The sequence below is a fragment of the Panthera tigris genome, chromosome C1, assembly GCF_018350195.1.
Source record: "Panthera tigris isolate Pti1 chromosome C1, P.tigris_Pti1_mat1.1, whole genome shotgun sequence".
Lineage (NCBI taxonomy): Eukaryota > Metazoa > Chordata > Mammalia > Carnivora > Felidae > Panthera > Panthera tigris.
Window position 1 is genome coordinate 95221447 of NC_056667.1, and position 271402 is coordinate 95492848.

Sequence of the window (271402 nt, forward strand, 5' to 3'; positions counted from 1 at the left end):
AAATTAGCCAAAAATGACACAATACTAGAATTATTAGACAATTATATTAAAACAACTATGTTAGCTGCATTAAGTTTGTTAAAGATATTAAAGATATAGAAAAGATCCAAATCAAGCTTCTAGAAATTAAAGCCACACTATCTGAGATGAAAAAAAAAGTTGGATGGTATTAATAGCAGATTATACATTATAGCAGAGGCAATTGGTAAACTTGAAAAAATTAGCAATAAAAACCATCCATAGTGAAACATAAAAACAAGTTTTTTAACAATGAACAGAATACCATTTAAGACAAATTCAAGTACCTAATATAAGTTTAATTAGAGTTCCTGAAGGAAAAAGAGCATAAAGTTTACTCTCAGTGAAAATAATTTTTTTGGAATGTGGCTATTGTAATTACCCATCAGATTCAATGTCTGATGCCACTGGTTGTGTATAATCATGTCCCAGCATTTGGTTTTGAAAAAAATAAATTCAGAATTTTTGAGTGGAAAAAAAAAAGATTCAGAAAAAAACATCTGACAAAATTCAACATCCATTTCAGGTAAAAACTCAATAAACCAGGAATAGAAAGGAATTTCCTAAACCTGATAATGGACATCAAGAAGAAACCTACACCTTACATCAAATTTAATTATGAAAGACTAATGCTTTCCCCTAAGATTAGGAATAAGGCAATAATACTCATGTTCTATAATGTTCTATTCAAACATTACATTGGAGGTACTAGCCAGTGCAGTAAAATAAGAAAAAGAAACAAAAGCTATCCAGATTGGAAAGGGAGATATAAAACTGGCTTTATTTGCAGACATAATTTTCTAAGTATAAAATCTAATGGATTCTATTTTTTTATTCACTTTTTTTTTTTTTATTTTAAGTAATCTCTATGCGTAACATGGGGCTCGAACTCACAACCCCAAGACCAAGGATCACATGCTCTACCAACTGAGGCAGCTAGGCACTCCTAATGGATTCTATTTTTTAAAAAAAGAAAAAGAGGGGCACCTTGGGGGCTCAATTGGTTGGGCATCCAAGTCTTGATTTGGGCTCAGGTCATGATCCCAGAGTCATGGGATCAAGCCCCACATGGGGCTCTGTCCTGAGCATTGAGCCTGCTTAGGATTCTCTCTCTCTCTCTCTCTCTCTCTCTCTCTCTCTCTCTCTCTCTCTCCCTCTTGCCTGCTCACATTGTCTCTCTTTCTAGAAAAAAAAAAATACTAGAACTAATAAGTGAGTTTAGCAAGGTTGCAGAACAGAAGATATTCTTTATACTAGTAATGGGAATAGAAGTTAATAATCAATAACACTTATAATAGCATCAAAATTTTAAAATACTTAAAGATAAATTCAACAAAATATGTGCAAGACTTGTATTCTGAGAACTACAAAACATTGCTGAATCTGAAGAAGACTTAAATAAATGGAGAGATATAGTATATTCATGGATCAGAAGACAATATTGCTAAGATGTTAATTCTCCCCAAATTGCTCAGTCGATTCACAATGCAATCCCAATCAAAATCTCAACAGCCTTCTTTTGTAGAAATAGATAATTCTAACTTTTTTTAAATGTGAAGAGCTTTATAGTCAAAATAACTTTGAACAATAAGAGCAAAATTGGAGAATGTCACTACTTGATTTTGAGACTTCTTATAAAGCTGCAGTAATTCAGATAGTGTGGTACTGGCATGAAATAAACAAATCAATGGAGCAGAAAATAAAGTCTAGAAATAGACCCTCAAATATGTAATCAGGTGATTTTTTTTTTACAAAGATGTAAAAGCAATTCAGTGAAGTAAGGACAGTCTTTTCAACAAATGGTGCTGGAAAATTGGATATCTGTATGCAAAAACCAAACTTTGATCCATACTTCACACCATATACAAAAATTAGCTCGATATACTGAATACCTAAATGTAAAGCCTAAAACTATAAATTGTCTAGAAGAAAACACAAGAGAGGGGCACTTGGGGGGCTCAGTCAGTTAAGCATCCGACTCTTGATTTTGGCTCAGGTCATGATCTCACAGGTTTGTGGGATTGAGCCCCACGTCAGGCTCCCTGCTGACAGCATGGAGCCTGCTCCCATGCTGCTTCCCTCTCCCTGTCTCTCTGCCCCTCCCCTGCTCATGTGCATGCATGTATACTCTCTCTCAAAATAAACTTTAAAAAGGGGCGCCTGGGTGGCTCAGTCGGTTCAGCGTCCAACTTCAGCTCAGGTCACGATCCCACGGTCCGTGAGTTCAAGCTCCGCGTCGGGCTCTAGGCTGATGGCTCAGAGCCTGGAGCCTGCTTCCGATTCTGTGTCTCCCTCTCTCTCTGCCCCTCCCCCGTTCATGCTCTGTCTCTCTCTGTCTCAAAAATAAATAAACGTTAAAAAAAATTAAAAAAAAAAAACTTTAAAAAAAAAGTAGAAGAAAACATAAGAGAAATTCTTTATGCCCTTGGGTTAGGCTAAGATTTCTTAATTTTTTTTAATTAATTTATTTATTTTAAGAGAGAGCCCGAGAATGAGGGAGGGGCAGAGGGAGAGGGAGAGAGAGAGACTCCCAACAGGGATTAATGTGGGGCTCAAACTCATGAACCTTGAGATCATGACCTGAGTGGAAATCAAGAGTCTGAGCCACTCAGGCGCCCCAAGATTTCTTAATGTGATGCCAAAATCACTACCCATACAGAACAAATTGTTCCATACAGAACAATTAAAAGCTTCTGCTTTTTGAATGATATTTTTAAGAGAATGGAAGAGGGGCACCTGGGTGGCTCAGTTGGTTAAGCGTCCAACTTCAGCTCAGGTCATGATCTCATGGTTCATGGGTTTGAGCCCCGCATTGGCTCCGTGCTGACAGCTCAGAGCCTGGAGCCTTCTTCCAATTCTGTGTCTCCCTCTTTCTCTGCCCCTCTCCCACTCATGCTCTCAAGCATAAATAAATAAACGTTAAAAAATAAATAAAACGTTAAAAATAAATAAACGTTAAAAAAATAATTCTTTCTCTCAAAAATAAATAAACGTTAAAAAAAAAAGAGAGAGAGACTGGAACAATAAGTCATTGACTAGGAAAATATGTTTTCAAGTCTACATGTCTAATAAAGGACTTATATCCAAAATCTATAAAGAATTCTCAAAACCCAGTAGTAAGAAAACACAACCCAATAAAAGTGTGGAAAATATTTGACTAGATACTTCAAAAAAGGAGATATACAAGAGGCTAATAAATAAATGAAAAAATCTGCACACTTATTTTTTTTAAGTTTATTTATTTATTTTGAGAGAGACAGAGACAATGCGAGTGGAGGAGGGGCAAAGAGCTAAGGAGACAGAGAATCACAAGCAGGTTCTGCACTGTGAGCACAAAGCCCAGTGCGGGGCTCAAACTCACAAAACCAGTAGTCATTAGGGAGATGCAAATGACAACCACAGTGAGGTCCCCTACACACCTATTAGAATGGCTAAAATTAAAGTGAGTCTCCACTGGGCAACTGGAACCGCTCATAGGAATATAAATAGTACAACTACTTTAGAAAATAGTTTGGTAGTTTCTTTAAGACTTGAACTTACATGTGCCTGTCATATGATTCAGCCATCCACTCCTACATATTTACACAAAAGAAATGAAAGTATATGCCTGTACAGAGATAGTAAACTAATGTTCATGGCAATGTTATGTGTAGTAACCAAAAACTACAAATTACCCAAATATCTATCAACAAGTGAATGAAGAAACTGTGGTATATCCCAAAAATGAACTACTTCTCAGCAATTACAAAGAATGAAGAATCAATAAATGCAACAACAGGGATGAATTTCAAAATAATTATGTTGAACAAAAGAAGACAGGTAATAAAAGGGGGGTGGGGTAGAGACAGAGAGAGGAACGAAGTGGAAATAAGGTCCTGAGAGGCAGAGAAGGCAGAGCTTGTGAGGAGGTATGGGGCTTGCTTCAGTGGTGTAATAAACTATAGGAAGGTCAATCAAGGCAGATATGGAATGAAAATAGGCCATAAAACCTGGCAATTAGGAGGCATTTTGTGATGATACTGGGAACAATTCCAAATATACTTTAGGGTCCCGAAACCAGATTGTAGCAGATTAAGAAATAAACAGGAGTTACAAAAAATAAGATAGAAAAAGTATGGAGTTCTTAATGGAGAGTGTAGACTGTGTTTTCATGAATTTTGGAGGTGAAGAAAGGACAAGGAGAATTAGCTTTGAAAGAAAGTTTTAAAAAATAGAGTTTACTGGGCCACCTGGGTGGCTCAGTCGGTTAAGCATCTGACTTCGGCTCAGGTCATGATCTCACATTTGTGAGTTTGAGCCCCGCATCGGGGTCTGTGCTGACAGCTCAGAGCCTGGAGCCTGCTTTGGATTCTGTGTCTCTCTCTCTCTGCCCCTTCCCCACTCACACTCTGTCTCTCTCTCTCTCTCTCTCTCAACAATAAATAAACATTAAAAAAATTTTTTTTTAATAGATTTTACTTATAGACCAGGAGTACTTGGATAAGGGATAGAGACAGGTTGACTCATGATACGGAATAAAGTAAAAGATCTTGAACCATTACATTCCAATCTAGATGGAATAAAAAACTGAAGTATAACATTAAACTATAATGCTATCTGAAGAAAATGTAAGAAAATACTTTCATGATCCTTGGATAATGAAGACTGCTCAAGTAAAACCCAAGATAAATAATAATAATAATAATAATAATAATAATAATAACAACAATAATAATAATAACATAAAATAAAAATAAAAATAAATAAATAAATAAAAATTTAAAAAGGGGCTCCTGGGTGGCTCAGACAGTTGAGCATCTGACTTCAGCTCAGGTCATGATCTCGAGTCTGTTGAGTTCCAGCAGTGCATTGAGCTCTGTGCTGACAGCTCAGAGCCTGGAGCCTGCTTCGGATTCTGTGTCTCCCTCTCTCTCTGCCCTTTCCCCACTCACAATCAGTCTTTCTCTCTCTCGAAAAATAAATAAACATTAAAAATTAAAAAAAAAAGTAAAACCCAAGAAGTACAAAACTATGAGGTAAAAAATGATAGGTCTGACTACATCAGAATTAAGGATTTCTGTTTGAGAAAGAACACAAGAGATAAAATTAGCAGACAGTTGCACTCAAAGGAGATAAATGCAACATCTAAAACTGTCATGGAGATATTAAAATATACAAAAAGCTTCTGCAAATCAATAAGAAGACAGCTGGAAGCCAAATACAAAAATGGACAAATGGGAAATTCACAGAAAAGAAACCCCAATTATGTACACAGTCACATTCACTGATAAGATGTATGCCCATTAAAACTATAATGAGATGCAACTTTATGAAGTAACTAATATCAAGCAGATGAAAAATATCACCTGTTGTCAAGAACAAAAGAAAATGGGAATTCTCATTCACCACTGGGAGAGTGTAAGTTGTATAAGCTACAATGTACAGCTGTAGTGAAATTAAGCATCCTGAAACCCAGCAATCCTAGATAGATCTGCACACTTGTTTTTTTTAAGTTTATTTATTTATTTTGAGAGAGACAGAGACAATGCGAGTGGGGGAGAGACAAAGAGCTAAGGAGACAGAGAATCACAAGCAGGTTCTGCACTGTGAGCACAAAGCCCAGTGCGGGGCTCAAACTCACAAAACCATGAGATCGTGACCTGAGCCAAAACCAAGAATCAGATGCTTACCCGACTGAGCCACCCAGGATCCCCTAAATCTGCACACTTAAAAGTCATGTATGAAGATGTTTTAGAAGGCCGTCATTGTGATAGCATGGGCTCAAGGTACTTAGATGTTCATCACTGGGAGAATGGCTAAGTAAAATATGATGACTATTCATTATGGAATATAATGCAATGCTTAAAAGCAATGAACTACATATGTCTATACAGCAACACGAATGATTTTTTTAACATAATAGGATAGAAATAAATAAAAACCAAAGAGGTCTAAGATTAGCTGTTCTCAGTAATTCACTTGCTTCACAGTAACAGGATTATACATCCCACTTATTGGATGAAACTTGCAGTGCTGATGTTCCCAACAGGAATACTTCTTCATCTCATTGTTAGGATTGGCTATGGCTTGACAGATGCCAAGTCCAAGCTGAAGTTTTAAGAAGCATCACAATTTCTGCCAATTCTTTTGCCTTTTTCTTTTGCAAGAGAATAGCATGTCCGTCAAAAGGGTTCGTTCTTTCAGCCCAATCCTAGAGTGAGAATATGGAGGTGGAGAACTTCAATCTCCAACCCACAATTACTAACATGTAATGTGAGCAAGGAATAAATGTTGTCATAAGCCACTGAGATTTTTAAGATTGTTTGTTACGTCTCCTAACTGACTAATACAAGGTCTTTATTGTGTTACAATCTACAAAAATTAAAAACAAGGAACACATACACAAACAACACATAAGGATACTCATATGTGCAAGGGCATATTCCAATCACACTAGAGTGGATGCCTATAAAGCAGGGGAAGGGAACAGGAGTGGGGAATGGGATAAACAAACAAAAAAGAACCTTTACACAGTTTGATGATGGTATTGTGATGTATTAAGAACTGAGGGGTAGTATCAACCCAACTCTGTGCATCTGAGGCCCAAGAGACAATAAGAGGCTCTGGTCCTGGGAGTAACTGTTGGAGGAAGGTCCCAGGGGGGTTGGGAGAGAAGGGAATCTAGAATGCAAGTAGAGAAGATCAGCCTTGGGATCACCAGCTTATTCTGAGAGAGATGCTGGAAAGAAGGCTTTCTAAGGGATTCTGTTCTCAAGGTACCTGTAGCAAAGGTGTTCTGCCAAGTGTGAGTGAGGAAGGGGGCTTCAAGAGAGAAATAAGAGAATAATAAATTCCTTTGTTCTCAAAGAATTTATATTCTAGTGAAAAGACAATATTGACATTCTCCAGGCCTGATATGTTCATTTCCCCATTTTTGTATATCCAATCCTACCCATTTCTTAAGGCCAAGGTCAAAATCTACCTCTTTCAGAAAGACCTTCTGATCTCTAATACCCCTCCCCTGAATAAACCTAGAAATCACTCTTCCATATGCTGAATATCCATAGCACACATGTTAAGTTGCATTTGTTTTTCTTCCTCCCAGTAGACTGAAGGATCCTTAAGACCAGTATTATCTGGCAGGTAAACTGCCTTACACACAAAGGGTATTCAAAAACTGTCTGTAGAGTAAGTGTAAATAGTAGTTAAAATGTCAGACAGCAAATTATATAAGTGATAAATCAATGAGCCAAATAACCAATGTGACAGAATTTCAGAAGAGGCCAAAACATTTTGAGCAGATCAAGAAAGGCTACATGGAGGGGCACCTGGGTGGCTCAGTCGGTTGGGTGTCCGACTTCGGCTCAGGTCATGGTCTCACGGTTTGTGAGTTTGAGCCCCGTGTCAGGCTCTGTGCTGACAGCTCAGAGCCTGGAGCCTGCTTCAGATTCTGTGCCTCCCTCTCTCTGACCCTCCCCTGCTTGTGCGCTCTCTCTCTCTCTCTCTCTCTCTCTCTCTCTCTGTCTCTCTCAAAAACAAATAACCATTTAAAAAAATCTTCAAAAAAAAAAAAAATAAAGGAAATGCTACATGGAGCAGGGCCTTGAAAGATGAATAAGATTCTGCTAACTAGGTAAACACAGGAAGAGTATTCCAGGCTAAGGGAAAAGTGTAAGCAAGGGTGAAGAGTTAGGAAGATATAGGAAGATATTTAAGTTAGACTCCTAACTCACATAGCATACCAAAAATAAATTACATATTATTAGAGATTTAAGTGAAAGAACATAAGAGTATTGGGGAAAAAATTAGGAGATTAGTTTCATAATTATAGGAGTAGACAATACCTTCCTGTGTAAGATAGTAACCTTGAAGTCACAACATAGTTTTATGACAAGTCACCATGAGCAAAATTGAGAGAAAAAGAAAAGAGTAGGGGAGAAATTTGTAACATATATGACAAAGATTTGTATTCCATAACATGTAAAGAAACTTTTATAAATCAATATGAAAAGGAACTCAAGACTTCTGGTTTCTGGTCTGGCAGGTAAGAAGCTTGGAAGCTGTCGCTTGGTCCTAACAAGTAAAAAGTTGAACACATGGAAAAATCCACAAATCTTAAATCCATCAGAAAAGTGAGGTCACAGGGCAGACCAGTGCCCATGAAATTGGAGAGGCAGGTGAATACAGATAATCAGATAATACAGATAATACAGATAATCAGACCTCCACAGGAAACAGTGCCAGGGAAACCTAAATAGGTAAGCTTAGACTATAATTGACAAATTGCTAGAGGTTGTCAGTATGACAAGTCTGAGACTTAAAAACTCCAGGAGAATCCAGTGATAGGGGAACCCTCCCCCACCCACCCCCCACACTTTTGTGAGTTTTACCTTCAGGAGCTTGACCTGATTCTCAGAGTGAATATTAGAGAAAGATCTCCTCCAGTTTCCAGCAGGGAGAATGAGAAAGTAATAGCTTTGAAATACACCAGAGCGTTTTGTTCTTAAGGAAGCCTTCCCTAAGGAGAAACTATTTTACCAGAGCCTAAACTGCTGGTGTTTTCAGACCCTAACAAAACTGGGGAAAAGAAACTGAGGAAATGAAAAATTCTAGCCCACTCTGCTTTTCCATGTGGAAGAAGGGAAATACCCCATTCCAACCCACTCTATCCATTCTTTCCCACCGAAGCAGAGGAAGAAAACTATGAGAAACACTTGTAAAGTTCACAGTCTAGAGGAAAAGGCTCATTAAAAGACTGCAACCTGATCAGAGGACTCTCAAATGTTTCTCCATACCCCACAACTCACCACAACCTTACTGAAGGCTTATTTACAGAAGTTCCTTTTACCTCATGTCCAGATATTAAGAAAAAAATTACAACATAATAAAAGGGTAAGAAATACATTTTGAAGAGACAGAGATTCAAAGATTCATCCAAGACAGACTCAAGCATGGCAGAGATGTTGGTGGGGAATTTAAAACAACTAGGATTAATATGCCATGGGCTGAGTGGCACCTGAGTTTGTGAAGCGTCCAACTCTTGACTCCGGCTCAGGTCATGATCTCACAGTTCTGAGATGGAGCTCCACATCTGGCTCCGTGCTAGGCATGGAGCCTGCTTAACATTCTCTTTCTCTCCCCTCTGGCCCTCTTCCACCCTCAAAAAATATCCTAAAGGCTCTAATGGATAAACAGTAGGCAATAATAGATGGGCAATGTAAGTACCTAGGTATATAATCTTCCAACTGCATAAAATCAACCATACAGAAAACATCTTGAGAGAAGTCAGAGGAAGAAACCACCTTACCAATTGAGGAGCAAAGATAAAAATTACATCTGACTTTTTTTTCAGAAACTATTCAAGCAAGAAGAGAACACAGTGAAATATTTAAAGTGTTGAAAGTAAAAAACCCACCAACACAGAATTCTCTACCCTGTGAAATTATCCTTCAAAAATGAAGGAGAAATGAAGACTGTCTCACATAAACAAAAATTGAGAGAATTTGTTGCCAGTAGACTTGTCTTCTAAAAGAAGTTCTTCTTAAGCCACCTGGGTGGCTCAGTTGGTTAAGCGTCCAACTTTGGCTCAGGTCATGATCTCATGATTCGTGGATTCAAGCCCCACGTCGGGCTCTGTGCTGACAGCTCAGAGCCCACTTCAGATCCTCTGTCCACCCCTCTTTCTGGCCCTCCCTGCTCTCTCTCTATATATGTATATAAAAAATAAAATAAACTTTAAAAATTTTAAAAATAAATAAAAGAAGTTCTTCTAAAAGAAATTCTTCAGAAAAGGGAAATGATATGAGTCAGAAACTCAGATCTACATAAAGAAGAGTATCAGAAAAGAAATAGGTGAAAGTCAAAAATTTTTATTTTTCTTATACTTAATTGATCTAACAAAAGTTTGTTCAAAATAATAGCATTAATGTATTTGAGTATGTCTGCTTAAGTACATACATATGCTTATGTATGCTTAAATATAAGTGAAATGAATGACACAATGATGCAAAGGACAGGAGGGAAGAATGAGGATGATTGTGTTATTAAAAGATACTCATATTACCTGTGCAGCCAAATTGTGTTATTTGCAAGTGGGCCTGGATTAGTTGTAAGTGTATACTGCAAACTCTAGGGCAACCATAAAAAAAGTATAATTGATATGCTAAGAAAGGACAGAGAATGGAATCATATAAAATGTTCAATTAAAACCACAAAAGGCAAGGGGTGCCTGGGTGGTTCAGTTGGTTGAGTGTCCGACTCTTGATTTTGGCTCAGGTCGTGATCTCATGGTTCGTGAGTTTGAGCCCCACATCGGGCTCCACACTGACAGCACGAGCCTCTCTGGGATTCTCTCTCTCCCTCTCTCTCTGCCCCTCCTCTGCTCTCTCCGTATCTCAAAATAAATAAACTTAAAAAAATATTTTTAAATAAATAAATAAAAATAAAACCACAAAAGGCATAAAAAGAGCAGAAGACAAAAATAAGAACAAAGAACAAGGCAACAAATAGAATACAGAAGCAAATATCCAATTATATCAATAGTCACTTTAAATGTCAGTGGTCTAAATATACCAATTAAAAGACAAAGATTGCCAGAGTGGATAAAAAAAGAAGACCATCTGTATGTTGTCTACATGAAATCCATTTTAATTATAAAGACATAGATGAAAAGTAAATGTTTAGGGTGTACCTGGGTGGCTCAGTCGGTTAAGCATCCGCCCTTGGCCCAGGTCATGATCTCACGGTTCATGGGTTCCCGCATCAGGCTATGTGCTGACAGCTTGGTGTCTGGAGCCTGCTTCGGATTCTGTGTGTGTGTGTCTCTCTCTCTGCCCTTCACCTGCTCGTGCTCTGTCTCTCTCTATCCTAAAAACAAATAAACATTAAAAAAAAAAAAAGTAAATGGATAAAGAAAGCTATATCATGCTGACACTAATTTTAAAAAGCAGAAGTTGCTACATTGATTTCAAACAGAGCAGACATCAAAGTAAGAAAAATTACCAGGGATAAAGAGAGGTATTACATAATAATAAAGGAGCCAACTTTCCAAGAAGACTTAGAAATCCTTAATATGTGTGTGCCTAACAACACGGCATCAAACTACATCAGAAAAAATTGATAGAACTGCAAAGAGAAATAGATCTCAAATCACAGTTGGACATTTCAACACCAGACTATCAGAAATAGACTGATACAGCAAGCAGAAAATCAGTATGGACATAGTTTAATTCAACAGCAATATCAATCAATTGGTTATAATTGACATCTATTGACCACTTCATCCAACAACAGCAGAATATACATTCTTCTCAAGTTCACATGGAACATTCACCAAGACAGACTACATTCTTGGGCCATAAAACACACATCAAAAAAAATTTTTAGGGGCACCTGGGTGGCTCAGTCGGTTAAGAATCCAACTCTTGATCTTGGCTCAGGTCATGATCTTACGGATCGTGAAATCGAACTGCACATGGGCTCTACACTGACAGTGCAGAGCCTGCTTGGGATTCTCTCTCTCCTCTCTCTCTCTGCCCCTCACCAATCCCTCTCTTTCTCTCAAAATAAATAAATAAACTTTAAAAAAATTTATTTATTTTTGAGAGAGAGAGAGAGAGAGCGTGGGCAAGGAAGGGGCAGTGAGTGAGACACAGAATCTGAAGCAGGCTCCAGGCTCTGCACTGTCAGCACAGAGCCCAACACGGGGCCTGAACTCATGACTACAAGATTGTGACATGAGCTAGGTTGGACACTTAACCAACTGAGCCACCCAGGTGCCCAAAATAAATTTTTTAAATATAAATCATGCCTGAAGCAGTTTTTTTTTCTAGATATGTCTCCTGAGGCAAGGGAAACAAAATCAAAAATAAACTATTTGGACTACATCAAGATAAAAAGCTGCATAGTAAAGGAAACAATCAACAAAACTAAAAGGCAACCTACTTAATGGGAGAAGATATTTGCAAATGATATATCCAATAAAGGGTTAGTATCGAAAATACACAAAGAACTTATAAAACTCGGTTCCTAAAAAATGAATGATCCAATTAAAAATGGACAGAAGATATAAATAGACATTTCTCCAAATAAGACATCCTGATGGCCAATAGACATATAAAAAGATGTTCATCATCACTTATCATCAGGGAAATGTAAGTTGAAGCCAAAATATCATCTCACACCTGTTAGAATGGCTCTTATCAAAAAGACAAGAGATAGCAAGTGTTGGCAAGGACTCGGAGAAATAGGAACCTTCGTGCACTGTTGGTGGGAATGCAAACAGGTGCAACCACTGTAGAAAACAGTGGCGGTTCCTCAAAAAGTTAAAAATAGGACTACTCTATGACCCAGCAATCACACTACAGGGTATTTACCCAAAGAATACAAAAACACTAATTCAAAGAGATACCTGCACCCCTATGTTTATAAGCAATTTTATTTACAATGGCCAAGATACGGAAGCAGCCCAAGTGTCCAGTGATTGATGAATGGATAAAGAAGATGTGGTATATATACAATGGAATATTATTCAGCCATAAAAAGGAATGAAATCTTGCCATTTGCAATGATGTGGAAAGAACTAGAGAGTATAAGGCTAGCCAAATCTGTCAGTCAGAGAAAGACAAATACCATATGATTTCAATCATATGTAGAATTTAGGAAACAAAACAAATTAACATAGGGAAAGAAAGAAAGAAAGAAAGAAAGAAAGAAAGAAAGAAAGAAAGAAAGAAAGAAAAGAGAGGCAAACCAAGAAACAGACTTAACTATACAGAACAAACTATGGTTACTGGCGGGGAGGTGGGGGGGGGGAATGCGTTAAATAGATGATGGATATTAAGGAGGGCACTAGTGATGAGCACTGGGTGTTGTATATAAGTGATGAATCACTAAGCGCTACACCTGAAACTAATATTATACTGTATATTAACAGACTGGAATTTAAATAAAAACTTGAAAAAAAAATTTAAAAATAAACCTAAGTGTAGATGCAAAACAAAAACAAAAACAAACAACAGAAAAAGCACAACCCTATGCCCACAAATCCAATAGCCTGGATGAAATGGACCAACTCCTTAAAAGATACAATCTGCCAAATTTACATTCAAAAAATAGATGTTCTGAATGGCCTATATCTATTAAAGAAATTTAGTCAATGATTAATAACCATCCAACATAGTAAATACCAGGCTTTGATGGGTTCACTGGTGAATTATACCAAACACTTCAGGACAAAATTATATCAGCTCTCTATAATCTCTTCCAGAAGAAAGAAACAGGGGGAATACTTCCTAAATCATTCTATGAGGCCAGTATTACCCTAATACCAAAACCAGAGAAAGACAGTACAAGAAAACTACAAACCATTATCTATCACGAACATGGATGCAAAAAACCGTAATGAAACTTTATCAAATCAACAATGTAGAAAAAGAATTACACACCATGACCAAGCGAGATTTATCCCAAGTATGTAAGGTTGGTTTAACATTGATAAATCAATGAGTATAATATATCACATCAACAAGCTAAAGAAGAACGATCACATGATCATATTGATAGATGCAGAAAAAACACTTGTCAAAATCTAATACCCATTCATGATAAACAATACTTTCAGAAAATGAAGACTTCACCAAGACATATTATCATAAAATGGTCAAAAACCAAAGACAATGAAAAACTTTTAACAGAAGCAAGAAAAAAAACAACTTGACTCATACAAGTGTACCCCAATAAGGCTATCAGTGGATTTCTCAAAAGAAATCTTGCAGACTAAAAAAGAGTGGGGTGATATGTTCAAAGTACTAAAAGAAAAAAAAAACTGCCAACCAAGAGTGCTCTACCCAGCAAAGCTGTCCTTCAGAAATGAAGGAGATAAGACTTTCCTAGACAAACAAAATCCGGGGGAATTTATCACCTCTAGACTTGCCTTATAAGAAATGATAATAGAAGCTTTTAAGCTGAAATGAAAGAATGCTAATTAGTAACATGAAAAACATCGAAGTGTAAAACTCACTGGCAGGGGCACCTGGGTGGCTCAGTCAGTTAAGTGTCTGACTCTTGATTTGCGCTCACATCATGATCTCATGGGTTCATGAGTTTGAGCCCTGCTTTGAACACAGAGCCTGCTTAAGATTCTCTGTCTCCCTCTATCTCTGCCCCTACCCCACATATGTGCATGTGCTCTCACTCTCGCTCTCTCTCTCTCTCTCTCAAAATAAATAAATAAACATTAAAAAAACCTCACTGGTAAAAGTAAGTATAGAGTCAAGTTCACAATACTCTATTGTCTATTGCAATGGTGGTATGTAAAGCAATTAACTCTAGTATAAAGGTTAAAAGGTATATTATTAATAACTGTAGCTAAAATAATTTTTTAATGGATACATGTAAATTGTGACATCAAAAACATAAAATGAGGGGCACCTGGGTGGCTCAGTCAGTTGGGCGTCTGACTTTGGCTCAGGTCATGATGTCTTAGTTCATGAGTTTGAGCCCCATGTCTGTGCTGACAGCTCAGAGCCTGGAGCCTGCTTCAGATTCTTTGTCTCCCTCTCTTATGCCCCTCCCCCACTCGCATTCTCTATCTCCCTCTGTCTCTCTCTCTCTCTCTCTCTGTCTCAAAAATAAATAAATATTAAAAGAAAAAAGCATAAAATAAGGGGGCTATGAAAGGGTAGAATTTTTCTCTGTGATCAAAGTTATTAGTTTAAAATAGACTGTTACAACGATAAGATGTTTCATGTAATCCTAGTAATAATGAAGCAAAACCTACAGCAGATACATAGAAGATCAAGATACAGAAAACAAAGCATACCAGTATAACTATAAAATCACAGAGGAAGACATCAAGAGAGGATAAAATAAAGGAATGATAAATAGCCAGAAAACAATGAACAAGAAGTCAATAATAAGCCCTTACCTATCAATAATTACTTCAAGTGTAGGGGCGCCTGGGTGGCTCAGTTGGTTAAGCATCTGACTTCGGCTCAGGTCATGATCTCATAGTCTATGAGTTTGAGCCCCACATCAGGCTCTGTGCTGGCAGCTCAGAGCCTGGAGCCTGCTTCAGATTCTGTCTCCCTCTCTCTCTGCCCCTCCCCTGCTCACTCTGTGTCTGTCTGTCTGTCTCTCTCAAAAATAAATATACATTTAAAAAAATTTTTTTTAATTACTTTAAATGTAAATGGACAAATACTCAAATCAAAAGACAGAGTGGCTGAATGGATTTTTAAAAAACAAAAAAGACCCAACTATATGCTGCCTTCAAAAGATTTCAGCTTTAAATCTTTATATTGGCAGCAAGTAAAGGGATAGAATAAGATATTTTTGCAACTGGAAACCAAGAGAGAGTAAAGGTGGTTATACTTTTATCAGACAAGATAGACATTAAGTAAAAAACTAACAAGGCACAAAGAAGGTCATTATATAATGATAAAGGGATCGACTCATCAAGAGGCTATAACAACTATAAATATATATGCACCCAACATCAAAGTGCATAAATATATTAAACAAATATCAACAGATCTGAAAGCAGAAATAGACAGCAATGCAAGAATGGAAGGTGACTTCAATGCTCCACTTATGTTAGTGGATATATCATCCAGACAAAAAATTGATAAGGAAATATAAGACTTGAAGTACGGTTTAGACCAAATGGATCTAACAGACATATATATATAACATTCCATCCAACAGCAGCAGAATGCTCATTCCTCTCAAGTGCACATAGAACATTCTCCAAGATAAATCATGTGTCAGGTCACAAAAAAAGTCTTAACAAACTTAAAGTTGAAATCTTAACAAGGAACTTTGATCACAGTGGTATAGCACAAGAAGAAAACTGAAAAAGTCACAGATATGTCGAAATTAAATAACATGCTCCTGATCAGTCAATGGATCAAAGAAGAAATCAACAGGGAAATCAAAAAATATTAAAAGACAAAAGAACATTGAAACACAATATACCAATATGGGATGCAGCAAAAGCAGTTCTGAGAGGAAAGTTTGTCACAATAAATGCCTACATTAAGAAAAAAAGAAAGACCTGAAATAAACAACCTGACTTGACACCTTAAGAAACCAGAGGAAGAAGAGGGAGAAGAAGGAAGATGAGGACGAGGAGGAGGGGGAGGGAGGGGAGGAGGAGAAGAAGAAGAGGAAAAGAACTAAGCCCCAGGTTAGCAGAAATAAATGAAATAGAGATTACAAACACAACAGAAAAGGTCAGCAAAACTAAAAGTTTTTATTTAAGATAAACAAAGTTGACAAATCTTTAGCTAGACTAATGGAAAAAGGAGAAAAGATTCAAATAAATAAAACTAGAAACTAAAGAGGAGACATTACAGGGGATACCATAGAAACACAAAGGATCAGAAGGGACAACTGTGAACAATTATATACCAAGAAATTGGATAACCTATAAATAATGGATAAATGCTTAGAAACATACAATCTACCAAGACTGAATCATGAAGAAACAGAAAATATGAATAGATCTATAACTAATAAGGAAGTTAAATCAGGAATCAAAAATCTCCCAACAAAGAAAAGTCCAGGACCAGATGGCTTTACTGGTGAATGGAACGAAACATTTAAAGAACTAAGGCCTTCTCAACTCTTCCAAAAAACTGATGAGGAAGAAACACTTCCAAATTCATTTTACAAGGTTATGATTACCCTGATACTAAAGCCAGACAAGGACACTGCATGGAAATTACAGGCCAATATTCCTGATGAATATAAATGCAAAAATCGTCAACAAAATCTCAGCAATCTGTATTCAACGGCACAATTAAAGGATCATATCTCATGGTCAAGTGGGATGTATCCCTTCGTGGCAAGAATGGTTCAACAGGTGTGAATCAGTGTAATCTCATGATTACACTGGCATTAAGGGGAGGGAAATCACAGAGGAGTAGTGTCATTCTCATCACATCATATCCAGGGTACATATTATCAACAGGACTTTTCACTGTTGATGTTGACTGTGATCACCCAACTGAGGTTTGTCAGCTTTCTGCCCTGTGAAGTTACTCCCCACCACTCCTGCCCTTTTCTGTTCTGTACTCTTGGAGGGAGGTCACAACCTGGAGGCCACACTGGAGGAGTAGCTACATAGATTATTTGGAATTCTTCTGCATGCGGTATTTGTCTCTCCTCCCCTTGTATTTATTTATTCATTTATTTATATCAGTAGGGATCCGTGCATGTTTATTTATACTTTAGGTTATAATCCAAAACGATTTTGTTGCTCCAATTGTCCAGCTTTGGCCACTGGGAGCACTCTCTGCTGGCTCCTGTGTTCCTTGTCATTTTTCACACGGATGGCTATAACCTCCATAAATAAAAGGTCTGTGGGGTCCTTAATAATTTTTGAACGTAAAAGGGATCTGAGAACAAAGTTTGAGAACTGGAGCTCTAAGGGACCCTCCACTTGACCCCAACACCACGTGTGGGCGTGGCTCTGCAGGAAGGGTAGGAGCAGAGGCCACACTCGCGCACCCACGGGGACATCGACTTCCCCGTGCCACGCACTCCGTCCAAAGGTTTTCTCCCAGTCTGCAAACGCACGAGCGCCCACTCTGACGAAGCTCATCCTGCCGTGCCTTTCTAGAAAAGGCCACTGCGGGGCGCGCGGCCCACAGTGAGTCACGCACCAGCAAGTCGGGAAGGGACAGGCATGTTGGAGGACTCAGCGCTTTCCTCCGCGGAGCCGGGGCCCTGGCCCGGCCGGCCCATCGGTCTCACTCCCCTCCAGGCTCAGCCGGTTTGCGCTCCCGGGCCACCTAAGGCGTGCAGGTGTGACGGCCGCGGACAAGAGCGCTCCTGCGGCAGTGGCGGGGCGCGTGAGGAGAAGCCGCCGGGTTCCTCGTCCTCGCAAGGGCTCCCCAGTGCCCTCCACCTGCCGGTCCCTGCTGAAAGCAGCCGGACAGCTCCCGGGCCGTGGCCCCGCTTCTGCCCTTTCCTCTGGGGCCCGGCTGGCTGGGCCCCGCCGACCCTTTCTTCAGCGAGCGCCAGGCAGACAGAGATAACCGGCTGCAGCTGGAGACCCGGCTAATTGATACAATAAGTTCTGTAATTGCCTCGAAAATAAGGTAATGATTTGGCAGAGGGAATGCTTTGATCTTATCAGCCAAGAAAGACCTCTCCAATGAAACTTCAGAGGGACTGGAGGCCTCCAACTTGGAGTGTGAAACCCAGGGACCGTCTACTCCCCACCCCCAACCCGCCCTTGCCCCTATGTCCCCTGTGCCCTGCCTTACACTCCAGGCTTTCCAGGCTTTTCAAGAAGGAATGGAAGAAGCAGACTTTTCCTAGACTAAAATATAACATTCGCACATATGCCAGGGGTTACGTATGGAGAAGGAAGGGGTGGCTTCCAGCCCTAGGGACGCTGTAAAAAGGATTGGGTAGGTGGGGCAGACTGGGATTATGAGAACCCTGATTTGGCTCAAGCCTGATGAGGTTTCTTATAGAGTGAGGGCTGCTGATTTTGAGCTTTTCAGGCAGGAGGGGATACCCAGAGGGAGAAGAACCTTAGTCTTGCTTTCTCCAAGAATCTGCACACACACTCTCTCACACACACACACACACACACACACACACACACACACCCTTGCTCTGCACTGTGGGTGTCCCTGTCTGGCAGGGGCCCCAGCACAAAGAGGATTAGAGAGATGAGCTAATCTGGTTTGTGTGCCAGACATGGCCCCAGAAAGGGCCCTTGTCTACCCTGATGTTTGAGGGGGTGAAGGAGTGAGGAGTCCTCCTCCTTTTGGGGCCTGCTGGCTGACAGTATCAAAGACTCCTTCCCACTGGGGGTCCAAAGGATGCTGGAGTCCTAACTTCAGGGTCAAATCTAGGGAGCAAAGAAGTAGAGGCCTTGGAGAACAGGGTGGGCTGTCCTACAAGAAACAAGAGAGAAAGAGAGAGACAGAAATTGGCCCCCACAGAGGGAACTAGATGTCCACCCCACTTGTCTTGCCAGTGAGGAAACTGAGGCCAGGAGTGCAAAAGTGACCTTCAGAATCATGGAAATCAAGAAAGCTCAGGAAAAGCGTCTCAGGGCTCCTTGTGCACGCAGCAGGCTCGGAATCATGCATGGCTGGGTTGAGGGAAAACGGTTTTTCTGATTTCTTTCAGTCCAGTGTGCTTTGCACCGTGTTGCAGGGCCTATGGAGGAAGGTGTGAGAAAGAGAAGAACAGAGACAAAGAGAAACAAAGATACACACAGAAAAATACAGAGGGGAACACAGACACACAGAGGGAGTCAGAAAAGACATGGAGAGTGAAAGACAAGAGAGAGACATAAAGAGAAAGAGAGATTCATAAAGAGAAAGATGGAGAGAAGTTCAGACAGCGGGCAAAAGGCCAGCAGACACAGACACACAGAGAAGACAAACGAAGACAGACAGAGAGACAAACATAGAAAGACAGGAATGGACACAGCATGATAGAAATAGGAGCCAGACGGAGACAGACCTAGAGAAACACAGAGAGGACATGGGGAGAGCAAGAAGCAGAGCAAAGTGAGGAAGGCAGAGTGGGAGGGAGGAAGATAGTGGGTTCCGCAGATTTGGGTCCGCTGGAAGCAAACCTCGCTTCCAGATCATTCTAGGACCCAGAACAGGTGGTGGGGAGAGAAAGAGAGCTCAGTGTTATTTGATACAGGCAGATTGGGAGAGGGTGGCTGGGGGCAAAGTGGGAACCACTCTCCCTTGGGGTTAGGCTGGTCAGTGACCACCCAGAATCCCAGCAGCACACCCACTGGCCTCACACAGAACCTGGGCCACCCGCCCAGGATGGCTGTGAGCCCGCCTACCGCCTGGCTCCAGTCTGATTACAGCCAAAACACTAAAAGGCTCCAGACCCCCTTTCCCCGCCCCCATGGTCCCGCCTCCCCAAGCCTCTGCCCTTCCTTCCCCTTCTCCCCTAGCTCCCTGTTTCTCCCAGGCCCCTTGGGGGAGGAATCTACTCTCCTGTTTGGCCACTGGCTGGGAGGAAGAGGGTCCCTGTCTCTGGCCTGCCCCACCAAGCCCCCTTCACTGGTTTGGGCTGGATGCTCCTTCCCTCCAAAGCCCTCTTGGCCTGGCCTCTTTGAGACACGTTCCATGCCTCGCCTGGGAGCTCATAAATACCAAGGAGAGGCCAGTCAGGCGGTGTGCAAAGTGTAGATTCCCCCGCTCCACCCCCCTTAAAAGCCCCTGTGTTCTTCCCAAGCTCCCTCCTCTTCCCTAGACACCTGCATGGGGTGGCTGGGGAGGGAGAGACGAGGTGGGGGCACGGAGGTCTGTGTGAACCTGGCCCCATTTCAAATAAGACTTGCCTCGGTCTGCAAAGAAAGCTCAGGAAAAGCGTCTCAGGGCTCCTTGTGCAAGCAGCAGGCTCAGGAATTCCTTGACTCCCATCCAAACCTCCCCCCAGCCCCTTCTCGGCCTTTCTCTCTGCTCATTACCATCCACACCACCTCCCACCCACCAGGAAAGAGAGAAGGTCATCACCAAAGGGGTCCAGGGAAGGGGGAGCCTCCTCCTCGGGGGGTCAACCAGGGTAGAGTAAGAGCTGTTTACCCACACCACCCGAACTCCCCTTAGCTCATCTCCACTCTCATCCAAGGGCCAGTAAAAACTCAAAATCATTCAGCCTCACGCAGCTGAGAAGAGAGTGAAGGAAGTCCCCATGGGGGAGCAGAGCGTGAGGTTAGATATCAAGGGTGAGGGGGGAGACCCTTCTCCTTTGGGCAGCCACTTTTGAGAAGGCAGGGGGCTACGGTGCCACCTTGAGGAAGAAGGGGGACTGGCTCTGCTGGTTGCCCCAGGGAATCCAGGATTCTCGGGGAGCCGGGATTCTTCCCCAAGGCCTCTGTTGTCACTGCCCACTAAATCTGCGGTATGCAGCCTCGAACAGCAAAGCCTAGTGAACCACTCCTCGGGTGGCTTTATTGTATTTGCAAGAAAACACCTTGGAGTAAGACCCTTTGTCTCCTTCTGTGTCATTTAGGATGCTCTGGCCAGTGCTGGGCATACAGCAGGTGTTCAATAAGTGCCAACCTGACTCTATGCAGTGCCCTCCAGACGAGAACTTGACTCCCAAATTAGTGACTCCTCCCCTGCCTCCCATTAGGGTGGAGTGAGGGTAGGGGTGGGAGGGAGGAGCAGGTCAGGCACTAGCCTGAGCCTCTGGCCTTGACCCTCGGCCTGGAAGCCCCACAACAGGCCCTCGCGTGAGGAGCTGAGCTCTCCAGTAGCGTCTAGGACCTTGAGACTGAAAGTTTATTTTGAGATATGAAGTCCAAAGTGGCAGATCCCAGAAAACCTCTTCTCTGGCTCCGTATTTGTTCTCTAGTTAAGTGGTTGAGTGCAGCTCTTGCAGGCAGCTGGCTCCTGCAGCCTGGGGTTCCTCCTGGGGAGCCAGGGGGCTCGGAGGGGAGGGGAGGAAGAAGAGGAAGGAGCAGAGCCTCATCTTGGGTTGTCCACTCTACAGCAAAGGTAGCCTGTAAGCACTGGGGAGAAGTCTTGTCCCCTCATCCACTGCCCTCCCTCTTCGAGCTGCTGATGTTTCTGGGGGCCTCCTTAGCTCAGCAACATGCTTTAATAGTTGAGCATCTATGTTGTGCCAAGACACGGTCCCACTTGACTGTGAAGACAGCTGAAGCCAAAGAAGGGGCCTCAGAAGTGAGTCTGGGGCCCAAGTGGGTGAGTCCGCACGGTTAGGGCTGATGTGATCATCTCCAGCCCACCCCACAACCTCGGGCCCATATGTAGAAACAAACACAGGGCCAGAGTCACACCCAGGACTAAGCACACAGGGGAGTCTGGGAGAGGCTGTCCCAGCTTGCAGACCTTATAGACTGCTGCCCAGCACCAGGGTGGGGCTGGGCTGGGAGGAGGTGAAAGAGTGGTCCAAGGAGAGGGGCCCGGCCAGGAAGGAGCCTGGGCCCACTCCTTTCTCACCTGTCCCTCTCAGGGAAGCTCGGCAGAGAGTCTGCTTTTTGAGAGTCTTTTTGATGAAACACAAGGGCTGCTGGATACTTTTAGACTCAGGGAAAGGAGAGAAGGGGAGGGAAGGGTCAGCTGGTTGGTAGGGAGGGATGTGGCTACATGCTGGCCCTGCTTGGTCTCTGCAGTCAACCCTCTCCCACTCCTATGCAACTCCAGTCCAGCCCCCAATTTCAACCCCTATGCCCCACCCCACAGGACTTGGGCCACCCTGGCTACCTAGCTGAACTCCTCTCCTTCCCCCAGCTCCTTGCTGCCCCCATGCCACCCTTTGCACACCAGCGCATACCCACCATAGTGTCTCTGTGTTGGCTGTACCCTCTGCTGCGAATGCTCTCCACCAAAAATCTGCCCGGCTTGTTCCCTGGCCTCCTCAAGTCTTTGCTTGAATGTTGCCTTAGTGAGCCTACCTTCATCATCCTAGTTACAATTCTGTCCTTCCCACTGCTCTTACTCCTTTCTAACATACTATATGTTTTACTTATGATGTATACTGTGTATTGTCCATGTTATCCCAGTAGAAGGTAAACTCCATGAGGGCAGAAAGTGTTTTGTTTTGCCTTGTTCACTAGCAGACTGTTCTAGCACAGTCTGGCACTGGTAAGGAGTAGATAAATATTTGTTGAATTAATGAAGGCACTTTGGCCCCTGCCACAGAAAGTAAGGTAGAGAGGTAGGGAGAGGGGATAAAGGTCCTTCTGAGCCCTTCCCGCCCCCCCCCCCCATATCTGCCCCTGGGATGTCTGCAGCTGCGCGGTGTCCACTCACACTCAGGCGGCTCTAACACCCCACCCCCAACCCCACCCCACCGGCAGGCCCCCCAACCAAGAACTGACAGTGAGTTTGGGGTTGAGGAGGATGGGCAGTTTCCAGAGCATTGTTTACACCAGGGCTTTACAATTTAGATAAATCATGGGGACAGGCATAAAGACACTTGGGAATGAGGGGTTAGACAGGAGAAACTGAGGCTGGAGAAGAGGTCAGGCCACTTCCCAACTCTCCAAGTTGGAAGGCCGGGGCCACTCTGATCCCAAAGGTTCTACCAGCCTGCCTGGTAAGTGCGGGGAGAGAAGAGGGGTGTCACCGTCAGCAGTCAGCCCCTCCCCACCCCTTCCTGATTTACCACGCCCCGGGGCGGTGTGCAGGGGTGGGATGGGTGACGGAGGGGGTGAGGGAGCAGTAGGGAGGAGGAAAGGCGACGGAGAGAAATGGCTCCGGGTCTTCCACTCTCAGCAGGACCCCCACCCTGGCCTCTGGTTCGGGAAAGCCGCCCAGCTGTTTCTGATTCTTTCCTGCTTGCAGCCCCGCCCGAGGGGGTGGGGGACCGAAGCACTGGGGTAGCCGGGAGAGACTAAGTTCTGCTCAGCCGGGGCGGTAAAGGGCGGGGAGTCCTTGTCCGGTCCGCAGGTGTGCCCCCTCTGCTTCTGCCATCGATTCCCGGTCCACAGGCCAGAGGGGAGCATCGGGGCTGGCAGGCGGGCGTGAACCAGGTCTAAACATTGTTTGCGTGCAGGGGGTGCGGTGGGCAGTGGGTCGGAGGAACGAGGAGCGACAAGCCCTAGATGAGAGAAGCCTCTACCTGAAGCCGACTGTCCAAAGAGCCCCAGTTGGCAACGTTGAACGGGAGTTAAGATCCTCCCGCAACTCCCCGTGACAGAGGTTCTACCCATTTCCCAGAAGCGCAAGAACCGAGAGAGGACCGAGGAAATGAGTGCATGCTCAGTGGCTCAGCTCCGGTGTCACTGTAGGTTAGAGAACAGAGGGGAAGTGTCTGCGGCCCCCTCACTCTGCGCTCCTGGCCATCACCCACAGAAGTTAGGGTTGCCAATTGAAGGGCGCTAGGACCCGGTGGCGCTGCGTCGGCCAGGATTGGGCGCTACGAGTTCTGAAGGGCTCCCCCGCACCCCGTCGCGGCCCGCCGAAGCAGGTGAGGGCGCGGTGCGGTGCTCCGCGGAGAGCCGAGGGGCGGAGGGGGCCGCCACACCTAGGGCGCTGCGAAGCGCCCGGGGCTGGCGCGGGCGGAGCCGCCCAGAGGGCCGCGCGTGTCCCCGGCCTCGGCCCCGCCCCGCGCCGTCCAATGAGAGCCCGCGGCCGAGGGGCTGTCCGCACACACTCTGCCCGCAGCCCTACTCCGCGCCACCGACCCCCTGACACCGCGCCCAGCGCCGGGGCAGCGCGTCCCAGACCCGGGGCTCCGCGCGCCGCCGTCGGCTTCCGGAACCCGTTCCCTGAGCCCCTCTCCGGGGCCCTGCGCCCCGGCTCCCGGACTCCAGGTGCCCCTGGGTCCCCCGCCGCCGGGCCCTATGGCCCCCCAAGGGGGTGAGGTAGGAGCAGCCTGAGTACCCCGAGCCGGTGCCCCGTCCACGCCCCTCCGGGTCGCGCGGCGGGAGTCATCGGGGAGCTATGCTGAAGCCGGGTGGTGCGGAGGAAGCCGCACAGCTCCCCCCTCGGCGCGCCCGCGCCCCTGTCCCCGTGCTCCCGCCAGGACCCGCGGCCCCCGACGGCTCTCGGGCTTCGGCCCGCCTCGGTCTTGCCTGCCTGCTGCTGCTGCTGCTGCTGACGCTGCCGGCCCGCGTAGACACGTCCTGGTGGTGAGCATGGCTCTCGGGGTGGGGAGGGTGAGGCGCGGGGTCAGAGGCCGAAGGAGCCCAGAGGAATTACGCAGCTCCTGGCACCGGCTGCACAGGAGACCAGGCTTTTGCTTCGACGGAGTTAGAGACGATCCGAGCCGGACTGTCACTTAAGTCTCGGAGTAGGGGTGGGGGTGGATAGGTGTGCTGCTCACCCAGTGAGGTGGGCCCTGGGTGTTTGGAGCAAGGACGCCTGGTGGTCGAGGCTTTCCAGATTCCCTTGTGCTGTGCCCCATTTCAGCTCTGACTTAGGGGGAATGCTACCTTCCAAGTTTTTCTCAGGGTGGATTCAAGAAACCAATCGTCTATCTGGGGCCTTCAGTGGCCCTCCAACAGAGCCCCCTGATCGCCTAACGTCGACCCCCCCACCCCCACCCCGGGAGGTGGAGAAAAGGGCATTTGGCGAGGGCGGACGAGGCTCGCGCTAGTCTACCCCACCGGGTAGGCAGTAAGACTTTGGTGTTCACGCTATAGCACCCAGCGCAAGGTTTAGAAATGGAATCAAAGCAAAAATACTCCATTAACTCTCACAATTAAAACAATTTTGCATAATTGCATAATTTAGGCGTTTGTCTTCAACTTCAGCTTTGAAGATGTCACTTCGAACCCAGACATCCCTCTCTCCTTCCTTTTTCTTCCCAGATGACCCTGTGTCTCCCATCTCTTTCCCGTCCAAGAACTAGAGGCTCCTGGAGGCGCAAAGCATTGAGACCCTCCCCTCAGGTTTCTTGCAGGCCTTAGACTCCAGACACCTCACAAGAGGGCAGATGAGGCAAAAGGCATTAAAAACCCACTGGATATCTGCTCTTTTCTGAATCCCCCCCTGCACCACCCCCAAGCCCTGGATGGCATTCATCCTTTTCTCTCAGGAGAAAGCTGCTCTCCCTCCTCCCCCACCCTCTGGGGGGCAAAGGGGGGAACTGAACTGAGAAAAGACAGTCTTCTCATCTTTCCTCTTCACTGCGCCCCCCGATCAAACTGGCTTCAGACTGCACTCTTGCCCCTCCCTACCCAAGCAGTGCCCCCTTCCTTTCCTTACTTTGCTCCTTCCTCCCTCCCCCTTCCCACCACACAGAGTGGTCTCTCCTCCCCTTGCACCCTGTGGCTTTTCTCCTCTAGACTTGGAATCTTGGCTAGGAAGGGTGAGGGGTAGCTGGCTGAGGGGCCAGCAAGCTTGGGCTGCAGATTCCTATCATTTCAAGATGCGTCGCTCTCCATCCCCAATCCCCCCCCCCCATTTTCCTGTTTCAGAAAAATCTCTCTTTTGGATCTTTTTAATCTCTGCAGTGTTGGGGAAGGCAAGGGGGGGGTGGTTTGTTCTGGATGGGGGAGAAGGGAGGCCCGTATCTTACATCTGGCTTGAAACATTCTTTTAGAAAGGGAAAGAGAAGAGGGGACAGAGGAGAAAAGCCTTTCAAAGTTCAGAGGGAGATCAAAGCCATCAGGGACTCAGTTTGGCTGGGGACTTGTGTGTTCAGTGGCCGGATGGAAAGACGATGAAGTGACCACAGTGGATCTTTACCCACCCCAGATAGCAATTTGCTTTTAGGGACTCTTGATTGCTTCTTACCAGTTTGGGAGGTAGTTTTGGGGACCACTTGGTGTTTAGGTGAAGAAGTGTCACTCTGATAATTGCAGCATCCTGGTAGTGCTTCCTAAAGACCCAACTAGGGTGTTTCCTGGTCCCCAATTTGTCCCTTGGCTACTCCCTCTTCTTTTCCTTTCTCCCTTCTACTGCTCTCACCCCCACGTGGTTCATATTTTGGAAAAACTCTGGGTAGAAGAGCCAGAGAGGGGGCATGCCGGTGATACAGTGATAGGGAGGGACTCGGCAGTTGCTGTGAAAGGTGGCAGTGGAGCCAGGATGGGGAGTGGGTGCAGAGGTTAGTTCAATCTCTTTGCCTCACACCTGTCACAGCTGTAGTCCCCAGATGCCTGCCTCAGTGGTCATCACTTCTGAGATACAGTGGAAAGCTGCTTTCTAAAGGCAGGTCAGGCCCCCAAGGTATCTCTCTTTCCTTTAGGGAAAAAACCCAGCAAGATTGATACTCTGTCCAAACCCTGGAAGAGATGCCTGTTGACCCTGTGTGTGTCCGTGTTCCACTCTGGAGCAGAAGGTCATCACTATCACCAGCTAACAGTCTGATCGTCCCCCCAGCCCTTCCCTTACTCTCCAGTCACTCCTTCCCTCTCCCCACTTCTAACTGGAGGAGGAAACAGATGGTCTCTTCTTAATCTGTGACAAACAGAGCAAGAAATAGGGGGCTCCTCGCATGTGCTTCCCTGTTCCATTTTGCATTCTGCAGGGGGCTGGATGTAGGGAATCCTGTGAGCAGGACATCGTGCATGGATTCATGAAGGGAGAGGAACAGAGTTGATATCATAATAATAGCATTATTGTCACCACCACCAAGTGTCATTCAATGAATTTTTACTAAGCTTTGGACACTATAACTAAGTACTTTATGATCATCATCTTCTTCAATGCCCAAAGTAATCTGGTGAGGTAGATACTATTATTTTCTCCATTTCACACATGAAGACAGTGAGGGCTGGGAGGGGAGTGGTATGAAACTTGCCCAAGTTCACACCAATTTTGGAGCTAGATTGCTCTATTCCTGGTTAAGCATTGTATGCCTCTCTTGTTCTCGGAGTGAAAATGAGCTTGGACTTTGGAGTCAGATATCCTTGGTTCACCCTGGCTCTCCTCTGACTAGTCCTGATAGACAGAGTGGGTATTACCACTTAATCTCCCTGAACCTCAGTCTCTTCATCTGTAAAATGGAGACCTGTCTCATAGGATTTTTGTTTAGAAAAATGTTTCTAAACAAACATTTAAAGTGAACTGTAAAGTACCATATAAATGATGTTGTATTAAGAGATTCAGGGAAGGTAAATACTTTTATTCCTGTGTTCAAAGCCCTGTGTGGGCTGGGCTGAATTGTGTACACTAGGGACTGCAAGAGGGGAAATGAAAAGAGCATCCCTGGCCTCATTAAAAAGACACAAATATAAAACATCTGCAAATAGGCTGGCAATGTCAGCAGGAGTAAAGCTGTAATTGAAATGAAGTTTATGGCTGGCTAGGGGGAAAAGAGAGTTGGCGGTAAATCAGAGCGGTTAGGTGTTTATTCAACAAACAGTTATTAAGTATCTACTATGTGCCAGACACTGTTCTAGGTTCTGGGGGTAACCAAGTGAACAAAACAGACAAAAATCTCTGCCTTCATGGAACAGGGTGTCTGAATCACCTCGTGATGTTGGTGAAAATGCAGAATCTGATTCAGTACGCCTGGGGTGGGGCCCAAGGCTCTGCATTTCTAACAGATCCCTAGATGATGCCCATATGGCTGTTCTGGGGACCACACTTTGAGGAGCAAAGGGCTAGAGTAAGGTATGGGTCACTTTGTCAAAGGAAGGGATGTGAATTGGTCAAAAGCAGGTGAAGGGAGCATTCTGGGGCAGGAGGCTGGGAAGGAAAGGAAAACTTCTGAAAGGGAAAACAGAGCTGGAGTCAGGGGCATCTCTCCCCCTCTTACCAGCCAATGAGATGCAAGGTGCCTTAAACATCTCTGTGCCCTAACAGCTGAGCTCAGTGCTTGGCACATGTAGGCATTTTGCAGGTGTGTGTTGAATTGAGAGGGGGCTAAGGCTCAGTTGTATTGGAGCCCGCCTCCCCCACCAACTACAAGAGGCTGACCACTAGCCAGCAGGCAAGTGCCCTGCTCTTCAGAATCACACCAGTTGGGGCACTTAGTGCAGCTACTTAATGGGGTCTGGGTGGTAGTAGAGGAACGTAATTATCTTCCTGTCTTAGGTACTAAATGTTCCCACGCTCAGTGAGGATGTAACAAGAAGGACCAATGTGGGCTGCAGCAGAATGGATTTAAGTCATACCACAGGAAGGACTTATTGCCAGAGTTTGGCCTGCCTCACTCCAGACTGTCTCATGAGGGCTGGATTACTGGTCTCCCATTCCCATCCAACCCCCCTCTTTCCAAGCCCCAGTAAAAAAAACAAACACCCATTGCTTAGAGTAGTACTTGGGCCGAACTGGGGAAGCAAAACGGTGGTGAGACAGGGACGAGCTCCAACTGCAATGGTCTTGATTCTCCAAACAAAGCACCGCGGCAGTGGGTGTAACTCCAGGCTGTGCGTCAGGCGGCCTTTTCCGGCCTGGCCCAGCCCGGGGTGTTTATTTTGTTTGTTCCTGGAAGCTATTGCCCTGATGGACGGTGCTGCTGGGGACGCTGATTCCATGGGATTTGTCAGTGGTGGGCCAGCCCTCTCACCCCTCCCCCGGGGACAGATGGGCCCCATCAGCCCCGCTGAGCTCCAAAAGAGGCAAGCATCAGCCCTCCTTGAGTCTGTCTGACTTGGTGTCACCAGCGGTGATCTAGTTTGTGGGTGAGGGCCAGGCACAAGGATGTGGGCAGGGCACGGTGAGGGGACATAGAGCCCAGGGCGGTCCAGCTTTTCCTCTCTCCCCACTGGCTGCCTTCTGTTCCCCTCACCCACTTCTAGGCCCGTTTTGGGATCTCTCCCAAACCACAGGCTCATTCACAGCCCAAACCAAATCTTTTCAGCCCGTAGCAGCAACTGCCCCCTTTGACCCCCACCTGTTCAGAGAAAGAGAGAGAGGTATCCATTTGATGTGTTAGGATAGGAGAACAGAGAACTCCCAGAGGGCCAAGGAAGGTGCTAGGTGTTGGAGAGACAGCGAGGGAGTGCAAAGTGGATGAATGGGTCAGATCTCGTTTAGTGACCTCATGGAGAGAAGAAGCTAAGAATGTTCGAGTGAAGAGAAAATACTGAGAAATTTGAGAGTGACTCTAGCAACCCACCTAACTTTTAGTAGCCCACCCCAACTGATCTTCTTAAAATTGTTTGAATTGGGCAGAGTGGGGACTGGAATATGGGGAGTGTCACCCCCCTCGATTTATCTTGGCTTTGGCTTCCCATTGCTAACAGCCCTCTGCCCAAGCAGGTTCATCCAGGACATCATGCCTCCAAGACTCATTTGTTAAGAACGGCTGTGGAGCCTGGAAATGAAGGGTATAGGGAGGAGATTTGGGGGTGGGGTCTTCCTCCCCAAGACCTCAGGTTTGGGAGTGAGGAATTTTAGCTACATGGGTCTGACTAGACCTGTAAACATGACTCCAAATTGCCCACTGAGTCTCTTCCCACTGGTCCCTCCCTGTCTCCATCCTTCCTCCCCCAAACTATGTCTTCATGGACCAGCTATGAAGGACGTGCCTCTTACATGTGGGTGTAAGAGTGTTGTCTCAGACTCTTGTTTTGTTAGTTTATTTTTCTCTGAGGCTCTTAATGTTTATTAAATAAACAGGGAATGGGTTTGTGTGACATGCCCAGGGCTTCTACGTATGTGACACATGCCTGGCCCGTGTTCTGGGAGTGTGTGTCACTTGGACCTTTGGCTGGGGAGCGGGTGATGGTGAGAGACCACTCAATTACTCTCTGCAACTGTATAACCATTTCTCCAGGCTTGTGGGGAAAGCTGTACCCGTTGGCCTCAGGGAATGTGGGTTGGAGGAGGGGAAGGAACCTCTTCAAGTTCTGAATGCCAAATCTTTCCCCTCCCCCCCCCTCCTCCTTCTCCCCCTCCTGAGGCAGGAAAAGGGCCAGGATGCTCTGACAGGGCCATCTCCACCTTGCAGGTACATCGGGGCACTGGGGGCCCGAGTGATCTGTGACAATATCCCTGGTCTGGTGAGCCGGCAGCGGCAGCTGTGCCAGCGTTACCCAGACATCATGCGCTCGGTGGGCGAGGGTGCCCGAGAATGGATCCGAGAGTGTCAGCACCAGTTCCGCCACCACCGCTGGAACTGCACCACGCTGGACCGGGACCACACTGTCTTTGGCCGTGTCATGCTCAGAAGTAGGGAGCTCTTCCACCCTGCTCCAACTGCTTCCCTGTCTGTGCCTGGGGTGGCAAGTGGGTAGGGTAGGCATGATCCTCCTCCCCTCTAGGACACACTGCCTCATAATCAGATAGACAGTTGAGGGCAGTGCCCAGGATACAGTTGGGAACAGACCCTCAGTACCTGAGATATGTAGGCAGAGACCCCTCTAAATGCCAGTATTGCTGGGATGATACACAAAGGTACAGTGTCCCCTGCCACCTCCATGTCTCGTCTTCCCTCCCCCTTTCCTCCCCAGCCCCAGCGTGAGGGTTTCCATGCACTGTAAGGCTGAGGACTAGAACGGCTGCTCTGTACTCACTGCCACCATCACTACCCTCACCCCAACACTCCCAACATCACAGTAATGGCAGCAAGGGATAAACAGAAAGGTGATATGTAAATATTTGGAGAGTTGGTGGCTTGGCCCCAGCTCAGCAAAAAAGCTAAGCAGAAGTGAGACAATAAACTAGGAGAAAGGGAAGGAGATGGGAATCGGGAGGTGTCTGGGGGACAGGGGTGATGAGTCATCAATCCCTGAGAGCAGGGTAAGAAGGAAGCAGGCCCTGGAAAGTAGGAGGTCTCCCCAAACAGGCTAACCCCTGGGCTGGGGTCTCTATTGTAGGGGAACTGTCCAGCAGAGTAGGTCTGAAAAGGCCTGGAATGTGGACTGAGGCAGGCTTAGCTGAGCTAGGATTGGCACTCGGTGGGAGGGGATGACTCACTGTGAAACTTTTCAATGGATGGATCCAGGGAGTTTGGAAGGAAGCAAGAGTACGGGTCAGCCCAAGAGGTCAGATGTACAAAGAAGCGGATAGAGAGTACTGAGGGCCAAGGGGAAGAGGTCAGATACTCTGGGGAATGCTTTTGGAAGAGAAGGCCACCTTGAAAAAAGCAGGTGCAGGAGTTGCTCTGGGAAAGACAAGAAGAGAGGAGGTTTCAGAGTGGGGGGTTGTGTGGACAGAAGACAGGGACAGACATAGGCCTCTTTGCAGAAATGTACTTCTACCTTTCTCTCTCCAGGTAGCCGGGAGGCAGCATTTGTATATGCCATCTCGTCTGCAGGGGTGGTCCATGCTATCACTCGTGCCTGCAGCCAGGGAGAACTGAGTGTGTGCAGCTGTGACCCCTACACCCGTGGCCGACACCATGACCAACGTGGGGATTTTGACTGGGGTGGCTGCAGTGACAACATCCATTATGGTGTTCGCTTTGCCAAGGCCTTTGTGGATGCCAAGGAAAAGAGGCTTAAGGATGCCCGGGCCCTCATGAACTTACATAACAACCGCTGTGGTCGCACGGTCAGTACTCATGTCTGTGCATGTACGTCCATATCTGCTGGGGGTGACCAGTACATGTGATCACGGAGTGAATATGAAGGTGGAAGTGCTGAAGGCTCCTGGATCACTTCCAGCAGCCCCAACCCCCACGGGATAGGAGTAGTGAATGCAAGGGAGCTTGGGAATGCCTAGATTCAACCAGGCGCATAAAGTGTCTTCACAGAGGTGGAAAGTAGGGAAAGAAAAGAAGGGAAGTAACTTTTTAAGAAGGGGAAGGACCACTTCCATAAAGACTGAGGAGGATAAGAACCTGCTCTGGGCAGTTCACTGGTTTCTGAGCACTGCCAATGTGCCTAGTACTGTGCTGGGAAATGACATGCTAGAGAAGCAGAAGGCATGGCACCTTAAACTCTAAGAACATGTAAAAGTAGGGCATGTGATGGCAAACTGTAATCATGAACAGGATCCTGTGGCTCTGTGTTTGAACACACTATCGTGGAAAGAAAGCACTGGTGGTCTAGGGAGGATTCATGGAGGAAGAGGTTCTTGAATGGGTGGGTTCTGACGGGGAGAGAACCCACTGTCCAGCCTAGGCCAGATGTCAGAGCACTCATGCTTGTAGCCCTAAGGATGACTGAAAAGTGCCCTGACTGGCTGCCTCTCCCTCACCTCCCAGGCTGTGCGGCGGTTTCTGAAGCTCGAGTGTAAGTGCCATGGCGTTAGTGGCTCCTGTACTCTGCGCACCTGCTGGCGTGCACTCTCAGACTTCCGCCGCACAGGTGATTACCTGCGGCGGCGCTATGATGGGGCTGTGCAGGTGACAGCAACCCAGGATGGCGCCAACTTCACAGCAGCCCGCCAAGGTTATCGCCGTGCCACCCGGACTGACCTTGTCTACTTTGACAACTCCCCAGACTACTGTGTCTTAGACAAGGCTGCAGGTGAGTAAGGAAAGCAGGTAAGGACAAGGAGCCCCAGTTCTTGGTGCACGCACCCCTGGTCAATCATAGTCTGTTCAGCCACAGGAGTTAGGGAAGTGGTACTTTGCGAGGCATCAGTCTCCTCTCGACATGAGCGTCTTATAAGATTGATAATGAATGCCTCAAGCCACCAGTCCCAGTGCTACCCAAGCAGAGGAGAGGTCATTTCTCACTCTTTTATATCCCCAGCATCTGGGGTACAGTAGGTATTATTCAGGGATTGTTTAAATGAGTCACCCGTTTTCAATACCAAGCAATGTATGGGCTGTACACAAGCATGAGGTGGAGGAACCCTAAGTCTCTGACTCTTTATGATCTGGCTGAAGAAATAAGGTGTAATCAATCGGTGGACATATGCAATTGCAGAAGACACAAAGCTGGAGAAACCAAGAAAAGCTTATTGGAAAATGTGGAATTTAAGCAATTTCTCGAAGTGTAGGGATCACCTGGACAACCTAGAGAAAAGAGAAGGGCAATAAGCAGAGTGGTAGGTGGGAAAGTACATGATTGTTCTAGGAACCGAGAGGTATGATGAATCTGACTGAGTGAAGGCTTGGGATGAGGAGACTAGAGGTAGAAAGAAAGGTGAGGATCAGACCATGAGTGGCCTTGAAAGACTATTTCCAGTCTACCACTGGAGATTCTACAGTGGAGTTGGGAAAGCAAGGAAAGAGATCTCAGTAGGGCTAACCACTAGCAGAAAGCAGCAAATTGTTTTTCAATCTGGTCCAGATATTTGTGGTGGAATTCTTGGGGATGCTGGAAAGTGATATGTTATTGCCCCCAAAGAGTAGAAGTCACCATCTTGGCTTGGCTCATATTTCAGGTTCAGACAGGTTAGACTAGGAACAACCTTTAGTGCAAAAGAACTGCTCTTCCTCTGGTTACTATCATGGGCTTGCAGGCTCTTCTCTGCAGACTCAGCACTCAGGACTTGGGTGAGATAGAGCCAGGAACCACAGCTGTCTTTGGTTCTGTTTGTTTTCAGCCATCACTGTCATTCCTGGAGAGTCAAGTGGCTCGGAGCAAATCTGGGCATAGAAACAGGGTGGGGCTCCACCTAAGTAACACAGAAAGTAGTTTGTGCCCTTTGGAGGGTGCTAGGAAAAAAGCAGTTAAAAGAGCCCTTTCTGATTCTCTCAGTGATTTCCTGCCACTAGGTATGTTTTCTTCCCACGTGGTATAATTCAGAGGACTACTCTCTGAATGTCTTGAAATAATTCCATAGCAGCCGAGGTGTAAGCCTATGCTGTTATACCTAAAATGCACCTTTGGGGAAGGATCTTTGGAGTCAGAAGGAAGGGTGAGTCAGATGTGTTGGTTTTTCTTGGAGGCATAAAATTAAGTCTCATAAAACCCAAAGTGGGGCCTGGAATTCAAAGGGTGTAAGTCATCTCAGAATCGAGTATGGAGCCACAAATTTCCACCAAAGCAGTCCTGTCCGGCGGAGCTCTCTGTGATGACAGAACTGTTCTACATCTGTGTTTTCCAATAGATAGCCACTTAGCCACATGGGATTACTGAGCATTTGAAATATAGGTATTGTGCCTGAGAAATTAAGTCTTAAATTTTAGTTAATTTATAACTAAATGACCACGTGTGGCTGGTGGCTATAACCTGGACAGCTCAGCTCTAGAGTATAGAAGAGGCTTTTGGTGCACAAAAGGACTTAAGATCCAGCCCTTGGAGTTAGAGGAGAGTAACACAGATAGTAGAACTAGTTAGCCCACACTCTGGAAGAGTGGCCTCTAACAATTTTGGATTGCGTACTCTTTCATTAAAAAATTATTTGAGCATGTACTTCTAATATATGGATATTTACCTTAAAAAGATACCTATGTTCCACTGTATTGATATGTACTTTATAAAACATACAAAGTAGGGATTTTAAATTTATGAGATGAAAAACAAATGTAGAAGTTCTAAGATCTAGCATTTTTTTTTAATTTTTTTTTGAATGTTTATTTTTGAGAGAGAGAGAGAGAGAGGCAGAACGTGAATGGGGGAAGGGCAGAGAAAGAGGGAGACACAGAATCTGAAGCAGGCCCCAGGCTCTGAGCTGTCAGCACAGAGCCCAATGCAGGGCTCGAACCCACTAACCATGAGATCATGACGTGAGCTGAAGTCAGTCTCTTAACCGACTGAACCATCCAGGTGCCCCTAGCATTTTCTTTCCATATCGCAGTAGGGTGTACAGACTACTGCAAGAGAATCAGTCAATCTGTTCCCCTTCCTCAACCTCCAGGTCAGTCCCTGTCCCATCTCTGGGGAAGGGTGAGAATAGACAGATACTTTCTAGGGTCCATCCCATCCCAAATTCTGTGTTTTTATATCTGTCGGCAGGATCTCTCTTGCTAAAGTTGGTCAGAATGAAGTCCTAAGCATTCTCTGTGCAGGGGGATAATATCATCCCTACCCTTCAAGAGTTCCTACTGTAAAGGGTAAGGCAAGGGATATTCTGTAGCAATTCCACAGGGATATGCCTCTGGGCAGTCACACTAACCAGTTCACCTCCTCATCTGAACAGAGATGATAGATGTAACAATCCACTGAGTTACATGCTATTATTATGCCTATTTTCATATGAGAAGATTAAAGCCTAGAGAGATTAACTACCTTGTGAAATCACATAGCTAAGATGCGGCAGGCCTGGAACTGAAACTTGAACAATATGACAATAAGGCCCATGCTTTTAACGGCCATCCTATATTACTTCCCTGTATGGTACAACTTAAAATGTAAACTAAGGCCCAAAATACTAACAAATGGTAGCTGGATCAGAGTTGTGGCATGACTTCTTGGAAAAGATAAATTATAGGCTAAGTTGTTTTTTTTGTTTTTTTTTTAACTGTTTAGTATGGAAAATTTCTAACACAGAGAGCCCTTACCCAGCTTTAACAGCTAGGAGCATTTTAAGGCTAGGTTGAAGGAGACACAGAGATGTGTATTGGCAGGGACGGCATAGAAGGTGAAGTCAATGGTCTTTGGGGAGCCTTTATGGTGGGAAGAAGCCAGAGTGGTGCAAAGGGAAGTAAGGAGATGGTCATTTTGGCCAGTTGGGCATATTTTCAGGAAAAGGGATTCTTTATGGTTTCCTCATGAGGATGTGGGTAAGGGAACCCAGAGCAGCTGAAGTAAGAGGTAACTTGGTTCTCATTCTCTTCCCCAACCCAGGTTCCCTAGGCACTGCGGGCCGTGTCTGTAGCAAGACATCCAAAGGGACGGATGGTTGCGAAATCATGTGCTGTGGCCGAGGGTACGACACAACTCGAGTCACCCGTGTCACCCAGTGTGAGTGCAAATTCCACTGGTGCTGTGCAGTGCGGTGCAAGGAGTGCAGAAACACTGTGGACGTCCACACTTGCAAGGCCCCCAAGAAGGCAGAGTGGCTGGACCAGACCTGAATGTAGAAATACCTCACTCATCCCTCTACTTCAAAACTCCTGGCTCAAAAGCACAAGATCTTTGCATGCACGCCTTCCTCTACCCTCAGCTCTGGGCTGCTACAGTTTCTATTTAAGGACTTGGAAAGCAATCCAGAAGGACTCTGGTGTCCTGACTGGTTCCTTAGCCCTGGGAAGGAGTTGACAGGGGATGTAAGAAACTGAACAGCTCCCTGACTGCCCCCTCTGGAGGTTAGAAGGGAGAGGGGAAGAGGTGGGGCCTTCAGAGTGATATAAGTTGCACTAAAGCACATGGTCAAGGCTCATTTTTCCTTTCCTTTGCACTGGCTTCCTGACACTTCTTGTGTGTGCAAGAGGAAAGGTACCTGGAGAGAGCTTCTTTGTGTTCCTACCTGACTAAGGGTAGATGGGACAGAGATGGAACCACATCTCTTCCCTGGGTCAGTTTGAGCAGACTGCCTGGTACCCCAAAAGAAACTCTCAGGCTACAACCTTCTTCCATTATCCCAGAGCCTGGGATTCCTAGGTAAGAGTTAGCCGTAGTGGACAAGGTTCCATTCACATGCTCATAGGTTTATAAACTGCTGTATTTTGTAGGGGAAAAAATTATATAACTATACAAACATACATTCTCTTCCAACCTCCCTCTTCTTTTCAACCTATATCAGATAGCTCTGCCCCTTGCTCACTTGCTGCCTGTTCAAACCAAGTGGCATGTAGTGGTTCTTATGCCTAATAGAGCACTAGAATACCCTGGAACACTCCTGAGAAAGAATAATTTAGTAAGCCTGCCTAGGCCTTTGGGGTTTTATTTTATTTTTTTAAAGTTTCTATGCATTCTTCTGGAGGTCAACTAGGTTTGGGAAACACTTAGTAAAAGATACGTGACTCATGGAGGATAGGAAAGGGTAGCAGGCCTGATCTCAAGGGCCCCACATGAGGCATCAGTGTATACTAGTCACGTAGGGATCTCTGGCTTTGGCAATTTTTAGGAGAGAATCCTAGTCTTTGAAGTTGGGCATGGAAGCCAGTGGCTACAGAGGAAAAGAGAGCTGGGGCTTTGGGGCCAAAGTGGTAAACAACTTAAAAAACAGCCTTTCCCCATTTATTGAACAAATTTTTATTTAGTGGCTCTCTAAGTTCTGGGGATTATTACTGTTCACTCCATGTTTGGCTTAAACAGGGGAGTTCCTTCTATGCTACTACCTGCTGCCTAACTAAGCTTGCAGTAGTGGAGTCTCCAGAGATAGCAGGCTTTGTAAGCTACAAGCTAGGATATGGAGTCCCAAAAACTGTGATGTCCTATTTTTAGGTGACTTAGACAATGGCTATCTTTTGATAATTTAAGAGAGCAAAGTGGTATAGAAATTTGCAGTTATGACACACCTGGGTTGAAATCACAGTTGTGCCATTTACAGTTTTTGATATTTTGAGCAAGATACCCAAATTCTACAAGCCTCTATCATCTCGTCTGTAAAATGAGGTTATAAACCTATCTCAGATACTGAGTTTTAATTGTGCCCCCCAATTCCAGCCAACAGACACTCTTACCAAAGTTCCTAACTGGTCTAGCCCATCATGACTTCTCTTGAAACCTTCCGTTTACAATTGCAAAGTATTGACAGCAGGCTGTTGATTAAAGGGCCTACACAAGGAATTCTGAACATAGGCGCCCACCCCCCCCCAAGTTCCTCTCCAACATCCCTTGGGGTCCTCATGTGTTTGTAGAACAGCTTCACTCTGCACAGGCAGCAGAAGGATAGGGGAGCCAGAGCTCTGGGCCATGGGGGCAGATTTATTTGGATGATAGGACTAATATTTGTGTAACCTGCTGAGACCTGTGTGGGAGAGTTTAGGGTGGTTTTTCTTTTGGTGAGGGGTTTGCTCCGGTTTCACATCCATTAACACAAAACATGAGCTAGTCAGGGCCCTTGTGGTCTGCGGTGAGGGGATTCCTGTGGAGAAATGGGACTGAGTGAGTCAGGCCAGGGGAATGTCTTCCTTGCAGAGTGGAGTCAACTGGATAACTGATGAGCCAATGGTGGGATTAGGGAGGGGGAAATGGGAGGGAAAGAGAAGAGCTTCTGACATCTTGAGCTGGGATTAGGAGGAGGAAAGCCTTAGCATAGTGGGAAGGTAAGGGGGTCAAAGTCAGTCTGAATCAAGAATACAGCTGAAGGAATTTACATCAGGGTGTTTGGGTAGAGCCTCAGGTCCCAGTCAGCCCCTGCTCTCACAAGAATGCCCAGGTAACCACATAAATGATAGCTAGGCCTTCCTGGGACTTCAACCCAAGTTCAATCTGCCTGTGCTGTCACCTATTCCTTTTCAGTTCTTACCCTATGAAGGAAATTGAGCCTCTTCTGGCATCTCGTACTGCTCTGGACTTCCCCTGGGCTCCAAATTCTAGTTCATAAAGACCCAAGTTTTGTAATTTACTATAAATGGTTAAGAGAAAAGCAAGCTGTCCAGAGAGTGAAAAGTTTGAATAGTGGGGTGGATAGCGAAAGAAAAGAGGTCCATGTGAGCCCCACTACAGAGGCAATGTGGTCCCAAGAAGGGATGGATGATGGCCAAGCAATTAATTTTTCCTCGTATTTCTTAGCTTGCCTCTGCATTGTGACTGGCTTTGGACAACTGGCGTCTATTCTGCAATAAAACAAACAGAAACTAATTTATTTGGAACCAGCAGCAAAAGGAGAACTTTATTTGGTGCAGTCAGGGCTCCATTTAGTCCTGCTGCCACCCACTCACAGCGTCTAACCCCTCTCCAGACCCTCCTCTGGTCAGGAGAGTTCTGTGCCTCCAGCAGCGGTCTCTTAGCCCCTCTCTGACACTCCTTCCTGTCAGTCCTCATTTCTTCTAACTTTTAACATTTAGGTAGAATGCGTTGCAGAAAGTGCTATTTGGGTACAAAGTTAACTTCAAAGACACAATCTCTATCCTTTAAAGATCTTAGACTGTTTTAGAGAAGGCAGGTGACTGAAGTACCTCAGCTGCACAGCCTGTGGCCAGTTTTTCTCATGTAGAAGTAAGAATGCCAGCCTTAATCTAGTCCTGCAGATAAGAGCCAACTGCTATTATTGCTAGCCTTGAATAGTAGTGCTCGCCCTTATGCTTTCTTAGAATGATGCTGGAAAATGAAATCAGGGACTTCAGATTATTTTTTAAAAAATTAAACACTGCCTGGCCCTGAACGTCTGTTTGCAAAAAGTCTTGTAGGTCTGACTCATGACCACTTACGGCCTCATTTCTTTTCCTCCCTGTTGCAGAGGGTAATCTCTTCTCCTTTTTCTCACCTCCCTTAGCAAGAACACCAACCACTAAGTCTTCTGCCAAATTCTCAGACCCACTCAGGACACTGGTTTCTACACAGTTTAATATATGAGAGTTAATCGGGATTTTTTTCCCCCCTCAGCCTGAGGTTTTTAAACACCCTCAGTGGTCACAGGGCAGAAACCCAAGGGAGGACGCCAGAGAGAGTGTTTCTCATCCCTGGGAGGCCGTCAGCCTAGCTCCTGCAGCCAAATTACAGCACCAGAGAATAATGTGATGCATTCCTGGGCAGGTCGGTGGGACCCTGGGCGCCTGGGCCTTGTGGAGAGAGGTGCCAGACACAGAGCTCTCCGTAAGCAATCCTGCAGAGCCGCCCCCTGGGTGCAGAAATGAAATACGGGAGAGCTTCACATTACATGGAGACCTGTAGCTCACACCTGGTTATTGATGGCCTTGGTGGAAGCCTCTGCCCCCTCCCTCCACTTGGGAACTGCCTGCTACTACGGGGGTTGGGCACCTTTGAAGCAATGTTGGAAAACAAGAAAGAGATGCTTCCTTTCCACTCCTTGCTCTCCCTGCGAGCCTGCGCATAGCCATGAGGATACGCGTGCGTGCACGCGTGATATGTGTTTGCGTGGACACGCACGCAAGCTTCTCTCAGGCTGCAGCAGAGTTCTAGTCGTCCCCGGTCCCTAACAATAAAACAAACAACTGGATTTCAATCACATCCTTCAAAATTCCTGCCATTATCAGGGGTTCAGCCGTAACCAAGTAACATTAAACATTTCCATTCTCAATATGCAAGCAGCTGTGTGGTTTGGTGACTGGTATTCCCCCACGAGGTGGCAGGGAAAGGATGCAGAGAGTGCATGGAGAGGGGAGATACTACCACCCAAGCCCAATGGCTAAGACCATGCTGGAGACAGTGCAATTTGTGCCCTGTGTGCTACAGATATGGCACACAGCCTCCAGGACTGCACCAGGTATAATCACCAAGCCTGCGGCCCACAACCTGTCGTTCTTAATTTCTATTAAGTTAGAAAACAGGATAGCTTTGGGTTCCAGGGATAATCTCCACAAGAGAGAGGCACTGGAGGGGAGCAAGCAGTGACTTTACTAAGGTAAATATGTCACAGTTGCTACAGTGAACTGAGCTTTCCCAGAAGCTGCTCTTCTCGTTGGGTGACTGGCAGGTTTCAGGTAATAGTCAGTGGGGTATCAGTAAATGCCTTCCCCTGACCCCAAAGGTCAAAGGGATTGAAGAGAGGGGGAGTTTACAAGTACATTTTTCCACTTCCCATTCATGGTTTAAATTATCCCTGAGCATCTTAGTGGCTCTTCCACTTACTTAAGACGTATCAGTCATCCTGGAGTAGAGACAGCAAGGAAAGCATTCTCCCCTTGGCCCCCTGACTCTGAACTACCCTTTGCTCACTTCCATTCTGCCTATGAGTCTATGCATGGAGCAGCTGGACATGGAAGTTCTCTTTCTTTGACCAAAAGGAGCTGAAATCTGGTGACTTTACTTCACTACTACCAGCCCCTCTAAGCAGGCCTGAGCAAACAGAAACATTAAGCTGAGTGAAGAAAATGGGAAGACCATTTAATCCACAGCTGTCCTTTTTGACAACTCAAGTTAGGGCTTCCCTGAGAATAATTATGATGTCATAAGAAGCTTTTTCAGGTACAAAATGCTTTAACGCAGACTAATTTTCACACCAATTTTCCCTGTGAGGCAGGAGACACTCTCACTGCACAGGTGCTATTCAGAAAGGCTCAGTGATTTGTCCCAGGTCATGTGATACTGAGTGGTTCAGACAGAACTCAAATCCAGGGCTTCTCACTTCAAACCCTGTGTGCTCTCCTCAAAGACTGACAATACACAAGCCTGCAGAGGCCAGAGTCCCAGCCCCTTTAGGACAGAAATTGATACAAAATATTCTAGGAGAGTATATCTGAGCAGAATTTTCAAAAGGAAAAGCCTAGGCCTTCCCTAACTACATCAGCACATCCCCTTTTGGTCATTTCTGCCGCTATTTCCACCACCACAAAATGATCACTATGCCAAGTAGTCCACCTTCAACTCTGGCTCCTAGAGCTTTCTATGCCTTTTTTTCTTCATCAGATTAACACTTTTAACATTTGCTTTAATTTTATCTATTTCTTTTAAAGTGATGCTAAGTGCATGGAATACAAGTAGTCCTGAGAATCCATGAGAAGAAATTATTAAGGCTTTGGGCTTCTAATGTATGTATTAGAATTTCCTTTGAGATTTCACTCTGTTTTTAAATGGCTGTCAACCCCTGGGCTAGGAAAGTAAGAACAGGGAATGAGAGTGCTAAAAAAAAAAATGTCTTACCCCAGGCCAGATGCCTACTCATGGCCTGGTAAAAGTCCTGGGACCTCTAGCTGAGACAGGTAATTTATCTACACCAAGGCAAGGAGAATCCACCCTGCAGAGAAACCCCTACAAGATGAGGCAGACAACAGATTTTTACTTGATCAAAAACTTTTGCTCCTTTCAACCCCTCCTCCCACCCTCATTCAAAATCTGGACTTCTGTGTGGGTCCAAGACAGTGAGACAAAGCAGCTCTAAGAGAGGATGTGTGCAAGGGGAACCCTTCCCTGTTCAACCGTGGAATGCATTCCTTCAGAAACAGCATAAGCCTGCACATACCCTACCTATCCCACTCCCGCACCCCAACTGTGAAGGCAGAAGGGAAAACTGCAGGAACACAATGTTCATCCATCATAGACCCGGGCCCCCACTTGAATTAGGGGAAGGACACCTCATGAAAACAGCCTACCTATAGTCAGGATCTGTCCCAGAGCAAACCTTACTTTTTGGTCCATCGATCTTGGCTCTCACTGCTCTCCCTGCTCCCCACCCCCACTGCCTCCGCATGTGGGCTCAGAAGTCATCATCTAAAGAATTCCACTGCTCACCTCCTGCATAGCAGCACAGCCCCATGAGGCCGCACACCAGATGGAGGGGATAAAAGTACGAGGTCATGGCTTCTAGCAAGAGGCTTTTTCTTAAACTAACCCTGACTTCTGGAAAAGAGGCAGAGCAGGAGAGTGTCGGGTGAGCTGCTGACGACAGCAGCTTCATGGGTCTTATGTAAAAAGGAAGGAAAAAGCATTCATTAAAAATTTCCCTACTCCCATCCCCAGACCTATTTCTGATCCCACATCTACTTCGTGAAGGTGTCTGAGTAGAATGCAGAGACGTTGAAACCAAAGGGTTAGATCCTTCCTATTTGTAGGGACCTATTCAGCAGGCTGCCACACACATGCTGAGGTAGAGGCCAAGTCCTGAATGTGTCCTGTTTCTCCAGGAATTTAGCTCTGATGTCAAGGGAAAAGGTATGGAAGGTGGACTAGAACTCAGGGAAAACTGAGCAGGCTGTTAGCAGGCCTCCAAAATGTTTGTGTGTATTAAACAAAGACAAGAGGACAGAGGAAAATCGTCATTCCTAGTATCATCATGCTCGTTGGGTGACAATGTACACAAGCAACAATCACAAAGGAAAACCAGTCTGAGGAATAGACCGAGAAACAGAAGTCTCCGAATAAAGCAATCAGGTGGAAGAGATTAATGAGACTTTCTCCAGGACTCACTTTTGAGTTGGAGTCTTAAAAGATAAGGTATGGACTGGTGGAGGGCAGTCAGAGAAGGCGTTCTAAAGCAAAGGCCCTGGTATGTGCTGAAACTTAGAAGCAAGAATGTGCAAGCAATATATAAGGAATTTCAAGCAAGTACATATTATATACACTGGGGACTACAGAGAAATCAGAACGCTGAGATAAGGGCTTAAATAATGTGAGCTAGCGGCATATGCCTAGACTGTCAGATGGTGCAGAGCCCCTTAGGGCCACACAGCATCTTGCTCTAGGTCAGTAAACACGGGGGTACCTATGGGAAAGCACAAGGATGAGGCCATTTGTTACACATACAGGGACGAAAAGAGAGCTCCGCTGTAAAGCCTCACAAATGCTAAGTGTTAACTACAACTCACTACCATTTGAGATTCTAGGCTAAATAAGAGACATGAAGTATTCTATCCAGAACTGTGATGCATTCATGTAGGCTTCCAAGCCCAGAATCTGACATAAATCAAGCCAAATGCTTAAGAAATTAAAATTTAAAAAAGAAATAATATGAAATTAAAAATATGTGTTTCTTTCCCTCATTCCCAACCTTAGAGCTTGACTGGCCCCTATGTACCATTTGACATACTGGACTTTTTGTGGCTAGCGGATTCATCACCTCCAAGGCCACAGCGAATAGAAGGAGAGCGAAGAAAGAACTTTAGGAACTACAAAACCAGCTAACTGATAAGTGAGAAGATAGTTCTTGTGTGCTACAAGCTGCCAGATAAAGAGGCTGCCAGACAAGAGACAAATTCCAATTTCCTAACTTTCAGTTAGGTCTCTGGCTTCTTGCATTTGTGAAGGTAAAAACAGAGCTATTTACCAAGCTCCTGTCATACTTCCTAACTGAGCTTTCTCAACTTCTGGGGACAAAAATCACAAGGGCAACCTGTTCTTCCACAGCATTTTCCTTGTGCTTTTTTCAGAAAAAGAATAAGCTGACCCTTGAACAACACTGGTTTGAATTGCATGGGTGCAGTTATATGCAGATTTTTAAAATAAATACAGTCCAGTACTGTAAATGTATTTTTTTCTACCTTATGATTTTCTTAATTATAAGAATACAGAATATATATACAATATATGTGTTAACTGTTATTTCTTAATATATATATTTTTTAAATGTTTATTTATTTTTGAGAGAGAGAGAGAGAGAGAGCACAAGAGGGGGAGGGGCAGAGAGAGAGGGGGGACAGAGGAGCCAAAGTGGGCTCCGTGCTGACAGCAGAGAGTCTAATATGGGGCTCAAACTCATGAACTGTGAGATCACGACCTGAGCCAAAGTCGGATGCTCAACCAACTGAGCCACCCAAGGTACCCCCATTTATGTTATTGATGTGGGTTCCGGTAAGCAGTAAGTTTTTGGAGAGTCAAAAGATGGATTTTCGACTGCACAGCAGGTCAGTGCCCATAACTCCTGTGTTGTTCAAGGGTCAGCTGCATTAGAATACACACACACATGTATGTACACATACACATACACTGAATAAGCCCACAGGCGAGCAGTATCCTATGTTTTTGCTTTACTTAACTGGCACAATTTGGTGCTGGGAGGTAGCCACTTAACAGTGTCGGCATTTTTTGGTATCATCTTAGTTTTTTCCTCCTACCCTAGGCAATTTATAAAAAGTGATTTCTGAAACCCTTCACGACAGAAAAAAGCTCAAGGGTTTCATTCAACTGTGACACCACTATGAATTCATTAAGAAGTGTGTTTCAGGTTGCACTATAATTTCCCTATGTAACATAAACCCACGGAATCTGCCATAAGCTGATTGCTCATGCTGCTTATTTTATTTACATTTCTGAATGGAAGGGATTTCAGTACTCATAAAATATCTAACTGACTTATTATTTTTCATCTGCTTTCTCAGGGCAGCTATTATAAAATAGACATAGAGATAGAAGTCTTAACTTGTACGACCGGTTAAGCAACCAAAGAAAAAGTTATTGCTCAAAAGCAATTAAAAAAATAATAATTCAAGGCACCTGGGTGGCTCAGTCAGTTAAGAGTCCAACTTCAGCTCAGGTCATGATCTCATGGTCTGTGAGTTTGAGCCCTGTTTCGGGCTCTGTGCTGACAGCTCGGAGCCTGGAGCCTCCTTTGGATTCTGTATCTCCCTCTCTCTCTGCCCCTCCCCCACTCCCACTCTGTCTCTCTCTCTCTCAAAAATAAAAATAAACGTTAAAAAAAATAATTCAATAGGGAGCTTGACACCAAACAAAAGATACGGTTACTCTCAATGCCATCTGAAAGATCAAAGTTAAAAAAATTTTTTTAAGTAACTCTATTCATTATCTTTGTCCAAGTCCTAAGGGAATTGGTGGCGGTGGGAACTCAGGGGGCCTGGAATCGACTTAACTCTTTCTCTAGAGACCTAGCATTAGCAGACACGGTCTAGGATAAACGAGAACACAGGTGAATGGATGAGAGTGGGCTCCTTACAACCCAGAAATATGAATGTGACTCCTTATTAGCAGGTTACAAATCAGACTTCTGAACTGGAAGATCCTGTCATGCATCTAACTCACTATCCAGAGATACATTTTCTGTTAACCTACCCAAATACTAATAATTTCTACTTATTCCATCAGATAGAGCAAGCTCAGATGGACTCTTAGAGAACAGTCACCAGTAAATTCTGAAGCCTGATCTGCAGTCTTCTGCCTCTAAAGTCATTGTTCAAATCATCCCACTTCCTTTCTTCTGCTGCCACACTGAGTTAAATCAGTATATTCTTTGACCCCTAGTACAACCTTAGGCCTACTCTTCCACTCCATATACTCCCATCATATTATCATATTTATTGATTACACGCCTAATTAGTATAAGCTCCCCAAGGCATAGCTCCCCTGTGCCTATTCTGAAATATGTATTCCAAGGTCATCCCTAATGACCTAGCCAGCACATATATTTGATTGAGCCCAATGAAGATTGGAAATATTTTTTAGTTACTTGGAAAATCTTGGTGGCTCTCCTTATAAAAAGACAGAATTGTCAGGATGCAGAATTGATTGGCAAAATTCAGCTTGGGGAATTTTGGAACCTTATTTCAGTGCCTACCCCAATATCCTTTTATGATTTTTTAAAATTAACATGTGCCTATGTTCAGAATCAGTCACTGCAGGATGCAGCTTTAACATTAATGGTAGGCTCTGGGAAATTTGGAGTGGCTCTTTCCCATCTTTCCCACATGGCCACAGACCCAACTAATTTTAGTCCTAACTCTTGTTCTCCCATTTTGCTTCACAATGACATCATACTGTTTCATATTCTAAACCAGAATGGCCTTTAACCCTTATCAGTCTGTCATTATTAGCAATGAGAGGTTATAAAAGAGGACGATGGAAGTGTAAGTATGAGAGAGGCCTCTGTCTTATGCTACTATGGCGACTACTATGTGACTCTTGAGGCAAGACCTTTCTTATTTCAATTTTGAATTGTGGAGCACTTCACTTTTTGATGAAGTTTAAACTATTCAGATAGACATAATGAGTACCACAGTTTATAAAGACATGAACTTCATCAGTTAGGTGTAAAGATGAAAGTCCTATGTGTCTCCTGTTTGAAAGAGAATAAAATAGAGACTCCCTTATCTGCCTTGTTTGACTGAAAGGACCCCTGACTAAACAAAGCCTAGATCTAAAGGGAAAACTCCTCTCTGAGTCTCAAATGACTTTTTAGGTCACTACATCTTATGTGAGGCACGTGAAAATAATTCCTCAGCCACTTCCAGTCAGATGAATAAACATGCAAGGGTGAGCTAATCTATCGCCGTGGCAGCAGCCTCTGTCTTACACGAATGCATCCCTTGCCGGTCTCAAACCCCCTACGGCTAGACTACGAGTTACTTGTGAACAAGTTGTGTTTTATATTTCATAAAGGTACCTGATAACACATTTGTTGACTGAATGAAGGAAGAAACAAGTTCATTAGTAGTAACATCTTAAAATAATGAAATTGAATGTGGAAAACTTGGGAGTATAGTACAGAATAATCACTACCATACTATAGCATGTTATAGGACAACAGTTAGCATGTTTTTAAATGCTGAGGCTCTTTAAAAACTAAACTTTGAAAACAAACTAAGATGAGCCCTATTGGAGTCCTTCCAGTCAATAAGCCAATACTGAAAGAAGAATCTTCTCAGAGTATCCAGGACTCTGAACTGCATGTTCTTAGTACAGCTGTTGTTGCTGTTGTTGTTAAAGGCGGTCTTAACAATAGCTAAAATACAGCAAGAGCAAATTAATAAGAAAAGTCTACACAGCTAGGACTTAGCTGAATTACAATCCCTAGGCTCCCATAAAGGGCTAAATCCAAAGGGATCAGAGTCAAGTAAATAAAAAATCCAGCTGAATTTTATCAGAGGGCAAAGTTTCAACTCTGAGTACCTCAGCAACCAAAGATGAATTATGCATAAGATTAGTAAAGTGCCTTCATCTACACCCCAGCCAGAGAACATTTTTCTATCTCATTGTGACTGAAGGAAAAACAGCAATGTCTTTGCTTGCCAAGAATAGTCGTCGCTATACTCTAGATAAGAGTCTAACAAACACTAAGGGATTAAAATTTAATTGTAAAGCTCCTGCTACCTGGGCATAAAAGCTTGAACTCTGGCTTCAGAAAGAAACTGGGACTCTGGCATATTGAACACATGAAAACAAGAGCTGGCGTGTTCCTAACAAAGGGTGTGAGAATATGCTCCCTTTTAAATTCTTCCCCAAACTGCTTCTCTCTCTGTATATCCTATTGGTAATATACAAGTACTCAATAAGAATATAGCCTTTTCGACACTTTGAATAACACATTTACATTTCATTTTCAGAATGCCTGAAATTACAGGATGAGATTGAGAGGGTAATTATGTGGTCTGAACTCTCTGAATATCAGTTCTCTTAATTTTGTTGAGCATCACCTAAAGCCAAAATAATTTCTTTTCTTGAGGCTGGCTTCAATCTAATGCCACTATAGAACTAAGGCAGATAATTTTATTTTTTCCTCTAATTTGGAAAGAGCACCATTAACACCCAATCTTGTATTGAGGCCTTATCAGCATTAAAGAACACACCCAAGTTCCCTATTTATTTTTAAATGTTTTTTTAATCTTTATTTATTCTTGAGAGAGAGAGAGACATACAGACAGAGTGCAAGCAGGGGAGAAACAGAGACAGAGGGAGGCACAGAATCCGAAGCAGGCTCCAGGCTCTGAGCTGTCAGCACATAGTTTCTGAGCCATAGTTTCATGCTTAACCAACTGAGCCACCCAGACACCTCCCAAGTTCCCTACCTTTTGATAACAGCTCCTAGAAGTACCTTTACTATCTAAAATCCCCATGTTAGCCAAAAAATACCCACAAGTTAAATTTTAGACCAAAAGTTTATTCTGCTCAGTTAAACTTCCCTCCCTAATCCTTCACAAACTTATTTGATTTTGAAAGAACAGTGATATTGAAACATAGCGTATATATTTGTACTTTGTATTAAAACTTTTTTTTTTTTTTTACCATTTCAGAGAGTCAAATTCCCTCTGAATCATTACAAACCAGCATCTACTGTTTCTTTAGTATTACTGCACATTTCCAAAAGTTAGAAAGACTTAAGTTCTTTATACGGTTGTCTGAGTATGTGATGTAAATAACTAGTGTTCTTCTTTCTTAAGTGACTTACTAGCAAGAAAAGGAATGAAATGAAAATGAACCAGTTTGAAGACAGAAAAGCAAATGGGCATTCTTTATTTTAAAGCATCAGAGTTCATCAAATAGACTAATACTGTGATGAGTGAAGAGTTCCCCATGCAGTTTGTATACTTATATTTTTATTTTTGCAGGAAGCATTTTTGCAACCTAAGTGTCCTTTCTATTTTCTGAAAATCAGTATCAGCCTTTTCATTTAAAACTCTGTTTCACTATATGCTCATTTGGATGTAAATTTTAAAAAATAAAAAATAAAATTAAAAAAATGCTGCAATAAAAAAAAAAACACCTCCAAATTCATCTCCTATAGGAAAACTTCTCTAGCAAAACCACATTACTATCACCATTCTATCATTCTATATCCCATTACCATTACTATATTTAGTTTGAAATTTATTCTTTTGTACTTGCTTTGGTGTGAGTTGTGAACTGACATATTATTGAAACCAAGCATATATATCATGACTAAAGGGCTATCTACTGTATGACTTCAAGCAAATTGCTTAACTTGAATGACTCAAACTTCCCCATCTATAAAGCTAGAAAACCACAGTCTGTCTTGCAATGGCTCAGGTAAGAATAAATGAGAATATGTGTACACACTATTGAGAGAAGAGATAACAACTAACAGAAATCTAAATTACTCCTGGTTTAAAATCATAATATATTATGTAGTAGTACAAATTTATTTCCTTTGAGTATTAGTAATTTGATTGGTGGGAGAAGGAGCAAAGTTCGACTCAAGAAACAAGCCAATAAAAACTATTCCTCAAGATTATAATTTTATTCTGCATTACCATTATTCTCTCCATTTAGAGGACTATGCTGGGTCTGCAAAAAACAAAGATGTTTTCTGAAAGAAAAATCAGTAGGTTTCCTAACATGAATTTTAATATCACTCATGTAATGGGTTTGGAGTGAGCAATTTACATCAATATTTAGGCGCAGCTCTTCCAAAAACTGTTATGCAGTCCACTTTGCCCCAAGTGCTAATGATTAAGCAATCAATAGATCAGCAGCAGTTAGTGACAGGATGTTCTAAACTTTGGCATTGAGATGTTCACTTTCAGGGGGAAAGGATGATTAAATATACTGCCAAATAAATTCAGGGTGAGCTTTTGTGAACTTCATACTTGACAGGCACATGTTAATTGGGAAAGAGAGTGCTTTCCATAAACTTCAAAACTGAATTAAACCCTGGAGAAAGGAATACAGACATGCATTAAAAAGCACATTGCCAGGGCACCTGGGTAGCTCAGTTGGTTGGGCATCCAACTTTGGCTCAGGTAATGATCTTGCAGTTTGTGAGTTCAAGCCCCGCGTTGGGCTCTGTGATGACAGCTCAGAGCCTGAAGCCTGCTTCAGATTCTGTGTCTCCCTCTCTGTCCCTCCCCCACTCACGCTCTGTCTCTCTCTCTCTCTCTCTCTCTCTTAAAAATAAATAAGCATTTAAAAAAAAAAAGTACATTAACTTTTATTCTTTTTTTTCCTGCCTTTGAAAAGAAGAATTTAGTACTCAGAAAATATGGATAAAGAAGAACATCAGTGATTTCACAAACTTCTCAGTCTGGTTCTTTTTGAAGGGGAGCAATGAGAATGAAGCATGAGAAATGCCGTTAGTGGAAGTAGAGAACATCTTTTCCCTTGCTAGAAATACCCCTATTTATTAAGAAAATCAAAATTGGAACATGCTAGATTGCCCAAATAAAGACTTCAGTGGCACTAGCAAAGAAACAAAAATATAAACATTTAACATTTTTTGACCTGTCACACAATGGGCTCCTTTATTATCAGTATAATCTCTGGGAAATACCTCAGATATATTACTGTAGAAATAGCATGGTTACAGAACAATATTTTATGCGAATATAAGCTTGGTTACAATTCAAAAATGTTTTAAAAGCTATGTCAGTTCTTAGGAACGAAAGAAGTCTCAAAGCTTTGAAAAATAATCCATTTTCAAACAAAGTAAAGAGACTTATTTTCCTTGTCGGTTGAATTTCTGAATGTGACACTACTTAAGAAAGAGGGATGTAACTATCATAGGTTTTCATTATGAATGAAGTCAGATGGAGAATATAAAAAATTACTTTCACCTATGAACAGATTTCATGTCCCTTGTTATGACAATGGAGAATTAGGAACCTTTAAAAATAATATATTTTTTTCTACCAGTATGTTTCTCAATATAAAGTTATAATTATCTACCAACTTCCCTAGTTACGAGGATGATCTTTGCCCTGGAAAAAAACATGAGAATAGTGTACAAACCTCCAAAGTTTTGATCACTATTCAGTAAAACACACTTGGCCATTTATTTCTGCTTATTATTCTTAAAAATGTAATTTGGGGAGAAAAATATTAATTATTTTTGGGAAGGGGCTGAAGAAATCCCAGTGAGACATTCTGTAGAAAGGTCTTTTGTTAGTATAACATCTGACCTTCTATATCTTTGGAAATCATGCAACTTGGCTAATGTAGTCCTTAAAGAATTAATCAAGCAGATTGTTAGGCCCTAGTTACAGTGGAGCCAGCCAATTATGAGTTGCTCAGAAATTCATCACTGGCATGTCCAACCACATTTTCCCACATAAAGATTAGTAAAAATATGTGGAAACAGGGCCCATTCCCACCTCAGCACAGCTACAATATGTGTTCAGTGAAACAGATTTCAACAGAGGTTTGCTTTAGTGAAACAAACAATTTATTTGGGAATCTTTTTTATTCCTGTCTTTACCCACTAACACCTTTTTCTGCCAAGTTGCAAAGGCTATCCTATTTAGTTAAAACCCAACTAGGGATTTTTATATTCAAACACACTTCTGAATTCAAAGTACTAAAGTCACATGCCACAAGCCTGAATTCATCAGCAAGTTAGTGAAATCCCCAAAGACCATCTTTAGTCTTCACTGCTGTGATAACGCCCTCCCAAGGCTTACTAAGAAGAAAGCTTTTCTTGCAAGAGAGAAATGAAAGGGGCCAGAGTAGATGAAGATTGGTTCTCTAAGGAGAGGGCAGTGCTGCTCTTAAATAAAGAAGCTCCTTTCAGATAAGCAGAATCAGATTCCAGTTCATTTGGTTTGCTGGCTACCCTTACTTTGAACTCTCATATTTAACCCAGCAGGCTTCAAAGCAGGTGAGAAAATGACCTACCACTTAAAAGCAATTTTTCCTTTTTCAGGAATTCTGGCCTTGGAGAATATCGGCTCTGATATCAGCACATTCCACATCTCCAGGGACTTACGCATTTTTTTATTATTATTATTGCTCTATGTCGAATGTCAGGCTTGGTTTTCATCTCAGCCAGGAAAAAAAAACAAGAAAAAAGTCCTAACTTGCTGACACTGAAGTCTTATTCCATATAGCTTTATACCATGCAAAAAAAAAAACAAACAAAAAACAAAAAACAAAACAACAACAACCAGGCACTAAAACCACTAACCATTCTAGTTCATTCCCTTCCATTTATCTCAATCTGATGTACAGTGGGGTTATTAAAAATCATTAATCCGTAGTGCCTTGCTTCACAAAAAAAGCAATTTTTGTAACAAATGTATTTTAACAAATTCAAAGTAAATTACTCTAGCATGTGAGCTAAAACAAAAATATATATTAGATGAGGAGGGGACCATGACAACAATAGAAGAAATTTAGGAAATTTTCTTAAATTGTTTTGCCTTCCTAAATAGATTGAGTTCCACTATATTTGGCTATCAAATATATGACTTAATTGAAAACCCTAACATAGGCAGTTTGCAATTGACCAATAGTTTCTGTTCTACGAGGCAGTTTGCCAGCTCCTAGAATCTGAAACATTTCTCCCCTTTTGGTGGTACAAATACACATAGTGTACCAGCAGTATGGTACTGACAGTCTTGTTTAAATGACATATAACCACCATTTATACTACAATTTCTGTGGGAAACACATTTTGAATGTACTATTGGGACATGGCTCCCACAGCGTGATGGGGGTAGTATTCTTCACTACAGCTGCACTTTGGTGATAATGATGACCATGACGGGTGACAACAACAGTAACACTCCCCTTTAACCCTCACAAAAACCCATGAGGAAGTACTACTCTCATTTCACGATGAGGGGGAGAAATGGTTAAGTAACTTATCTGAAGTTGCACACAGTAAATGTCAGGCTGGAACTCAAAGCAAAGCAGTTTGGCTCCAGAACCTATGCTCATCACCATTCTGCAATGCTGCCCCCCTTCTCTACCTCAAAAAAGTGTCACTATCCAAGCAATCTACGTTCCTCCTATGGGGGTAGAGGAGAGCAGGGCTTCTTAGATTTTAAATGTGCATATAGGATCACCTGGGGGTCATGTTAAAAAGCAGATTCAGGACGTGTGGAGTGGTGCCTGAGGCTATGTCTTTCTAACAAGCTCCTGGGTGATGGTGATGTTCCTACCACATAGACCACTCTGGGTGATGGTGACGTTCCTACTCCATAGACCACACTATATTAAGAGGTGAAGAAGTAGAATTTGAGCCTCCAGCTCCGTTGCTGGCTGATTGGCTGTTCGGCATTTATACGTTGTGTTCATAAGATGGGGATGGCCCTTATGTAATAATTTTCCATAAAGTCTTCAATGAAACCTGACTTTGATACTGCAGCATACCAAATATTGATTTCCAGGTACTTTCAGTAAATAGTTAGCTTTTAGGAACTTAAAATGTGCATGTAAAGGCCAGAGGATAAAATGTGGCTATAAAAGTTTGCTGTGAGGCACATTTTTCACTATATACCACCAACCATACAAATATCAAAAGATAGTAAATAAATGCCTGTTTATTGTTCACTAACTAGAATCACAGTAAATTAATAACTTTTGGTCTAAAAAAAAGTGTCCACTTTAAAATACATAATTATTCATTCTCAGACTCTTCTAGAAGAGTGCTAAGGAGCTTGTGCTATGTAATCTTAAAGGCTCTTCCGGTGCCATCAGCAATGTCTCAGGTAAAGACAGACACTATATACTAACATGAATGGACAGAACAGATAGTGAGTACACTCCACATTATTTTTAGCTGGAAGTATACTACTAACAATTGCTACCTATCGATTCCAGATTCTAGATCTTGCTCCTCACTCAATTTTATCTTTTCCCCACTGCCCTGAGAGAAACCCAAGGAGTTTTCCACTGCTCGCCTGTGATCTCAAATACACAGCTGCATATATTTTTCCAGTTGTTAAATGGACAGGATTCCTTTTCTAGTCAACTTTTTCCATGCCAGATTACACAGTAAGGTCATTTCAGTTTGAGATGCACTCACTCCCTAGGCAGCACCACTGCGAATAACAGTTATGGTATGATCACTACACTTCCCTTTTACACTAAAAGGAAATAGTCCGTTTCCAACCCAAATATCTATACTCCCTGAACAACAGTGGGAAGTCATTCCCCTTGAAGACTGACCCAGAATCAAGTGCAGTCGCAGACTCCTAGGCCTACAGCCAGTGGCAAGTTAACACATTATACAGTTGACCTTCAGGGAAAAAGGGAAACCAGTGCTTTTACTACTGGTGCCAAAAGAAAACCAACTGATCTTTAAGGCACAAAATAAACTGTTCTTAAGGCAGAAAAAGAAATTGTGAGGAAACAGAGAGTCAAAATGGAGGCATATAGAGAAAAATATAGAAATTACATTACCGAGTAAGGGCCAGTGTTTCTACAGTTCTCAATGCTTTTTGATCTGGGACTAGAATGAATTAGCATTTTCCTTTTGGGTTTGAACTATTATTACCTGGTAAAAATGCCAAGATGTACAAGAGAGACACATTTTTTTAAAGGCTCAGAGACTCAAAGGGACTTATCTTTGGTAATTTTACTTTAAGCCAGTGCCACTAATTACTAACTTTATGTAGAAGAGTAAATAATCATGGGATACTCTCTCTAATATCAAGTACTTTCTGGACCTGGGTCAGGAAATGGGGAAGTAGTTCAAAATTGAAGGACAAAAATGAAACTAAAGGTCTATACGCGGTTTTACACCCAAGATTGGGGAAAGTCAATAAGAACATGAAGATACAACAGGGAGAAGCTTTGAGTAAAGACGCGTATTCTGTACTCAGGGCAAATGTCGCATCTGTACCATCTTACCTACTTATTCTCCATCAGCAAAGCTTACAACTGATGATTTCATTTAAATGGAAAAATCAAAATTTGTTTACAAAATAGGGAATTTTTTTAAATGCCAAAAAGAAAGCATTTAAAAGAGTTGGATTATTCCTCAGCTAGTAACAAGTGCTGTGTCTACCACCAAAAGTGATCTACAAAGACCAACTGTATAATGTTACACCATTGTAGTCTTTAAATTTTTAAGCAACAAAAATATAGCTCAAGTCACCAAGAAACTTATGTTTGACATATTTATGGCAGCAACTTTACAAATCAGTTCCTGTAATTTACTATAACAAACATCTTCCACTGATCAACTGGCTTAGCACAAACAGATCAGAGATGGTTTCTTGTGTGTTTTACAAATACTCTACACAAGTCCTTGAGATCATACTTACAGCTTTAGCAAAAACACCCATGATTTCAGGAAACTGGTGTGTGAGAAGAGCTATCATTGCTGTAGAAGAACACAGTCCTGCTGTGAAATGGATGAAAAAAGGAAGCTCCTTCTTTGGGTAAACAGAAACATGATGAAAGGCTGCAAGGGAGAAAAGGTTGAAATGGATTTTATTTAAGAATACAGTGTAAGCCAGTTTTAATGTTTTCAAACAAAGTTTATTTTTTAAAACTAAAAAGGAAAATCATTTTTTTTTAAAAGAACAAGGCATCTCGGGGTAGCAAGATAGAAGAGAGTTATTCATTATTTATTCCAGCATCAACAGCCTATCTACGGAGCCAGATGACTGTGCTGGGGACTAAGAATAGGATGGCATCGTGGGAAAGAACATTAATTGTAAAGTCATGCTGAGGTGCTTTTGAAAAAGAGCTTTGTCACTTATTAGCTGTGTGATCTTGAATAAGTTGCTAAACCCTCTCATAGTTGCTATGGAGTTGTTATGATGAACACTGTAAGTCCTTACTAAATGTGAGTTGTTATAATTCTTGTTCTTTAGGAGCTCAGAGACAAGTACAGAATCGAGAGATAGATGTGTGGTTGCAGATTTCCCAGAACCACAATTTTACCCAGTTATTAATAAATGTTCTATCTGTAGCATTTCATAGAGCACTATAAAACCTGAACTAGAACACCAAAGCCCTAGGATTCTGATCATAAACCAAGTACCCTGTCTTCTTTTACCACATTCACACATTAAATCAGGGATTATTTTTCTAAAGACTGGATATTTCATTACTAACAGTATTCAAGCATTTATATCTTATTTGAAATTTGATTGAAAATACCTGCATACCAATGCTGATGAGCCTATTACCATGCTTGGCACATAGTAGGTGCTCAATAAACGTCTGTTAAACTGAGAGCTATTCTGGGACTTCATTAGTCCAGTAAGTTGACTGCTCAGGGCTGGACACAAACCCAGGAATTCCTGATGTAATATCCTACATAAGTAAGGGATGACTAATTCAGTGCTGAATCAAGGTCAGCTATAAATTTCACTTTTTTAAACATAATGATTCACAGAGAAGATTACACCTAAGTTTCCTTTGGTAGCCATATTTTTTATGTCTTATACTATACTCTGAAAGAATATGCCAAAAACCAAACTCATTAAAAATCCAGAAAATTTCCAGAGGCTTGAATCACTTTTAAAGTAGAAGCACACCAAATCTGAACTTTTTAAAAACGTTAGAAACATTAGAAGCTACGGACAACATTGAACTTTCAGCACCCAAAAAACCAGCAGTCCCTTTTGCCCTGTCCCTCAGCCATGAGAAGACAACTTCTTCCAGCAAACCAAGAGAGGCAAATCATCGTACTTGCAAAGACAGGGAACACTTAAATATACCAATGGTCACTAATACTCTTATTATGTGACAGATGGCAACATTAATAAAGTTAATTAAACTGTATGGCATTTTATGGCTCACAAAGTGCTTTAATTTACATTAGTTTGATTTTTTCCCAATTTCCCTAAGAGATAGATATTATTTCCACTTTATAAGGCAGAAAACTATATAGCTTTAGTAAGATAATCTCCTAAAATATGAAATTTTTATACTATAGGAGAGACTTAAGTTTTTCTTTTTGGATGGCTTTCTGTAGATTCACTTGTCAGTCAATGTTTGGCTAATACATCAATATAATGGATGACTAGTACAGAAACACTCCCTTGGAAGTAAAGTTCAAATTTCATCACTGGCTTGTAGAGAAGAATTTATCAGGAGGCATAAAAGACAACTAAATAGCTATGTGAACTAAGGGAATAGTTCAAGTCTGAGCTTATGAGGTTCATAAGCAAATTCCAGAATGTTGTAAGTCATATCAAGGTTGAAGGAGAATTGAAAACAAAAAACATTAAGTACTCCTGGGTATTAGAACTCCACATTATTAAAAATTTGTTCATTCTACCACAGTCAGACACAGACAAATATTCTCAGAACAAACAATATAATCAAACAAAGACCCCAGCATATCCCTCTTCTCCTACCTCCTGGAATTTGCAAATGTCTAAGTACCCTAGAAATAATCAAGGCCTGCCAAAAAGCAAACTCTCTGTTCTTATAAGCTGGGACTCTGGCAACACGTGCGAAAAACCCTGACTTTATTCATATTACTATGTAAAATTGGCCTTATATCAGGCAACCTTTATAATTTTGGGGAGGGGTATTTCAGGCTAAATGTATTAACCTAATATAATATACTCTTGCATATTGATGTTCCATAATCAAAGATTTATTCTTTTGCCTTATTTCTGTTAAAATGGAAAACAACAAGAACAACTACTACCAGCACCATCCTAGGAAAGAAAATAAAATTTCTCTCACTAATGACATTCTAATTGCTGAAGTCAATGGATTCTTCTCAGTAATCACCTTCCTTGGTATCAGATACTCCTCCTCACTTGGATTTTTTCCCCTCTTTTTAGTTCCTAGCCTATCTAGTTCTGGTTCTTGTCCTGTCCCTGACCACTACTTCACTGAATCTTCCAGACTCCTTATCAGCCACCCATTCCTTCAACATTTTTGTGCCCCCATGGTTCTGCTCTTAGCTTACTTCTCACTCTACAGTTTCCCTTAGTGATCTCATTCATAGCTAGGAAATGATGACTACCAAGTTGGTTTGGTGAGGTAGAGAGATGTCAAGAGAAAGGTATCAGAACCCCTGGCAATTTTGTTTACACAACCTGACCCTGTCCCTAGCCCACAGCTAAATGAACCAGGAATAAACACATGGATTCTGATTCTGTCAGCATCTGATTCTGTCTCCCAGAAGTTTTACAGGCAGGATTGAGTTATTATTCATACTGTACTATTTGCCTGAACTGATGACATGTAAACTAGAGCGATGTAGGGGCATCAAGTTTGGCTACATGAGTGTCTAAGAAGGGAAAGCCAAACTACAAAGAGAAAGATATAAAAATGAAGCAGACACACTGAGAGAAGCAGAAAGGAGAGCTCATACAAAAAGGAGATGGCATTGGGGAAGAAAAAAAAGAAAAGTGAGAATAGGAGAGCCTGAAAAAGGCAGCCTGAGATAAAGATATACAGATTACTGACTCCTGGAAATCTTTATAGCCTTCTAGTTTCTGGTTCTAGTCCCTTCTGAGGTCCAACTGTAATTGCTGCCTTGGGATTCTTTGAGATAATCCAGTCTTCTAACAAATTCCCTTTAAGTTTAAAACAGCTCTCTATTACTTTTATCTAAAGAATACCTACAACATTTACTATTTATATAATATATATTTACTATATGTATATTTCTTATAAACATATCTTAGAACCATATATTATTTAGAAATATAAATATGTATATATATAATGTATGTGTGAAACAGATTATGTAATAAGATATTTAAGCATGCATACACATATGCACACACACGTGTGTGTGGGCATGGGTGAAAGGTTACACATACAACATATTCAAAGCCTGAATTTATTTACTTTCCCGACTCTTGTTCCCAAACTTGCTCCTTGTGCTGTATGTTGGATTTACCATTCTTCAAGTCATTCAAGTCAGATTTAGGAATCATCCCTGACCTTAGAGAGATAGGCACTCCCCATTCCAGCTTCCTTAAAATCTATTCCATACCCACAGCACTAAACACATTGTTTATCAGTCTTTGTATTAACTCGTAAGCAGTTCAGGAGTTTGGAGTAGGATAAAGAGGAAAAGGTGCTAATATTTAATATTTTTGTTGAGTACTTACAATATACTTAGCATGTTTATAAGAATGCATTAACAAATTTGACTAATTAAAATATTTACACAATTTTCACGATGAACATTATAGAAATACCCAAAGAGATGATAAAGAGAATCCTGGCCTTCAAGTTTACAATCTAGAAGGGGGAGGTTAAGAAGTTCACAAAATACTTTGAGAGTTCAAAGAAAAGACAGGTAAATTATCTCAGAGGACGGAAGAAAATAAAAGACCCTGGGAGAAAAATATCAGCATACTCAACTTCCATAATCTCTCCTAAATTTTCATCTATTTGTTTGAACTTTTCAGTTCCCTAAATTTGGCGTTTGTAAAACTGCAACTTTCCTTGTTAGACTTGAGCTCTAACAGCCCCAGAACTGTAAAAACTATGGCACAGGTTTATATCACATAAGGAAACATGGTGCTAGTGTTTACACCCTTCAGCATGCTTATTTATTGGTTAAATCATAAAAAGAAAAGTTAAACAGAAATTTACCAGTTCACAGAAAAAAAGTACAACTCAGACAAATAAATATAGACCATTCTTTTGAGAAGTTTGGCTTCCTGAAAGCAGGGACTCAGTGGGACTTTCAGCAATCATAACCCTACATATTTCTGGTTCTCTTCCTAAGTCTATGACTGCTCTTCTTAAAACTGCAAAGTGTAGTCTCTCCAATTTCATTCTTTGTAAAGACTGTTTTGACAATTCTGAGTCTTTTACCTTCCCATATAAATTTTGGGATCAGCTTGTCAATTTCTGCAAAAATCTCTCCTGGAATTTTGATAGGGATTGTATTGAATCTATAGATCAATTTGGAGAGAACTGTCATATAAATAATATCGAGTCTTCCAATCAATAAACATGGAACGCCTCTCCATTTACTTAGATTTGTCTTTAATTTCTCTCAGCAAATTATGTAGGTTTTTTTTTTTTTTTTTGTATACAAGCTTTGCACTTCTTTCATCAAATTATTCCTAAATTGTTTCTTCTTTTTGATGCCACTATGATTAGAAATGTTTTCTAAATTTCATTTCTGGATTGCTTATTCACTGCCAGTATTTAAATATGCAACTGAGTTTTATATTCTGATATTACATCCTGCAACTTTGCTGAACTTATTAGTTCTAATAGTATTTTTATGAATTTCTTAGGATTTCCTACATAGACGATGATGTCATCTATGAATAAAGATTGTTTTTCTTCTTCCTTTCCAATATGAATGCCTTTTATTTATTTTTCTTGCTTGATTGCACTGACTAGGACCCCTAGTACAATGCTGAAGAGAAGTGGGAGGGGCAGACATCCTTGCCTTATTCCTAACTTAGGGAGAAAGCATTCAGTCTTTCACCACTTAAGTATGATGTCAGTTGTGGGTTTTTTGTAGATGTTCTTTATCAGGTTGAGGAAATTTTCTTTTATTCCTAATTTTTTCAAAATTTTTATCATGAATGGGCATTGGATTTTTATCAGACCCTTTCTCTGTATCCACTGTCATTTATTCTAATAACATGATGCATTGCCTTTTCAAATGTTAAACCACTTGCATTTGTGAGGTAAATCCCACTTGGTCATGGAGTATAATCCTTTTTATATGTGGCTGGATTCAGTTTGCTAATATTTGTTGAACATGTTTGTATCTGTATTCATGAGGGATATTGTTCTAGAGTTTTCTTTTCTTGTAATGTCTTTGGTTTTGGTATCAGGGTCATACTGGTCTCGCAGAATAAGCTGAGCAGTGTTCCCTCCTTTATTTTCTGAAAAGAGTTTGTGAATGAATGGTATTATTTCTTCTTTAAATGCTTATTAGTTGACTGTTCTTTTAAATATCTTCAATTTTTGTGTTCTTTATCACATCTAACACAGAATTTTACCCCCAAAATACATGGGAATGAACTGAATTTTGCAACTACATCCAAGAAATGGCTAAAATAGTATTTTAAACAGTATCCTGAATTTCAACCAAAGGCACTTTTATCATGAGAAAATACTATGAAAAACAATCTCACAACTACTTTTAAGTTTAGGAAAACTAGAATATTTACTTACTAGGTAATAGCTCTCTATCAGCAGTCTCTGTGCAGCTGGGATAAGGGTAAAATAGATGGCCTTTCTCTAAAGGGTATGGAATCATTCTAAAAGCTGAGGAAAAAAAATATATAGTTTGACATTTAATTCAGACTCACTTCCATCCCATACTACAGATCAAAGCTACTGTGGATACATATTTTTATAAAATTTTCATACAGCATTTATTAATTCCTTTAGAGATATCTTTTAGATGAAAGACACAAAGGAAGCAAAAGAAGGAATAAGGGGAAGAATAAGATTTATTCAGAGCATAGTGAATGGTCTGGTTGAAATAAAACTAAAGGGAGTAGTGGATAACAAGGTTGCTGAGTCCCTCTTGCCTCTGTCTTCTCACTACAAACACAACAGACTTAACTCTGTGGGTATAACTTCCTTTTCTTCCAGGAACCTTCATAAAATTGCAACATGTATCACTGTTGTTACCATGACTGTTGGCAACCCAGAAAGAGTTCCCAATGGCTACTAACTTCATGTGTTAGATGTCACCAAAGTTTTCTACAAGCAGAATTTAATTTAGTTCTGAGGTCACCAAAGTATGGCCCTTTGGCCAGATCTGGACCACTATTTATGTTTGTAAATAAAATTTTGTTAGAATACAGATGTTAAAACTGCTTGTTAATTTATATATTATGTTAGGCTGCTTTCATGCTACAAGAGTTGGGTAGCTGTGACAGAGACTATGGCTCACAAAGACTAAAGATTTACCATCTGCCTTTTTACAGAAAAAATTTACCTATCCCTGATCTAGATTATCACCAACTCTTGAAGACTTCTTAAAGGGGGAATCTTTGTTTACCTACTTAACTAGCTAAGTATTCATCAAAACTGTGATTAAGTTTTGTTTTTCCTTTAGTGCTTAGCTCTATAAACTTTTGTCAAGGGGTGCATAGGTGGCTCAGCTGGTTAAGTGTCCGACTCTTAATTTCAGCTGAGGTCACAATCTCACAGTTCGTGAGATACCAGGATCAAACCCGGTATCGGGCTCTGTGCTGACAGCATGGAGCCTGCTTGGCATTCTCTCTCCCTCTCTCGCTGCCCCTCCCCTCCCTGCTCACACTCTGTCTCTCTCTCTCAAAATAAATAAATAAACATTTAAAATAACTTTTGTCAAAATATGAATTTTGTTCTGCCACAATGAAAAGTGGGGATTTGTCCAAAGTCACAAAGCAAATCAGTGGTAACACTAGAAAAATCATTCATAAAGAAGACTATTTATGAAATTCAGTGTAAGTCACATCCTTATTCAAAACCTCTTATGTGCCAGGCAGACCATTAGGCACTGAAGACACATACAGGATCAATGAGATAGAGTACCAGGCTTTGAGGAGCTTATAGACTACTAGAGAGACAGCAAAAAGAAGCCTAATGACACAAAGACATTGTGCTCCTCAGTTTTATTAGTCCCAATTTCATTAATCTGCATATTGTCAGAGGTAAGCATAGTGTCTGACTCTTAGCAAGTAGTTAATGCATAGATTCCCAAATTCTCTTTGCCTCAAGGATACATGGTGCCCTTCATATCTCAGTAATTTTTTATGATGCCCCTAGGCTGAAAGAAACATAACAATTCCACTTAAGTAGTGGATCCAAACAACTTTAAAGGTTTGTGTGCTAACAACTTAACAGTGAATTTAAAAAAAAAATTTTTTTTAATTAAAGGAAAAAATAATTATTCATTTTTAAAAAATATTTTAATTTTTTAAAGTAATCTCTACCCCCATGTGGGGCTTGAAACTACAACCCCAAGATCAAGAGTCACATGCTCTACTCACTGGGCCAGCCAGGTGCCCCCAATTATTTCATTTTTAAACAACCATCTTTTCTTACTAGTGGGATGTATGTACCTGTTGGGCGCTGCATACCTTTTCAAACCTTGGAATCAGATTGGACACTGCCATCGTACTTTCCTGTTCCACACTGATTTTTGTGTGTGTGTGTGGTACTTCTTTTAATCACAGCAGCTAATAAAAAACCAAGCTTTGCAAAGCTATGACAGCATTAAAAGAAAGAGACAATGGAGAGCCACCTAATGGTGAAACCTTGAACTACATGGAACTAACAATGATGCCTGACACATATTGAGTATTACTGTTGTTTCCACTGAAATTTTTAACTACGCCATGGCACTCTTATGAATTTGCCACAACGCCCCCAAGGTGCCTCAGTGCAAAGTTTGGGAACTGAGGGGGATCAACCAACTCTAGTTAATGAGTATTGAATTTATTTTTGAATTTTTAATGGTAGCAGAAATGCACTTTCCAAGACAATTATTATAAAAATTCAACTGATAAAACATTTTGATCAAGCTTTTTCATTTTCTAAATGATTTTAAGAAGTTACAAATAAGAGATCTGGTAGTTCACTGAAAAACAACCTAGTTCTCCAAAGAAGATATACAAATGGCCAATTAGCACATTAAAAAATGTTCAACAGCGCTAATTATAAGGAAAATACAAATCAAAACCACAATGATATACCACTTCACACCCATCAGTGTGGCTATTAAAAAAAAAAAAAAAAGGCAAGTGTTGACAAGGATATAGGGAAAGTGAAAACCTATGCATTGCTGGTGGAACGTAAATGGGTGTAGCTGCCATAGAAAATAGTATGACAGTTCCTCAAAACATTGAACATAGAATTATATAATCTACCAGTTCCACTTCTAGGTATATACCCCAAAAAACTGAAAGTAGGAACTTAAACAGATATTCGTATACCCATGTTCATAGCAGCATTATTCATAATAGCCAAAAGGTGGAAACAACCCAAATATCCACTGACAGATGACTATATAAACAAAGTATGGTGTATATATACAATGGAAGATTACTCAGCCCTAAGAAATAATGATTTTTTGACACATGCTACAACATTATGCTCAGTGAGGTAAGCCTGATTTAATGAGACAAAAATTGTACAATTTCACTACAGAAGATACCTAGACTAGTCAAACTTATAGAGACAGAAAGCAGAATAGTTACCAAGGGCTGGAGAGGAAGGAAGAATGGGGAGTCATTATCTAATGGGTATAGAATTTCAGTCTGGGATGATGAAAATGCTCTGGGAATAGAAGATGGTAATGGTTGCACAACAATGTGAATGTATATAATGTCACTGAACTATACATTTTAAAATGGCTAAAATGGGGGCACCTGGCTGGTTCAGTGGGTGGAGCATGTGATTCTTGATTTCGGGGTTGTATGTTTGAGCCCCACGCTGGGTGTAGAGATTAATTAAGAAAAATCTTGCCGGGGGGGGGGCGCCTGGGTGGCTCAGTCGGTTGAGCGTCCGACTTCGGCTCAGGTCATGATCTCACAGTCCATGAGTTCGAGCCCTGCATCGGGCTCTGTGCTGACAGCCTGGAACCTGCTTCGGATTCTGTGTCTCCCTCTCTCTGACCCTACCCCGTTCATGCTCTGTCTCTCTCTGTCTCAAAAATAAATAAACATTAAAAAAAAAAAAAAAAGAATAAAATCTTGGGGCATCTGGGTGGCTCAGTCGGTTAAGCATCTGACTCTTGATTTTGTTTCAGGTCATGATCTCACGGTTTGTGAATTCGAGCCCCACGTCAGGCTCTGCACTAACAGTGAGGAGCCTGCTTGGAATTCTCTCTCCTCTCTCTGTCCCTATCCCACTCACTCTCTCTCTCTCAAAATAAATAAATGAGCTTAAAAATAAAATAACATCTTTAAAAATTTTTTTTAATTAAAAAAATAAAATGGTTAAAACAGTAACTTCTATGTTATGTGTACTTTACCACAATAAAAAAAATAGATTGAAAAAAAGAATAGATTTGATATTAGTTGTGAGGAAAATAGTTTCATGATGTATACATCTGAAAATAAAAGTCTAACTTAAAAAATATTAGAATAACTCAACCACATTAAAAAGCTTATAAACCAAGGGATGTAAGTTTTCATTTTCTTTCCTTACAAATATGTAATTTAAATGAACATGACAGAATACCATAACGACTTCTCATTCTGCTTTTCCTAAATATGGCATCAGTATAAGTACATTATGCATTTCTCCTACAAATAAACCAAATAAACACCTCTGAGTTCACTTTGAAACCAATCCTTAGGGAAACGCAGAAATCTCATTTAAAAGGGCTGCCTGTGGATGCAATGAATAGTCTGAGAGATTAGTGGGACATTTGGAGAATACTTACTGCCTTCCCATGTACACTGTAACAGATTCAGAGCACCTTCTATTCTCTTCCAATGCTGAAGATGGAAGAAAGCATAGGCAATTGCTTCACTATCACCTCGTTTCAGAATGTGTTCTGGAGGTAAAATTAGACTCTTCATCTCTAGTAAATACTAGAAAAATGACACACAGAGAAACACACCACAGAAAAGAGAAAAATTATGTTACATTCAAACAAAAAATGTAGACTCAAATTTTATAAAGTCCATTTGGTTAAAAAAAAACACACATTAAGCTAGTTGAGATGACAAGAAGGTCATACTGATAGTATGTGTATAAAAAATGCCTGTATATGCAAATTCCAAAAATCAGAATATCCCTAAAGGCATAAATAAGGAGATAAATGGCTTATGTATGACCTTGCTAAATACAAAATAGAAACTCAAGCTGAGGAAATAATGTGAAAGCAAATATCTATTTTTCCAAAAGAAAATTAAGTATAAAAATGATAAAATACAATTTTGGAAACATTTTGTGGTGACACTGAATTCTTTTTCCTCTTATTCCCATTTTACAAGTGAGGAACTTAATTGTGAATAAGTTCAATTAAATTAATATTTACTGAGTGCAAGCACTATATCTATTAGGAAACACTATATTCTCTGGAATTTCCTAATGTAATGAGAAAGACAGATTTTTTTAAGTTAATAACTATAACAAGACTATGCTTTATTAGAGATATAAACAGTGTATACAGGAATTTGGATTGAAGGTATTCATGTTTTTTAGTTTTTCTTTAACAGCTTTATTGAGACATAATTTACATACTTTACACTTCACCCATTTAAAGTGTACAACTCAATGGTTTTTAGTATATTCACAGATATATATAACCATTACCACAATTTTAGAACATTTTCATCACTTCAAAAAGAATCCACATCCTCTTTAGTTATTACCCTCTAATCAAGCAATCATTAATCTGCTTTGAATCTCTATACATTTGCCTGTTCTGGTTATTTCATACAAAAAGAACTGCATAATATATGGTCTATTGTAATTGGTTTCTTTCACTTAGTATAATGTTTTCATGGTACATCCATGTCGTATCATATACCAGTACCTCATTCCTTTTTGCAGCTGAATAATATTCCATTACATGGATATACCACAATTGTTTATCCATTCATTATTTGATGGACATTTGGTTGTTTTCACCTTTTGGCTATTATGAATAATGCTGCAGTAAACATTCACATACAAGGTTTTATGTGAACAGAAGTTTTCACCTCTCTTGGGTATATACCTAGCAGTGAAAGTGCTGGATCATATGATAACTCTATGTTTAGGAGGTATTGGTTATGATTTAGGTGGTGAAAATAAACCACTTGATGGCATTTGGGATTTGAGCTTATAGATAAAGATGGGTAAAATATGGATGAACAGATTGGGCAGTGGGGTGGGAAAACACAGGGGCTGGAGTACAGGCCAACCTGAACAAGGCCAAGAAAGTACAGTGCAAGACACATTTAAGGAATTAGTGGATGTGCCTATTAAAGAAGTTATAACCTACCAGTTCTTATTCACACATGAAAATTAAATGCTACCTTAAATTCTTAAAGAAAATACTTGCCTTAATATTGCAATCCACAACAAAAGCAGTATAATCAAATGTACTAATTACATAAAGGTGCAAATTTAACCACCTGTTTATCATCTTTACTATTAAAGTGGTCAACTTAAAACAAAACCTTCAAAAATATTTAGTTAGCTAAATACTTCCTCCAAAGACTAAGACCAGAGTATACTTCCCCTACGAAAACAGTTCGAAACAACCTCTTTGGTTCTATATAATTTGATAGCAAATTATGCGTCATAACGTCTAAACCACATTAACTTCTGTTATAAAAAGAGAAACACTCCTGAGATGTGTCATAAATGATACATTCTCACACTTGGGCTGTTATACAAACTAAGGAGACGAACAACACAAAGAGCTGAATTTGTGGAACATGTTTCAAAACTGCTACAAGCAGGAAGCAACAAAAAGGTGTAGTGACTTCAAAATTTAAGCCTTAGGCTATTAATCAACATATATGTATACATTGTATCAATATATCTAAAATAATTTTTTTTTGTTTATGAAATGTGCCTTTCCAATACTAAGTTTAATGCCCATCTTTAATTACTCTTACTCCTATAACTCAATAAAGCTGGGGGGAAAAAAAGCTCCTCTTAATCTTGATGTCTCTGGCTCTCTCCTAAAAGTGTAAGAATGCAGTCTGCTCATCAATTTATTTTAGCAGATGTCACAAGCTATGAGATTATTTACTAATCCAGTTTGGGGACTTAACATTTCCCATTCAGTTTCTTAAAGGAATGCAGCAGAGGTTGTGTCTTGGTCAAGCAAAGCCCATTTGCTGCCTGGTTGGGTTCTCTCCCCTTAGTGCCTTGGGCCTATATTCAGGAGGGTAATATTCTTTCTAATCCCCTCTAATCCTTGCCCATTTTTTTAAAACACAGTAAAAGATCACTCGCACCAGGCGGCTGTGGGAAAATGGACTCAAATAGCTGACCTCTGACATGACTCCTTATGTTCTTAGCAAGTGCGCTAAGAGCTTCTTCAGTAGGAAGCAAAAAAAAATGCAACAATCACAGTGGAATCTCCATCATAAAAAGAGTATCTCATTTTCAGAAGAAAACTGTTTTAATAAATAAACCAAGCCCTTTCTATTAAAACTCCACTTCATTTCACAGGTAGAGGAGATAAAATATCCCAAATTATTTTCAATGAGTTTTAGAACCCTGAAGTTTTAAAGCTTTACACTAAACCCTATCTTGGTAGTCACATAGCAAGTGGTAAGCAAAAGATATTCAGTTGACAATTATCCAGGAGATATCAATTTAAAATGTTAAGAAAATACTTGAACAGCAACTATATATCTGTATTTTCACTGTTTAATAATCTAAGTGACAATTCTGATAGTAATCAAACACATATGGCACATATATTAGGAAATGATACTTAAGTTTATATTTTAAAATCTTTGCTATTTAATCATGAAAAAAAATCTCTTTTGCTATCTTATTTTTCATTATCATGTCTTACCTACCACCAAAGGTCCTTTCCAATTTGACTTTAAGGCAAAGCAATTTTTATTTTTCAGCTTCTAATAAACTACTGAATTAAAACTGCACCCTCAAAATATAAGGGAAAATTTTCAGTTTAAGGAAAATATATTTAAAATATGTTAAAGGATTATTACTTATTTTATATCCTTCACAAACTGCTACTCAGCAATTCCTGCCCCCCAGTATAAGCTGTAAGTTACTACACAATGGAAATTACATCTTTCGTATTCTACTATAGCACCTAGCACACTACACTAACCAAAGTAGGCATTTAAACACTAACTGACTGACTTGATCTCATATATATAGTTAAAATGTCTTCACACTCATACTTATATTTCAGTTTTTACTTAAAGATATTGTTTAACTCTCTAGGCAAACTAAAAACAAAACAAAACAAACTTCTACCTAGACTTTACTTTTCCATGAATAAAAATAGGAGAGGTTGAAAACTGAAGAGTGGTTGGTTTGGTTTGGTGTTGGTCTTTTTTTATGCTTCTGAAAGTACATGCTTAGTGTTCTAAAGTTCAAACATTGCAGAGTTACATAGGAGAAATAATATATTAATAGATTAGAGGATAAAAGAGTAAAGAAAAAAAGATAATCCAAGTTATATTTGTCTGGATTTCTTTAAGCGTAACATCCTTAAAAACAGGATCAAACTTTTATATAACTCGCTTTTTACTTCACAATACATCTTTACATCTCATCCTGTCTCTAACAGATCTAACTCATTATTTTTAATTGTTGTATAGTATTCCATTAAAAACTGAGTTATTTTATAAGTTAAGAAATAAGGTCATGCTGAAATTGTACTACCATTCTTAAAAGGTCAAAAATAATAACATTAAGCAAAGCTTATAAAAATATTAAGTAAAATGGCTTAAAAATTCCAAAAAATGATGGGATCTAAAATTTCACTTTCTTTAACTTAGACAGGTCTTTATAGCAATGTAGGTCTAAAACACAGACATGTCTACTTACCAAACATTTACTGCATGTCCGTTATGTTCTAAGCAGCATTTCAGACATAAAATGGTAAGTAAAACAAGAATTCTGCTGTTTAAAAAGCTCATAGGGAACTAAGGAAGAGACATACAAATAGACCAAAAAACAAGCAAAACAAAACCCAAGACATGATTAAAGCATTGAAGGAACAGAGAAAAGAGAGTCATTATCTCTGCTTAGGAAAAATGATAAAAGATACTTCTATACAGGAGGCAACAGATGAGCAGAATCCTGAAGAATGAGTAGGAAAGTTGCCATGTAGAGAAGAGACTGAGCATATATACAAAGGTAGGGAGACATGATGAGACCAATCTCAGGAATAACAAGATAAGGAGCAAAGCAGAAGTAGCAAGGAGTAATGTTGGAGACAGATATCCGGCCCAGACTGGGAAAGGCTTCTGTATATGCAATACTAAGGGATTGGTCCTTATCTGAGAGATGATAGGGAATAAGAAGGGCTCTTCAAGCAGAGCAAGTTTTGCTATTTAGGTAGATAACTATGGCAATGGCCAGAGTGGAGATGGGTTTATAGCAGGGAAACCAGTAAGAAGTATGTTTTAGTCATCCAAGTAAAAGATGGAAAGTATTTGAAATAATTTCTATATCTTTATCTGTATGTTTAGAAATGCATAGAAAGGGCACCTGCGTGGCTCAGTTGGTTGAACATCTAACGTGGGCTCAGGTCATGATCTCATGGTTCCTGAGTTCAAGCCCTGCATCGGGCTGAGTTCGAGCACTGCATCAGGCTTGCACACGGTCAGTATAGAGCCCACTTCAGATTCTCTGTTCCCCCCTCTCTTTCTGTCCCTCCCCTACCTGCACCCTCTCTCAAAAATAAAGAAATGCATATAATATGTCTGGCCATCACAGAACCAAACAGAAACAGTGGTTGCGTGAGAGAAGTGGAATTGGGAGAGAAAGAACAGGACTTTTTATTCTATAAACTCCTAAAGGGTCTGATTTCTTTTTTAAAAAGCACTCATTACTTTTATAACAACAATGATAATGTTTTAAAGAACAGGTAGTGAAGACAAACACTGGTCAGTGACAAAGGGAATGGAGTAGGTGACTAGATCTGAAAGACATTTCAAAGGTTATAATATGAGTTAGTAATTTGGAAAGGGCAGAAGTAAAGATTAATGATGAGAAGATGATAATGAAGCCATAAACCAAATTATAATAATAAGTTAGGACAGGCAAGTTGGAGAAGAAACTTATAAATAAAATTTTAAAAATTCAGTTTGAGACATATTGAAGAGGCTGACGTACCAACCAGATATCCAGGTAAAAATTTCCACAACCAGATAGAAACACAAGTTTATAGACAAGGAAGGAAGCCAGATTTATAAGATACAGGTTTGGAAATTATCAGCAAATAAAATATAATAAAAGACATAAACCAAGGCCGGTACCTACTATACTATGCTGCAGGACCTTCCATATTACCTTGGAGTCACCTTACTGTTCTATCTGGAACAAATCAGAAATTGTAGGAACAATTTGTATTCAACTATTGACAATATACTCAGATGACTATTCAAGTCTCTTGCTTTTTCCTAAAAATAAAAATAAAAAATTAAAGCTACTTTGGAAAATAGCTTATAAATAGCTATAAATAGTTAAAAAAAAGACATAATAATGTATGGTTTTTTTAAATCGAAAACCATACCTATGCTTACACTCAAATTCACTTTAACTTTGAATTGCTTTGATCTTTATAATTTATCTTTAGATTACTTTGTTTCTATTACTTTGTAAATCTTACAACAGCTTTTGACCAAAGCAATATAATTCTGACCTGAAGTAATGATAATGCTTTATAATCTTCTTCTTAAAAGCAGAGGTTAAAGAAAAATCTCTCTGAAGGCATCTGAAATTAAGGTACTTTGCTCTTGATCAGTCATGCACATCAAGAACCAATTTATCTCTGCAATTAGTTTTCTCAGTGCACATTCTATGAGATTGGACAGGCAGGCTGAATGCAAAGAGTCCACATTGATGTGTATTGGGGGAAGACTAAAGACAGTTCCCAGATAGAAAGTAAACAGAACAGCTGTATGAATAAACTGAAAGAAAATATAACACTCCTAGCAGTCTCAGGAGCAAAGGGAAAGTGATATTCTATTGAAAGGAGAGGGAAGGGAGACTAGAGAGGGCATTTGCCAAGGGAAAACTTCTTTCCACATCATCCTACAGAGCAGTACCTCTAGAGAGAAGTGTTTTCTAGATCAACTCTTCCACCTAGACCACACCATAACATAACAGAAAGGCAAAGCCTTCACTGTGCCCTAACTTTGGGTCATGGACTTCAACACCACTTCCCCATTTCTCCCTTTACTACCGCTATGCCACTCAGTCTCAATCAAGTGCCTGTTTCCCTCTCATCTTTTGTATATGCTGCTATAATATAGGTAATCTGACCAATGAAATGTAAGCTTGAGGGGCGCCTGGGTGGCTCAGTTGGCTCAGCGTCCGACTCTTGATTTCAGCTCAGGTCCTGATCCCAGCTTCATGGGATTGAGCCCCACATCACACTTCACCCTGAGCATGGAGCCTGCTTGAGATTCTCTCTCTCTCTCTCTCTCTCTCTCTCTCTCTCACTCCCTCCCTCCCTCTGTCCCTCTCCCCTGTTCATGCTCTATCAAATTAAAAAGAAGAAGCAGGAGGAGAAGGAGGAGGAGGAGAAGAAAGAGGAGGAGGAGAAGAAGAAAAAAGAAAAAAGAAATGTGAGCTTGCTGCTAAAGAGCTGGTATCTTCTATTAGTGGATGGGACTCAGAACATCCTACATGCTTCAATTTCTGATCAACCAAAATGAATTTTACCTTTTCTGTATCAATTTATTTTTAAAATTCCCCTTGCACTTAAAGAAGCCTCCAGGCATGGTCTGGTTTCTTGAAAACACAAAACAGCTTTTGTTATAAAATAAGAACTAATAACTTTTCAAAGCTACAGATAACATATTCTGAAACATGTACTCAAATTGTTATTGTTTTGTTTTTAAATGTTCTCTTCCCCCAAGAGCTTCTACTACAAGATGCAAATTATCTTCAGGGTATTAACTAATTCAAATTAGTTAATGCTGTCTCAATATCTTCACTTTTACCTCATCTCAACAAAAGAATCCCCAAATCTGACACATGCTAAGGCCATGAGCACTAAAGTACTACTCCTAAGAAAAAGAGTTCATAGAGGAACAGCTTAAACAGGAAGCAAAAATGGTAATGGAGGTGTAATAAAGCAATAATCACCATGATCAGTACTGTTGCCTGACACTCAGACATTGTGTTAAGTGCTTCATATATATCAACGCATTTAATCAGAAGGCATGATACTTTGACAGTGCTTTCCATGCTGAGTCAGATTCTTTTACCTTTACTGATGTACCATAAAATGCACGTATCTTAAGCATGCAATTTGATGAGTTTTGACAAATGTAGACAAGCCACACACCAATGAAGACACAGAACATTTCCATCACCCCAGAAAGTTCTCCTTTCCAGTTAATTCCCTACCTTGACTACCTGAGGCAACAACTGTTCTAATATCTACCAGCCCAGATCATATTTCGACACCACATAAGTAGAATCATTCAGTATGTACTCTTTTGTACACATTATATTCTTGAGATTTATCCATAGTTTACTTGTATCAGTTCTTTCTTTTTGTTGCTGAAAAGTATCCCAGTGAATAAATATATCACAATTTGTCCATTTACTTGTTAATGCACATCTGGGTTGTTTCCAGTTTGGGGCTATCATGAATAATCAGAAGGTATGAATCGTGTTCCATCCTTAAAAAAAGAAAAAAAAAAGCCTGACATTTTCTTTTTTCTTTTTTTTAATGTTTATTTATTTTTTGAGAGAGAGAGAGAGACACAGAGTGCAAGGTAGGGAGGAGCAGAGAGAGAGAGGGAGACACAGAAACCGAAGCAGACTCCAGGCTCTGAGCTGTTAGCACAGAGCCCGACACAGGGCTTGAACTCACAGACCATGAGATCATAACCTGAGCTGAAGTCAGACACTTCACCAACTGAGCCACCCAAGCGCCCTTGACAATTTCTATAGTAGCTGAAAGATACACAATCTTTTTCTTGTTTGGTAACTAAAAAAAATTGTGAACCAAAACCATAGCTAAGTAATAAAGAACAAGTCAAAAACCATGAAAACACATTGTTTTAATTTTTTGCTATTACTATCATAGTTACTGTACACAGAAATTCATTCAGTAGATTAAAAAAATCTGTACAATCAATATTAATGAGATATCTAAAGCAAATGCATAGCCTGAAGAGATTTATGTGATCTCTTTCTACTGTGTTTCTAATAGTTTCCAGCTTTAACAAACTGCACAGTCCGAGACCTACAGTCATTTCTGTTGTAGTTCTGTGGAAAGTTGCCCAAAAATCTTTCCTGCTAAAACAGCTTCATCCTATGTCATCTTACTGGTAAAAGTCATATAACATTTGGCAAATTTGCATAACAAATTTTTAAGAATAAAAGATTAATTAATTTACTTAGTTACTTACAGGTCATTGTTCATTAGGGTAAATAAGTTATTACAACCCACAGCTTAAGTTTGAGGAAGAAAATTAAAAAAAATTTTTTTTTAATGTTTATTTATTTTTTTGAGACAGAGAGAGAGCACGAACGGGGGAGGGTCAGAGAGAGGGAGACACAGAATCTGAAACAGGCTCCAGGCTCTGAGCTGTCAGCACAGAGCCCAACGCGGGGCTCGAACTCACGGACTGCAAGATCATGACCTGAGCCGAAGTCCGACGCTTAACCGACAGAGCCACCCAGGTGCCCTGAGGAAGAAAATTTCTAAAGCCTTTATTTTTTTTTTTTTTTGGCTTCAGGCTGAGAGGCAGGGATAGAGAGCATAAGTGGGGGTGGAAGAAAATCTGAATCTGTACATACTTCATAACTTGTAAATCCCTCACAAAAACAGCCTTAAATACCAGAGCTCTTCTAGTTCATATAATACTAATGTTATTTAAGTGGGATATTATCCAAGTTGTTGGACCTTAAAATTTCTCTAAAAAAAAAAATAATAATTATCCTGTTTGAAAATATCCAGGTTAAAGTGTATATCCACAAACAGTAATGTAAGGTTATAGCACCACTCTACTTAGGTGGATTTTTTTTAAGTTTATTTATTTTTAAAAAATTTTTAACGTTTATTCATTTTGAGAGATGGAGGGAGACAGAGCGTGAGTGGGGGAGGGGCAGAGAGAAAGGGAGACACAGAATCCGAAGCAGGCTCGAACTCACAAACCATGAGATCATGACCCGAGCTGAAGTCGGGCACCTAACGGACTGAGCCACCCAGGCGCCCCATTTATTTATTTATTTTGAGAGAGACAGGACAGTGCGAGCAGGGGAGGGGTATGAGAGTGAGAGTGAGAGAGAGAGAGAGAGAGAGAGAGAGAATCTCAAGGAGGTTCCACAATGTCAGCACACAGCCTGATGTGGGGCTCGAACTCCTGAACCGTGAGATAGTTGGATATTTTGATAGACTTGGCTTTGACATTTAGTTGAGGGGACATATGTAAATTTCTACCTACAGATAAAAATGACTTAATGTTAAAGTATAGGGGCATCTGGGTGGCTCAGTCGGTTAAGCAGCTGACTTCAGCTCAGGTCAGGATCTTGTCATTCATAAGTTCAAGCCCCATGTCGGGGTCTGTGCTGACAGCTCAGAGCCTGGAGCCTGCTTCAGGTTCTGTGTCTCCCTCTCTATCCCTTCCCCACTTGCACTCTGTTTCTCTCTTTCTCTCTCTCAAAAATAAATAAACATTGAAAAAAAATTTTTTAAAGGTTAAAGTATATACACAATATATACTAGTTGAATATGGTTATATTTAAATTATACATTGTAGTTTTATTGAGACACAAAATTCATCATTGTAAGTATACAGTTCAAAGATTTTTAGTAACTTTGTATGGTTGTGCAATCATCACCACCAAAAGTTTCCTCATGTCTGTGTGCAGTCAATCCATACTTCTACTTCAGCTCCAGGGAAACACTGATATGCTTTTCTGTCTACAGTCTTCCCTGCTTGAGAAATTTCATATTAATGAAATCATATATGTTGTCTTTTGTGTCTGGTTTCTTTCACTTAGCATGAAGCACTTGAGGTCCATCTATGTTGTTATATGTACTTATAGTTTGCTCCTTTTTAGTACTAAGAAGTGTTCCATTACATGGAGATACTACAATTTACTTGTTCATTTACTTGTGTTTGACTGTTTCATGTTTTTGGCTATTGTGCATAATACTACGATTAACACTTGCACACAAGTCTTTGTGTAGACCTAGGTTTTCCTTTCTCTTGGGTAGATACCTAGGAATGAAATGGATGGGTCATATGGCAAGTGTATGTTTAACTGCAAAATTGTTTCCAAAGTAGCTATACTATTTTATATACCTAGCAGGAATGTACACAGTTTCTTCATATTCTTGCCAACAGTTGATTTTGTTGGTCTTTGTGAGTATAGCCATTTGAGTGGGTATAAAGTAGTACCATATTGTGCTTTTAATTTGCATTTCCCCAATGACCCATGATGCTATCTTCTGATGTGATTATTAGCTATACATATATCTTCTTTGGTGAAGTGACTATTCAATCCTTTACCCATTTTTTTTTTCCTTTACTCATGTTTTAAATAAGTTTTTTGTCCTCTTATTGAGTTGTAAGAGTTCTTTCTGAGTTCTGGATACAGAACTTCAACAGTATATGACTTGCAAATGTTTTCCCCCAGTCTTTGGCTTTCCATTTTCTTAATGATGTCTTTTGAAGAGCAAATGTTTTAAGAAGTCCAATTTATCAATTTTTTCTTTTATGGAGCATGATTTTGAAGAAATCTTTGCCTAACCTAAGGTCACAAAGCTCGAAGTTTTATAATTTTACCTCTTATATTTAGATCTATGATCCATATTGAGTTCCTTTTTATATTTGGTATGAAGGAAGGGTCTGGGTCCTTTTTTTCCTCCATATTGATTGTTCCAGCACCATAGAAAATACTATCCTTTCCCACTGAATTGCTTGGGAACTCTCGTTGAAAATCAACTGATCATTATGTGAGTTTGTTTCAGGATTCTCTATTGTCTTCTATTGACCTACATTTCAATATTTATGCCAATATTATACTATTTTAATTACTGTAGCTTTAAAAATGTCTTAAAATTGGGGCACCTGGGTTGGGCATCCAACTTCAGCTCAGGTCATGATCTCACAGTTCATGAGTTCAAGCCCTGCCTCTGGCTCTGTGCTGACAGCTCAGAGCCTGGACCCTGCTTCAGATTCTGTGTCTCCCTCTCTCTCTGCCCCTCCCCTGCTTGTGCTCTGTCTCTCTCTCAGAAATAAATAAACATTAAAACAAATTTTTTTAATGTCTTAAAATTGGATAAATTTGGGTGAATTCCAACTTTTTTCTCCTTTCTCAAAACTGTTTTGTCTATTTTAGGTCTTTTGAATTTTCATATCAATTTTAGGATGAGTTTGTGAATTTCTACAAACAAGCCTGATAAGATTTTAATAGGAATTAGATTGAATCCATAGATCGATTTGGAGACAACTGTGGTCTTAACAATACTGAGTCTTCTAATCCATAAACATGGAACATATCTCCATTTATTTAGGTCTTCTTTAATTTCTTGTGTGTGTGTTCAAGATAAAAAAAAAAAGTATCCCCTAAAAGCATTATAGATTATCTAGAGCAGATTCAATCTGGATATATTATCTATCCAACAATTTAATTTAATTAGGGCAATGCCTAGGATTTCTACTACCCTCCCTTGTACCCAAGTGCCTCCAGCAGTAGTTTTGAAGACCAATGCACAATGCACATCATCAGAATTGTTACTGCTGAGAATACACTTTGTATGAGAGGATTTGTGAAACAGAAACCAAGTCCACAACTACAGGGTATACATGGTCCATATTTTGTTATTCTTAGTGAGAATTAAATAAAATTTTTATACATCTTAGTGATGTATTTAATTTGAATAGTTCGGTTAATAACAATTGCTTATCTTCTCACACAGGAAGATTTCCATCCCATCCTGGATAATAACGATACAAATCACTTCTGAAATGTTTACTGTGTGTCAGGCCTTCTTCTAAGCTCTTGAAGGATATGAACTCATTTAATCTCAATTAATAACTCTGAGGGATAAGAAATATTATTCCCATTTTACACATGAGGTCACTCGAGAGAAGCTGAGTAACTTGTCCAAGGTTATACAGCTAGGAAGTAGTGGAGCCAGAATTCAAACATAGGCAGTTTAGTTGCAGAATCCATGCTCTTAACCACTCTGCAGCATGAGAGAACAGAGCATTTCATTTGGAGTTATTTTCAGACCTCTGCTTCCAGTAATGGAACACTGGGTAATTCAAATCAACCCTCTCAGACAACTAGAAAAGCTGAACAAAATATTTTTAAAAATCCAATCAAATGCATCAGAGAATTCACAAAGGGTAAGGAATTAGCAGCCCACAGTCTAAAGAAGGCAAAAATTGGAGAAGTAAACCACATTTGGGGCTTCTTTTACCATAGAGACATTTGCCAATTTTGGACAAGATGGCAAAGAGGCTGTTCAAACTTTCTGCCAGTTTTATAAGGCTAAAGGAACAAAAGTCAGGAGTTCAAGGTATGTCAAGAGTGAAGGCCCTGGTAAAACTCTCAGGGTTGGATTGGCATCCAGAACGGCTGCATCCTAGGAATAGGGGTGAACCAGATACAAACCCAAACTTTCACGGGCTACAGCCCAGTTTCTAGTCATCTAGGTAGACCAGAAAATATCAATCCCTGAAACTGAATTAAGGTGATTCTGTCCTGCTAATTACTTCTCCTAGGCATCTAAGAGCAAATAAAATCCTCTCCAAAGGAAAATATTATTATCTGAGGTTTCAAGTTATTTCTACAATTTTTTCAGGTAAAATATCAGATACATAGTCAAAGAAAATCAGGCATAAGAGAAGACAAGAAGAACATAATGTAGCAGAACAAAAAAAACACATTATAGAAACAGACACAGAAGTTCCAGATATGGGGATTATCAGAAAAAGACTTTAAGATAACTACTTTAAACTATTTTCACAGAGATAAAAGACTATACTTTAAATTTTGGCAGAGAATTAGAAACTATAAATAGCAAAGGAGATGTGAAAAATAAACAGAAATTCAAGAACTGAAAAATGTTTCAAAGGAGTGAAATCATACAGAGTATATTCTCTGGACACAATGCAATCATGCTAGAAATCATTGATAAAAAGATAATCTTCGCATGTTTGGAAATTAAGAAATAGCCAAATGGAATAAATGTATCTCTAAATCAAAGAGGAAATCAAGATGGAAATTAGAAAATATGTTGAATTAAATTATACACAAAATATTACTATAGTATGCAGTTAAAATTGTACTTAGAGGTTTATAGACTTGAACAAATATATTAGAAGGAAGAAAGACTGAAACTAATGAGTTAACTTAAGTACCTATATAAAAAGATACAGGAAATAAAAAATAATAAAATAGAGCCAAAGTAAGTTGAAGAAAGGCCATAAAGAGCAGAAATGAATGAACCAGAAAATAAACAGTAGAGCAGATTGTCAAAGCCAGAGCTTGGTTCTTTGCAGAGACTAATAAAATTCATAGATCCCTGGGGAATCTGGTCAAGAAAAAAAAAATGGTAGCCAGTGTTAAGAACTAAATAGTAGATATCACAACTGATCCTGCAAACATTAACAAGATAATAAAAGGATTTTATGAAATCTTTATGCCAATAAATTATAATGAAATAAATTCCTAGAAAAATACAACTTAACAAAAACCAACACAAGAAGAATGAAGAAATTTGAATAGTTATGGAATACAGAAACTAAATTTATAATTCACCTATTAAAGAAATGAAATTTGTAATGAAAATCCTTCTCACAAAGGAAACTCCAGAATCAGATGGCTCTATCAACAAATTCTCTCGATTATTTAAGACAGAAATAATTCTAATTTTACACAAATTATTCCAGAGAATTTAAAAACACAGAGACCACTCCTAACTTATTTTATAAAGCCAACAATGAAAAGTATAGGTCAAAAACATAAGAAAAAAAGAAAGTGAACATAATTAATGTCACAACAGTGGTTACCTTTAAGCAGGAGGGAAGGAAGCATAGTTTCTGGGGGATGGCAACGTGGTTCTTGACCTCAATGGTAGTTTTCACTCATTTGCTTTATAATAAATCATTAAGATCCACATTTCTGCTTTTTACACTTTGATATATATGTAATACAATTAAAAATAAAATTTAAATTTATGGGACCAGTGTCACTTAATAAGAGAATGGTATGAATATTTGTTGACTGTCATTCTTAAATTTCAGTAATTTTCTTAACTCTATACTTACTCTAAGAGACTTACAACTTCAATTTCTTGGAGATTATCTTTTAGAGATTAATCTCTTTAATGTTTACTTGCTTCCAAATTCCATTAACGTACATTATACTGGAATCAACAGTTATAATTACATTTGGTAACAGATGCATATATTCTTGAATATTCTATAGTTCCTAACATGGAGCATTGCTTTTAAAACCCCAAATTTAATCTCGGGTGATAAGACACAAAGATTAACCAATAATCTGTATGTCTGCAAGGTGTATAATATAAAGACAAACGAGATGGGTATAGTTTCATCTGGGACTAAATAAACATCAACTCAGCAGTTTTTCTGGGAACTTCCACATCTGTTTCCTATCATTGATTATTTTAATCTATTTGTCTTCAGTCTTTGTCTATCCCTAGTTCAAAAACCCAGGCATCTGTCTAGAAGTAAAAAGCTTTTACAGTAACAGGAAATTTGATTTAATGATCTGAAAAATGAATGATCTTTTATTAAGACCATGCCATTTTATTTCTTCTCTATAACTAAAGTAAAAGGAACAGCTAGGTGAATACATTTCAAATTTTATTTTGAAAGCAATTACAAAGCCTAGAGTGAACTCCTGCTCCTATTCACCTTGCTAAATGCCTTTTAACATCCCCCTTATAGTGACTATCAAAATATAATAGACTAAAACAATTCTGACTCAAATTATGGAGACCCAAATTTGGTCTACATACTTTCATGAATTTGATAAACTTAAATAAAAGTAGTAGTTTCATCATAAAATTTCTCACTTTTGGAACATGAGGATTAAATTCCACAGCTCTATGAATTGCTTCCACAGCATTAATTTCTGCCATGCTTAGCCCTCTTCTGGAGGCTGTTTCAGGACAGAATCTATAAGAAAACCACGAAATGAACAAATGAATGTAAAAATCCATGATTTTGATCATAATCTAACTTCCTGGATCAGGGGTTTCTGGTGATGGCCAAAGACAAAGCCAAATAACTAGTAAACGTGAAAGTAAAGCCTTTATTTAGTTTAACATATAAAGAAAAGCAGCATAAGCAATGGAAATCCTCAAATTTAGGTAAGGAAAGCCTTCGAAGTCCATTGAAGGCACACTCTGGGAAAGGCAGTAAATATAAAATGCTACACAGGGACATCCAGAGAGTTTCATGAAATGGAAGTACATTGTTATTAAATTTTCACTGAGAGGAAAGAGTAATATTCCATTCTAATTTATATCAAGGCATAGTAATCTAAGGTGAAAAAAATGGTTGCCATTTGGTTGGTTTCTGAAAATTTTATCTGTGGAATAAAGAGAAATTCATTAAGGGCAGCCCAAAGGATAAAGATAAACAGAATAACTTGAAATTATAATCTCAGAACAGATAGTATGAAACTATTTCCCCACCACACACCTTATCAGTACCATTATAACTACTCTCTGTACTTTCTAGCATTGCTTTAAGCATTTAACACACACAATCCTCACATACCCATGCTTTATTCTCACTTTACAGAGAGGAAGAGACTCAAACTGATTAACATGCCCAAAGTTCCACAGCTGGTATGCAGTAGACTTTGAATTGGAATCCAGGTTTAGTATAGCTCTAAAAACCTTGCTTTTTCCACTACACTAGTAAGAAGCCTCATAAGATCAAGGGTTATTCAAAAGGAAGTAGAGAGGAAAAAGCATTGTTTAAAGTCGGTGGTGAAAAACATAACACAGTTTCCCCTGCTATCTGCGAGTGTTTCTATCAAACCTTTCCTTAAGCTGGAATGGCATAAAGTGAAGAAGCAATTACCTTTTCATAAAAGTGAGAATCCTGTTTGGATTTCTTTCGGTTAGTGAACACATATATTAATGCAGGTCTCTTGTAAAAGGGAGGTGGCATAAAGTAAACTTTCAGACAGCAGGAGAACCCATGTTGAGTTTAGCAGTCTTTCTAAATTACTGTAGTTTTCATTACTTACTTATCTGAAACAGTCCTTGTCTTCAATAGTGCTGCTGTGTAACAGATTGCTGCTGACTTTGGAAGGCTTATATCTGTAATTGTAATTTTCAACTCAGGTAAGAATTACAAAACATATCTTAAGACAATTTTTAATAAGAATAATTCATGATACAAAATCAACAGATGCAACATAGTAGTAGGAGCATGTGGACATGTAGTTAGACATGCAGACCTGAGTTTTAATCCTGATTCTAGTATTTACTAGCTATGCATCCTTGAACTAGTAGCAACTTCTTTAACCTTTAACCTTAGTTTTCTCTTCTCAGAATAGAGAAGTAATACTTTTCTGGCAGAGAGTAAATTAAATTATGTCTGTGAAAGCCCTCACACAATGGTGAAAAGCACTCAACAAATGTTTATGTTATGCTTACATAGGAGTATTCAGGGAAAAAGATTTAGTTATAGCTGGAAATACTGAAAATTCCACCTTTCACAGAGAAAAACTAAGATTAAAAAAATAGAAATATTTAATAGTAGTTAAATCCAGGTAATACAACAGATGATTTTAATTCTTTCTCCTTACAATATTTCTGTATTTTCTACATTTTCTTAAATGACTTTTTAAAAAAAATTTTAAAAATTAATCAGGAATTATAATATAATTAGTTATATAAATCCTTTCTTAAAGAATGCACACAATAATGTTATCAGGGAAGTAGGACTTGAGGACCTTGAGTTTTATTTTATTTTATTTTAATTTTTTAAAAATTTTTTTAGCATTTTTTTAAATTTATTTTTGAGAGAGAGAGACAGAGCATGAACGGAGGAGGGGCAGAGAGAGAGGGAGACACAGAATCCGAAGCAGGCTCCAGGCTCTGAGCCATCAGCCCAGAGCGCAACGTGGGGCTTGAACTCACAGACCGCGAGATGGTGACCTGAGCTGAAGTTGGACGCTTAGCTGACTGAGCCACCCAGGCGCCCCAAGAACCTTGAGTTTTAGATTCCAGAATTATACCAGCAAATAGAGAACTAAAGAAATAAATCTGTAGAGTGTCTGGGTAGCTCAGTTGGTTGAGCGTCCAACTTTGGCTCAGGTCATGATCTCATGGCTTGTGAATTCAAGCCGTGCATCAGGCTTGACAGCTCAGAGCCTAGAGCCTGCTTCCGATTCTGTCGCCTCAATCTCTGCCTCTCCCCTGCTTGCACTCTCCCTCTCTCAAAAATGAATAAACATTAAAAAAAGAAAGAAAGAAAGAAATTTGCCTTTAACTTCTACAAGATTCTAGAACAGTAAAAACTCCGGAATCATAAAATCAACTGAAAACACAGAAGCATATCTAAGTTGTTAGTTTTATTTTGAATGAATCAGGTCCTATCTGATTTTTAGTATTTGGTTCCTAAGCTTGGTCATGTAAGTATCATAAGCAGGCCATGTACCCGATAAATTACATATGGAAAGAATTTCTCACAAATTTCTTCATGAGCCTACACTATTGTGAAGCACTTCCTAAGAATTCCAGATGTTTCAAAGAAATAAATTTCTCTTTCCAAGGGTAACACATTTCAAACTTTCCAAGTCATGGGGATTCTCAAACTAATGGATAGGAACTTATAACAGAACAAGGATGAATAAGTGACTTGTACATGCTCTGTTACAGTAAAAGATATGACCAGAAACATTATGCTATGCTTCTTAAAAATTCTCCCAACTCCATTTGTGGTGAACTGGCACTGTTTAGTATAATAATAAATAGCCAATACATACTGACTTTTTACTGTTGGAAGACTAGTAAACAAAGAAATGGAACACCCGGATTTAAGTGCAGGCTTACCACTTACTGGCTGGGAGACCTTACCCAATTACTTACCTTCTTCAACTCCAGTTTCCTTGTTTCACTAACAAGAGTAAAAAAAAAAAAAAAAACAAAAAAAAAACTTGTCCTACCACCTCACAAGAGTATTATACAGATATGAAATAAATTACACTTTGTAATCAAAAAGCATTTTAAAAATGTTATTCTGAATTACTCATACAACTTGTTAACGGTCTCTGATACTCCAAAACAAATAAGGCACCATCCTATGTCTATGGCACCCCATACTTTTCCAATTATCTCACCTAACACACTATGCTTCAATACAACTACTATTCATTTGTCTGTATGTTCCTTTGCTAAACTGTAAATCCTACAAGGACTAAGTCCATGTCTTCTCATTCACCACTGTATTCCAAGTGCCTCACTCCTATTGGGTGCTGAATAAACAAATGACTAAATCTTTACAGAAGAAAAGTTCCTCCCTGCAGGCTTTTGCTCCCAAAAGTCCTGATAAAGAAAGTACTTAATATAACTGTATCCATGGATTCTAAATACTGACTGTTTAGAATAGGAAGAGAAAATCAAAGAAATACCAGAACAGAATCATATTTATGATTACATAATTGAAAAAATATTTTAACCATGCTATCAACTAAGTCAATTATCACTCACCATCATATTTTGCTAGGACAGCCTGAACATCTGCATAGGCCTGTAATTCTAAAAGTGATTCTAGGAGATTCTCATGGATGTTCAACATGGTAAGAGGAGGAAATTCTTTCATCAGCTGTACATTAAAAGGAAAAAAAGATTAAAATTATAGCAAAGGAACTCAACAGAGCTGAATCTGATTCATTAAAGTAGAAATTCTTTAGTGTCTTAACAAAACTGTGAAGACTCAAGCCTTAAGAAATGTACGTATACTAAATAAATATCTTGTTATAAAGACTACCATTTAAAAAATAATGATTTTGCATTAAAATAACTGGCAACTTAAACCACATTTTCAGTTTTTCAAGGAAAAATTATAAACATCCAATCATCAAATTTACTTACATCTCTCATTATTTTTACTGCTTCTCTTATTCTTCCTAATTTTCTTGCACACATTGCTAATCTTCTTTTAATATATACCAGTACATTCGTATCTCTTCCTATTTAAAAAAAAAAAATGACACAACTATCACTTTGTATTATGACCTACTATTTCATTAACATATTATCCATTAATTTTATTGGCTTACCCTGGAAGCTTCAATTAAAATTAAATTGTTTCCGAATGGAATGATTATTGAATTTGGGTGATGAACATTGAATGAGAGTTCATTATGCTATTTTTGTGTATGTGTGAAGTTTTTTTTATGGTAAAGCTTAAAATCTTTCTATATATACAGAATTACTTTTGCCTCTAACAGTAAGGAATCTGAGTACATTATAAATTAATTTGTGTATACTCGACAAGTATATTTTAATATTAACATAGAAGAAATATATACATTAAATAGAAAAAATAAATCTAACCTATTGAGTTTCTGCATAAACAACCTATTATTTTAACATTCTCTATTGTTTTAACTGATAAAATATGTTCAAAACAAAATTTCCATGGCTAGAGTGAACTTTTGCTCAACAGCTAGTAACTAACAAACTATAAAACTATTTCTAGAAAGAGCTAACAAATATTTCTGTAAGTACCTCATAATCATATTTGAGATTATACAAAGACAAATGGCATGGCTTTTTCACAGATGTAGTTTCATTAGTTCCAGACTGCAAAATTATATATTCCCACAGTTGTGTGCCATAACAACATACATTAATGAAACATACTGTATACATCAATATTTAGTTTGGAGAGAAAACATTATCCAAATTTTAATTTCCACAAACAAAAGATTTAGAACTTAACTGCTAGCAGATAATACATTATGTAAACATATTTCAATTTATTGCCCATAATCTGCCAAAATCATTAAACTAAAATGCTCTGGCCACAAAAAATAGCAGGAAGCAACAGCACTACAGATTCTAACATCTTTGGTGGAAGTATATCAATCACAGCTGAGAGAGTATCCCTAAGAGTGGAAAGAATTTCAGTTGCTATGGCCCATATGCTCTCAAACACATCATAGAGAAAAGTCAAAGAAAGAATCAATGCCAAGGGTAAGGCTGAATTTTTATACCAAAGGGGTGACTCCCTGGCACTCTGTGGAGATACATACAGTCTGAAGAGCAAACCAAATGATGTACTTTCACCATTGCTTGGGGTAAGGGTGAGGATAAAGGTAATACCTGCTTATCGTTACTAGAATGGTCTCCTGAATCTTGAATATTTTTGAGCTGTATTTCTCCAATGACCAACCCAGTTTTCACATGAAATAAATTACTGTTAAGTCTAAGAGCAGCACATCTCTCAATAACCAGAGCACATCTGTTCCCTTCTGTAAGCATTCTCTTGCTAATGCATATTTGTCTTGCTGGCTTGTAGACATTATGAATACATTAGCTATCTCTTCTGAAAAGAAGCTAACCTCGAAATAGTAAGGATTTTTTTGTGTGTGTTTTTGTTTTTGTTTTTTTACTTATTGTTGTTTGTGTCTTAAACATAAATGAGCCAATTTCAGGAGCTAAAAGGTAAAATCAGTTCAGATTTGCTTACTCAGTTGAGCTTCGTGCTGAGGACTTTGGTGCTGGCACTGCTGTGACCGCCTGTAAATTGTCTCTCCTGCCTTGAGTGCCTGTTTAAATAACCTTTCAGCGTCCACAATAGTTGTTGCTTCTTCCTCAGCCAGTAGAACATATGCAGTGGCACAGCTATGAAGAAAGCAAGTAAGGCAATTTTAAGTAAAATGGTTAAGGCAAGTATTTTCTCTTGGATATGTCCCTTTGTTCTGCATCACATTTCCCTACCTTTACCTAGACTTTCCATCTCTTGGAGGAAAAAAAGAAAACTTCACTCAGTACTTTATAATTTATTAGGGGTATAGTGGTATATTTTTTGTGTGTTTCTGCAATTTTTCTCCTTTCCTACCTTTCTCCTCTTTATTTTCTATTTTACTTCTATATCCATTCTCTGTTTGTCCCATATTTTTCTTTTGCGAAAGGGGTAAGAAAGTAAGATATATAAAGAATTATGTAGAAAGCAGTTCAAGGGACTATGCATTCTAGTGGTCATGCCTACTCTTAGCCACTCTATACTGTTAATATCGATCTAATGAGGGCAGGTATGGAAGATGGTGAAGATTGAGAAGAAAGTCCCACAGTCAACTAGGCACTTTTAACATGACTTAGAAACCGATCATTCCAGAAATAGCCCCTTTTCCCAACCCTGAGCCTTCCTTCTGCATGCTACCCCATCCTCTCTTAGACTTAACCACAATCATGTTGTGGCAAAACTCCCTTGGTCTGAATTCTAGTCTTTCCTCCTGCACTGTTGCTCATACTTGTCACACCCACACTCACTCTAAGTTTCTTCACCCTACTGAAACACAAAGATTTCTCTTTGTATCAATTAAGTCAAAAGCTGGCTAATAAAGAGAAATTAACTTGTTTGGGGGCAAAAAAAGAGAAAAAGTTTCCATTTCCAGAAACAGCAAGTACATCTCTCCTGGAGACAATATGCTAGTTATCTAAGCCTGCACTGTCAAGTACTATAGTCATTACCACATGTAGTTACTGACCACTTGAAGTGTGTCTAATCTGAACTGAGATGGGAGGTCAGTGCAAAGCGCACAATGGCTTTTGAAGACTTGGAAGAATATAAAATACTTTAAAAGTTTAAAAAATATATTGATTATACATTAAAATAATATTTTAATATTTTGAATACAGCTTAAGAAGATATATTATTTAGGTTAATTTCACTTATTTCTTTTTACTTTTTAAATCTGGCTACCAGAAAATTTAAAGTTACTTATATGGATCATGTTATGTTTCTATTGAACAGTATTTAGGAAGAGAAGAGAAATTGTTGGTAAAACTACAAGACCAGGCATAAAACAAAAATGATGGCAAGGTAACTATCAAACAACTGGGGACAAGAAGGATCTTTTGAACGTATCAAATGGAAATTGGACTATTTCAGCATCCTTCAAATACTACACTAAATTGACTATATGATAATTTCACTCATCAACAGACATTTTGCTATTACATTATATTAGATTTCTCTGAAGCGTTAGATATATTGCTGCTTTAAACGCTAGGCTCCCAAACTGCCATTCTAAACATAATTCAAATGCTTTTAAATAACAAAATAAAAGCACTTTTAAAAGATCTAGATAGGTATAAATTGATGGAGTAGAATCAAAATATGAATATAATTTTAAATTATAGCATAGCTATATGATAAAAAGAAGTTCTTTCCTCTCAGAGCTTTCTTGTATTTGTTCAAAAATATTTTTAATGGACATGTTAATACAGAAATTAACTTTATGAATGAAAGGAGTGTTGCTTTTTTTTTAAATTAATGTAAAATTCACATCACAAAATTAGCCATTTTAAAGTATGTCATCCACAGACTTTCAATATATTTACAAGATTCATTCATGTAGCATGTGGCTGTATTTCACTACTTTTTATGACTGAATAATATTCCATTGTATAGATACACCACATTCTGTTTATCCATTCATCATCACCTGATGGCCATCTGGGTTGGTTCCAGTTTGAGGCTATTATACTGCTGGGAACATCTGTTTAAAAGTTTCTGTTTGAACACCTGCTTTCAGTACTCTTCAGCGTATGCCTAGCTGTGGAACTGCTGGGCATATGATGGTTCTAGTTTTATCTTTTTGACAAACTGCCAAACTGTTTTCCACAGTGGCTATACCATTTTACATTCCTACCTGCAATGTATGAGGGTTCTGATTTCTCCACATTTTTGCAAACATTTGGTATTTTCTGGAGGTTTTTGTTATACCCATCTTGTGAAGGGACATCTCATTGTTGCTTTCATTTTAATTTCCCTAGTGATGAATGATGTCAACCACCTTTACATGTGCTTATTGGTCATTTATATATCTTCTTTGAAGGAATGTCTATTCAAATCCTTTGTTCATTTTTAATTGGGTTATCTTTTTGTTATTGAGTTGTTAACAGCTCTTGATATATTCTGAATGCCAGACTCATCAAATATGGCTTGCAAACATTTTCTCTCATTCTGTGGGTTGTCTTTTCACTTTCTTGATAGTATCCTTCAATGCACAAAAGCTTTTAATTTTGATGAAGTCTAATTTATCTAATTTTTTTTTGTTTTTGTTTTTGTTGCTTGCGCTTTTGGTGTCATATCTAAGAAACCATTGCCAAATCCAGTCTTGAAAATTTGCCCCTGTCTTCTTCTAGGAGTTTATAGTTTTAGCTCATAAATTTAGGTTTTTGATTAATTTTTAATTGTTTACGATGTGATGTAAGGGTTGCTTTTTTACGTAGTTATCCATTTGCCCAGTATCACTTAATGAAAAGACTATTCTTTCCCCCACGCAATGGTCTTGGCAACCTTGTCAGGGGCACTGGGTGACTCAACTGGTTAAGTGTCAGACTCTTGATTTTGGCTCAGGTCATGATCTCATGGTTTGTGAGAGTGAGCCCCACATTGGGCTCTAGGCTGACAGCATGGAGCCTGCTTGGGATTCTCTCTCTCCCTTCTCTCTGCCCTTCCCTGCTCACTCTCTCTCTTTCTCTCTCAAAATAAATAAATAAACATTTTTAAAAAATGGTCCTGGCACAAAAATCAATTGGCCATAAATGCATGGGTTTATTTCTGGACTCACAATTTGATTCCATCAACCTAGATGTCTATCTTTATTTAATTACTGCAGCTTCATAGTAAGTTTTGAAATCAGGAAGTGAGTTCTCCAACTTTATTCTTTTTCAAGATTGTTTTGGCTCTTTGAGGGCTCTTACAATTCCATGTGAATTTTAGGATTGGCTGGTCCATTTCATAATCATGGCTACTGAAATCCTGACAGGAATTGTACTGAATTTGAAGATCAGCTTGAGGAGTGCTGTTATCTTAACAATATTAAGTATTCCAATTCATGAACATGGGATGTCTTTCCATTTACTTAAGTCTTCTTTAACTTTTTCAAAAATACTTCATCATTTTTAGTGTACAAATCTTGCACTCCTTGGTTAAATTTAATCCTTAAATATTTTACCATTTTTGATGCTATTATAAATGGAATTGTTTTTCAAATTTCTTTTACAGACTATCTACTATTAGTGTATAGATATATGACAGACATTAAGAAGGACTTGTTTCTGCCATTTCCTATTTGTTTTCTTTATGTCCTATAGACAATAACTTTGTTGAACTCTTTTGTTAGCTCTACCAGTTTTTTTGTGTGTGGATTCTTTGGGATTTCTATGCATAAGATCATGTAATCTGTGAATAAAGTTTTACTTTTTCCTTTATGATTTGGAAGCCATTTCTCCCCCATTCTTACCAAATTGCACTGGCTAACCCTTCCAGTCCAGTCCAGACCTTAAATAGAAGTGGCAGGAAGTGGCAGTTTAAGGAAGTTTCCTTCTATTCCTGTCCTTTTTTTTTAGTGTTTTTACCATAAAACGGTGTTGGATTTTGTCAAATACCTTTTCTGCATCAATAGAGATGACCACGTGGTTCTCATTCTTTTTTCTATTAATGTGGTATCTTACATTGACTGATTTTCATATTTTTTAAAAAAGTTTATTTATTTTGAGAGAAAGAGAGAGGGAGAACAGGGGAGGGGCAGAGAGAGAGGGAGAGAGAATCTCCAGCAGGCTGTACACCATCAGCATGGAGACTGACATGGGCTCAAACTCAGGAACTGTGAGATCATGACCTGAACTGAAATCAAGAGTTGGATGCTTAACTAATTGAACCACCCATGTGCCCCCATATTTTTTTAAGTTTTATTTACTTAGGTAATTGCTACACCCCACAAGGGGCTCAAACGCATCATGAGATCAAGAGTCACGTGCACTTCTGACTGAGCCAGCCAGGAGCTCCTGATCTTCATATTTTAAACCACCCTTGCCTTCTTGGGATAAATCCCATTTGTTCATGGTATATAATTCTTCTGACATGCTGCTGGATTTTCCGTGCTAGTATTTTGGTGAGGATTTCTGCATCTGTATTCATAATGGACATTAACCTATAGTTTTTGTTTCTTGTGATGTCTTTGTTTGATTTTGGTATGAGGGCAATACTGCCTACACAGAATGAGTTAGGAAGAGTTACTTCCCTTCTATTTCTTTGAAGAGTTTAAGAACTGGTGTTATTTCTTCTTCAAGTGCTTGGTAGCATTTGCCAGTGAAGGGATCTAGTCCTGGTTGCCTTTGTTTGGAAGTTTTTAAATTATCGATTCCATCTCTTCACTTGTTACAGGTCTATTCAGATTTTCCATTTCATCTTGGGTCAGTCTTGGTACTGTGTTGCTAGAAATGTGTCCATTTACCTAATTTGTATGCATATAATTGTTCACTGAATTCTCTTATGTTTTTCATTTCTATAAGGTCAGTAGTAATGTTCTCAGTTTCATTCTTAGTTTTAGTAATCTGAGTCTTATCTCTTTTTTAGTCTAGCTAAAAAGTTTGTCAATTTTGTTGATCTTTTAAAAAACCAACCTCTGGCTTCATTCTTTTTTTCTACTCTATTTTGTTTATCTCACTCTAATCTTTGTTACTGCCTTCTGTTTGTTGTTTAGTTAGCTCTTCATTTTCTCATTTCTTTTTTTCATTTTTTAAATTTTTATTTATTTTTTAAATTTACACCCAAGTTAGTTAGCATACAGTGCAACAATGATTTCAGGAGTAGATTCCTTAATGCCCCTTACCCATTTAGCCCATCCCCCATCCCATTTAAAAAAATTTTTTTAATGTTTATTTAATTTTCAGAGAGACAGAGGAGTGGGGAAGGGGCAGAGAGAGAGGGAGACACAGAATCCAAAGCAGGTTCCAGGCTCTAAGCTTTCAGCACAGGGCCCCACACAGGGCTTGAACCCACGAACTGTGAGATCATGCCCTGAGCCGAAGTCGGTTGCTGAACCAACTGAGCCACCTAGGCGCCCCCATCTTCTCATTTGTTACGGAAGGTATAAAGTTTAAGTTATTAATTTGAGATCTTTTTTCTTTATTAATGCAAGTGTTTACAGCTATAAATTTTTTTCTGAGCACTGCTTTCTCTGTGTCTCATAAGTTTTGGTATGTTGTGCTTTCATTTTCACTCATCACAAAGTATTTTCTGATTTTTTCCTTGTGATTTATTCTTTGACTCATTGGTTAAAACTTGTCTAACTTCCACATATTCCAATATTGTGGAATTTCCAGATTTCCTTGTTATTGATTTCTAATTTTATTAGAAAATATGGTTGCAGTGAATAGTTTATATAATTTCAATGTTTTGAAATTTATTGAGAATTGTTTATATCATAATATGTGATGCATCTTGGAGAATGTTCCATGTACACTTGAGATGAACATGTATTCCACTGCTGTTGGGTAGAGTACTAAACAGATGTCTGTTAGGTCTAATTAGTTTATAGTGTTCTTCAAGTCTTTCATTTCATTGTGTATCTTTTGTCTAATTATTCTATCCATTATTGAAATTGCATGTTGAAGTTTCCAACTATTATTGTTGAACTGTCTATTACCTTCCTTCAATTCTGTCAGTTTTTGCTTCATATATTTTGGGGCTTTGTTATTAGATGCATGTAAGTTTAAAATTGTTGTGTATTCTTAATAAACTGAACCTCTTTTATCATTAGATAATGTAATTGTCTCATAAAAATTTTGTCTTGGGGCATCTCAGTTGGTTAATTGTCCGACTTTGCCTCAGGTCACTCATGGTTCATGAGTTCAAGCCCCACATCGGGTTCTCCGTGTAAGCACAGAGCCTGCTTTGGATCCTCTGGCCTCCTCCCTCTCTGCCATCCCCTCCACTCTCAAAAATAACATTAAAAAATTTAAAAAAATATTTTTTGTCTTAAACTCTATTTTGTCTGATATTGGTTTAGCCATTGCAGCTCTCTTTTGGTTACTATTTGCATGAAAATCTTTTTCCATAATTTTACTTTCTACTTCTCTGTGTCTGTCTAAAATGAGTCTCTTATAGACAGCATATGATTTAAGTATTTTTTAAATCCATTCTGCCAAAAAATGCCTTTAACTGGAGAGTTTCATCTATTTACATGTAAGTAGTTAATGGAAAGGAAGGACTTGTTTCTACTATTTTCCTATTTGTTTTCTATATGTCCTTTTTTGTCCTTATTTCCTGAAGTAATTGTGTTAGGGATTTTCTAGCATACCATTTTGATTTCCTTGTCACTTCTTTTACTATGTTTTTTAGTTACTTTTAGGTGATTAACAATTAACAATTATATTTAACTTTTTTTTTTTTAATTTTTTTTTAACGTTTATTTATTTTTGAGACAGAGAGAGACAGAGCATGAACGGGGGAGGGGCAGAGACAGAGGGAGACACAGAATCGGAAGCAGGCTCCAGGCTCTGAGCCGTCAGCCCAGAGCCCGACGCGGGGCTCGAACCCGCGGACCGCGAGATCGTGACCTGAGCTGAAGTCGGACGCTTAACCGACTGAGCTACCCAGGCGCCCCTATATTTAACTTCTTAATTTACAGCAATCTAGTTTCAATTAATACTAACCTAGTTTCTATAGCATACAAAATTTTGCTCCTTCCCCCCCACCTTATGCTGTTATTGTCACAAATTACATTTTTATATACTGTACGTCCATTAACATAAATTTATAATTATTTACAGTGTTGTCTTTTAAGTCATATTGAAAAAAAAAAAGAATTACAAACCCAAAATATATTAACTTTTATATTTGCCTATGAAATTATTTTTACTGGTGTTCTTTGTTGCTTTGTGTAGAGTCAAGACTGTCTAATGTCCTTTAAGTTCAGCCTGAAAAACTCCTTTTAGCATTTTGCATAATTACAGGTCTACTAGCAATGAACTCTCAGTTTCTGTTCATCTGGGATTGTCTTAATTTCCCCTTCATTTTTGAAGGACAGGTTTGTTGGATATAGAGTCTGTAGTTAGCAGTTTTCTTTCTTTCAGAATTTTGACTTTGTCATCCCACTGCCTTCTGGCTTCTATGGTTTCTGATGAGAAATCAGCTGTTAATCTTATTGAGGATCCCTCATACATGATGAGTCACTTCTTTTTTGCTGCTTTCAGTAATCTCCCCTTGTCTATGGTCTCAATGTGAATGTCTCTGATTATATCTTACTTGGGGTTCACTGAGTTTCTTGGTCTTTGTTTCTAGATTTATTTCTACTTTTGTCCCTAGATTTCTTTCTAGATTTCGGGATCTTTATTGATATTCTCTAATGGTGAAACATTCTTCTCATGATTTCCTTTTGTTCTTTGTACATGGCTTTCTCTACCTCTTTGAGCATATTGAAAATATTTGATTTAAAGTTTTTATCTAGAAAGTCCAAAGTCTGGGTTTCCTCAAGAAAAGTCTCCATTCCTTTCCTTTCTTTTCTTTGTATGGGATATATTTTGTTTCTTTCTATGTCTGGTAATTTTTCTGTTGAAAACTACAAATTTTGAATATCATAATCTAGCAACTCTAGAAATCAGATTTCCCCCTCCTCCCCGTGGCTTGCTGTTGTTGCCTGTTGCAGTTGTTTACTTGCTTAGTGGCTTTTCTGAATTTTATGAAATTTGTATTCTTTATCATATATGACCAGTGAAGCCTCTGCTCTGTTGCCTGATTTATCAGCCAGTGATGTGATAGAGACTGCCTTAAATACCTGGAACCAAAAACAAAACAAGAAAACCAAGTCTTTGCAGATTGGTTCTGTGTGTTGGGGCACACCTTCAACATTCAGTCAGGCATACAATTCTGCCTTAGCCTTTACTTTCTGTTTGTGCAGAACCTGAAATTTAGACAGAGCTTAGGGCCTTCTTAAGTCTTTTCTGAGCATATGCCCAACCTTAGGTATATGTGGGACGTTTGAGATTCCCAGGAATATGTGAGAGCTTTTGAAAGCCTTTACTTCCTAAAGTATCTAATTCCCCAACCTTTCCTCACAAGCTTTCTGATTTGTCTATTGTTTGCCCCAGCTGTTATCCCTTGCCCCCAGGGCAGCAGGGACTAATGCATTTGCCTTTAAACGTTTTCAACAAATGCCCCCCAGTGTAGCTGTGTCAATGCTGGGAGAGTTCAGAATTAACCCAAATAAAGACAAGCCTTTTAAGTTGGTCCTTCAGGGAACACCAGACAGGTCAAAATAAACAACCACAAATTTTTAAGAATAAAATCCATTCCACTTCCTCTGGTAGTTGGAACCTATACCCAAAATGAAGACTTTTTGTCTTCAAGGCTGCCCCACTGAGCTACGGAGTGGGGGATGGGGTCAGTGTAAGTTAAAACACCACAATGCTCTCTTATAGAAATTCGGCTGTTTTTTTTAATTGATTACACATTCTCCAGGATGTTATAAACTTTTGATTAGTTTCTAGGGTTTCAATAAAGCTGATTCACTGCTTTTGGAGTTCCCCACACTGTGATTTTGCTCCACCTTGGAAAGGTCTTCTTAATGAGGATAATATATCTTGTTGCAGGATACAGGGGACAATGTTAAATTCACGTTATTCAGGAAGCATTTCTTGATTAACCCTGACTAGGGCTGTATTTTTATTCCTGGCATTTATTCAGTATCAGATTAACACTTACTGATCTGCCCCACTTAAATATTATGATTTTACATTTTGCCTTTTCAAAATGTAGAGTTGATACAAAGAGCTATAAAAAATAAATGTTCTTAACATGAAAAAAAGTTAGAGCTACATATCATTTATTTTGAATCCTCTTCTCATGCCTCCAATCCCATTAGCAACTAAAGTTCTCAGGACTGAATGAATGCTTTAAATGAATGACTTAAATGAAAAACAAAATTAATACAGGTGGCATAAGTATTTTAGTACTCTTTAACTATCAAGTATTATAACCAATTAGTTCAGTATTCTCCATTTAAAAAGTATTTCTAGGATAATTTCTATTCAAAAGCATAGATAAGCTTGTAATTTAGGAAGCAAAGTACAGATGTGAACACTGCAAAATTTCTCTCTAGTATGCAAAATAAGGGGACTGGTAATGACTCCAAGTGTTTTAAGAACAGACAAAAGATAACATAAAATCATTTGCCTGGGTTTCCTTCAAAACAAACTTACTTTCCATATATTTCAAACTTACTCATTGTTTAATTCTAAAGCTTGATAGGCTGCTTTGATTCGAGCTGGAGGATTTCTTTCCCTCCATGCCTTCTGCATAACTGTAGGAAAAATATTTCAAAAAGTAGATGAGATGGTAAACATAAATAATCTTACTCAAAACATATGAAGAATGAGCTATGAAAGTAAACAGAACTTTAAATAACATGTTCTTAAACATAAGAAACAAGAAATTGGGGTGTTAGTTCACATTAATCTTATGAGAAATTCGCATTAAATTTGGAAGCTTCACATACAATAAAAATATATTCTTTCTCTGATTTAAGTAACAACATATAAAGTGTTTAATCCATTTGATTGCATCATTATTATACATGAACATTTATATTTCTAAATGCATATTGAGTCTGAGTGACATCAAATTATAATCAATATGAAATATTCTACTTTTTAAATCACTTTGCAAAGAGTCTATGGAACTGTTAAAATATACAAAACACTTAAAAAAAGGCTTTGTCTAACCAATGACTCAATGCAGGAACAATGTTTGAATTTGCATTTTGTATAAAAAGGTGGAAAAAGTAATTAATTTAGAATATTGTCCATTTGTGGAAAATGTCAGTCTCTACCAAGATTCAACAAAGCCTAAATGAAGATCTTTCTAGAATAACAATATTAGTTTTGCTACCAATTACTGTACCAAAATGAAAATTTCATAGTAATAAATACCAAATAAGATTTCATGCTAAAAAAATAAGTTTCCTAAAAATTAAATAAACAAATAAACAAAGTAGATTCATGAAACTATCTGGCCTATTTCAAGTTTGATAAGAAAAATAGAGAATCTATGAATGTTGCTTTTGGAACAAAACCTACAACTGTCCAGAAAGAATAATGTGGAAAATGTTTGAGTTTTCCTTTGGAAACAAAATATTAGTCTTGGCTTAGAAAAGAAGACAATATATTCTACTTGTGTAACAAAAATACATTTCTCATATCAAATATGTCACCATCTGGCTGACAGCTAATGTTTCCTGAACTTGACAAATTGATGCAAGTCAGCACCCATCTGATAATAACCAGGTAAAGAATAGCATTTTGTTGGGGGGCCAGGGTGGCTCAGTCAGTTGAGTGACCGACTTCGTCTCAGGTCATGATCTCATGGTCCGTGAGTTCAAGACCCATGTCGGACTCGGTGCTGTCAGTTCAGAGCTTGGAGCCTGGAGCCTGGAGCCTGCATCGGATTCTGTGTCTCCCTCTCTCTCTGCCCCTCCCCCACTCATGCTCTGTCTCTCTCTGTCTCAGAAATAAACATTAAGAAAAAAAAAATTTAAAAAAAGAGAGAATAGCATTTTGTTGAAACATTAAAATATTACATAAAAATAAAGACTAATATTAGACTTGCCAGTTTTAATGATGGGGCTTTCTTCTTTAAGTTACATGATATTTACAAGTCAAATTTTGATGCTGAATCTTTATTAATATTTTAAATGGTTATTTGATATTCTAGTATACTGGAATTATTTAAGCAATTCTTTTGATTATAATTATAGAAATGTTGTAATAACCATCTTTCAACATCTACTTTTGCATACCTGACCAAATATTTCCTTTCTAGAAGTGGAATGGTTGGTTAAATGGTTGGATATACACTCCGAAACTCTTCTCAATAAGATTGTATTAAATTACATTCTTTCAGGCAGTGGATGAGAGAGAGAGAGAGAGAGAGAGAGAGAGAGAGAGACAGTTTCCCTGCTTAGCAACACTGAGTAGTAACAATTTTGCTAATTTAATATGTGGAAACTATCTCATCTTCATTTGCATTTCTTTGCGGGGGGAGGGGCAGAGAGACAGGGGGCCAGCAGATCTTAAGTGGGCTCTGGTGCCGACAGCAGGAAGCACAACCCGGGGCTCAAACTCATGAACTGTGAGATCAGGACCTGAGCTGAAGTTGCTTACCTGAATGAGCCACCCAGGCGCCCCTGCATTTCTTTTATTTCTAGTAAGGTCATATGATCCACCTTTAAGCATTTGTTCTTATTCTTATTATGTTTTAAACTGCTCTACCCAGCCTTTCAAGATTAATCCTCACAACCAATGCAGTTCCAAGCTAAAAGGGAAAGGGGAAATAAAGCATAAGAAGAAAAATGTGTATTTCTTTCTTTAAAAAAGGCTTAGGAATAATTTAAAGGAAAATATTGATTTAGTATTCAACTGTTCTCTTTAAGAGATCTTGACATGCTCAAAAAAATAACACAAGCAATTAGCAATTCAATCAATTTAATCTATTTTTTTAAGTTAAATAACATTCCAGTATACTATCAAGCAGAAAAGAGAAGAGCCAATCTCAAGATCAGGAGTCATAAATGTAGATGCCTACAAAGACCAGGCAGAAAAAAATATGTAAACTAAAAGGTCTAACTGATTATTGCCAAGTGGACATGCAGGTCCAGTTTTGCCATATTTTCCAACTTGTAACAAGTGTACACCTGGGTTTTAATATCAAATCTCCTGATTGTTAAGTGTTGAAAATACCATGAAAACAAATTATTCAAAAAACACTGCTAGCCAGGCTCAGTCAGTGCAGCATGCAACTCATGATCTCAGGATTGTGAGTTTAAGCCTATACTGGGTGTAGAGATCACTTAAAAATAAAATCTTTTCAAAAACCAAAACAGTGCTGGCTGGCCCTGAGAATATATTTGTTTTCTGCCTTAAGTAAACAAGTCAATAGGAAGAGAACAGAATCTACTAACTTAGTAACTGATGACAATAGTCAAGAGAAATTTGTCACATCACATATGTACATGTTTTTTTAATGTAAAACTACAGATATAAATCATTACCTTTATGTGAATGTCTGAAAAGATCAATATGGATCAATTCACAGATAAAAGTCTGTCCTTGAGCTCAGCATTTAGCTGGGAGTATGCATACCTCTAGAAGTACATGAAACTTTGCAAGGACCAAAATAGGATGCATGGTTTTAAGAGAATCAATTTATAAAGTCTCAACTTTATATGACTCTTTTCTAGAACTGATCTACTTGAAGAATGTTTCTGAGTGGTCTGTACATCATGCTGGTTTTCCTTTCCTACCCAACATCTGCTTCCCCACTCCCCAAAAGATGTATTTATTCTCTTCTCCTTTACAAAAGAAAGGCTTTTTTCACCCATCCTGAATTTTTCTAAGGTGCATTCTCTAGAGTATAAACATCTGCAAGTGCCAAAAAGGACAATTCAAAGCTTGGGTTTAGGGGCAGCCATTTTTTGTCAGGGGATTCCTTCTACTTAACAATGAAGTTAGGCATTAGAAATAAGTGTACCCCTGGGGCACCTGGGTGGCTCAGTCAGTTAAGCATCCCACTTCAGCTCAGGTCGTGATCTCACCATTCGTGAGCTTGAGCCCCGCATCAGGCTCTGTGCTGACAGTGCAGGGCCTGGAGCCTGCCTCAGATTCTGTGTCTCCCTCTCTCTCTGCCCCTCCCCTGCTCACACTCAGTCCCTCTCCCCCTCAAAAATAAATAAACATTAAAACAATTAAAAAAAAAAAAAAGAACTAAGTGTAGTCTGGCCCCTGGATGCTCTGAATTCAAGTATATTGTAGTGGGGAGAGAGTGAAAACAATTTTTATCAATTCCATTTATCAGCACTGCTCTCCCCTTACTATCAAAGAATGTGCTGCTCCTAAGGGGAGGTCTCCTCACAGCAAGCAAAGGGGGCACTAGTAAAGGATACTAAAGGCACTGGAATCTTATTTTGGCCAAGTGATAGGCTCTAGGCAAAGCTCCAAGACTTATCTATCTTTCTATCTTAGAATCTAAATTCAGAAGAGAGATGGCTGTCATAGGGATGCATGTTAGCATGTTTATTTGACTTGAAAAATGAAGTCAGACTTCTCTGTCAGAAAGTCAGTCTGGTTTGGTTGATAGAATTGATAATGAGAACTCACCCAGCCAATTAGGTTATATGGAGGACATTTTCCAAAGTTAAAAAAGCCAAATATGTAGCTCTAAGGATTTGACAAAAAATATAATTAAAGTACACGCTATCATTTAGAACTTAGGATCAAAGGAAATTTAAATTTTAAGAAACTTATGCAAATAATTTTTATGGTGGAAAAGCATGTGTGATAAATAAAAGATTCTCAAGTATATAATAATTATAAGAAAATTATATTAGAGGTGTAAAATGGATGAGTTCAAGAAGAAAATGGACTTTACAAAATTTTCTACTGCTAAAGAGTATTAATTCATGTCTTTTTCAATGGATAATGGTGGGTATCAAGTCATTAGATTACTTGAGATATATCCAAATATAGGGTAATCTCGTTTTATTTTTAACTGTCTGTAACATGTCAAAAATTATATTCTTTACAATTATTTAATCTTATGATATCAAGTTAAAAATGTGTGAAAGGATACATAGTTTCTCAAAATTCCTTTAGGAGGTATGTGAGCAAAAATGTCCTAAGAGCACAGCTTTAGTGGATAGCCATGGTTGCTATTTGCAAAGCCCACCAATGTCTATAATTCTGCTTGTGAGAAGGAGGTGAAGCCTTCATTTCTCGAAGTCTTTAAAGTTAACATAAAATACTAGTTTCCATTTCTGTTATTCCCCCAATATGACACTTTTGCCATTAGTGTAAACACTAAGCATATAAACATAAAGCAATTTCTTTTTCTTCTATTTGCAATTAAACCACTTTATGTAACCATTCCAAAGATGCTTGGCTTTCCTGCTATTATCTACCCTTAGTATATTTAACCCAGCAGATATAGATCACAAAGAACTCACTTTAATGCTGGAAAACTGGCTATTTTTCAGACCCTTGTTGTTGTTGATTTTCATCTGCCTATCACTGTGGTGAATAGAAGCAGCAGTAGTATAGTGGTTAAGAGTCAGACATGCATTTGAAACCCAACTTTACCATTCATTAGTTAGGTTACTTAGAGCATGTTACTTGATTCCCTTTGCCTCCATTCCTTTATTTCTGAGGCTGATAAAAGTACCTAACTCATAAAATGATTGGGAAGATTAAGTGAGAACATTTATACAAATTGCTTAGAACAGTGCTTGGTGCAAAATAAGTGCTGTACGAGTGTTAGCTATTACTAGTGAAATTGCTTAAGACGTCTGTGACACCAAGGTCATTCATTCATATTTTCATCAAAGAATAAATATTAATATTTACAGTATGCCAGGCAATGTGCTAGATGATAAGGATTCAAAGATGATGAGAATATAGTCCCTGCTTTCCAAAGTTTCATACCCTATTAGGGAAGATAAACATTGAAGCAACATGACAAAATTAACAAGTAAATGTTTGTGGTTGAATAAATTCACTAGAATTGTTTCAGTGAGGCATGGACTATAGAACTACAGAGATTAAAGTGTTTAACTTTGGAGTTGCCAGAGAAGGGTTCTTCTAGAATGTGACTTTTAACTGGATCTTGAAGGATAAAAGCAGGAAGCATAAACGTAGGAGGATAGATAAGAAGGGAGAGAGCATTTGAAGTAAAAGAATAGTTGTGATAAAGGTCCCTGTCTTTAACCATGCATTTAAGAATCTCAATACTGTCTTCTATAGAGAAGACTGAGACACCTAAATATAGACATTTCTATGATCTTCCACTACTTTATATGCACCCCTAACTAATGACTAGGGTAAAATATACTCCATTCTAATCCACATGCCATGCCCCAGTGTTTGCACTTTGTCTTACTCTTCCTTTATGTATATAATTTCATGTGTTAATTTCCCAAGAGCAGTTGCTGTATTTGATCTGAAATGTTTTTTAGGTAACAAAAGAAGCAATTTCATATTTTTATAAAATATTTTAAATTCTTTATAAGAAGGATAGGTAGTGTAACAAGTTAATGTACACTCATAATTCGTTTCAATTTAATCTGGGTCTCTTATCAATGATGCAAACAACCCAAGCCAAATAAATTTGTATACTCTAATAAGTAACTCTAAAGGGCTTTTAAAACAATTTTCATTACCACTGTTTACCCCATGAACAGATATGACACATACCTGTGTCTGAAGGACGTAAAAAGTCCGTGTCACAGGTGAAAAAGGTCTGATGGTCCTGAGCTGACAAATTCATGTCATAGTAGGTAAGTGGCTCTTTACCAGTCACCCAAGTGTATCTTTACCAAAATACAAGAAAATATGTAAATTGAACATGAGAGAGCCTCTATCTGCTACAACAAACACTATTTAAAATGCAAAAATATATTGCTACAAATTCTATTGCAGAATGTTTTAAAAGTTTATTATAATCAGAAAAATAAGAGAAAACTTATACAAACTATTTCGATTATGATAATAAAACATCAAAAACCAAGAGGGGGCAATCAAAAAGAATGAAATCTTGCCATCTGCAACTACGTGGATGGAACTAGAGGGTATTATGCTAAGTGAAATTAGTCAGAGAAAGACAAATATCATATGACTTCACTCATACGAGAACTTTAAGATACAGAACAGATGAACACAAGAGAAGGGAAGCAAAAATAATATAAAAACAGGGAGGGGGACAAAACATAAGAGACTCTTAAATACGAAGAACAAACAGAGGGTTACTGGAGGGGTTGTGGGAGAGGGGATGGGCTAAGTGGGTAAGGGCATTAAGGGGTCTACTCCTGAAATCATTGTTGCACTATATGCTAATTTGGATGTGGATTAAAAACAAAACAAACAAAAAAAAATGGAAAAGGCTAGACTATTAGTGCTTCTAAATTAGATTTGAAGGGATAAAACAATTTGACTTAAGATACATACCTTACTAAATACACTTAAATTTTCAGTGAATTAGAATTATTAAAAGTAAAACTACAAAGAAACTAGAAGAAAACATAGGTGGATTTTTACGAGATTATCAGAACAGCAAAGGACTTGAAAAGGATAAAATAAATAGAAACTTTTTCCAGATTTTACTAAATTAGAAACTTAAACTTTCCTATCCCCCTGAAACCCACAATAATTAATAGCAAGTTACCAAACTGGCTAATAAATATATTTTTAAGGGTCCAATCTCCTTAGTAATGAACAAATAGTGAATTAAATTTACAAATTTTTATTTTTCACCTGTTAAAATAAATCGGAAAATACACATTGTCAAGGATGAGATGGAACATGGACTCACACATATTCTGCTAGTATAAATATAAATTGGCATATACATTTCTCTTTCCAAAAATGAATTAGGTAATATCTATTAAGAGTCTTAAAAATATTCACATCTAGCTAGGAAATGGGTATATGGAATTCTATCATACCATTCTTTACTTTTTTGATTTTTGAAAATCTCGATAATTAAAAAAAGAAAATACTAAAGAAGAGACAGGAAGACAACCTGTTCACACCCTTTGATTCAGGAACCCCAGTACTACAAATCAACTCTAAGGAAATAATCATAGGTGTTTAATTATCATAGGTTAAATATTTATATATACAGATATCCTTCTAATGTAAATGTTGATAGTGAAACATAATCTGTGACCCAGATAGGGAGCAGTAGGTAAGGTATGGTACCTCCATGTAACAAAATAGAATAAAATCATGTTTTTGAAGAAATTCCTGTATAAAAAGGTTCTGTGAGAAATTCATATGCTAGAAAAAAAGGATGTAAAATTATATACACATTGTGATGTTCAAGTTTTGTTTCTATACATGCATATAGAAGAGAGACTGAATGGAAATACTAATTGCATTTATCATTTAGTGATAGGAAAAGGTGATTTTTACTTTCTTTTTTATGCATCTCTTTATTTTCCAATTTTCTACAGTGAATATGCATACATTTTAAAATGTAAAAAAAAACAGTTTAAAAGTACATTATAAGTGTTATTTATGTGTAAATGATCAAAGGTTTTAAGTAATTTAATAGTATAAATTACATTGCTATTTAAAGTTTGTAGCTATTTTTTGAGAAATTATCATAAAGGAAAAAGAAAAAGTAGATCCTTGTTCACTTAGCAAAGTTGTTTTTGTTTGTTTGTTTTTCAGAGAGTGCACGTGCCCAAGCAAGGAAATGGCAAAGGGAGAGAGAAAAAGAATCTCAAGCAGGCTCTGCAACCAGCACAACGTCCAATGCAGGGCTCGATCTCACCACCATGAGATCATGACCTGAGCTGAAATCAAGAGTCAGACACTTTAACTGACTGAGTCACCCAGGCACCCCAGCAAAGTTTTGCTACTTATTGTAAAATCATAAAAAAATATTTATTAATGATCTACATTATTCCCAAAATGATTTAAAGCAGTTAAAATATAATGTACAATATTAATAGCCCTAATTAGAAGCACATAAAAAAGACTCAGTAAAAGCAAAAATTGGGCCATACAGTGGATTCTGGAATGAAGCTAATTGAAATACATACCAGACTTTTGTACCTTTGCTAACGGTTGGCTACAATAGGACTTTAAGCTTTCTAAATTCACACAATGATCATCAATACAGTTTAGACTTTAAGAGAAACTAATCATTCAAAAAGAAGCACAATGGGGCACCTGGGTGGCTCAGTCAGTTAAGCATCCAACTCTTGATTTTGGCTCAGGTCATGATCTCACAGTTTGTAGGATCAAGCCCCACATTGGGCTCTACACTGATGGTGCAGAGCCTGTTTGGGATTCTCTATCTGCCCCTCCTCTGCTCATGCTCTCTTCCTCTCAAAATAAATAAATACACTTTAAAAAAAAAAAAAAGCAGCAGCATGGAGTGCTTGGGTGGCTCAGTCAGTTGAGCACCTGACTCTTGATTTTGGCTCAGGTTATAGTCTCATGGTTCGTGGGTTCAAGCCCTGCATCATGCTCTGCGCTGATAGTGTGGAGCCTGCTTGGGATTCTGTCCCCCTCTCTCTCCTCCCTTCCCCTGCTTGTGCTCTCTCTCTCAAATAAATAAATAAACAAATAAACAAACACTAAAAAAAAAGAAAAAAAAAGGAAGCATAAGTGTTCCTGATACTAAGATAAGAAATTTCTTGGGGTGACTGCTGGCTCAGTTGGACGAGCATGCGATTCTTGATCTCAGGGTCACGAGTTCGAGCCCCATGTTAGGTGTAAAAATTACTTAAATTAATAAAAAAAATCTTTAGGGGCACCTGGGTGGCTCAGTCGGTTAAGTGTCTAACTCTTGATTTCGGCTCAGGTCATGATCTCATGGTTGGTGAGATCCAGCCTTGTGTTGGGCTCTGTGCTGACAGTGCAGAGCCTGCTTGGGAGTCTGAGTCTCTCTCTCTCTCTCTCTCTCTCTGCCCTTCCCCTGCTCACATTCTCTCTCAAAATAAATAAATAAACTAAAAAAATGTAAATACAGTGAAGATGCTGCCAACTAAACCTTGGGCTCATCATTTTACCTTTTTTATGTATCAATGTCTCCAACTAGAAGAGCTGTGATATATTTATAAAACAAATGTTTCCATAATACTTTTTAGTCTAAAACTAATGCCATAATTCTACTGAAAGCAAAATGTAATACCTCCTATATTCTGCTCCTCTGAAAAGATTTAGAGGGTTCCTCCATACTTTGCATTCTAAAAAACAAAGGTAAAGAAAAGGGAAGTTAGGTTAATCAAATGCAGTTAAATCTTACTTTCACCAATATTAATTGTATAGTCACTGTGTGCTATGCACAGTGCTAGCCAGTTAGCACAAAGATGAACACGGCCTGGATCACCCCTGCTGTCATGCAGCATACATGACATAGTTCATAGTTCATACATGACATTAGTTCATAATTCAATTATGGCATTTACCATATTACAATGTGATTATCCATTTGGTTTTCAGTTTTTTTTCATTTTAAAATATGAACTCTGGGGCGCCTGGTTGGCTCAGTCGGTTAAGAGTCCGACTTCGGCTCAGGTCATGATCTCACAGTCCATGAGTTCGAGCCCCACGTCAGTCTCTGTGCTGACAGCTCAGAGCCTGGAGCCTGCTTCGGAGTCTGTGTCTCATTCTCTCTCTGCCCCTCCCCTGCTCATACTCTGTCTCTCTCTGTCTCAAAAATAAATAAAAACAGTTAAAAAAAATAAAGAAAAAAAATAAAATAAAATATGAACTCTTACAACTTTATTCATTTTTGTATTCTTGGAGCCTAGCGCAACATTTGGAACTAACTTGTTTAAATGAATTGAATGTCACATCAGAGTCCAGTCATGTAAACTACCGTCTAAACTGTGTGATAAGTGCTATAGTAAAGATATGTTTTGTTCTAAGAGAAGAAAAAAAGAAAGTAATTAAATTTTTCTAATAAATTAAAAAAGGCTTTAGAAAGGAAGTGACATTTGAACTGACATTGAATCATGGTAAAAGATGAGTAGAAGGCTGCTGGATGAAGAACGTTCTAAGAAGAGGAAATATCATAAAACCACACAGGCTAGAGTGCAAGGTAGGGAGTGTCTTCACTCTCCATATGTAAAGATATACTCAATCCTACAACAGGGAGTAAGACTATATAATATATTATTGTTCTAATTATTTACATACTAGACTTAGCTTCTTGAGGACAGATCTATGTCATATTCATCTCAATATATCTCATTCTTAGGAGTTCTGTAATTATTTTATGAAAGAGGAAAAAAGGGGTCAACACCCACCCACCCACTATATGAATTTTACTGATACCAAATTAAAGGAACAATAATCCAAAAAATATTATTTCTATCTGGCCCTCAAATTTTTACTTTAATAATTGTATATCATTAATGATATTTACTTTGTATTACTGGTTACATATAAAAGAACAGCCTACAATTAAAGTATGACAATGGGGTATCCATATGTGAATAACTGAGATTTTGATGTCTTTTTTTCTTTAATTTTTTTTTTTAACGTTTATTTATTTTTGACACAGAGAGAGACAGAACATGAATGGGGGAGGGTCAGAGAGAGAGGGAGACACAGAATTGAAACACACTCCATCCAGGCTCTGAGCTGTCAGCACAGAGCCCGACGCAGGGCTCGAACTCACGGACCATGAGATCATGACCTGAGCCAAAGTCGGACGCTTAACTGACAGAGCCACCCAGGCGCCCCTGATGTCTTTATAAATATATCAAGAAGAAAAAGTATTTTTCTAACTTTGCTATGTTGGCAGAGATGGCTAATTGTTCTTTCCTTTATGTCATAAAATCTCCTAATTATTAGTTGAGCATATGTACACCGAGAAAACGTTTGACAATTTCTCACTTGCCTTATATAGCTACTTGTGGCCAGCCATTTGGCAAAGGTCTGACCAATAGGAAGTAAGTTGAAATAGTATGTAACACTCTGAAGAGTATCCTTGGCTGCTGTGGGGTTGAATAGGGGGAAAAGGTGGCCTACTGGCCTAGTCTCCTTTCTGCTGATTGGAATGTGGATATGATGGTAGAAACCAGAGCAACAGTCTTGGACCACAAGGAAAAACTTCATTTGGAGATGGCAGGCTAACAAGATGGGAGACTGAGTATCTGATCATTGTTCTCCATATCAGACACAGATGACCTATATTTTCATGAAAGATAAATTTCTCTCTGTTGTGAGTTTTCTGTCTCCCATAGACAAACACAATCTTAACCATACGGTTCTGAAAACATATTAAATAGTTACCTGACAAATTCTGTCTGCTGGTTTCACTTTCTCTGTTGCTAGAAGGAGAACCTGGCTCTGAAATGCTGCTCTCCGTTCCTCCCATCAGAGGTCGCAAATGGCTCACAGATACTTGCTCAATAAAAGACGTGCCATGCTTATGGAAGTACCACCATTCAAACATCTATAACAAACAAAAAAATCCTTAAAGTAGAACTGATCACCAGAAATATGAGCTCAAATTAAAATATCTTTCAAGATGTTCCCATTTAATTCAGCACACTAAATGCACTCTCCCTCCAAAAAATAAGCCAAACACAAGATTCTCCAATAATATATGTCAGGTAAAAGTACAACTTCTCCATGAAATTTAGACAAGCTTAAGGCAAAACTATAAGAAATATATCTATAAATGAAACATTAAAAAATAAGAAACAAGGGTGCTGGCTCAGTTGGCAAAGCATATGACTCTTGGTCTCCAGGTCATGAGTTTAAGACCATGTTAGCTACAGACATTACTTAAAACACACACACACACACACACACACACACACACACACACAAGCAAGAAGCATTTAATCTGTAAGTAATCTAATTCTGATATGTCACATTGTCATTTTATTCTATCTGTAGCATAATGAAAAGAAAAACAATTTTGAAACAATTAGCATGGTGGATTAAGCATTGGACTAAGGTTAGAGAGACCACATTGGACTCCCAGTCAACCTGTGTGCTTTGGGCAAGTCACTTAACCTCTAGCCCCTCAGAACCTCAATATCCTATCTATTAAATATGGTTAACAAGAATTTTAAGTGCCTTTTGAACAATGAAGTACTACTCAGTATTTGGCAGTATAATTAATGTAGGTTGAGGTTGATTCTCCTGTTGAACCATTTGAAAATCAGGATATTCACTTCTTTCTGTTTTCATGGTTTATCACTGTTATAAAAAGAGTAATCAAGGGGTGCCTGGGTGGCTCAGTCAGTTAAGCGTCTGACTCTTGGTCTCGGCTCAGGTCATAATCTCACGGTTTGTGAGTTCGAGCCCGCATTGGGCTAGAGATTACTTTAAAAAAAAAAAAAGCTCTCTGTGCTGAATTAACAGAATGTTTCATATTTGGACACTCTAGCGTTCTCAACTACCTTTGCCTGGTTCTTCTGGGTTTCAGCTTAAATGACAGGTCCTCAAGGAACTTTCCTTGATTCCACAGAACAGAAAGCAGTATTATATGCACTCTTACTGGGTTTTGTGTTTTACTTTAAGAGTAATCTTTACACTTGTAAGAATTTGTTAAACAACTGGCTTCATTGCTATTCTTCAAGTTCCCAAGCACATGACCTCCTACCTCCTCAGGTGGAAGTAACACAAACAGCATAGCTAGCTTCCTCATTTCAGTGGGTAAGAGAAATTATAAACCTAATAATCTTTGCTGATAAAAACTCATCAATATTATAAGGGTAATGACAAAGTTTAACCTTGAAAATGTTACTTGAATTTCCTATTTTTTTTAAAGTATATTGTTATAACCACTCTACTTTACTATTAGTTACTGTTGTTAATCTCTTACTGCACCTAATTCATTTATTTAAAATTTTTTATTTGAGCATAGTTGATATACAATGTTTTATTAGTTTCAGGTATACAACTTAGTGATTTGACTTCTCTATACTATGCTATGCTCACAAGTGTACATCTGTCACCATACAATGCTATTATGATATGAATTTCTTAATTTTTGTAAATTTAAAACTCTTCAAAATAACAAATTTTAAGAACTACTATATATATAATATATATGTTAAGTTATGTGTTTCATGCTTATATAATATATATGTAAGTTTCCCCCCTCTTATACATGAGGAAATTAAGACTTAGAGAATTTATGTGCCTTGTCCAAAGTTATTAGCTAGTAAGTGGCAGAGCCGAGACTTAAAATTACATCTTCTAGTTCCAAGACTAATGCTTTTCCCACTCATCAGTTATTTAAAGACCGTTCATTTCCTTTATTTAGACTTTTATATGCTACTGACTAAATATGTTAAAACATGCTTAACAATGAGTCAGCTTTATAATCAGTAAATTTTAACTAATTTACCTATATTAACACATAGTTTTCATCCTTAAATTCCTCAGTAATTTTTTTAAGTCAAGATACAAAAATCCCTTTCTTGGCCAGCATTTCACTTAAACAAAATGGCCAAGTATCAGTTCCTATTAAAACAAAACAGAAAACACTCCAATACACATGCCATTATTTCTACTATAATAGAAGAGCACCATCTAGAGATGAGAAAAAAGCATAGAAAAATTCATTGGTTATGCATGCCATACTTCCTAAGATTTTAATCTGTAGCAGTGTTTTTCCAAAGTTTATTCTAGGAAACACTAGTTCCCAGGGATGTTTAATAGAGATTATACACACAGATTTTAATTTCTTAATTGAAAATGATAGCTCAGTCAAATAAAACAAGGGAAAGCTGAATTAAAATTAAATAGGTTTCTTTATCATGCCACTTTTCTGAATAATAATGGTCAAAATTCATTAAGTGCTTACTGTGAGCTAGATACCATGTTATTGCAAGCTTTTACACACTTTATCTTATTTAGTCTTCATGATCCTATGAAGTTGATATTATCATTCCCAGTTATTAGATGAGGAAATTAAAGCTTAGAAAAGTTAATTAACTTGCTCAAAGTCACACAACTAAAGAGATCGTTATGAAAACTAATATAATATTGTATGTCAGCTGTTTACTCCAATTAAAATCTCCTGGGGCTCCTGGGTAGCTAGGTTGGTTAAGTGTCCAACTCTTGATCTGAGCTCAGGTCACGATCTCAGGGTTTGTGAGATTGAGCCTGCCATCCAGCTCCATGCTGAGTGTGGAACCTACTTAGGATTCATTCTCTCTCTCTCTCTCTCTCTCTCTCTCTCTCTCTGCCCCTCCTCCCCTCAAAAAAAAAAATCTCCTCTCAGTTAAAAAATAAAAAAAGTGATGGTTAGCTTGGCTCCAATACTCTGCCCTTAAACACTCCAGAGAAGATAATTGACAACCTATAGGCTGAATTCAAGACACACATTTTTAGTCTGTCCAACATTGCCAAGATTAAAGTATTGGGAGATACACTTGTTGCATCCAGATGTTTTTGAAATCATATGAAAAATTGGAAGATCTCTTAATGGTGGTCTGCAAACCTATATGGCAGCAACTAGCTTTATCCCCTTTAGAAGGGGCATGCATTGTCCAAATTACCCAGTCCTAAAATAAATAAGGAATTTAATTTTTACACTCTGCCCATTTCATTCATTTTTGTTACTAAACTGAGCCCTGCAAGGATTTAGTTGGCAACCCACCTCTAACCACTGCCCCTTACAGTATACAATACTGTTTCATATGCAAATGAATACTATGAATACTGCCAATCTCTAAAAGTGGAAAGGAAGATGCAGTGTTTTATCAAATGCTGAACACATGTTGAGAATCCTGATTCTATAAGTATTTACAATTATTGTAACCATATAAAGAGATTTGATCTTTAGATAAATACCAAAACATGAAGGAAGTGGAAACTACTTACAAATATTAGTCCTGATATCAAAGAAGATGTTCCTGTAAGTGCCACATAGAATTTGGGCGTCAATGAATTTAAAAATACTGTCACTGCCAAAAGGAAAACAAAATACCAAAGTTTAAAAAAATGTAAATTCAAAGTATTCAAGTTACAAATAGGCAGGTGTCTTTATGAGTGGAGGAATATAAATAGTATTAATATCTAGTATCAGATTCATTTGAGAAAGTTGTAGTTTTTAAAAAGCTACTTTAAATTCCCATTCTATCGTAACTTAAAAATTCTATTGGGTGCTTAGGTGGCTCAGTTCATTAAGCATCACTATTGATTTCGGTTCAGATCCCGATCCCACAGTTCAGTTTGTGAGATAAAGCCCAGAGTCTGCAGTACAGAGCCTGCTTGGGATTCTTTCTCTCTCTCTCTCTCCCTGCCCTTCCCCTACTTGTGTGCGCGCACACACGCGCGCGCGCACACACACACACACACACACACACACTCTCTCTTTCAAAATAAATAAACATTAAAAAAATGCCTTAGAACATGTCAGGGTAGCGTAAAAAAATTTTTTTTTACATTTATTTATTTTTGAGAGGCAGAGACAGAAAGAGAGCACACACAAGTGGGGATGGGGCAGAGAGAGAGGGAGACACAGAACCCGAAGCAGGCTCCAGGCTCTGAGCTGTCAGTACAGAGCTCAACATGGGGCTTGAACCCACAAACCCTGAGATCATGACCTGAGCTGAAGTCAGACGCTTAACCGACTGAGCCACCCAGGCACCTCTGTAAGGGTAGCATTTTAAACTGATGATTTGTTAAATAAGCAAATCAAAATGAGATAATTTAGTTTACTTTTGAGAATAAAATTAAGAACTTATAAATCATAACTTCGACAAGAAGTTTTACAAATCTTTAAGGATTAACTAAACACTCTGTTACAAATGAGGTTTAAAACCACTCCCTAATTATTTTGGTGAGATACAAACCAGTGTTTCAAATTAGAGGGAAGGAAACAGCATGTAGACGTGTTTGGTATGTCAGCTAGAGAGGCAAAATAAACCAAAAAGAATAACAGCAAACTGAGAGCTCCTTGCACCTGACTCACTGAAAGCCTGGACCAGACTCTTCACTTCAAATAACTGTCTCATAAATAAATAAAAAATAAATGGGTTTCAGAAATAAATAAAAATCTATCATAGTTAACTACTCTCACCTACGTGGTGTATCTCGTTAATATGTAGAAAAATAATTTTTCTATGTTGACAAAGTCAAATTCAATTAGCTCTTTCAAACAGTCTAGGAAGGCCATTTTTTTTTTTGTTTTAGTGTGTTAGTTATATCTGACTGAACTTACATAAAACCTAAGTTCGGAAAAGTCCAAAATATTTCAGAACATTATCTCACAGTATTTCATGTCATCTGGTGAAATAGAAAAGGGGACATTTGCCTTGCTACAGAAAATAAACCACAAGTGCTGCTAGCCACAGTCATCACACAACAGAAATACTTTCATCTTACTCATAGTTTGAGTGAAAATATTGTAATGACATGGTAAGAGGGCCTGGTTCCCATCCACTTTGTCCTGGCTACAGGTAAAGGACAGTATTTGCAGCATCCACGGGGATCATCACTTCTTCCATGTCTGTATCTTCAGCTCAGACTACATAGCAAGCTCTCTACAAATGTTTAAAGCAAGAACTAAGAACCCACTACTGTGTGTGGCTCCCTTTCCCTTTACTTCCTGGACTATTCTATTACTCAAGCCTAAAGCAAAGAACAGACAAAAATACCACGAAAAGTATTTCTTGACAGAACTATCTTAAAACATGATAATGGTCGGCTAAGATCATGGCATTTCCCCCCTTTTAGGCCTTTGAATAGAGAGCGCTCATCTTTGTTGTCTAGGTGTGGGAACGCTCAGCTAACCGGCGAGACTCAAAGGAATGGTTTTCAAGGGATCCTACCAATGGTGGGGTGTATATAAATTCTGCAGCCAATCTGGAGACGCTCTCATCTGTTTTACCACCTGAAGCTTACAGCTTGTCAGGTGGCTTTTCATCGGTAAACGAAGACAGAAGAGAAAGGGCGGGTCTTAAGAGCTCAAGGGAGGAGCCCGTATCTGCAGCTCAGGTTTGACAATCAGCTGGGGAGTTGCGGCCCAAGAGAAAAAGAACCCACTAGGTCGCGCACCACCGTCTCAATCTCCGAAGCCCTCCAGTGACTGCAGAGAATCTCTGCCCTTCGCCCCTTGTCCCCGGCCCCTCTCCTGGTTCCCCCGCCCATCCCCAGGGAGGTCTGGGCCTCTCACCCGCTGCCAAATTCTCACACAGCCTCAGCGGGACCCTCAGAACGTAAAGCAGTCCCAGCCCCGCCACGAACCACAGCGAGGCCCCAGTCCCAGCCAGCCCAGCCCGTAGCCGCTCCCTCCAGCCCAGGGACAGGCTTTGGCCGGGAGCAGGTGCGGGAGGAGATGCCGCAGCAGTCGCTGCTTCACCTAAGCCGTCACCGTCCGCCATCTTGCTGCACCCGCAGGCTCTGGGAGCTGGGAGGGGAGAAGGGCAGGAAACCGGGAGGCGGGAATCCTGGGATAGTGGCGGACCTGAAGGTGGCCTCTGTGAAGGCTGTCTCAGGGAACGCGGACGAAGAAAATTTGGAAGGTGGAGGAGCATCCCAGGGCTGCCTCTTCCTTCGAAGGGCGGGAAGGGGTGGTTAGCGGCACCTTTTCTGGAGGAACTGGACTGAAATGTGACCTCGGAGTGAAATGTTTTTGCTTCCATACGAGTGAGGGTCACCTTTCACCCTATTCTTGGGTTTGGAAAAGCCACCGACCGTTCCAGGGCCCGAGCAGCACTTAGCCCTTTGGACTCGGCTGCCACGGAGATCACTGGTACTGGGAAAACCTACAGTAGCAATTGCTATTTGGTCGGATGGAGCTTGGGCGTCAGGAATAGTCGAATCACGCTCCCATCGTCTCATAGATGAATGGGGAAATGAATGTAACTCCGTGAGAAAGTTATTAGACTTAAAATCATTTAAAGCAAAGCCTTGAGGCAGCCGGAGACTTCTGGAGTACCCGCGCTCGGAGCCACCACCCCCGCCCGTAACTGACATGGCGCCCTCTCGGTCGGCGTTTCCGGGCGGGTCCTTCCGACGGCCCCCGCGGTGATTCCATCATTCGGCTTCCTTCCCGGCTTGCCTCGCGCCCGGGCCGGGCTGGGCCAGAGCAGCCCAAGATGGCCGACTTCGAGGATCGGGTGTCGGATGAGGAGAAGGTAAGGGGTCCGCCTCTCTCTCTTGCCTCCTCCCGCGACAGGGAACAGGGGCCCGACCTGGCTGTGGTGGGAACCCCGGCAGTGTCCCCAGGAAAAAGAAGCTTCTTGGCCCGTGCTGGCATACGCTCTGCAGTTGGGACGCTTCGCTCTTGAGGGGCTTTCCTCTGCCTCACGGTGGCCCCAGTTCCCCATTCCTTAACTCTCTTTTTCTCCTGCGGGGCCTGAGGCACAGCCCAGTGACCTTCCTGCAAGAGACGAGATTTTGCCTTATTGAATCATGACTGTGGACTCTTTTCTGTAATTAAGAGAGGGGGCGATGGTGATGTCTGGACGTGTCAGGAAGCAGTTATTTTACCGCCTTTAGCTGTCGGGGCTCTCCCCATCCCCCCATTTTTAGATATGATTGAGGCTAGTTTAGGGCGAGTCACTTCCTGGTCAGAGTGGCCTCTTAACTTCCCTTTTGCTCCTCCTTCCTCAGGAAGTGATTTTGCTGTCACGACTCTTCGACAGGGAGAGGTCCCCATGTGTTGTCCGTCCCTCCACTCTTTTCTCGCTTACGATCTTCTGAACTAATTCTCAGTAATAATTGTGTAAGCCTCAGGACATTTGCTTCAGAATTTGAACACCACTCTTCTCTGTAGACAGTCCCTTGATTGATCGTGTGCATGTATGTAAGCCCGCGATGACTCCATCCCTTGCGCCTTACATCCTATTAACGGTAATTTTTGAAAAACAGTTTTCTGTTTCTTAACAAATCGAGAATAGCCAGAGGATTTTTTTTTTTTAACTCTGTAAAGGTTTAATATAGCACATAAACTTCATGTTAACACATTCAAGTTTGGACAAAGCATCGTGCCTTCTTCGATGCTCCACTGTGTGGTCTTTGATTATAGTTAAATTTATCAGCGTGTTAAGTGCTTATTTACTTCTTAAAAAGTATTTGAAACATAAGAGCATATTCTGCGTTAGGTAGAATAACTTTTTGTTGACAACTGCACACATTTCTTAACACTTTTCAGGCTTTTCAGTAAATACTTGATTTTAGGGTCTGTAGAAATTAGAATGATTTCACTAGGTGACTTGTTATAGGACAAGAATTATGTCTTTTGTTTCCCACATTGGCTGTTACAAAATGTGCACTCTTGCATGCTCTGTAAATATATCTGGGCTCTTTATTTTTTTAATAAGAGAGATGGGGATGACAGAGGGGTGACTGTTTATGATCCAGGAGTACTCCGTACAGAATAATTTGATATGTCATACCTACGTATAGCATGTCATTTTGAAATACTGGAGAATGTGGTAAACGTTCACAAGCCATTGAACAATACTTCAGCTTTAAATTTTCTCGTTCTTGAAAATTCTTGTGTAAAACTTAGAGAAGAAAAGAGCATCTTACATATGAATTAACGCTGAAGAGAAGTCTATGATAAAATGTCTTGGCTAAGGTAAATAGTTACGATTCGGATGAAATTATAGTAAAAATCGGGAATAACGAAACATTGTTAGCCCAACTGATGGCCCACTTATTTTAAGGAAAAATATTGTTACAGCAAAATTTCACTAAAAATTTAAATAACAATAAACTTCAAAGTTTATGGTGTCCAAACAATACTACATTTACCAGTATTGTGGGTTTTTGTCTTTGAGGCTAAGTTAGAATGCCCTTTTAATTAAACTTGGGAAAATATACCTGTATTTTAAAGTGCAAATCGAGATGCCTTTGGATGTTGACAATGTTTAATAACATCAATAGTCTTAATTTTGTAACAGCAAATTTGTGAAGTGTCCTCTTATCTCCCAGCATACTTCTTTTGTTGCTTAATATTAATTAATAATGAGACAGCAAGCAAATCAAAATTAGTACTGTAAATCTGCCCAAAAATGCTGATGAATTTCATATTTCATGAACAGTTTTTAGATTAGCCACGTTTCTTTATTATTGTGAACAACTAAGAATAGCTGATACTTAGAAGTCTCATATAATCCATATGATTTGAAATTACTGAAATTTTGTTAGGTTCTTATTCCCAGACAGAACTTGATCTGTATTTCTCTGTTGTGAATCTCTAAGTAAAAAGAAAGGGCTTTGATATCTAAGATTACCTCAGTTTTCCTTTAGCTTCGTACCTACACCGAGCCCTTTTCCTCCAGGCTTCTAATTCCTTTTAACTGAATTCAGGAATTGAAGTATTTTTTCAACAAGACTTGTTGCTATGAATATCTTAGCATTCATAAACAGTAAGTAACCCTTAAGTGAGATCTTGTCCTATAAAATTTTCACAACCAAGGCACTATTACAAATTTTTAAAATCAAGATATTTTCAGCCCTAATTTGTATAGATTCTTCCTTGAAGGAACTCTAAAGTTTCCATTTTTTCCTCTTTTTAACTAAGATCTCAACTGCGTTTTATTTGAGTTTTTTTTTCAGGCGTATATGTCATCACATGGAATATATTTTAATATCACTTTTTATCTTTGTTGCATTTCCTGAAAGCAGTGAACCCAGAGATGAATTTGGTGTTGATAGTCTCTGATTTCCTTGCAAGTATTTCTATAAAAGCTAGTAAGATCAGCCATTCTCATAAGTAACTGCTTAGGTTTTTATCACTTTACAAAGAGGAAGTTGGGTTTTTTAACTTCTACATTGTTACCTGAAATGGTCATGATGAGCTGCCTAAATAAAACAGGAAGCTGAAAGTGTAATAACCTGCAGAAATAAATGCTTTTAGTTTTGTCCTCAAGTTCAGTTTCTGAGAATGAGCTACACTCTTCTAGTCACTGACTCTTCAGTTCCAAACGCTTAACAGGACCAAAGTGACAAGATACCATAATTAGGAAATTTGAAATATGAGAAGAATTACTTGTTTGGGCTCATTGCACTGACTGTTTCCTTTATTTCATGATTCAGCATTTAAAAAAAATAATTGCAGAGAGAATTTTAAGGCTGAAAAAAGTGCAATTAGCATATTTTCCCCTTCAGCTTAACTATTAGAATATTTGTGAACAACCTCAAAAATGCCATAAGAGAGAAATGAATGCTTAAAGCTTAGGCAACTATGTCATCTTTAAGGCACTTTTTGGAACAGGTTTATCAAAATTGTTGAGGAAGGATGTGAAAAATGGTGATTTGAGGGCTCAGAACTTATGAAAAATACACCTTTTTAAAAAATTAATTAGTTAATTAATTTTGAGGAGGTGGGGTGGAGAGAGAGGAGCCCAATGCAGGGCTGGAACTCATGAACCGTGAGATCCTGACCTGAGCCGAAATCAGGAGTCCAGCACTCAACCAACTGAGCTACCTAGCTGCTGCATGAAAAATATACTTATAAACTGTATTTTTTGGATTATCTATTACATCCTTAATTTACTAGATGAGTTATTATCCTTACAGGATAAACTCTAGAGCTTATTTGCTATAGGTATTTTCTAAAAGTCATTAATTAGTATTAATACTACTGTTCTTTTAGGTTCTCTTTTTTTCAGTTAGCTTTGCTGAGTAGTATTTATAGAATCTGTCACAAAATCCTTGGACAGGAGCATAAAGCCTAAACAGGTGCAAACTCAGATGCCCAATCTTTGGTGTAGGTTTATAATTTCTTCCAGAGTATCTAGCTCTTTTATTAGGACCAGCCTTAATACTAAGCAAAGTAGCGTAATTTGTCAAAAAATCAGGCCCCAGGTTTGTCTGATTCAGAAGCCTTGCTTTTTTCACTTTACTGTTTTTCCCATTTAACCATGAGTGAAAAAAACAAAATAGAGGTATCCATTTAATGAATTATAACTGAAATATTGTGATGTAATGGGAAAGAATGATTCTGAATGTTAGGAGATTTGGCCTCTCTTTGCTGAGCTTATAGCCACCAGTGTGATTCTAGAAACATCACTTATCTCTGTGGGCCTCAGTTTTCTTGTAAAATAGGTAAGGAGAAATGGATCAAGGTAACCCAACAAAGTTTAATGAACTTCTACAAACTGTAATAAAAAAAAATCTTTGTTTTAAAAATTGAAACGTTAAAATGTTTCAGGACTTTCTGTCATTGTCTGCTTTTGCACATTTGCCCTGATAACAGAACTGTGAATTCTTTGGTAAGTGAAAGCATATCTTCTTATGCTAGTACCTAGGATAGGACCAGGTACATAGTGTAGGGACAACGTTTTGATACAAAGGAGACCAACCAATCACACCTTTCTTCATTCTCATATTTCCCCAGCTCGTGCTCCCTCATCCCACCTCCCAATTATTTCTGGTAATCTCTAGGTATTTCTTAAGTTCAGGAACGTGTCCACACTCTGGGTTTTTCTTTGGGCATTCATTGTGTCTAAGTATCTGCTGCCATTACTGATGATCTGCCATGCCACTGCTGGGAACATTAGATCCCTCTGGAGCCGTTTTAGTAGTAAATCCCATAAAGCTACAAAGCATTATGCATACCAAAATGACTATGAATATATACATCTAGCCTTGCAGAACCCCTAATAGAAGTGTTTCCTTCATCTGCTTTAAGTTCTCTCCTTTAGAGCTCAGAAAAACACACGCTATAAGGTTAGGTATCATTTGTGCTTTTCTCCTCAGGTGCATGAGTTTCTCTCATTTTCTTGCATGTCAAAAAAAGAAAAAAAACTTCTTATGTGGATCAGCTCCTGAAAATAAAAACCCTGGGTAGGAAAAATCAGTCATGATACTGAAGACAATTTAACTACTTGGGGATTTCTGAACTAGGTGATGATTTTAATATGCACTTAACTGTTATTTTCCCTTTTCCCTTTATCAGAACCTCCTGCAGATCCTTTGCATTTCAGTTCATCTCATCATTGTTCCCTTGTAGTCACACAGGCTCAGAACATTAGCATCATTTTTTTCCTTCTTAGCCTCTTCTCTCGTGTTCAATTAGTATTCCAGTTCTGTAAATTCTTCCTGTCATTAGATTCTGTTCCTCCATTTCCATTAGTATTTTTGAGAAAAATTATTTTTTGGTGTATAGGAACTATAATCAGATTACATGCTTAAAATTAAAATGTAGGACAAAGCATGAGTAAAAAGCCCCACCACCCCTGTTTTCCAGCCACCTAGTTCCTGAGAGGCAGCCAGTATTCTTTTGTATATTTTCTATTCTATGCGTATACAAATATACTTCTTACTTAACATTACATCCAGTCAGTCCACATTCCTTCTGTTAATCTTCATTTACAACCTTTTCTGATGCTTGAATTATTTCTAACAACATTCTTAATTGTTCTCTTTGCCTCTTACTCTCTACATTTTTCATTGATTTACCACAGTTCTTCACACTATTAAGTTTTGAAGTATGTGTAAAATTTGTTATTGCTATAACTGCACTTACATATTGTTAAGCAGTGTCTATGAGATGGAATATTCATTTGAATGGATCATATGATGTAGTGTAGGTCAATTATAACATAAGCAAGAAGACTGCATAATGCCAGACTTCACCAAAGAAAGGTGGTAGGTTCATTGGAACATATGAGAACTTTGTCTTGTGAATTCTTTGTTTTGCATCTAAGTAACATTTAAGTGCTTATTATGTGTTAAGTATTTCACGTATTAATGTGTATTTGTCTCAAAACATTCCAACAGGATAGATATTTGTATTATCTACATTTTACAGTTGACTAAACTGAGGCACATTTGACATTAAACAAAACTATGAACCAGTGTCCACAATTAGTCGAGCAGATTCGCTGTTGATAATCTGCTTCCACACCTGTGGTCTTACCCACTTTAATCCCTTTGAATAGACAGTAGGTAGTAAATTAAGGTAGCAAACAATTCTACTGAAATAATGACACAGCCCTAAACAGCAATCAAGTTTAATGGTATAGTGACATGGATAGTTCTACAGATACTAAAATACTGATGTTCTTTGGTTGTGACTACATTGTAATTACTGCTAAATTAGCTGGGTGCTCTTTTGAGTTTCTTCAAGTGTGCTACCAGTAGTATTTGAAATGTCTTATAAACTCAGAGTGTTAAGACACTTTATTTTAGAAGTTTAATGGTCATAATAGTCCTCATGACAAGGTGAAGAGCATCATCCTCTTAAGAATGTTATCATATAGGGGCGCCTGGGTGGCTCAGTCGGTTAAGTGTCCGACTTCGGCTCAGGTCATGATCTCGCGGTCTGTGGATTCGAGCCCCGTGTCAGGCTCTGTGCTGACAGCTCAGAACCTGGAGCCTGTTTCAGATTCTGTGTCTCCCTCTTTCTCTGACTCTCCCCTGTTCATGCGCTCTCTCTCTCTCTGTCTCAAAAATAAATAAATTGTTTTAAAAAAAAAAAAAAAGAATGTTATCATATAGCAGTACCTTGGAACATTATTGCCTACAGTAGAGTTGCTGGTGTGCTGCTTTCTTTTTCTTTCTTTTTTTTTTTTAATGTTTATTTTTGAGAGGGAGAGAGAGAGAGAGAGAGAGACAGCGTGTGAGTGGGGGAAGGGCAGAGAGAGAGACACACACACACAGAATCCGAAGCAGACTCCAGGCTTTGAGCTGTCAGCACAGAGCCCAACACAGGGCTCAAACCCATGAGCCATGAGATCATGGCCAGAGCTGAAGTCAGATGCTTAACCAGCTGAGCCACCAAGGTGCCCCTGGTGTGCTGCTTTCAAAAGCAGATTTCAAGGTTCTATCCTAGACCAACTGAATCAGAATCTGGGAGGATCACTGCTCAGGATCTTTTTTTTTTCCCCTAAATGTTTATTTTTGAGAGAGAAGCACAGAGCATGAGTGGGGGAGGGGCAGAGAGCGAGGGAGACACAGAATCAGAAGCAGGCTCCAGGCTCCAAGCTGTCAGCACACAGCCCAACATGGGGCTCGAACTCAGGAATGGTGAAATCAGACCTGAGCTGAAGTCAGATGCTTAACTGACTGAGCCACCTAGGCGCCCCAGGTATCTATTTTTAAATAAGTTTCCCAGTAATTCCACTGCAACTCCGGAACCACTATCCAAATCTTAGTCTTCTGCCTTTTAGCTCAGAAACTTGATTCATCAGGATATTAAAACTAAATCTCTCAGGAACAAACTTATATTAGCTAGGCCGATGAAACTAATGTATAAAAGTAGCAGAACAACTAATTTAACAAATATAGAAAGGGGGCGCCTGGGTGGCTCAGTTAAGTGTCCGACTTCTGCTCAAGTCATGATCTCACTGCTCATGAGTTTGAGCCCCACGTCGGGCTCTGTGCTGATAGCTCAGAGCCTGGAGCCTGCTTCGAATTCTGTGTCTACCTCTCTGCTCCTTGCCCACTCATGCTCTGTCTTTCTCAAAAAATAAATAAACATTAAAAAAATAAATATAGAAAGGACTAGAAACTTTCTTTCAGGTAGGTCAGGGACATGGGAGATCAAATTATAGTTTTTTCACACTTGAAGTGTGGAGTTGGAACGAGGGAAGTTAACGATACAGGTTAATATTTTAACTATATAGGTGAACATTTTAATGGCATTTTCCTCCTTAATAGGGATATATAGCCAACACAAGACCATGTAGGGTCTTTGGGCAGAGCACCCTCTAACTTTTAACAGCAGCAGACATTGTTTTTACATAGCTGGAAGGAAACCCTTAAGTATCAAAAATTTGCGTATTACAACTTCTCCTGCAGTCTTTCCCCTCTTAATGACATACTCATCCTTTAGTTGTTCAGGCCAAAAAGTTTAGTGTCATCTTTGACTCCTGTTTCTTTCACAATACATATAGTCTTGTAGCAAATCTTGTAGGCTCTGCCTTTGAACTATACCCAGAAAAAGACGGTTTCTCACCACCCCCTTATTCCAACCACTCTGGAAGAAGCCACTGTGATTTCTCCTAGGTTATTGCAGTAGTCTTCTCTCTGGTGTCCCTGCTGGTACTCTTGCCTCCTCCTCCCTGCCCAGCAGGCTGTCTGCAGTGCAGCACCCAGAATACACTGGTTGGAGAATGTAAGTTGGAACATGTCACTTCTTTGCTCAGAATCCTCCATTGGCTTCCCATCTTCTTCAGAATAAAAGTTCTTACTCTGACGACAAGTCCCTCTGTCTTTACCGCTTACCTCTCTCACCTCATCTCCTTCCTATTCTCCCCTGGTCCTCTCTGTTCTAGCCACACATTCTCACCTAAATGGTCTTTGTGTTTGCTCTGTTGTCTGGAGTTCTCTTCCTTCTTCCCTTAATTCCTCCAGCTATTTCATCAAGTCATTTTCTCAGTGAAGTCTTCTCTGGTTACCCTATATATTGCCAAATCCTAACATTTCATTATCCCCTTAAGTTCCTTTATTTTTTAGCATTTATCACTGGCTATTTAATGTAGTTTATTTAATGTTATCTCTGTCTGTTATTTAATGTTGTCTCTCTACCCATTAGAATGTAAGCTCCACAAGAACCATACACTGGTGCATCACCATTGCCTAAAACAGTGCCTGACATGTAGTGCACTATCAGATATTCGTTGAAGGAGTGAATAAATCTCACTTTAATAGCATCTGACTTGATTTCATAGCTAACTCTTAGAGGACAGACTGATTTCCAGGTTTTGTGAGGCCGTATTAAGGATTCCAGTACTTCTGTATTACTAACAGTTTAATTTTATTAATGGAGCTTCCCACTCAGAAAGCTTCAGCACTTCTCCATTACCTACAGATACAACCAGACTTGATATTAGCATAACTACTGCCATCTGACTCATCTTATTCTACCCTTCTCTTTTATTATCTCCAAATAAATCCTCTGTTTCTACCAAACTGGTCTGCCTGCAAAAGACTGTTTTCCCCCCACCTCTTTTCATTTTACTATTCCCTCATTTGTAACACCCACCTCCCTCTCCCCCCCCCCAACCCCGCCTCCTAATCTAAAGCACTCTGTAGAGCTCAGTTTAGATCTCACCTGCCCCTTCCTTAAAGTGTCTTTCCCCAACCCAGCCCACATCTATCCCATCCTTCCTCTTAAGTAAGTTGTTTTGTTTTGAGTGAATGGACAAATTGGTAAACACAAAGATCTGAACTTTAAAGAAAACATGTTACTCAAAATTCAGTAACATGTAGGCATTTGCTTAGGGAAAGAAAGTTAAGTATCTGCTATGTATTAAGTCCGTCTCCTGTTACCTCACTGGATCCTTAAAACAGTCTGATATGAGCAGGTATTATATCCACAAATGAAGAAACTAAGACCCAAGCAATGAAATATTAAAGCTGGCTTGTGAAACCAAGTCTGACTTCAAAAGTTTTTGAAGATAAAATTGGTAAAAAGACATACCTTTGAATTAGAATGCCATAACATGCCAGATATGCAGTGGATCTTGAAGGCTGAAGCTTCCTGTTTCCCAGTACTTTTGTTTCTATGTGGCATAGGTTCTCACCACCAAACTCTACCCTTTTGGACTTCAGTCATTGCTCTCAAGCATCTGAATCTCAAAGTGTATGGTGTGAATTTTTCCCGAGTTTCTTAAATTGGTCTTTTTGTTTCCAAAATGATGTCCATTGTATATCTGGCACTTGGAACCCTTTACCTGTCTGCCCAGTAACCTAGAATAAGGGATGAGAGTGTGTGTGTTTTAACACATTTAAGCTTCTAAACAACAAGTTGCTTATGTGATCTTTTTCACACATTTTTATCTTTTCTTCTGACTCATTAGAACATTATATCTCAGACTTTTCTACTTCCTCAGTTCTTGATCTAGACATTTTGATCCTATAATTAAAATGAATAGGGCCTTTTGGGGCACCTGGGTTACTCAGTCGGTTGAGCATCTGACTTGATTTCAAGCTCAGGTCATGATCCCAGGGTCATGGAATCGAGCCCTCGTCGGCCTCGCACTGAATGTGGAGACTGCTTGAGGTTCTCTCTCTCTTCCTCTGCTCCTCTCCCCAGCTTGCACTCCCTCTCTCTCTTTCAAATAAAAAAAAATGAAAACAAAAAACAAGTATTGTCTTTTATCTCCTTCCAAATGAATATCAGTGCAATTTTGGATTTAAGGTAATTCAAATTTTTAAATCTTCACTGAGAATGAGTCAGTACTTAAAATTTTTTCCTGTTCAGTAGTTAATGTCTTAAGGCTTACCACTGACTTTGAACTTCTAAATGGACACTAAGATGTATACTTCGAAATCTTTTTACCAGCATTCTGATGTTTTATATTAGAAGAGTCCAGAATAAGAACTAATGGATGATTTCCTTGTAACTTGGTGCATAGAGGGAATGGTTGGGAAAGATTAACTATAAAATAGATAAGAGCTGGTTTTTGGTTCTTGTCTGTTGTAAATTTTATGCTTAAGTTTGTCATATTTATATACCATTATACTAGGTGACATAAAATATAATGATGACCCTGTTAAAGAAAAAATTCTTCTGATACTTGTTAAAATGACTTGGGGTGTCTGAGTGGCTCAGTTGGTTGAGCGTCCAACTTTGGCTCAAGTCATGATCTCGCAGTTTGTGAGCCCGATGTGGGGCTCTATGCTAACAGCTCAGAGCCTGGAGCCTGCTTCGGATTCTGTGTTTCCCTCTCTTTCTGCTCCTCCCCTGCTCAAACTCTGTCTCCCTCTCTCTCAAAAATAAATAAACATTAAAAAAAATAATAAGACGATTTTATTCAATAGTTTTGTGTTAGGGGAGAGAGCTAGAGCTCAGCTCCAGATGAAGCAAAGACAACTGGGGATCTATAGCCAGCAAGCAGAATGAGGGGGTCAGTGGATGGAAAATTACTAAGAGGACACATAAGGGTAGAGGGATTCTTACTTAACTGATTTAACAGGATCCTTACTAAAGACAGATTGAGGACTTCTGCATCAAAGGTGGGGGATAAGGAACTTGATCAGATACCTAAAGTGGGGGTATTCTCACTAAAATGACAACAGGTTCTTGCTAGGATTGGGTTAGACAGGACATAGGATGGAGCCAAGATCAAGGCCTAGCTGAGAAGAGAGGGCTCAGAGGAGCCTGACTAAAGTTTGGTTAAGGAGAGACTTTGACATTAAATGTATGTTATATAATTACTTTAATAAGTTTTCGAGCAATTATTCCTTAGAGTTGATAAAATTTTTAAAATGTAATTGCTGGAAGCTCCTTTCTATTTGCATGGGATGCTGCCCAATTCATGAATCATTTAATAAAGCTAATTAGATCTTCCATGAGAATGAATGTGAGTGAATGAAATTGCTGTACTTAAAAAAGCAAACTTGCCTGCTTTTCCCACCTATTGTCTATATCTGACCAAATTTGTAATTGGTTACTAATAGAGAAAACAGTTTTTTGGTTTTTTTTTAATGTTTATTTATTTTTGAGACAGAGAGAGACAAAGCATGAACGGGGGAGGGTCAGAGAGAGAGGCAGACACAGAATCTGAAACAGGCTCCAGGCTCTGAGCTGTCAGCACAGAGCCTGACGCGGGGCTTGAACTCACGAACCGCGAGATCATGACCTGAGCAGAAGTCAGATGCTTAACTGACTGAGCCACCCAGGCGCCCCTAGAGAAAACAGTTTCTAAGAGCTACTTTAAAATAACTTTTAAAAGAGTAAACAAAGCAAAATATTCGGAAGTGCCATCTTTTGTTTTATATAATACTGATCCTAATTTAAAACATATCTTTATGCTTTTAAGCCTTAGCTATTACTGAAAATGATAGAATATAAACTGTATACAGCTAAGTTTTTAAGTATATTCTGAGTCTTTGTAGTGTCTCTAGGTCAAAAACTGGGAAACTGGGAAAACAATAGTTTATTTGGAATTTTAAAAAGCTACTGGGGTGCCTGGATGGATCAGTTGGTTAAGCGCCTCAGGTCATGATCTCACTGCTGTCAGCACTGCAGAGCCCTCTTCAGATCCTCTGTCCCCCTTTCTCTCTGCTCCTCCTCCACTCGTTCTCTCTCTCTCCCTCTCTCTCTCCCTCAAAAGTAAATAAACATTTAAAAAGTAAATAAAAAAGCAGCTAACAATAAGTTTTAGTTAATGAAACCAATATTCCATTTGGTCCTAGACATCACTAAGAATATATTTTTCTTTTAGAATTGCAGCCCCAAATTAAATTCTCACTAGCCTCTGAGAACCCTCAGCCAGGAGGGGTTTTGTTTATTTGATAAGGGCACTGCAACTGAAATTCCAGGGCTTTGATACTATTATATATGCATGTCAACAGCTTGGAACTTGTACCTATTAAATTATTGCCCCAGATAGTTTATTGTTAGTTCACTGAAAGCTTTAGAACCAGATGAAAAAATGAACCACACTGAGGCAAGATGCATTTTTAAAAAAATTCTTCCTTTTTAAAATAACATACTAGGGGGAGGGAAGAAAGAGTAGGCAGAGAACAGTAAATTGTTAGGGCGGTGAAAATACTCTCTATGATACTATTAATGGTGGATACATATTGTGCATATGTCCAAATCCATCAAATGTACAACACAAAGAGTGAACCGTAATGTAAACCATGAGCTTTGGATGATAATGATGTGTCAGTGTACGTTCATGAAATGAACAAGGAACCACTCTGGTGGGGGTGTTAATGGAGGAAGTATGCATGTTGGAGGGCACAGACCCTATGGGAAATTTCTGTACCTTCTCAGTTTTGCTGTGAACTTAAAACTGCTCTTAAAAAAAAGTAAAGTCTTAAAAAAATAACAATATCTAAATGTCTTCAAACAGCAAACAACCTGTTAGGAAACAGTATTGAATTCCATGCAAATAGAACTTACTGTCTTAACAGGGTAAGAATAAGGTAAATCTCTTTAGGAAGAAAAATGTAGCTATTTATCCTTGAATACTTCTGTAATGACGCAGGATAAAAGTAAGGAAAATAAACATATACAAAAGTACAATTGGTTACTATGCTTTTTTTAAGTATAGCCTAGTTGAAAACATAGGTAAACTTTGGAAGATGTGTTTATAAAGGGAAGTGAAGCAGTGATATTTTGGAGAACTTTTGGTCAGCACAAAAGTTGCCACTATTTATAGTTCACAATAAAGACTGTAATGATGGGGAATATAAGGTTACTAAGACCCAAAGAATTTCTAGAAAAGGGAAATTATTTTCTTAATAATATGAGGGGGTTGTTTAGTTTAATAATTTAAAGCAGCAGTTGTCTTGCTAGGACCAGATAACAGTAGCTGACATTTATTGCACCTATTTTATTTTATTTATGTATTTATTTTTAAGATTTTATTTTCAAGTAATATTTACACCCAGCATGAGGCTCAAACCCACAACCCTGAGATCAAGAGTCACATGCTCTACCAATGGAGTCAGCCAGGCACCCCTATATTTTAAATATACTGTGAAATTTAATCTTCACAACAATTTAATCTTCACAACAATTCTAAGAAGTAGATACTGCCCCACTTTAGGCTGAGGATATGATTTAAAGACCTTAAGTGATTGAAATTCAAATCCAGATCTGTCCCAACTCCAGAGCCTATATCTTTCCATTTTGCCATAGTATCTCATAATCTGAAAAACTAAGAACACTTCCATATTGTCATTTTATGTAGAAGGGGTTTTGTAAACCTTTAACTAATTGCCAGCTATGTGCCATTTACTTTGCTAGACCCTGTATAATAAGGAAAAGGAAAGCAAGGCAGTTTGCCCAAAGAAAACTAGTTTTTAGGGACAAAATGGTATCTATAGAACTAATTATCAATAGCAGTTATATTTTAGGTGCTATAATAAATGGTCAAAGTATGGTAAAGTAAGGTTTAATGTGGTAAAGGATTCTTGCAATTACAAGTACTGGGAATACTTTTTGGAAAGAAACAGAAGAACCCAACCTTAAAAGACAGGCAGAGTTTAGACAGGTAAAGATAAGGAGAGAGGCAAAACTTTCAAGGACAGTGTAAGTCAAGCCCAGAAGCAAAGTCTTTAATACAGGCAGTAGTCTAATGAGGGAGGTAAATATTTCGGTAGACACCAGGGAGACAAGCTGGCGGAGATTTGACTCCTGAAGTATACAAAGTTTGGGCAGTATAAACTGACCTGGGCCTTGCTGATAAGTAGAATGTGGCTATTATCTAGCCCAGAATTTCTTCCCTGCTTGTTTAGAGTTATCCACTGACATTCAAACAGAGCTGCAGTTGTTAAATACTCAACTTGAATCCTGTTGTATGTGATTGTCAAGAAAATCATTTAAAAAGGTAGTTATGAAGAGATGTAATGTTGAAATGTGTGGCATCTGTTATTAAAAGATTATTTAATAAATAAAAACCTAAGTTTTATAAATTTTCCAAGTGTCTTTTAATACATTTTCTAAAGTTTCTTACTAAAATACAGTATATCAAAATTAACAAAATTAAGCAGCTTCTGGGGAACAATAAGGTATATTACTTTCTCAGTTTGATGTTTAAACTTTCAGTACAGGTATTACTAATAATGAAATTTTGAGTCTTTCAAGGATTAGGTATTTTTTTTTATTTCCCTCTTGAAGAGGTGAGAAGATACGGAGAAGGGGAAGAAATTGAAATCTAGGAAAATTATCTTTAACTGATGCTTATAAGGTCCTAAATTCCACCTTTTTAGGTCAGAAACGTAATACAGTGGGTTCCATGAAATTAACATTATTGGAATATTTAAATCTATGAAGGATTGGAATTGTGTATAAGGCCTGTGTATAAGGCCTGAGTTATTCTCCCTTTAAAATATACATGGAGTTATACCCTTCAGATACTATCTGATGAATGTTATGTGCAGTGAAACTATTACTTTATGGAATAGGGATGTTTTTTAAAAGCCTTTTTTGTTGTTGTTTTTAAAGCAGCAATTAAGTTTTTGTTCCACCAAAACCTCCATATCAGTGATTCTCAGTTACACTGGAGATGGCATGCCTCTCCTCTATGGGACATACTTGCTTTCAACTTTGTTCCCCACCCCATTCTAAAGAATGACTAAATCACTGTTTTTAAAAATGTCATCCCTCATTTGTATTGCAGCAAAAATATTTTTGCTGTCGCTACTTAGCCATCTCTCTCCCCTTTTACTTCTGCCACCAATTCTTACCTCTACCAAATTTCATCTTGTTTTGACCCAGTTTTGAAGCTAGATGAGAAAATACTGACTTTTAACATTACTATTTATCATTGTATTTATTCCTTCCAACTTTGTTTCAACTGTAGCTTTCATAAGCAAGGTTTTGACTCAATTCCTGGATAAAAGAAAAAAAAATTCTAAAAGGACTAAGCTAAATCTATGTGACACCACACTAAAGATAATCCTCCTGAATTTAAATACCTGTTACTAATGCACAGTATAGTTGATTGAATAGTTCTAGGCCCACCTCTGTGTAAGTTTGTGACCTTTGACAAAGCACTTTCTCTGAATCTATTCCTTTTTTAGTGGGGATACTAGTCTCGCCTACTTATTAAGCTGTTTCAAGATCAGAAGAGAAACAGGTTATGAAAAAGTTTTGTAGACAATAAAATAGTCGTCATTCATTTACATTGCTAGCATGTGCCAGGTCTCAGTTCTGGGTGTACAGCAGTGAACAAACGTTCTATTCCAGGGTTTGGCAAATCTGGTCTACTGCATGTTTGTATGTAGCCTACAAGCTAATGTTTTTTGAATGGTTGGGGGAAAAAATCAGAAGAAGATTATTTTGTGACATGTGAAAATTACATGAAATACAAATTAGAGAATCCAAAATAATGTTTTAATTAACTTAGTGGGGCTAATACTTTTACAACGTATATCAAATCACGTTGTACACTTTAATATCTTACGAGTTTATTTACCAATAATACCTTAATGGTAAAAAAAAAAAAAAAAAATAAGGGGTGCCTGGGTGCCTCAGTCAGTTGAGCATCCGACTCTTGATTTCAGCTCGGGTCATGATCTCAGGTTCATGAGATCAAGCCCCACATTGGGCTCTGCACTGATAGCACGGAGTCTGCTTGAGATTCTTTCTCTCCTTCTTTCTCTGCCTCCCCCTACACACTCTCTCTCTCTCTGTCTCTCTCTCTCAAATAAGCATTCAAAATAAATAAACAATTAAAATCTTATTAGAACACAATTGTGCTAATTTGTTTTCATTTGGGACCGAGACCATGTGGCCCATATAGCCCTAAAATGTTCACTGTCTGGCCTTTTGTATTAGCAATTTGCTCACCCGAGCTCTATGCTCTTGGACTTCTTTTGGAGTGTTGAGCAGGAAACATAAATATCATTCAGTGGTGACAAGTTCCTTGAAGAAAAAGCGAGTAAATGGGCTAGAATTGTGAAGGATGCAGACCGTATCATGGCTAATTTGTAGATAGGAGTCAGGAAGTCAGAAAGTGACATCAGGAACTTGAATGAAGAGAGATGCTTTGATAGAAAGCGTTTCTGGCAAAAAGGAATGAGAAATGCAATAGCCCTGAGGCAGGAATTTAGCCGTGAAGTCTAGCAGCTAGGCAGTAGGAGGTGAGGGTGAGGGAACCAAATTTTGAAGGACCTTGGAGTCCATGGAGTAGACTTTAGATTTTTATAGAGAATGTGTAAATGTAGCATTAAGATTTCAACTACTGTCTCAAGGAATTTTTATGGTATTGTTATAGTGACAAATCAACTTATCACTTCAAAATCTGTTGTCAAAGATTGCCAAATATTTAATACTGAGTGGTCCACTTTTTTAGTACCTCTCAGAAAATAACATGGAGATTGTTGACAATGACCATGTTTTGGGATCTACCTTTGGCATCTAATGATGACTACATTCTTTTTAATCACTCATTTAGAATTTCACCCTTGCTGTTGCATATATATGTCTTCACCTCTTACCAGCTTTCATTTAAAAACTGGGAGATGTTTTTGTTTCTTTAATTGGACATTTCTCCTGTTCTTGATATTCTTAGATTTACGGGTATCACTCATTTGTTTTTCCAGCACTTTAATTAGAATTCTTCTGCACTTAAGCCTGAATTCAAATATTGCTTACTTGTTATTCCTCCCTCTCTGATTTATGTGTACTTTGTGTGGTTTTTTTCCCCCCTTTAGGAAGTGGAAGCAGTCTTTTAGTTTAGCTCATTTTTTTTCCCATATAATCCCTTCATTTAACCAATTAACTATCCCATACATTCCAGCATAAGGCACTATGCAGCCAGGAGGTAAATAAGGCTAAGCTTCTGGTCAAGAAGCATATGCAAAGTGTAACTTTAAAAAGTTTCCTTGGGGTGCCCAGGTGGCTCAGTCAGTTAAACGTCCAAATCTTGGTTTTAACTCAGGTCATGATCTCACGGTTTGTGAGATAGAGCCCTGCATTGGGCTCTGTACTGACAGTGCAGAGCTTGCTTGATGTTCTGTCTCTCAGCCCCATCCTCACTTGCTCTCTATATCTCTCTCAATATAAATAAAAATAAAAATAAACTTTAAAAAAATCTTCCTTGTTGCCTTTGCCAACCTCCCTTTTTACTCTGTCCTTTAGCTTCCTTGACCTGTAGTTTCCTTGATCCATCGCTTTCAGTTTTGATGTCACTCCATAGCCTTTATCTTGTTAATGTCCTTTTTTATCTTTAACAAAATTAATTTATTAGATGGTAGATGTTGTCATGATCCTCTTTGATTTTTAAAAATTTAAAAATTATCTTTAACATACAAGTAATAAAGTAGTGGATGAAGTAGAATAAAGGGGATTAAGAGGTACTAACTCCCAGAAAAAAATTACAAGTAATTTATATTCCTTATACAACTTTTTGAACATAGAGATAAGCCAAAAAAGGAAAGAAAAACTTTTTAATAACTACCACCAGAAGAAGTCCTAATTAAAATTAGTAGCTATACATATATGTAAGTGTATTTACTTTTAATAAAACCGGAATATATCATTGTGTGAACTTTTGCACTCAATGGCATATGATAAAACATCAACCTGTATCAACAGAGCACTTCTCAGACGTTTTTGTTTTCAGGACCCCTTTATACTCTTAGGAGTCAACTTTTTATGTAGTTTATAGCTATTGTACTAGATATTAAAACTTAAGAGTTCTTAAAGTATTAATTCATTTAAAAACATACTTAAAAACATTTATATGTTAACAGAAATAATTGGAATTTTGTTTCTTGTTGTTTTGTAGTTTATTTATTTTGGAATAGAGAGAGGGCACGAGTGAGCCAGGGAAGGGGCAGAGAGAGAGGAAGAGAGAATCCCAAGCAGGCTCCAGGCTGTCAGCCCGTTGGAGGGCGCCATCTCACGAACTCTGAGATCATGACCTGAGCCAAAATCAAGTGTCTTCGGACGCTTAACTGACTGAGCCACCCAGGCGCCCTGGTATTTTGTTTTGAGGAAAAAAAGAAAAAAAAAAAAAAATACCCAAACTTTATTTTCTAAAACAAAAGAATTAGTGGGAAAAATAGCACTGTTTTACATTCTGCAAATCTTTTAAATATCTACATTCAATTTGTTGTGTTATAATGTCTTAGTTTGTGCATACTGTTTCCTCTGACTGGATGAGCTCCTTGGTATTTACTCATTCTTCAATCCAACTCAAACATCACTGTATCTAAAGGCCACTCCACCACTCCTTATATACATATATAAAGTTGACTGCATCTTCCTTGTGCCTCACCGTGGCCTTTAATACTTGCTTGCTGTATTACTATCTGTGTGTCAGGTCCTTGAAGACAGTGACCAAATCTTACTCAGTGTTTAATCTTTATTTACTCTTCTTTTCGTATGTGCTCAGCAAATGTTTGCTGAATGAATGAACTATTACTTTTTTAATATGCATTGTCAGTTCATTGATTATCCAAATACTTGTTTTAATTATGCCAGATCCATCAGATTTTATGACTTTTAAAACCTCAGGGATAACTTCAGGAATACTAGTATCTTGAATTTTCATTTTGGTAGCCTTTACTATTGCATATTCAAACATTATGTTATATATGTAGTATGTAAAATATATAGCTTTATTCTTTTTAGGGAATATGCTTTTTGGGTTGTATATTTTTGAACTACACACACTTAAATTTGTTTGACTAAAGGGACTTTCACAATGATGTAAGGATTATGGGAGATGCACATTGACAAGTGGGATAGATCATAGCCCCTCAGCAGATTTGAACAGACTAAGAAATAGGTTTACTATCAAAGTAGGTTTACTAATTTCTTAAATAAATGATTGACAGCAACAGTTGATGAGGAAAGAAATATGATTAACTGCACATGCCAAGGCAAATATAAATATACCGAGTTGTAAATCTATATGGGAACTGTTAAGTCCTGTGTAGTGTAATTTTCATGAGTTGAGCAGCATTTCTTACTTCCTAATTATTTTCTTTTTATTGTTGTTGCTTGTTAATATAAGAGTTTTATGGTGTATTCCTCTTAGTCTCCAGCAGCTTTTATTCCAGAAAAGTAATGTATTATCTATAATTATCCTGTCATGACAGATGGATTCCTCATCTCTGCTTCCAGGTAATCCACATACAGGTTTTGTATTCTAAGGTTAAAAAATCAGGTAGAGCTTTACAACTCAAAGAAATTTTGCAGAACTTCTCATCTCTTTTAGGAGTTGGCTTATAATGAGGAAACTCAGGACCAAAACAGGTTAGTCATGCTTCTAGAATTACAACCCTAGTTAGTTTATGGACCAATAGAGCCAGTAATTAGAATTCAGGTTTTCCAATCTACCTTGCTCCATCAATCAGTAGGCCTTTCTTGACTGAAGATGTAAAATTTGTCCATGGAGCTTTTCTTTTATTCTTTTTAGAATGAGTGAAGTCATATATAAGATCTTCTGTATAAACCTGAAGTTGTAAAGTATTTTTTGTCTTTCTAATTCTCTTCTCAGTGCCCAGTTGTATTTTCAAAGGACTCTTGAAAGTCTTTTTTCTGCTTAAGAATGGTTTGGCTTTGATGATAGCCTTGATTTGAGTGGGTCAACAAGAACTTAACGTTGTTTGAAGGAAATGAAGAGGTTAATGGAGGATGCCTACTTGGAAAGCAGGGCTCAGTTTATTGGTAGATCTACTGTGTTCCTCTTTGCCCCTCATCAGTGAGTTGAATCATCTTCGTACTCATTATCACATCAAATATTAGGGAATTTTCAACATTCTTTCTGTCATAGTGTTAGAATTATACTGTGAGGGGCGCCTGGGTGGCTCAGTCGGTTAAATGTCCAACTCTTGATTTTGGTTCAGGTCATGGTCTCACAGGTTTGTGAGAACGAGCCCCATGTCCAGCTCTGCACTGACAGCACGGAGCCTGCTTGAGATTCTCTCTCTCCCTCTTTCTCCACACCTCCCCTGCTCACACTCTCTCTCAAAATAAATAAACTTTATTAAAAAAAAAGAATTGTACTGTGAGACTGTCAGAGGTCAGTCCTATTATCATTGCTAGCATCATAATTATATATGTATATTGCCAAATGATACTCGAAATTATTTTTTCTTTTACATAGATTTTTACATTCTTTGTATTTCACATCTTACTTGATAAAAGCGAAGAGATTAAATTATATGGCAGACTGAGCACATGGTTTCACCTCATCTTTTATGCCAAACCTTAGTAGAATGAAAAGAGTAGGGAAAACACATTGAGAAGAGAACTGAATTAGTAACAGGGGTGCTTGGGTGGCTAGGGCAGTTGAATGTCTGACTCCATGGTTTTGACTCGGGTCATGATTGCATGATATGTGTGATCAAGCCCCATGTCAGGCTCTGCACTGACAGCACAGAGCCTGCTTGGGATTTTCTCTCTCCTTGCCCCTCCCCCTGCTCTATTTTCTCTCTCTCAAATAAGCTTTTTTTGTTTTAAGTGAGAGTGCCACTGTTGGACCAATGTTTTGTAGCAATTCTTTTGATAGAAAGCAGAATGGTAAATACACGAGGGAAAAAAAGTAAGATCAGAAGATAACTGTTGTGGAAGTAGGAGCCACTTGGAGGAGCTCAACTTAAGGAGCAAGAAGGAAAGGACTCAGAACAGTCTTGGAGTAGATTAATTGCAGAATTAAGCTAACTGTACCATTGGCTCCTCTTTTCTCTTCCATTGGGGCTGAACTGCAGACAGAAATGCATTTGTCCTCAGAATATAGCATTGAGAATGAGCACTAAGAGCAGAGAGGCAGGGCGATGCCCCAGGTAGCCTCTGGCCCTTATGAGGGTTACTCAGAAATTAATTGGCTCATATCCACTTCACAGCAGCAAGTCTCCTCTCTCTCTCCCCTACAATCACTAGAGACAAACTGCTGGTAAACAGAACAGGCAAGCTAAATTAAATTCAAGGAGGAATACCAAATATTTGTGGAAAACTGGTACTATGAAAGAAAAGCATCAAACTCAACAAACAAGTAGATCTAAATTCTTAGGGAACAGTCAATAGAGCAATACTTTAAAGTAAGTATAGTTAATACCCTCAAGGAGACTCAATAATTCTTACACACACACAAATAAAAGTCTTGGAAATGAAAAATAGGTTTTAAAATAACTATCTGAATAGCAAAATAGACATAAATGAAGAGCATTTTAAGTGAATTGAAAAATGGAGCTCTGAGGCCTTCTCCCCAAATAAACTACCAAATGACAAAAAGAAGATAAAAATACAGGAGAAAAAGGGATATGCAAGTTAGATCTAAGACTTCAGTGTCTGTCTATAAAAGGAGATCCAGAAAAGTAGAATGGCAGTAGGGGGCAGGAGAGGGAGTTAGAAGGAAGAACAGAAGAAGTACTGTCTATAGCATTCTTTAGAACCTTTAGTACAGTGTTTAATAGTAGGTGATAGCAGTCATCTTTGTCTTGTTTTTAAAATTAGGGACACTGCTTGCAATGTTGCATCATTATTAAGTATGCTGTAGAATTTTGGTAGATAATCCTTTATCAAGTTAAAGAAGTTTATTCCTACCAAAAATTAGTAGTTTTGTTGTTTTATGATACTTGAATGTTGAATTTTATCTTTTTTTTCCAGCATGAGTTAAGAGAATCACAAGGGTTTGCTCCTTTAATTTGTAAATTACACTGATTTATTAATACTGAACCACCTTTGCATTGGGATAAACGCTATAAACACAAATTGGTATCCTACCAGTTTACTACTCTTTCATTTAGTTTTGCTTAAATGTTCATAAGTGATTAGGATCATAACTTTCTCTGTTTGTGCCTGTAGTATATTTTGACCAAAAATTGATTATTCAATTTTTTTTTTAAATTTTTTTAACGTTTATTTATTTTTGAGACAGAGAGAGACAGAGCATGAACGGGGGAGGGCTAGAGAGAGAGGGAGACACAGAATCGGAAGCAGTCTCCAGGCTCTGAGCCGTCAGCCCAGAGCCCAATGCGGGGCTCGAAATCACGGACCACGAGATCGTGACCTGAGCTGACGTCGGACGCTCAACTGACTGAGCCACCCAGGCGCCCCTCAACTTTTTAAAGAAGAATTAAATCTTAAAGCCACATGTAGATCTCAAAATCAGGACAAACCTCTATTGATGATAAAAGCTTTGGGATAGTTTGTGAAAAAAATCTGAAGTCTCCTAAATAGTAAAGGTTTGAATAGGAAGTTTTGTCTCCATGAATGTGATGAAAATTTTGTAATCTGTTAATTGCTTCTTCCTTTGTATGTTACTCTTCTCTTATTTCTTTCTCTTTAGGTACGCATAGCTGCTAAATTCATCACTCATGCACCCCCAGGGGAATTTAATGAAGTGTTCAATGGTGAGTAAACATTAGTATTTTAAGCCCTCCATAGTTATGTATATAAGTATTTATTGAGTGTTTCTTATCTCTTCTAATCCTTACAGCACATTATAGCTATAGCTAAGGAAATCAAGATTAAAAGAGGTTAAAATAATTTATTTAATGTCATCTAGCAAGTAAGTGTCAGAACAAGGATTCAAACCCAGGTCTGAGTTAAAAGCATACTCTTAACCCATAAATTAGGATACCTATCTTATGTGAGAAAAGATTTAAAGTAGCTTAATATGAATATGGAAACAATATTAAATTATTTTCATAGTTTTGTATCACTATAAATCATAGCTTCAGCTTCTTCTGTGCTTTCACTCAACACATGCTTGTAGTATATACAGGACACTTTCAAGAGCCATTGGGGCTGAACTAACTACATCTGGGAAGCTTATTACATACACAGATTCCAGCCTTACCATCCTCAAGTTCTCCCAGGTGATTCTGAGTCACAGCCAGTTTGGGAACCGCTATTCCAATACATTTATAAATTTCTATTCACTGGCTTAACATATAGAATGAAAAATGTAGATGAGGCATCTTAAGCTTTATGATAAAATCAATCATTATAATCCCATTTTAAGTTGTTAAATTCATCTTTAAGTCCTTTGTGTATCTTGGTTCATTTTAGCAAGCATTTATTTTGAAATTCGAGTTTTACATTAGAGGGCTATGTACTTGAGAGGAGCTATGTGATACTCATCTGCAGTTGGCCCAGAGCCCCACACATCATAGAACAATCACTAATCTCCAGTGATAAAAATAATTAATGATGCAGAGAAAGAGTAACCAGGAGAACATATAATAATTTAAGGAGTAAATAATACAATAGAAATAAATCAGAACATGTATCCTTATAGACTTGTTTGTGGATTTTGAGCACTAACAGCAAGAGAAACAAATAAACAAATGCAGCCTTATTTTCCTAGTCTTTTTTGCATTTTGACCAAATGTAAATTTTCAACAACTGAGCTTTTAGGAAATTTTCCTTCGACCTGAACTTTATCAAGCTGATTAGCTCAAATAAATTCTTTTTTTTTTAATTTTTTTTTTAATGTTTATTTATTTTTGAGAGAGAGAGTGAGACAGAGCATGAGCTGGGGAGGGCCAGAGAGAGGGAGACAAAGTATTGGAAGCAAGCTCCAGGCTCTGGGCTGTCAGCACAGAGCCCGACGTGGGGCTCAAACCATGAACCATGAGAACATGACCTGAGCCGAAGTCGGACGCCTAACCGACTGAGCCACCCAGGCACCCCAGCTCAGATAAATTTTTAACAAAATTAATGGCCTTTGTAGTTAGAAGTCCCTGTTTGATTTCTGACAACTGAATGGACTTTACAGGAATATCATGAGAATAATTGATATGAAAGAATTAGATTAAGAATTGGCAAGCTACTTGTGGCATGAGGACTAGTTTTTATTGGCATGCTACACATTGGCCTCTTCAGCCTCTTTCAGCCAGCCTCTTTCAGAAGCTCTAAGAGTCAATGGCCTTTGGCTTATAATTAAATTAGTCTTTCCTCTTGGAGTTAATGAATGCTTAATAGTTTCTTCTATAACAAGGACCCTCCTCTTATAAAAGAAGAATGACTATAGGGGTGCCTGGATAGTTCAGTAGGTTAAGGGTCCAGCTCTTGATTTCGGCTCAGGTCATGATCTCACGGTTTGTGAGTTTGAGCCCCCCACTGGACTCCGTGCTGACAGTGCAGAACCTGCTTGGGATTCTGTCTCCCTCTCTGCCCCTGCTCTGCTCACTCTCTATCTCTCTCTTTCAAAATAAATAAGTAAACATTAAAAAATAATAATTAAAATTTAAAAAATAAGCGTGACTAGACTCTTGACATACAGGTTTTTAAAAGCACGTAGGCCCCACGTTCGATCCTTCGTGGAAAAATATGTTTGGCAGTTTCACTGCCACTGGCTGAAGTTTGCCCAGCTTTCTTGGTCTGATGTTATAGAAAAGCCTCCAGTTCTTAATCTTATTTTAAAGGATTCTTTAGATACAAAATTAACAGTTCTAATTGTAACTTTCTTTAAACCATGCTTTTTATTTGCTATGAAATTCCTTGAGAAGTTGTTTGATTATTGTACTGCAAATAATTACATGAAAATCTATGAACGTGAGCATCTGTTCATTTGCATATAGGATATCTGAAGATCAACTTTGCAAAGCCTGACTTGTTAAACATTTCTGAAGCTTATCCTTTACTGAACATTTGAATTTTAACATCTTTTAAAGGTGTGGTTTATTAAAATGTTTATTTTGAGAGGGGTGAGAAAGTGTGCGCACAAGCAGTGGAGGGGTAGAGAGAGGGAGACAGAATCCCAAGCATGCTGCACACGCTATCAGGGCAGAGCCCAGTGTAAGACTTGACCCCACAAACTGTGAGATCATGACCTGAGCCGAAATCTAGAGTCGGATGCTTAACTGGCTGAGCCATCCAGGCGCTCTATTTTTAACGTCTTTTAACATTTTTTTCCTCTTCAGATGTCCGGCTACTACTTAACAATGACAATCTCCTCAGGGAAGGGGCAGCACAGTAAGTATCTTTCAAAATCCACTTACATATATTTTTTTCACTTCTATATTATTTTAATTTTGGATGAACTATATTGATAGTAAATTTGTGCCCTGGAAACTAAGTCTAAAATACTTCAATATAAAGCAGTTGGTTTTAGCAGTTTTAGTTGTTTTTTTTTTTCTTGGAGAAAACATGTTCCCCCCCCAATGTTGTTTATTCCCATAAAGCTTATTATATACGACCTTATTTTTTATTTTTTATTTTTCCAGATTTCCCCTGTAAAAGCAGAGTTTAATACGAGTGGTTAGGGTTTCTTCTATACTCCTTTTAGTTCACATTGAATTTTTTTAAATTGCTAGCTATAGAAAGATAAGGCTGCTATTGAGGAGTGTTTCTTAAACTGCCACAAAATAGTAGATATTCATAAAAGTGCCCTAATAGAATTAACCATAGAATAATAGCATCATTGTTCAACCCAGTCATGGATTCCTTATCACCACCATGCTAATTAATCTTTCTAAAATACCATTTTCCTTTTATCCTTGTCCTCAAAAACATGAGAGTGATGTGTGTTTTGTTTTCTTCAAATCTAAATACTGTCAGCTTTCAAGGCCCTCTGTTATCTGGCTTTATCACTACTCTCCTTTACATACAAAATTCTATTTCAATCACTGCCTGTCTAACTGACCCAGAGTTCCTTTGTAAAGAGGAAACCAGAAAAGGATAATGACTGGGTAAAGGTGGGGTAGAGAGGATGGAACAAGGATTTTGACATAGAGCAACAAATAATTGTCATAAAGGCATTTGGTATGGTATACAGTTGGTTTAGATTTTAGCTATAGAAAACTTTTAAGAGTTGCTGCCTGAGAAGCAATCATCTTCTTCTGCCCTGTCGATGCTGCTGTTTTGGAACTCATTCTGGGACCAAATTCTACAAACCCTATAATTGTCATCATGATTGATATTCTCATTATACATTGATTTAGGCACACACTGAAGATACATTCTAATGCTGGTTTCTCTTAGTTGCATAAAATGCCATAGAAAAAGGCATTCATGATTTGCTAATTCAACCCCTGTCTATCCTCTGCCCTGTCATTGAAAGAATTTCATCTATATTTTGTCAACAGATGATTATCCAGTCTGAATGCTCCTAATAATAAGGAATTCACCATCTAACAAGGCAGGTTCTTCAACTTGCCTGACATATATTGGTCTTAGTTTTATCCCTGAGAGCTACTCACAATAAATCTAGTCAGTACTTCATTTGATAATGTACTGCTGAAGAGGAGATGGGGAGTGGAATGCCAAGATCCAAGAGTGACTACATCCTAAGCCTGTTGTCACGTTTTTAATTAGGAGTAACAGTAGAATTTGGTATTTAATATTTCAGATGCTTTAATTGCACTGACAATAAAGCTTTGTTTTTATAAATATTCTGGTTCTTATAGACTGTAGCTTTTCAGAGAACATTCTTCCTAAAGGACAGCTGTCTTATGCCCAAATATTTGCTTTTCTAAAGGGATAAAAAATCCTGTTTTTCTTCCTGTAATAAGATGCTTCAGTCCCTTGGCTGCAGATCTCATAGTAAGGGCTCAGTGAATGTTGTTTCAATAATCATCATTATTGCCTTCTATATAAAATGAAGGAGGACTGAACAACCGAGAATTTAACCCTATTTCCTGGATTTTCACCTATGCTTCTTGACCACTGTAACCATTCTCTGTTAATTCCCAGTACTTCCAGACTAAGTAGGGAGATGTAGGCCATGTTAAAGAGAGGATTTTATTTCTGAAAGAGAGGGGAAATTATTAGTATTATGAGCAGAGAATGACTCGATGAGATTATATTTTAGAATAATTACTGGCTACCGTGCAGGGGGGCAAATATTGAAGTAGGAGGAGTAGTTAGAAGGCTTATTGCAGTAGTTCAGAGATAAATGGCGGTGGTTTGGACTAGTGTAAGGGTGGTGGGAAGAAGTCAGATTCTGAATATGTATTCAAGGTAGAACCCATATGATTTACTGATGGATTGGATGTGAAATGTGAGAGAAAGAAGAATCAAGAAGGATCTCAAGTTTTTGGTCCACACTGCTGGTAGAATGAAAATACCATTTTCTTGAGATGGGATTAAATATTAACCATCTTTGGTGTTTGTGTTTGTAATCTGTAATCTTAGGACGTATCGTAGAATGGAATACTTACTACTCTCCTTAAGCTTTTCTAAAATAATAATAATAATAATAATAATAATAATAATAATATTTAATCCACTTTGCATGAACATTTAATTTATCTTCCTATCTGAAGAACCACCATGTTTAAGACTCATTTTGCTAATGGGGATGTATAATGATTTATAACACCATAGAAATGATTTATCTAAAAACATAACAATAACCTAAAATGAAAAGACTGAGGATTAGCTTTAAATGTCTGTTACTTTGGTTTCTTTTGAAGAAAAGTTTGATACTTTGCTTAAAAACAGTGTCTAGCAGGCGTTTTAGCAGGTTAAACTTGGGCAGAAGAGGTGTTTAACTCTTCCCTTGGCCAGTGGGTGAGAATACTGATATTTTGTGTGTTACACGTTTCTTACACTGCAGTTTACCTCAGGCTTCTTTCCCTTTACCTTTTTGCTTACTTAGATGTACTAGGGAGCCATTGAAAATGCAGTTTCACAAATCTAGCACTGGACAAGTAAATGGTAGTTAATAGGCATGTACTTTGATTATTCATATCTCCTTTTTAAAATAATCTCTTCTGGGGCGCCTGGGTGGATCATTCAGTTGGGCGGCCAACTTCGGCTCAGGTCATGATCTCGTGGTCTGTGAGTTTGAGCCCCACATCGGGCTCTGTGCTGACAGCTCAGAGCCTAGAGACTGTTTTGGATTCTGTGTCTCCCTCTCTCTGACCCTAACCAGCTGATGCTCTATCTGTCTGTCTCTCTGTCTCTCTGTCAAAATAAACATTAAAAAAAAAAAAAATCTCTTCTGCCTTAAGCTCTCCTCTGAGACTTGACTCATGCTCCGCTCTTGCCTCACCCTCTCCCCATGTCAAATGCCTTCCAGTACATTTAATTATGATCTCTCCTGCCTGCCCTGCCTCAGAAAGTCCAGAATAAAGAAGGCAGCATTGCTAAAATAGTGCATCAACTGAAGGGTTTTTTGTTTTTTCTTTAAACTACTGAAAGCCTCTATCTAAAAGTTGGTAATTCACAAAAATCAGATTACTTAAAACTTCGGAATTGTCTAAGGGGAGTTCTGTTGGAGCTTAGAAGTGGAGACAAAAAGGTAATTTCAGAGTTTAGGGCACATCTGAGATCACTGTGAAGAGTTCCTTCAGAAAGTGGGAAGGCATTAGGATAACACTAGTTGCCTGGAGAGAGAAAGGGAAGAGCACTGGGGAGTGTTTTCACATTCTCTTTCACTATTATGTGAATTACCTTTGGTGTTTCTTTATGTATAATTCTCTCCCCCCCAACCCCCCCCCCCCTTTTTTTCCACTTGTTAAAATACAGTGCATTTGCCCAGTATAACATGGATCAGTTCACGCCTGTGAAGATAGAAGGATATGAAGATCAGGTAATGACTGTTCTTTTTAGTAGGCTGTGCCTGGGTGGTAGTAGAAATCCTATAAACCAAAGCAAATGTCTGAAGATAAGATGCTGAATAAATTCATGCTGTAGTTATCATAGCTTTTGTAAATGTTCTATATAAGAAAATTCTTCCCCTCTCTGATAATACCAGGAGTTTCTTGGACAGGAAAAAAGAGCTGCCCCTAACAAGAATAGTGAAAATAAAAGAATTGAGTTTTATACAGATTTTATAGCTGTGTGTAATTCTCCTTGGTAAGAATAATAGGAGACATTATATTTGATATTCTATAGAAAAACAGACATTTCTATTCAAACAGAGGAACAAAGCAAATATTTCCATTATTGTCATAGTTATAAACATTGTCTGGCAGGACTTTGCAAATTCATTAATTGCACTTCAAAAGCAGTATGTCACTAAATACCAAATCCTTGTTAAAAAAGTCTGAGGGGCACCTGGGTGGTTCAGTTGGTTGAGTATCCAACTCTTGATTTTGGCTCAGGTCATGATCTCATGGTCGCGATATCAAGCCCCATGTAGTGTGGAGCCTGCTTGGGATTCTCTCTCCTTTCCTCTCTGTCCCTCCCCCACTCTCAATGTCTGCACTCTCTCTCTGTCTCTCAAAATAAACTTAAAGAAAAAAGTCTGAATCTTCTTTGAACCCACAAATCCGTAAGATTTATCCTAGGAAAATAAGTATATAAATGTATTAAAAAGATTATAGCAAGGTTTATGACAGTGAAACAAAGTTTATAATAGTGAAAAATTGGGAACAATCTAAATGCCCAACCAACATTAAATTAATTATCTATAGACCAAAATACTATGACTACATTGAAAAGTGATATAAAAACTGATCTGGGAATATACTCCCTTTGGTAACACATATGCTAAAGTATTGATCTAGAAAGATTTTTGTGATATATTAAGCTAAAACATAAAAGAACATATGTAGAATTGTACTAGTTTATTTTTCAAATAGATATTTAAATGAGCTGTATTAGAATTAATGCATTTTAAATTCTTTAAAAGATGCATCATTTTATGTACCACTAAGAAAAAACACTGCCAATTTTAATTGGCAAAGTCCTAAGATGCCATCAAGTATAAGATGTATCCCATTTTATGAAATGTTAAGTGATGGGGGGACATATGCATCTTTTTTTTTTTAATGTTTGTTTATTTTTGAGAGAGAGAGAGCACCTAAGGGACAGAGAGAGAGGGGACAGAGGATCAGAAGAGGGCTCTGTGCTGACAGCAGAGAGCCTGATGTGGGGTTTGAATTCACGAACCGTGAGATCATGACCTAAGCCTAAGTCAGATGCTTAACTGAGCCACCCAGGTGCCCCTGGAGGGACATACACATCTTAGGAGTCAAAGGTATAAAGTATATAGATGTGCATAGGAAAGGAAATGTAGGAAAATATACACCAAAATGTTAACTCTGTCTTGGAATTACAGGTTTCTTGGAATTTGTTTTGCTTGTTTTTTGTTTGTTTTGGTTTATATTTTTGCTTAATTTTCTTAATGAAAATAGATTAATTACAAGTATAAACAATAAACAATACTGGAAAAAATGATAAATATTGCTTGCAATTGATATTGTATAATTTAATGTAATATAGACAAGTTATTGAAATAATAAGATCTGTGTCCAGATACATGTTATAAGACCATTCCCATATACCAGTAGTAGCCAGCTTAAAAATGTAGTCAGTGGCATTCTTAGCCGTAACAACAGCAACAAAAAGCTATTACCTGGACATTAAAATAAGGAAAGATACATGAGTTATTAAAGAAGATGCCATAGGGGAGCCTGGCTGGCTCAGTTGGTAGAGCATGCGACTCTTGATCTCAGGGTTAGAAGTGTGAGCCCCACATTGGGTGTAGAGATTACTTAAAAATAAAATGTTTTGAAAAATAAATAAAGTAGATGCCATAAAACATCACACACACAAAGGAAAAAAATTAAAAAGACAAAACCAAAGTAGATGCCACCCCTGCATATAATAAAAATCAACTACAGTGGGTTAACTACGTAGAGATTTTTGTCATGTAAGAAATCCGGAGGTAATATTTAGAGCTGTTATGAGCTGTTACATGGTAGCTCCATGATGTCATCAGAGACCCACGTTGCTTCCAGCTCTCTATTCTGCCTTCCAGGTGTTGTTTTCATTATCATGCTCTTAAGAGAGCCGCTCTATTTCAGGGCACTAAATCCATAGTTGTAGGAAGGAAGAAGGAGGAAGTTGGAAAAGGTGCTGGCCATTCCAGAAGTAACTTTCACTGATAAGTTATTGCCAGAACTCCTATCACTTTGTCATTCCTACTGGGGAAGTATCATTTTTGTATTTGTATACACAGTATTTTTGGAAACTTTTGGGGTTCTGTTAGTAAGGGAAAAGGAAAGAATGGATATTGGATTGGAAACTAGCAGGAGTCTGCTATACAGTTCCTACACACACACACTTTAATCTGGGGAGTAAATGGGAAATTAGATTTAAATACAGTGTTTCTGAATAAGAAATATAAATAATATGGAAAGCTTATCTGAATAAGAAATATAAATGAGGGGCACTTGGGTGGCTTAGTTGGCTAGGCATCCGACTTCAGCTCAGGTCATGATCTCACAGTCTGTGGGTTTAAGCCCCACTTCAGGCTCTGTACTGACAGTTCAGAACCCAGAGCCTGCTTCTGTGTCTCCCTCTCTCTCTGCCCCTCCCCACCTTACGCTCTGTCTCTGTCTCTGAAAAATGAATAAACTGTAAAAAAAAAATAGAATAAAAAAGGAAATATAAATGGTATGGAAATTTTGTTTTTCAAATAGATTTCATACAATTCCTATGAAAAATAGACCATACAGGATTATTCTGATCAGGAACAACAATGAAAAAAGACCAATGCTAGCAAACAAAGACACAAGGCAAGAATCAGAAAGCCCTTAAACTAAGTATCATAAAACAGAAAGGAAAAGGAAACAATTGATAAAATTTATGAGATTACTCTAACTTTGATTTCCAGTGCCAACTATACACTTAGATTAATTCCAGGTGGAGATTAAAGGTTAAATATTTTTTAAAACATAAAAATTTAGTAGGAAATGGAAAGAGAATCATAACTTTTAAGTAATGATGAAACATTAGAAAAGTTTATAAAAGAAAGTGACCTTTGTATAATGGGCTTAAAATAAGATTTTAAAAGAAGAAAATATGTGCCTCAAGCATAGTAAAGATGTTATTCAAATACCTAAGGATGATGCCAAGAGTTCAGTGAATAAATGAGCAACAGAAATGAACCATTTGCACCCAACTGCGAAATACAAAGCAAACTTGGAAAAGTGTTACATCGCCCAGAAATAATAATTAAGGTAGTGCAGATTAAAATTTTAATGTGAACATATTTACTTTTTAATTACAAAAGTTGCAGGATTGTGATGAGAAAGCTTTATGAGAGTAAGACTAAGGAAATAATCAAGCTTTTAAAGGGTAGTCTGATGATAAGGACATGAATCTCAAAACTAGGAATTCTTTCCAAAGAATTATTTTTAAGCAGAAGACTTTTTGTGGGAGAATTTATAGTGGCTTTCGATAGTGGAAATGGTAAGTAACTTAAACCTGCTTCAATTCAGGAGTGATTAAATATATTATGGTATGTCAATATTGTGAAATTATATGTAATTATTAAAAATGGTAAATGTGTCAAAAGACAAATGGCAAATTAGGGAAAAAATTGTGAAACTCAACACATGCAGAGTTTTATCTGCCTAATTAATAAAAAGACTTCAACTAGAAAAAGACCAAATACCCAATAGAAAAGTGGGCAAAAGATAAGAATAGACTGTTCACAGAAGGGGAAATACAGTAAATGACTTTTTAAAAGGTGAAAAGAAATTGCAGTTAAAATTTCTACTGATAGTGTGTTTGTAACTTGGTACCACACCCTATCTCTGATATAGGGCAGTTTGTCAGTCTCTAACAAAATTATGAATACGTTTACGCTTTGATCCAGTTGTCCCCTTTCAGAGAATTTACCTCACATGAGTACATGGCACATGTACATAATTGATACATAATGAATGTACAAGGACATTTATTGCAATATTGTTCATAATAGTAAGAGATTGAAAACAACCCAACTATCCATTAATAGAGGACTGGTTGAATAAATTTTTGTATAGCTATACAATGGAGCAGTATACAATTATAAAGCAAAAAACAAGGAAGTTCTCTGAGTATTCCTATGGAAAGATTTTCTAGGTATATTAAATTTAAAAAGTAAAAAGTGAAACACAGTATAGTATGCTAGTTTTTGTGTAAAATAAAAGGGTGGGTGGGTGCCTGGGTGGCTTAGTTGAGTGTGTGCGACTCTTGATCTCAGCTCAGGTCTTGATCTCAGGGTCGTGAAGCTGTTGGGTCTGTGCTGGGGGTGAAGCCTACTTAAACAAACAAGTAAATAAATAGAATAAGTAATACATTCACATGGTTCAAAAATGGAAAAAAATACATATACATATATATATATATATATATATATATATATATGTATATATATATATATATATATAGTGAGATCTTTTTCTCATCTTTTTCTCATATCCACCAAATTCCTAACAAATGTCCCTTTCCTCATAAGGCAACTGATTTTTATTAATTTAGAGCAAGGGTCAGCAAGCTATGCATGGCAGGTACCACTTATTTTTGTAAGTAAAGTTTTATTGAACACAGCCCTGCTTGTTTGTTTTTTGTATTGTCTATGGCTGCTTTCCTGCTAACAGAGTTGAGTAGGCACAACTGATTCTATGTCCAGAAAAGCTGAAAATATTTACTATCTGGCCCTTTACAGAAAAAATTTGCCAATCCCTGATATATTCTTCCAGGGTTTCTATTTTACAAATATTACCTATTTTAAATGCTAAGTATAATGACTAGAAAAGATTTATGAAATATGTGAAAAAAAGGATGTTAAAATGTATAGAGAAGTTACTGTTGCAGCTATGTATAAAGTATATACATTGGCAAAACATTAGACAGAAACCAAGAAATTAAGGATAGGTTGGAGAAATGTGGTTTTAGAGCTGATTTAACCCTAAACATAATATTTTTATAAGAGTAAAAATGTGACTTAAGGGGTAGCTGGCTGGCTCAGTTGGTAGAGCATGCTGCTCTTAACCTTAGAGTCATGAATTCAAGCCCCACCTTGGGGGTGGAGTTTACTTAAAAAGTTAAGTTTTTTAAAAATGTGACTTGATTGAAAAATCAGTATGAAAGAGAAATCTGAGTAAATGAAAAGTTAACTGTCTTCAGAATTTTTATTTGTTTTGTTAAATTTGACAAGAACTTTTTTTTACAGAGTTACTCATATTTATAATTATTCTTTGGAAGGTCTTAATTACAGAACATGGTGACCTGGGTAATAGCAGATTTTTAGATCCAAGAAACAAAATTTCCTTTAAGTTTGACCATCTACGGAAAGAAGCAAGTGACCCCCAGCCAGAGGATGTAGATGGAGGTCTGAAGTCTTGGAGAGAATCCTGTGACAGTGCTTTAAGGGCCTATGTGAAAGATCATTATTCCAACGGCTTCTGTACTGTTAAGTATCTGCCTGCTTCATTATTAGAGATGTTTTATTTTCTACATTTACCTTATCCTTTGTGGGCTTTGGCTAGCCAAACATCACTTCTTCTTAGAGTCTCCTCTGCATTTTATTCTCCTCTGCATTTTTGAAGGGGTATAAATGGACAATTTTATATGGAAAAATCTTTAACATCTTTAGTTTAGACATAAGTAAATAAATTTAGATTGTCAAGACAGCTATTGCCACATTCATGACTTTTTAGTATAGGCCTTTTTACAGAAAGCTACTTACATAGTTTAGATGCTTTCACTGGATCGTCAAAACTATTTGAATTTTTTTTAATCAAGAGTAATTTGACTTTTTTTTTTTTTTTTTACTAATGTTAAAATTTGGCTCTATCATGATTTTTCCTTTGTAAGGTTGTGAATACGATTAAGAAAAATGTCTGTTAGAATATTTTCAATATTTAACGATGATGAGTTAAATGGCGATAATAGAATATTGGGTAAGAGCCCTTATTTTGAAGCCATACTAACTGGTTTGATCCTAGTCTTGCCACTTAATTAGTTCTGTGACTTTGTTAACATGTCTGCCTCAATTCTTTTCACCTATAAAATGGAAATAATAGTTCTTACCTCATAGGATGTTGTGAGGATTGAATGAAGTAATTACTCATATAAAATGCCTGGAAAATGTCTGGCACAAAGGAAGTTCTGCAGAAGTGTTGAATATCATTATTATTACATGTTTTTTATTTTTTAAATGATGGAGAAAACCCATTATGGTGGATAATTACAGTTGATATTACAAAGGAAGACATGGCATACTCTTTTAGAAATTGGCTTTGCAATCCTAAATATACTTTCAACTTCTCATTTGTTATGTATTTAAAGTTTGACACTACTCATTCTTATTTTGGAGAGCCTCCACACCAAGTAACCTCACGTGCCATTTTCTCACTGTCTCTGCCAATAAATGAGCTACAGAAAGCCATCAAATTGTTCTGACAGTGTCTGTTGTACCCCAAATGTCTTATATCCTCAGAGCTGTCCTGCTTGGTGGTAATTGTTGATTTCATCTCAATATTTCCCATAATGTTTTCAATATAGTATGTTCCAATTCATTCCCATTGTCCTTAGGCATCTGTCTGATCCCCCACATATTAGTAAGACTGACATGAAATCTTTCTCTGCTTTCCACACTCAGCAGTGTTCCCTCTCTTCCACTGTACTTGAATCTTAGAAAGGGGGATCCTTATTCTTGATCTTCTACTATCCTATCTGATACATATCTCTTTGAATATTTTTATTTCTCTTCTTAAGGAGAACAAACTTTTCCTCAGTCATAATTTCTATCAGTTACTTTTCTTCTCTTTCTACCTTGCTCTTCCTCCCTCTTCTTCACTTCCTTTCTTCCCTCATCTCTCTCTACTATGTAACCAAACCTGGGAGCATTCTGCTCCTACTAGTGTCATTTCCTCATTATGCATCTACTTCTTAACCCTGTGAATTTTGGCTTCAGTCTTTAGTCTATAGAAACTGTTCTCTGAGTTTACTAATGGTTCCTGAATTGCCTCAGTATCTTTTTCTTCGTCCTTGACTTCTTTATGGCATTTCACACTGAGACCATCCAACTACTTACTTTTGCTTAGACTGCTCTGTCAGCACCCTCTACTCATTCTCAGTTTGTCTCTATTTCTTTTCTTCTCCCCTACCTTTGTAAATGTAGGCATTCCCCACTGCTCTACTTCTCTTTCTTGAAAACTCATGGTTTATTTAATATAGGGAAAGTAAACATGTGGAAATATTTTGTGGACTATAAAGTTCTTCTATTTATTTTTTTTCCTTTTCCTTGGGATTGCATTTCTGTTCACCTCTTCTACATTAAGGAACAGTTGGGGCTTCTGACTACTAGCTGCACATCTCTATCTGAATTTCCCAATTTGTTAATGATACTACTGTCTATCTGGTCATCCCAGTATGCAAGCACTTTGGCTCTTTCCCCTTTTCTGTCCTTCACTTGCAGTGTATTGTTAGACTTGATTATGCTTTTGCACCCTGATACCCACTGATACTACCCTGACTTATTGCCTAGATTAATGCTCTGGCCTCCTAACCAACTTTAGCTTTTCCTCTACTTTAGCCTGTATACCAGTATTAATTATTCTCCCAAAACAATAGTGCCTGTATGTTGTTTTGGTGTCTGTCCTGTAGAATAATGTCCATACTTCTTACCTTCTATCTATTACTGTGGGATTTATATCTTCTGTCCTGTATTGTCACCCACTTCAGTTAGTCCACTTCACATGTACTGTCTAACCTGAAAGCACTAATTGCCATTCACTGAACAAGCCCCCAGTTTCCTGTCTGAAGAGTTTACTCATCTTTCCTCTCAGTCTCTGCCTATGAGAATCTCACCTGTCTTGTAAGGCCCAGTCCAACTGTCACCTCCCTTGTACCCCAAATCAGGAGCAGTACTGCCTTCTGCAGTCATTGTACCAGTGTCTCCTGTGGAACTAAACATGTTCTGCTCTGTGTTTGTATCCCATGAAGTCTTGGGAGTTACGTGATTCTTTGTCTCCTCCGAGGATTTAGCATGCTGTTTTTGTACGGTGTTTGGCATTTAGGTTAAATGTGTTTTCAGAGGCTAACTTTTTTTTTTTTTGTTTAACAATAGGTTTATGCTAAAACTATAGATGGGCAACAGACCATTATTGCGTGTATTGAAAGCCACCAGTTTCAGCCTAAAAACTTCTGGTAAGAAAGTAGATGTTCTCTTCTATTTGTGTCTTAACTTCTGTTGGGAAGAAAACAAACCAGTAGTTGAAACTTGGTTTTTAATCTAACTAGTTTAGAATAAGTTATTTGACTGAAAAGCTTCAGTTCCCCATCTGCAAAATGAGGGGTTGAGATGTGAACATTTAGATTCATTTCAATTCCAAGATTTTATAATCTTGTCTTTTTAAAAAATGCTCTTCTATTGAGTGAGAATAAGTGATTGGTTAAGAAAGTGCCCAGTGGAAAATCTGAGTTTTACTTGGGTTTAGTTAATAATACTTGAGTTAATTGCAAAACTCAGCAGCCCATCTAGCTGTTTGTGGAAGAGCCTACCATGAATAGTATAAGCATGGTTTTCTGTTCCATGATTGAAAAATGAAAGTCAGAATAACTTTAAAAAACTTACGTTTAGACACTTGGATACAAACTTGTATTTGAGTAGACAGAGCCTTGGATTTGTCGAACTAGAAATGATTTGTTTCTTTTTGGTTTTGGTTTTGGTTTTTTTTCTCTTTCCCAAATTCTCTCCCTCAGCAGCAAATCACCTCTTTGTTGTGCTTATTGCTAACTCTTCAGCCTTGTGTGTGTTTTAATAGGAATGGTCGTTGGAGATCAGAGTGGAAGTTCACCATCACACCACCTACAGCCCAGGTGGTTGGAGTACTTAAGATTCAGGTGAGATCCCCATGTGTTAATAGGCCATGTTAAAATGTCACATCTTCAAAACAAACATGCAAGTTGGTATTTGTTCTGGTATTCGAAATAAGGAACAACTATATGTAGATGCAACCTGATGGTAGTAAATAGAAATAGAAGCCTCCTTCATGAGGAAATGGTTAAGCAGAGCTATTCTGGGTTGATAAAGGATAGTCATATGGCATTGACTGCTTGCTTATTATTTTTCTCTTTCAAAGATAACAAGATTTTTCCAGGAATTATCAAATAGTAGTTCTAGGAAAGAAGAAAATAAATGATTATTAAGAAGTGACTAAATAGCATCTGCTGTGACTTACTTAGGGTCTCTCGTATATGTTAGCCCATGTAAGTGTGTATGTACGTGTATATATAAAACATAATTCTTAACTTTGAAGACAGCTACATGAATGGGATTTTGTTTTTTTACAATAATGACAGAAGGTTGTATTATCAAGTAAATAAAACAGAGGAACTAGAGTGAATGACCAAGTGTCATCGTGTATGGAATATAAGTAACCAAGCAGAGTAGATTTCTAGTGCTGGTGTCAGAACAGATAGGCAGGTGAATAAGGAGCTTGTGGATGCCTGTCTCGATCGGAGTCTTCTGATATCCTAGCAGAGGTTTGAAATTCAAATTCAGGGTGATTGAATTCTTAAGCCCAGCCAACTCTCAGGTAGGATTAAACAGTTACTGATACCTGAGATCAGTACCTAATCATACTTCTATTATATTGTGTTAAGTCTTACTTTCAAAACAATTAGCAAGAGCTGCCTTTCTTAATGATATAATTTAATCAAAATATATATGGTACATGTCATCTGTACCCACTCTTTTCAGGATAGCTTCCTGCTACAAGTAACAGTAACTTGTTTCCTGGGAGCTTTTCCTAGCCACAGGAGCATGCCCAACTCAGATGAGGCAAGCTGAAAATGTTAAGTTCACAGCTCTGGAGCAGCCCTTAGTGCCATACAAGAGTTGGTAGATAAATATGTCAGTTTCCTCACCCATCAGGTGGGACAACTCTGAAGTATGTTCTTCTTAGTCTTCCAGAGTCCAGGACCCACAGCTGTCTGTGGGTCATTAATGGTCATCTCTGGGTTCATTAATGCACCCATAACACTTTCCTCCCTTCTGTGTCTTACTACCTCAGCCCTTACTAGCCTTTCTTGAGATTACCTCCCAAGTAAACCACCTCCTCTTAAATCTTAATCATGGGGTCTGCTTCTGGGGGAGCCCAAGCTAAGACAACATATACTGCTCTATATATATATGAGTAGCCTAATGCTTTAGATCTCCTATAACTATGGCATCAGCATTAACTTGGCAGCTTACTATAAATTTATGTAGGTAACTTGATTTTTCTTCCAGAAGGAGATAATTACTTGTGTTTCAGCTTTGCCAATGCAAACCTAAATTAAGAGTACATATCATAAAGGGTAATAGTTTCTGATAAGGCTTAAAACAAGGGCCACTACCCGGACCTCATGTATACCTTTTAACCAGATTGTCTGATCACACCTTGGAGAAGGGCTTGCTTCTTCTACAGATCTTTTAAAAATCAGAGTGAGAATTACTTGGAAGAGTCACTAAGATATGTAGACCTTTGGTTATTCTGTAGGCAAAAGGGTAGTTCTGGGAAGTTAACAGTTTCTGAGGATTTATGTTGATGATAGTCATGTTGAAATTTTTATTAGCAGCTGAGACCTAGAAAGGTTTTTGTTGCTTTTGGCAACTTTGAAGCTGGGGAGATCCTGGCCAAGGCAAGGATATCCGATCTCATTGTCCTCCCAGCCCTTTGACTCCTCCCCCAAGCACCCCAGTAAAATGGTTTGTTCCCTTGCCTGCCTCCTCCCCCACCACAAAAGAGTTTTTGTTTTAAAACAGAGTTTGGGGCACCTGGCTGGCCCAGTCAAGTGGAGCACACAACTCTTGATCCTGGGGTTGTAATTGAAGCCCTGCATTAGGTATAGAGATTTATTTAAAAATAAAATCTTAAAAATTTTTTTAAATTAAAAAAGATAAACAGAGCTTAAGTTTATCATTTATGTATTAGATAATGAAATCAATATTTTTAGAATTTTCAATTGAGTTTATAAACAGCAAGACTTAGTGGTATTCCTATTCATGTCCTAGTTCTTAAGAAACATGATAGGGGGCGCCTTGGTGGCTCAGTGGTTAAGCCTCCGACTCTTGATTTCAGCTCAGGTCACTGTCTGATGGTTTGTGATTTCAAGCCCCAAGTTGGGTTCTATGTAGGCATCATGGAGCCTGCTTGAGATTCTCTCCTTCCCTCTCTCTTTCTGCCCCTCCTCTGCTCGCGTGCTCTCTCTTTCAAAATAAATAAACATTTTAAAAAATTTTCAAAAAAACTATGATAGAAATTCAAACCAATTGCATAGTCTTTATTCTTGGACAAAAAAGATGTGCCCTGCATAATTCCTTCCTTCAAATGGGTTCTGAGATGCCTGTCTCAAATATATAAGTCCTTGTTTCTTTTCTGGACAGAGCTTTGTTTTGTTTAAAAAAAAATTTTTTTTTAATGTTTATTTATTTCTGAGAGAGAGAGCATAAGCAGGGGAGGGGCAGAGAGAGAGGGAGACACAGAATCTGAAGCAGGCTCCAGGCTCTGAGCTGTCAGCACAGAGCCTGATGCGAGGCTCAAACTCACAAACCATGAGATCATGACCTGAGCCAAAGTTGGACGCTTAACTGACTGAGCCACCCAGGTGCCTCCCCATAGAGCTCTGTTTTTTAAATATCCCCCATCTTGTTCATATTCACTGCTCTTCCTAGTGTTCTTTTCAGCCTCTGTACTTTTCAGTTTCTTAGTTTAAAATGATCAAACAAAATAGTGTTTGGGTGTGACCCACTTGTGTTTTGAACATCCTTGTCCAGGTATTGTGGGCAGGCCAGTACTAGAGACCCTGAGGGAGTCCCACAGGACCAAGAGAGTTCTTGGCTTCCCATAGGACAAAAATCAAACTCTAGCCAGGAGAAAGTGAGAGCAGAGTTTATTGAATGACATAAGTGATACAGTATAGCAGATGGAATGTCTGGGAGACTCAGAAAAGGAAAAGTGAGTCTCCCTATCACTTGGGGTTAGGGATTTACATTGGAAAGGGATCACGTTCCCGGATACATGTTCCATCAGGAATCCAGGGTAGGGTCCAATCAAAGGTGAGTGCCAGGTGAACAAGAGGTGTTAGTCCATAAATCACCGAAGGTAAGAGTGTATTGATGCCAGTGTTGACCAGAGTTTGTTCAAAGGTAATGTTCTGGAACATGCTTCGAATCTGGTTCTTCTTAGATGTTAGTAGCTGTTTGGGGGCCTACGATGAAACTTAGAGAATGATTAACTGTCTTGTTTCCCCCTCGGAGTGGGAACAAAGCTTCTTTGGTTTACTCAGATGCAAAATACAGAACATGAGTGAGTGGAACTTAAAGAAACAGCAGAAATGGAGCCTTTCAAGAGTGGAATCCCTTCAGTTTCCCTATCTCACTTGTCTATTGGAACTTTAACCTTTATATGTCATTATTAATTAGCCAGGTCTTTTTTTCCTCAGATCTTTGCTGTTGTGATTCTTGTGTGTAGGTATTATAGGCATTTATCAACTCCCTGCTTCTCCAGTGTATTCTTAAATTGTCTTTTTCTCTTCAACCTCCTTTAGAAAGCCAAAAGATGAAATTTAAGAGTTTGGAGAGGGTATGGAAAGTCTGTGGTTTCTCTTGCCCATCTGGACAGAGCCAGCTATTTTTGTTCCCTTAAACAAGTTTCTGTAGTCGATTCATGTTGCCCAGGGAAGTCCTTTTGTTGCTAATAGGATCATGGTTTCTGCCTCGATGAAGGCTTGGCTGTTTTAATCCCCCTCTAATGATATTTTAGAAGAGTTAAGTCCCTAATGAGATACTTTATTTCTCCCTGGATGAGGGAATTTCTAATTTTTTGACAAAACTTAACAGTGGGAGGTATTAGGCATGTTAGATATGGTTTTAGTTCTGGAATTCGACCTAATTCATATTCTAGCTCCTTTTTTTACTAGATATGTGAACATGGGTAAGTTATTAAACTGCCTCAATGGGAATGCAAGCTGGTGCAGCCACTCTGAAAAACAGTATGGAGGTTCCTCAAAAAACTAAAAATACCCTATGATGCAGCAATTGCACTACTAGGCATTTATCCAAGGGATACAGGTGTGCTGTTTCGAAGGGACACATGCATCCCCATGTTTATAGCAGCACTATCAACAATAGCCAAATTATGGAAAGAGCCCAAATGTCCCATCAATGGATGAATGGATAAAGATGTGGTGTATATATATACAATGGAGTATTACTCGGCAATCAAAATGAATGAAATCTTGCCATTTGCAACTGCGTGGATGGAACTGGAGGGTATTATGCTAAGTGAAATTAGAGAAAGACAAAAATCGTATGACTTCACTCATATGAAGACTTTAAGAGACAAAACAGATGAACATAAGGGAAGGGAAACAAAAATAATAAAAAAACAGGGAGGGGGACAAAGCAGAAGAGACTCATAAATATGGAGAACAAACTGAGGGTTGCTGGAGGGTTTGTGGGAGTGGGGATGGACTAAATGGGTAAGGGGCATTAAGGAATCTACTCCTGAAATCATTGTTGCACTATATGCTAACTAATTTGGATGTAAATTTTAAAAAATAACAAATAAAACAAGTTTAAAAATTAATTAATTAAAAAAAATAAAGACATTCTTTCAGATTGAAAAAATATATATATTAGGAAAGAAGGAAACAGTTAAAAATTTTACTTTTAGAGATACTCTAGGTGCTACTGGATTTCATCTTTCAGACTTGCTTTCCTTTATGGATCTGTTATTCAGTAAATCCCATCAGTCTATGTATTATTTTAATTGTATAAAATTCCTTTGTGACTTTAAAAAAAAAAATCTTCTTCTAAAAATAATAATAATCAGGGCGCCTGGGTGGCTCAGTCGGTTAAGCAGCCGACTTCGGCTCAGGTCATGATCTCGCGGTCCATGAGTTCGAGCCCCGCGTCGGGCTCTGTGCTGACAGCTCAGAGCCTGGAGCCTGTTTCAGATTCTGTGTCTCCCTCTCTCTGACCCTCCCCCATTCATGCTCTGTCTCTCTCTGTCTCAAAAATAAACGTTAAAAAAAAAAAGTTTTTTAAAATAATAATCTATTTTTTTCTTTCCAGTCTGCTATGTTCTGAATGTTTGTGTTTCCCTACAATTCATTATGTTGAAATTATAACCCCTACAGATGATGATATTAGTAGGTGGGATCTTTGGGAGGTGCTCAAGTCATGAGGGTGGAAACCTCATCAGTAGGAATGGTGCCTTATAAAAGAAGTTCCAGAAAGATCCCTAGCCCCTTCCATCATGTAAAGATACAGAGAAAAGAAGCCTGCAATGAACCACCTGATCATGCTGGCACTTTGATATCAGACTTTCCATCCCCAGAACTATGAGTGTTAAGTTTCTGGTATGTATAAAAAAAAAAAAAAAAAAAAAACTGCCTCAAGCTTCAGTTTTCTCATCTGTAAAATAGGAATAACAATGGTCCCTATTTCAGAGTTTTTGTAAAGATTGAATAAGATAATGTAAGTAATAACTAAAACATTTTGCATAGTGTTTAACATGAAGTAAGGACTCAATAAATAATAGTCATAGTAGTGCAGGGTATATAGTTCCTTTCTTCTTTACTTCTGCTTTATCTCTAAAAACATTCCTTTTTATCCACATTATCTCCTGTTATGGGTGCCTGGCTGGCTCAGTAGGTAGCGCATGCGACTCTTGATCTTGGGGACTCTTGAACATGGGTTCAAGTCCCATGTTGGGTGTAGAGATTACTTAAAAAAATAAATAAAATCTTTAAAAACAAAAACAAAGCAAAACAAAAATAGCTCCTGGTAGCCTGGACTAAATGAAGGAAACAGGCAGTACCTGGACTACTGTTCTAGCATTATGCCCCCAGTTTCGGCTCCCTCCGCTTTATTTTCTTCATAGCACAAATGGTAATCTTTTTAAAACATTTCCTTTTCCCTGAGTCCCAGTCACCTTTAAATAGGATAAAGTCTGGACTCTTAACATGGTTTATAAGGCAGTTTGCTTCACAGTCTGTCTCCAGCTGGCTTCATAGCACTGTCTCTTGCCACATTCCCCTCCACACTTAACTCATTTGCAGTGAGTTCTTTGTTCTTTCCTAAACCATTCTCTTGTACTTCTCTTATCCCCTTGCTAGATGCCCTTCTCTACTTGTCCATTTAGGTGACAACTCCTATTTTCAAAACTTTGTTCAAATGCACTTAACAAAAGGAAACCCTCATCCTATTTTATATGACCAGTTTGTAGCCTTGTTAAGGTGACTGGAGCTATCTTGTAAGTTGCCAAAACTTCCTGAGTCTTAACATCTTTGCTTAGTCTGTCTCTTATGTATCCCTCCTTCTTGCTAATTGGTCTCATAATTGTAGCACCCCACTTTACCTTATATCCTCAGAACTGCTTTTGTCTTGCTTTTTTGTAAGCTAATTTACTAGTAGGATATTTGTTTTTTCAATTTGTCTTTAACTGTCAAGTAAGTTTTTCCTGCACTTGGTCAGATCTGCTTACCAGTATTGATGATTATATATATGGAGAGATGTGTAAGGAATTAGGATCCATTAAAATTCCTTGGTTTTCACAGAGAAAAACTAATGTCCAGTGATTTTATTTGAATTCTTTTAATCTTTTAATACTGCTAAGAGTGGAATCTTATTTATAAGATCTTTGTATTTACAATACTTAGCACAATGCCTGGAATGCAATATGCACAAAATAAATGTTTGTTGAACTTAATAATCAGTTTCCCCTGCTTAAAAAAAAAAAAAAAAAAGGGAGAATTCTTAAAATTTAGTGTTCTGTGAATTTTAAACAACATTGTAAGTTACAGTTGATCATACTAATATTTTTTTCGGTGTTGGTAAAGATTGGTGATGACGTAAAAAAAAAAAAAAGATTGGGAGTGGCTTAAGGCATGGATATGTACCTTAGCAGTGGGTTTTTATATGAACTACACATAAACTTGCTCAACCATTGTCTCACACAGGTTCACTATTATGAAGATGGCAATGTTCAGTTGGTTAGTCATAAAGATGTACAGGATTCAGTAACTGTTTCGGTGAGTGTGGAGTATTTAATATGTCTCACTTGTGTCTTTTCTTTAAAAAATTGATTTTGATCCTGAGATACCTGGGTGGCTCAGTTGGTTATGTGTCTGACTTCAGCTCAGGTCATGATCTCATGGTTCCTGAGTTCAAGCCCCATATCTGGTTCTGTGCTGAGAGCTCAGAGCCTGGAGCCTACTTCAGATTCTGTGTCTCCCTCTCTCTCTGCTCTCCCCCACTTATGCTCTGTCTCCCTCTCTCAAAAATAAACAAACATTAAAAAAAATTTTTTTTATTTTGATCCTGAGTACTGATTCTGCCACTAGAAATTCAGTTTGTTTTCAGTGCTTTGATTTTGGCAGCTTATAAAAGCATGTAATCAACCAGCTATATTAGTTCACAGTCTTTGACTAAATGTAATAGAGTAAATAATTACATAATATAAAACACAGTGTAACATAACATGATATAATGCCAAATAGTGATAATGGCTTTATTCAAACATCTTTCACTTTCTCTGTTTCTCAATTGTGAGATTTACTCAAGGACAACAATATCTTCAGTCAGTAAATACTATGAGGAAGGAAAGTTTGCCAACAAATCTTATAGGGCTACATTTATATCACTAGAGAAGCCAAACATTTTTAGGAATATTCAACTAAAACGTGTTGTTCTGGAGTGCCTGGTTGGCTCAGTCAGTTAAGCATCCGACTTTGGCTCAGGCCATGATCTCCAGGTTCGTGAGTTCGAGCCCCACGTCAGGCTCTGTGGTGACAGCTCCAGCAGTCTGGAGCCTGCTTCGGATTTTGTGTCTCCCTATCTCTCTGCCCCTTCCCCCCACCTCTTTTGCTCTCTCTCTCAAAATTATAAACATTAAAAACATAGATATTATATTATATATTTGTGTATATTTATATATATACACACACACACATATATGTATAATTTGTTCAGATAATAATACTATATGTATATATATATAGTGTTCTATACCTGGAAAGAAGGGACATAATTTTTTTGCATTCTCAGTGCTTCTTTTTATTCCTAGAAATTATTGAGCACCTTCAAATAGCTTTTGTTTGAGGTGCCTGGCTGGCTTAGTATGGCATGCGATGCCTGATCTTGGGGTTGTGAGTTCAAGCCCCACATTGGGTGTGGACCTTCTAATAAAAAAAAAAATCATAAAAACAAACAAACTAGCTAGCTATGTTTATGTATGTTGTATCTACATTTACTTTATTAGAAATTAAAACTGAGAAATGTTAAATATATTTGTTAATTTAAAATAACAGTAACAAACCCATTACTTGTTGGCCTAAATAGCATTTTCATGAAAAAAGAACTATATTTTCCAAACCAAAAAAAAAAATAGTGCAAAGAATGGCGTTCACTTACAGTTTTACAAATTGTATAGTGTCTGGCTTAATAAAAGACCACTGGATTCCCATATGTGCCCACACATTCCATTAGCCCTCAGAGTGATGAAGCCATCACACATCTTGTAGCTTCTGTGGACCTGCATTATGCACACTTAAGAGTGTGAGTGGGAAAGCAAATGACTTGTCTTAGCATTGCTGTGAAAACAAGATAGTTTTTACCATTTGAAAGAGTCTGGGAACTGCTGCCCTAGGCAGTAAATCTTAGCTTTTACCTATATTTTTGTTGTACCTAATGATGAAAGGAAGAGAGAGAATGAGAAATGAACCAAAGTGAAAAGGATACGTTTAGTTAATATGGTACCTGAATCATGTAAAGCAAAATGTATTGGTTGATTTAACATCACAAGTGGCAGATAGAGGAGTATATGAGTTTAACATATATGGCTGATATTGGTGAGGGCATTGTTTATATCATCTTAAACCAGAGATATTTTCAAGGCATAAACATTTCAAGATGTCGTGATGATGTCTTTGGAGCATACTGTGGTAGATTGAAAAGAGCATGGGGTCTTTTGGCAGAAGACTTGGATTCAGATCCCATCTTTCAAGAAGTGTGTAATTTTGGTCTAGTCACTTATGAGGATTCTGTTTTCTCATCTGGAAAATGGAGGTAATGATAACAGATCAACCTCACAGGGCTGTTGGGAGAATCAAAGAAGGTGATGTGCATGGAAACACTTGATAAACTGTAAGTTGTTATACAAATGTTAGTCAAGATGATCTTTTCAGTATGTTTTTATTTATTGTTTATACTTTTTAAAAAATTCCTATTTCCCCTTTTCCTCTGTTAGAATGAAGTCCAAACTGCCAAGGAGTTTATTAAAATCATAGAGCATGCAGAAAATGAATATCAGGTAAGAAGATTTGGAACTAATTTCTCTAGATCTCTAGAACATTATTATTTTGCTGTTAACACATATTGTTAGAACTTCTCTTTGTCCTTTCAACATAAATATATGTGTTGTTCAGTGTAACTAAGTGTGGAAGCTGCAGACCTTGCAACTTGGCATTGTGCTTACTGTCAAGGTTTTGACACTGGAAGGGATTATAGCTCTAGTTGTAGAAATAATATAAGTGGGCTTCTTAACTTCAGAGATGGGAGAGGAGCTTACTAGGAATGTTATATCCTGTTGTCCTTCTTAGAAGACTCAAACATGTCCTTTGACTACAGAGTTACTTTCCTAATCACAACTATCCATTTCTGTTCAAGCAACTTATCTTCAATTATCTGTTGCAGACAGCAATTAGTGAAAACTATCAAACAATGTCAGACACCACATTCAAGGCCTTGCGCCGGCAGCTTCCGGTTACCCGCACCAAAATCGACTGGAACAAGATACTCAGCTACAAGATTGGCAAAGAAATGCAAAATGCTTAAAGGCTGAATGTAGGATTCTTCAGTATGTGGAAAGAAAGGATTCAACATGCGGTCATATGATAAATAAGTGATTTATAAACAAGAGTGATATTTTGCTAGGGCTTTCAAAGTTAACAGGTTTTCTAGCCTCATGGAATACTGTTGAACCTATAGCATCATCTTGATTCTTTTGTGTTCTCTGCCTTGTAATTTTCTGTTTTCACTATCTCTACTTGTAAATTTTTTTTTTTTTTTAATTCTGCCACATTTAATGATGGAGAGAGATCTATCCTGGAGTCATTTTACTGTTTAGAAAATTTTCCTAGCCATGAAGCCCTGTTATTGATACAGACAGGTAATATGCCCAGTACTTTTCTACCCCTATCCTTCAAAGCACTTCTGGTACTTTAGTGGTTTTTACTGATCCACCAACAGGTAAAGAGGCTATGCTACAAACTAGCTGAATGGAAGACACATTCATCCTTCTCCCTCTGACTGCTTTGATTATCATTTATAACATCTCATAACTGTAGTGTTCAAAAGTTTGGATTGGGCTTTTCAGGTCCTTTTGTGGGGGCAAAGGAAGTTTTCTGGAAATTCCATTATAGCCAGCTTCTCTGGGGAAGTTGTTTTTAAATCCAAAGACTTGAACCACATTCCCTGCACATGAACGTGTTTGCTTTTTTTCTCTTCCCTCATTGTCTCCTTCCCATCTAGTACCGTTATAGTTATAGACATCTGCATTTTTAGAAGAGTTTTACCCATTTATTATTATTTTGTATTATTCAAGAACTGCTGACGTACTAGGGATGTAGTAGAGTATAAAACTTGAAAAATGCAGATGTTGAAGGAATAATAGTATCTCGTGCTTTAATACTTTGTGGCAGGATTATACTATAAGCAGATGATTCAAACAACTATGTAAATCACAAACACAAACAAAAAATGAACCAAAGTGAAAAGGATACGTTCCAGGCAGTATCTTTCTATTGTAACCTGTTATTTAAGGGAATACTAGTGATTTGTTCTAAATAGGATGTAAAACTTGTTCCAAATTACTTTTCCTCAGTCCTGCCTGCCAAGAACTTAAATGTAACTGTGATTCAGCAACCCTTCCCAGGTATATTGGCAGGTATATGTATGATCTCAGAATACACAGGTGACATAGATATGATATGACAGCTGGTAATGGTGGATTCATTTACATTGTTTACACTTCTATGACCAGGCCTTAAGGGAAGGTCAGTTTTTAAAAAACCAAGTAGTGTCTTCCTACCTATCCAAATACATGTCAAAAAAGAAGGGTGTTTGTGCTTCAGCTTTGTTTTTGCTCAGTAATACAGTCAAGCCAGTTTGTTTCCAAGTGACCAGTTGAACTGTGTAAGCATTTTTGTTTATTTCAAATAAAATATATTTGTATTATGTGTCATTCATACTATCCATTCATACCACACTATCCTCTGTATCAGGTAGTCCAATAGAAATATACCTGTTTTGTTCTTAAATTGTCTGAGTCTTTCCTTTTCGATCCATGTCTTCAGTTTTTGTTCTCAAGTAAGAGAACTGTGCTTGGTCTTAATTGATGAAGATGTTCAGGGTTTCTGAACTATTACAGATTCAGTGATTATCCAAAAACTTGGAAAGGACAGCGCCTTTTTTTTTTTTTTTTTTTTTTTTTTTTAGTTTGAGCAATGTCCCTGTGGATAACATTGCTCCTCACTCAGAGGCTGCGGGTGGTTCAAAGATTCTGCTTTGGTTTTCCATTTCTAGTTATCTTCTCTGTCTGACATTGAGAAAGCAAGGCCCAAGTATGGTTCTAGTCACTAGACAAGAAGTAGAAATGAAAGAATCCCTGTACCTTGAACTTGGGTGGTATTTCACATTGACTTAACTCTAAATGCGGCTTTACTTCCTTGCAAATTGGACTTAGCTACAGACATGAGGGAAAGGCTTTTATCCTGGTTCCTAAGAACCAGAGGAGTTTCAGTGGTTCACACTCCATCTAAGGCCAGTTAAAGTCCCACCTTTTGAGGGAATATTTGTTGTACTATGTGCTTGTAGCACAAACAGATTCAAACATTCTTGTCTTTGCCTTTAACTTATTAACTGTCAGCCTGCCCCTAGCCTATCCCATCCACTTCCCTAGCCCATATAGACTTTTGTAAAAACTTACTAATCTTTTGGCTATCTAAAGCCCTTGGTTAGTTGTATAATCGGGAGGAAGTCAGCCCTCCTTGCCAAGTCCTGCAGAGACCTTACTTCCTTAACCTCCTTCAGGATATTTGCTTGAATTGTGTCTTATTTTGTCACATGCTGCTGAAATCTGCCTGTGGTATCCTAGGGTAAAGGTTTCTCAGCCAGATGGAAAGGAGTTTTCTGGGAGGCCTCACTCCTATATTTGGATTTGAAATTACACTGCTGAAAACTATTGGTTTCATTTGAGCCTGGGTAGTTGTGCTGCTGTTACAAGCTGCCTTGTTCCAGTGCCTGTTCTCTTCTGTAATGTAGAACTTTGATGCTGGACTCATCTGTGTCCATGAGATACTTGGCAAACCTTGGCACATTTTCTCCAGACTCACAAAAGACTGATACATTACTGAATGTCAATTTATAAATGTATAATCTCATATAGAATGAAGCTACCTACTGCTTGGGAAATCAAAGAAAGAAAAGAGGGTTGGTAAATACAGAACAAAACTGGATGGTCCTATAAGTTGAGCTAACAAAAATTTTCCCTTGAACAGAGAATGTATAAAAAGACACGGTAGATCTTAGCCCACCGAGAGCAGTAACCAATATCATACCTTGTCAAATCCAATACATTGAAAAGCACTGTTACACATATGAATATACTGTTGATTCTCATTATTCACAGTAGTTCATTGCCAGCAAACACTGAGTTGGCAAATAGGAAATACTGCTTCTCAGGGAATACAGGGTTAGGTGCTTGGGAACTAATGGCCACATTTTTGTCAACAGGTCAATACATGATCTTATTTTATACGTGTGTTTCTATTTAAATCACCTCATTTAACATATTGTTTATTCATTAACCTTGAACTCCCAGCCAATAGCACTATAACTCCTGCTTATCTAACAGGAATATTCTCTATAAAGCACATCACAGCATTGTGCTTAGGAACACCAGATAGAACTTCAGCACTACACAGGTGTGGGGGCCATTTTAAGCAGTGAAGTCACCACCAACAACAAAAAACATGACCATAATATGGACCACGAAAAGGATGCTTGTTTATAATATGAGCTGAAATAAGAAGGCAGAATATGACCTTGCTTGTTGCAGTTGGGAACATACACATTGGGCAACTCAGGGTTTTTTTTGCTGCTCTGCACAGTTCCATGAATGACTACAAAGGTACCGCAAGTATTGATTTGGGGGTTAGAAGTAAATTTAAGGGAGTAGGTGAATTTGCAAATAACACAATCTGCAAATAATGAGGATCAGCTGTACCTGCCACAGCCTCTAACCAATTTCAGCATTCAGTTTAAGGGCTATTTCTAGTTGTATTCAGGACTATGGTCTACATGAACTTAACATTCAGATGTTTAATTGTGAAGCCCAAGTAACTATGGAGTCATGAGAAGTAATAAAGAAAATACAGAGCTTTTAATATGCTTCTCCAAAGTTACCTTGGGAGGCTATAGGTTTATTCTAGTAACGTCATTGGCCAAAGTTAACTTTCAGATTGCCTTCAGTGATATTTGGACCCGTACTAAAATCAGCCACTTTAAAGTCAGATTCTTTACAAGTGCAGATGGTTTTAGAGAAAGTTTCAAGGAAGTGAGACTGGGAAGGAAGACCATTCTAGACATCTAGACAGCCATATGTGGTAACAATTACAACTCCATGTGAAATGTATTTTTCTAGACGAAACTGGTTTAGAGAGGTTCCATTGTAACCAAGGCCACATAACATATTTTTACTCAGGTTGGTACCATACTACAGCTGTTTGCATGTTTTGATAACATCTAGGAGATTGGCCTAAGGTTTGGGGGGGGGGGTGGTGTGTGGAGAGGGGCAGTGGTGTTAGAAATCCAGGAATAATGGGGACTTAGATTTACTCATCAGCATGGAACCAAACATCAGTGTGGGTGTGGTGGATGGGAGGTTTTTGAAACGGTAAGTTAACATGGTGATTTTAAGAGGTTCACTCTTGGCTACCGTCAGACCTCACCAGGTAATTGTGGAGAAAAAAGGTGGAGAAATCAGCGATTTTACTAGTGTTTCCCTCTACTTTGCACAATTTCTAAGACATAAATTCTTAGGCAATGTCCCCTGCCCAGTTTTTCCTCTTCCTCTTAGCTTTGGTTCCCACCAACTTTGCATTTCCTGTTGCTAAAATCTGTTATTCCTGGCGATAGTTGGTTATTGGCCTGGGGGCAGGTACAAGAGTAGCCCAGCTGGAGCATGACCTGGGTTCTGGACTTTCCTCACACTAGGTTATGTTGAATGCGTGGCCTCCTACAGGGAATTACTTTGCAGAAAAACACTACCTTTAATATTTTTGTAACTGGTATATTTTTTTGAAGAATTTTTTTTACATAACTTTTTATGTTCTTTGCCCCATTCTAGTTGGTGTGTTTTTGTTATTAGGGAGCATAAATAGATGCAGAGGCTTGTTTTATGTTTGTTGTGGGAGCCCCACCCCCTTTAGTTTGTCTTAATTGTCTTCAGAAGCACGCTAGTCTATTACTTCTCTTCCTGGTACTGATGCTGTAGCTATTAACCATTTATTGCGTAAGAGACCAGTCTCTTGCTCTCAGGCTGATATTTTGATGAGTGGGGCAACCCTTGCTTATATACGAGTAACAATTAAAGAGCAATACAGACTGGAATGCAATTAAGTGCCCAAATATGTGTGGCTCAAGGGCAGGGATCACCAGCCTTTCCCCTAAAACGAAACCTGTGTGGCTGAGAAAAGTAATGACTGTTCGGTGCTGGCGGAGCCCCTTGTCCCTCCCTCCCACACGTACACACCTTTATCTCAGAGACACTTGGTTCTTCCCCACCACCCCCCACCCCCCCGAACTTCTTTGGCTCTTGTGCCTTCCTCCCTGCGTCTGAAAGCTCGAGGAGGGAGAATGGGGGAGGGGGGCGTGCCGCTCGCTTCCGTACTGATTTCTGTCCCTAGCAGTCTGGGGGAGGTGCTGGATGAGCTGCCCCAGTCCAGCTGCAGCCAACCCAGGTCCCAGTCCCTGCCCTTTGCTCTCCTGCTTTTCAATAAGTCCCGAGGCTCTGGGGGGGGTGGGCGTGGGAGTAGCCCTAGCTGAGGCTCGGAAGTCTCCCTGGGCTGCTCAGGGGGCCCCAGGCGGTAGCCACGTTCAGATTCTGGCTCGAAGCCAGGGGAGGGAGCTTGGGGTAAGGGGAGGGCCCTGAGGGAGGGGTCAGACTCCTTAGGAAAGAGTTAATGGGAGGAGGGGGAGGGGATTGGACGGAGAAACCGAAGGGAAGACTCAGGTAGGAAAAGAACCGAGGAGGGAAGCCTGGTGGGGAGAAGGGAGCCTGCAAGATCAGAGGGTCAGAGTTAGGGGGCTTCCCCCTGCTGCACCCTCATCCTAGGGCCGCCAACTTACATCCGCGGCGGCGACTTTCAGTTTCATTTCCACGGACCCTCCTGCCTGGGCCGCAGCCGCAGCCGCCGCCGCGATGCCCAGTAAGTTCAGCTGCCGGCAGCTTCGGGAGACGGGCCAGTGCTTCGAGAGTTTCCTGGTCGTTCGGGGACTGGACATGGAGACAGATCGCGAGCGGCTGCGGACCGTTTATAACTGGGATTTCAAGATCAGGTACGGGCCGGCCCAGTCCCCGGCCCAGATTCGCGGGCCCAGCTCGCCGCCACGACCCCTCGCCGCGGGGCCACCCTTCCCGCCCCGGGGCGCGGAGGGACGCAGCTCCCCCAGTGGCGCAAGCCGGTCCCGGGGCGGCGCAGACCTCCCCTCCCGCGCCGTGCCCACGCCCCGCCAGCGCCGCCCGGAGCCCGCCCGCTCTACCCGGCCGGGCCCCTGCGCCCAGTCCCGGCGCAGAACCGCCCGCGCAGCCCGCGCCCCCCGCGGCCCGGGCCCTGGCGGGGAGCGGGGTCCCGCGCCCACGCGCCGCTCGCGGGGCCGGGGGAGGGGGGGGCGCTCGGCCTGGGGGAGGGGAGCGCGAGAGGGGGCCCAGGCATCGCGGGACCGCGGGAGGGAGCTGCTTGCGGCTGGCGGCCGGCCCTGGCGCGGGCTCTGCGGGGACCCCCGCCCCGCCGCCGAGGGGCTGCTTGCCGAGGGGGTCCGCTATCCCGGGGAGCCGAGGAGACCCAGTGTGGGAGGGAGAATCTCCGACAGCTCGGCAAAGAAGAAAAGGGCTCAAACTATATACGCACCAAACCTCCATTAGCACCTGTGGCTTCTCCATGGAGACCCAGGGCCAGCCTCCTGGAGGCCTTTCTCACCCTGTAGCTGCAGGCTGTTTGGGCCCCCCTGTTGCTATCGAAGTGAAAACCAGACGCTTCGTTCTGGCAGACCACAGAATTGTGCTTCAGAAACACCTATCAACAGGCTGCAGCCTTGGGCCGGAACACAGTTTAACAGAGATAAATGTGAAGACTTACACAAATACATGCGGGGTGGTGGGGATTTCGGCTTCCTAACACACCTCCTGAAAAAGGCTGTGGGTTTCAACAGACCAAAAGGCCGGTATGGCTGCCAAAAGAGTCCAAGAAGTGTTAGACTGTGTTAAGAGAAGTGTGGTTTGGGGGGGGGGGGGGGGACGAAATAGTGACTCTCCAGATCACATCTGGGTTGTTTGTTTAAATCAATAATGAAATGTCCCATTTTAAGAGGGACATGAACAGGCTCCAGCAACATCTGAGGAAGGGTCAGCGGTTATGACCCGTTTTATGCCCTCACCCCGTGCTGGGCTTTGGGGAATGGAAAGGTGAACAGTACAAGATGCCAGGGAACGAGAGGCTTTGATAGGCCTGCAGTATGCATCATACAGAATACTAGCATAGATGGTAAAATAACGCGCGGAGTATAATAGAACTAGGAAACATGTCAAAGAGAAGTAAGCAAAGAGCAGGTACTATTGAGAGGCATTATCAACAAGCCACATCCGTGCTTTCACCTGTGTTCCCCAACACAAGTACAGGTGCCTTTGAACACAAGCCAGCTACTTTGGGCTCTGAAGGAATGTATTTGGATGCTTGTTAGACCGGTAGGAAAGACTTTATGGAGGACTATTGCAGTAGAGTTACTGTAGTAGAGGAGAGAGTGCTCTACTCCCAACACGGCAAAGACAGCTGGGAATTGGTAGTTGTCAGCCGAGTGAGGGGGTCAGTGGACGGAAAACTACTAAAGACATATTAAGAGGTGGGGGGCAAGGTAGAGGCCTAATTGAGAATAGGGTTCAGAGGAGCCCGACTGAAGTTTGGTCAAGGAGAGGGTCTCTGTCAGCTCTCAACGAAAGCTACACAGTATGTTCCAGTACTGGGGAAGATGTTCTGTCAGACTGCATACAGAAAACCACATATAAAGCACATTATGGGTGAATTTAAGGGATTTCAAAAGTAATTTTACTATGTGCACTTGTTTTTTATGCAAATAAGATACCATTCCCCTGGAATTATTAGGGAATTTGGTGTTTTCTTATGCAAATAAGAATACTCCTGTAGTTAGTAGGGAATTCAATGGAGAAGGACACTGACCTTGGCCTTGAAGGATTGACAGTGAGGAGGGGGAGGGAAACAGCTTATGTGCTGATTCGTATTCTGTCACGAAACCCAGTTAAAGACTGAGGGGGGGCCTGGCTGGCTCATTCAGCGGAGGATGGCACTCTTGATCTCAGGGTCGTGAGTTCGAGCCCCACATTGGGGGTAGAGATTACTTAAAAAAAAAAAAAAAGACAAAAACAAAAAACCTGAGAAATGTTTGCCTTGAAAAGAGAAACATTGGAGAGAACAAGGCAGTAATCCTTGAATATTTTGAAGTCTGTCGTGGTGGAGAGGATTATGCTTCCCTGTCACTTCAGAAGGCTGGGCTAGCTTCATTCAACATGTTCCCCTCACCCTCTCCATACCAGGTGGAGATTTCTATTACGATTATAGAGAACTTTCTTACACATCCTTTAAACCCAGACAGGAATGCTGTGACATCAGCCCTCATCTTCCCAGTGGGAATTCATGGCTTCTTCCTCTGGGCTCTCAGAGCTCATTGTTCACAGCCAGGTTATAGCCCCATTGCACTGCCTTGCGTTGGAGCTAGTGTGCGACCAGCTTCCCTGATCTGAAGGCGGGGATAGGCTTTTCCTCACGTTTGCACCTTCCTCAGTCCCCAGCATAGAGCCAGGGATGTAACAGATGCTCTGTAAGTGCTGGCGGAATGGAATTGAATTAGTAAGTACAGTTGATCTACAAGAGAATGGGCCACCAGAGAGCTATTGCAAGTCACACACACACACACACACACACACACACACACACGGAATTCTAGGGAGCCTTCCTACACTGGGAGGGGTGCATCCCTTCCAGCTAGGGTATTTCAGGATGTTGCATCCTCTACTGCTAACTTTGGCCTTTTCCCATCATTCGTTATTTAGCAAAACATACTTAACGAGGCTCTGCTTGTGCCTGTGCCTCGGTTCCTGCCTGTAATCACAGTCTAGTGGGGGTGGCAGATGTGTAGACAAACATGTAATACAGTACCTTAGGGGCTGGGAGAGTGTTTGGATAGCTGGAGTTCAAATCCTGGTTGGCCATTCACGAGTTTGCATTTTTTTTTTAATGTTTATTTTTGAGAGAGAGAGACACAGAGTGGGAGTGGGAGAGGGGCAGAGAGAGGGTGGGGGGAAACAGGGCTCCATACTCTGAACTCTCAGCACAGAGCCTGACGCGGGGCTCGAACCCATGGACTGTGAGATCATGGGCTGAGCTGATGTCAGACGCTTAACTGACTGAGCCACCCAGGCGCCCGGAGTTGCATTGAATTTTGAGCAACTATCTAAATTTTCCTGTAACGCATGTAAAAGAATGCCTTTCTCTCAGGGCTGTGTGTGAGGCCAGAATGAGCTATCACAGGTAAAGCCCTTACCATGTGTAGCATGTTGCATGGGCTTTGGAAGTGGTAGCTGTCATTAGTACAGTGATGGTTAGGAGGAACGACTGATGTCAGGAAAAGTTTCAAGAGAAGACTGCTCTTGCCTTAGGCAGGAGACTCATTCTTTTCTTCAACAAATTTCGGCCGAATGCTTCCTGTGAGCAAAGCAAAACAGTGTGAGTCGCTGTGGATGCAGAAGGAGCCTAAGGAAGGAGGTGGCAATGAAACATAATTATTTAATTACTTTTGTGATAAGTGCTTAGAACAAAAGGTCCAGTACTCTGAGAGTATGTAACTTGGACACCCAACCTCGGAATCAGAGGTTTCTGGGAGAAAGTCATGTTTAAACAGAATCTTGAAAGATAAACGGGAGTTCACAGATGTTAAGGGGCAAGGGGACAGCATTCCAGACCCAGAGGGAGTAGCACCCTAAGGGCTTAGGGTGAACTCAGTGGCCCTGATGGGAGGCCAGAGGGAGGCAGGGACTAGATGGGGCAGGACCTTGCCAGCTGCAGAGAGTCTTTTGTTTGTTTGTTTACTTTTTAATCTTAACAGAAATAGGAAAGCACAGATCGTTTCCAAGTAGGAGACTGATGGATTAGGGGTTTTGGAAAGATAGTTCTGTCTCTGGCATGGAGAAAGGCTGTGTGTTTAGACTTCTATCCACAGTAAAGAATACATTTTAGTTGGAAGCCTGGGACACAGCTTTCATGGAACAATGCATACCCTAGAAACCATATATAGCCTCACTCCCTGCCCTCTGATGTTTTTATTCTGTTCCACTCCAATTTTCTAAAAATCCTGGTCTTGACCCACTAATGAGAGTTGCAACCCACAGTTTGTAAAACACAGAACTAGATGTCCCTTTAAGATGGCTGCCAAATTTGATAGTATGTTCTGAAATACCATTCTTCTAGCCATGAGACTTTCCTGCACTGCATCTGAAAAGATTAGTTATTGTTCACTGAACAAATAGCAGGGGCCAAGGTCAGGGTGTTACAGACCAAAGATGTCCACAGTGGCAGGAAAGTCTAGAGAGGAGTGACAGTGATACAGTGGGAAGGGCTGACGTACACTTAAAGAGGGATTGACGTCAGAACCTGTGCCTCAGTTTCTTCTCTAAAATGGGATGATGATAGTTACTACGTTGTTGTGAGGATTAAATGAGATAATGCTTACGGGTACTTCAAACAGCACACAGGAAGTGCTCAGTAAACTTTTCCTGTTGTTGATGGTGTTAATTAACTGTGTTTGCATTATCCCAGTTATACAGAAGATCCGTGTGTGCCTTGTTAAAAGATTAGACTTCATCTTGTAGACTGTGGAGTCATAAAGGGGGGCTGTGATCCGACTTGTGTTTGGTAATGACTCCTGCTGGTTTAGGGGAAGAAACACAAATGACTAATAAACAGAAGGAAAGATCCTTGACTGTGTTAGTGATGAGGGGAATGCTATTTAAGCAAGATATCATTTTTTTGTTTATCAGATTGTCAGTGATCGAAAAGATTGAAGATTTCTGATGTCAGGGTCTGGAAAAAGGGTATTCTCAAATTTTTAGTGATTAACATTAAGTTTGTACAACCTGTTTAGAGGACAACTTGGGGCACCTGGGTGGCTCGGTCGGTTAAGCATCGGGCTTTTGATTTCGGCTCAGGTCACGATCTCATCGTTGTGAGATCAAGCCCCGCATTGGACTTTGCACTGACAGCTGCTTGGGATTCTCTCTCTCCCTCTCTCTCTGCCCCTCCACCTGCCCTCTCGCTCCCGCCCCTGCCACTCGCGTGTGCGCGCACTTTCTCTCTCTCTCAAAACAAATAAACTTAAAAAAAAAAAAATAGAGGACAATTTGGCAGAACTTGCCAAAGTTGTGAAGAGTCATTCTGTTTGACCCAGAAGTTTATTTGAAGGCATTTGTCCCATAAATCACCGACTAGTACAAGAATTTTTGTGCATGGGTGGTTATTGTATGTAACCTTTGAAAAAGCCAAGCATTATAGGCACCGAACGAACTATCGCTGGACAAACAGTTAAACACGCCCCCTGCATTCCTACTATGCAATCCTTTGCAGCCATCCAAAAGAGGGAGGTGACTTGGTAAAATGTCCTGGAAGGAAGTCCATGGTGGTGAAGAGGTCTGTTGCAGGAGAGTATGTGCAGCAAACAAAACACTTGAGTGCTTAAAAAGTTTTCGTATGTATAGAAAAAAGTCTGAAAAAATACACATCAAGCAGTTAAGCTGATAGGGGGGAGTGAGGGCCCTTAATGTTCTATGTTGGATATTTGTGTTTGAAAGTTTTTTTATGCTTTGGATGACCACCCTTTCACTTACCTCTGTATGCACCCATACTTCCATCCCACCTATGTCAGTTGGCCCCCATGGGATCGTTACACTATATCCTTGTTTATTGTGGGTCCCTCTCCATATCACCATCCCAACTCCGTTCCACATTCTGCCCCACACTCAGGACACTCAGCTATCAACTGGGGTGTTTTTTGGGTTGTTTTATTTTAAAAGGATAATGTTTTATGCGTTTTCAACATCCTGCTTTCTTACTCAACAAAACATCACGGAAGTCATTCCCGATCATGGTGTTCCCAACATTTTATTATGACAGACAGACTTCAAACACCAAAGTTGAAATAATTGTACAGTGAATACCCATATACCCTCACCTAGTTTTTTGTTTGTTTGTTTGTTTGTTTTTTGTTTTTTTGTTTTTAGAGAGAGAGAGTGTGTGAGCAGGGGAGAGGGACAGAGGGGGTGAGAGAGAATCTTAAGCAGGCTCTGTGCTCAGCGCATAGCAGACACGGGACTCGATCCCATAACCCTAGGATCATGACTTGAGCCGAAATGAGGAGTCAGAGTCTCAACTGACTGAGCCACCCAGGCACCCCCTAGATTTCTTAGTTAGTATTTTGTACATCTGCCCATTGGTCCATCTTAGTGTTTTCGATGCATTTCAAAGTAAGTTACAGACTTCAGTGCAACTTACACCAAACACGTCTGCATGATTATTACTAACTGTAGGTGTTCAAAAATTAAGTGTAACTTCTAGACAGAAGTGGACGCATTGGGGGCACCTGAGTGGGTCAGTTGGTTAAGCGTCTGACTTTGGCTCAGGTCATGACCTCATGACTCGTGAGTTCTCTGACAGCTCAGAGCCTGGATCCTGCTTCAGATTCTGTGTCTCCCTCTCTCTCTGCCCCTGCTCTATGCACACTCTGTCTCTCTCTCTCTCTCTGTCTCTCTCTCTCTCTCTCTCTCTCAAAAATAAATAACCATTAAAAAAATTTTTTTTAAGTAGACACATTTTAATTCTACCTTTCCATACACTGTGTGTAGTCCCTATCGAGACACAGAACATGACATCACCCCAAATTTCCTCCATCTTTCCTAGTTCGTCCTCACCCTTCCCCCACCCAGAGGTACCCACCACTCTGATGTTTTTTGAGACTGTGCCTGTCTGGAACTTCATTTAAGGGAATCAGGAGGTATGCACTCTTCTGAACGCCATGTTTCACTCAGCATAATGTTTTGTTTGTTTGTTTTAAGTAAACTGTACCCGAAATGTGGCGCACGAACTCACAACCCCGAGATAGTCTACTGCTCTACCAACTGAGCCAGCCAGACGCCCTTCATCATAATGTTTTTGAGATTCATCCATGCCTTGTGTATGGCAGCTTTTTATCACTGAGTGATATTTAAAAAAAATTTTTTTTTTACATTTATTTATTTTTGAGAGACAGAGCACAAGTGGGGGAGAGGCAGAGAGAGAATGAGACACAGAATCCAAAGCAGGCTTCAGGCTCCGCGCTGTCAGCACAGAGCCCAACGCGGGGCTCAAACCCACAAACCGTGAGATCGTAACCCAAGCAGAAGTCAGACGCCTAACCGACTGAGCCACCCAGGCGCCCCTGAGTAGTATTCTTCATCTGAATACAAATCAGTTTGTTTATCCATTCTCCTGTTCATGGATGTTGTTTTCAGTTTGGGGCTATTTCTTTTTTTTTTTTTTAATTTTGTATTTAAGTAGTCTCTGCCCCCAACACAGGGCACAAACTCACGACCCCGAGATCAAGAACAGTCACATGCTCTTTCATCCGAGCCAGCCAGGTGCCCCTGTTTGGGGCTATTTTGAATAAAATCGCTGGGAACATCCTTGTACCTTTGGCTTGGGGATATACCTAGGAGGAGCATTGCTGGGACACAGGGTAAATATACGTTTATTGTTATTTTTAAATCTTAGGCAAGTTGCTTAACTTCCTTTTTTGGTGGTTGGCAGCAAAGTCTTCTGGACTGGTCCTCTGTTGTGACCTTGTCTGGGGTTAGGCTGCTCCGCCTTCCCTAGTTCCTGTCTGTTTCCTGAGCCCGTTTCTCACCTTCCCAGCAATTTATTGGTAACTAGCTTTTATCACTTAAATCAGCCATAATTTATTCTTTTTGCTTACAACTAATAACTCCAAATATACACAGCCATCTGACTTCAGCTTAGATCATGATCTCACAGTTCGTGGGGCCACACTGAAGGTGCGGAGCCTGCTTGAGGTTCTCTCTCTCTCTCTCTCTCTCTCTCTCTCCCTCTCTCTCTCTCTCTCTCTCTTCCTCTGCCCCTCTCCCACTCTAGTGCTCTCTCTCAAAAGTAAACAAACACTAGTGAATGAATGGATGATTAAATGAATAAATAAAAGTGGTGTGACCAGGTCTTCATGCATTTTACTTCCTTGCCACTATCTACCTTCCTTTATATATGTTTATTTCTATGTGTATTTATTACATGTATATATATGTATATTTATATATTATTACATGTGTCTCCAGGTTTGGACAGTATGTATAAAATATGTAAACGTTTATATAAATTATATATATATTAGACCTATAATAATATATATCATTATATAATTATACATGTCCACGTGTGGACCGTGTATGCAACCTGACATGTAACGTTACAGGCCCCTGCACAGCAGTGCTGTGTGCCAGCCAGCGGTTTAGTGCAATGTCCCCTCCTTCGTTTTTTAATAAAAGAATAGTCTGGAATTATTTGATATTTCTTTCACTCATTCTCCCAGCAAGTATTTTTTAATAAATACCAGTGCTAGGTCTATACTAGATATTATATAGTTCCTTTTTTTTTTTTTTTTTAAGTTTATTTATTTATTTTGAGAGAGCCAGAGACAGCGTGAGCAGGGGAGGGGCAGAGAGAGAAGCCCAAGCAGCACACAGCCCGATGTCGGGCTCGAACTCATGAAACCGCAAGACCGTGATCTGAGCTGAAACTGAGAGTCAGATGCTTAACCGACCCAGCCACCCAGGCGCCCCTATACTTGCATTTTTAAATTAAGTTTAATCTTTTTAAATGTTTGTTTATTTTGAGAGAGCAAACAAGCGAGTGTGCGAGTGGAGGGAGTGGCACAGAGAAACAAGAGAAAATCGCAAGCACGCTTCCCACTGTCAGCACAGAGCCCGATGCAGGGCTTGAACTCAAACCTTGAGATCATGACCTGAGCCAAAATCAAGAGTCGCATGCTTAACCACCTGAGCCAGCCAGGTGCCCCTATAGTTGCATTTTTTTTAGTGCATTTTTTTTGCACACATAATATTCTTTTCATTTGAAATCAGAATATTGCAGCATATGTTTAGTTTTTTGCAAAACAGACCTTTTTCTGAAGTGATCGTACCAGTTCATACTCCAGCTGACAATGCATGAGTGTTCTGGTCTGTCCTTATCCTTGTCAACACTTGGTGTTGTCAGCCTTTTAAATTGTAGCCGTCTGTGTGGGTGTGGTGCGTTCTTTTTCATTGCTGCCTAGTATTTTCCATGCTGTGGGTGTTGACAATGTGTTAACATCTCCCTATTGATGGGCATGTTTTTGTTTCCAGTTCTCGGCCCCTGTGAATACCTCTGCAGTAAGCATCCTTGCACATGTCTTTAAACACAGGTACTTTCCTTTCCATGGGATACTTTCCCAGAACTGCAGTTGCTGAGTTAAATACCTGTGTTTCAGAGATGTTAGGAGTCCTCACCAGATTGTTTTTCCAAAAGGTTGTCATATTTCACCTTTCCAGGAGCACTGTGTGAGAGTCCCCTTCTCCACATACACACAACAGCGATCCATGTTATGGCTATTTTCCACTGTTGTCAGTCTGATCGAAATAAAACAGTCCTTCGTTTTGACTTTAATCTGCAATTTCTCTGCTTTTGGAACATCTTTTCATCTGGTCATCTCGATGTGTTCTGTAAGGTGACTATTCAGTTTTTCTACTGAAGTCTTGATCTTTTTTCCTAGAAATCTAGGTGACTTAGATGCATAATATAAGAACTAGGACTTTTTTCCAACAGCTACGTACTAAGTTTCTGGTTGGAAAAAAATTATTTTCATTATGGCTGTCACCTTAGACCAGGGAGAGGTGAGTTTGGGTAGTGGTAATAGTCACGGGGCATAATGTGAGAAAACACTTAGGTGGTAGTACCCATGGCAGAAGTTGTGAAACTTGCAGAGTTGAGTTCCTTCTGCCAATGTGCCCAGGCAGAAGTTTCCAAAAATAGATTCCATGTGAAAATTTTGATCTGGCTTCTTTTAAAGGTCAGATGCTGGCCATCTTGGGCCTCTGTCCCCTGCTGGCCACATCTGTCTGGAAACGATGGAGATTAACAGTTACCCCCTCTGGACAGGGCATGCACTCTTGGGTTTGTTCGGCTCTCTGAGAGCCCTGTTTCCTCCCTAGCACTACCCTGAGAGCTGGCTGCATTTCAAGGCATCTCCACTGTTGTCTTCCTTTTTTTTTTTTTTTTTTTTTTTAATTTTTTTTTTTAATTTTTTTTTTTTTTAATTTTTAAGAGAGAGAGAGACAGAGAGTGAGCAGGGGAGGGACAGAGAGAGAGGGAGACAAGGAATCTGAAGCAGGCTCCAGGCCCTGAGCTGTCAGCACAGAGCCCGACGAGGGGCTCCAACTCACAAACTGCGAGATCATGACCTGAGCCAGAGTCGGATGCTTTAACGACTGAGCCACCCAGGTGCCCCTCCACTGTTGTCTTCTTAAGTGGAGTTATGAGGGACGTGAGTCCTTAACACTGATGGCTCAAAAATGGTACTATTCAGGTGCTCGGGTATCAAAGATGCCTGGGGAGCCTGGCTTCTGTTGGCATTTGAGTCAGTGCTCCATCTGTGGAACCTACCAAGCAAGGGGCCCTGGCGGATGACAGTGACTCCTCCTGATTTCGGTCCCTTTATGACTGGACCTCCCGGCAGTGTTTGAGCCTGATGCCTGGTTTTGAGACTTCTTCTGATTCTCCTCCCTCTCTCGGGGCTTCCTTCTCTGTTTTGTCCTCCTCCCTGGGTTGTCCTGGTCTCAGCTCTTCTCAGACTAGTCACACTCCCTGGGGAGATTCCAGACACTTCCATGGTTATAACTACCACCTGAGGACTCCAGAATATCAGGCTAGACTCAGGCTTGACTTTGGCCTGGGTTCTCAGTTTCCAACTCATGGAGCCAGCTGCCTCTGGACCACAGGAATCTCGAACTGAACATACCAAATACAAATGTCATGGTCCTCCCTCCAACCTCCTCCTCCTCCTCCTCCTGCCTTTACCTCCTATCTCAGAAATGGTTCTGGAAGCCAAGCCATTGATCTGAGTTTTGTCCTGGACTCCTCCCTCTTCCCAGCTTCCATTCCCCCTCCTGTCCGCCACCAGATTCTGCTAATTTTACATTCTAAGTATTATCAGATCTGGCCCCCTCTTCCGTCCTTTCCACCACCTCATTCAGGCCCTTGTCATCTTTTAATTGGACTGTTACAATGGCCTTTTTCTAACTGGTGTCCCTGCCTACAGTCTTGCCTCCAGCAAATCCATCCTCCAATCCTGATGCCAGAGTCATCTGAAATGCAAATATGATCTTGCCACTCCCCTGCTTAAAACCCACCAGCCTCGGGGCTTCTGTAACCACAGTGTAGCCTCTGCTGTGGGCTGAAAGTAAGTTGTTACTACTCCTACTACCACTGCTACTGTTAGTCCTACTATTACTACTAATACGAATACTAATAATAGTAGGTGGCATTTACTGAGCATTTTCTGTTATGTTCTCAAATGATTTATTACCTTTTTAAAACAAATCAGAGCTGATTCACAGTCTTCTGAATAGTATCACTCTCATTTGCTTGGGGTGAGGAGGGAGAGGGGCAGAGTGACAGGCAGGGGGCACCAGGGAATTGTCCAGACCATAAATGATCTTGTTACACGCCAGTGAGTGACCGTGCTGATCCAGCCATAATAGTTAAATAGGGATTACCATGGTTCTTATGAGCTAGGATTTGCTTTCATTCCCTACGACGCATTGAGGGAGGGTGGTCAGCCGTCCAGATCTGGAGTATGTCACGTGTGGGGGTGTCCCCGGCTCCTGGGTGCCACTAGAGGAAGACCGCTAGCCTTCAGGGTCAAGTCTAGGCTTCCTGGCCTGGCATGCAACACTGCGTGACCTGGTGCCTGTCCATCTCTGCTGCCTCCCATCACCCCTGTCCCACACTTCACTGTAGCACAACCAGACTGTGTGTGATACTAATCATAGCACACCTTACGGAGATCTCCTTATGTGCCAAGCACTGGGCTAAGTGGACACTGCAGTGCCCGTCTCCATGTAACCCTCATAACAACCCCCCGAGGTAAGTTTTCATTGCCCCCATTTTGTAGGGGAGGAAAGTGAGGCTCCGAGAAGTGGAGACCCAGCTGGTGGCCGAGTGGGAGGTTGCCCTGTGCCCCCAGCTCTTGTCCTTGCACGCCCCTCCACCTTGGCTTACCCTTTGGCTCCCTGTTGTGTCTGGTAGACACCCGTTCACTCTCCAGGACTCCGTTCTGTCCTGGGACAGCCTGGCTCGGTGCCCCTCCTTGGCCCCAGGCTGCCCTGGAAACCTCCTTGGCCGCGCCCCCGGCAGGACGCCAGGATTGACGCGTTCAGTCTGTGCCGGGCTCTTACCTCATTGAACCCCCGGCTTCTAGCGCAGTGTGTGGCACATAACAGGTCTCTGTAAGTGTTGAGTTGACTAAACTGAATTCCAGGCACTGGACTTTGAGGTTATTGACCTTCTGACCAGTTTTCCCTGTCTTCACCTTCTCTAGGCGCAAAACCAAGCTATTTGATCTCTGGAGAAGGATCCTTTCCCTTCCTGCTTGGGTTCCATCCACCTGCACCCTTTGACTTCGGGTGGAAACTGCTGTCTGATCAGCCACATTGCCCACACACCCTGGACACCTGTGCTCTCTCTGACCCCTCTCTCCTTCCTCACCATCAGGCAGGACCCCAGGTCCACCCCCTCTGAATCAACTTATTTGGCTTCCCCTTAACCTTAGCTCTTTCTGCCACGTCATTTGTATCTCTTTTTCTGTCCCAAATAGTTTTTCCCCCAAAAAAATCTTCGTTTCTTTCTCTCTCTTCCCTTAGTCCTCCAAATCACCAGCCCATGACTGGGCTGTTCTCCTCCGAAACACACAGTCCACAACTTGCTGTTTAAAACAGTCGTATTTTGTCTTGGGAAGTCCTATTGAATTCCCTTAAAACATTAACAATTCCTGTGACCCCCCCCCCCCAGCCTGAGTCTCTGTCCCTGGGTCCTGTCCTGTTGCGCAGCAGGGCTGGTGTGTCCCACATAGAGCGACCCACAGACACCCTGCCCTCCCGCCTTCCCCGTTGAGCTGCCTTCCCTCACTTCCCAGTCTCCTCTGCTTCCGGCAGCTTTGGGACCCCTGCCCCTGGCTTCTCCTCCATGCTGTATGGAATGAAGATTGCAAATCTGGCCTACGTCACCAAGACTCGGGTCAGGTTCTTCAGACTCGACCGCTGGGCCGACGTGTGGTTCCCAGAAAAAAGGAGAGTGAAGGTGGGGTCAGACATCAGCAAACACCACAAGTCACTGCTAGCCAAGATCTTTTACGACAGGTGTGTGTCTGTATGTGTGCATGCACGTGCATGTGAAAGAGGGTGCAAGGACACAGGGGTCAGGGTGTCGGGGAAGCCATCTGGCTGAGAGAAGAGGGGGTTGCCTCAGGTTGGGGTAAGGCCCCCTCCTTCAAGGAGTGGGGGAAGGGTAGGGAAGGAGCTAGTTGGTCTGGGGAGAGGCGGTGGGATTCCTGAGCTCCGCTGGCACTTCGCCAGCCTCCCCTGTCTAGGCCCTTCCTGTCCCAGCCCCCCCTTGACTCCCACTCTCCCCAGGGCTGAGTATCTTCACGGGAAACATGGGGTGGACGTGGAAGTCCAGGGGCCCCATGAAGCCCGAGATGGGCAGCTCCTTATCCGCCTGGATTTGAACCGCAAGGAGGTGCTGACCCTGAGGCTTCGGAATGGAGGAACCCAGCCTGTCACCCTCACTCATCTCTTCCCACTCTGCCGGACCCCCCAGTTTGCCTTCTACAATGGAGACCAGGAGCTGCCCTGCCCACTGGGCCCTGGTGAGCGGGTTTCCACGGGAAAGAGCCTTTAGTGGATGGGGGCTTGCCCTGGTAAGGGTTGCTGTGTCAGGGCTCCTGCCCCGGGGTGTGGCTCCTGGGGGAGTGTGCAGGCAGGGTACTGGTGGGAAGGTCCCTCCCTGTCCTCTCTCACTCATCCATCCTCCTGCAGGCGAGTGCTACGAGCTCCAGGTCCACTGCAAGACTAGCTTTGTGGGCTACTTCCCGGCCACGGTGCTCTGGGAGCTGCTGGGACCTGGGGAGTCAGGTTCGGAAGGAGCCGGCACTTTCTACATTGCCCGCTTCTTGGCTGCCGTTGCCCACAGTCCCCTGGCTGCACAGCTGAAGCCCACGACTCCCTTCAAGCGGACCCGGATCACTGGAAACCCTGTAGTGACCAGCAGGATAGAGGAAGGAGAGAGACCTGACCGGTAACTCCTTTCCTCTCCAACCCGGTCCAGTTTGGGGTGCCCCGCATGAGGGTGGGCACCTTGGGGAAGAGCACAGAGCCAGAACCAGGGCCCCCTTTCCTAACTGAGTTCGTAACTCCTCTGGGCCTCAGAGATTTTTTTCTGTTCGGGAAGGAAGTTGCAGGTGAGCCTGAAAAAATGTTAAACATTTTTGATTGTATGATAGATTGTCAGGCAGCCTGTGTAGACCTTTCTCTCTGTCTTTTTTACAGCTTTTTTTGAGATAATTCACATACCGTGCTATTCAGGTTCTCAGTATATTCACAGATATGGGCAACCACCACCACGATCCGGTTAGAACACTTCATTACCCAAAAAGGAGCCCATACCCTTTTGCTCCTCATTTCCTCCCAGCCTTTTTTTTTTTAATGTTTGTTTGTATTTGAGGGACAGAGAGAGGGAGAGTGAATGCGTGAGCAGGGGAGGAGCAGAGAGACAGAGACAGAATCTGAAACAGGCTCCAGGCTCTGAGCTGTCAGCACAGAGCCAGACACAGAGCTCAAACTCACAAGCAGTGAGTTCATGACCTGGGCCAAAGTTGGACACTCAACCGACTGAGCCACCCAGGTGACCCCTAGCCTTTTTTTTTTTTTTTTTAAGTTTATTTGAGAGAGAGAATAAGAGTGTGTGCAAGCAGAAGAGGGGCAGAGAGAAAGGGAGAGAGAAAATCCCAAGCAGGCTCCATGCTGTCAGCACAAAGCCCAACTCGGGGCCCCATCTCACAAACCGTGAGATCATGACCTGAGCCGAAATCAAGTCGGATGCTTAACCTACTGAGCCACCTGGACATCCCTCCCTCCCAGCCTTAACCACTCTGCTTTCTGTCTCTATAGATTTCCCTATTCAGATATTTCATATGAATAGAATTTTTTTTTAATGTTTATTTATTTTTGAGAGAGAGGGTGCAAGCAGGGGAGGGGCAGAGAGAGGAGGACAGAGGATCCAAAGCAGGCTTTGCACTGATAGCAGAGAGCCTGATGTGGGGCTCGATCCCACGAACTGTGAGATCATGACCTGAGCCGAAGTCCGACACTTAACCGACTGAGCCACCCAGGCGCCCCTCATATGAATAGAATCGTATATTCTGTGTGGCATGGCTAGGTGTTTATGAAATACTGAGCTAGAAAAGTGAACGATAGGCAATTGTGCTCTTTTTGTTAAAACTGTATGTATGTAATACAAATTGACAGAAACCTGGAAGTTTAGCTATCAAAAAGTTATTGGTTATCCCCGGATGGGGAGAATGTTATGTATTTACCCACTTATTTTTCTCTAATGAGCATGTATTTTTTTATATCCATATTATTTACACATATGGGTGTTAAATATGTGACTTTTGGAAGTTTCCATGAATAGTACTTTCCAGAAATGAGAATTGGGGTGAGCATCCTCATGGAGTAGTGAGTTCTGCCTCCTTGTACAAAATCTGCCGACCCCCTTCAGCAATAGTTTGTGGAAGGGCTTCGGGCATCTTCCAGGGAGGAGCCTTCTCCACCTCTCTGAAGGGGAGGGATCTCTGAGTTTGTGACCCCTCTTCTTCCCTGGCTCCTGCAGCGCTAAGGGCTATGACCTGGAGCTGAGCATGGCGCTGGGGACATACTACCCACCCCCTCGCCTCCGGCAGCTGCTCCCCATCCTTCTTCAGGGGACAAGTATCTTCACTGCCCCAAAGGAGATTGCTGAGATCAAGTAAGAGACACCCTTCTGCCCCACCTCATGCTGCTTTCTGTGTCTCTCCACCCCCATCCCCCGCCCCATCCCTCTGTCCTCAGCCTCCCATGCCCCCTCCCTTCCTTCCCGTACAGAGCACGCACCTCGTGCTGCGCACCATTCAAGGTGAATTCTTCACATGAGGGCCTTGCTCATTGCAGTAGGGAGAAATGAGCATTTATCTTATAGTTTCATGTAGCGACGAGTGCTGTGAAGAACTCTACCAAAGCTAAACTTCCGGGGAAGGGGAAGGGTTGTGCTGTCTTGCAGAGGGCAGTTAGTGCTGCCCTCTTTGAGAAGGTGACATTTGAGCAGACAATGACACATGAATGAGGTGAGGGTGTAAGCATAGGAGTTATCTTAGCGGGGAGAATGTTCCAGGCCCCAGAATCCATGGTAAAAATGCCACGTCAGATCTGAGGTGGGGGCAGGGGCGTCGGAAGGACGGAGAGCCAGGATTCCATTCTCGGAGGCCTCTGACCCCCCACCCACTTCTCTGCCCTTCTGGTCCTCCCTGATTCCTGGTGCTTTCATAGTCCCAGAGCCTCGGATGGGAGAGGGTGGATGCTCCTGGGTGCGGGGGTTGCCTGACCCGTCCTGTCCCTGCCCCCTCCTGCCTGCCCAACCATCACCGCCAGGGCCCAGCTCGAGACAGCCCTGCAGTGGAGAAATTACGAGGTGAAGCTCCGGCTGCTGCTGCACCTGGAGGAGCTGCAGATGGAGCATGACATCCGGCACTACGACCTGGAGTCGGTGCCCATGACCTGGGACCCCGTAGACCAGAACCCCAGACTGCTCACACTGGAGGTCAGGGCTCGGATCCTGTGTGGGGAGGGTGGGCTCGAGTCAGCCAGCCTGAGAGTAGAATGCTGTTCCTGCCCCCAGGGGGCTCAGCAGGGAGCAGAGAGCCCAAAACAGGTGTCAGAGCAGGCTGATGGGGAGGACCTGGGTTTTAGTCTAGACGTTGCTACCACTAGTTGTGTGGCCTTGGGCAAGTCCCTTGCTCTCTCTGGGCCTTTGTTGCCTTATCTGAAAAGCACAGAGCTGGCCTAGATCCCTTTCCAGATGTCAGATGCTGAGTGTTGTACGCACAAGCCCAGAGTTCCTGCACGCAAGTGCTGAGGAGGGCAGCTGGTGAGAGAGAAGGGGGTGGGGGGCAATCAAGGAACGATTCCTGCAGGAACTGAGTTTTGAACAAGGATTCAAGGGCAGAGCGGGAACTGAGCTGGCCAAGAGGGCACACGGATGGGCTGAGAATCGTGTCCTGGAGAGTTTCCAGGACTGCTGGGCTCAGCTCTCTCTGTGCAGCTCGGGCAGACTGTCTCCTTGCTCATCCCAACTTTTGCCCTGTCAGGCGGGAGAGGAAAGAAGCAAAGCTCCCTGGGTCTTGGGATAGAAGGACAACGCTCAATCCTTGTCCCTCACAGGCGGTCTGGAGACCTAGGGGTCCTCCAGTAGCCATCCCTGGGGATAGAAGCTTGCTTATGTCCACCCCCCATAGGTTCCCGGAGTGACCGAGAGCCGCCCCTCAGTGCTGCGGGGTGACCACCTGTTTGCACTTTTGTCCTCTGAGACACATCAGGAGGACCCCGTCACCTACAAGGGCTTTGTACACAAGGTGGAATTGGACCGTGTCAAGCTGAGCTTTTCCATGAGGTGGGTGTTGGGGGAACCATGAGCTGCTAGAAGGGTCTACAAATGTTTCTTAGGCCAGAGGAGCTGATTTGTTTCTCCCTGAGACTAGTGGGACCCCAGGGATTGAGCAGGAAGCTTTTCTTCAGGGGGACCCTGAGATGTCTCAGTAGCTTCTTCTGGAGGGATTGCATGACTGTCTTGAAAGGAGAGTGGAGCCAGAGTAGATGCAGAGAGATGCCCTCTTACTGGAGCTTTTCCTTCCTCCTCCCTTCCTAAAGCCTCCTGAGCCGCTTTGTGGATGGGCTGACCTTCAAGGTGAACTTCACCTTCAACCGCCAGCCCCTGCGGGTGCAACATCGTGCCCTGGAGCTGACGGGGCGCTGGCTGCTGTGGCCCATGCTCTTTCCTGTGGCCTCCCGTGGGGTCCCGCTGCTGCCCTCAGATGTGAAGCTCAAGTGAGACTGGGCATGGGTGTAAGGGGGGCCACTTGGGGTGTGGGGCGTGGGCGCTGGAGTCAGGGAGGCCTCCGGGACACCGGGTGACATCATGTTTCTGGTTCGTCTGCCAGGCTGTATGACCGCAGTCTGGAGTCAAACCCTGAGCAGCTGCAGGCCATGAAGAACATCGTTATGGGCACCACCCGTCCAGCCCCCTACATTATCTTTGGGCCTCCAGGCACTGGCAAGACTGTCACCCTGGTGGAAGCCATTAAGCAGGTGGGGCCTGAGCATAGACCTGGGGCCGGTGCTGACTCCCCCAGGGACCAAGCAGTGCCCAGATTCTGGGTGCCTCCAGCTTCCTGATCGCCCCTGGGCTGGCGTCAATGGTCTGTGTGGCATTTGAACATCGTTGTGCAGGGTGTGGGGTCCCACGTGACTCTTGGAGTCACCAATCATGTTTAGCCACCGTAGATTCTGAATGTTTACTGTGCCAGTTTTCCAGCAGTGAAGTGCTTACTTGGACTAGCAGAGGGTTGGGGGGGTCAAAACTCGCCTTTTGTGTCCCTGCTTCCCTCAGGTCCGGGAGACAAATGCCACCCTGTGCCAACCTGAGTCACAACCGAGTCTCTCCCCCATCCCTCCCCCTGGAGCCAGAGAAGCTGCTTCCCACACTGTGCTTGTCCCCACCCCAGGTGGTGAAGCACTTGCCCAAAGCCCACATCCTGGCCTGCGCTCCGTCCAACTCAGGAGCTGACCTTCTCTGCCAGCGGCTCCGGGTCCACCTGCCCAGTTCCATCTACCGCCTCCTGGCCCCCAGCAGGGACATTCGCATGGTGCCCGAGGACATCAAGGTACCTGGAGAAGTGTGGAGAGCCAGGGGAGGGCAGGTGCTGGGCTGCTCAGGGTAGATGCTCAGGGCCAGGAAACTAGACCTGGATTCGGATACTCGCTGTGTGAGCTTGGATGGGTCAGAACCCCTGTTTGGTTGTCTGTTTCCCTGTGTGGGAAGTGAGAGAGGGAAAGAAAACTGCCTGGGGGGCCCAGAGCCAGAGTGAGGGTGAGGATGGACAGAGCCAGCTGATTTCCTCCTCTCTCTTCACACCCCGCAGCCCTGCTGCAACTGGGATGCGAAGAAAGGGGATTATGTGTTTCCCGCCAAGAAGAAGCTGCAGGAGTATCGTGTCTTAATTACCACCCTCATCACGGCCAGCAGGTGGGAAGTGTGTGTCTCTTAATCATGTGTATAAGTAAGGAAGTAGCAGGCTGGAGAGATGGGAAGAGTGGTGCCTGGCAGTGGGGTGAGGGGCCAGTTTGGGTGGGCTTTCAGGTTTGCCAGTTGGGTACCCAGATATGACCCCTGCTTGGCCTGACGCCTCCCAGGTTGGTCTCAGCTCAGTTTCCCATCGATCACTTCACACACATCTTCATCGATGAGGCCGGCCACTCCATGGAGCCTGAGAGCCTGGTGGCCATAGCAGGTGAGGGGTTCAGGGTGGGCTGTGTGCATGCCACCCTGCATGGGGTTGGGGGGTCCCACCGCTCACCTTTCTCCCACGGCACCCTGCCTCTCAGGGCTGATGGAAGTCAAGGAAACAGACAATCCAGGAGGGCAGCTGGTGCTGGCAGGAGACCCTAGGCAGCTGGGGCCCGTGCTGCGCTCCCCGCTGACCCAGAAGCATGGCCTGGGGTACTCCCTGCTGGAGCGGCTGCTGACCTACAACGCCCTGTACAAGAAGGGCTCCAATGGCTATAACCCCCAGTTCATAACCAAGCTGCTGCGCAACTACAGGTACTCCCGCACCTTCACCTCGCCTGCAATCTGTGCCTTCACCCACTCTGTGCAGCCCCCGCTGGAGGCTCCATCCTGCAGTCCTGTTGCTCAGAGGCTGTGTGATGCAGGAAGACTATGATCTGGAAGGTCGGTGATCTCCATTCCAGCCCCATCACCGCTACTCATTGGCTCTGACTTTGCAACTGACTTCGCTCTTGAGCATTTTGCTTATCTGTGTATCGGGGGATTGTCCATGGTTCCCAGACACGGGGATGTGTCTGGTGTGGGTCCCAGATGAAGGGTCGAGGCAGTCCAAGGAGAAATGAGAAAAATAGAGACGATACAGTTTTTCAAAAAGCTAATTGTTACTCAAATCAAAAAGTATACTTGCTTTACTCAATGAATTCATGTACCTAATGATGAATTCCTAAGTTCTTAGGAGTTCCTTAGATAAGTCCACTGGGAGTTCAATCTATTATTACTTCTGTTTTTAGATTTAACACATTATCTCATCAAATAATGGCAGTAGTAGGTGATGGTTGTTTTTGTACCATCCTTCCTTGGCAAAATTGAAAATTGAGAACCTCCCCATTTCTTGCGGTTTTTTTTTTTTTTTTTTTTTTTTTTTTTCCCTTTTAAATCTGCCTGGCCTACGGACCACATGTGCTCAGGAAGCACATTTGGTTCTGTGCACATTTGGTGCAGTGAACAGTGCCTAGCAACACGCTGTAGATCAATGAGTCCACCGTCCACTTGGGCGGGTGGCAAGAGGATGTGTGGACCCAGAGCGGGTGGAGCAGGGGACCCCAAGGTCAGGGCAGAACTAACCTGGCCCCTGGTCTTGCTCTTCCTTCCTCCTCTTGCCTCCCAGGTCTCACCCCACCATACTGGACATTCCCAACCGACTCTATTATGATGGGGAATTGCAGGCCTGTGCCGACGTCGTGGACCGAGAGCGCTTCTGCCGATGGGAGGGTCTGCCTCGACAGGTGAGGCTGAACCCGGCAGGGTCAGGCTGCCACCCCTGTACCCCAGCTTCCCTCCTACCGAAGGTGCAAGGTAGGAGGAGCCTCTGAGTGGAAGCCACAGGCTTTCACCTTGGCCTGGGATCCCGCATTCCCTGGGTGGGTTTGGGGTGGGAGGGAAGGGAGGCCTGGCTGAAGGTTTCCCCCGAACCCGTATCCAGGGCTTTCCCATCATCTTTCACGGCGTAATGGGCAAGGACGAGCGTGAGGGTAACAGCCCATCATTCTTCAACCCTGAAGAGGCTGCCACAGTGACCTCCTACCTGAAGCTGCTCCTGGCCCCCTCCTCGAAGAAGGGCAAAGCCCGCCTGAGCCCCCGAAGTGTGGGCGTCATCTCTCCCTACCGGAAGCAGGTCAGGCCCTCAGTTCCTCTCAAGGGTGGGACCCCCCCCCCCCGAAGGTACCCCCTTCATAGCCAGACCATTAGGTGGAGGTTCTAGAAGCTCAGGTCTCTGCTAGCCCTGTCAGACGAGCTCAGAGGTCAGCTGTCCCTCCCTCTCTGCCCCCCAGCTCCCCGGTCTTCTGCCTGGCTCCCTCTTACACTGGGGTAATGGCATGAGAGAAAGGCACCTGTCCTCATCTTCCAGGTGGAAAAAATCCGTTATTGCATCACCAAACTTGACAAGGAGCTTCGGGGACTGGATGACATCAAAGACTTAAAGGTGACACCACCGTTTCACATTTGCTCCCTGCCTTCGGTGCCCCTGCACTTCCCCTGCTTCCAGAGAGCTCTTCTGGCACTCCAGCCTGTGTTACTGCCCCGCCCTGCCTTCGCTGCCTAAGACCCAGTGGGGCTCCCCCCAGGCCTCACTCCTGCAGATCCTGGCTTGTCTATCTGGGGCGGGACCAGGAAACACCACACCGGATTCTTGATGCTTTTGATCAGGCTGGTTTGAGGCCTATGCCCTACGGATAAAGTCCAAACTCCCTGCCTGCCTGACCTGTCATGTGATAGTGTCACAGCTCACCATTCCCACCCTCTGAGTCAGTCAGTGCTTTGACTCAGGTGGTGGTTCTCAACACTGGCTGCAGATAAGAATCACCTGGAAAGCTTCTAGCACCACCGGTGCCAGAGCCCCACCCGGCCAGTGAACACAGCTATCTGGGGGCAGAGCCAGGGCATCGGTATTTTTTATGGCTCCTCAAGTGATCTAACGTGCAGCCGCGGTTGAAAACCAGTGCTCTAAGATTTAAAGGCTTCTCCCTTGGAGATTCCAATTTAGGAAGTCTGGGTTGTATATCTTTAACAAGTGTTTAGTGACTGTCTTTAGGGAAGTTTGAGAACCACTGCTCGGAGTTCCTGTGTCCTTGCAAGCGCGTTTTCTTTGCTTAGAAGAATTTTAGCCCGCACCCCTTTAACTGGATCCACCCTTAAGCTTCCAGGGCATCCTCCCGTTCTCTCCTATCAGGATGCTCACTCCCTCCCCTGTGACAAATGCCCGGTGCCGGCAACGGCCTTGCCTTGGAGCTCGTTGGATCGGGAGCTCCATAAGGCAGGGTGTGTGTCTGCTTCCCGAGCCCTGCAGGCCCTGTGTCTCGCCCTCCAGGTGGGCTCCGTAGAAGAGTTCCAAGGCCAAGAGCGCAGCGTCATTCTCATCTCCACCGTGCGGAGCAGCCAGAGCTTTGTGCAGCTGGATCTGGATTTCAACCTGGGTTTCCTTAAGAACCCCAAGGTTTGAGACCTGGCGGGTGGAAGGAATGCTTCCTTCCTTAAGGCCCTTCCCTCCCGTGACCCTACCACTCCTTCCTTTCAGAGGTTCAACGTGGCTGTGACCCGGGCCAAGGCTTTGCTCATCGTGGTGGGCAACCCGCTGCTCCTGGGCCATGACCCTGACTGGAAAGTGTGAGCATTCCTACCCCATGATCCCTCTTGGTGGCCACAACCCCCATCCTGGGGCAGGTGTAGCTCTGTTGAGCACCTTCTTGTGGCTCAATTAATTCACAGGTCTGTTCTTCCTCATAATTCCCCACTTAAATTACCCGACAGAGGATAAGCAACTCGCCCAAAGGCGCAGGCCCACATGGTAGGACCAAGGCTTAGCCTCGAGCCTCTGCTGGCACTCCTCAGCCAGGCCTGTGCAGCTGTGTGTGTGAATGTCCCTGTACCCTACAGATTCCTGGAGTTCTGTAAAGAAAACGGGGGGTATACCGGGTGCCCCTTCCCTGCCAAACTGGATCTGCAGCAGGGACAGAACTTACTCCAAGGTCTGAGCAAGCTCAGGCCCTCTACCTCAGGTATGGCTGGGCCAGGCAGGGGACAGCGCTAGGGGATGAGGTAAGGAAGACAGGCTCACCTCTTTTCTTTCTAGGGCCCCAAAGTCACGACTACCTCCCCCAGGAACGGGAGGGAGAAGACGGCCTGTCCCTGCAGGTAGAGCCAGAGTGGAGAAATGAGCTCTGAAGACACAGCAGACAGCCTTCGCACACCAGCCAAGCCTTAACCGCCCACCTGACCCTGAACCGGAACCCAGCTTGAACCAGAGCCCAGCTGAGCTGCCCCTCCAGAAGGACAGGAAGGCTGGGGGAGAGAGTTTACAACCCAAGCCATTCACCCCCTCCCCTGCTGGGGAGAATGACACATCAAGCTGCTAACAATTGGGGGAAGGGGGAGGAAGAAAAACTGAAAACAAAATATTGTTCTATGCAAAAGCCTCCTTGTCTCCTCAGCCTGGCCCCCTCTGGCCTTGTGGCCTTCCCAAGCTCTCCAAAGCGACCCCAGAGGGGAGGGTGGGACCATCACACCCTGCCCAGGGCCCTACTCCTCCCAGCCAGAGAGGAACCCAGCCCCCAGGTCCAGGGGAGGAAACCCAGTGGGAGGCCACAAGGAAGCCACCCACAGGCTTCTAAGTTTAGCCCCTGCTCCAGACCACTCCCCTCACCCGCCTCCGAGGCCCAGAGCCAGGCATGACCTCATCCTTTGCTCCAAGACTCCGCCCTGCCTGCCCGGGAGTCCTGCCTTTGCAGACCGGGGGCCAGCCTGGCAAGCAACTTGGGAGAGATGGGACTCTCGGCTCACAGCCAAGGCAGGGACCAGGAGAGAAAGACAGGAAGCTGCCACACACATGTTGGAGCCTGTGGCCTTTATTCATGTCCCCCCACCAAGAAGAGCCAGAGTCTAGGCCCCAGTCCAAAGCAGAACCGTCAGGGGCCCGGGGCTCTGGGTTACACCCTCCAAGTCCCCTACCCCAGACACTCCCGTGAGCCAGAAGTATATAAAGTGCTGGTGTGTGATGATCTTATGGGGAAGGCTGAAGGGATCAAGAGCCCCACCCCTGGACCAAGGCAGCAGGAGGAGGAACTCTGCTCTTGGAAGGGCAGGGAATTGCCCTAGGTTCCAGAGTATAGGGAGGGAGGGCCGGGCCGGGCCGCCGCCACCACCACCACCACCACCACCACCACCACCACGGGGTTGCTGGAGGGGGGCTGGCAAAATTCAGAAATTCAGATGCAGTCCTGGGCTGGGAGGAACTGAAAAGGGAGCCTTCGGCAAGGAGCCCTAAGAGGATGGGGCCAGGAGGTGGGCAGCTCTGCAACCCTATGAAGGGAGGGGGGGGAACAGGGGAGGCCTTGGGGGTCTCAGAGAATGGGACAACCCCTCCGGCGCTTATTCTTGCGAACCTGGAGGCCAGCCCGAGTGGCCATCTCAAATACCTCCCTCACCCCCTCCTTGGTCTTGGCCGAGCACTCGAGGTAGCCAAAGGCACTGATCCGGTTAGCCATGTCCCGGCCCTCCTCAGATCGCACGGGCTCCTGGGAAGACAGAAGTCGAGAGGTTAAAGGAAGCTGGTGGCTAAGTGCACCTCTCCCCACTTTAGCCATGAGTGTAGTGACTAGGACAAATGCATCTTCCAGCCCCAGCCACCCTGGGCAGTTTCTGGGCCAGGACCCAAGACTCTTAATGTTTACATCAGATGTCTCCATCAGCCCTATATCCCATGACACACCCTTCTCTGGCCTCAGCATCCAGCACCTCCTAACCAGTCTCCTGCCCATTCTCGCTTTTTTCCAATAAGTGCCCTACGGCTGCTAAAATTTTTCTAACGCACAGACGTGACCATATCTGCCCCCCGGTTGAAAGTTTTGCCATAACTATCCTTGTAGGAGAGTCCATATTCTTTATCCTGGCCTCTGGCTAGAGAGCCACCTACCAGGTAAACCAGCTCCCTCACTCTGGGCCTTCCGGCCATGCGGGCCCACTGGCATTGGAGTCAGCCCATACCTCAAGCAAAAGATCTATTATAAGAAGCTGCCTCTGAAGACAGGGATGTTCCTCTTCTTAATAGCCCCAACCCCCAAAGAATGGAAGCAAATAAAACGCCAAGTGACCCTGGATAAGTCACTGCATTCTCTGACAATTTCATCAGGTATGGTAGCGGAGAGCAAGAGCCCTTCTGGTTCTTCCTCGCCAGGGAGTAGGAGGTGGGCCTCCACTGCCTCACTGGGAAGTCCACTGGAGAGAAGACCCTAAGGAGGTCATCTGTCCCGGGGGCTCCAGGCCTGGCAGCCCCACCCACCTGCTTCATCTTGGCCAGCTCTCTCCTCGTATGCTCATCTTGCCTCAGGTCCTTCTTGTTCCCCACTAGGATGATGGGCACGTTGGGGCAGAAGTGCTTCACCTCCGGGGTCCACTTCTCAGGAATGTTTTCTGCACAGACATGTCCCGACAGGTGTTGGTGCCTCCACTTAGGCTAGAAAGCTCCCCCCAGGGTCCCCTTCTTTCCCCCCAGCAGTGTTAGAGGCTCTTCAGCACAACAGTCCCTTTCACAGCTCAAAGCCCCTCTGCCCCCACAGTACACCCTTGGAGCCCTCCCCAGGGCCAGAGTCACCACAGTGCAGGAGGCTGACAGGGCCCTGTCACAAGCCCCCCCGGCCTCGGCCTCTGATGGTGGCTGACAGGAGCTGAGGTGAGAGCTACCTCCGGTTGGCTGACTCCAAGGGGTTCTCAGTACCTTTTCTCCGACGCCCTCACCCCCACCTCACCCAGGCTGTCGGGGCTGTCGATGGAGAAGCACATGAGGATGACGTCAGTGTCCGGGTAGGAGAGAGGCCGCAGGCGATCGTAGTCTTCCTGCCCGGCCGTGTCCCACAGAGCCAGCTCCACCTGATGCATAGGCCCAGTGAGTAGCTGGCCTGAGGGCCCCAGTTACACCCCTCCCCTGCCACCCAGAGGTCCTCTTCTGAAACCACTGGTCCTTGTGGCTCACTCAACATTTACTGAGCACTTGCTACATGCCAGGGACAGCGCTAATCACCATCACACAATGTAAATAAGGTGAGGTCTTAGAAATCCTGAGACACGGATGCTTGATCTCTTTGTAGTTTATGAGCTCCCTCGTGAGCACCGCTATCTGATTTAAGTGACAAAAGCCTTTGAAGGAGGCCTGACCACTATCCCCACTTTGCCATCAAAGGAGCTTAAGCTCAGAGGCAAAAGGACTGGGCCTGGGTTATAGAGCCAGGGCGTAGAGAAGAAGGAGGTGTATCTAGATTTCCTAAAACTAAAGTTTCACTTAAACTTGTACTGGCTCCAGCAGGGAGAGTGGAGCAGGGACATGGGTGGTGAGGCAGGACATCCAAGGTCCAAAGGGAGGGGGCGGGGTTCCCAGGGGGAGACGGGGAAGGTTCTTGGCCTTCACCTGCTTGCCGTCCACCTCTATGTCTGCGATGTAGTTCTCAAAGACAGTGGGGACGTAGACCTCTGGGAACTGGTCCTTGCTGAAGACGATGAGGAGGCAGGTCTTCCCACAGGCCCCATCTCCGACAATCACCAGCTTCTTTCTGATTGCAGCCATGGCTGGGGCTGGCAGGGAAGAGGCAGTGAGAATGTAGGGAAAAGCCAATATATCCAAAAACACTTCGCTGGGGCCCCCCAAGACCTGGAAACCAAGGCTTCCAGCAAAGAGAGGGAAGGGAGGGATAGGGGCTTGCCCAGGCACATTCTTGCCGAGAACCAATCGTTCAGTCAACTGAGCTTGAAATTCCTAATCTGAGGGTCAGGGACAGGTCTCCCTAGACGGATTAGAATACAGAAGTGGGAGGTGGAAGAATCAGGGAGCCAGAAAACAGGAGTTCTGATCTAATCCACCAACTGTAGGACCCTAGACACTTAAGAGGGGGGATCAGGGACATGTCTGGAAGGGCCAACTTTTATCTGCTATACATATCAGGGCTTCAAGTCAGACTTTGTTACCAGGATTCTGATACTTCTAAAGTTTAATAATCGCTAGGGTCCAATCAAGAACACATTGGCCCTCACTCAGGACAAGTCCTGCCTGCCCAGTCACAAATGAGGCATCCTCTCCAAGTCCACAGGCTAGTAGAACCAGCTACGAGGTGGCAGGTGGATAAGGGAAACTATGCTGAGCATTTCCACAAAAATCATCTCCTTCAGTTCCCAGAAGCCTGCAAGATCGATGGTGTGCTTCCCATTTTGCCAAACTAGGAAACAGGCTCTGTGAGGTTATAACGTGTGTTCAGAGCTGTGGCAGGGATGGCACTCAAAGCAGGGCTGTGTGACTCGAGACTCTGTTAGAGCCTTTTCTACGTATTACTCCAGAGATGGGAAAGAGAGCAGAGAGAAGGAAACCCAGAGGGCAGTGGCAGCGGCCAACCGGCTTCCCTGGCCCACCCCATCCCAGTCCCTAAAGCCAGCCCCGAGTCACACAAAGAAGGCTCAGTCCCGGCAGTGCCCACAGCCCACATTCGGGCAGTCTGCCTTCCTCCCCCCTTCCTTCTGGGCCTGGCAGCAACACTGGGTCACTCAGCCCCAGGCAGGGGACAATGACCACACTGTAGGGAGCCACACATCCACCACAGCAGAGTGACTGAGAATAATCCACTAGGGAATCACCTCCACCCACCCCGCGGACCAGCCCCTTCCTCTCCTCTGTCCAGCTCACCCCAAGGCCCTGCCCACCCCTCCCTGTGACTCAGGGCGAGGAGTCAGCTTCCCGAGGTTTCCATATGTCCCTGGCCCCTAACACACAAGAGCAAGCATCTGCACAGTTCATCACACCTACCCAGCCTCCCTGCCCCTGAGCTGAGCCTCACTTCCTCCCTCCCTGGGGAGAGGAGCTGACCTCCAGCCGGCTGAGGTTCCCAGGCCTCCAGCCTTGGAGGAAGAGAGGGCGGGCTCTGAGAGCTGAGAGGCGGTCGAGGCTGTAGGGAAGGGGGAGGGGGCTAGAGCCTGAGCTGGGAGGAGCTCCCAAAAAAAGAGCTGAACAAGGACCAGTCCCAGCACCAGCCAGGCAAGGAGTAGTTAAGAGAGAAGGGGATGGTAACCTGATCTCTGCCCCAGACCTGGCTTTTTCTCTCCGTCCCACATCCTGTCAAACTGGGCTGAACTCTTGTACTCCCCACATACCACCACCTCACAGCCTGGCTTTGGTCTGCCTTTTAGGAAAGCGAATTCTCCAAGCCCAAAGCTAGTTCTCTTCAACAGTAGGATCCTGGGTGGCCTCCCGCTCCTACACACACACACACACACACACACACACACACACAAGTACAAAACTGGGATGAGAGGAAGTGGATATGAGTCAGAGAGAATTTATAGGAGTTCAGAGGATACAGCCACACTCTCCCCACCACAAAAGGGGCTCTCTCTCTGATACCCCAAGACAGGCAAGAAGGCATTCACCCTGCCAGCCGATCTCCTCCAAAACTGGAAACCACCTTCAAAAAGGGGGTTCCCCGGAAATTCTGCCCAGGTGATCAACTCCCCCCACCCACTCCCACTGGTTCCATTGGTCCAGCTGTGTGAAAAACAAAACAAAACAAAACAAAACAAAACAGGCTGGGGTAGCCCCGCCTGGGATGGGCAGTGTTGATGAAAGACAGTCACCACCAGGGTGAGTACCAGTTGTTTAGGTGTGAGGATGCCACTACCTGCCTGCAGCAGGACAGTTTAGATGACACCCCATGGTGGGAGCCACAGGCCAGAACTCAGGGGCAAGGGCATGCATTAAGTACCCTGAAGCCCCCAGCTCAATTAGAAGACTTTCCCTTCAGGCTCTCAGTTGGGCAAGAAGGGCAGCTGGCCTAGGCCAAGCCAGGACACCAGGCCCAAGGCCAGCATGGCAAGGACAACAGCTCCCTATTAGAGGCAGCCCCAGAAGAACTGCCCCGCTGACCCTAAGATGGGCAACCAAACACCACACAGAGGCTGTAATGGAGCCTGAAGCTCCTGGAGCCTTCCCTGAGACCAGACATCCCGCCCTCTCCTCAATCATTCTCTAGACTTCCAGAGGAACCAGAGGTAGGCTGTACAAAGCGGATCAGCTCTAAGGTCTAGGAAAGGAATCAGATACCACCTCAACTTTAAAACCAGAAGTAAGAACAGGACGCAGCCTTGCATCCTCCCAGCCCAAAGCCCCAGGATAATCCTGGGTTGGGGAGTATAAGGGAGGGGTCTGGAAGGGAGGAGATTCTTACTTACACAAAAAGGAGCTGGATGCTTCCCAATCTCCCCTACCTCCCGCCCCAGGCACACTCCAAGAAGCTTCTGGGGAGGTGTCCAGACCTCTCCGAGCAGTGGCAGCCCCCACTGGCCACACCACGCCCCTATTCCCGCCATTCCACCGGCCTGGCCTGGGGGAATTCCCACCTCCACCCGGATTTGTGCCCGGACCCACACCCCACCCCAGGTCCACATCGGGCCGCCCAGCTTGGGAGCTACAGCGTCTGGAATTGGGCTCCCTCGCGGAGACCCAAGTTGCCTCCTGGCTTCTCGCCCGGCGGGGCAGGTTCCGGGAAGCCGGGAGGGGAAAGGCAGGGACCCAGGCTCGGACACAGGAGCCGAGAGGCCCTGAGGGGCAGTTCCCGGAACAGGGGGGGGTGGGGAGGAGCCCTCGCTGCAGCCCAGGGAGGGGCCGAGAGGGCCCGACCCCCGCACAGCCCAGACGCCGCGTCCCGAGGGAAGGAGGGCGGCCCGCGCTCTGTCCAAAGCCCCCTCCCCGGCCGGCGCCCGGAGCTCCGGCCCAGAGGAGGGGAGCGAAAGTGCTCTCCCGGGGTCGAGTTCCCGGGACGCCCCGCCACCCTAGCCCCCGGCCCGGGTACCTTCCGCTCCGCTGCCTCCAGCTGCGCGGCCAATACGGGAGGCTGAGACTGACCCGGGGGGCCCCGCCCCGCCCTCCTTCAGCGCAGCGGCGGGGAGGGGCGGACCCGGCTGGGGGAGGGACCGGCCGGGGGCGGCCCTTGGCTCTGCCCGCCCACCGCCCAGCCGGGGGCCACAGCTGCTGGCCCCCGCCGCTGGCCGGGGGTCGAGGGTGGGATGCCGGGCGGGTTGGGGAGTGGGCGGCGGGTGGGCCCCCTCGAGGACTCAGTCTCTGCTCCGCCTTCCAGCCCCCGGGGGTGGACCGGCGTCGGGAAAGTTGCGAGGCACTCGGGGTGGGGTCGGAAAGGGCCGCTGCTGCCCTCCCGTGGCCAACCGGCCACCGGCGCCTACACGCCCCGGGACCTCGCGGGAGGGGGGCTGCGGAAGACGCCCGCCCTCCTCTCGTAAAATCCTGCGGAGTAAGTACCGCTCAACATCACGCCCCAACCTTGAGGACCTTTCACATCCTTTGAGACCCAGGTCACCTTTCCACTTCACAATGCCCGTCCTTCCCCCAGCCTGGAGTTTCCATGAGTCCAATTACTGTGGACCCCTCAAAGGGCGCTCCTTGAAACCTTTTCTGATCCCCAGCTGGGAAGTCAGCTTCCATCCCCAATGCGTTATTTCGGTGCCGCTAGGGACACTGCCCCGGTCCATTATGTCGCCTTGGGTATTTACCTGCACGGGTATCTCTTTTCCTGTTGAAGTGGCTGAGAAGGTTGGAAGGTGAGGAAGCCTACCAATATATTTCATTAGCTTGTGACCTATACGCTATATAGCTCGGCCCTTTTAATACTCATCATGGATCTTTGGGTTAAGTATACCCATCTCCGTTTGCCTGTAAGGATATTGAGGCTCAGAGAAGTGGCTTGCCCAAATTTTTGCTATTAGTATGTACCTGAGAATTCAGACAGGCCTGTCTGGCTCCCGAGTTGGTGCTCTCTCCCTGCTGTCCTTTATGCTCTCCCCACCCCCCATCCCTCACCACTGCCTAGCACACTGCCTGGCACACAACAGGTTTTCAAGACATAATCGCTGAATGAATGAATGTCAGCAATCACGCAGATTTTAAAGATCTGAAGTGCAACCCACACATTTGATAAATGAGTAAACTGAGGTCCAGAGAAGTTTGGTCCCCAGACCTCTTAACTGGTTCAGTAAACACGCTGTGTGTGAATGGAGACCTATGTGCTCAGTTCAAATTGATTTCTGTCTTCAAAGAACTTACAGTCTAAATTTGGAATACATACAACTTAAAGATAGCAAGTTATTGAGCCCTTATTACATGCACCTGGGTCTAGATAAACACATGGACTACTTTAGTCTTACAACAATTCTAGAAGGTAGCACTGCTATCTCCATTTTGCTGAGAAGCAAACTGAGGCTCAGAGAGGTTGCAGAGCTCGTGGTAGGTCTGGCACCAGAACCCAAACAGCTGGACTCTAGAGCCTCTGCCCTTAACTGCTACTCCATACCCACTACTTTTTTTTTTTAATGTATATTTATTTATTTTGAGAGAGAGAAAGAGTGGGGAAGGAGCAGAGAGATAGAGACAGACAGAGAGAGAGAGAGAGAGAAAGAGAATCCCAAGCAGGCTCCTCACTGTCAGCACAGAGCCCCACGTGGGGCTCGATCTCATGAACCACGAGATCATGACCTGAGCCAAAATCAAGAGTAGGTCGCTTAACCAACTGAGCCACCCAGGCGCCCCCATACCCACTCCTAGTGTAGACAGTTACATTACAGCCGGCAGTGGCTGTAGTGGGGGCATGCATGGGCTGTGGGATACCTAGCCCCGAAGGACAGGTGAAGTGTTCCAGATAAGGTGATGTGTAGACGTTAAATGAGTTGGAGCCACAACAGGCCCAAAGAATTATGGAACCCCCAGGAGGGTGGGGGTGGGGCTGAAAGATGGGGCTGGAGAAGGAAGCAGTGGCTAGATTATGAATGTCCTTGTATGCCATACTCAAGAGTTGAGTGTTGATTTTGGTCTAGGTGCACTAGGAAGCCACCGAAATGTTCTCTCAAGGGAATAACCAATCAGATCCACACTGTGGAAAGGTCACATTGGGGCATACAGGGGCATGGAGTTAGGAGGCTAATGTACTAGTAACAGTAGGGGTGGGGACAAATATGAAATATATTTTGTAACATATAATCAACAGTATGTAGTGATTGATTCACTTGCTGAGTAAAGACAGACGCCAAAGGTGACCAACTCCAAGATTTCTAACTTGAGCCGATGAGCTGGTGCCCACTGGCATGGTGAACCAGAAGGCACGCGTTTGTAGGAAAATGGTGGATTCTGACATTCGTTGAGTTGAAGTGCCTGTGGGATGTCGAGATGTTCAGGAGACAAGCTATATGAACATCAAGTTCAGGAAAGACCTGGGCTGGAAATACTGACTTGGAAAACGCCAGGAGGTGGATGAAGCCATGGACATGGATAAGAGCACATGGAGTGGGAAGAGCAGAGGGTGGAAGAAGGAGCCTGGGAGCACTACATATTTAGGACGGCTTTGGGGGGTTCTTTCCACCACCTGAAAGGGCCTTTCGGTTTCTAATCAAAGTAAATAAAGACACAAGTTTTATCCATGTGGTTTATTTGCCATTAGCTATAATTCTGGATCTAACTGACACCCCTTCTTCAGTTAAGTTGGCACTAAAGAAGGTCAGGGAGACAACTTCTGATTTGGGTTGGCAGAGGGTAAGCAGGGAGAGGCTAGGATGTTGGGGGCAGGGTCAGGGCTGAGCCCCTCAGGAGTAACTGCCTGGCCCTCCCAGGGGGATGACGAAGACCGAGATGTCATCCCCGGAACCCAGCTTGTTGTTGGGGAGACGCCAGCCACGGTCCCGGGGGGTGCCCCGGGCCCCCAGGACCAGAGCTTGGGCCAGAGCCGTGTACCTGCCAGGAGCACATGTGCACATTCATGTACCAACATGTAAATGGGAAGATCGATACACAGGCCCTCATGTGGGTCCCCAAGCATTGCTTCCCTTTGCCCCTACCTTCCCCACTGTCATCCCCCCACTGCCCTACAACTCCTACCTGCTGGGGTCATTGGGCTCATAGGCCGACAGCACCCTGTCCACAGTGGCAGCTACCTCACAGTCACTGGTGACATCCCACAGCCCATCTGTTCCCAGGACTAGCACATCATCCGGGCAGTGTTCATACTGTGTCAGGTCATACACTCGTACCTGGTGGGAGAAGAGAGTGAAGAAGGAGCTTGGGGACAAAAGGACCCTGGTAAGAAGCCAGCCTGAGGCCCCCAGAGGAGGGAAGGAATGGGTGAGGTAGCCCCCATTCGGCTCACCTCAGGGAAGCAGGAGAGGAAGGGCTTGATGGGCAGAGTGGAGCTGCAGACCTTGAGGTTGTGGTCTCCCAAGCCCCGGGTCACCCCAATGGTGGCCATCACTCGAGCCTAAAGGGAATGAGTATGGGTGCTGCCACAGCCCTCTCCCAGGCTCCAAAGCTGTGGGCCCTCCAACCCCTACCCTCAGGTAGAACCTCCACCTCCCTAGACAAGTTGTGGTGGGTCCTCCTGCCCTCTCCCACCTCTACCATGGAGTTTACCTTTTTGCCCTCCCCACAGACCAGAGGAAACCTGAGATCCTCCAGCTCGATCTTTTTGTAGGCCCTGGGGAGGGGGGAGTACAGGAGGCATCACCCAGGCATCAAAGCCCCCCCTCCCCTAGGAGCCATGCTCCTCACACAAACCCCTAAGAAGGACCACATCCCCCCAACCCCCAGCCTGGCCCAGCCTCCAGCTTCCACCTTGCTGCTGGTGAGGGACTGGTTGTGTTGCCATGGGAACGTGCCCCAGCTCTGAGGGAAGTGTTACCAGCCGGTCATGTTCTGGTCCCGGTACAGCATCCTCTGCCCCAGCTCCTTGGGCTGAATTCTGCGGGGGAACTCAAGGTGGGTGAATTCACCACCTAGCAGCTCTGGTTTCAGGAAGCCCTGAGGTTGGGAGTGGCCGGACAAGAGCAGAGGCCAGGGAGCATTAGGCTTACAGCACACCCTGGTGTATAGATGTTAATTACAGTAGGGCCTTAAATGGAGTTTATCATGCACCACGCGCTGTTCTAATACTAATGTATAGGAGCTCATTTTAACCCTCACAACAACCCTTAAGGCAGGAACTAGTGTTGCAAGGGAACCGTCTGATGATCAGTTAGCAAAGTACTCGAACTGGGATTCAAACCCAGGCAGTCCAGCTCCAGAGTTAGGACTTTAAAGCACTAAGCCACACTGCCTCTCATGGGCCTTTGCTATTTCCTTTCCCCACTTCTGACTCCACTTCCTTCCTCAGCTGGGGCCACAGTGGGAGCACTGGAGTAACCCACATTCCTTCCTCCTACATGTTCCACCAGGTCAGCCGTAGTCTGCAGAATAGCCTTCCCAGTGAGCAGGTGAGGAGCTGTCTGTGCAGTAGGGATGGGGACATAGGCTACAGAGAGCCACAGAGTCCACAAAGAATGGGAGTAGAGCGTTTAGTTCCTACTTACAAGCAGCTGAAGACGCTGGCGCTCAGTCTCCGGGGTGAACTCCCGGGACATTGGAATGATTTCACCATTCCGGACAATGATGGCTCTGCCCAGAGAAAGAAAAGGTTTGGGCTTGGCTCTCCTCAGCCCCCTTGTGGAGAATTCCAGAAAGACCAGGCTTTCCCCATAATGACCCTTAGGGTTCCTCACCCAGACCCCCATCTTTCCTCCCCTTGTGGTCCTTCCTTATGTCTGTAACTGCTCCTGACCCCATCCCTCCCTCCAGTTTTTGATTTTTAAAACCCACCACCTCACTGTCTTCTATGCCCCCATCCCAGAGAGTGGGACCCCCTGTAGGCATTTGCAACCCCCCCACCATACCTGCTGTCACCTGCATTGGCCACATACACCTTGCCTAGCAAGTAGACTACAACCAGTGCACAGCAGCCCCCCTCCACTTGGTGGCCGCGCCGCTCCCGGGCCATCTGCTCATCCTGGCACGTGAAGGAGGGTCAAAGGGGTGAATGAAGAGGTTCCAGGCACACAACCACCGCCCCCATCTGCAGAAATAAACTGGCCCAGCCAAGCCACACTGGAGGAGAGGAGGGAAGACATGGGTATAGCTAACTACTCCTTCCCTCCCTACTGAACCAAACTCTGCTCAGGCCCTCAAAGGTGTTGTGGGTTCTCAGGGTCACCCACTTAGGCCACTTGATCCCCATCCAGAGTTGACCAGAGTGACTGCCTAGCAGGCTCTTGCCAGGACCACCCACTCACCATAAACTGGAAGGCATTCTCAATCGCCCCCACTACCAGGCTCTCATGGGTCACTTCCTTCTGCGAAGACCAGCAGGACTGAGGACCAACCAAGTGAGAAGGATCAGAGGAACCTGCGGCCCCTGGGGTAGACGGGAGGCAGAGGGGAGGTGGCGAGGGGTCCTGGAGTATCTCTACCAGGTCTTTTAGCTGCTCCCGGATGTGGCGATGAAGGAGCCTGGAGGCCATTTCGGCAGCTCCGCCCCCTGCATGCCCATCAAACAGGCCCCAGTAGTAGAAGCAGAGTCCCTGGTGGAGGAAAAGTTGGAGGTGAGTGAGGGAGAGGGAGAGAGAGAGAGAGAGAGAGAGAGAGAGAGAGAGAGAGTGTGTGTGTGTGTGTGTGTGTGTGTGTGTGTGTGTGTGGCTTGTATTATGTAAGACTCTGGGGCATCCATATAAACATCCGAGAGGAGGTCAGAGTTTGGCATTAAAGGCAAATTAGATTTGTTCACTCATTTACCAAGGGCCTATTATGTGTCAGAAAGAAAAGCATCAAAAAAGCCAAACTCCAAGGATAAAATATGCAAAAATAAATATTGGTAATTAATTAATTACCATCCATAAATACAGTAGTACCTATATTCTAAGTGGAAAACTGAACATTTATACTGACATTCTAACTGTTCAAATGCCACAAAAAGGTTCTGTGTCAGAGGTAGGAAGCTAGTGAGTTAGGAGTTAGGTCTTCCACATGTCTCGGATTTAAAACCAGATGCCTAGAATCCCCCGGAAGAGATGTGACCAGGTTTCTGGAGGCTAGGGGCTGGGGTGGGGGCTTACCTGGCCTCGGCTAGGCTCCCTAGGTACCCCTGAAACACTCCTCCGACCTTCCACATACACCACTTCACAGCAAGCCTGGTCCTCATTGTGCCGGCTTTTGCCAGCATTGATGACCCTGCCAGGCCAGAGTGACCACATCAGGTTGGACACCAGACCAGGTCCTGGAATAACCCCCACCTTAGACACACACACCCTCTCTAGCCTGCTGGCCAAACTGAGAAAGGTCACAGCCACCTGGGATCCAGGCCAGAAAGAGGAGGGGAAGGGAGGCAGGGCAAGGCACGAGGAGTACTGTCTGGGTGTCAGGCCCCACCACCTCACAGAAAAGCCAGCAGCAGCACCTGCCTGCCTCAGTTCCCCCATCCCCTGCAAAGGGGGCACCCCTGTGGGCTGCTGGGGAAAGGGTTGGACAGGGGCAGCAGGAGGTCTTACTATCCTGCTTGCCAAGACCCTACATCCCGCCCTGAAGCCTAGTCAACTTTTCTAGTGCCTGGTCCACAGCACCCCACCCTCACGGGCACACCCACCTTTATCTTAAAATCTTCCAGTGAAAGTTTCTGCTGCTTTGGCAGTGAGGCAGTGCTCCAGCCCAGATAGGGAAAGAGGAATTGAAATAGGGCAGGGGTGGAAGCCCACCTGGACTGCGCAGAAGCCACATAAGCCACCAACTCTTCTCAGATAGAAAGCTAAAGGAGCTGGCGGTGGGGCCACGGGTCTACCAGCCACCACCCTCAGCGACCTCAGCGCCCCCGTCTCCCTCAAAGCTCTGCTTTCCCAGTAGATGCATTAAAAATACACCCGGCCTGGGAGCAAGCCGGCTGCTCCCGCCACTCCGACCGGGGGTCCGCGTCTTTGCCTGGCCAGCGCAATGCCCCCCGCCAAGGGGCGTTCAAAGGGGACCCTCCTGCTTCCCGGGCGGCCCCCTCCCCCGCCCCTGGGGAAGCCGGAGGCCGCCTGGTGTCGCGGGCTATTTCTGGGTGTGGAGGGGGAGGGGAACGGTAAGAGGGACAGGGAACTGGGGCGCCGGGGTCGGGAAGCCCGGGAGCTAATCTTTCTGGCTGCCATCTCCTCTATGAAAAGCGCCCCGAGCCTCCTTGAAGCCCCGCCTCCCCTAGCCATTAAACTGCCGGGCCCCAACAGAGAACTGGCCAACTCATCCTTCACGGGGCCCTCCGCTCTCCGGGCTCCGGGCTCTGGAAGGGAACAAGGTCCTGAGGCGGCGCGGGTGAGGGAAGTCAACGAGCTGGAAGATCCTGAGGAAGACTGCACCGACTTGAGAAGCGGCTGGGAGGGGGTGCAGCCCGAAGCCCAGAGGATAGCAAAGGTCCTGGGAGAAGGGAGTTCCCAGCGCCGAGCGCCGCCAGGGGCACGCATCCCAGCGCCGGGGATGCCCAGCTGGGGAAGGGTCTAAGTAAGGGCTGGGGGTCCCATCCTGGCTAGGGTGTTCCCGGGGACGCTCACTCGGCGTAGCCCGTGCTCCAGGGCAGGCGACGGCCGGTGTCCGGGGGGCTTTGCACAGCCCGGCCAGCGTGGTCGTCAGCGCGTCGCAGCCCCCCTGGGCTCAGCTGCAGAAAGGTCGGTCGGGAGAAGCTCGCTCGAGCCTCTACTGTCTTCGCGGGCGCCGAGCTCCCGCTCCCAGCCCTCGCCGGAGGGCTCCTGGGCGCTTCTGGAGGGACGGCAGGCTGCGCGGAGGGCGCGTTGGACAGGTCTGGGGACTTGGGGCGCGGAGGCGGGGCGCCCCCGGAGCTCACCAGGTGCGCCACGGCCGAGCGCACCCGGTTTAGCATGCTGCCTCCCTGCCCCGCCCTCGGCGTGGCCCCGCCCCGAGTCAGGCCCCGCCCCCCTAGGGCGCGCGGTGGGCGGTGCTCGCTCCTGCGGGCTCTCCACGGCCATTGGCTCCGCGAGGGCAGGGCGGGTCCCGGGAAAACTTCCTCCTGCTCTGGGCCGCCCCTGCACCGCCCTGCTGGTTCGCGGCCTCTTCCCGCCTAGTTCCGGCTACGCTCCGCCTCAGTTCCTTTGGGGAAGAAGGGTCTGCTGTTGTGCGAAGGGGAGGGAAGGACACCCTCCAGCTTAGACATCAGCTAGAACTTCCCCATTGTGACGGGGTGGGTGGTGTCTCCTCGCCTTCCGTTCCTAGCAGCTACCCCGGAGGATGATGGAGCTGATGACCTCAGAGCGAAACCAGCAGCTTCGGCGACCCGCTGGGTGTGAGGCACCTGGTGTGACAACACCTCTGGCTGGGGCTGCCGGAGTGAGAGTGAAGGCGAGCCAGCTGGTGCTGGGTGTGCTGTGGGGGTGTGAACGAGGCGGGCTGGAGTCGACCATCCTGAATTAGGGAGCTGGGGGTAACTTCTTGGGCTCCTCAGAGGGCCCTGCTCCCCATGACCTCTAGATCTGGGAGAGCGGTTACCACTCCGACTTCACTTTCTTTCTCAGGATCCAATTCCCTGTTCCCCCCCTTCCCCCAGCCCCATTTAGACCTCCCCTGACCACATCAGGGCTAGAGGAATATTTAGTAAGGATAACTACAATAACTGCTATTTATGGCGGACTTTCTATATAGTAGGCCCGCTACAAAGCACTTTCTATATAGTAGGCCATCTATACTGCACAGCAACACTTCAAAGTAGATTTTATTACGTTCTTTATACCGATGACGCACCTGTCATTTTACAGAACTTGCCTCAAGAGGTCACGCAGTCAGTGAGAGACTCACACCCGTGCCAGTCCCCAGACGCCCAAACTCGATTCTGTCTGATGAACCAAGCTAATTTGTCGGGATGGTGGAGGAAGGGTTAAGGAGGAGGTGAATGGCAAAGAGTGGGGCTTCTTCCTCTTCCACCTTCAACTCAAGACAGAGGCCGAACCTGCAGGCCGAACAAGTTCTGTACGTACCGCCAGGGGGAGACAGAGGCCAGGCTAAGCACCTATCTGAAAGGAAAAGGTGGCACTAACTTGATGTTCAAAGAGCCCTGTTCCCAAACCTGGTTTCAGGGAATTAATCAGTAGACCTCCAGAGAACCTCCTACCCCATGCACTGTCCAAATGAGGACAAGGCCCTTGTGGCCCTAATGCAAGACAGGAGTAGCCCTCAGGAATCACTGGCACCAAGTCTGTGGTTGGGATGCCATCTCTGTGCTCTGTGGGCGGAATGCTTCCTGAAGGTAAGGCTCTCTCTTCCTGAGCTGAAGTGAGCCCCCAGAAGGGGTGGCTTTCCTGGCAGCTACCAAATAAAAATCTCATAATGATCATTCAGGTCTTTATATTTGCTGTAATTATACCTGCACTCTGGGCAGAGGCAGCCAGAAAAGTAGAAGTCACACACACAAAAAAGAAAAATCAGACCCAAAGGCACATAGAGTGGCAAATGCAAAGGGGGGTAAACAGCATGGTGCTGCTATGGGTATTTCCCTCCTGTTTGAGAAAAACAGGAACCAGCTGTCAGATAAATGGGATAAACAACAGCACAAGCAAAGACTGATGGAAAAATATAACATCCTGTCTATTTTTATTATTCAGTGTTTCTGGGGCAGTTTGCTTACCACTTCTCTGTGTCACCCTGCTCCCTAATCCCTGCTCTTCACAGCACCCATCATGGTGTGGCTGCAAATAGGCCACAGAGCCAGGACAGAGAGACCCCTAGCTTAGCACCAGATGGTCATCAGGGATGTCAGCAGCACTCTTGGGCTCCAGAGCAGCACCCCCCACCCCCCGACTAAATCCTAAGGCTCTCCTGTCTCTGAACATCTTACCTCTGATCCCTGGCATCATCACACCTCCTCCCTCCTCAGACTGCCCCAGAACCTGGTAAGAAGGTCATCACTTCTACTCATCCCTGAGGCAGCAGAAAGTGAGAGGGAAAAGTGGGTGGGGTAGGTAGGCAGACTTGGGAGATATTTTTCTCTGCTGAGAGCTGAGACTGCTCAGTGCCTGGCCCTGCCAGGAATGTGTGTGGCCCTAGCCAGTGAGGGCAACTGGGCATCCTCAAGACAGGCCCCTTTATCCTAAGCCATGTGCAGTGGCTCAGAGTTCAGAACTAGGCTTTTCCCCTCTTACCTCTCCCCACCCCATTACTCCAATCCCAAAGCCCTCTTAAAGTAGAAGAGTGTTCCTCCTGTTAAGAGAAAAATTCACAGACCACTTCCTTCTTCCATTTGTCTAAGCCTTTCACATCTAAAATCTTACCCTGTAAAGAATTAGAAATTGCAATTATATTGTAGCCTATATAATGAACATACCGGCTCAAGTTTGGCTATCAAGTTGGGGTTCACAGCCATCAACCATAGAGACCAATTATCAGCCCTCCTGCCTGCTCAGCCTCTACCTCATACCTCACTAGTCCTTCCTGCCCCTGACCACACCATTCCTCCTGCTCTGGGCTGCCTGCCCCCACCCCCCGGTACTGCCCCGCTGGCTTGCGGCCTCTTCCCACCTGGTTCCAGCTCCACTCTGCCTCAGTTTCTTTGGGGAAGAAGGGTCTGCTGTTGTGGGAAGGGGACAGAGGGAAGGACACCCTCTAGATTAGACATCAGCTAGAACTTTCCCATTGTGACAGGGTGGGTGGAGCAAAGATCATTTGCTCTTCCCAGATGGATTTTAACATTTTCACAGTGGAGGGCTAACATATCAATCTAGAAGTGCATTGTCTAATAGAATTTGGTGCAATGCTGGGGATGTTCTGTATCTTTTCAGTACAGTAGTCCCTAGTTTCATGTAGCTATTGAGCACTTGAAATGTGGTGAGTGCAAATAAAGTGTTTAGGGGCACCTGGGTAGCTCAGTCTGTTAAGCCTCTGATTCTTGATTTGTGCTCAGGTCAAGATCTCACGGTTTGTAAGTTCTAACCGGCATAGAGCTCTGGGCTTACAGTGCAGGGCCCGCTTGGGATTCTCTCTCCCTCTCTCTCTGCCCCTCCCCCACTCATGCGCAGGTACCCATTCACACGCGCTCTCTCTCTCTCTCTCAAAATAAATAAATTTAAAAAAAGAAACAATGTTTAGATTTTATTTAGTTTATCTGCAAATTTAAATTAAAAATTTTTTTGATGTTTATTTTTGAGAGAGAGACAGAGTGACAGTGGGGGAGGGGCAGAGAGAGAGGGAGACACAGGATCGAGGCAGGCTCCAGGCTCTGAACTGTCAGCACAGAGCCCCATGCAGGCTGGAACTCACAAACGGTAAGGTCATGACCTGAGCAGAAGTCCCATGCTTAACCACCTGAGCCACCCAAGCGCCCCAACTTATATGTAAATTTTTTTTTTTTTTTAGTTTTTCAAGTTTATTTATTTTGAGAGAGAGAGAGAGAGAGTGAGAGAGACAGAGCATGAGCAGGGAAAGGGCAGACAGAACCAGAGGGGGAGAATCCCAAGCAGTCTTCAGGCTGTCAGCACAGAGCCAGATGCAGGGCTTGAACTCAGCTGTGAGATCGTGACCTAAGCGGAAATCAAGAGTTGGAGGCTTAACCGACTGAGCCACCCAGGCACTTCCATATGTAAATTTCAATAACTACTTGTGGTTAGTGGCCATCATTCTGGATAGTGCACTTCTAGAATCTTCAAGACTCAACCCCCCTGGAGATCTTGGCAATCCCTCCTTATACTCAGCCCCCCCCCCCCCCAGAAGCCACAAGAAGGAGAGTTTTCGGGGACCTCTCTGGCTTACCCGGCCTGCACCGGGGAGATGTTCACCCGGACTGCTGCGGCGGGGGCCTGCCGGGCCCTCCTCGCTCTTCTTCCGTCGGCCGCCAGGGGCCGCTGCGCCCGCCTGTGCCCGCCCGCTCGCCCGCCGGGAGCTGTCCGAGAGGAGGCGGTGGCGCCCGCAGAGGGGCTGGCGGAGCGGGGGTGGCCCCCGGCGACCGGGAGGCGGCGGCAGCTGCGCGCGCCCTGGCCTGCCGGCGGGAGCCTCGGAAGGACCCCGCCTGAGCCTTGCGGAGCGGCGCCGGGCACGACCGTGATGCCAGTTTGGCCGGAGCCCCGTCGCCTGCCGGACGCCGCAACTTGGTGAGGGACACAGGGCTCCAGACTCGACACGCACCCAAGCCGGCCGCTCCGGCCCGAAGTCCGCCTTTCGGAGTCTTGGTGCCGGACTCAGAGGCAAGTGGGCACCGCCGTGGGGCAGATAGATCCGGAGGGTGGGGGCTCAGAATTTGGAGGAGTGGGCGAGCGCTGGAGGAGGCCGGGAGAAGGCAGTGCAAGCTTAAAGGCTCTTGTGGTCCACATCCTCGACTCCACGCTGGTATGTGGGCTGCTAACTCAGCCTCCCCATAGCCTGCATCTTGGGTTTGGGAAAAACAGCCTGGCAAACTGAGGCAGGAGAGTGGAAGCCCAGGAAAATCTCAGAAGCTTCCCTTCCCCGCCCCCTCCACCGTCTCTCTGAAGGAGGGAATAGAATTCCAGAGAGCTCAGCCCAAATGCACACTGCCCATCTTTTGGGTCTTAGGGCTCATGGGAGAGTTGGCTTGGAGGGTGTGGCAGCTCAGAGAGAAAAGGGATGAGGACTGCCTGAGAGAAGACAAAGCTGGATTTGTAATGATGGGAATGAAGGTTCCTGAGGGCGACGGGGAGAGGAGATACCTACTCAGAAAAGAGATAAACCTTCTGGGAAGCTCTTGCCCGCGGAGCACACTCCTGGGGTATTGGCACCACTTCCTCCATCCGTCCCCATAGTCCTCTCTGGGCCCCACCTTCCCACCTGCCTCCGCTCCACCTCCCCTCAGAGGCTGAGGGATGAGAGGCCATAGGGAGAAATGGAGAAGCTGTTGAGCTGGGGCCCCTGAGGCTAGAGACTGAGAGGAACCCCATTCTAGCCCTCTGGAAGGGGAATGGGGGTGAGGGTGGCAGAGCTGAGCCAGCTCTGTGTGAGTCCAGGACAGGGGTGCAGTGAGGGTCGGGGGTAGAGACAAAAGGATTCAAGACCTTGGGGTCTTTTCCAGGTGTCTCTTGGAGCAGAATTCTGTCAGAGCCTGCTCAGGAATCCTTCACTGGCCTTCAGCTCCCCCCACCCCCCCACCCCAAGGCCAGAGCGGAGATAACTTTGATTCCTAGACCCCTCCCTACCATCCACCCCGCTTTACCCCCACCCCCATCCCCCCCATGGGGCAGAGGAACCCTTAGGTTGCTCAGGCTAGCTGCCCTACCTGTTCCCACAGTCTGCAAGGATCCCTGCAAATTCCTAAGGCAGAGGAGAGACTCTGTGTCCTGCCTGAACCTTGGGGAAGCATCAGAATTGGCCTCTACTTCAGTGCCACCCCTTGTCCTTACCCGGGCCCTCCCTCACCCCCTACAGGACCATGGGCTCCTTCTAACCCTTGCAGACCCCAAAGAGTCTTTCTTACTTGTTCAGGTAGAGTGAGCCTGAGGCCAGTGGATGAACAGACAGAAGCTGAAAGATCCCCAAAAAGGTGAGTGAGAAGACAGTTGACATGGGAGAGAGTTGAAGTGGGGATGGGGGTTGGGGGGGGGTGGTACAGAAATCAAGCACTCTGTCCAAAGTTCTGGCATTTGGCTTGGCCTCTGGTGTTCCCAGGATGGTGCTGACACCTCAGGGACCCCAATAATGTCCCAAGGGGCCAGCAGTGCAGCAGAGAGGATGGTCCAGGCTCCTTCTATGCCTGGGCAGCTCCCTGCTGCTCTATGCCTCTGCTTCCTTGGGATCCCCTCCATTTCCGGTTCCTCCTCTGGGATAGATGGGAGGCGGGACCCATCAAGGATGGGGGAAGAGGAGAAGCAAAGTGGTGCAGGAGGAATAGGGCAGGCTTCTGCGCTCTGGGCCTCTGCCACCCAACATGCTGCCTGGCCTTGGACAGTCATTTGACTTCTATTAACTATTAGCCCTAGTTTCATTTCATTTCTTTTTTTTTTTTTTAATTTGAATCTGTTTAAATTGAATTGCTACCACATTCCCACAGTTCAAAACCCGAAAAAATAAAAAAGCAATAGATAAGTCTCCCTTCTACCTCCATCTCTCAGCCAACCAGTTCTCCTTTTTGGTGGCAATCAATGTTACTATGTTTCGTTGGTACATTTTCCAGGGCTAGCTTATGCATATTTAAGCAACATATATAATCTTTCCCTTTTATGCATTTAATACACACCATCCTGCACTTTGCTTTTTTCCCCTTAATGGTGGATTATCGTTAGAGATCATTGCATGGCTCAGTACCTAAAGCATTTCCTCAGTCTATTTTATAGCTGCCTGGATGTAACTGCATTTGTACAGATGCTCCACAATGTATTTGGCCCATGCTTTATTGATGGCTGTTTAGGTTGCATCCAGCCTTTCGAGTATCAGTTTGCTCATCTGTCAAATAGGTACAAATAATCCTACTTTGTAGGACAGTTGTGAAGGCTGCAAAAGCATGTATGTGAAGTGCTTGGGTCAAGGGCTCAAAAACTGGGAGTCAGCAGTATGGTTCCTTCTGTGTCACAGCCCTCCAAGGGACCATGTCTGGTTCATCCTTCAACACCCTCTTAAATGTTATCTCCCCCACAAAGCTGTCCGTGCTTTTCCCAGCAGGAGAGTCTCCCTGCTCCCTTTCCCTACTGTAGAGCTCACCACTTTGTATGGTTTGTGCCAGGCCGGGAGTTGCCTGGGGACAAGGTGTGCATGTCCTGCCCACCTCTGTGCCTCCCAGAGCACGTGGCACGGAGGTGCTGGGGCTGGACTGCGGGGAGCGCCTGCCCAGAGTTGAGCAGGGTGTGTGCTTCGCTCCGCAGGATGCGTGAGAGGACCTCTCAGAACTGGAGCACGGGCCCCTGGCTGCTGGCACTTTACCTGGCCTGGCTGTGGACCCTCCTTGCCTCAGCTTCCTTGCAGCCGCCAACTCCCACAGGTTTGGGGGAGGTGGCAGAGCCTGGGACAGGGTTTCTCAGGATGCCTGGAGAGCTGGACACCACCCCACCCTATTCCACACAGGCAGATCTCCGAGGCTGAGGGTGCAGATTCTAGGGGCTCTGACTCCTTCTCTGGTTTTCGCCCAGGAATATCCACCCCACCCTCTGCTATCCCAGCCCAGAGAAGGTGTGGGCAAACCCCTTGCTCACCTTTCCTTCCAGGCCAGAAGGTGTTCTGCAGGGAGAGAGGCCCTGGGGTGGAGGCTTAAGTCTTGCCTCCTGGCCTAATTCTGTGGTTTTCCTTCTGGGATGGCTAAAGCCTGTGTAAGCGGATGATCCTCTCCACGATCCTCTCCACGCATTGTAAGCCCCCGGGGCCCTTGCCCTCAACCGGACAAAACCAGAGGAAGTGGGGGCTGGTGGGGAATCCTACCTCTCTTCCACCCAAGGGCCAGGCTCTGCCAAAGAGGGCTGAGTGTGGCCTGACTGGGGAAGAAGGAAGGATAGGAACACTGAAGCAGCAGGAGGATTTCCTGTGTTTCCTCCTCCCCTGCAGTTGGAAATCTCTGAACACCCCTCCCCTCGGCGGGGAGGAGGGCCTGGAGGATGTGCAGGGCAGGTGGGAGGGGAGCAGGGTTGCAGGCCTGGGCTGGGCACCTCATCTTGTCTGGCCACTTCAGTCCTTGTGAAGCAGGGCACCTGCGAGGTGATTGCCACTCATCGCTGCTGCAACCGGAACCGCATCGAGGAGCGCTCCCAGACTGTCAAATGCTCTTGCTTTCCCGGCCAGGTGGCCGGCACCACGCAGGCAAAGCCCTCCTGCGTGGACGGTGAGTGAGAGGCCGGGACCCGGCGGGGAGGGCCCGATCACAGAGATGAGGAGGTCTGTCTAGGCCACACCATCTGCTCGGGATATGGTTTCATACCATCCCAGGGCTTTGGCAATCAGTCTCAAATGCTGGGTACCTCTGGGGGGAGGAGGGCAGACGGACCATCCCCACATCGTCCCTCCCTCTCATCCACATTCACTGCCAGGCGCTACGCAGACGCATTCTGTCACATGAATCCTCTCACATATCCTGCCAGACTCACACTTAACTCCCCCAGACCTTGACCTCTCCTCCTGCGCCTCCGAGGTCTCTTACACACACACACACACACACACACACACACCCCTGCCCATTCTCCTGTGGCCTTGACCTTCCCCTCACATGGACACAGATGTTTCACTCACCCCTCCCCCCCATGATTGCACCCATGCTCGTATGCTCACACTCACGTGACCATGTTGTAAACGTGCCCACTTGTGCTCACATGCACGCCTGCTTTGCACTCCTGGTCTGTGGAGCCCTTTCACACTTGCTCACATACACCAAGTGGGTATGTTGAAGACCGTGCCTCTCTGCTAATGCCGTGGTGACTCAACTGAAGGGTTCCTTGGAGAACTTCCCCTGCCTTCGCCCCGTGCTGTCTTGGCGACACGTAGGGGTCAGTGGGATTGACTTTGATACGGTTGTGTGCCCCAGCCTCAGCCTGGGTACTGCCTTTCTGAGCAGCCCGGAGTAGGGGAAAGACAGGGGAAGGCAGGGCTCACAGCCAGTGGTGTGCAAACTTGCACTTCATTCCGCACAGACTCCCCACCCTTGACTGCACGCTGTACTCCAGGACAGCTTAGAGCTGCCCTCACTGCCTCCTGCTCCCACAGCCTCCATCGTCCTGCAGAAGTGGTGGTGTCAGATGGAGCCCTGCCTGCCGGGGGAGGAGTGTAAAGTGCTCCCGGACCTGTCGGGATGGAGCTGCAGCAGCGGACACAAAGTCAAAACCACCAAGGTACCCAGCGACGGCCACTTCACCCCACCCTACGCTTCCCCTTTCACGTGGGCTGGAACCAGGGGCACAGGAGCCTGGGAGTCTAGGCTGTCGGCATCCCAAGGGGAGATCCGTGAAACATGTGGGCACATCCCTGGTCAGTCCCCTGGACTGTCTCGACTCCAGGGACTGGAGTTAGGGCCTCTGGATTTGAAATCTTATGTGTCCTGGGCAAATCCCTAATGCTCCATATGCCTTTGTTTCCTCTTCTTCCCAGGGTGAGTCTGACTCCCAGAAAATGCAGGTCCTTAAGAACGAAGTAGAGAATTAGGAAATTGTTCAGATAATTCTGAGGGGAATCTCTGCCCACCCACCCCTGCTGCAGACCCACCCCACCCCCGGGATTAACTCCCTGCAGCTCACACCTGTCCTCCTCGCATCTTACTGCAACAGCACCCAAGAGGATTATTACTTTCATGGTTTGCTGCCTGCCCCGCAGAACAAGGGGTAATTAAAATGTTATCAAACTCATTAGCAATTCCATGTGTGTCATAACTAATCAGTTGCATGGCTCTGTCATCAGCATTTGTGCAGATCAGTGACACTTGGGGCAAGCCGGAAGCCTGCCTTCTGCCTTCCCTTCCCACCACCACACACAGCAGACAAGCAGACATGTAAACAGAGAGGAGAAGGTGGCCTTCAGGGTTCTGAAGAGAGCAACATATTCGTAGGACACAGAACAGGAGGAGTTACGGCAAGAAAAAGTGTGACTAGATGTAAAGCAGAGCATCCTGTCTGCAAGCAGGCAAGGGAGACGCCATCCTGAGTATAGTCAAGACCGGAAGACGGCGAGACCCGCCAGAGAGCTCGTGACATTTGTCACTGTTTTATAGGTTTGGGTTTATAGCCTATAGATTGCGGTGTTTGCAGTTTGGTTAGCTACTCCGAAGCAAGCAGTGGTGAGGGGTGCTTGATTTATGTTTGTGTGGGCCACGCCAGCCATGCTCTCCCAGCCTGCACTGCTTTAGGGAGAAGGGATCAACAGCAACGACCTTTATATGACCTACATCTCCTGGGGAGTCTTGGGCATCCCCTTCTCTAACCTTCCCCCATCACCCGCTCTCTAGGTCACAAGATAGCTCCTGGGGTCACGGCCTGGACAAGACAGCTTAACTGAGCCCTGGACTGAAGAATGGTATCGTTATCAGCCAGCAAACATGGAGATTCACTTACCTGGACACACGCCCTGTGCCAAGTGCAAGATCACTTTTTCCAGGGACATTTCAACTGAGTTGCTCAGCCGATAAGGACGGATCTCCGGCCACATACCTAGTGTTGTGCTGGGTTCTCCTGGGGGACCCAGAAGAAGGTCAAGATACCGTCCCTGCCCTTGAGGGATGTCCAGTCAAATTGGAGAGTTGTGAAAGACAATTGAGCTAATTTAGGTTAAGACACTGTGTGCGGCTTCCGGGTCACATGCTGTGGGCCTGTTGGGGGTGTGAGGGTGAGACTCCCACAGCCCTTCAGCCACCTCCTCACCACAAGGCATGAAGACAAGAGGTCACATCCACCCCCCTCCACTTCCCTCCCTCACATGGGTCTGAACACCCAGCAAGCTGCCAACATGCTGAGGGGAAACCCCCTCCCCTTGATGAGAGACCAGCTGTATCTCATTTGCATGGGACCGGGTTGACTTGGGGAAGGAAAGCTGAGATGAAGCCAGTCAACTTTCCAGCAAAGCTTCTGCAGAGGTGTGGCCTGGTTTGGGCTGTTCATTGGGTATGGGACGGACAGGACCTTAAAATTACCACCATCCAAGCACCTCAGGTTTTTGTTTGTTTGCTTATTTCAACAGATGAGGAAGCTGAGTCCCCGAGACTAAGATGAATTGGTCAAGATATCCCAATTTGGGCTCCCAAATCTCTCAGACCTTTCACTTAGCCCGGATGTGGGATTCCAACCTGGGCCTTCCATGTTTGCAGGAACAGGAGCCTGCAAAGGACTGGCAGGAGAGCAGCACCATTTTTCTTGGGAGACGCCAGAACAGGTCCTTGTTATTTGAAGTAATCCAGAATACCTAGATGCTAGGATGTGGGACCACCGGATCTCCACTCTGCCTTCAGCTCCAAAATTACTAACAGCCCCCATGACAGCCCAGAGGTCACTTGGCCCAGTTACACCTGAGACACTCTGAGCTGGCAGCCCTATTGTCTAGGCTGACGCATCCCTCCCTGAATGCTTAGGCTTGTATGTAACTCCCAGAGGCTCTGGCTTCAGGAGAGGCTCTGGGTGGAGTCCAGAGATGGTCACAGTCCTCTCCCTTCAAAAGCCCTGCTGGGCAGTAGAGGAGCCCTTGCAGGGCTGGATGGAGACTCTGTCCAGGATTGAGGTTTGTCAGAGTCAGAATGACACGCAGGCTTCAGAGACTCAGAGATACGGGCTAGTTGGATATCTCATCAGTAAAAGAATTACAGGCTCAGTGACTGTGAAGATGAGCTGGGATCAGCTGGGATCACCAGGATCACAGGGCGTGTGTGGAAGGGAGTGGAGCTCGAGGGGAGGGGTGTCAGCAGAGACCAATGTTGAATTCTCCCCCCCAGAGGATGGGTTGAGGCTGAATCTCAGCCTCTCCCTGCTTCTTTCCCTTCTTCCCCAAGCAGCCAAACCAAGACTGTTCACCCTACTCGAGGGTTTATCTTCGTGTTTGTATTTAGTTCTGCTTTTGGTAATGGAGTGGGAAATGATGCCAGCTTCTCACTAGACTGTAAATATCAGAACTCTGCCAACTTTGAATCTCTGCACCTAGTGGTGTCAGGGAGTGGGGTAAGTGAAGGAATAGGTCAGAGGTTGTCATCACTTCCTTCAAGACCAGGGAATGGATTAAGGAACTGGCAAGTCTTCTGGAAAGGGCCAGATAGCAATTATTTTAGGCTTTGCAGGCCACTGGAAGTCTCTGACCTATTTTTCTTTGCTGCTGTTTTTTTTGTTTTGTTTTGTCTTTTTAAAAAGCCTTTAAAAAATGTAAAAACCATTCTTAGCTCAAAAAGCTGTCCAAAACCAGACCCCAGGCCATTTTTGGAAGGGTGCCTATCCGATGAAACTTTGAAGGCAGGCCATCTCTGCAGCTTGGGATTGCCTGCCAGCCTCCTGGCCTGCCTTGCCTGCAGTGGGAACCTGAGCATGAGGGCTGAGTTGGGTTTTGTTTTTCTTCTAATGTTCCTTGAGAGATTGGTGAGTGAATTATTTAGGCTACAAATGAGGCAGCTTTAGCAGAGTCAGACAATAAGAGCCTGCTCTCCTGGAGACCAGGAGGGCTTCTCCACTCCCTCCCCATCCCTTGAGACTGTGTCCAGGAGGCGGAGGGAGGGCGCCAGCCCCTGCCCATCTGCTGCATCCACAAACGACTGGACTATGAACCAAGAGAATGGGGGTGATTTTGTGTTAAATTCCCCCACTGCCCCCACCTCAACTGCCAACTTCCACCTGCTCCCGCCTCACCCAAGGTCCTGGTTCCCTGACCCTCCTGATGTCCCTCATCTCTGCTTACAGAAAAAGCCTCTTTCCTTTGGCATATGCTGGAATTTGCCTCCATTTCCTCAAGACCTACTCATATATTTATTTGGTGGGCTTTGAGGGGTGTCCCTTACACAGCCAGGGGAGCTCCACACAACACAAGAGGGTGTGGTGGAGAAAAGAAAGCCTCCCACTTCCAACAGTAGCTCCCTAGGGTCATGTTTCCAACTAAGTCAATATTAGTGCACGTTTTGTAGCAACTTCAAAGGCAGTTTAGGAATGCAAACTAATTTTCCTGGAGCATAGGGGTCCTGGAGTCATTTGTCGGTGGGCTGGACTCTCCAGATTCTCTCACATTATCTGGTATCCTCACCTCCTCAGCTGTGAGGCCTTAGGAAGGTTGCTGACTACCAGAGATCATGTGGCTAATTTCTGTGACCTCCTGGCAGTCTCATTAAGGTCTGAGAGTGACATCATAATTAATGGTCCCAGACAGTTGCCTCAGGTTGAGGCTGAAGCTTCCTAAAATCATAAGCTTAGAGCTAGAAGGAATTTTAGAGATCAATGAGGCAACTTTTCCATTTGACAGATTTGGAAAGGGAGGCTCAGAGAGGTTAGGTGATTGGCTCAAAGTCACACAGTATGTCCTACCCAGTGATCCAGACAAGTGTTCTTTACATGCCTCTGTACTCCAGTACAGATGAGGAACCTGAAAAGAAGCCAGGATTGTAGCAAGGATGGATGTGAAGGGGTCTTATTCTAAAGTCTCCAAACCCTGTGAGTGCAAGGGGACAGAATGAAGAATGGGAAGCCTTTAGAGAAATATACACAGAAAGAGAGAAGTAAAGACAAAAAGGAGGGACTGGGATAACTCATTCAGACGAACATCAAAATATCAAGGCACAGCACGTAATAGAAGAAAACTGATGCCACACCCAAAATAGTTGATTTTTGTCCTTTTTGGAGGACATAGTGTGAAGGCCCTATCAACCTTTGGAATACCTGTGAAGCCAGTCTTGATGACTTCTGGCTTCTTTAGATTCTAGTGTGGGAGACTGCAAAACTAAGGCCCGTGGGCTGAATTTGGCCCACTGACTCCTTTTGCAAATAAAATTTCATTGGAACATCACTGCTCTCACTTGTTTGTTTTGTCTATGACTACTTTCCTGCTAGGACAGCAGAACTGAGACATTGCAAAGAGACCATATGTCCCAGAAGGCCTAAAATATTTACTGTCGGACCCTTTATAGAAAACTTTTGCCAATCCCAGCCCTAGTGTTTTAATTGAATCTTTCTCAGTACGTGCCTGCAATCTGGAAAATGACAACTCTGGGTTGTGTATTTCTGGGTTTGGGATTTCTTGGAGGCTGTGCTTGTGTCTCCTTTAACCCTTTCCGGTGCCACTTGCGAGACCTAACAATGGAAGAAATGAAGTCACAAAGGCTAAGAGGCCAAGAGAAAGACTTTGAAATAGAAGAATGCTTCCTTAGCATGTTATCACACCCCAGGTCAGTCAGCTCAGTTTATATTTTCCAAATTCATGTAGCTTCTGCTTTTAAACTTAAGGAAAGTAACTGCATGTGCTGTGTATATACATATGCTGCTGGTGTTTCTGTGCATCTGTGGATTGGAGTATCTCCATGCCCACAAACAAGGCTGCTACTCAAAAATATATAAAAACTAGATTAGCACAGAGACTGACTAATGAAGACAGATGCCAGCCTGCATGTCAGACCAGGGCATGCTGGCTACACATGGCTCAGCACACGACTGCATGTTCCCACTCCACCTTCTGTGGCTGAGATGTGACTTCAGAACAGGAGAAAGCTCATTTCTCTCTTCCCCCAGTGTGAGAAGCTAAGCTGCTTCCTGACTTCCTTGGGCTTGCGATTCGTCCCTGAGTGTGGGTTGTGGATCTGGGTGTGTGCACGGGTACAGGAGCTACTGGACTCAGGTGGCTCTAGACATTGTATTTATAATAGTCACGTAGACTGGGCATAAGGAGGACCAGGCAACTACCTCTTAAGCCTTACGTGAGGCTACAAGCTCCTTTTTAGACTGGTTTAGGGGGAGAGGGTTCCAGCCGTTTAGAAGTCTGGATCGATCCACGTGCTTGGCAATCCATCATCGCCTCTATTAGTGAATGTCTACCATGTGTTAAGCATCATGCTAGGCTCTTTATATAGGTAACAGTATGTTAAATGGGACTTTCCCCATCTCAAAATGTGGACAGAGGCTCCAAAGTTTGGAAAAGAAAGCTAGGTATCAACTATTCTTAACTACCCCCACATTCTAATCAAGATGGTAGAGTATTTCTACAGATTTGTAAAAGGGGTGATCAATAGTCCATTACCCACCTCCAGAATATATAAGAGAGGGCTAAGAGTTCAAGTAGAAAGGCAGGTGGTAGTGATGATCTATCTGGAGAGGATTGCCACTTCCTCCCTTCCCTAGCCAAGGGGAAGATTTAGCTGTTGATCCTTACTATACCCTACTTAGGGGGATTGCAGAAAAGAACTCAAAAGAGCTTGACTTAAATCAATTGGACAGCAGGGGACAGAGGGACTCAGGCCTGAAAATGTTCTAAAGGTCAGTGGCTATGGTCGGCTTGCGGTCCTGGACAGTAAGCCCAGAGAACTCTCTTGGGAGCAAGCTGCACATCCAGAGCTCAGCAGACCACAGATGTTTGTATGTTTTCCAAGGGCCTATGCGGACTGCCTAAGAAGGCTGCCTGGAAGGACGAGGTAACCCCAGCTAGGGAAAGGCCGCCACAAATCCTACGGCTGAGAGGGAGTCATAGGTGGCCAGTGAGAGGAGGTAGTGCCCCTGTCAAGAGACCTGTAAGTGGGACATACGCAGCAACAGGGCATATTCCAGAAAACCCGAGACAATGTTCCAGAAGACAGTGTCCAAATCCTGAGATGGAAAAGAGACTTAGAGAAACTCACAGACATGAAACAACTTGCTCAACATCAGGCAGCTAATACATGGCATGTGGCGGTTTTGTACTGTGGTGGTTTGGGTAGGTTGAAACAATATTTCCCAGAATTCTCTTCCCTGCATAGTTCCAGATTAGAGTTGCTGAAGTTGGAAGGCAGAGAAGTGCAGCAATAGCAATTACTCTCTGAAGGCTGTCATGATTAGAGGTACCAGCAGGTTCCAGGCTGTACTCATTTTCCCTCATTCCACATCAAGCTTTTCTCAGCAAATCTAGCCCTTCTGACCCACAGCAACCCCGAGCCAACCCCCAGATGGAGAAGAAACAGTGTCCCACATAAACTTCTCCACCAGCTCTTTAGATCCTCCTCTAACAGTTGGATATGCCTGATTTGAGAAGGTTGATTAGTGACTTTTCTCTGATCTTCCAACTTTTCCATTCATATGCTTATTTCCCTAGTTTCTCCAAAAATGTTTAAAGCTTTGTTCCTCTACTAAATCCCTGATTACACAATTACTGTTACTATTTCTCCCTTCCTGACGGAGCCCTGACTAACACCATTAGTATCATTATCAAATTGATAGCAAATGCCTTATAGGTAGTAGAAATAGTTCCAGAGAATAGAACCTTGAAGATGGGAATCTTGAGTTAATATGATTAGATTTAAAGGCATTAATGACCCTATTGCTCATGGTAAAGGAGACACCGGTAGACCATGGCATGTGGTGGCAAGACAGGTACATTAGTTACCACCTGAACTCAGCTAGAATTAGATACCTACAGTAGGCAGGGCTCTGGGTGACCAAGTAGTTGCTACCACTGAACAATGTAATGGAAATAAGGAGTACAATAAGGTTAGTTAGTTGCTTCTGAGTGCACTCAAGAACTTGGAGAAAGAAAACGATAAGCAAAGGGCTGTAAGTTCCCAACTCAAGACATACGTAAGGGAGCAGGACTGTTCTGTGATTGCCGTAAAATAAACCTTTATTTCCTGTAGCTGCAGGATTGAGATTTCTGAAAACCAAACTCAAAGTAGCCAGGTGGCAGTCTCTACATAGCCAGGTGGCATATGTTAGTCCCTATGTTAATAGGATCATTTTTTGTCTCCCCCAGGGGAGACATCTTTCTCTTGGAAACTAATACCTCTAAATCAGCAGTGCCCTAAGTTTTAGGAATGAGAAGTAGCATTTTGCTAGTGACTTGTTAGGGATAGGAATGAGAAGAACCACTTCTATGTCGACTCCATATTGGTTCACTAACACATACAATGAGGCTATTATGGTGGGAAATGTCAAGCAGAAGCTTCTAGAATGGCCTGTACCTACCAAAATGGTAAGTGGTATCATTCCCGGAGAGATTGCAGACATGAGTGTCACCAGCAGGACTTGAAGGATGTGGTGGTGGCGATTATCCTCTCAGCTTGCCTGTTTACTCTGTGTAGAATACAAATAAATGGGTTTTGGAGAATAACAGTGCATGATTATAAACTTAATCAGGCTGACTCCAGTGTCAGCTTCTGTTCCAGACATGGTTTCTCTACTGGAGCAAAGACATCCCTTGCACCTGTTATTCAGGTATTGATCTGGAAAATGTCTTTTCTTTGCACCTGTTCGTAAAGATCAACAGAAACAGTTTACTTTCAATTGACAAGGCCAGCAATACACTTTCACTCTCTTTCCTCAGGGCTCTGTCAACCACATGGATACCATGATGTTGGATGGACCTGTTGAGTAGGAAGCAGTAAGTGCTCTAGACGCTTTGGTAAGACACATGCATGCCAGATGGTGTAAAATAAATCCTACAGAGATTAGGGAGCTTGCCACTCTGGTAAATTTTCAAGGATCCTGGCGATTGGAGGCCTATCAAAGTATTCTTGCCTATCAAAATATTCTCGTGGTAAAAGACAAGCCACTGCCCCTGGTATCTCCTCCCAGGAAGGAAGAGGTACAATGCTTCATAGACCTCTTTTGGATTTTGAAAATAACATATTCTTCATTTGGGTATGCTGCTCTGACTAATTTGTCAGAAAAGTCAAAAGTCTGCCAGTTTTGAGTAGGATCCAGAACAAGGGAAGGCTCTGCAAAAACTACAGGCTGCTGTGCAAACTTATCTGCCCCTTGGGCCATACTAACTGTCACATCCAATGGTGCTTAAAATGTCTGGCACTGTATGGAGCCACAGACACTGTAGAGAGCCTTTGGCAGCCTCTGAAGACGAGTCAGAGTAAACTCTTAGGATAATGGATCAAACTATGCCATTCTGTTCAGATAACTATTTTCCTTTTGAAGGATAGCTTCCAGCATTTATTGGACCCTACTAGAGATTAAATGTTTGATTGTGAATCACCATGTTACCTATGACCTGAGCCGCCCATCATAAACAGGGTGTTTTGGCCACAAAGCCATAAAAATGGGCATTCACAGCAGTGTTCCATTATCAGTGGGAGTGGTATGTATACACGATTGGACTTGAGCAAGTTTTAAAGGCAAAAAAGGAAGTTGCGTGAACATGTGCCTCAGATTCCCATGGCTCTGATTCCTACTAATCCACCTCCTTGGGTGCCTGTGTCGCTCTGTGGGTTGAGCATCTGACTTCGCAGGTTCGCGTTTTGTGAGTTCAAGCCCTGCATCAGGCTCACTGCTGACAGCACAGAGCCTGCTTCAGATCCTCTGTCCCCCTCTCTGTCTCTCCCCTGCTCACACACTCTCTCTCAAAAATGAATACATATTTTACAAAAATAAACCGCCTCCTCTTTCTCACCCCATTCCTATGGTCTCACAAGAAGTTCTCTATGACCAGTTGACTGAGAAACAAAAAAAAGTCTGACCCGCTTCACTGATGTTTCCTCATGCTATGAGTTGCTTCTGTATGATTGGAATGATTCCAGGTACTACCTGAAGGCAGAAAGCTGCAGCATTACTACCCCACTCAGAGGGGACACTAAAGTCTTCCCAGTGTGCAGAACTTACAGCAGTATGCATAGGTGCTCATTTTGCCTGAAAAGAGAGATGGTCAGAGGTACAGATAGATGCTAAAGAAAGGGGATGTGTGTGCTGGGGGCTAAAGGTTTGGCTTTTAGGTTCAGAGTATTGGAGGGAATGTATTTGGGAAATCGGTGATAAGGATAAGGGGGAAGAGGTATGTGTTTGAACTATTCTAAACTGATATAAATCAGTTTATATGATTTGTATATATGATTTATATGATATGGGCTCCTATGCATCAAGTCTGATATGGTTACTGAGCGCTCAACCTGCCAACAGCAGAGACTAGCACTGAACCCTCGATGTTGGCACCATTTTCCAGGGTGAGGAGCCAGCCACTTGGTGCTAGGTTGATTATCTTGGAACACTTCCAAAATGGAAGGAGTAGTGCTTCTTCTCACAAGTAGATACCTACACTGGACATGGATTTTTCTTCCCTGTTCACATGCTTCTGCCAAAAGCACCATCTACAGTCTTATAGAATATTTTATTTATTGTCCTGGTGTTCCACTAAGTAGAGCTTCTGACCAAGGAGCTCATTTAACAGCAAATGAAGTATGGTAATGGGCTCATGATCATAGAATTCACGGGTCTTACCATGTGCATGATCACCTTAAAGTAAACGGCCTGAAGGAATGGTAGAACAATCTTTTGGACCCTCTATGTCAACACAAGTTGAGTGCCAACACTGGGGAGGGCAATGTTCTCCAGAATGCTGTATATGCCCCCAGTCAATGACCAATATATAGTGCAGGTTTCTCCCTTCAGTAACTGTCTCACTGGCTGAGAGTTCAGGACGAGAAAAAAGTGCATGCTAATTGACGTACAGACATTTTTGATGTGCAGTGTCATCTCATCCTCGCCACAATTCCATAAGGTCAGGTATATTCTGATTTTACAGACAAGAAATCTAAAACTCAGAGAGGTTGAATAATTTGCCAAAGATCACACAGGAAAAAATAAAGCAGAATAGGATTTGAACCCAGGTCTGCTTAGCTCTAAAGGTCATATTCTTGCAGCACACATGGACTCTGTTCTGGGCATCTCCTCCAGGACTGAGCTACCCAGAGCCCAAATGCTTTACAATTAATGCTTAGAAAAGATGAGAGAGGCTGAGGGATGAACTAGGTAATAAATGTCATGATAGAGGTGTGTCCTCTGTGCTACAGTAGAAACTGTTTAGAAAAGAAACTAAATCCAGCATGGGGAAGGCATCCTGGGAACCAAGTCTTTACAGGTGAGTGGGAATCAGCCAGGTAAAAGTGTGTGTGTGTGTGTGTGTGTGTGTGTGTGTGTGTGTGTGTGTGTAAAGGAAAGAGAGAATACAGGCCAAGGGGAAAGCATTTGCAAAGGAGGAAGTCTTGAGACAAGTTCAAGTAAGTAGCTAGCTGTGGCTGGAATATAAGGAGTAAGGGGCGATGGTGAGAGAGACAAGGCTGAGAATTGATCGAGGCTGGGCTCAGAAAGAAGCTGGATGCTGTACAGTCTGAATTCTACCTCAAGACAATGAAGAAACTTGCAAGGGCCTGTGGGCAAGCGCAGAGGCAGGTTGCCACATTAGAGACAGGGCTGTCAGGCTAGATGACGGGGTGACTATACAGACAGGGAAACCAGTTAGCAGCTTTGGTAATACTCCATAAAAGAAGTAATGAGGCCTTGAGCCAAAAGCAGGGGTTGCCTGGGGGTGCAGAGAGAGGAGGGAGGGAGATGGGGCATATTTTCAAACTGTGATTCTCTCTCCATTCCCTAATGGATGCTTGCCTTTGTCTCTCCCACAGTCAGAGGTGTGAGTGCCTGCACCCACCCCATGCACAAGACCAGTGACTGCCTCTGCACTGCTTGAAAAACCTGAAAGCCCAGCGTCCCAACACAGTGCCCTCCCCAGGGCCTGTAACCCCTCCACTGGAGTCCCCTTCCGGGCAGTACTCATACAAAAGCAAATATTTACTAAGCGTGCGTCGGTACTTTGGGTTACTCATGTTTTAAGGGGCCACCATTCAAAAGTTGGCTAATTGCAAGGAAAGGCTAGGAGAGGATTTTGGAGATGAACTGTGGCGATTGCAGGGAACCAGATACCTGGGAATTGTGGGCAAAGAGGAGAGGCCACACTGTCTAGGAGGGACAGGCTAGGGTGGGCCCTTTGGCTTGCCACAGGTTTGGAACGTTGGACTTCCCTTTCACTCTGGCACATGGTTATGTTTCTCTGTAACTTCTATGCACACGGACTCCCAGACCCAGCATGGTCTGTTCCAGCCAGGGTCTGAGTTGAGCCCCGGAAGGCACGTGATGGAGCATGTGCTCTGACATATTTTGACGAGGGTTGGGAGGTGGACACACAGAGGTGCTGGTAGCTGATTAAGTGAGGGCTGTTGGGGCCCCTCAGAGCTCCTCGTGATGGAGCTATGTGGGTGGCCCGTGGGGATGGGAGCGCTGAATTTTCCTCCTTGTGTTACAGGAGAGTGGGAGAGATGCTGGTCCTCATCTCACAGAATTGAAGAATGAATCTCATGGACAACAGAGAGTGAGCAAAGCGATAGACTTTATTGAGGGAAAGTATAAAGCTCTCTAGGGGGAGAGGGGTCCCGACTGGGTAGCCACTGAGGAATTTTGTCTCTGACTGTTTTGGGACCTTATCAGAAAGTTTGTGAGACTCCACGCATGGCCCTAAACCATTTTGTCTCTGACTGTTTTGGGACCTTATCAGAAAGTTTGTGAGACTCCACACATGGCAGGTCTGGAATATGCTTATCCTTTTTTTCCCTTCCAAACCTCACTGCTTCTTCAGCCTCTCACTTGCAGGTGCACTCTGCCTCCCCGAGGGTCCCTTATCTCTCCCTGCCTAATGTTAACCCTCTCCCTATTCACTTGGGAGTAATACCTGGCACAATCTTCAAGGCCTTGCCTCCTTCCCAGTGAGAGCTGGGAAGCCAGCCACCAGCCAACGAGATGTGCAAACGCTGTTTGCTTTCAACTGTTGATTTTTAAACATTAAGCTGCTAGTAAGCCTACTGAACATCAACAATCTTTACAGGAAAATCTTTGAAGGGGTGCCTGGGTGGCTCAGTGGTTAAGCTTCTGCCTTCAGCTCAGGTCATGATCTCACGGTTTGGGAGTTCAGAGTCCAGAGTGAAGCTCTGTGCTGACAGCTCAGAGCCTGGAGTCTGCTTTGGATTCTGTGTCTCCCTCTCCCTCTCCCTCTATCCCTCTCCTGCGTGTGCTCTCTCACTCTCAAAAATAAACATTAAAAAATTAAATTAAAAAAAAAAAGAAAATCTTTTACGTTTACATGGAAACGGTTGCAATTGTAGACATTAGTCAATTAGAAGATATCTGAGAGGGAGAAGGAGCGGGAGGTGAAGTGGGGGGTCATGGTGTAGGGGTGTGTGTGTGTGTGTGTGTGTGTGTGTGTGTGTGTGTGTGTGTTGGGTTGGGCACCGGAGAACGAGGATGTGTGCTGGGTTGGGGGAGGGAGGCTGGTCTGGTCGATGAGCAGTGCGGACCAGGAGTAGGGATGGGGGTGGTGACAGGAGGGTCTAGGCGGTCGCGGGAGCCCATGAGCGCGCAGATTTGGGCTGTGTCTGTAAGACGCACCTAAGTGGGCGATGAGTGGGGCGCAGTGTGCCTGAAAGCTCCTGGCGATTCCGAGCCCGTGGGGTCGCGTCCCGAGTGAGTCCTGATTAGCGGGCCTCCGACCAGCCAGAGGGAGGCACCTCCTCAGCAGGGTGCTCCCGGGAGGGAGGCTTGTCCTTTCCAGCTCCGCCCTTTTTAGGCTACTCTCCTGCCTGCCTCAGGGCCAGGGGTCTGCAGTGGACGGCGTCCTCGCGCCCGCCCCGCCGAATCGGGTTCACCCAGGTCTCAGGACGCCACCGTGCCATTCCGTGGCCTCTGGGACGCGAGGGCGGGGTCCTTGACCAGGAGGGGACAGGCGCTCCGAGTCCCGCTTCGCCCATCCGGCCTCCCCGCGGTGGCCTGAGCAAGTGGGCGGAGGCGCGCTTCGCTGAGGTCAGGCCTTGCTGGGTTTGCACGCGCGACACCCCCTGGCGGTTGGCTTGATCCGACCCCCACACCGGGCGAGGAGGCGACACGAAAGGTCCCCACCCACCGCCTCCTTCAGCTGGCCTTTGTGACCGAACTTGTGTCGCCTCCTCCCGCTTGGAGGCCCAGGGGTCCACCAGAGCTTCTGGCGGGTTAACTCTTGGCTTGTTCTCGAGGGCGGGCCCTGTGGCACTCGGAAAAAGTCTCCAGGCAGATGGGGCGCCTGGGTGGCTCATTCGCTGAAGCATCCGACTTGGACTCATGTCATGACCTGACGGTTAGTGAGTTCGAGCCCCGTGTGGGGCTCTGTGCTGACAACTCAGAGCCTGGAGCCTGCTTCCGATCCTGTGTCTCCCTCTCTCTCTGCCCCTCCCCCACTCTCTTTGTCTCACCCTGTCTCTCAAAAATAAATAAATGTAAAAAACAATTAAGCATAAAAATAAAAAAGAAATTAAAAAAGAAAAAGCCTCCAGGCAGAATGGTCCAGGGCAAATGGAGGAGTACAAAAGGTGCAGGCTGTTCAAACTGAAGCCCAATGAATGTCGTGCTTTCTTATTTTTAAAAATCTAAGTTATCGAGGGATAGTTTATATGCAATAAAATGCACCCATTTCAAACGGACATTTCAGTGAGGTTTGACACATTTGTACACCACCACCGCGATCAAGATACAGAACATTTCCTTTTTTTAATAATATAATTCATTGTCAAATTGGCTAACATACAATGTGTACAGTGTGCTCTTGGTTTGGGGGATAGATTCCCATGATTCATTGCTTACATACAACACCCAGTGCTCCTCCCAACAAGTGCCCTCCTCAATGCCCCTATCACCCATTTTCCCTTCTCCCCCTCCCACCCATCAACCCTCAATTTGTTCTCTGTATTTAAGAGTCTCTTATGGTTTGCCTCTCACTCTGTTTGAAACTATTTTTTCCTCTTCCTTCTCCCATGGTCTTCTGTTAAGCTTCTCAAGTTCCACATATGAGTGAAAACATATGGTATCTGTCCTTCTCTGACTGACTTTATTTCACTCAGCATAATATCCTCCAGTTCCATCCACGTTGCTGCAAATGGCAAGTTTCATTCTTTCTCACTACCAAGTAATATTCCATTGGATGTATAAACCACATCTTCTTTATCCATTCATCAGTTGATGGACACTTGGACTCTTTCCAGAATTTGGCTATTGTTGAAAGTGCCGCTATAAACATTGGGGTACTTGTGCCCCTTTGAATCAGCACCCCTGTATCCTTTGCATAAATTCCTAGCAGTGCTATTGCTGGGTCGTAGGGTAGTTCTGTTTTTAATTTATTGAGGAACCTCCACACAGTTTTCCAGAGCAGATGCACCAGTTTGCATTCCCACCAACAGTGCAAGAGGGTTCCCATTTCTCCACATCCTCACCAGCATCTGTTGTTTCCTGAGTTGTTAATTTTAGCCACTCTAACTGGTGTGAGGTGGTATTTCAGTGTGGTTTTGATTTGTATATCCCTGATGATGAGTGATGTTGAGCATCTTTTCATGTGTCTGTTGGCCATCTGGATGTCTTCTTTGGAAAAGTGTCTATTCATGTCTTCTGCCCATTTCTTCACTGGCTTATTTGTTTTTTGGGTGTGGAGTTTGGTGAGTGTTTTCTAGATTTTGGATTCTAGCCCTTTGTCCAATATGTCATTTGCAAATATCTTTTCCCATTCTGTTGATTGCCTTTTAGTTTTGTTGATTGTCTCCTTTGCAGTGCAGAAGCGTTTTATGTTGATGAGATCCCAATAGTTCATTTTTGCTTTTAATTCCCTTGCCTTTGGAGACATGTCGAGCAAGAAATTACTGCAGCTGAGGTCAAAGAGGTTGTTGCTTGTTTCCTCCTCTAGGGTTTTGATGGTTTCCTGTCTCACATTTAGGTCTTTCATCCATTTTGAGTTTATTGTTTTTTGTATAAGGTAAGAAAGTGGTCCAGTGTCATTCTTCTGCATGTTGCTGTCCAGTTCTCCCAGCACCATTTGCTAAAGACACTGTCTTTTTTCCATTGGATACTCTTTCCTGCTTTGTCAAAGATTAGTTGGCCTTACATTTGTGGGTCCAATTCTAAGTTCTCTATTGTATTCCATTGGTTTATGTGTCTGTTTTTGTGCCAATAATATACTGTCTTGATGATTACAGCCTTGTAGTAGAGGCTAAAGTCTGGGATTGATGATGTAAGTCTATGGAGAGCAACTGACATAAAATAAGTATTTATTGTTCTTGTCTTCTGGGATGGGAGAAGGTAGGCTTGGGGATGTGGGCTGAAGGAAGGTTGTCCCAACAAAGAATAAACACCACATTTAGCTTCCTGTTCTGCAATATTTCCTCCTGTCCCTGGATCAGGGAAAACTAAATGGCTCTGAAATAAATACACAGATGAAGGGCCTAAGAATGGGTTTCCTTTGAGGAGAAATTAGTCTCTGGCAAATATTTCATTGTATGTCAATCTGATTCCACCTCAGCGTCCTCCCCCTTCCCCCAGCCCTCTTGCATTACAGAGTGGCTCCTCTGAGACAAAACCCCTCTTTCTCCTACCCCCCACCCCTACCTTCAGGCCAGTGTCCATGGTTGGTGCTGCCCTCCCTCATACACTGGCCCAATATCTACCACACATGCTCCTGTGTAGCCTCTGGGTCATTATATATGTGCTTGGAGGTGGGGACTTGTCCCCTGGCAGACCATGAGGACTCTGGGAGGAAGAACAGCTTCTTCTTCCCTCTCCAAGCTCACTTACGCAGATGGGAGCACTCTTGGGAGCAGTGCAATCATCTCCATTATTTCCCAGCTCATCAGTCCACTCCCTGTTCTGGGCTTCTCTGTGCTAGTCCTTCCTGTGGTTGTGGAGTGTGTGTGTGTGTGAGAGAGAGAGAGAGAGAGAGAGAGAGAGAGAGAGAGAGAGATGGACAGACAGACAAGGGAGGGAGAACCATTATGGCAATCTGACCCAAGCAGAGGAGAGGGGAGAATAGGACAGGAGAGAAAGTGAGACCCAGTAGGAACATGTAGAAACCATCAAAGCTGAAGCAGGTAAACAGGAGGGCTCAGCCTCCAAAATATCACTGTGTCACCATAGGTAACAGGGACCCACAGGGCTCTAGGGCCCCTGCTCACTCCCAGGCTGCACCCAACCCTGGGCTCAGAGGAGGGCACTTGATGCAAGCAACCTCTCAAGCTAATGAGAAGCCCTACCCCAGGCTTTCTGCTCCCCACCCACATGGGCTTCACCAATGTGGGGTGGGGACCAGAGGTGGGAGTGGGGGTGGGAGAGTAGGTTTGGACGCCACTGATGACATTTACCAGATACTTGAATTCAATGAACATTGTACTTTGCTGATTAAAAATTTAATCCTTGTCTTAAGATCAGAAAACATCAGAGAATGTCAAACAGTGGGTGCAGAAAATTTGACAGAAATTGGGGGTGGGGGGAGTGAAGCAAGCCAGCTGCTTTAGTTGAGAGGGGAAGGTATGTCAGACTGCTGGGTGTGGGGTCAGCAGAGGGTAGAGGTAAGTGGGGAGGGCACCCTGCCTGGGTGGGGTGCTCTTCCCAGGTATGGGGAGCTAGAAAGAGCTTGGACTTCAGAGTGAGGCTGACCCAGGATAGCCTCTGGTGATGTGACCCTGGGGACAAGGAACCTACTTAATACAGTATGATTATAACACAGCTAACAGTTCTTTCTACAAAAGTGCAGGGCTGGAATGGATCTAGGCCCTTTTCTAGAAGTCTGACCCAAAAGAAAGGAGAGGAGTGAAAAGAGGGGAGGGTAGGGAAGGGAAGAGAAGGGAAGGGAAGGGAAAGGGAGGGGAGGGGAGGGGAGGGGAGAGGAAGGGAGAGGAAGGGAGAGAGAAATCTCCACTTCTCTTTTTTTTCCCCTTCTTTTATTACCTCCTCCTCCCCCTTTCTGACCCCATCTCCCAGGCCTGATTGCTGATTCAGAAGGAGGGTGAAGACAAGTCAAAGTGGAGGGGGCAGGACACCGAGGCAGAGAGGAAAAGAGGAAAGATAGATTTGGCAGATGGGATGGGAGTGAGGTTAGTGAATGCTATGGCCACAACCACCTCTCTCCTGTCTCTTATTTTCATCCCTCCCAGCAGATTCCTTGGCTCTTAGAGTCAAATGGTATCCACCATGGCCTGTGGGGAAGAATAGAATAAACCAAATAATAACAATGGCAACACTTAAAAAGTGACTGGTCAGGCACTGTCCTGAGCAGTTACAGTAACTAACCCACCACTCTAACCCTGAGAGGTACGACTATTATCCCCACTTCCCAGGAGAGGGCACTGTGGCACAGAGAGGTTTAGGGACTTGACCAAGGACATCTGAGGAGAAGCAGAGGTTTGGGGCCAGGCTGACTCCAATTCTTGTCAAAGCAGCCCTCAATATTTCAGGGAGGGAAAGTTGTGGTTTGATGGGGAAGGGATGGGGGAGAGGAAGTTCAGGCGGAAAGAATTCTGGGAGATCACCTCGTTGAACAGCTGGATATTCTGGCCAGAAGCAGCAGGGGAGGAAGAGGGAATTGGCCAATCCTTATTGGTCTGAGGGTCTACTCCCTCCGTGTGTGTGTGTGTGTGTGTGTGTGTGTGTGATGTGAAGTGAACACTGTGAATCCATCCCATGTCATTCTCCCTTCTCTCATGTCAATCTGCTAGGCAAAGTATGTAGACCTCCTCCCCCGCTTATGACACTAGGCCCAGTGTTATTCTCGAGTTATTTGTGAAATTCAAGACTTCTCAACTCAAGTGCAGGCTGTAGCTGTGCCCTCGTGCACTTGGCCTCTCAGAGCTGTGAGAAAGCCAACATATCATCTAATTCACCCCTGTTTTGAAGCCCAGAGACCACAACTAGCGGGAGATAGCAGTAAGTCTCAGAATAGGCCATGGCTTGCCTGTTTCAATGTTTTTCTCTCCAAGACCACTCACATTCTACCCTCCAGGCACGTTTTATGCCAAGACCACAGTGTCCTGATGGCCTGAACTTTATAGTAAGTATTGAAATCAGAGTTACTTTCTCAATTAGTGCTTCTTTTTAAAGTTGTTTTGACAATTCCAGGTCCTTTACCTTTCCGCATGAATTTTGTAACTCAGCTTGTCAATTTCTACCCCCCAAAAAGCCTGCTGGGATTTTGACTGGGACAGTTTTTGATCTATAGATTAATTTGGGCACAAAGGGTGGAAGGTAGGAATGAGAACCTGACCAGTTGCTCTTGTAGCACTTATCACAGGGTGTGGAAGTTGTCTGTTGACTTGTTTTTCTCTCCCAACAGGCTGTCAATCTGATAAGACCAGGGGCTGGGCTTCATTTATCATTTATTGTTCGCCGTTGCAGCCCCAACACCAAACACTGTGCCTGGCATATAACAATTGATCAGTACGTATTTGTTACAGGAACAATTATTTCTTTGATCATTTATTTGTTTTTTTCCACAACAAAAAAAGAATTTTTGTTTGCTTTTATTCTACATTATCTTCCTTATAAACAATCTAGTCCTCTAAGTGCTTGTTGAATCACTAAGACATTTTGAGGCATATGCCCAAGGTTCTGTCTTTTTGACTCCTCCGTGTGTAACATTGATGGAGGCCTTTACATTTTTTCCATCCTGGGATTTATAGAGAGGCAGCTGTGTTAATAACATGTCCAGGTGTTAATAATATGTTGGATGTGCTTCTCCTTTCTCTATCTTCCAGTTATAAACTTCATTTTAGTAGAAAATGAATCAAATATCATGTCTGCAGGGCACCTTGGTGGCTCAGTAGGTTAAGCGTCCAACTTTGGCTCAGGTCATGATCTCACAACTCATGAGTTCAATCCCCGCTTCAGGCTCTGTGCTGACAGTTCGGAGCCTGGAGCCTGCTTCAGATTCTGTGTCTCACTCTCTCTCTGCCCTTTCCCCACTCACACTCTGTCTCTCACTCTCTCTCTTAACTAAAAATAAATAAACATTTAAAAATCTCATTAAAAAATATATAATAATTATAATTACTATATATATTATATCTAATAATTATAATTATTAGATAATAATTATGATTACTATATATTATATCTAATAATTGTAATTATTATAGTAATTGCAATTATTATATATTATATACTAATAATTATGATATAAATATTATATTATTATAATATATAATTATTATAATATGGTATATTATATATTGTATATTATATTATATATTATATAATACATTCTAAAACATATTATATTACAATTACATATTATATGAACACATTAGTATATACATAATTATATAAAATATATTATTATATACACATATATATGTGTGTGTATATATATATATATATATATATATATATATATATATATAAAATGTCTGCTTCTTAACCTCTCAAACATGAATTTCCCTAAGCATGGAGTTGGAAGAAACAACCTTTATTTAGACAAATTTATTTATTTATTTACTTATTTACTATTTTTTAAATTTTTATTTATTTTTGAGAGAGAGACAGAGCATGAGCGAGAGAGGGGCAGAGAGAGAGGGAGAGGGAGACACAGAATCGGAAGCAGGCTCCAGGCTCTGAGCTGTCAGCACAGAGCCCAACGTGGGGATCGAACTCACCACCGTGAGTTCATGACCTGAGCTGAAGTCAGATGCTTAACCAACGGAGCCAGGCAGGCGCCCCTAGTTAGACAAATTTAATGTAGCTGCTGCTAACTGGTGGAAGCCACGCCTCCTCTGTGGTCTTGACGGTCCCTGCTCTGGGGATGCTGTAGGAAATGCCCCTGGGCTGGACAAGGAGCTGAAGGAGGTGGCTCAGCTCTGCGTTTCTCTTTGGATGTTTCCTCTGCCCTTTGGCTGAAACCAATTTCTGCTGATGAATGAAGTGAATGGTTTATGTTTATTTTTTGATCAACACTCCATTCCAGCCAAAGTAAAGGGAGGAAGGAGAGGGAAGAAAAACATTGATGAAGCACACTTAAGTATCAAGCTCCCTTTCCGCCTAAAGTCACGCTGCCGAACAGAAGAAAACAGTTTCTTCCCTTGGAGACCCATCAGGTTGGGTGTTCTATACTCTAATGGCAGCAGGGCCTAGCTTCAGGCCGGGAGGCAGCATGGCACCAGGGGACCACCAGCCTGATTTGGGAACAGAATCTGGTTCTACCGTTTACCCGCTCTGTGGCTTCAGGAAGGTGCCTTCACATTTCTGAGCCAGTTCCCTCATCCATGAAAAGGTAGTTAATAACTCCTATTGTATAGAACCAGTGTAGTGATTAGAGAAAATCTCTGTAAAGTCTTCCTGCGCGGTAGAAAGAGCCACTGCTGTCACGTGCCTCCGCGTTGCGGGCTGAGAGTGCCCACGGCGCCTGTGCCAGCAGATGGAGCGGACACGTGACGTGCGTGAGCACGGGTGAGGGCGCCGCACAGGGGGCGGTGAGTGTGTGGGATGCGCTTGTGTGTCAGGGGAGCCCTGGCAGCCGTGTGGCTGAGATCTCTCTGTAGCGGAAGAAGTCGGAGCTGCCCTACTTTCTGTAGAGGTCTGTAGGCCAGCGTGGGAGGAAACTGCTAGGGGACTCGTCTGGGGTTGTCTGGGGTTTGGGGGGTGCAGCACCCCTTTCCTTGCAGAAGAGGAAGGTCCTGTCTCAGTATTCTGGGAATCACTTCCATGCCTTCATCAGTCCCTGGTGTCTTGTTAAGACACTTCAAAGGAGGAACTTCACACCAGAAACTCACTTGCCATTCACATGTTTTAACATTGAAGATGTATCCGTAAAGAACACGTCTGTGAATGCTGATTAGCTGAGAGAGAGAGAGCGCGCGCGAGAGAGAGCAGAAGAGACACACAGACAGACCCAGAACTGTAGAAGGCCAGAAAAATGCTGCAGGTACAGCAGGGGGAAGGGAGTTACTGCTCAGTTCTAGAAAACAACCTCAAGGGTACTTATTTATGGCTCACGGAGATTTAAGAGATTCCGTATTAACAACAGAAGGATCTGATCCCAAGGAGGAGTCAGTAGGATGAGAAATGGAGCTTGTGTGGGAATCTCCCTTTTCAAAGAGGCAGAAGGAGTGGGCCCCGCTGCCCCTTGCACAAGTGGGACAGAGACCACCCAGAAAGGAGTGCATTTGGCACTGGGATGTGGGGTGTGACCTGAGGACCCCTGTCCAGGGTCTCATACCAGGCTCTCTTCCCTGCACCCACTAGCTCCCAGCCACTTACATCTGAACCCCCACTTTAATAGGAAGTACATTAAAAATGGATATTTAGCACCAGGTACATTTTTAAACATGATCTTATTTAATTCTAACAATATCCATATGAAGCAGATACTTAGGAAATATTATCTCCACTTGATAGATAAGGAAACTGAACATCACAAGGTCACGTCTGTCCCTTGACAGTAGAACAGGCTGTTTATATCCTTTGAGTTTATTGCTATCAAATTGTTTCAATCTTCACTCTCCCCTCTCATTACCATGAAAATGCTTATTAAAAGGCATTTTAAAAAATACTAGAGGGGTTCCTGGGGTGGCACAGTCAGTTAAGAGTCTGCCTCTTGATCTCGTCAGAGTTAGAGCCCTGCATCAGGCTTTGCACTGATGATATGGACCCTGCTTGGGATTCTGTCTCTCCTTCTTTCTGCCCCTCCCCTGCTTGTTCTCTCTCTCACCCTCTCTCTTTCTCTCTCAAAATAAATAAATAAACTTAAAAAAATTTCTTTTTAAATACTAGAAGTTACAAAGAAGAAAGAGGAATGTAAAAATAATTTGTAAGTTGTAGTGATCTCTATTTTTTTATGGCTTTGATAATTATTATAGCTCATGAAATGCTTTGTTAGGAATACTTTCAACTGTAAGAAACAGACAACTTGACTACCAACACAAAGATAAGCTGCGTTTTAAAAAAACAAAGATTAATTATTTTTGTATATCACAAAGTCTGGAGGTAGACAGTTGCCACTGTTAATTTAGTTGTTCAGCCAGTGCATCAACATCCTCAAAATGCCCTTAGTCTTTACCTCATGCTTACAAAATGGCTGCTGCAGCTCCAAAACTCACAGCCAAGTTTGAAGCAGTAGGAAGAGAAGGGAAGGCACTAGCATCAACTGTTCCTTCATTAGAAAAGGAAAAAGCTTTCCCAGAGGCTCCTGGCAGACTTCTGTTTACAACTTATGGGCCAGGCCTGGTTCACACGCCCACCTCTGTGCACCACAGACTGTGTTTTCCCACAATCACGGAAACGGAAACTGGTAGAAGAAAAGTGGGTGCTATAAACATAAAGGAAAATGGATGCTAGGGAGGCAAGAATGAGAAATGTCCATTACATTTTGTATCAGTTAACTTTTCTTGCATAACAAATCACCCCCAAACTTAGTGGCTGAAAACAAGCATCTGTGATTCCTAGCAGTTCTGTGGATCATTTTAGCAGTCTGTTCTGGGTCTATTTAGACAATTTCTCAGGTCCCTTTCAACTCTCAAAAGTGAAGTAATAATACTTCTATTGACCAGGTGCCTACTATTTCTTAGTGACATTAGCCTACATACATATTTCCTCACACTTTGCTCCTTTCCCTGCTGTTAGCAGACTTTAAATGATTTGTATCCTGGGGCGCCTGGGTGGTTCCATCCATTAAGTGTCAGACTCTTGGTTTTGGCTCAGGTCATGATCTCACGGTTCGGGAGTTCGAGCCCCGCCTCAGGCTCTGTACTGACAGTGCTCAGCCTGCTTGGGATTCTCTCTCTCTCTCTCTCTCTCTCTCTCTCTCTCTCTCTCAAAATAAAGAAATAAATTTAAAAACTCTTAAAAAAATGATTTGTATCCAATTGAGGTATATTCTATTCAGATGTAAGTAGTAATTTTTGAGTTTCAGTGCTGGGTGCTCCACATACATGGTTTTGTAAAATCCTCACCACAACCCTGTTAGATATTATATCCATTTACCGGCGAGGAAACTGAGGCTCTGAGAGGTCAAGTGACTTGTTCCAGGTCTCTCAGCTAGTAATTCTGAACTGAAGGCCTCCTTATTCTGAGTATAGCTCTCCTCTGGCTGAACCACATCTGTCTACTAGCTTCCTCAGAACAGACTGTACCCAACCCCATAAAGTCAGGTCCCTGCAGAAGTTACTGGATACTTTCCTTTCACCCCTAGAAAAGCAAATGAAGTGACAGCTACTTTTGGACTAAAAGCCCCAAATCCCCTCAAGGAACAACCCTCTGTCTCCACTGTGGTTATTCAGGAAGACTTGCATGCTTCTGGGGCTTTTTTTTTTTTTTTTCCAGCCAGATTCTCTAACAGACCTTAACCAACCTACTTTTCTGGAGCAAACAAGTCTGTCAGGTGGCTGGGACACAGGCTGCTCAGGTTTTTGACAACCCTTGGTGGGGGTGGCCCCCTTATCTTGGCAGGCTTCCTGGACTTCCTGCCATCCACAGCCCCAACAACTGAGTAGGATGTAGGCTGCTAGGAAGGGATTAGAAAGACCCACGGGACTTGGAGGTTTAACTGCCCCCATCCTCCTTCTGGTTCCCAGGTGAGGGATGTCTAGGAACGGGAGTAAGGGCAACATTTTCCCAACTTCCCTTTGGTGCAAAGACAGATCTCCAAATAAAGCTTTTCTTCCCGTTGTTGTGCAAGTTCAATTAGAACTTCTTTTAAGTATGATTGGCTAGGAAGGTGGCAACTCTGTTGTTTAAAAAAAATCTACACCTGCCTGTGTCTATTCACAACTGTGCTGGATGATATACCAGAATAACTACCCAGTAAAATGCAAGATGAGGCGCAGGTGTTTGGAGCACACTTTTTCTCATGGTGTAATTGTTGCATGTACAGTAAGTTAACACCTGACACATTATGATGATATTATCTTTCTAGACAGCATTTATTGTCAGAGTGGGTTTCCTTGTGTTTAACTTCAATATCAAAATAAAGAATTTGAGGGGCGCCTGGGTGGCGCAGTCGGTTGGACGTCCAACTCTTGATTTCACGCTCAGGTCACGATCTCATGGTTCATGGGTTCGAGCCCCACGTCAGGCTCCACGCCGGGAACGTGGGGACTGCTTGGGATTCTCTCTCTCTCTTCTCTCTCTGCCCCTCCCCTGCTTGTGCTCTCTCTCTTTCAAAATAAATAAATAAACTTTATAAAATCATTATATAAAAAAAGAAACTGTTTTGATTCTGTTTGAGGGGAAATCCCCACTACTCTTCTTTGAAGCTTCTGGAATTAAGAGAGTTAAAGAGGATCCTAAGATTACAAGGTTTAAAAACTGCTAAAGGGGCATCTGGGTGGCAGTGTTGGTTGAGTGTTTGACTCTTGATTTCGGCTCAGGTCCTGATCCCAGAGCGGGCTCTGCACTGAGCATGGAAACTGCTTAGGATACTCTCTCTCTCCCTCTGCCCCTCTCCCCTGCTCTCCCTCTCTCTAAAATAAATTAAAAAAATTTTTTTTTGATGTTTATTTATTTTTGAGAGAGACAGAGAGACAGAGTGCCAGTGGGGGAAGGGCAGACAGAGAGGGAGACAGAATCCGAAGCAGGCTCCAGGCTCTGAGCTGTCAGAAGAAGGCTCCTGATGTGGGGCTCGAACTCAAAAATGGGGAGATCATGACCTGAACCCAAGTCGGATGTTCAACTGACTGAGCCACCCAGGCTCCCCTCTAAAATAAATTTTTTAAAAACACCGCTAAAATTTACAACTACTTATTTGTGTGAATGAGGATTCTTGTTCTGTGTAACGAAAATAAAGTTGAGAAATAAACAGGTTGAGAAATAAACATGAGATTGCAACCGTTATCCAATATCTCAGTTTCAAAGCAACCTCTTACTACAGCATTGCCTTTAATAAGTTAATACCGTAAATCTTACCTTATAAAATCCATTTCTTCATAGAAAATGCCATTTAATCTGTTTTGTATTGGGACTCTGCATGAAATTGAATTTTGAAAAGAGTTCCTCTGCTCTCCCATTATCTTGCTTCATCTCAGAACAGCCCCTGGGTAGTCAAGTTTTATTATTATTCTCATTTTATAAATAAAGAAGCAGAGGCTCAGAGAGGTTAACTGACTTTCCCAAGGGAAATAAACAAATGAACAAATAGGCAAGTTTTAGGCAGAGCTAGGACTTGAAACCAGTTCTACAAACTGCAAATTCAAACTTCTTTCCACTGTACCCCCACTGTACCACACTGCTCTCTCTACTGTTTCCTAAGCTCCTGGGAATGTGTATATCAAGGCTAGTGCTCACCAGAGGGCACTCAAGTCCAGGACAGACCAAAAATGATCAGTTTTGGGTGGAAAGTGGGAGGAAGCAGCAGCCCTGTGAATTCTCCCCAAGGGCCCAGCAGGCTGTTTAGGGAGAATTAGCTAGTTTTGTCCCCTGAACCCTGCAACCCCCGTGCTCCATCCAGTAGTCAATGGAGTGATCACCTAGGGATTTCCACCTGTCCAGAGCTCAGGCAAGCTCTGAGGGAAGGAGAGGAGCCTGATCACTCTAGAGCCATTCTGTATCTGTAGATGCTGCTCATTCCCACTTTGGCTAAGTGTATTTAGGCAGCTGGAGAAGTGCAGAAACATGAGCTTCTTTTCCAGGCTCAGGCATTAAAGCTTTCTTTGGTTTCATAGGCTTGTACTGAGGCAGGAAGATATAACTTTGGCCCTATAAGCTCTTTGACGTTTGCACACCGCTCATCTTCCAGAATGAGCCATTAGAAGAAGCATGGCGAGCCACGCTTATTCACACTGTCCAACTGTCACGGGCAGGGCCTCATTCATGGGGGTTTGCAATACCTGATGCTTCCTGTTCCAGACCTGAGGGTCCCCTGTGGCAGTTAGAGTGAAAGACATATCAGCAACCGCTCCCCCCGGCTCCCATTGGTGTTGTCCCAGGGACACTCAGAGCTCTTGGGGCTTTGCCTCACTCTCCTCTTATACTGCATTCAAGTGAGCTTAATGCTACCTCTTTCCCAGGCGTGAAATGCACCTAGGAAGTCACACCTTCTCTCCAAATGTTTTGTCTGTGCAGGACTCTACTTCCTTCCCTTGGGATTATCATGGCTGAGCACTGCTTCCCCTCCGCGCCCCAGCCACATGTTTTGGAGAGCTGCTGTGTTCTTATAGAACCACACCCCCCAGCTAGGTCGGACTGTGCAGGGGCTGGCACTCCCCACACGTCATACGTGGGACTTGGCTCTTGGTGAGTGAATAAGAAGCTCATATTTACTGAGCACTGATATTAACTCACTTCATCTCTACCCTGAGCTTTCGAATCAGGCACTGTTATGGGGCGCCTGGGCAGCTCGGTCTGTTAAACGAATTAGGCACTGTCATTAGCCTAATTTGCAGATGAAGAAACAGGCAGAATTTAAGTCACTCGTTCAAGTTTGCTCAGCTAGAAAAAGGATCAGAGTTAGGATTCAAACTCAGGTCATCTGGCATCCTCTCCTCTCCCCTCCTTCTCCCCTCCTCTTTCCCCTTCTCCTCTCTTATCAAGTTTGAAACACGTAGGAAAGTAGGCAGAATAGTATAATAAATTCCCAGACACCCATCATCTATCTGGATTTAACAGCTGTTAACATTTTGCCATATTTGCTTTATTTTTTTGAAAATCTCTGGTAAGGACTTAAAAAAAATAACATTGCCATAATACTATAATGACACTCAACTAAATAAACAGTAATTTCTTCATATTCTCTAATACTTGGTCCATGTTCACTTTTTTTTCTCACTATATCAGAAGCATCTTTTTACAGTTCTTTTTTTTTTTTAATTTTTTTGGTGAGAACATTTATTTATTCATTTATTTTTAATATAATTTATTGTCAAATTGGTTTCCATGCAGTTCTTTTATATAAATGAGAATCAAATTTACATATTGCTTTTGGTTGATACACCTCCTAAGTCTCTATTAATCTTGCCCCGTCTTTTTCTAAAGCCATTCATTTGTGAAAGAAACACGGGTCATTTCTCACGGGTCATTTTTCACATTCTGGATTTGGCTGATTGTATTCTCCACGTACGGTTGAATGTGTTACTACTCTACTATAATACATTTAAAAAAAAATGTTTATGTGGTTTTGAGGAACCGATAGTGACCAAGCATGAGTGGGGGAGGGCAGAGAGAGAGGGAACACAAAATCTGAAGCAGGCTCCAGGCTCTGAGCTGTCAGCACAGAGCCCGACGCGGGGCTTGAACCCATGAACAGTGAGATCACCTGAGCTGAGGTCGGTCGCTTAACCGACTGAGCCACCCACGCGCCCCTGTACCCTTCCTATTGATTGCATCACACCTCAGGGAACATGATGTTCGGTTGTCCCACTTTTATTGAAGTGAAGACTGATCAGTGGGTTCAAGTAATGTCAGCCTGATCCATTTATGATAAATTTCCCAAGAAAATTCAGCTGGAACGAACCATTTCTCCAGATATCCCCAGTTCTTTTTAGTGGGAAATGGTATTTGGGAACACAAAAGGAACAGTAGTGATGTGGTTTTGAGGTGGTGGGGGTTCAGAGCTGACAGCCAAGAAGGAATTCTTGAGATATTTTTGGTGCAAAAAGGTGGTTTTATTAAAGCACAGGGACAGGACCCGTGGGCAGAAAGAGCTGTGCTGGGGCTGTGAAGATATTGACTGGTTTTACACTATGGAGTCGGGGGAGGTGAAGGCACAAGGGAAGCCTCCAGACAGACTTTTATAAGCTAAAGGGGACTCCTAAGATACCTGAACCTTGCTATTGTCAAGCTAAGGTTGTTTTCCCTCTAGCCAGGCATTAACATTAGGACGGTAGGGGGTTCCTGCAGAAAAGTTCTACTCTGTGTTTGCCTCAAGTATTTACCAATGGGCTGCAGGTTACAAGGAAATTGAATGTTACCTGCCATTTCCTTCTTGCCTTCATTCCTCACATCACTATGGAGGGGAGGGTGATGTTGGCGCTCCAGGAAACTGAGTCCATAAGTTTCTGGCGATTGGGCTGGTGATAAGATTGCCTTTTTCTTGTAGTTTACTAAGACATTTGTAAACTGATGGAGACCCATGCCCTATCAGTTAACCATGATCCCTATCAGTTAACCATGTTTTTTTCCCCTTTCCTTTGTTCTTGGGCAGCCAGAAGTGCCTGAGGAATATCACACATATACCACCTGGGGGGTTAGCTTGTCCTTGGCCCCTCAGCTTGCCTTATGCTCCCTCATCACTAGCAGTGCCCATTGCTACCAACTTGTCACTATTTCTAGGTCTTTCTGGTGAACAGAGCTGAGAAATACATATTTCTTAGAAACAAATATATAATTTTCCTTAAAAATTACATCTAAAAATATTTAAACATACATATTTTTTTTCTTTTTCTAATAAAATATGTATCCTGAGCTCATATTATTATTTCCAATTTAAAACACATATGACAGAATTTTCACTTCTTGGTTTTTTGTTTTTAATCTCATTCGATTTGTATCTCTTGGCTCTTATTCTGACAATTTTTTACCTTAAAAGCATAATATATGACTCATTTGCTTTATCCCACTATACACACACACACACACACACACACACACACACACACACACACACACATATTTGTGTGGTAGACTGATTGCATTATTAATGGCTCAAATCTGCATCCATACTCTTTGCCATGTGTCTTTTTCAGTCTCTCTCTAAAGAAGCGAAGTCTGTTTTTGCGCTCCCTCCCACCCGTGAATCTGGGCTGACCTCGGGTCTCTCTTTGGCCAACAGAATGAAGCAGAAGTGACCTGTGTTTGTTCCAAGTCCAGGCATTAAGGCTCCTTGGCTATTCTGTTTACTCACTGTGCCTTTACAAAGGCCCAGAACAGGCCCAGACAAGCCTGCCAGGGACGTGTGGTACAGAGCTGAGCCCCTGCCCCCTGCAGTCGTTTCAGCCAGGCTAACCTAGATCAGCCAACAGCTAGTCAAGCTTTCGTTATTTAGTTTTGAAAATGTAAGCAATTATATAAGTATATATGTATTCATATCCCCCTCTGTATTATTTTCCTAAGATTGCTGTAACAAATGGTACCCCCGACTGGTGGCTTGAAACAACAGAAATGTGTTCTTTCACAATTCCGGAGACCAGAAATCTGAAATCTAGGGCCATCCTCCCTCTGATCGTTCTAGGGAAAAGAATCCTTCCTTGATTCTCTTTTACTTCTGGTGGCTGGCAGGGATCCTGGTGCTCCTTGGGTTGCAGCTGTATCACTCCAACCCCTGCCTCTGTCATCACATGGTCTTTGTCTGTGTCTCTGTGTATAAATTCCCCTCTTCTTAAAAAAAATCTTTTAATGTTCATTTTTCAGAGAGAGAGAGAGAGAGAGAGAGAGAGAGAGAGACAGAGCATGAGCAGGAGAGGGGAGGGGCAGAAAGAGGGAGACACAGAATCCGAAGCAGGCTCCAGGCCCTGAGCTGTCAGCACAGAGCCTGACTGTCAACACAGCCCCTGACACAGGGCTCAAACTCACAAACCATGAGATCATGACCTGAACTGAACTGGATGCTCAACCAACTGAGCCACCCAGGCATTCCTAAATTCTTTTCTTCTTATTAGGACACTAGTCATTGGATTAGGGCCCACCCTTATCCAGTAGGATCTTCTCTTAAGTTGATTAGATCTGCAAAGACCTATTTCCAAACAAGGTCATATTCACAGGTGCCAGGGGTTATGACTTGATCAGATCTTTTTGGGGGACACATTTCAACCCATAATACAAAATTGCTCTTTGAACACAAAATCGTAGTATACTATTCACACTCTTCAGTGCCTCGAAGATCCACATGAATCTGGCTTCCAGGGTCACCTTTGCAGCAGTTTAGAGGGAGCAGGCAAGGAGGCCCACTAGAAGTAAACTGTAGGGTCACCTAGGTGGCTCAGTCGGTTAAGCGTCCAACTCCGGCTCAGGTTATGATCTCACAGTTCGTGGGTTCAAGCCCCATGCCAGGCTTTGTGCTGACAGCTCAGAGCCTGGAGTCTGCTTCCGATTCTGTGTCTCCTTCTCTCTCTGCCCCTCCCCACTCACATTCTATCTCTCTCTCAAAAACAAATAAACATTAAAAAAAATTAGGAGTAAATTGCAGTGGCTTATGTGAGAGATACAGACTGTCTGACATAAGCGAGTCCAACATTCACATAGACAACTTTGCCAACACTTGAAAGCCTCAATCATCCTCAGCTACCCAGTCTCTACCATGACCATTCCCAGGGCTCTTATCTTAGCGAACGCTACCCCTCTCCTCTGTTTGAAACAAAGCTCATGATCTCCACGTCTCAGAGGTGCTGTATTCCTCCCATGTCCTCCATCTTGGTGAATGGCATTACCATCTATCTGTCAGTCAGTCAAGGCAGAAGCCTGATGTTGCCATTGATGTTCACACATCCATTAACTGTTGCAGATATTGATGTTATTAATGTTGGCATACCCGCCTCCCTCTTTGCCTTGCAAACCTCACTCACCTTTCAAGACTCATACTCCCACCATAAAATCTTCTCAGACATCCCCAAGGAGAATTGGCCATTACCTCTGTGTGTCCCCCTGTGCAGAGATTTATAACATTCCATTCACTTCTTAGTGAACCTGTCTCCCCTCCTAAACTAGAAGTCCCTCGATTACCAAGACTGTGTCTCATTGACCTTGTTTCCTAGCACTGAGTATACTGCCTGGTTCCTGGTCGGTGCGAGGTAACTATTTGGCCAATGGATGAATAGGCTACTGAGCTTCTCTAGCCAAGGGCTTCGGCTCTCTGGACAAAGGGTACCTAAAGTCACTCTCCTGATCCTGATCCTGGCCTGGAATCTTCCCCCTGCACCTGGGAACTTGCAGCTCTCACTTCTGGAAGAGAGGTTGCTAATCTCCTGCCATCCCTGCTCCCCTGCGCACCCCCCTCCACCGCCCCAACATCTGGTTCTGCCTGATGAGACGCTGGATTATCAATGACTCTCATTTAGCGCGTTCAATTTAAAGCCACCTCCACAGCTGTTTGTATTTTATCAGAGGCTTTGGCAACCTTTTTCCACAGCCCCCAGAGCCATGTGTGGAGGGGCGATGTCAATATGGGACATTCAGATCAGCAGCAACCTATCTGCAGGCTTGTTTTTATCCCCTTCTGTCTCTTATTTCCAGCAGGAAGGAAGCCGATGGGAGCCATGGAGGAAGCCAGGATGACAAAGGGCCTCTAAGGGTGCATTGTTTCCTCTCAGACCAAATTGAGTGTGAGGAAGCATGAGTCAAGCTTTACTGGAGGGGCTGCAGGCAGTGGAAGGGATTTAATGGGAAGAACAAAGTCCCTCCTGGATTTAGGACTGGAGACTTCCAAGCTGACTTGTCTACTCTTGCCGCCACTGCCACCATCAGGGACCACCCCTCTCATCCACCTCACGTCATCTCGGGCCTAGTAGGTCTTCTCTATTCCCTAATTCTGGTCGGCGCTGGGATGGCATAACGTTTGTCTGCAGAAAGGGGATGGCTTAGAATTGGGGAGGGACCTCGGCGTGGCTGCTGGCACCACCGTGATCTGGTTGTGACTTTGGACACCTCATTGCTGGCTTCTGGGCCCGTTTCCCAATTTATAAATCGGGAAGCGGAAGCTCAGCTGTTGTGGGGGTGAGGTGCCATTGTGGAAACTGCCTGTTTCCTTGTCTGAGCCTCCCACTCTGGGCTCCTCAGGGTGAAAGCATGTCTCCCCTGTTCTTCATTGTGTTCCCACGCCCTGGAAAAGTCTCTGGCCTGGGAGCTCAATAAAAAAAATGCAGAATAAATCGTTGTAACAGGGTCTCCTGAGCTGTCAAAAGCCATTACACGGGATTATGTTTACTGCCCCTCAGTCTGAGTCATGGCCCCTCCCACCATGCTGCCTGCTTCAGACAAGAGGGGGGAAGGGACATAGGACCCTGTGCATGCCCTCTCCCACCACCATCTCCTTTCCCAGCAACAGGGGTGGGGTAAGTGCTGCCAGGCTCATTCTCCCATCTTTCAGATCTCTAAAGAACTTTATACTTTCACATTCATTATTGTATGCAACCTTATACCAAATATCGAAGAAAGCAGGGCGAGTGAGCAAGCCGACACCCAACCCGATGAAGTGACCTGTTCAGGAATATACCAGGTAAGAGCAGCTTTGGGCCCCCTGCCTCCTTCCAGTTTCTCTGCCCTCTATATCTGTCCCTTACTGTCGTCCCCCCCCCCCCCCCCCCTTTGTGGATGCTGTTCCCTTTGTTAACTGCTACCTGAAGACTCAACTCAGGTGGCAGCTCCTCCAGGGACCCTTCCCTGGCTTCCTAAACCTGGACGAGAAGCCTCTCCATGCACTCCTCATACATCTTGAGTTTACTTCTCCCAGAGCACATGTCCAGGGGAGGTCTGTCCCTCTAGACTGGGGACTCCAGAGGGCAGCCTCATCTCTACATTTGTGAGCTTTAGAAATGTCTGCTGAATGAATGGATGGATGAACAACGCACAGAGTGGGTAAGTGGTTTGTCTGAGGTCACCTAGCTAGGATTATAAACTGAAAATATTTTTATTTAAAAAGAAATTTTTAACTTTATTTATTTATTTTAAGAGAGGGACAGAGCACATGAGTGCATAATAGTGGGGGAGGGGCAGAGAGAAAGGGAGAAAGAGAGAATCCCAAGCAGGCTCCACGCTGACAGTGCGGGGCTCAAACTCAAGAACCGGTGAGATCATGACCTGAGCGGAAATCAAGAGTCAGAAGCTTAACCGACTGAGCCACCCAAATGCCTCGAAAATGCAAATGTTTTTAAAAAGTTGAATAAATGCACAATGAACTCAGGTTTTTGCTAAGTATTTTCCAGTGTCTCGGGCCAAGTTGCCCCGACTTCCAGTGACATACACTTTTCATTGCCTTCCCATGAGTGCCCATCACCCACTCACGAAGTCCAGTAGTGGGATTTGCACCTCCTGGTGAGAGCAGGCCATTCTACCTGGAACCCATCTTGTAGACCCACCTGCGCCCCACTGGGGGCTCCAGAGAAGCCTGCCAACCACTGTTGTTACTGCTGCCACTGCAGGGCCAGAAGTTAGGGCACCATAAATTGAAGTGACTTGCCTTGGTTTGGGTTCTTCTGAAACAAGACCTGGGGACATGCATGTGAGCACAAAAAGTATTTTGGGAGGTGATCCCATGAAACACTTGTAGGGGTGGGAAAGCAAGATAGGGAAAGGAAGGATGCCTATAAAAGGATATTATTAAAGCCAGTCACCACTGTGGGCCGCTGGAGCCCCCCCCCCCCCCCCCCCGCCGAGGACCTTTAGGGGGTGCTATGGGACATGCTGTAGAGTCATCTCAGCTGAGGGGAGGAAGCCAGATGCTCACGCCCTACCCTGTTACTGGCTAAGGGCTGCCCCTGGGGCCTTCAAATGTCTGGTAGTTCTGGTTTGCTGGGCACATAGATGTTCTAAGTGGTAACCTCAGATGTGTGGAGGTGAATGCCAAGGGCATGTGGCCACGCAAGGGCAGAGACCGGCTATGAAAGAAAGGAAAAACCCACCTCTACAGCTGGGCTGTGGTAAGGTTAGAGGAGATAAAATTAGGTGACACCACTTGGTAAGGTGGAGAGGATGATGACTGAGTCATGGCTAATGACAAGTCCCGCTCTCCTGGCAAATTAAAGAGAGATTAAGACATTGAATGCCAAGGAGAAAGCTGGGACTCCAAGGGGAATGGCTTTAGATTTAGATCTTCGTTACATTTCTGAGTTATGTAATAATGGAGCAAGACGTCCCCAGGCTGCACCCAACTATTGGTCCGTTCACACCCAAACCAAATCCGGGATGAAAATCACTTTCATCTTAGCTCCAAACCTTGGTTGGGTTATTACTCCCCAGCAGGCAGGAACTGCAAGGGAAGAGAGACAAAAGTGTTGAAATAATGAAGGGCTGTTTACCTGCCGGCAGGTGGGAGGGACAGGGCAGGATGTGGTTGGGGACAGATGAAATTCATCATTGAATGAATGGAATGTGTGATTTATAAGCTCTCACCCCTGAAGATCTAGAAATTTCAGAGGTAGGGTGGGGAAAGAATGAAGGAACAGACTAAGAAAGGGAGAGTTCTCTTTTTTCTGCATTTTCTCCAACACTGGCCAAGGCTGCTGGCAGTAAATTCAGCAAATGTATCTGATGCTAATCTTGTTGGAAGAATTTACTGTAATTTGGCTCACTGGGGGCATAATCAGATTTGTGCAAACTTTCACAATAGTCTGCACAGGCTCCATATATCTTGACAGATACAGTCTTTAAAATGCCTATACCAGATCCGATCTTAGGAGAGGAAAGGCAAGACCGGGGGCTAATGGAGACCTTGGTTTTAGGGCCCAGAGAGGTGCACAGGTATGCTTTCCTCCCTGGACCCCACTTGCAGGCCTTCCCTCCACCCCCTCCGTGTGGCCTGGCTCCAACGCTGATGGGGTCCCTCTGGTGGATGGGACTGATAGTGGCCCGGGGTTGGGAGGTTGGGATATCTTAACGATGACAGGGTGGTTACACCCCACTTCCCAAATCTAATTGCCCAGTAATTCCTGATTCAATCAGCCAAAGGCATTGCCTTTTAAATTCTTTGTTTTGTTGTCCCAGTAGCAGCAAACTCGATTCTTACCAGTATTTTTCATAATTTTCAATTACTAATAGGATTATTTCTATTTATAGTGTAAAGCCATGGTAACACTTATCGTAGGCAGTTTTTTGTGCCTAGAAAACTCGCCATGAATTACAACTATAATAAGTGTCGTAAGCCTAATAAACATGTTATTGTTCTCAGAAACAGGTATTTTTGTTCATTTGTTTGTTTATAACAATGGGAACTGGATTCTTGGAGCAAATGGTGACAGACTGACAGCTGCCATCTGGGAGGCACATGCCCCTCATAGCATGAGACGTTCTGGAGGGCATCAATTCATATCGATTTCTGATGACACGAAACTACCAATCTCCTTTCCTCAACAAAACACAGACCCCAACTTCATTCAAACCCAAGGCCTAAACGAACCTGTTATTTTATCATAAAATGCAATTCCATGTGGCCCATCTTCAGGCTTTATGACTTCGGAACGTGTGAGGTTAAGGATCCAAGAAGCCAAAGGGAGAAGTAGCCTCGGGGAATGATGCTGAGACTGGAAGTTGTACTGATCACCAGCCCAGGTGGGGAGAGCTGAGGCCAAAGTGGTTTCAGAGAAGTGGGAAGATGGAGCTCTAAGAGTTGCCTCAAAAAGGAGGAGCGATCAAACTTGGGATCAGATTAGGTATGGGCTGGGGTGGGCGGGGCTAGGGGGTGGTTGGGGAGTAATGTGTATAACGCGATAGTAGAGTTGTGAGCCTGGGGACTGGAAAATGGAGGCATATGAGGAGAAATGGAGCTGTTGGGAAGAAGGGACTTTTAGAAGGAGGAGATGATTAACTCAGTGTTGGGCGTGTTAAACAGAAGTGGCCTTGGGGCAGCTAACTGAAATGTCCTGCATTAATGCTAAAAAGCATAGGAATGAGCAATTAGGGCAGAAATGGAGACTTGAGAATTATTCATACAAGAAGCATTTATTGGTGCCCTGCTGCATGCTAGTTCAGGCAAGTGCCAGGCGTAGAGGTGCCTGGGAGCAGAGTAGGAAAGGGCTCAGACCCTACATCACACAGACCTGTGTTCTGATTCCCACTCCACCACTTATGAGCCATGGGATGTTGGGCAAGTCGCTTCATGTCTTTAAGCCACAATTTTTCCATCTTAAGAAAGAAAGAGTGTGTTTGGCACACAATTATCAATCATAAAGGTGACTGTGGTGAGAATTGGCCAAGCTAATGCATACAAAGTGGATAGCATTGTGTCTGGGATACAGCAAATGCTAAAAACAAGTTACCGGTTATTCTCAGGAAAAACGTAGTTTTGACTTTTAGGACTTCCTAGTCTAATAGAAATGACGACAGCAAGAGAAGGTGTTAAGAGCTCAGCTGAGCTGGAGGGGAGAGAGAGATGAGCTGTCAGGTGTTGAGTAGTGGATGAAAGCACCCAGCCATAAATGAGTTAAGCTTCTCACTGCTTAGTGTAATGGTATAAACCAGAGGCTCAAACCGAGGAAGCACCAACTCTCTTTGTTCCATTTTTCCCACAAGCTGAAGGTCAAATGGATCAACATAGATGAGGGGTGGTCTCACTCAACAAACAACTCAAGAGTTGGCAGTTTTATGGACACAGGTTGGGGAGGGGAGTGAAAAGGAAGTGTTGGGGTGGAAAACCTTTGAGCACGGAGTCAGAGTAGGGAAAAGTGTCTTCCAGATTCCCCTCCCACCTTCTGGGCAGAAACCCCAGCTCAGGGCCTTAGGTAAAGTGACGTAGGAATGAAGGCACTGGGGGAGGAATGTGAATACGGGGGAGAACATGATGTCCAGGGCCCCTCCTCCCCCAAACCATGCCCTTGACTGCAGTTCCCCTTAGGGACTCAAATGCACTGACTGTAGCCAGGTCTGGCGTGGGGAGGACAGTTTCTCTGGGGAGCTGCTAGGTAAAGACTTTGTGATCGCCTCAGGTCAGGCCTGAAAAGACACACAAGGTTTTTAACGAGGAGTCAGACTGCTCAGAAGGTACATGACAAAAGAATGGCAGACCAGCAACGTTTCTGTGGCCTACAAGCGGGGCCCATGAATCTAAGGTTAGGAACAGAAGTGCTGGGCTGTGAATGAGTTAGCCTGGGCTCTGAATGTAGGAGTTCAAATCAGCTTTGCTGAGGACAGTTTGGTAGTTCACCTACACCCCTCACTGACTGCCCCTGGTCCCTCTTCTTTTGGGGTCCCGGCTGGGGTTATAGAGAGGAAAATAAAACTGAAACAAGGTGACTGTGTTTTCCTTTGGACTCTTAGACCTGTCCCCCAGGCTGGTAGCAATCTGAGGGCCGTAGGCTGTGAAGGTAACATGTTCACTTTAGTGTGAACTCTGGGACTTCACTCTGGGGAGCAGAAGACAACCCCCCTCTCCGGGAGTGGCAGATGTTTCTCTGCTTCAGAAGAGAGTTGGCAAATGAGTTTTCAAGTAATTTTCTCCCCTTTGCCCTTTAACCCCAGGAGATTAGGGAGATGGTGGCTGACAGTACTTGTAAAAATTTGCATTTCAAAGTAATATATGCAAAAAGAATACATTTTGGCACACGCTTCATTAGCATTAAAACAAATTGGCTTTGGGTCCTTGCCATTTATATCTTTTTCCTCCTAACTCCAATGCCCCCACTGCATATAAGGAAAAAGGAGAGAAGCCCCTGGAGGGAGGTGTGGAAGTGAGAAGAGTGGAGCTGGGAGCTTTTGAGACAGGGGTGTGTGTGTGTGTGTGTGTGTGTGTGTGTGTGTGTGTGTGTGTGTGTGTGAAAGAGAGAGAGAGAGTTTGTGTGTTGGGTACTGAAGGATTCACAGAGGGGCTAAGAGGAAAATCGCTCCTCGTGGATGGAAGTTGGGTGAGTGGACCTGTCACCAGCTGGACTCCCAAGACCTGACCTTCACTACCCACCTGCTTGTAGCCACCAACCTTTGTCCCACATTCTCCCTTAAGCTCCTCTTTCCAGCTCATCTCTGAACTCAGGCAAAAGACCCAGGGGCATCACATTCCACGATGCAAACAGAAACTGCCCCTTGAGTATTATCGACTGCCCAGACAAAGAGTTCCAGTGGCCCAGACTGGCTTCCCATGACCAGTTTCAACTTAACCCCCAACTCACACCTGCGCGGATGGACTGCAGAGAGACCCAAGGAGTGACTAACAGTCACCTTTACCTCATTGTCTTAATAAAATCTCCATCCCAGGAGGAGCACAAGTCTCATTTACAGAACATACAATGTATGTCTAGGCATGTTTCCTTAAGGCGCACACGTGACCTCGAGCTCCCCTCTACATACAATAACAAGGCCCCCTTTCTTTAAAAAAATTTTTTTTAACGTTTATTCATTTTGGAGAGACAGAGAGACACAGAGCACGAGCAGGGGAGGGGCAGAAAGAAAGGGAGACACAGAATCCAAAGCAGGCTCCGAGCCATCAGCACAGAGCCCAACGTGGGGCTCAAACTCACAAACCGTGAGATCATGACCTGAGCCAAAGTCGGACACCCAACCTACTGAGCCGCCAAGGTTCACCCCCCCCAATTTTAAATACAACTAAAATTTTTTATATTGATTTAGTATCTAAATATATTTCCTTTACAGTTTAATTTCTTTAGCAGTAAATTAACATCAGTTTGACCAAAAAATAAGGGAAAGATAAGGGGAGGCTGGTCATTCTGCTGGGTGAAATTCCGTGATCTACCCCTAGAGGCTCAGCCTAGAGCCCACCCCTTCGGCCCTTCCAACACGTTTAAAAGTGCTTAATTCTCTGTATTAAATTTTTTGTGTTTAAAATAGCTAGAATGATTTGTTTCTTGGGCAGACTCTGACTGGTGAGTTTGAGGGCACGGGCTAAGGGTAGCAGTGTCAGAGACTCAACGTGACAGAAACAGAAGTCCAGCAGCAGAACACAGAACTGCTCTTTGCTGCGAGTTCCTCTCTCATACCAACCAAATCCCTCTCTAATCAATTAAGCCCATTTACTTCCTTATTATCCTCTGTAGAAAACCAGAAGAACCAGACATTGGGCTCCACGTCAGACGCTGGGGAATTAATATCTGCTGGAGAAAGCTGTGGCACAGCCCCGCCTGGTTTTGGTCCAGGATATGATGGCAGGACTCTTACTCACATGGCGGTTTAAAGCTTTTCTGATGAGCCTTCCAGAAGTTATGACAGAAGCCTGAGTAGGGTTGGAAAGCACCCCTAGGCCACACCTTCTACCCATGCAAGATTTATGTCCCTAGGCAAAAGTACCTAAAAGACCAAAAGCCTCCTACCTTGCTCCTTAAAGTGATTTTTCCTTGGCTGACACTCTGAAGCAAATGTATTAATACCCATGATGAGTGATGAGCCTTCAATAAATAATGCTGGTTGTTCTAATGTACCTGGCATGAAATATTCAGAGCTATTAATGCGTTTCAGTTTAAATAGTCACCGGGGCTTTCTTCCAAAACAGTGGTGAGCCTAGGTTCTATCGGGTTTGTTTTTGCACAAATCAGATGGAAAGTGCAGGCCGAAACTTCCAGGAAAGGCATCAAGTATGCAGAAGGTAGGGAGCTATATGGTGCAAGATGTGATGGCGTAGTGGCCAGAGTCCTTGCTTGGGGGCCAGAACTCCTGTCCTTAGCCTGGCACTGGGTGTGCTGAAGGACTTGAGACTCACATGGTCATGGGAAGCCAGATGGGAGCATGTTAGGATGTCTTCTCTGGTCCTTCATGTTAAATCAGGCATTAAAAAAATTTTTTTTACATTCATTTATTTTTTGAGAAACAGAGTGAGAAAACCGGGAGCGGGAGAGGGGCAGATAGAGAAGGAGACACAGAATCTGAAGCAGGCTCCAGGTTCTGAGCAAGCAGTCAGCACAGAGCCTGATGTGGGGCTCGAACCCACAAACTGTGAGATCATGACCTGAGCCGAAGTCGGACACTCAACCAACTGAGCCACCCAGGTGTCCCTAAATCAGGCATTTTAAATGCTTTCAGTCTTGGGACACCTGGCTGGCTCAGTCAGTAGAGCATGCAAGTCTTGATATTGGGGTCCTGAGTTCAAGTCCCATACTGGGTGTAGCACTTAACTAAAAATTAAATTAAATTAAATTAGAAAAAAAATGCTTTCAGTCTTTTGAGGCCATACAGGGAAAATGGGAGAGTGGAGGAGTCTATATGACCATACAGACTGGGAGTGGGATTCAAATTACCAAGCACTAGGACCTCCACAGGAAACCTTGAGTGGCAAGAGCTCTGAGAAGGCTAACCTCAGAGAGCCTGTCCATATGGAGACGGTTGATAGTCTAAATCCCTGGCGCTGTGGTCCTGACTGGCAGATGGTGAGCACGGGAAGAATCCGAAGGATGAGCTGACAGAAGTGAGTCAGTCCGCACCTAGTAGGACAGCAAAACTTCCCACCTCTCTTGTTAGGTTTCAGGACATTAAATTACGTTAAAGACTTGTTGGCATTGGGGGAGCCCTCCAGACAGACAACTGAATTGCCTAGGCTCCCCACCCCTTCTCAGATCTCGGAAGTCTCCCACCCGGTCCCATCCCAGGTGAAGTCCATTAAGAACCTACTCCGAAGGGATCTGGAAGGAAGGAGCAAGTCTTCCCCGCCCTTCTCTGCCCTGACCAGAGATGGATGTGGGGGTGGGGGGGGGAGGCTTCAGAGATGTCATTAGCTCTCTGAAAGCCCAAATAGTTTCTCATCCTTACTCCTAGGGAAGGCTGACCTCCCTTACTCTACCCTCTCCTCCCGTTCTCCGCCAGCTTAGCTCCTTCGAGTGCTTTTTCTGTGGGTTTCTTACACTGCCAGTTCCTAGGCGTTCCATTCTCAGCGCTAATAGACCGATCTACTTCCCCCAATATGACGGCTCTCAGCTGCCGCCTGCTTCCGCTAATCTTTGCTGTACTCAGCCACCTCTTAGCTCTCAGAGGCCACAGGGTAGGTCTGGGAGGAAGCCCTGTGCAGACTGGCCTTAGGCGACAGGCAAGAGCCCTAATGTGTGCCCTGGTTACTTAGGTCTTGTCTCTCACCCGCAAACCTCTTGCTGAGACAAGAACTTTGAAAAACACATTTCTGACGGGCTATGTAGCACCCTGCTAGATTCTGCCAACAGAGGACACTAGGAGTAGACTGGAAGGTGGAGGAAGGTGGGTATACTTTTCCTCTTTACTTCCTGTTCCTGTCAGCACCACCTGCCTGCCTCACACCAGCAAAGGCAGTTCGTTCCAGCTTCAGAAGTTGATTCCAATTTGCAATTTTTCCTCTTCTGCTCAGCTTTTTTCTTTTTTTAAGTAGGCTTCACCTCCAGTGTGAAAGCTCAGTGTGGGGCTTGAACTCACAACCCTGAGATCAGGACCTGAGCTGAGGTGGAGAGTCGGACCGCCTGAGCCACCCAGGTGCCCCTCTGCTCAGCTTCTAAATGTTGGATGCAGGGTGCAGTCCTGAAGGCCCATCACTTCTCTGTGTACACATTCGCCCTAAAGATTTCAGCCAGTTCATGGATTTATGTGTATTCGGTGACTCTCAAATCTCTATCTCTAGTACTGACCTTCCCCTAGATCCCAAATTTGAGATGTCTGTAATAGGGATCCTCAATTTAACATGGCCAAACATCATTTCTTATTTCCCCTCTTCAGACCAAGCTTTTCTTTGGGTCTTCTTCATCTCAGTAAATGCTACCACCGTCTGTCCAGCTGCTCAGCCCAAACACCCCCCTGTCACCTTCTCCCCACAACATACACTTCCTTCTTCCCTCCAAGCCATCTGCAAACCTAACCTGACCACGGTGCTCCCTCTTTGTGGCTTCGCCCTCGCTTCAGCAACCATCAGCTCAGAGGGAGCTTGGGGGAAAATTAGGAAAGTTTCTTCAGTAAGGCTTCTGGAGTCTTGGGTTATAGACTCTCAGAGCACAGTGACTTTTCTCCCTAAATGAAGGGACATTCGGGATAACAAATCTGTTGAGGGTGAACCCAGAACTACGAAATGAAGAAGCAGCGTGGGGACCCTCATAAGAAGTGGGATGGAAACAAAGTAAAAATGGGAAGTGGCCCATTTGATGACCTCAGCCTCTCTGCCTTGCAAGGACCACACGATCCCCCTCATTACCAAGTGGGACTGTGCTGTGCTAGGCCACAGCCCATAATTGCCCGTAATGACTTCATGGGGCTCAGCCCAGGTAGGAGCCCAGACATATCAAAATAATGGCTTTTCTTCCCTTTTTGTTCTGACTGTGTTAGCTCCCGGCGTGGACTGAAAGGTGCTCATTAACACAAGTGCCTTTGATAATTGGGTTGGTCCTGGCTTCATTAAGCACTGATAAGCTTCCTGCTTCTGGGTCCAGATGAGAAAATGAGCCAAAAACTGGATTCTCCTTTAAATACTCTCTGGGATGCAGACAGGGAAGGGGGTGTGCTACCCTCTTGCTCTCCTGGGTTGAGCTAAGGGTAGGGGAGGCAGGAGGCAGGTCCCCATAGGGCAACAGGAAGGTGCCTTCCTCCCAAGCATGCCACCCACAAACTCAGCCTCGATTTTCTTACCTGTTATGTGGGGCTTAGAACAGAGAATGTGAGGGCTAGAAGTGACCTCAGGTATATCAATGCCTATACCTTTATCCTACAGAGAAGATACAGCTATGGGGGCCCAGAGAGATGATGGAACTTGCCTGAGGTCACAGAGCTTAGCTGTGCCAAAGCCATGCTCAGAATCCAGGTCTCTTTTGGTTGCTCCAGCCTTGGTGATCCCTGATGTAGCTGCAGGATTGTCGCAAGTACTGGAAAGTAGAAGACAGAAAAGAGAATGGTGTGAAAAGTGAGACCCACCAGGCATCCTGTCTGGGAGTGGGGGTTGGGGAGAGGGAGAACAGGTTTCTGATGTCCTGGGTTCCAGCCTCATGCCCCTGTGAGCCTTCCTGAGTCTCCTACAGGCCCTGGGGAAGAGGGAGCGAGGCGAGAGAGCCTTTCAAAGCTACCTTGAGAAACAAAGCCCCTCCAGCTGCACATCCGTGGCTTTGCCCTGCCTGTTCCTCTGTCACCCCAGCATCACTGCTCTGGAGGCAAGGGCGCTGCTGAGTCCAGCCAGGCACCAGCCTCAGTCTGCATCTGTAGGGCTCTCACTTCAATTGCCAACAATTAGATCCCAGAGAAACCAGCTCATTTTCATTCCCACCATGCAGAGGCCCTCATTAAAGTTTAAACGCATGTTTCCTTTTTTGTTTTTAAAATTTCCATGATAGGTAATTAACTTTTCCTTTCTGTGGGTAAGCAATTAATTAATGCTGTTAATGATCATGGAGTTCAGACCAATGTGATTTGCCTGGGAGTTTGTTTCTTTTATTTACTTCCATGTTCTAAATGCATGTTTGGGGGGGAGGCAAGGGGAAGAAAGGAAAGATGCTGTAGTGAGTGTCCACTTTGTTAGGACTTTCATGAAATCCTTAGAGCATGAAACCCTTACAACAGGAGGGCATAAAGAGTTTTCCCTGGGTCAACAGAAGCAGCTGAGGGAGACTTCCTTAGGAGGGGCCAGAGAAATGCCACGTGTGTGTGTGTGTGTGTGTGTGTGTGTGTGTGTGTGTGTGTGTGTGTGCGCGCGCGCGCGCGCGCGCACATGAGCACACACAGGTTTCCCCACAAGGACAAGCAATTTCCGACTCAAGCTGGGCGTCTACAATTTGACTCACTTCTGTCACTATCTACCCAGAGATAGCATCAGATTCCACAGCGTAAGGCTCAGTCTATTAAAAAGAAACAACAGGTCCAAAAATGGAGTCACTTTTGTTAAGCCCCACAAGCCTTAATGCCTAACCTAATTGCAGTTTCAGCCTCCCCCAGGAGTGGAATTTTAAGCCACTCAGTCTGGAATTTCCTGGTTAGCACTGGGGAGGTCATCTGTTCATAAGACCCCCTGCCTTCCCCAAAGGCCAAGTAACACTCCCCGAAGTAACCCACTTTAAACTTCCTTGGTATCCCCTCCTTCTGCCTAGAAAAGCCCTCCCATTTTTGTACAGCTCTTCAGAGGTCCCTTCTACCTGTTAATGGGATGCTTCCCGATTCGTGAAGGGTTGAATAAAGCCAATTTGATCTTCAGATTTATTCAATTGATTGTTTTTTAACAAGTCCTACAAGACCTCCCCCTGCCCTTCAGGTACCAGTTGAAAGTCCAGGCTGTCACCTGTATTTCTGGCTGACTGGCTGTAAATCAGAGGTTTCTGCAACCTCCTCCTGATGCTCCATTAATTTACTAGAGGGGCTCACAGAGCTCAGAGAAACCTCTTACTTACTAGATCACCAGTTTAGTGTCAAAGGCTAGAACTCAGGAACTGCCAGGTGGAGGGGCTGTGTGGGGTAAGCTAGGCGGAAAGGGGGTGGCGCTTCCATGCCCTCCCCAGGCATTGCACTCTGCTGGAATTTTCACCTGCTCCCCAACCCTGAAGCTCTCAGAACCCCGTTCCTTTGGATTTTTATGGAGGCCTCATTGCCTAGCCACGACTGATTAAATCATCCCCAGATTAAATCATCCCCGTTGGCTATTGCCCCTCCCCTCCTCCCTGGTGGCTTGGGGTGGACTCAAAGTTTCAGTTCTCGAATCACCTGCTGGCTCCTCTGGCAAACAGCTCCCAGCCTTAGGTGGAGGCCAAAAGTCACCTCATTAACATAACCAAAGACCCCTTTGTTGTCCTTGCTTAGGAAATTCCAAGGCTTTTTAGGAGCTCTGTGCCAGAAACGGGAATAAAGAGCAATGTATGTTTGTTATGAAGAAACACAATGTTACAGGGCTGTAACTTCTCTGGCTGAGTTGGGCTGGGGTCTGTGGGCTTCCGGGTTCCCCCACTGCCAGCCTCTGTGCCCCTTGGCCTCCCTCCAATCCCAGCCCCTGAGTCCGTCTTTCCACCACACACACCTCAGCACCAACAGAGCCGGTGCAGAAGTTGCAGGCCACAGGGTGAATTGCTACAATTGATGAGGTTTTGGAGCGGTGGGAGGGTTCAGAGCTGACCACCAAGAAAGAATTCTTGAAGACGTCTTTGGTGCAAAAAGGTGATTTGATTAAAGGAGGAGGACAGGACCAATGGGCAAAAAGAGCTGCCCTGGGGCTGTGAACAATGACTAGATATATACTATGCAGTTGGGGAAGGTAAAGGCATAAGGGAGGCCTCCAGAAGGATTTTCATATAATAAAGAGGATTCCCTAAGATACCCGAGGCCTTGCTCTTGTCAAGCTAAGGTTGTTTTCCCTCTAGCCAGGCATTAACATTAGGACAGTAAGGGGTCCCTGGAGTGATGTTCTACTCTGTATTTGCCTTAAGTATTTGCCAATGGGCTGCAGGTTACAAGGAAATTGAATTTTACCTGCCATTTCTTTCTTGCCTTTGTTTCCCACATCACTATGGAGGGGAGGGTGATGTTAGGGGCTCCAGGAAACTGAGTCCATAGTTTTCTGGAGATTAGGCTATTGATAAGATTGCCTTTTTCTTGTAATTTACTAAGCACATTTGTAAACTGGTGGAGACCCATGTCCTGCAGGACTGTGATCTCTATCAGTTAACCATCTGTTTTCTCTCTTTTGTTCTTGGGCAGCCAGGAGAGCCTGAGGAATATCACATATATCCCACCTGGGGTGGTGTTGCTAGCTTGTGCGTACCTTGCCTTATGGCCCCTCATCACAATCACTTTGGAAAACAGTTTGACCTTATCTTGTGAAATGGAGGGTTTGCATATAGTGGGACCCAGTGCCCCTATGCTTAGGTATGCGTGTGCAAAACTTGTGCATGTGTACCAGGAGACCTGTCCCAAAGGGACTTAGCCTCACAGTCAAATGGTGAAGGAGTGGAAACAACCCAAATGTCCATCACAGGAGAATGGGTAAATAAAGAACATGGAGGTAACCCGGAATAAAAAGACAGGGAGCAGCTACCCTCTCCCGAGTGGGGGAACAGAGGGGGAAAAGAAGAGTGTCATAGAAGCTTGGAGCTTGGAGGAAGGAGGTGACCACCTACAGCCAATCATTTCTATAAAGATCAAAAAGGCAAAATGAAACAAACATTGCTTAGACATATGTACCTTTGTGACAAACTTTTTCAAACGCAAAGAAGGATAAACACAACATTTAAGATGATTGCCTCTTACAACAGACAGGCAGGAGGGTAGATGAAAGGGAATGTGATGATGCCCTGGTTCTTCTGTAAGTGGTGGGTTCATGGGGTTGACTATATGTTGTTTTATAACTAACATTTAAAAATTATGTTTTGTGGGCGCCTGGGTGGCTCAGTTGGTTCAGCGTCCAACTTTTGATTTTAGCTCAGATCATGATCTCACAGTTTGTGGGATCGAGCCCCACGCTGAGCTCCACATTGAGCCCCATGTAGGGCTCTGCCCTGTGAGTGCAGAGCCTGCTTGGGATTCCCTGTCTCCTTTCTCTGCCTCTCCCCCTGCTCATGCATGTTATCTCTCTCTCTCTCTCTCTCTCTCAAAATGAATAAATATTTTTTAAAAAATAAAAAATTGGGGTGCCTGGGTGTCTCAGTCAGTTCAGCGTCCAACTTTGGCTCAGGTCATGATCTCAGTTTGTGAGTTCGAGCCCTGCATCAGGCTCTGTGCTGACACTTTGGATCCTGGAGCCTGCTTCGGATCCTGTGTGTGTCTCTCTCTGCCCCTTCCCTGCTCACACTCTGTCTCTGTCTCTCTCTCTCAAAAATAAATAAAAATTTTAAAAAAATTTGTTGAAAAAATTTTTAATAAAAAATATATTTAGCTGGCCTCTAAAAAATACCCCAGTGATCACTGCCTCCTGGAATTCATATTTCCTTTCACATTGTCCCAGGATTGGCCTGTGAGATCAATAGAATATGGCAGACTTGCTGGAATGTCACTGCCAGGATTAGGTTCTAATGGACACTTTGTCTTCTATTTTGGTTTCTCTTGCTCTCTTTCTCTGGGAGCATTTGCCCTGTGGGAAGCCACTAAATATGTTCCTAGCAGCCTTATGGGGAGGCCCCAGTGGCAAGAAAGGAAGGGCTCCTGAGCATGACAGACAGCTGACAGTTGACAGCTGACAGACAGCCACACCAAATGAGCTTGGAAGTAGGTCCACCCAGCTTTCAGATGACTGCAGTCTTAGCCAACGTCTCCATGACAATTGTGTGAGAGCCCCAGGCCAAAGCCACCCAGGTAAGCTACTCCTGGATTCCTTTCCTTCAGTAAGGGGATCTGAGTGTTTGGTATTTTATTTACTTTTTTATGTTTATGTTTATGATGTTTGAGAGAGAGAGAGCGAGAGCGAGCGAGTGGGGGAGGGCAAGAGAGAGGGGGACAGAGGCAAAAAGCGGGATGTGGGGCTCGAACTCAGGAATCCTGAGTTCATGACCTAAGCCTAAGTGGGACCCTTAATGGACTGAGCCCCCCAGGCCCCCTGAGTGTTTGGCATTTTAAACTGCTACATTTTAGAGGTAATTGGTTATACGGGGTTAGATAACGAATACACACTATTTGATATGCATGAATCTTGAATTTCAAAACAGGAAAAGGTAAGAGACGGTCGCTTGGGCGTAGGCCCACGGGGGCAGTGAGCAAGGCCCCCCGGGCACAGGACTCTGCTGGGGGTGGGGGTGGGGGTGGGGGTGGGGGGGGGCGGGCGCAGCGCAGGAGCGGCAGGTCGCGGAGGAGCTGCAGCACCGCGCCTGCCCACAGGAGGGCGCCCCGCTCTGCCCCATCCAGCTTGGGGTTCTGGACTGGAGGAAAGCCGGGGAGGGAGCCTTCTGGGGGGAGAGGGGGATGAGTAGAGAGGGGAGGACCTGCTTGCCCCCCCGACCGCCCCCCTCTCCGGGTTCTTCGTGTGGTCACCCTCGAAGAAGGTCAGTGTGAGGTTCCCCTGGCAACTGGACATATGGCCTGCCTTCAGGCCTGAGGAGGAAATTCCTGTGCATTTGTATCAGAGCTGCCAGCACGGAGGGAGGTTTGTGCTGTGAGGGTGTGAGTGTGTGTGTGTGTGTGTGGCCAGTAAAGGGCTAAGCTGGTGGGGAGTCTCAGAGCTGCACGCTGCGGAGGAGAGAGGGCCAGGGTGCCATTTAAATTGTCAGCAGTTTTTCCCATCTTCCCCTGCCCACTCACCTTCTGCCCCAGCTGTAGACCTTCAAAGGCCATCAGGAAAACATCTCTCCCATTGGTGTGACTGGGAGAAGTCTCCTTGGTTTCTCGTACACTGTAAATGCTTATTGTTAGGATGTCCTTGGAACCACAGTAGAGGGACGGCCATCTTGCCCGCGCAACCCAATGAAAAGCCCCTAGCGGCACACCAGAACGAATTGGAGGTCAACCAATCACCGAGCGACAGCACGACCTGACTCGAAAAAGGCCCACCCGGACCTAAACCCGGAACCGCTGCAGCTTAAAAACCCCACCCCACCACACCTGGGGGAGACTTCCCTGACTCCTCTTTCTCTCCCTGAGTCACAGAACCTCGCCCGAGATCTTAGTTCCCAAATAAAGCCTTTGACTGCTAAAATTTTTTAGCCTCTGACTCCTATCTTTACCCTGCCTTAACGCCTGACTCTAACACTTATAAATACTGGAGACTTGAATTACATGCCGGCCTTAAGCTGATGGGAGGCAAAGGGCTTTCTATGAACTCTGTTTCTGTTCTGTGAACACCACCCCAGGCTGGGTTCCCAGACTTACAAGTGTCCCTGCTCCACCCGGTGCACTGCCTCACCCCCAGACTGGCCCAGGTGGGCCCCCTGTGCTCTCAGCTCCCTGTGACCCCAGGCTTTTTGCACACACGGTTACACCGATCACTTTCCTTGATGATTCCAGTCTCTGCTGCCCCTGGAGGGCCATCGCATCTTCAGGGTCAGGCCTTGTCTTGTTTGCGGGTGTATCTCCTGGGGCCTAGCCCTGAGCTGCCACCCAGCAGCCATGTAGCAGTCACCACGGAGCCTCACCAGAGCGGCCTCCAGCCAGCAAGTGCTGTGTGCCTGGAGTGGTGAGCGCTCTCCAGGCTTAAAGGTGCTTGACCTTCATGGGGCTGAGGGACCTGTTCCCGCCTATTTCCTGTCCTTTTCAGGTAGAAAGCTAAATAAAGCTCCATTTCCCAGACTGCCTCCTTCCAGAGTGGTGGGTGCCTATCGTGAGCCAGCGCTGAGACCCTCACGTGGGACTTGAAGGTGGAAGGAGCCAGAGGCTGCCTTCCTGTGCCTTGGCCGCTCCCTTCTGACAGGCAGGCTCGTGCAGACGCGCATCCTTTCCTGCACTGGTGTCCAGGGTGCGGTCACCCCTGGTGGGGGAGGCCCTGCCTGCTCCCTGGATCACCGCCATGTCGGCGTGTCCCCTAACGCAGAGTGCCCGAGGCAAGCTTTAGACACCCACCTGCCTTTCCTGCTCAGGCCAGGGGAGCAGATCCTCTCAAGCCTCACCCTCCCCTCCTCCCCTCCCCCATCCAGCCACTCCAACCATCCCATGAGCACCCAACCCCCTGTATTAGTCACTTTCTGCTCAAAATACCTCAAGGGTTCCAATTTCCTGCCTGAAGTCCAGCTGATACAACCATTCTTATTACCCTTGTTTTACAGATGAGGGAACTGAGGCACAGAGGTGTGAAGTGACCTTCCCAGAGCCCCACAGCCAGAGAGTGAGAGCCAGGGTCTGAAGCCAGGTGTCTCTGAGCCCAGGGCCACCACACCCCCTTGCCTGGGTGGAAATGCATTGAGGTGTGCCTGGAGGTGGCTGGGTGGGGTTGTAGGCCGGAGGGGGTTGGGCTCACTGCCTTGGCAGGTTCTGAGCAGGTCCTGAGAAGGCAGCATAAGTGGGGCCAGTTCCAGGGGACCCTCCCAGAGGTTGGGGCTGACTCATCTAGGATGTGTGGGGCAGAGGCTGCTAGGAGAGCCGGGCTGCGTGGGCACCACGTCAGTCACCTCCCGTGGTTGGGGCAGATCAGCAGTGTTGGGAGAAACACTTCAGTGATGTGTACAACATCAAAAGAGGCGGATGGTACGGTGGAGGTGCCACCAGGCCCGTGGGTCAGGAGGCTAACGTGGGTGGCACCGCCTTGGTGAACTTACAGTGGTTCGGTCTTGTCAGTATCCCAGGGTTGAATGGAGCCTGGAGCCTGACGGACGCTGATCATCTATACACCAGGTCTCCTAGAGGTGAATTCTTGCAGGAGAGTATCAACCATCTGGGCTGGAATGTCCTCGCATACTGGGCATTCTGTCTTTCTTGTCTGAGAGAACTATGGGTGGGGGAGGTAAGGCAAGTGCTGTGGGGTGGGGAGAAAAGTAAATCAAAGTTGTTGATTGATGCTTGCAATGCTTAAATGACTCTTCTTTGGCTGACTACATCTGAGCACCACCCGCCCCCAAGAGGTCCATCTCTTGAGTCTCCACTCATTTATATTCAACATATATTTATATTTATATATATTATGTATTTATATTCAACATATATCGGTGAGTGCTACCAGATACCTCACCCTTTGACTGCATATGAGAGATAGAATCTTCAGATACTCAAAATCCCTGCCTCATGGAATTCACATTCCAGCGTAGAACACATTTTCCTGGATTTTCTTTGTTGACTAGTCCTTCTTTGAACCCATTTCTTTAGGTATGTAATATTATTTTCTTCTCAGTCACTTTAGATGTGCTACTTCAGCCTCTGTTTACCTTTTCTCTAATCAGGGCCTTAATTCCTGGGGAGTTGGGCTCAGGACATTTCCTCCACGCTCATTACTAACCCACATGCACCCTAAAGAGAGGGAAGGAGGGAATGGGGGAGTGGGGAGTCGGCCAGTGGAGTGGAACACAGATGCTTCGTTCACTTCTCCAAGGCAGCCCATAAACCCACAGGGATGTCCTCGGTTTTCTGCTCTCAGCAGACCTGAGCTTATAAATACTCTGTCCTTGATTGCCTTTCAAGTCCCTGATGTTTGGCTCCCGGACTTTTAGGGTCCTCATACACTGTGTTGTATGCATTGATTTCCTTTTATTGCCCCCAATATATAGAAAGCCTATTCAACATTCTAGTCTCCTAGCCTAGCCCAGGGCCAGATACACAGTCTGTTTACGCATGCTTTCTCCGATAAGATAATCTGTACAATTTCAGAAACGCCTGGGTGGTTAAGCCTCTGACTCTTGATTTCTGCTCAGGTCATGATCTCATCATTCATGAGATCCTGCTCAAAGCTCTGCTTAGGGCTCTCTGCTGACGATATGGAGCCTGCTTGGTATTCTTTCTCTCCCTCTCTCTCTGCCCCTCCCCTGCTTGCACTCTAAATAAATAAATAAATAGATAGATAAATAAATAAATAGATAGATAAAAATAAAGATAATCTGTACAATTTCAAAGGCTGGTTGGTTCTATCAATGGTCTCTATATATCCCATCTTTGTTTTTCATTTTATGGAAGCGATGCCATTTTTCTCTTTTTAAAAAAAAAATTTTTTTTTAACGTTTATTTATTTTTGTGACAGAGAGAGACAGAGCGTGAACAGGGGAGGGGCAGAGAGAGAGGGAGACACAGAATCTGAAACAGGCTCCAGGCTCTGAGCTGTGAGCACAGAGCCCGACGCAGGGCTCGAACTCACGGACCGTCAGGTCGTGACCTGAGCTGAAGTCGGACGCTTAACCAACCGAGCCACCCAGGCGCCCCCATTTTTCTTTTTATCTACCCATCCCAATCCAGCAATTCAGAGCCCCACTGTAATGTCACCTCTTCCAGGGAGCCTCTCCCAACTCCTCTAGGCATAAAGGATGTCTCACTTCAACGTTCTGAAACAATGTTCATTGTCTCAGAAAGTTCACAATCTGGTATGTGTGAGAACGGTGGTTCAGAAAAGCAAGTCGATATGATAAGTGCCATTTATGATAGAAGTAATGATAATGGTGAATACTTATTGAGTACTTACACTAGGTCAGGGACTGTGCTAAGGATTTTACTGCCATTAACCTTATTGAATCCCCACAGCAACCTTCTTAAATTTTTTTAAATGTTTATTTATTTTTGAAAGAGAGACAGAATGCGAGGGGGAGGGGCAGAGAGAGTGGGAGACACAGAATCCAAAACAGGCTCCAGGCTCTGAGCTGTGAGCACAGAGCCCAACGTGGGGCTCGAACTCAAGAGCTGTGAGATCATGACCTGATCTGAAGTCAGATGCTTAACCTACTGAGCCACCCAGGCGCCCCTCCACAGCAACCTTCTAAGGGAGTTGTTGTTGTTCCCATTTTACAGAGGTAGAAACTGAGGCTTACAGAAACTAAATAACTTGTCTAGAGACACAAAGCTGGGAAGAGCCTGATCTGGAACTTAATATTAAGGTTCATTCTCTTTATAACTGTTGCACTCCAGCCCACGAGGAGACAGAAGAACCCAAAGGGGCTGTTGAAAAATGGTGGGGAGTGTATCAGTCAGGGTTGTGCAAAGAACAGAATCTCTAAGAATGATATGAAATAAGCAATGATATGAAATAGGAATCAGACCTTATGTAATGGTGGGAATGGTGAAGAATTTTGTGGAAGGTGGTTGTCTGCACGATGTGGGTCTGAATTGCGGCAGTCCTGCAGGGGCAGGAGTTGGGAAGTTGGGAAGAAAAAGTGGAGATGTGGGGAAGAACCACCACCCACCCCACAGGACAAAGGAGAACCCATGTCTATCCCTTACAGCCTCCATTCTTGATGGGCCAGATGGCCAGCAGGGGAAGCTGGCGCCCTTTGGCATGGAGCTGCAAATGCAGCTGGCCCAGGACTTGGAGATACGGGGGAAGCTGGTGACTGTGAGTCGCCATGCCTACAAGATCAGCCCCCAGTTATGCGGCAGTGTTGCAATAAGACCTCATTTTGGCAGTGTTACACAAAATTATCTAAAAGACATAGGGCAAGGGATGATTATGCGTCCTTTCAAAGTCCTACTGGATGGAGCCTTGTCTAATGGACCCACCCACAGATTATTTAATTCTCTAGGTTCTAGAATCCAGGAGAATAAACCTTTGCTGTCTTTTTACTATTGTTTAGACCCCAGGCTCTGGCATGTGATGTGTCCACACGTGCATTTTGGCCTTGCAGAGATGCAAATGATCTCTTGGCCAGTAAAAAATGTAACTCTATTGGGAGCTCAGCTGAGCTAGAAGAGAGAGTAGAGCTGTCAGGTGTCAGAGTAGCCGATTAAAGCAACTAGCCATCAATTTAAGAGGTAAGCCTTTAACCACTGACTGCAATCAAGAGGCTAAACCAGAGGAAGCGCCCACTCTCCCTGTTCCATTCTCCGGAGGGACCAGTAGATCAGTGCAGACGTGAGGGGCCCCGTCACTGTTGAGGGAGTCCCAAACAAAAGGCTCCAGCAGTTTGGTGGGCTTTGGGGTTTGGGAAGGTTGAGAAGGAAGGGCTAGTTGTGGAAAGACCTGGGGACTGAGGAGCGGGGAAAAGTGTCTTCATGGTTTCCCCTCCTCCCCTCTAGGAATGCCTGGGCAGATGTGTCCAAGAGGAGGACCTCTGCCTAAGGCCTCAGATAAAGACCCAGGAATGAAGGCCCTGGGTGAGGAACCTAAATGTGTGGAAAAGCAACAGTTTTATTGTACCTAGAAGTTTTAACCTTATTCCAGCATTCTGGTTTTTAGTGAATGTATTTAGTTTCTTGAATTTTCCTTTGAACTCAATTTACCATTCCTCTAGTTTCTTAACGAATGAGTTCTCAGTCTGTATTTATATGACTCTCATGTTTTGACCCTTCAGTGGTTATTCTTTGACAGTGGCGATGTTGAGGTTGGGTTGGAAGTGACAAGTGAGATCCAAGGCTGGGCATCCGTAGAAGGCTCAGAAAACTCCCCTCCCCCTTCTGTTCCCTATCCCCAATCCGCAGGCCCACATCTTCCTTGCTTATGCTTATCCTTAGCATCTGAGAAAGCAGATAACACTTGGAATTTATCCAGTTCTAGGACGGAGCAACAGGTATTACTAAATGTTTCTACAGCTGCAAATGTGAAAAGCATTCAGAATTACAGTCAGTAATTTTTTTTCTTAAAAAAAAAAGGAGGAAGGAAGGAAGGATGGAAGGAAGGAAGGAAGGAAGGAAGGAAGGAAGGAAGGAAGGGTGGGAGGGCACAGAGAACAAAACACAGCAACAAGAGAAACACCCCAGGGTGAACTCTCCTAATTATACACCCACAGATTGTTAGCACACCGAGTGGGGTAATCCCAGCCCACTTCCCCTCCTGGCTTCTTAATGGCTGCTGCCACTTCCTCCCGGGACACAGCTGGAGTTAAGCTCAGCAAATGCAAGCTCTTTTAATTCTTGAAACAGCAAAGAATATTAGCAAAAGAAATCTGCAAGTGAAGAAATCACATTATGAATTCCAATGCCAAGGAAAAGGATTATAAATCAGATTGTGAATTCTTTGGGGACCAGGAATTTTCTTATTCTTTTTTGGTGCAGGACCCAAATGATTGGTTTGGCCATCATGCACCCTTCAGGACTACCCAAGGCTCAGCCCCTTCCATTCTTGCTTGTTTTCAGAGCTTCCATCCAGCACCGCCTTCGGCTCTAGCCTCTGAGCTGTAATGCTCTTGCTTTGCCCTCTTCTGATAGTAGATGAACTGCTAGGATGAAGGCTAGGGAGTCAGTGTTGTGATCTTTTTTTTTTTTTTCCTACTTTTTATTTTGGAATATTAGATTTACAGAAAAATTAGTACAGGATTCCTAGATACTCTTCACCCAGCTTCCTCTGATGTTAACCTCTTTCATTATCTTAGTATACTTGTCAAAACTTAGAAGTTAACATTGGACAGTCCTATTAACTAAACCAAAGACCCGCTTTTTCCATTAATGCCCTTTTTTAGTTCCAGGACCCAATCCAGGATATCAAGGTGTGCTTAGAGGGGTCATTGTTTCTTTTTTTTTTTCTTTTCTTTTTTTTCTTAATGTTTATTTATTTTTGAGAGACAGAGCACTAGCAGGGGAGGGGCAGAGAGAGAGGGAGACACAGAATCTGAAGCAGGCTCCAGGCTCTGAGGTGTCGTCACAGAACCTGACACGGGCTCAAACTCATGAACCTCAAGATCATGGTCTGAGCCAAAGTCCGACACTTGACTGACTGAGGAACCCAGGCACCCCGAGGGGTCACTGTTTCTAATTTACCTACTTCCCTGGGGTTTGACATGGACTGGATGATAAACTGTATGAAAAGGGCTTTGTAGGAACAGAATAGAGAGCCCAGAAATAAACCCATGATCATATGGTCAATTAATCTTTGACAAAGGAGGCAAGAATATACAATGGGAAAAAGACCATCTCTTCAACAAATGGTGTTAGGAGAACTGGATAGCTCCATGCCAAAGAAGGAAACTGCACTTTCTTACACCATACACAAGCGTAAACTCAAAATGGATTAAAGACCTAAATACAAGACCTGAAATCATAAAAATCCTGAAATCATAAAAATCCTACTGTACAGGCAGTAGTTTCTCTGACATCTAGATATGTCTCCTGAGGCAAGAGAAACAAAAACAAAAATAAACTATTGGGACTACATCAAAATAAAAAGCTGCACAGCAAAAGAAACAGTCAACAAAACAAAAAGACAAACTTATCGAATGGGAGAAGATATTCGCAAATGATATTTATGATAATGGACTAGTATCCAAAATATATAAAGAACTTAGACCACTCAACACCAAAAAAACCCCAAATAATCCAATTTAAAAAGCAGAAGATATGAACAGATATTTCTCCGAAGAAGACATACAGGTGGCCAAAAGACACATAAAAAGATGTTCAACAACTGTAATCATCAGGCAAATGCCAATCGAAACCACAATGAGATGTCACCTCACATCTATCAGAATGGCTGTAATCGAAAACACAAGAAAGAAGTGTTAGCGAAGATTTGGAGAAAAGGGAACACTTGTGCACTGTTGGTGAGAATGCAAACTGGTTTAGCCACTATGGAAAACAGTATGGAGTTTCTTCACAAAATTAAAAATAGAATTATTGTATGAACCAATAATTCCACCAATGGGTATTTACTTAAAGAATATGAAAACACTAATTCAAAAAGATATATTCCTGCGTTTATTGTAGCATTATCTACAAAAGCGAAATTTGGAAGCAACCCAAGTGTCCATTGATAGATAAATGGATAAAGAACACAATGGAATATTACTTGGCCATAAAAAGAATGAAATCTTGCCATTTGCAATGACACATGGATCTAGAGAGTATAATGCTACGTGCAATAAGTCAGGGAAAGACTTCACTCATATTTGGAATTTAAGAAACAGAATCAATGAACGGGGGCACCTGGCTCAGTTGGTGGAGCATGTGACTCTTGATCTCAGTATTGTGAGCTCAAGCCCCATGTAGGGTGTAGAGATTACTAAAAAAATAAATAAATAAACCTTAAATATATACATACACTTTTAGACTTTCTAGGTCCTCCCAAGATGGAGATAGCTGCCTTTTTTTTTTTTTTTTAATTTTAAGTTTATTTATTTATTTTGAGAGATAGAGAGAGAGAGAGCAAGCACAAGCTGGGGAGGGTCAGAGACAGAGGGAGAGAGGGAATCCCAAGCAGGCTCCCCACCATCGGCGCAGAGCCCCATGTGGGGCTTTAACTCATGAACTGTGAGATCATGACCGGAGTCGAGGTCAAGAGTCGGACACTTAATCGACTGAGCCACCCAGGCACCCCAATAGCTGCCTTTCTATATCTGCCCCATCACAGCACTCCCTACACAGTCCTCCACACTATATGAGAAGTTGTGGGTGCCAGAAGCCAAATTTTGTTCACTGTTCTATCTCCTCTGCTCAGCAAAAAGCACATAGAAGAAACTCCAAAAAATGCTGGTTTTTAAGTTTTTATTATTTTTTTTAAAGTAGTTCCCATACCCAACATGGGACTTGAACCCACAACCCTGAGATCAAGAGTTATATGCTCAAATGACTGAGCCAGCCAGGAACCCCTCCAAAAAATGCTATTTTGATGAACGAGCTAATGAAG

The 271402-nt window shown here is 43.0% G+C and overlaps 7 protein-coding genes and 1 long non-coding RNA gene across 24 annotated transcripts; 4 read left to right on the forward strand and 4 right to left on the reverse strand.

Moving 5' to 3' along the window:
* Positions 1-23866: 23866 nt before the first annotated feature.
* Positions 23867-36520, forward strand: WNT2B (Wnt family member 2B). Of its 2 annotated transcripts, none has more exons than XM_042998207.1 (5): positions 23867-23931; positions 30313-30533; positions 31579-31856; positions 32512-32776; positions 35990-36520. In XM_042998207.1, the coding sequence occupies exons 2-5, from the start codon at positions 30407-30409 to the stop codon at positions 36217-36219; spliced, it is 900 nt and encodes a 299-aa protein (XP_042854141.1). In that variant the 5' UTR covers positions 23867-23931; positions 30313-30406; the 3' UTR covers positions 36220-36520. The 2 variants fall into 2 exon arrangements, with proteins under 2 accessions (XP_042854141.1, XP_015390435.2); XM_015534949.2 differs by lacking the exon at positions 23867-23931 and adding an exon at positions 24098-24595.
* ST7L (suppression of tumorigenicity 7 like) lies at positions 33132-114091 on the reverse strand. Of its 7 annotated transcripts, none has more exons than XM_007076371.3 (15): positions 113320-114091; positions 111024-111106; positions 107469-107631; positions 105358-105412; positions 101910-102025; positions 95893-95971; positions 86344-86498; positions 84741-84838; positions 84357-84471; positions 81887-81959; positions 80700-80802; positions 65403-65553; positions 61190-61282; positions 55378-55517; positions 33132-33846 (listed from the first exon to the last, which is right to left on the reverse strand). In XM_007076371.3, exons 1-15 carry the CDS (start codon positions 113786-113788, stop codon positions 33736-33738), a joined length of 2004 nt encoding a protein of 667 aa, XP_007076433.3. In that variant the 5' UTR covers positions 113789-114091; the 3' UTR covers positions 33132-33735. The 7 variants fall into 7 exon arrangements, with proteins under 7 accessions (XP_007076433.3, XP_042854136.1, XP_042854137.1 ...); XM_042998202.1 differs by having other exon boundaries at positions 113611-114088; XM_042998203.1 differs by lacking the exon at positions 113320-114091 and adding an exon at positions 112976-113313.
* An 8-nt stretch (positions 114092-114099) lies between these two features.
* CAPZA1 (capping actin protein of muscle Z-line subunit alpha 1) lies at positions 114100-163512 on the forward strand. 2 transcript variants are annotated; one of them, XM_007076370.3, is made up of 10 exons: positions 114100-114283; positions 136814-136877; positions 139395-139446; positions 142945-143008; positions 148402-148608; positions 151271-151350; positions 151968-152046; positions 159154-159225; positions 161442-161504; positions 161888-163512. In XM_007076370.3, exons 1-10 carry the CDS (start codon positions 114245-114247, stop codon positions 162026-162028), a joined length of 861 nt encoding a protein of 286 aa, XP_007076432.1. In that variant the 5' UTR covers positions 114100-114244; the 3' UTR covers positions 162029-163512. The 2 variants fall into 2 exon arrangements, with proteins under 2 accessions (XP_007076432.1, XP_042854142.1); XM_042998208.1 differs by lacking the exon at positions 114100-114283 and adding an exon at positions 114295-115001.
* A 3584-nt stretch (positions 163513-167096) lies between these two features.
* On the forward strand, positions 167097-191217 carry MOV10 (Mov10 RISC complex RNA helicase). 6 transcript variants are annotated; one of them, XM_042998194.1, is made up of 21 exons: positions 167102-167387; positions 167589-167812; positions 180825-181028; positions 181302-181537; positions 181707-181965; positions 183559-183693; positions 184353-184521; positions 185216-185370; positions 185628-185804; positions 185918-186065; positions 186482-186640; positions 186899-187002; positions 187170-187267; positions 187362-187578; positions 188432-188549; positions 188747-188938; positions 189173-189247; positions 190133-190258; positions 190340-190428; positions 190699-190820; positions 190895-191217. In XM_042998194.1, exons 1-21 carry the CDS (start codon positions 167181-167183, stop codon positions 190984-190986), a joined length of 3306 nt encoding a protein of 1101 aa, XP_042854128.1. In that variant the 5' UTR covers positions 167102-167180; the 3' UTR covers positions 190987-191217. The 6 variants fall into 6 exon arrangements, with proteins under 6 accessions (XP_042854133.1, XP_042854128.1, XP_042854130.1 ...); XM_042998196.1 differs by lacking the exon at positions 167102-167387 and adding an exon at positions 167442-167486; XM_042998195.1 differs by lacking the exon at positions 167102-167387 and adding an exon at positions 167460-167486 and having other exon boundaries at positions 167624-167812.
* A 427-nt stretch (positions 191218-191644) lies between these two features.
* Positions 191645-197749, reverse strand: RHOC (ras homolog family member C). Of its 3 annotated transcripts, none has more exons than XM_042998209.1 (5): positions 197643-197749; positions 194222-194385; positions 193566-193686; positions 193100-193230; positions 191645-192335 (listed from the first exon to the last, which is right to left on the reverse strand). In XM_042998209.1, the coding sequence occupies exons 2-5, from the start codon at positions 194375-194377 to the stop codon at positions 192162-192164; spliced, it is 582 nt and encodes a 193-aa protein (XP_042854143.1). In that variant the 5' UTR covers positions 194378-194385; positions 197643-197749; the 3' UTR covers positions 191645-192161. The 3 variants fall into 3 exon arrangements, with proteins under 3 accessions (XP_042854143.1, XP_042854145.1, XP_042854144.1); XM_042998211.1 differs by lacking the exon at positions 197643-197749 and adding an exon at positions 197023-197044; XM_042998210.1 differs by lacking the exon at positions 197643-197749 and adding an exon at positions 195665-195686.
* A 2516-nt stretch (positions 197750-200265) lies between these two features.
* Positions 200266-206117, reverse strand: PPM1J (protein phosphatase, Mg2+/Mn2+ dependent 1J). 2 transcript variants are annotated; one of them, XM_042998206.1, is made up of 11 exons: positions 205228-206116; positions 203767-203881; positions 203125-203235; positions 202948-203025; positions 202552-202664; positions 202192-202276; positions 201525-201643; positions 201257-201320; positions 200997-201104; positions 200729-200880; positions 200266-200584 (listed from the first exon to the last, which is right to left on the reverse strand). In XM_042998206.1, exons 1-11 carry the CDS (start codon positions 205551-205553, stop codon positions 200437-200439), a joined length of 1419 nt encoding a protein of 472 aa, XP_042854140.1. In that variant the 5' UTR covers positions 205554-206116; the 3' UTR covers positions 200266-200436. The 2 variants fall into 2 exon arrangements, with proteins under 2 accessions (XP_042854140.1, XP_042854139.1); XM_042998205.1 differs by having other exon boundaries at positions 202948-203235; positions 205228-206117.
* Positions 206118-206381: 264 nt separating this feature from the next.
* On the reverse strand, positions 206382-208292 carry LOC122241560. The gene is made up of 2 exons (XR_006221816.1): positions 208199-208292; positions 206382-206697 (listed from the first exon to the last, which is right to left on the reverse strand). It is a non-coding gene; the product is annotated as an uncharacterized LOC122241560 (long non-coding RNA).
* Positions 208293-210599: 2307 nt separating this feature from the next.
* TAFA3 (TAFA chemokine like family member 3) lies at positions 210600-215719 on the forward strand. Its single transcript, XM_015534947.2, has 6 exons — positions 210600-210620; positions 211106-211163; positions 212479-212594; positions 213276-213425; positions 214301-214425; positions 215532-215719. The coding sequence occupies exons 3-6, from the start codon at positions 212480-212482 to the stop codon at positions 215541-215543; spliced, it is 402 nt and encodes a 133-aa protein (XP_015390433.1). The 5' UTR covers positions 210600-210620; positions 211106-211163; position 212479; the 3' UTR covers positions 215544-215719.
* The last annotated feature ends 55683 nt before the right edge of the window (positions 215720-271402 follow it).

Coding starts and splice junctions, on each gene's coding strand:
- ST7L (XM_007076371.3), bottom strand. CDS start 113,788: ATGGAAGCAAAAACATTTCACTCCGAGGTCACATTTCAGTCCAGTTCC. Junction 84,839..86,343: donor TCAGCACGAAGCTCAACTGA/GTAAGCAAATCT, acceptor TTTTTTAAATAG/GAAGAGATACGAATGTACTG. Junction 84,472..84,740: donor CAGTAAAAATAATGAGAGAT/GTAAGTAAATTT, acceptor TTTAATGTACAG/CTGATGAAAGAATTTCCTCC.
- PPM1J (XM_042998205.1), bottom strand. CDS start 205,553: ATGCTAAACCGGGTGCGCTCGGCCGTGGCGCACCTGGTGAGCTCCGGG. Junction 202,277..202,551: donor GCCAATGCAGGTGACAGCAG/GTATGGTGGGGG, acceptor TTCTCTGGGCAG/AGCCATCATTGTCCGGAATG. Junction 201,644..202,191: donor GCCAGCGTCTTCAGCTGCTT/GTAAGTAGGAAC, acceptor TCCCAACCTCAG/GGCTTCCTGAAACCAGAGCT.
- CAPZA1 (XM_007076370.3), top strand. CDS start 114,245: ATGGCCGACTTCGAGGATCGGGTGTCGGATGAGGAGAAG. Junction 139,447..142,944: donor CTCAGGGAAGGGGCAGCACA/GTAAGTATCTTT, acceptor GTTAAAATACAG/TGCATTTGCCCAGTATAACA. Junction 143,009..148,401: donor TAGAAGGATATGAAGATCAG/GTAATGACTGTT, acceptor ATTCTTTGGAAG/GTCTTAATTACAGAACATGG.
- RHOC (XM_042998209.1), bottom strand. CDS start 194,377: ATGGCTGCAATCAGAAAGAAGCTGGTGATTGTCGGAGATGGGGCCTGT. Junction 193,687..194,221: donor TAGAGGTGGACGGCAAGCAG/GTGAAGGCCAAG, acceptor CCTATGCATCAG/GTGGAGCTGGCTCTGTGGGA. Junction 192,336..193,099: donor AGCTGGCCAAGATGAAGCAG/GTGGGTGGGGCT, acceptor CTGTCTTCCCAG/GAGCCCGTGCGATCTGAGGA.
- WNT2B (XM_015534949.2), top strand. CDS start 24,408: ATGCTGAAGCCGGGTGGTGCGGAGGAAGCCGCACAGCTCCCCCCTCGG. Junction 30,534..31,578: donor TGGCCGTGTCATGCTCAGAA/GTAGGGAGCTCT, acceptor TTCTCTCTCCAG/GTAGCCGGGAGGCAGCATTT. Junction 31,857..32,511: donor ACAACCGCTGTGGTCGCACG/GTCAGTACTCAT, acceptor CTCACCTCCCAG/GCTGTGCGGCGGTTTCTGAA.
- MOV10 (XM_042998194.1), top strand. CDS start 167,181: ATGAGCTGCCCCAGTCCAGCTGCAGCCAACCCAGGTCCCAGTCCCTGC. Junction 184,522..185,215: donor CCAGACTGCTCACACTGGAG/GTCAGGGCTCGG, acceptor CACCCCCCATAG/GTTCCCGGAGTGACCGAGAG. Junction 185,371..185,627: donor AAGCTGAGCTTTTCCATGAG/GTGGGTGTTGGG, acceptor CCCTTCCTAAAG/CCTCCTGAGCCGCTTTGTGG.
- TAFA3 (XM_015534947.2), top strand. CDS start 212,480: ATGCGTGAGAGGACCTCTCAGAACTGGAGCACGGGCCCCTGGCTGCTG. Junction 212,595..213,275: donor GCAGCCGCCAACTCCCACAG/GTTTGGGGGAGG, acceptor TGGCCACTTCAG/TCCTTGTGAAGCAGGGCACC. Junction 213,426..214,300: donor AAAGCCCTCCTGCGTGGACG/GTGAGTGAGAGG, acceptor CTGCTCCCACAG/CCTCCATCGTCCTGCAGAAG.